The sequence below is a fragment of the Amia ocellicauda genome, chromosome 15 (genome assembly GCF_036373705.1).
Source record: "Amia ocellicauda isolate fAmiCal2 chromosome 15, fAmiCal2.hap1, whole genome shotgun sequence".
In the NCBI taxonomy this organism is placed as follows: Eukaryota; Metazoa; Chordata; class Actinopteri; order Amiiformes; family Amiidae; genus Amia; species Amia ocellicauda.
Window position 1 is genome coordinate 12,015,607 of NC_089864.1, and position 268,567 is coordinate 12,284,173.

Sequence of the window (268,567 nt, forward strand, 5' to 3'; positions counted from 1 at the left end):
ATGTTAGGTCTTTTTGTGTCACCCCTATTTTTCGAATGGTTGGATTTTGGGGGGGGGGGGGGGGGGCTAAACTGCCCAAAGTACAAGAGCTGGATCAAGGACTTTAGTAAGGGAGAGTTGGGTGGAGATTACCACCTGTCCACTTGTGGTCCTGGTTTGAGGATTCTTGTATTTTCTATTTTCTTTTTGTCATGTCTGCAATTATTTATCCTCTGTGTTTGCAGTTAATACACTTGTTTTTGTTCATGTTTAGTTTTTGTCCGAAAGACAATAAAGGTCCTTGTTTTTGGAGACTTGCCACCCTTGTTCTTGCATGTCTGACGCCGGGACCACTACACTAGCCTATATCAATAACATTACATTAATACATACATAATATAATTGGGTGAGGTGAAATAGATTCATACACAGTTATATAGATATATAACATTGAGACATTGAGAGAGAGAGAGAGAGAGAGAGAGAGAGAGAGAGAGAGAGAGAGGGAAAACCTCTACTACAGTTAATCTAACAGTGGGGGAACACAACTTAGTTAAAGTTATTCACAAATGTAATTATTGGCTGATTTTAATGTTTTAATTATGCATTTGTGTAATTATTGGTATTTTAAAAATAAATCTTTTGAAACGGTCCAAAATATGGTCTACCATTTCAATTATTACATAGCCTATATATTGTGCCCCTTCCAGAGTTTTTTCTTCAATAATCTAGGAATAGGGGTAATTATTTCCTTATGTATGTTTTAATAATCATATTGAAATGCAAGACTATGCCATGCAGAACGATCAGTAGATATGCTGATATTATTATTATGATAATGAGGATGATGGTGATGTTAATCGTTGTACTGTGTATGTATGTTTCTGTCTGAATTTGGTTCAAGAACTACAGCTCCCATAGATCACTGGAGTGACACAGCTCAGCAAAACCTATTGAGGAGAGACAGCAAGGCATTATGGGGGGCTGTATCATGAACGCTCAATATATATGCCTTTGTTTCCGGGAGCTACAGGGGCGGCCCTCACTCACCTTGATTGCAAAAAATGTTCTTCTATTAGGCCCTTCAATGCATGTAGATTCACGAGGATCGGGTGAAGTGAGCCCCAATAAACTGTACTGTATAAACTGAGTTGTATAAGTTGTATTAACTTTGCGCTATAGACCATAATGATCTGCTGATATTGCACATGTGAGTACTGTCAACACCTTTTCTGATAACAGACAATGTAATCTTTATGAACAATAAAACTATTTCCTCTACATATATAGACTTCCAGATTAATTCATAATTAAAGATGGCAGATATCTGAACACCAAGTGAAAAAGCACAGAATCATTAGAATCATCCATCCATCCATTCATTTTATCCTGGTGAGGGTCGCGGGGAAGCCGGAGCCAATCCTATCAGGCATAGGGCGCAAGGCAGGAATACACCGAGGACAGGATGCCATTCCATCGCTGGGCAACACACACACAAACACACTCAGTAGAATCAAACTATCCCAATTAGAAGTAAGTCGGATGTCCCCCGTTGGACTTAAACATCCCTTGCTAAGGTCTACGCATTCAATCTTCAAGGGAAATGTGGGGGGAAAATATAGAAATCCTATTCTGCCTTTGTCCTTGGTGTGCTGTTACTCCTAACTTGGTAATCATTAGTTCACATTCCTTTCTTGCAACGTATTATCTGCAAAGTACCTTCCAATGCAACTGGCAATGGAGAGGTTAATTATTATTATCCATGAGTATTGATTATAATATTGATGAGATGGGAAGGCTTAGTTTAGAATGCCAATGAAATCACTGCTATAGTTATTAGAAATGACCATTCAGACACTGTTTGTAAAATGTGTCCCATAGGGGGTATAAAAGCTTTGTTCTGTCTTAAAACTTTTGGGGAACAGTGTCATAATAGCCTAAAATCCTGTGAGTTCTGTGTTGCGCTGTTCCTCCCGTGCACGTAATAAATTCTGACTAGAACTCCCGACTCCAAAGCTTTTTTCCACCACAGAAAGTTTTCAAAATGCATTAAATATTCATGTTTCTTTGCAGAGTCATAACAATCTGCATTGAAACAGCAACTAAAAAATGGAGAAAGTCAATAATAAATTAAAAACTCTGAAGTATGTCATATGCAAGCAGAAAATGGATCCTACAGCTCCTTAAGCTGTATTAATAGCATTACCTTGTTGTTTATGAGGTTTTTGTCCCCTTCCTCCAGCTGTAGTTAAGGAGAAACCTTTTTTTATACCAGTGGATAGAAGTTAATGGAGCAGTTCAAATTTGTAAAGGTAGCAGTAAGCTTTTTTGGTTCATACAGGCTTTGTTTATATCAGCACCCCTTAACTGCAAATGACATGAGGAATCAAAGTCACTGCTGTAAATCCACTGCAGGTTAAAGTAGCTTAAATCATTGTCAAGAATCAAGTCCAGCTTTGACTCCATTGCCATGGATGATCCCCATACCAGTGCCATTTTGGATCTTTGTGCACAGTTTTCATACCAACAAAACAAGTTCTCATACAGCAGTCAAAAGGCCTTGTTTGAATTGTCCTAATTCTAAAATAATTATTTGAATAAAGTAGTAATCCACTGCCAGTGTTTTGGACAATTTGGTTGTTGCCAATCGTGTGAAGAGATTTGTCAAAAAAACAACAAAAAAAACAGCAAGGTACCAAAGTTCAAAGTACTTGTAAGTATAACATTTCCATTACCATTATTTTAAATTTGTTCAGAAATGGGGGCAAAAATAGACATTGAAGCCACAGTTTCCAGAGTGAAATCAGTTTGAAAACTACGTTAACAAAGCCAACCATTGTCTATAATAGTAATGTTAACTGGAAAAGCAATATGTAAAACAAATGGTATAAGAAATGTGATAAACAACTTTCCATATTAACTATTCCAAATAAGCAAATAAATACATGCCCCTGAAAATACTGTGAATACATCAGTAAGCAGTGACATTATAGGGTTGAAATATATACCATCCAAACATCCTGACAAGAGTTTTCTGTAGAAATGTTTATTGAATATTATATTAATATACATCAATATCTGATAATGTGGTTCATGTATGTCTGCAGGAAACAATGGAGACCGTTCAAGCTGTAACCACTTATAGTCCTTGTTGAGTATATTCAGATATACTCACATAACCTAGTAGTCTCCATAATAAAAGATAATTGCTTCTGTAATTAATTTGCTATGATTCAACAGTTCAGATTGTTTGCAGGGGAGTGACTTGCAGCCCTGTTTACTAATGCTGATGTCTTGGGATTAAACACTAGTTTGCATGAAGAGAATTCTATCTTTCTTGTGTTTCTTTGTTCATTTGTATTTTAATCATGAGTCTCACCGGAAACAATTCACATTTGATTTTACATGGATGTCTAAGGCAGTATTTATTTTACAATATATAAACCTGTTTTATCCATTTGATAAATACCTTTACAACCAGGTTTTGCTGCTGTGTGTCACTTATGTTCCTTGGCAATGACAGCCAAAGGTTGACACACACACAGTCTTAACTCATTGCAATGAAGTGGAAGGTTTACAGGTTTCTCGAGGCTGAATCAGTGTTTATCAAATATCATTTTTTCATTCATATAATTGAGTAATTCGAAAAGTTTAATCAACAATTAAGCACTGAATAACATTGCTAGTAGAATAACTGCTCAATTCAAAAGAACAGATTATTGATATTTTTAATTAGTTTTTTATTTTACAAAAATATTTGTTGTCTTGCTGAATTTAATTTGAATGTGTATAAAGGTGCCAGACAAACAAAACAAAACAAAAAAGATTTTCTCAACATCCAATATTTTTTGTTAGAACTTGAAATGGTAATGCACAATATGAATACAGTGAATGGAATTTAAATCGAGTTATTGTAGTTAATGAAACAAATACTTCACAGTTTGTACATCTACGTTTACTCATATTTATGTGAATTATGGTTGTCGGATATCATGATTCAGTGCACTTGCCTGAGTTGAAACTGTAGACCAAAGAGTTATTCACACATTTGAAAAAATCTTAAATACTTCACTTCTTGGAATATTGTTGGAACTCCCACACCCCACACACTTTTCTTTTAATGTGCCAAGATCAAAGCACTGAATCTTACAAGGAAAAATATATCACAAAGTATATACCATGGAAAGTCTGACAGTTTCAAATGTACTGTAAACAAAGCTGAAATCATACAAAAAATGCCAAAAGACTGAACCCTTTTTTCTCTAAATAACGAAGTATATAATATTTGCTGTTAGTCATACCAATGGCTTTCTGCTGCTCTTTTATTCTTGCTTCAGCATCTATAATCCATTCTTTACTCTTAAGAGCACGTTTGATTGTGTGAATAGCATACGTAATTTATCTGAAAAGAATTTAATGTTTGAAGCCAAGCAACCAGTCTGTCATGTGCATTTGGAATGTAGCACATCAAATATTATATCGGATTAAGAGGAGACTGGCTGTTGACATAACCACAAGGTGAAGAACCATTTGATAACCTTTAGTCATTGACCACATCAAATATGACGCCAGTATATTTATGAATGCTTCATATTTATATTAAGGTTTGATTTTCCCGCAGATAAACAAAATGGAAATAATAAATGCCGCAAGCAATAAACAATATTTTCATATCTCTCTTGAATTGTATAAATTGTGCTCTTATTGTGTTCCCCATGTATCACTCACAATAACTTCAGTTGTATAGTCTGTTATATATCATTGTGGTCTAAACAAGGCTTTTCTCCAGCCGGAGTTTAATAGCTTTTCCACTTTCAATCCAGCCTCATTTATTTTAATATTGTCATTTATTACATGTTGTTGTTTGGGTCTTGAGAATTCATCCAGTTTAAGATGAGGTTGTGAAGGGAGAGGACATGGGGATAAATGACCTAGGCTGGAACACTGGGCATTGACAAATTGACCTTCCCTGGAACTGTTAATCATAGCTAAAGATCTAGGACCGACGCATGTTATGCAGTATCAGCTGTCATCTGCAATCATGCAAGTCACTTTGGAAAAAAAAGGGCAATCATAGTGATCCCTTTTCCACTCCTGACAATTGTACAAGGCTATGTGATAAAGGCCTTTTCGGGATAAATGGTGAAGCAGGTCTGGGTAAAATAAGATGACGTTGTGCTTCAGTGAGCAGGTACCATTCCTCTTTCTCTAACCCACACTCCCATTGGCATGCAGGGTGCACTCTTGTTATCTCCAGCTCGCAGCCGACACAGGTATCAATGATCAGACAGTCGCATATTGCTGTGAAACATTCAGGCACCAGCGAGCAGGGTTAGGCAGAAAGCAAGGGCCACAGAATAGCTTTTGACATGTTTCTCAAGCAGATCTAAGAACATTATCAAGTATCACATTTGAAATTGTGTTTTATGTGGTTCATGTGTTTGTAGCTCTCCTATATTGTAACTGTGCATTCTCCAATATTATTAAAGTGCAAACCATTCTGAATCAGCTCAGATTCTGCATTGTGACTATATGGGTCAAAGCTGTGAAGGATCACCCTTGCGCTGTGAGGTCATTGTGTGTTTAGGTAATTATATGGTTAGTTCATCGTGTGATATGGTCATTGTGTGGTTAGATAATTGTGTGCTTAGGTTATTCTTTCAGCAGAAATTGTATGGTTAGGTAAAATTTTAGAATTGGAATTTTCTGCGAGGGATTTAAGGGACATTTTCTGTCTTTATTGCAAGATACATCCACAGAATTGAAATTCACTGACCTTCTCACAGCACTTCTGATTATGCTGCATCCACAGCTCCACAGCAAGGAGTAATGCAACTAATTATATTAATAGTAAATTATATATGCAGGTTAAATATGTACATGTATGACTTATAATGTAAGAATGACATATTTACTGTATAGTTTTTTTCCTATATCTGATATCATGACCTAGTGCCAGCATAGAGTTATGACACACACAAATCAATAGCATAAATGAACAATTAATTACAAATCCAATATTGAGCTATTGACAACTCAGTGTATTTTAGTTTACAATCATGTGTAATGTGAGTCTAAATTCTGCAAAGGATTTGGTGATTTTGGAGGATAAACGGAAGAAAAAATGTAGTTTTCTTTTTTAGGAGAAACACTTTCTGCAAACCACACAGATTGAGGTGGATCAATAGGCCCATATTAGAGTATCAGCTATGGTCCTCAAATATCAGTTCAGTATAAAAATGCAGAGGTAAGTTAGATAAGTTATAACAACTTAGCATGTCATATAATTCTTCAAAACAAGATTCAATTAACGTGCAAGATACTTCTGGAATACTGTCCTGGATTTATAATTCACATTACTATATTTGCAGACCTTTGCTCAGCACTCACAGGATGTGCAGCACGAGGGCTTATGTTGAGGCACAATGCCGTGGTGCAGTTTCTCTTTGGTTCCTTTGCCTCATTTTTTTTCCATGACCTCTACTGAGCACAAACTTAGTGATACCAGACAGATCCACTTTAGTTCAACAGGATTAGCCTGGGTTCAGTACCATGGTTATTAAAGTTGATTTAGTTAACTGTTTCAAATCAGACATGACAAAACGTGATCAGATGTTCCCATGTTTAGTCCTAGGTAGGAAAAACATTACATTTCCAGTAAGGGATAAAAACAAGAAAAGGCTTACAAATTATGATTCTGGATGTGCAAAATGATACCCAATGGCAGTTATATATGCATCCAAAAAAGGGAACTAGCTCATCCTTAACTGTGGATGATTGCATCCTATTAAAAGTCAGAATATGTGACAGTCTGCACAGCTGTGGAATTTGTCACTAATCTGTTGTGGAAATGATGGAGCATGCCCTTTAATTAAAGGATGAAACAGGAATAGTGTCTGTTTAAGCCATTGCAAAATTGAGCAGAAAGACCCTAGAAGTCAGGCATCACCTTTTTAATGGAATAATTTACTATTAATATTGGTCGGAAGACTTTTAGGACATTTTATGAGTGGCTATCATTTCTCTAACCTGTCAGATAATTTTACATTACAGAAAAGCCCTCCCAGGCATATATAACATTTTCTGAGGGAGAGGATGAAACTGTGTTACCAGACAACCAATTCTGATTTGTCATTTGATGGGAAAGTCATTACTGGGTGATTATGAATCAAACACTTTGTTGAAAGTCAAGTTATGAGATGAATCGCTTTGCAGAGCTATTTTGCATTTAAATCATATTACTCTGCCTACTCATAAAGCCTGTTTTAGCACAGCATAGAACGACATAAACGTTTGAAGTGCCCTTTTAATTGCTGGAGATTTGTGTGGAGCATTTACAAGTAGCCTTTTTTTATTATTATAATTTCCAAATATCTATTTCTAAATCTAGTTGCGGTTGCTATTTTAACAGGCTTTCAAAAATATTCTTTGTGAAAGTATGGCTAATGAAAGCTAAGGTGCAATCGCAATTCACAACTCCATGTTAGATGCCAGGAAATACTGTGATAAAGGTTACATCAACTTCTACTCCTTACTAGGCAATGATACTTCAGTCTTCTTCTGAATATTACCCACAGTTTAGTCCTGTGCTCAAGAGGAAGTTACAAAATAAGTACAAATCATGTTCACTTAAGTGCTCAGAATATCAAACATATTTTAATTTTGATGCAAACCAAAATTCTCACACCTTTGCCTATAAAGGTTTTCTAATAAATATTTTATATGAAGAAGAAGCAGAAGAAAACATTTGTTTCAGACATAAATTGCACGAGTCCAATAGCAGGTTTTATTCATGTAGGTTTACTCTCAGCTTGCTTCTGTTCCTGGACTGCCTGTACAGACAATATTAGTAAAATGTCAGTTATGATCAGTTGAAGCCTCCGCAGCTTTAATTCAGGTTGATATTTTTCATTACCATTCTTGGAATAGCAGCAAAGTTCTACAGCATTATATTTTTATATTATATTTAGATTTTATATATTATCAGTTCAGCAAAGTTCATACTAAGAAAAGATTTGACACTGGTTAATGAAGCTGCAACTGATTCATGTCAACTGCTATAGAGCACATAAAAGAGCTGCAATTCAAAAAGGTTTCAAAGTAATTATTTAGTCCAGATTCATACATAAACTTCAAGAAAATATAGGAGATTTATTTGATCTCTCTTTTGAGCAGATTTTAGAGAAGCAATGCAGCATCATCTGGTAAAATATTCATATCAAATACACAAGTTAAAGTTCCCACATAAGAAAAGGGAATATGAAAATGTCTACTGTTACATACCTTTTAAAACTTTTCTAGAAAAAATATATAAAATCAGAGCTTGGAAAGAATCCACAAATCCTACAGAGAAAATGCAAAACTCAAAATATTTTGATTTGAGAATACTATCCAAAGGGGGAAGCGCTTATATCTCCTGACAATAAACTATGAATTTAAGATTCTATCAGATTAAATTAAGTAAAACACAGCAGATTTCCCTGGATTATTATTTTTTCAACAAGAAGAAGCATCACAAACTGTAATGTATTAATAATGTGAGCAATTCCTTTTTGTTCCGGTGTACATTCAAACATTGCTCTAATGTAACTGATTGCATTTAACCTCCCCATGTGTAGAGTTAAAATGGAACTGTACATTAAATCACTTATATACAAAGACATATTATCTCTCTCTGTAATTCTCAAGTGCATGCTGGGAGTGTGTGAGTGGAGTTTCAGAGTGAGCGAGTGGGTGCAGCTGGGCCAAGCACCTCATCGGAGAGACGGGCTGATCTGAAAGAAATGGGGGGAATCACTGCTCACTCAGGCTCGAAAGAGGGTGCAGAGGGGGTGTTTGAATGCACAAGTAGCTGAGGAGGAAGAAGAATGGGTGGGTGACAGCAGTAGTAGGGTGCAACTGGTCTCTGGAGTAAAGACAGACAGCACCAACACATTCAGAAGATTGCAGTGATATGCTGAGGCAGGAGGAGGTGGGACAAGGGTGGAGGACAGTGTCTGGGGAGACACTGGAATGAACACAATGGCGCACAATGACAGTTTAAAGAAGCCAAAGAGAAATGCTTACAAAGAGGAAAGGACAATAGTGAAGAAACATAGCTTGCAAAGCAGATGCTTGGTGGGAATAATAAACCACAGGCACAGGACATTCCCCAGCCTACATTTAATATTACTGCACTTTAACATTTTAATTTTAAAACCTAGTTCTAGTTTTTTTCAGGCAGCAGTGGAGTGCAGATCCAACAGTTCTGTCAGTAGTACACTTGATTGTCACCCACAGGATCAAGTCAATGAGAGCCCTGGAGAATAATATTGTGATCTGCAGTAGGTTCTCCTGCATGCAGGGAGCTGATTGATGCTCCAAAAGTCAAGAAGGCTGCACTGCCAGGCCTCTTAGACTGCAAAGCCCAGGGAGCTCTGAGCTGCTTCCTGCTTCCGGCACATATCTCAGGCCCAGTGCAGCATTTCTTTGGGTTAGAGAAAAAGCAGGGTCAGAGCAGGATGATACACATTTTGCATTTTGCCTCAGGACAGGAGTTGTGGGACCTGGCAGAAATGCCCTGCAAGGCTATGCATTTCAACTCTTAGCTGTATTATAGTGAGGCAGTGAGGAGGCACACAGCACTCCTTTATTTATTGGCCCCAGGTTCCAGATGAGGAGCAGAGCATGTAAGAATCACATTACTGTTCTTAGCTGCCTGAGCAATAGGAACACTAATAGCATTGATGGGCTCCCAGTGGAGGTGCACACACCTTTCTGGGCAGAACTGAGGGACAGCTGCTGACAGTTCTGTAGGGCAGTGTGATGCAGAAGGGGGGTGCCACTGAGCTGCAGCTGTGACTTCTTCATGTTGCCGCCCAAGAAGGGAAGTCTCAGACAAATTAAAAACTGGAGGCCTATTTCATTGATTTGTGCTGACTGTAAAATCCTGTCTAAATCCATAGTCCAACATCTTCATTCAAGATATCAATCAATGTATTTAGTATAGCACCCTTCCACCCTGACAGACTGTTGTAGGAGAAGATACATTTCTGTTTTTTTATTACTTAAGGCCTCGGGCCTAATTGTGGACTCCCCTCCAGGCAATGTAACATAGACAGACTGCATGAAGATCAGGTATACTGCATCAGTATTTCATATAAAGAATTATTGGCAGCTGTTATATTTTAATACAATTTTGTTTTGCTTTTCATTGTAACATTTGGACTTATTTTAAATGTTAGCACCCCCTTCTTTTCTTGATACATAACAGCTAAAGCCTCTTCCTCTTGGGTGGGCCACGTTTTCGACATATTTTTTACATTCTGAGCTGGAAAAACACAGTTACTCCCTTAGTTACTGCGTGTGCTGCTTAATAATCAGATCAAAAAATCGGATCACTTGAGCCTGATCTGCTTTATATAGCGTATATGATTTATGACCACCAAACACCACCTCCCATCCTACCATGTCGAAATCTGCCTCTCTCTCTCTCCAGGTGCGTATTCCCCCAGGACCAGGAACTCCACACAGGAACTGCCAATATGTCTTTTCTTCTCTTCACAGGTAATTCCATCAGCGAAACCAGGAGTTAATAGTCTTTTGGGTTTTCAATTCAGGCTCTCACAGCAGTAACCAAGGCCATCGCCAAGGCGAGAAGAACACAAAACAAGCAACAAAAAGAAACCAGAAGGCAAACACTGGCCTAGAAGAAAATAAAAACCTCTGTCCTGTTGTCAATGAAAAATGGCAATAATGAAGTCTTAATCATGCTCAGTGTTTGAATCCTGAGCAAGTTATAAATAACAAAAAATGAAGTATCTTCTCTTTGATAAACCTGAAAGAATAACCTTAAATATTTGTGCAGTCCATGCTCAGCACAACCACAAGGCAGCAACCCCTCAGTTGAGGACTCCTTCCTAGATCCATTCTATTTAATCCTACTACTACTTCTTCTTGAGATCTGAAAACAAACAAACAAATGTAACTTAAATGCTTATTAAATCCTTTGTCGCTCTCTGTGACATATATGCCAGGTAGCTTCTCATCTGAAGTTCTTTCAAAATCTGAGACCTCTGCCTTTTGAATCCCACTGTATCCATTTTCGAAGGTGGTGATATTTTAATTCTAACCTCCGGATCACTGACTATGAACAGTGGTCACAGTCTTTCTAATAAAGAAAACATAATTGGCAGAATGTGTTATTTAAATCCTAACTATGCTGAAATAATTCATTTTATTTCCCATGCCAACTGTCTGCTTTCTGCAAAGTACCTGACCTTTTGGTAGGTATGATGTGATCTGCATCCTCTGCTGGGTAATAACGTTATTTTTCTGAGAAAATTTCCATTTCCTCTTCATTGAACACTGTACACAAAATACTTAATTGTTAGATATCCTAGACAACAAGGATGTATGAGCAAAGCAAATATCCATATCTAAAAGGACAAAAATGCAAATAATCATTGTCTTTAAAGGGTTAAACACAGTTCTTCTGAAACTCCTGAGAGTCCATTTGGTCACACACATCCCATTATATATCAGTCAGACTGCATTTAAATTAGCACAGTAAGTTGGGCTCTGTTGCTTTTCAATGGCATATGAATATCTGTCATGGTGGGATGTTTTGTTTTCAAATATAAGCATAATTTTAGAATTGCATTAAAACCAGAAGAAAAGCACGGACTAAAGCTTCCAAAATAGATACTTGGAAACTGAGCAAAGAAGCCGTCCCAATGCTCCAGGTAATGTGTTACATTTAAATTTCAAATCTAACTCACTGTTCTGTGAAGTACTAGTCTTGTTTATAACTGACATGCATTTAGATGCCTTATTAAAACAAAATCTGAGATCTCAGCTGTAAATTAAGTTGAATTATAATGGAACAGTGTAGTAGGATTCGTATGAGTATTATTCACATAGAGAAAATGTAATTAGCTGTTGACTACAGAAATATTTAAAAAAATATATTTCTGGCCTGACAATAAGCAATTGTCCCACTTTAAAGGACAGCCTGTCTTCAGTCTGTAAATGAATGACAGATTATCAATATAGATTTACTGACTCTCTTACTTATCACAACAGGATTAGCAAGTCTTAAATAAACCTGACCAAAGCCCCAGCTATTGGCAGTGATTAATTTACTGATTCTTATCATTGACAGGTCAACTCTGAAAACCATTTCCAGTGGTTTAAGACATGCTGTTATGAAGGTATCCTATCCTTTACAATCAAATATGGGTTTGTTTTATTTTATTTTTTTACTTCTTGAATTTTATGTGTGACACATACCAGTTTCATCTTTAGTTCCCTACATACACTACATTTCTCTTTAACAACACGATAGAAATATAGATACGTAGTACATTTTCCAAGCACATTATTGATTTTAGCTCAAATTTATGGAACCATCAAGTCTATTTAATTATTTTGTGAAAATATTGGCATTTCTGTAAAAGGAGTTTTGCTGTTGTGATAAAACACCCAAGAAATTTAATTTTTAATTAACCTGAAAACACTTTCTTGTGGATGTGCTTTACACTTGTTATTGCAAATCAGTTTAAAAAGTCTGAAAAAGAAGAAAAACTGCACCAGTAGTCAAAATGAAAAATAATTGGCATATTATGAATATAAATTAACCCTCTCAATGAAAGTGTACTACTAGTGTGGACTTGTAATACACACACACACACACACACACACACATATATATATATATATATATATATATATATATATAGTAACATTAGAGGAGACCAACAGTCTAGGCATGAATTTTAAGCTTCAATCTCCCACAACCCAGTCAAGCACTTCCCCCACTTACCACTTTCACAGAGGCCCCAGGCCCCCTGGCAAGGTGGTACTCAATGGATGTGTATATATATATATATATATATATATATATATATAATCAGTGGCGGCTGGTGACTCAAAAAATTGGGGAGGACAGGAGGAAAAACAACCCACTGCATCATGTTATTTTACACTAGTTGGCTACTAATCTCTACTTTCTTATGTTCAAGTTATGTTATGTTATTATGTTCAAATGTAGCAATAATCCAACTTGCAACCTAATGCAAACTTACTATACAACTAAGGTAAGGTAATGTACCTGAAGTTTATCCCCATCTTCCATAAGGAACAAATATCATATTATCATATATCATATTACAACACAAAGGTCCTTCAGGGCTGCCACAACAAGCTAACACTATCTAGCTACTTCTTGATAAAAAAAGGGAAACATAAAACTTGAAAAATCTAAAAGTGGTTTGCAATTTGCACTTATAATTTCTCTTTTCTAATATGGTACTGTATCTATCTCTATCTATCAGTATCTATGAATAGATACCAGTTCATCACACTCACATACAATACAGTGGTTGAGAATTGAAGATTCATTAGATATCATTGGACAAACACAATGTCAATATTGTATTCTGGTTGTTGATTGGTTAGGGAGGATGTCCTCCCTTGGAGCATCATTTTACGTGTTTTGGCCAATAACAGATTAGCATGAAAAAAAATGTAATTGATACAAGAGATCCCACCCTAAGGAGGACAGCAAGAACCCGTCCTCCTCTGCCCCCAAATCCCCAACTCCATTTCCAGAAATGCAGCCCCAAATTTGCAAGGAACCTCCACCATGCTTCACTGTTGCCTGCAGACACTCATTCATGTACCGCTCTCCAGCCCTTCTGGGAACAAACTGCCTTCTGCTACAGCCAAATATTTCACATTTTGACTCATGAGTCCAGAGCACCTGCTGCCATTTTTCTGCACCCCAGTTCCTGTGTTTACGTGCATAGTTGAGTTGCTTGGCCTTGTTGCCACGTCGGAGGTATTGCTCTTTGGCCACAAGTCTTCCATGAAGGCCACTTCTGACCACACTTCTCCGGACAGTAGATGGGTGTACCAGGTCTCACTGTTTTCTGCCAATTCTGAGCTGATGGCACTGTTGGACATCTTCCGATTGTGAAGGGAAGTAAGCATGATGTGTCTTTCATCTGCTGCAGTAAGTTTCCTTGGCCGACCACTGCGCGTACGGTCATCAACGTTGCCCGTTTTCTGTGCTTCTTCAAAAGAGCTTGGACAGCACATCTGGAAACCCCTGTCTGCCTTGAAATGTCTGCCTGGGAGAGACCTTGCTGATGCAGTGACTACCTTGTGTCTTGTTGCTGTGCTCAGTCTTGCCATGGTGTATGACTTTTGTCAGTAAACTGTCTTCAGCAGCCTCACCTTGTTAGCTGAGTTTGGCTGTTCCTCACCCAGTTGTATTCCTCCTACACAGCTGTTTCTGTGTCAGTTAATGATTGTGTTTCAACCTGCATATTGAATTGATGATCATTAGCACCTGTTTGGTATAATTGTTTAATCATACACCTGACTATATGTCTACAAAATCCCTGACTTGCAAGTGTACCAAGAAGAATTGATGCTATTTCGAATGGAAAGGTTGGTCACACCAACTATGGATTTGATGTCGATTTTTCTTCTGTTCACTCACTTTGCATTTTGTTAATTGATAAATATAATCTATTAACATGTCTATTTTTGAAAGCATTATTTTACAGCATTTTTTCACACCTGCCTAAAACTTTTGCACAGCACTGTGTATATTTATTTTATATATATATATATATATATATATATATATATATATATATATATATATATATAAAACATAATGTGCATTGTTTTTTTTAAACAGTTTAATTGGTCTAACTGTTCAGTTTGGAAATCCAAGAATGGAGTTTCACAAAAGACTCTCTCTTGTTTTTCTTTCATGAATATTAACCACAAAATATCTTTCATAACTATCGTGTGGACAGTTTGTGGCACAAACCGCTTGTGTTCAAGGATTCTGTGACGAGGTCTGAAAACAAAAAAAACTAAACAAAATAACCGTGTTTTTGTCTTCTCCTTGTCAGTCTTGCTCAGTGGATATTTGTATAGATCTAATTTGATAAGACCAGGCTACACCACACAATAATTCTACCTTTCAATTAAAAAGAACATCTTCTCAGCAGCATCCAGGCATTACAACCCCAAAAACATGTGATGTTGAATATATCATCTTGCCTGTGCAGGATGAGAAGAGTGTTGATTCCACCCAATACAACACACGACAGACTTTGTGTTTAACTCTTGTTGTGAACCACACTGTATAACAAAATATCACACATTTTGGAAAAGTTATCCAAATGCAAACAACTGCAGTTGTGCAATAAAGCTAAAAAAAGAAACATGTAAGGCAGAAGAAACAGCCATTCACTCTGTAGACCTTTTTATGCAAGGAGAGATAAACACTATCACCGCCAAAGCTGCGTTCTGAATCGCTTTAGCAATTAAAATGTTAATATCTCTGCATATGTGAATTTTTCACGCATGTCTGTTCTTATGTGTTACCAAATTATTTGAATTTACCTATACAGTGTTTAAGCTTGAAATTCATCAAAATTCATAAGTTATAAATACTTTCTTCTTTGATTGCCAGTTTATTCGGCTTATCAGGTGCTTTCATAGCAGGATTCATCATTTCAGGGCTTCTGGGAGGTGTAATGTTAATATACATATATATGCACTCATTAATGGTAGAATTGTTGCACATTATTGTAAAGTGTTAAATTAATAATATGATTATTTATAATAATAATTTATAAACACTCCAACCCAACACATTTTATATGAAAAGATACATTTTTTATTGTACATTTAAATTGTTAATTTTCCAGGTAAATGTTGGATCATTAATTAAGTGCCCAGTCATACTACTAAACTATATCAAAGAATCTTATTGGTTAAGTCAATATTTCCAAGACACCAAGTGACGCCTGCCCAAATTATGCCTAAAAGATGTAGTTGTTTTTTTGGCTTGAATTTGACCTCACCATGGGAATATTTAAAAAGCTTTGTATCTGTGAGTTCAGTGCATTCTAGCCTAGTTTCAAAATACTGCCCCTCTTCATGCATCACAAACTATTGTGCTGGCATCATCTCGTAAGTGTCCCACATAGCTGCAAGTAGTAAATCCATCTTTAAATGTGTAAAGACTGTACCTGTCTTAGACCAATCAGAGGGGTTATTTATGAATAAACCTCTCTGGGCTACAGATTCATCACTTTGCTTTGTTGTTAAGGCCTCAAAAGAGCAGTGCAATTTACCAACCAGTGAGAGCAATTTATTTAATGTCACCAGCAAGACCCTGAACAAAGAGCCAGTACAAATAACATCTCTAACCACCACTAAATAAAGATTACATGAATATAATGTCTCTTTTACACATTATGTGGAGCTGACTAGTCTGGAAATTGACTTGAATTGATAGCTTCATGTGAAGTACCCTGCCAGGGATTCTGGGCGTAATGAACCTTCCTAACGGTCTTTAAGTAGCCTTGACTTTCACAACAATATAGATGGCAAAAGACTCCTTAGGTGTGAACCAATGGCAGCAGGCAGGAGGCAAATGACTTTGTAGAAGACAGAGGGACATGTCAAGAAGCCTGACACAATTAGAGCACAATGCTGAGCTAACCCAGATAACAAATGAAAGAAAAAAAGTGGCTAATGCCATTCGAGGAATCTGCCCCTCATCAAATTTTTGTTACCTAGGAAAGGCTTAAATGATAGTCTGGCATAATGACGCTGTAAGAGACTTCTAATTGAAAAAAAATATTTGCCCTCTACAAGGTGAATGCTTGCTGTGTTGCCTGTCCTACAGCAAGGCTTTGAGTTGAACCATTTGGTAATACATGTAAATGTGTGCTTCGGATCATTAGTCTCTGCTTAATTAACTTTAGTTACACTTTATTAAGGGTATGAGTACATTTGTAAGCAACTTGATATCTTGACTGCAGTGCTTATTTATGAAATAGATGTCTACCAATCTCTAACACAAGGAGCAGGACCTAACGGATATCAAACAGGAAGGTGAATTCTGAATTATTTAGTGAATATACTAGCAGTAGATTTTCATTTTTTTCCTCAAAAATTATTTTTATGATATAGATTCGAAAATTACATGATAAACGACTGGACATGCTGAACACCGGTTAAGACAAACAGTTTTTACAGCATGTCCACTACTGAGAGCATGGCGATGGTGGCATTGTCTTTTTACGTGCTATAACTGCTTAAGGGACTCTTGAAACAGACAGGCCAAATCAAATGTAACTGTAGGTAGAAAACATTATATTTTGATCCATTTAAAAATATAAAACAACTGCAAATATGCTGTTTAGTGAGGTAAATACTGTAGAGCAGGCAGGCAGATGATGGAAACTGAAACCATGATAAATGTGGAAGCTTAAAGTGGCATGCAAAAAAACAGATTAGGAAGATGTATGATTATGGAGGCGAGACGTACAGAGGTGGAGGCCTTGTTTAAACAGATAAATCAGTGTGCAAAGAAGAAATAAATAAACACTGAGTGGGATTATTTTAGTGCTCTTTTTTATATGGCACATTTAAACTCCAAAGTAAAGATTTTCCAAAAACAAAAGGTTTAAAGAAATCTTAAAGGAAACATATGTCAATAAAATAAATCTATTAACAGTAGGATTGATGGCAGTGAACCTCTTTTCACCCACTGTTTATTCAACAGCAGCATAACTGCACTGCTGTTTAGCACCATATTGAGCAGCCTTTTCTGATGCAAACACATCATTAATCCTCACGATTTCAGCAATTGTGTACTGTTTCAATCGAACAATCCATGTGTTTTCAGTGGAGTTTAATGATTGCATCAGTCTTACATTGAGAGTTGTATATTAATTAATTATTTAAAAAATACCAAATAATTTAAAAAATAAATCTGTCATGATAACAATTAACATAGTAGGAAATGGACATGGAATTGAAATTACAACCAGGAAACTGGACAGAAATATATGTCAGAAGCATCAGAAGTGTTCAGAACTATATACATATAATGGCATACCAAAGGTGTGACATGTTGTTTTTCATTCAATATCTTGTACGATCTGAACAATGTTAAAGAATGATCGCTTTGATATTACACTACCAGCAATAAAATAAATTGGTTAAGTTAATCAAAAGTTGTTTAAGAGAAAGACAAATAGATAATACAACATTTTTATATTTAAAGGTTAAAAAAAACATTCACAGTATAGTACCAAAGGTTTCTTGTTCCAGCAGTGGTTGAATATAGATGATTTCACCTGGAAAAGGCTTCTTGCATTGAGCTCACAGACTGTAAGTGATCAATGATAATTTATTAATGTACTTTCCAGCTAAAAAACATAATTAATTTGTAATCACTGCTTGACCATATATTTTTGTGTTTATGATGCAGCCATCTGTGATCAAATTGTCCAACTTTTGTATGGATAGTCTAGATTGAGTAGTATTATATCTTTATTTTTACCACAGATACAAGGAAATAATTAATGTTCTTTGTAAGATGGAAAAATGCTTTAGATGAGACAGGCATGCATGCGATCCAAACTTAAATCAATGCTTCACCAACAAACCACGTTAACAGCGCTTTCCAGACCTTTCCTAAACCCAACCTGGTGCCCTGTGTTTAATCTCTGTTTACAGTCGGTGTTTGGAATATGCACATATGTGTATAAGCCGAATGATTGATGATGTTCACACGTCACATTTCTGCATCTGTACTTATCAATAACTTGTCATTTTAAATCATTCATAGATTGATCAATTGCTCCTGCACATTCTGTCTAGATGCCTTGACTTAGTGGTTGTGAATTAATGTAGCAGTCACTGCTGCAGTCTGGAATACAGATTGTGGGGATAGTCTTGTTTCCACCACATTGACCCTTGTACACTGTACATTGGAGAGCTGTTTAACCGTACATTGAACACATTACTCTAGGCATTGCATAAAAACATTTTGGTAAGCACACATGTAAAACAAATATACATAGGTGATCGCTTACACCTGAGTTAATTTAGGATGGCTATGGTAAGGACACTTATCCAAACAAACTATTTCTGTTTTTATTTTTAATACAATTTATACTAATTTTTAGAATATTCTTTTCACTTGGAAGTTGTGGTTTAAGGCGCTGATGTTTAGTAGTGCTCTGAACTCTGAAGTGGAGGGTTGTGGGATCAATCCCAGGTGGGGGACACTACTGTTGTACCCTTGAGCAACATACTTTACCTAGATTGCTCCAGTAAAAACTGTATAAATGGGTAATTGGATGTAGAAATAATGTGATATATTGTAACAATTGTAAAGTCACCCTGGATAAAGGTGTCTGCTAAAAAATATTATAGTATCAATAGTAATTTTAAAAATGTAGGGACTTCTAAACATTGCATGACCTTACTTGAGTAAAACTGGAATGCATAGTAAAACTGCTTAGTTAATTCTGTAAATTTCATGTCTATTTGTTACCAGACCATATAATTACCCAACATGAAACATGCCAGGGTCTGTCAAAGTTAAACTGACATTTATTCTATTGTTGAGTAATATGTCACAGTTTTGATTTATGAATTTCATGGCAGTGATTTTGAAGGGAAATTTGCCATGTGACTTGTCAAGTGTTAACCCAAACCTTGTATTGTCAAAATCTTACAAGACTAAAAAAAGAATAATACATATTGAAAATCTACTTGTTTTATAAAAATCTATGCATATATATACACACACACACACACACACACACATGCACACACACCCACACACACACTAGATGGTGGGTCTAAAATCTAAAAAGATTATTGCAAATATCCAACAAAGGTGTATGTACAATATTAAAAACAGAGAATGGTTTACAGAATCACACACCTGTACTGATCACAAAGAGGCAGGTATGTATTCTTCATTTGCCAGAAATAATCTGTGTAAGTTTAATATTTAATGGAATAAATACTATTATTGTTTGAAATATCAAAGCATGTTTGAATGTTAAGAAAAAACTAAGATCATCTTTTTTCCATCTCCGTAATTTCTTGGTAAGGTGTGTTTATAGGTCTTGATTAGATCGTTAAGTGTAAATAGTGAAGAAGACAGTATCTCCCACCGCAAATAGAAATCAGAGAAAAGGTTCTAAAATGGTACAGAAACTGCAAGGAGTGTCACATCATAGCCTAAGGCTATCACTCATTTAAACAGCTATGACTTAAAAATTGATATTTATTTTTTTATCACTTCCAGATATAGTCAGCATGAATGTGACCTTGGTATCCTATCTAGATTGTGTTATTGAAAATGCTAGATAAGATTGTATTAATTCATTTATTTATGTATGTATTTATTTACATTGGCTTAATATGAGTGTAGGTAAAAGACGTGTGACATTCATAACAAGGAAAATAAATACATATGTAAATAAAAATGTATTAGGAACATCATAGTCCTGTGGTTTTTATTGGACGCTTTGAGTATTCAGTGAAAACAGAACTGGAAATTTATTAACTTCTGGTTCTGGTTTCCGGATGAATTGTCATAGCGGATTAGATTATAATTTCAATCTGAAAGTCAGAAATTCAGATCGCTATTCAGCAGAGATACCATCACTGTTAACCTTAAATATAGGGTCGTAGATGCTCCCTAGTGGATACCAATCTTATTCTACCTGACTGTTATCCTAAAACACCTCTAAATGTATCATAGCATAATTCAATAATTACTGTTTTATGTTAATGGAAGCAAAAGCCATATGAAAGCCTGGTCCTTAATCACTTCTACCCTGAACCCATTTATATTGGTTGCTTAGTGTAAATTACCTCTAAATGCGATAAATTACACAACTAGAGGTGTGTGGGAAGTGAAATAGTAAAACTCTCATATTTAAGGTAATTTATAGTAATTAGTAAACCATATAAATTCTGGAGAATCCTGATATAAAACAGAATACACTCCATTGGTAAACCCTTGGGGGGGTTGCCAAAGTGTGGTTCTGGGTGCCGACCAAGTGCAGTCCGGGGAGAGGGTGGGGATGTTGCTAGTGTTGGCAATGTGTGGTCCAGGTGTCTACATGGGGTGACCGTCCGACATGGGAATCGACCGGCCCACCGAACTAGAAAATGGACCGGCCCTTCTGTCCAATGGCCAGTCCGCCTATGCCTGTGTTAATCTACAGTATGACATTATAATGCTCATTTGAAGGCTGTATTTACTTCATGGAAATTAATAAAATACATAATTGTGCATTGAAAATGATATGTTGTGAATCTGAAAAAGGAAGCATGGCCAAGGGGGAGTGGTTTCTGTACACTGCCGTAGGAACCTGATCGAAACATCACTCTATCAAAGCTGCCATTGGCCCCTGCGCTCGTCACTCAGAACAGGCCCCTTCCACTTCCTGTTCTATAAAACGTGACGTCAGTGCAGGTTCATCCTCTTTTGTTTGCGCGACCTTGTATAATAAAAATGACGCAAGGGAGGAGGCAGCGAGCTGATTAGGGACTCTGTCCGAGGTGTACCGCTACACAACTCCAGACAGTAACCTCAGGGGCGCTGAGCACCTGAACCGCCCAGGAGCGAGGACCATAGTCACGCTCTTACCGGGAACTGTCTAGAATCAGCAAATACAAGGCGGGGCTACAGAGGTCAACTCTTACACCTCCGCTTACAATAGCAAGGCCGGCTGCTCTACTAGTGCAGCTAGGAGCGAGGCTGAATCTACTTGCACAATATCTGGCGCGGGCACTCAGGCAACTTGTGCGCCCTCCACGCATTATCATGGCAGTGGACCCCTGACCCAATAGGAGCGCGGCCACAGACCCAATGAAAAAACAACAGAATACATAGCCGGCTAGTAAACAGAGTAGCCAAGCTGAACAACAATATACAATATATACATACCGCGGGACAGCAAGACCTTCATGCTGTCAGCGCACAGCACAGAAGCATTCAACTCAACTGAATAGTACAGAGTGGAAGAGCTCTATTGTGCTGATGAATATACACCATGGGGGGCAGGAGCCGACTCATGTGCCACACGTGGGACATCATAGCTGTGGCCGCTTACTCCACTAGCACAGCTAGAAGCAAGGCCACACCAGCTTGACTATGTCATGACAAATTAACTATATACATCACGGGGCACAGGAGCCTCCACACGTGGAACACAGGAGCAGTTGACACCTGCTGAACAGCGCAGTTAGCGCAGGGCAACTACAGCTCTTACCGTATGAATAAATGAACTATGTACACAGCGGGGCAATGGAGAAGCTCAAGCGCCCTCCACTGGAGGACAAAAGCAGCGGTCCCCTTGCTCCATGGCATACATAGCCAGAGCATGGCACAGACCTGCTGACCAAGGAGGCAGCGAGGCAGTGAGACTCAAGTGCCATCAGCTGGGAACAGCGGCAGTGAGGTCCATGCTGCACAGGTCAGACGGAGCCACAGTCCTGCTGTTTAACACATTATATATATACAGTGAGGGAAAAAAGTATTTGATCCCCTGCTGATTTTGTACGTTTGCAAACTGGCAAAGAAATGGTCAGTCTTTAATTTTAATGGTAGGTGCATTTTAGCAGTGAGAGACAGAATAACAACAAAAAAATCCAGAAAAATGCATTTCAAAAAAGTTATACATTGATTTGCATGTTAATGAGGGAAATAAGTATTTGACCCCTTCAACTTAGTACTTGGTGGCAATGCCCTTGTTGGCAATCACAGAGGTCAGACGTTTCTTGTAGTTGGCCACCAGGTTTGCACACATCTCAGGAGGGATTTTGTCCCACTCCTCTTTGCAGATCCTCTCCAAGTCATTAAGGTTTCGAGGCTGACGTTTGGCAACTCGAACCTTCAGCTCCCTCCACAGATTTTCTATGGGATTAAGGTCTGGAGACTGGCTAAGCCACTCCAGGACCTTAATATACTTCTTCTTGAGCCACTCCGTTGTTGCCTTGGCTGTGTGTTTTGGGTCATTGTCATGCTGGAATACCCATCCACGACCCATTTTCAATGCCCTTGCTGAGGGAAGGAGGTTCTCACCCAAGATTTGACGGTACATGGCCCCGTCCATCGTCCCTTTGATGCGGTGCAGTTGTCCTGTCCCCTCAGAAAAACACCCCCAAAGCATAATGTTTCCACCTCCATGTTTGACGGTGGGGATGGTGTTCTTGGGGTCATTCCTCCTCCTCCAAACACGGCGAGTTGAGTTGATGGCAAAGAGCTCGATTTTGGTCTCATCTGACCACAACACTTTCACCCAGTTCTCCTCTGAATCATTCAGATGTTGGCAAACTTCAGACGGGCCTGTACATGTGCTTTCTTGAGCAGGGGGACCTTGCGGGCGCTGCAGGATTTCAGTCTTTCATGGCATAGTGTGTTACCAATTGTTTTCTTGGTGACTATGGTCCCAGCTGCCTTGAGATCATTAACAAGATCCTCCCGTGTAGTTCTGGGCTGATTCCTCACCGTTCTCATGATCATTGAAACTCCACGAGGTGAGATCTTGCATGGAGCCCCAGACCGAGGGAGACTGACAGTTATTTTGTGTTTCTTCCATTTGCGAATAATCGTACCAACTGTTGTCACCTACTCACCAAGTTGCTTGGCGATGGTCTTGTAGCCCATTCCAGCCTTGTGTAGGTCTACAATCTTGTCCCTGACATCCTTGGACAGCTCTTTGGTCTTGGCCATGGTGGAGAGTTTGGAATCTGATTGATTGATTGCTTCTGTGGACAGGTGTCTTGTATACAGGTAACGAGCTGAGATTAGGAGCACTCCCTTTAAGAGAGTGCTCCTAATCTCAGCTCGTTACCTGTATAAAAGACACCTGGGAGCCAGAAATCTTGCTGATTGATAGGGGATCAAATACTTATTTCCCTCATTAACATGCAAATCAATTTATAACTTTTTTTGTTGTTATTCTGTCTCTCACTGCTAAAATACACCTACCATTAAAATTATAGACTGATAATTTCTTTGTCAGTGGGCAAACGTACAAAATCAGCAGGGGATCAAATAATTTTTTCCCCCACTGTATATATATATATATATATATATATATACACTCACCTAAAGGATTATTAGGAACACCATACTAATACTGTGTTTGACCCCCTTTCGCCTTCAGAACTGCCTTAATTCTACGTGGCATTGACTCAACAAGTTGCTGAAAGCATTCTTTAGAAATGTTGGCCCATATTGATAGGATAGCATCTTGCAGTTGATGGAGATTTGTGGGAAGCACATCCAGGGCACGAAGCTCCCGTTCCACCACATCCCAAAGATGCTCTATTGGGTTGAGATCTGGTGACTGTGGGGGCCAGTTTAGTACAGTGAACTCATTGTCATGTTCAAGAAACCAATTTGAAATGATTCGACCTTTGTGACATGGTGCATTATCCTGCTGGAAGTAGCCATCAGAGGATGGGTACATGGTGGTCATAAAGGGATGGACATGGTCAGAAACAATGCTCAGGTAGGCCGTGGCATTTAAACGATGACCAATTGGCACTAAGGGGCCTAAAGTGTGCCAAGAAAACATCCCCCACACCATTACACCACCACCACCAGCCTGCACAGTGGTAACAAGGCATGATGGATCCATGTTCTCATTCTGTTTACGCCAAATTCTGACTCTACCATCTGAATGTCTCCACAGAAATCGAGACTCATCAGACCAGGCAACATTTTTCCAGTCTTCAACTGTCCAATTTTGGTGAGCTTGTGCAAATTGTAGCCTCTTTTTCCTATTTGTAGTGGAGATGAGTGGTACCCGGTGGGGTCTTCTGCTGTTGTAGCCCATCCGCCTCAAGGTTGTACGTGTTGTGGCTTCACAAATGCTTTGCTGCATACCTCGGTTGTAACGAGTGGTTATTTCAGTCAAAGTTGCTCTTCTATCAGCTTGAATCAGTCGGCCCATTCTCCTCTGACCTCTAGCATCAACAAGGCATTTTCGCCCACAGGACTGCCGCATACTGGATGTTTTTCCCTTTTCACACCATTCTTTGTAAACCCTAGAAATGGTTGTGCGTGAAAATCCCAGTAACTGAGCAGATTGTGAAATACTCAGACTGGCCCGTCTGGCACCAACAACCATGCCACGCTCAAAATTGCTTAAATCACCTTTCTTTCCCATTCAGACATTCAGTTTGGAGTTCAGGAGATTGTCTTGACCAGGACCACACCCCTAAATGCATTGAAGCAACTGCCATGTGATTGGTTGGTTAGATAATTGCATTAATGAGAAATTGAACAGGTGTTCCTAATAATCCTTTAGGTGAGTGTATATATATATATATATATATATATACAGAGCGGGGTACAGGCCAGACGCATGCACCACCGCAACACAATGCATAATGAACGAACTATATACAGGGTGGCCTCGTAAGGCAACGTGCCTGTAGGCAGCATGACAGACCCTGGAAAATAAATCCAGGAGCGGCTCGCGTTGGTGTTCGACTGGAAGGCATAGTCCAGTGGAAGGGAAGACTCGGTTCACTAGCACCCTCAGGATGCACTTAACTGGGGCAGACTGGGAGAGGAAAGGTAGGAGCCAGAGCCCGTAGGCTACTGGGGCTTGACTGCAGCCAACACCGGGTTCAAATATGGAAGGGACCGGTCCCGTCACGTCCAACCTGTAGAACCAGGCAAATGTAAGCGGCAAGGCCCAAGCTGCAGCCGCACAAATCTCTGCCAAGGGGGCACCTTGAAAAAGGGCCCAAGATGTGGCAACGCCTCGAGTCCAGTGGGCCACCAGGTGTTCAGGCACTGGAGTCCTGGTGGACTCGTAGACCATGGTATTGGTGTCCACAATCCAATGCGAGAGGCACTGTGTCCGCGCTCCATAAGACACAAACAGTTGGTCTGATCGCCAAATGTCCTTAGTGCGTTCCAAATAGCACCTGATGGCCCGCACAGGGCAGAGCAGGTGAAGCCGACTCTCTTGCTCTGAAGCGAAGGGAGGAGGATGAAGAGCCATCAACTCAATAGGCCTGTTGACATGGAATGGAGACAGCACTTTCGGGAGGAACGCAATTCACCCAGGGAAATTCCACCAAGCCTGCTTCTGCCACGCCCTGGGTCCTGGCATAAGCCTTTCCTCTCCTGGCAAGGACGTGGGCTGTTGCCAGATGTTCCCAGGTGGCCCTCAGTTCCTCAAGGAGGTCAGGCAGCAGTGGGAGGGCCCGTGTGGGCCGCTGCGAGCGCTGACCCCTCTCGAATCCGCAGCGTGGCGAGGTAGGATCAGAGGGCCACTGGAGCTGGAGAGACTCCACAGCCCTCTGGATGACTGCCCAGAACTCCCTGTCCTGTCCCGTGGGAGCAGGAGGGGTGTCCATGCTCAACGGAGGAGGAGGAGTGGGAGCGACCAGGGTTGCAGTGACGGATACAGCCATGCCTCCCATGCTTGCGTCTCCTCCTGCTTCCGCTGCTGCGGGGGGTGCAGCTGCCTGCAGTGCCCGCGGTGCGCACCACTACGGTGTGTGCAGGTGACCGACGGGGAAGAGGGGTGGAGCACCAGGGGGCACACAACAACTGGAACGCCTCTGCAACAAGTGGAGGGCCTAGCGGGCCCGCTGCTGTAAGTGCGTCTCCACCCAGCAATGTTTATGTACACGGGGCACTGCGACACCAACCACATACAACCTTGCTGTTGCCGGACTGAACACTGTGTATACCAAGCACCAGGTGCCGGATACAAGCGTCGCGTAGGCGCATAGGTTTAACCACACCGTGTGTGCAGGGGTTCCTGGGGACACCGGGTGACGCGGAGACCGGGGGCTGAGGGTAGTAGACCATCAGCCGTAGCGGGATCTAAAACCAAGGCCAACACGCACGGACTGAAAGAAATTAAATGAGAGAACGTGATCTCCTACAGCCACAGCCGTGGGCTGTAGTGTGGGCGCTAGCCGGTGGAGAAGCACCTCACACGGGCGAGGAAAAAGCCCTGTGGACAAAAAAACAACAGCAAGCAGTCGGAATATATACAGCACTACATAAACACGACTATTATTTTTAAAGGGTACTATTTGTATCCAAAACTGAAACCAAAGCGCACCAGAGCCGCGGAGCACGGACAGAACAGAGTCAGATTAGCTATCAATAATAACTAAATAATACAAATAGACACAGTAATAAACTATAGTGAACAGCACAGCCGTGAAGCCAACCAACCGAATAATAATAATTGTTAAACAGCAATAAGGGTCTAATGCACAGACAAGACACAGAGAGCTCATGTTCTCGGGTCCAGGCGAAATGGCAAAAGAACCTACACAGATGTCACGATTTATAGAACAGGAAGTGGAAGGGACCTGTTCTGAGTGACGAGCGCAGGGGCCAATGGCAGCTTTGATAGAGTGACGTTTCGATCAGGTTCCTACGGCAGTGTACAGAAACCACTCCCCCTTGGGCATTGAGGGAACAAAATCTAATATAATATTTCCTTTAAAATAATGCACTGAATGGTTTTATTACAAGGTACACACTACAGTTACAAATACATATTTAAAACTAACGGGATTTGTACAATACCAACATTTATATACATGGTACTGTATTTCTTATACACTAAGTACCCTCAAATATATATATATATATATATATATATATCAATAGTTTTAATCTGTTGCAATATATATTCTACCTTTAAGTACAATGTTACAGAAATATTTTCAAACAAAACATTGAGAGAAAAAAAAAGGAAAGCTTAAAATCTCAGTCAAACACAATGCATGCCTAAACACATATCTCAGGGAGTAGTTTCGAGTTTTAAGTCATCTAGATTAGGGGTTGTGACCATGAGCCACAATTATCACCTAGCAAATAGGGGAATGGTCCTGACCAATTAATAGGGCCAAGACCATTAATGAATTTCTCCAAAGACATTGATTAAAAATAAGTGAAGTCTCTCTGAGGTCCCTTCAATTTGAGCTACGATATCATGTCACACCATTTTTCACCAGAGGTGCTGCATAGACCCACCTCTGTCTTGACCTGTCTGTCATGTGCATTGCAACACCTTTCTACAAATGCTGCCTAAGAACATTCATTTGAGTCTCCTGATGGACATATTTTGAAATCTGCCAGGATGCTGAAGGTTGAGCTCGCTGTAAAGTCTTCAGTGATGCTATCATATATTTTCCAAAGGCACTGAACTCTTTCAGCTGTATTTTACTTTATTTATTATTGTTGTTCACAATTTGTACAGCAAGAAGAAAACAAGAAAAAAGCTGAACACGAGATTAAACAGAAATCCATGGAAAATACAAAGTTAGAATTAGAATTCATGTATGTAGTCTGCACAGCACAACAAAGGGAATTTATTCATAGGACAACATGCCTTTGGAAACAGAAAGTGTATTTAATGGCAACACATGATTTCTTCTTATTTTCTTCACTGTATTAATTATATTCAATGAGAGACAACAATATTTTCATGAAATCCCTTTTGGGGAAATTATATTGAGAAAGCATATTAATTGGCAATATATTATCAAATAATTCAGCATCAGATTCTTGCCCAATTGGTTTTGTCTCTTAAAACCTGCATCAATTCGCCCGCAGCTTTACACACAGTAGGCAGAGATTTTTCAAGTAAAACATCCTCCTGAGAGACGATTTTAAAGCTGGGAGGTGGAGCAAGGGCGGAGGAAGGAGAAGTACACAAAAGGAAAGAGAACACAGGGTTGGATATTTTGTTTTATCTGTGAATTCTCCTCTGGAAATAATGTACTACTCAGATGTAAGCAATTCCTGCTAAGCATTCCTAGATATTTTGTTATTAAGTTACATTAGTTTGACTTTTCATATATTGTTTGTTTTTGGATGTTAGCATATTTACCATTAGATACAGGAAAACAGTAAGTAGTTTTTTTGCACCCTGTCTATGGGGCCTACTCATTGCAAAAGCCTGAACCCCAACCTTTTTTCATACATCACTCTCTCAAACTCCTGCTGCCTACATCTGCACTTGAAAACCTTCTACAAGAGTTTATTCGCAGCCTCTTTATGACTTCAGACAAGGTTAGGTCATAATTGGAACCTGCAACTGCAAATACAAAATGTGTCTCTTGATGGAAGCTTTCTGTTTCGCAGCTCATACTGTATCTACCCGAGGAAAAGTGGGCATTAAAGCGTGTTTAGAATGTGTGGTTAATAGTGGCAAGTGTGGCTTTAATTTGGCCAAAATTATTTAAATGTACTGGTTCCCAGAGTTGGGAACGCGCTACTATAATGATCTTACTCGTCTTAATGCAGTAATATCACGTGTTAGAGTTTTAATTTGAGTAATTATATTACAGTTACTTTCTGTAAAAAATAAATCAGAGATTTCACGGTACATTATATGTTCTTCATCTAAATGATGTTTACATCGGAAGCATTAGCAATAAATGAATCAAGACTTATTTACTCATGTGCACCATATCAAATACGCTATAAACGTACACACAGCAAGTAATGTCTATGCTGCACACCACTTGTTAGGTAAGAATAGCAGCCCATGCCTTGTGTGCTCAAGTGCTTGTATATGTACTACTGTCGTCAGATCTGTCAGTTAGGCGTTATTATGAAACCCCCTCCTTCTCTGGGCAAGCCACGCCCACACAGGATTCGAAGTGCAGGCATTGGTCATTGGAGTAGCTCTCAATCATTTTTTATGCAGTTAATCACTTTTCAAGAAATGTGTGTCAAAAAATGTTTTACGTGGACAATCGCCTGTGGAAAACACTTGTCAGTTTGTTTGTTTTTTCCAGCAAATCACGTTCATTTATAAAAGTAAGGCTGGATTAAAAAAAAAAAGAAGTTCAAGGTTCATGTAGTTTATTAAAGACAACAGTGACCATAAGCCTTTGCCAAGATTTCTGCTTTTAAATTTTTTCCTGATAAGGGCAAGGAAGAGATGTAACTAAATTCCGTGCAGGAGATTTTGTCGACTTGCGCAACGATCTCTACTGTTCTTACACTTTATGTGTTTTAATTGTAACACATTTTAGAGCAGACTACTGGTAGATTACTTTGTTTTCTATTATTGCTTAGCCTTTGTAATGAAGTCATCGATTAATCAAATGAGTAGAAGTAAGATAATATCACCCAGCCTGATTCACTCGCAGTTGTCTACGGTGCTACTGAGGTAACCCCCAGCCTGAAGATACAGTTTATTTGTTTGGCACACATAAAACGCATTATCAGACTATGGAGATTACTCACATTGTTTCACAGGGCAAAAGGAAGGAATGTAGTGGATAATATAATTTGCTACATTTTAAATGAACTAATAAATAATCATACAATTATTACTTTTTTCTCAAGAAACAAATAACGACTAATATATGCACTCAGACATTGACTCAAGTTCATTGCAGTTCAAATGATTTATGTGATTATATATCAGGGATAAATAAATATATAAATAAGAACAAAGTATATAAAAAACATATCAAAGCAATAAATAAATAAAACCTAAGTGCATGTCCCTTAAAAAAAAAAAAATTGTGGAATAGTTTTCTATTTTAATTAATATTTTTGGGTATGCAGAATATATGTATCCATATTATTTAATTAACAAAGATAATTAATCAAAACAAAAATGTGCCCAAGCTGTAACTTTTAATCAGCTATGTAAATTGAATCACTCAAGTATATGAAAATGAAATATTAATTGTATTTATATTAAAGAAAGCGATGTTGCCACTTGTGCATAAATTAATTGACATGGCAGAAACAACCTGCTGAAGCTCTTCAGCTCCTCTGTGTTAAGACTACTTCAAAACTGTATAAAACCATCTCTGGTTTCTCCACAGGATAAGGCAAGTCCTTCAGCATAACGAAATAAAATAAATAAATATAAACCACATCTTCTGACTATTTCAAAGAGAATAGCCTTTGTGCTCCTTATTTTAAAACTTAAAATATCATACCTACACTTTACTCCTAACATCTGTTATGTAGAAGCTTCATCTGAAGTTTGAACCGATATAATTTTACTAATCAGAACAATGTTATCATGTTATTTATGCAACTGTAATACCAGATGTTGTAATAGCCACAGTATCTGAGTTCTCTTATGTATCATCTTTACTTTTGATATATTTTGTAAATTAAGGAAATATACAGAAATGAAGATGAAAAATAACAAAACGAAGAGAAACAGTAATGTGTTGTTATGTGTGGATGTGGATCATTCTAAAGCAAGAACATAACATGGATTATGAACAAAATATTCTCTCCTAAAATTCATGGATTATAAGCATCTTTTACATCCCCTCAGAAGGCATATTTTACTCACAGAGATTTCTCACAGACACAGCTCTCTGTTTTCAGTTCAAACCACTTTGATTGGTTCAAATTGGACTTCATATTACCTACCCATTTTGTCATACACTGGCACATTGGCAGACGGTGTCTCCTCCGGATTTGCAGTGAGGACAGCAAGAAGAGAAACATCAAAATTAAAAATGACAATATTCTTGTCTTCTTACTTTAGCAGAATGCAAAACACTTTTGGTTTAATTGGGCTCCAAGTCTAGCTGAATCTTGAGATTTCTCAGATTTTTTTATTTTTTTTTTACCATCTGTCCATGTGGAATTTAAATTGCCAAGGTGACAAATGGGTGAAAAACATATGCTACCCTGAAACTTATTTGAAGAAAACTAATGTATATTGCTGACACATAAGTAACACATGATACTTGTAACTTACATTAAATTGTAAGTCATAATTGTAAGTTCTTAAGAGAAACATATTATATTTTACAGACTTAAAATGTGTGCGGTAGAAACGTTTAATTTTTTTTTACACCATGCTACATCTTCAGCTTTTAATTGAACTGCTTATTTTTCATAATTAATTTTAAACAGGTGCTAAATGTGATGAAAAATGCATAAGCATGGATATCTCCAGAGAAATAATTTTCATCAGGTTTCAATTAACATGTAATCATACAGATCATACAAATGAAATCAACTTTTTTTTTAAGGAAAGTGATAAGTGGTTTAAACAAGTCAAGCCAAGAAAAAATGATTAAAGAGGGGGTATAAAGGAGAAGAAAGATCTGGTCAAGACCTGAAATTCAGAATATGACCTGAAAATGACAAACGATAATGATGAAAAGGCCTATAATTTATTAATTTATCTGTTTATACTTTGGTATCAGCCCTGCACATTTTCTCCCAGTGTTTCAATTTAAGCAACTTTAATTGTACAAGGGACAAGCTCTACCATTATATTAGAAAAATAAAAAAAATAGGAGTGTATCAGCTTGTTGAGTGAATTTTTGGATTTTATGAAGTCCTGCTATGCTGATCTTTTTCTTTACGTTCACTCTTGGTGTAGGCTCCAAATTCATTCAGACATATGTATCTGTTTCTTTCTCTACCCAGAAGAATCAATCCTGACTAAAGCCTCACTAACAAGCATGATTTGGCAACATGACTATACAGCCGATGGCAGTGATCAAGAACAGTTCAGTTTGACTTGATATGTTCTCATTAAGCTACATTTAAACTTGTTAAACTTGTTTTACGCTAAGCTATTATGTTTGGAGTAATTAATGCACCATCATAACTCGGATATTCCAGTCCAGACTATTCTAAAATATAGTAGCTATGTAACTAAATATTTCCAATATAGATTTGGTCTTTTTTTACCAATACTGCATTGTTTAATTCTTTATTACTCAATACATGTTTGGCATATATTTGTTTCTGACTAACATTCCATACAGCAGAATTTATTTTATTTGACTTTATTTTCTATTCTTTTAAGACAGGCTTATGAAAAACTGAAGCCAAAGTACAAACCTAGAATTTTCTGCATTTCCAAGTTTGCAATATTGCTAAACTTTCATAGTAAGCCGATAAATTCACTGACATTCTCCTATCCCTTATGTACCAATTTAACCTAGTAAAACATTCTGACATAAAGCAGGGCATGGGTGAAAAATCGGTTTTATTTCAAAGATCAAACACCGCCACACAAGAACTCCAGAAAGAGCTCGCTTCCACCCTCTCCGCGTGCTGCGCCTGAATGGCTACTCGCACTGACAGCTGAGCTTCCCAGAATTCCCTGGCGATGCGCCTCCAGAGGTTGCGAGTTCTTGTTGCTATGTGAACCAAATGAAGCACGATGAGCAGCCTATGGGCTATTTTCATTTCCCCAGTGCCTTGGTACAGCTAGTGGAACATGTTTGGCACTAGGGCTTTAATGCAGGTAATGTCCAAATCACAATAACAAGGACATGTTGACACCTGATAAGCTGTTGCTTAGTATTCCCTTAAACAAAACGAACAGAAAAAAAATACATCAGAAATTCCAGATGGCAGTCACAATTGTGCAGCTTGAAAAGAAAGTAAATGGGTTGAACATTTCTCTGTAAACGGTGTATAAACTATGTTGTGTTTTGAAAGGGAGAAAAATGTTTCACCCCTGTGACCTGGAATATACTTTCCAGAGACAAATTACCAAAGACATTTAGAAACATATATATATATATATATATATATATATATATATATATATATATATACACACACACACACACACACACACACACACACACTTATGCACAGAAACCAGCTGTTTTGTGCTGCAATATAAACTGGGTTGTCTAAGGAAAGGCACAGAAGTTTAGTTATATACACACATACAGTATATCTATCCTGTTTATGACTATGTTTAATTAAACTTATAATAGGTTAAAACATGTCTATGGTAACAGGGACATATCTGGTGCTTTCTGTAAGTATTTTGCAAATTGTACATGAAACAGTTAATACAACTAAACACATTCCTCTCCGCTATTACAATTCAATATTCTCCTCCCGTTTATTACTGCTCTGAATGCTGAAAATGCTGCATTATAAACCTGCATGAAATGTGACTGTAATCTCATTATAGTACCTCTTTATAAGTTTTGGTTCCACTTCATATATGATGTAAAAGGAAAGCAGATAAGTTCAAAGATGAATATTGGAATTCACTGGAAAATGTAAGTCTCTGTAAATAATACTTGAATTACAAGTAATCTAAGCTCTGAACATATTAAAAGTGAAGAGAAGACACTTGCTGGAGCTATTTTACAGATTCAGACCAAAATGTTTTTGTTGCACATTTTGCATTAGTAATTTTGTATCTGCATTGTCTTTGCATATATTTAGATAAGTGTATTGATTGTATTCAACTTAAAATAAATATTTTTATTTTTTTTAAAGACAATATTCAAAGCTATACTTCTTGAAAATCACATACATAAAGGTATGAATCAATTTAAAACACAAGTCCTGTAGAAAGGGGTTAATGTTTACAGTATATCAGTTATGTTTATATTTAATTTTCACCACAGAATATACCCCTACTGTCTATCACTTCATTTTAATTGGTGAAGTAGTATGTTGTAAAATGAATGCAGTCAGAATTCCTTAGTGAAAAGCATAGGACTGATCTGATTGCGTATTCAGTAAGAATGCATATGTCTTTCCATGTGTAAGGTGTGTTGGAATCTGCCTGTATTCAGAGTGACAGAATTATTGGCTAAACTGCATGTCACACGAATATTATATTACTAAAATAAATTAATTAATAAGCTGCAGTTGAATATTAAATGCGTATATACCTTTTCTTCCTCAGTCTGTAGACAGATGGTGTGTATAGGGGTGTGTGATTTGTGCTGCTGTCCCTCAGCATCTCTCAAGTTATTTACTGTGGAGAATTCAGCCTCTGATGACTGATTATCTGCTTCATTTAGTGAGAGAAAAATTAACCTCTAGTTTCCATGCTGATGACTTAGCATGAATTAAAAAAAATCAAGATGCTGGGTTGCAGTTCTTGGTGGATCAAAAAGAGTCCCCTTCCAATCGCCTGGAACCTTGAAAACTTCAGAACCGTCTCTTTAAGACAGAACAACATAATATAAGACATTATACAATCATTAGGACCACCTGTACCATTTTTTTTTTAGTAGCTTATTGAGAATTATTTCATAGCCATAGAACCTAGTATTGGCTTCAGCTGCATGCATATGTACTGTGTTCCAGAACCTCACTTCACTTAGGGTTCTTATTTTGAGTCCTAAACACATCACATATTAATTTGCTTTGAAGTGATGGAAGAAAAACAAAATCATTTACTTTCAGCGAGGTACATTCTTTCTCTTCTCCAAAAAGCAGATATTGCATTTTCTTATCAACAGTCACATGCTGAAAAGCAGCGTGGTAGAGATGCAAATGTAACAGGCCATACCGTTTTTTTGTAAATCGGTTTAGTCTCCAAGGCAGATGTGCCTCCTAGGCAGTTTTGCTTTTGACAGTTTCCATAACACAACTGCATAACAATATGATTGTAGTTCTACTGGGGGCCAAACTTCCCCTCCTAACTTAAGACAACCTAATCCAAAACAACGTTGACTTCATCTCTGGGCCACCTAGGGGCTTTAAATAACAAGCCGTCGAGTTTAAAAAGATTCCAAATCTGTTATGGGAACTGTGTCAAAGGAAAAACTGCCTTGAAGGCAGATCTGCCTTGGAAACACGATTGATTTTCAACAAAACAAAACAGTATGTGCACAGGGTGTAGAAATACTGACCCTGTTACACACATACACATTTATTAGAACATACTTTTAGATCATGCTATGTTTTTAGTTTTTTGGGCAGTAATGCCCAGTTAACAGTGAAACCTCAGATACAGACTGACCGAAATCCCACTGATAGCATTGGTCTTTATTATATTAATGGTGAGTCTACACAGAAGGTGCCCTTTACATAAAGATTTAGATTATTTGGTTACTTAATATGTACCCCTGTGTTACCTGCTGATCTGGAAATCTGTGTTTCAGGTTGCTGGGGGGCAGAGGTCTGTCCTGAAAGTCTTTTTGCCATATTATAAAATGTTCAGGAACCACATCCCACCAGGGTTGGTAACAAGATGCTTAAGAAAAGTTGTTTTGATGTACTGCACAGCACCTACACATAATACTGGATACTGATATTATTATTTATTAAATTAAATTAAAGTTGTGTATTAATTTATCTAAATTATACTACTGTACAACCCAGGTGCAAAATACATTCTGAAATGTAATTTTAACTTGAAGATACTGTCTAGGCTGCAGACTCCTTCACGTTGAATTCTTATAATTTGTACAAGAGATCACAAAGAGATCAATACTGACAAGGAGTTAATTATTATGCAGTCTTATTTTGCAGCCATGCAATCTCTTCAAATAAAATAAAAACATGTATAAATAGAAATAATCTGTTACTAGATTGACTTAAATAGTAATGAGATATTTCAACTTAAAAGTATCTCTGCTTAATATGCAAGCTATTTAGCATTTGATTCTCTCTTGTCTATAACATGTAGTCAGGATGCTGTCAACCACCTAAGTTATAAAACATAAGGTTATATATAGTGTATATACAGCCCCAGTGATGTGATTGAATGACCTCTCAATTTAGCAAAGTCTTGTGTATATATATATATATATATATATATATATATATATATATAGATGAGTCTATACTGATCCACTGCTAGATGAAGGCCTCCCCAAGATGCATCCATTTGCTTTGATCTACGTCTTCCCACCTTTTTTTTCATCTCTTGGGATCTATTCAATAGCTTCCTTTGTCCATCTTTGATCTGTTCTTCTTGCTATGCAATTGTAACATTTTCACTCTTGCAATGCTGCCATATACTTGTGTGAATGTGAGACCACTTTGTGATTTCTTCCAGCATCTTTAAAGGCCTAATAGTTTGTTTCTTAACTTTCAGTGGTTTCATTAAATACATGGTTCTCTTACCATTTTAAATTAAAGTTTGTGCCATATTAAATTCGGTCAATAATAAGTACATCGTCCATGATTTTCAGTCACAGAATCCTGCTTTCATATGCAAATCAAAACAGCAAAAGCAGGACGGTGTTCTTAGAAATGTGCACACTATTTATGTAAAAGTCTTTTCATTCAAATGCTGTTATTTTGAGTGGAGAAAATCACAAAGTACAATCTCCTCTCCATTCTCTGGTACTTCCACATTTTGACAGACAGTGTGTATACAAAATGTGAATGCTGACATATTATTAATTATATATGTATATGTGTATATATATATATATATATAGTTTGTATGGTGATTTTGCATGATGTGTACAATAGACTGGGCTGTCATAGTACAGCTCACAATTGTTGTTATATTCCTTAGATTGCATGCCATCTTGACCCATGCTACTGTCTATAAAAACACACTGTTTATGGATCAGGGAACTGGACCAGGAAATGTATGAAGACAGAAGCAGTATTTGCTGATGTGGAGAAAAGCTAGACAGCCTTGTTGTTTTGGGGCATACAGCAAAATCAGAGCGGACTCTTCCAACTTACATTAAAATGTGCCAGATATTCAATAGGCTCTAGTTTTTTATGCTATTTTCAACTTGTCTCAGACATTTATTTCTTGTTGATTGTTTCTTAGTTAGTACTCTGTCACCTGAACACTTCCTAGCTGCACAAATGCATGTTATGATAATCTAAATATATAGAACATTATATACGTTAAGAAGGAAATCCTGTGTGTTCTGGAAGCAGAGATGTGGATTCCTGGAACAGAATGTGAATAGGGGAATTGTCTTTTTTTACCATTCAGGTCTCCTGACAGTGCGAGGTGTGACATGGGTGACTTGATGGGCAAAGTTCCATCCAAGTCCTCAAGATGTTCCACACCTATTTACATGTAGTACTTTTTTAAATAAAGGAGGACACATTGATCTGTTAAAATACATTTTCAGGGGGTACGGGATTGAGCCTGGTAATAGTATAAATTAAACCATTTAAAGTTACTTTTAATAACATGTACACAGAGGTGCTGGTATGCAGTAAAGCATAAAGACATACCATTTGCATATAATGTCAAACAGGCAGTGGAGTCTGATTTGGCCCTCCTGATGAATCTGCACTGATCGTGACAAGAAGCAGCCGGTCAGGGCACATGTCCGCTACCGATGATCGTTTAGTGTAAGCGGGTCAATGATGCAATCGCTTTTTGTTAAACGATTTTGTTAAACATGTTTATAGAGAAGCTCCACCGAAATTCCATAGTTTCTCAGGTTATTCTATAAGTAGAAACATATTCTGTGGAGTGTGATTATCATGTCCAGCTCATTATATGTACCAGAATTCAGAGATCGAGAAATATGCCGTGACGTCACTCGGGTGCTAGCTCTGGAGCTGCTTTGCTGGAAGTCAATGGGGAAAATCAGAAAATGATTAAAAAATAACATTTAATGCACGTTCGATGACCCAGTCACCCTATCTTTCCTCAAATAACAATTGTTGTTTTGGGGCAGGTTATTTCAAAATAATATTTTCAAATACGAATACCAATTAGAATCTAATTGACCCAGGTCTGCACAAAATATCGATCCCTACAATGTGATGATCATACTGTGGGATGGATGTAGCCTGTGACTGTTACGCACCTCCAGCTCTCACACAGAGTAGACAGGCTATTGCTTTCACCTCCCCAGCCATGTCTTCACACTTTCTCCGCTTTTTGTGTTTGTCCGCACAGACGAACGAAATAGCAACAGAGGCGAGCTTGTGAGTGTCCAGGCTCATGTTTGTTTCCTTTTTCTCCGAATGGATGATGCGTGTTTCTGCGAGATGTGGGGAGTGTCGAGGCTGTGTCGGAGATCCCCACGACAAAGGATTTCAGATCAGTCATGAAGTGTGTTACCCCTGTACTTAAATTGTCCTCTAGTGTGCACTCCTTCACGACGCAAAAGACATACATTCAGTGAAAGACAGACGTTAAGTGTGAGCTGCCCACCATTCTCAAAATTGGGTTGGATTGTACAGTGGGGGAAAAAAGTATTTGATCCCCTGTTGATTTTGTACGTTTGCCCTCTGACAAAGAAATGATCAGTCTATAATTTTAATGGTAGGTGTATTTTAACAGTGAGAGACAGAATAACAACAAAAAAATCCAGAAAATTGCATTTCAAAAAAGTTATAAATTGATTTGCATGTTAATGGGGGAAATAAGTATTTGAACCCTTCGACTTAGTACTTCGTGGCAAAACCCTTGTTGGCAATCACAGAGGTCAGATGTTTCTTGTAGTTGGCCACCAGGTTTGCACACATCTCAGGAGGGATTTTGTCCCACTCCTCTTTGCAGATCCTCTCCAAGTCATTAAGGTTTCGAGGCTGACGTATGGCAATTCGAACCTTCAGCTCCCTCCACAGATTTTCTATGGGATTAAGGTCTGGAGACTGGCTAGGCCACTCCAGGACCTTAATGTGCTTCTTCTTGAGCCACTCCTTTGTTGCCTTGGCTGTGTGTCTTGGGTCATTGTCATGCTGGAATACCCATCCATGACCCATTTTCAATGCCCTGGCTGAGGGAAGGAGGTTCTCACCCAAGAATTGACGGTACATGGCCCCGTCCATCGTCCCTTTGATGCGGTGCAGTTGTCCTGTCCCCTTAGCAGAAAAACAGCCCCAAAGCATAATGTTTCCACCTCCATGTTTGACGGTGGGGATGGTGTTCTTGGGGTCATTCCTCCTCCTCCAAACACGGCGAGTTGAATTGATGGCAAAGAGCTTGATTTTGGTCTAATCTGACCACAACACTTTCACCCAGTTCTCCTCTGAATCATTCAGATGTTCATTGGCAAACTTCAGACGGGCCTGTACATGTGCTTTCTTGAGCAGGGGGGCCTTGCGGGCGCTGCAGGATTTCAGTCCTTCACGGCGTAGTGTGTTACCAATTGTTTTCTTGGTGACTATGGTCCCAGCTGCCTTGAGATCATTAACAAGATCCTCCCGTGTAGTTCTGGGCTGATTCCTCACCGTTCTCATGATCATTGAAACTCCACGAGGTGAGATCTTGCATGGAGCCCCAGACTGAGGGAGACTGACAGTTATTTTGTGTTTCTTCCATTTGCGAATAATCGCACCAACTGTTGTCACCTTCTCACCAAGCTGCTTGGCGATGGTCTTGTAGCCCATTCCAGCCTTGTGTAGGTCTACAATCTTGTCCCTGACATCCTTGGACAGCTCTTTGGTCTTGGCCATTGTGGAGAGTTTGGAATCTGATAGATTAATTGCTTCTGTGGACAGGTGTCTTTTATACAGGTAACGAGCTCGTTACCTGTATAAAAGACACCTGGGAGCCAGAAATCTTGCTGATTGATAGGGGATCAAATACTTATTTCCCTCATTAACATGCAAATCAATTTATAACTTTTTTGAAATGTGTTTTTCTGGATTTGTTTGCTGTTATTCTGTCTCTCACTGTTAAAATACACCTACCATTAAAATTATAGACTGATCATTTCTTTGTCAGTGGGCAAACGCACAAAATCAGCAGGGGTTCAAATACTTTTTTCCCTCACTGTAGAAATCGTGTAGTGTGAGCCTAGCATAATTCACAGTTCAACGTTTTGGATCACTCTCAGTTTACAATGGAAAGTCAGGGTTGGAATTAAGATTTACCACTCTTTTGCTTGAAGAGACTTTGAAGAGATTCCCGTGCTACAGTCATGTCCCTTCCCTCTGGCCAGTTCAGAAACACTTGTACTGCAAGGAACCAGGAGTTAAAATTGCTGCAAAATTCCTACATTGGAAGAAATAGTAATAATCATTTATAGATAGGAAATTAGTCATCTGAGTAATAAAAAATACGTTGCTATTAACTGAACTGTGAAAAGCAGACCATTATGTGCTAGATGTAACAGAAATAATGAGACTGAAGTAATAGAGAAACAATGCAGAGTAATTGGCGAAGGGAGAAATGATTGAACATATTTTTATAGCTTTAGAAAACTATTTCAGAAATACAAAACATATCACACATTCAGTGTAGGCAGTGACTTAACTGGCAGTTCAAATTGACTAAACCAAAACTCAGTCTGGTTCACCCTTTTCCCCGCAGTTTCTAATTTGGTTTTGCTTTGCATCAATAATGCCTTTCAGTGGCTGATAGAAATTAAGTACATTTCTCCTGGCTCCGCTATTTATCATAGTATTTTTTAAAGCAAATCATTACATTTTTAAGTGATTGCATAGGAATGACATTTATCGATATGCTCAAGCAAGCATACTGCACCCTAATCCTGGGAACTGCTCAACCTTAAAACTTATTTTTATCCCTGCAATGTTTATTATTCATTACAGTTTAGTGGCATTAGTAATGAGATACTTCTCTACAAATGTCCCAAGAAATTGTATGGTGAATTTGTGTCTTTTTCAAAATATCTTTTATGGTAATATTTTTGAAATCCATTCATATTTTTACATTATTGGATATGTATTTTCACTTTTCCATACTGTGGACTGATTCTCATTCTCTCAGTTTCATTACAATTATATATTTGTTCATGTTTTGAAGGGGTTTCCCAGAGAAGATGCAAATTATAAAAAAATCTCTCTTCAAAAGCACTATATAGTATATATTTTACTTCATGATGTATTATCATTTGAAAAAGAATCTCATTTATAATTTAACTTGAACAGAAATCTATTATGTATCTCTATATCCTCACCTGTTTTCTAGTGTCTAGTGTTTCCCACACAGCAAACAAACTTGATGACATGTTAGTGGCCATAACACAGATGTAATGTGACCTTCTCTGTTCACTGTGAAGATCATGCTCTACTTATATAGTACATTTAATCCTATTACAGGTGTATGTATGTTACAGTAAAGTTACCTATGCTATCAATGTAAGCAGAAAATCTGAAATCCTGAGTTTCTGCTTGCTTTTTAGCACATGAACATGAATATTTGGCACACACTGTAGATGTCTTGTGGGTAATTTTTCATCGAAATTAAGCTTCACACTGTTTTGGTTCCAACCTTCAGCAAACAAGTTATTAATCAAATCATATGTCTTTATTTTTTCATTGTATACACACAAATGAAACCTTGACAACTGAATAGGAAATGTCACTCATCTTTTTTTACAGGAATGAAAACTTGTCATGTTTTGCAAACCTGTTGTGCATGGTGAAGGCTGACATTGTCACAGAAAATTTCAAAATTTGTGTCTTCTTAGTTCAAGTTATACTTGAAAACAAAACAAGATAAAAACATTACATATATATATATATATATATATACACACATTTATTCATTGTTTAATTTATTGTATTATTTTTTTAATTGCATTTTTTTGTTTTTTATATATTCACTGGCCGAGGTGGGTCTCAAACACTTGATATTAAGAGTCTGGAGATCTGAACTAGCCGGGCTACTGTGACTGCCTTTAATATACAGTTCTAAATGTAAAGATTCATGTTATCTTAAATTTTGTGTGTTTCTTCAGATTTAAAAGTTACTAAGCCTTTTTCCATGTTTATACATATTTCCATTTTAAAATTCAACACATGCTAACTATCTATTTTGAAAAACAAATATTTGCAGTTCAAATACATGTTTAACTAAAATCTAAATCTATGTTATGCAATATAACTATTTAGCCATTAAATAAATCTTTAGTTTAAATCTTAAATCTGGGACTAAAACAAAATATTTAGCTTTGACATAAATATTTACCATCTAAATCTAAATCTTAAATCCTAAATTAGTTTTCTGCCAAATAAATATTTAGCTAACATGCAAATGAGTCCTGCCCATTCCCCGCTCGTCTGTTGTATGACAGCGTTCAGTCAGCCCAGTAGGGGTGTGGAACCTCCATGGGAAAGTCGTTTGTCAGTTTCTGCTACATACTTAAAAGAATGAATCGGGGCACTCTTCTTCCAATGTAGCCTCTTTTATTCTGTAAATAATAATAGAGAAGTTCATAAAACTTTATACCCAAGCATACAATACTGCCAATGCAGTCACCCCGATGTTTCATCTGTAATGATTAGACCAAGGTGAGTGTACTCCAATCTTGTGTACTGTGTGGAGATAGCCATATCGCACCCTAGTGTCTGGAGGCTGGAACTACATCTGTTGGTATCATTTCACCTACCACTACAGTAATATAATACTCTTTAGAATTTTGTGAATGGGGTGTCCCTTTTCCTTTTTATCCCACTTTCCATGTGCCACAATAGGAGCGGACTCCGAAGGAAGAGTAATGGAGAGGGTGCAAAGTCTTCTGGTACAGAAAGACCGGAGAGGTCTGGAGGGAGTATAAGGAGAGATGTCAAGGCTAAATATTTATTTTTCAAACCTAAGATTTTGCATTAAAAAAAAAAATCCAAATATTTATCAACATGGGAAAAATTGCTTGAAATTTCTTAAATCTTGACAAACAAGACAATATCTTGTATATAAAGTTAAATCTTTGAAAAATACACAAAGAAAAAATTACATATGTCCCCCTATACTTTAACATGCACAATGCTTCCCACTTCTCCAACAGCCATGTGGTAAAACTGAATAGAAATAGTGTAATAGAGGTGTTACAATGGGGGGCTGGAGTGTGCAAAATACAATTAATCCAAATTTGTTTTTTGATTTCCTGTAAAATTATAAATGTCACTGGTTCTCAATGCTCAATATGTTAGGGGGCTACAGTATGGAAAAGTGGTGGTGTAGAATGTGTAGAATGTGAAAACGGTATTACCAAATGACAATTAGTGTGATGTCTTCACCCCCCACTTCCCCAGTGTGCCACCAGAGGTCATCATCTCACCTGTTTTATAGGAAGAGCAGCAACTGTTTGTTAGGGAATTTAGCCAGTAACTTAGCGCACTCGTCATGCCCTGTCTGCAATCAAAAGCATTACACTGTGTAGGTTGTGATTATTTAGCATTTGTTTAACATTACTACGAGCTAATGTTCAGTGTAACTGTGTGTATCTGGCACTGTCTTTGTCTGTATTCAGATATTAAGCGGCCAGTAATTGTGCTATTAGCAGTCCTGCGTGGGACGGAGGGCCATCCTGACCAGCCTTGTGTCATTTAACACAGCACAGGTGTGCACTGTCCTCATTAGTTACAGGTGAAGTATTTAACAGCCCCACCCTCTGCGCCAGCAGTCAGCGCCAGGAGCCTTCAGTGCCCCCTTCCGAAGGGCCCCACTTACAAAGGCCAGGGACTCTAGCTGCGGGGACTCCAGCGAGGAGAAGACGGTGTGGAGACGCTGCACAGCAACAACAGGCACCATGACGATCTCTCCGATTCCTGTCCTGCTCTCTCCTTCCTCTCTGTGTGCACCTGCACGCTATTGTTTCCCTAATCCCTCCAACCTCATCTCTCTGCCTCTCCCCCCCTCCTCCTCCCTCCCCACTACTCCACTGTCTCCACTGACTTCATCTCCGCCTTCGCCTCCCACCAGTCTCTGGATTTCCTCGCTCTCACCGAGACATGGATCTCCCCGGACAACTCTACCACCCCTGCTGCATTATCCTCTCCGGTCATCCTGTCCCACTCCCCTTGTCTTACTGGGCGGGGAGGAGGAACAGGGCTCCTGCTCTCCCCTTCTCTCCTCTTTTCTGTCCCCCCTCTCTCTCCTCTATCTCAACCCACAGCTTTGAATTCCATGCAGTGGAAATCACCTCTCCCTCTCACCTCTTCCTTCTAGTTCTCTACCGTCCACCTGGTCCACTCACCTCCTTCCTGGATGAACTCGACTTTCTTCTCTCCTCCCTCCCCTCACTGTCCTCACCTATCATCCTCCTGGGAGACTTCAACATCCACCTCTCCAACCCTTCCCACTGTGCCGGATTTCTTCCTCTCCTTCACTCCTTTAACTTCTCTCTCTCCCCGTCTCCCCCCACTCACAGGGCTGGCCACCAGCTAGACCTCATCTTCTCTAGAGGCTGCTCCCCTTCAACACTCTCCGTGACGTCCATGGACATCTCGGACCACCACTTCATTTCCTTCTCCCTTTCCCTCCCCTCCCTCCCAACTCCACCCACTCCCTCGGTCGCCTTCCACCGTAATCTCCACTCTGTCTCCTCCTCCACCCTTGCCTCCACTGCCCTCACCCTCTTACGTTCCATTGACTGTTTTTCCCATCTATCTGTCAACTGTGCTACCTCCTCTTTGTTCTCTTCCCTCACCTCCTCCCTTGACTCTCTCTGTCCTCTCACTTCTTGTCTTGCCCGTCCCTCCCCTCCTCAGCCTTGACTCTCTGCTGTTCTCCGCGCAACCCAAACTAGTCTGCGTGCCACCAAACAGAAGTGGAAAAGGACCAAACTCCCAGCTACCCTTGAACTCTACCGCTCTCTACTGTCCACATTCTCGTCCTCTCTCACCTCAGCCAAGAAGTCTTACTTCCAATCTCTCTTCGAATCCACTGTCAACAACCTCCACAAACTCTTCTCCACCTTCTCCTCCTACCTCAGTGACCAGTCCTACCAAGTGACATGGCGAGGCTCCTCATCCACCCCCCAACCTCTCCTTACAGGCGTTTCCCAAGGCTCCGTCCTGGGCCAGCTCCTCTTCTCTCTCTACACTCGCTCCCGGGGCCCCTCATCGCTTCCCATGGTTTCTCCTACCACTTCTACGCTGATGATGCCCAGATCTTCCTGTCTTTTCCCTCTTCTGACCCTGTCATCCCCTCTCACATCTCTTCCTGCTTGTCTGCTATTTCCACCTGGATGCACTCGCACCACCTCAAGCTCAACCTCTCCAAATCGGATCTCCTGTTTTTCCCCCACTCTTCCTCACCTTCTGCTGACCTCCCCATCTCAATCCCCTTGGAATCCACCACACTCTTTCCTTCTTCTTCCGCTAAAAATCTAGGAGTCACCCTCGATCCTGCGCTATCCTACACCCAGCACATCACCACGCTGACACGCACCTGTAGATTCTTCCTGAGCAGCATATGCCGGATCCGTCCCTTCCTCACCGACTACTCGACTCAGCTACTCGTCCAGTCACTGGTCCCCTCCCGCCTGGACTACTGCAACTCCCTCCTGGCCGGCCTGCCTGCAACTACTACCCGCCGCTCCAGTTCATCCAGAACTCTGCGGCTCGTCTGGTATTCTCTCTGCCACGATTCGCACACGCTACTCCACTGCTACACTCCCTCCACTGGCTCCCGATAGCGGCACGCATTCAGTTCAAGACATTGACCCTCACCTACCGCTGTCTTGACCACACTGCACCAAGCTACCTTCAGTCACTCGTCTCTCCATACATCCCCTCCAGACCACTGCGCTCCTCCAGTGCCAGAAGATTCACTCTGCCTCCTCTCCACTCTCCTTCCTCCAGAGCCCACTCCTTCTCATCCCTGGCCCCTAAATGGTGGAACATCCTGCCCACCGAAGTCAAAACGGCAGAGTCCTTGACCTCATTCCGACGCTTACTCAAGACACATCTTTTCCGACAGTACTTGTAATATTAGTCCTCTATCCCTGCTAGATAGCTCTTCACAGTTTTTATTATGCTTCTCGCATCCTTGATTTGTTTTCCCCCTTGCTCCCTTTCCTGTAGCCCTTGTCTGTGACCCTACATCTTTACAGCACTTAGCTTTCACCGTCCAGGATGTAGGATATAGCTTACTGTACTTGTGTAAATTGTAATTGTAATTTGTAAAATGTATTATTTTGAATTGCTGTTTTAGCTAAATTGAATTTGTAATGATTGATGCCTTGTACTTCACTGTATTTTTGCACTTTGTTTGCACTTATGTTGTAAGTCACCCTGGATAAGGGCGTCTACCAAGAAATAAAAATAATAATAATAATCATCGCCTGCATTCTTACCCTGACTCTCACATTCCTCCACATTCTCTCTCTCGCATTCTCTCTGAGCTGCATGTCCAAGCATTGTTTCCAGTCTGTTGATCTCAGCATTATTGACCCTTGCCTTCCTTTTGACCCTGGATTTCCTGCATTGCTACATTTGCCTGTGTACCAACCTTCCTGCTTGTTTACAAACCACGTCTCCTGGATTGCCCTCTCTAAACTGTTTGCCCAATCGCCATTGACAACTCTCCTGCCTTCTCTCCATTGTTCCTGTTGCCGGCTCTTGACCCCTTGTTTGCTTGACCACTCTATACAGCTCTGCGCCTGGTTTCACCCCTCCTGTGCCATGCCTGACATTACAGAATACTTCGCCACAAACATGGACCCAGCAGAGCTTTCAGCCCTACACGTTGCATTGTCTAACCAGGATGCCCACCTTGGTGAACATGACACTACACTAAGGCAAAATAGCGGCCACCCTTGACCAACTCCTCTGTCAGCTCCCAGCAACTGCAGCACCTGCTGTGGAGGTGAGATCTGTCAATCTTCCTGTTCCTGAAAAATATGACGGTTCACCTGACCAGTGTGAGGGCTTCATCCTCTAGTGCTCCTCACCATCTTCTGACATGGACTGCATCACCGACCTGCAATCAGAACTTGGTGCAGTGATGTGAATCTCAACCTGGAGGAAGTAATACAACTGGTTGTTCATCTAGATCATTTGCTGAAAGCCAGAAGGAAGCAGCACTCCTCCGACTTCTCACGACAGTCGTTCAGACCCCTCCATCTAGCCCATCCTGTTGATTAAATGAAACCAAGGCAGATTGGCCACACATGCCTTACTGCAGAGGAGAGACGGAGGAGAATGCAACAGTGCCTCTGCATCTATTGTGGCCAAGCTGGTCACTTTCCAGAATCCTGTCCTGCTCGTCTCAGGTCTTCCCAGGATGGTCTAAAGAGTACAGGACAGTGTCCACTTCTGACTCAGTCACAGAATCTCCTCAAGGCCAAGGTCACATGGGGTTCCAGCAGTGTCTTTGTATCTGCTTTAATCAACTCTGGGTCTGCAGGGAATTTCATACACCAGGCTATAGTAAAACAACTGGGAATCCCTCTCTTTCCCTGTGTGTCTCCACTACAAGTAAAGGCTATTAACAACCAGCCCATTGGTTCAGGCCATGTATCCTACCGGACTGTGCCCATCCTCCTTCAGATTGGGTTACTACTGAGAAGAAGAACTGTCTCTCTTGGTCATTGACTCCCCCTGCACGGACATTATTCTGGGCCTCCCCTGGCTTTTCCACAACAATCCTACCATCTCATGGAGGGATGGAGATATAATGTATTAGGGTCCTCAATGCCTTTCGAAATGCCTCTCTCTCCAATGTCAACTACTCACATTGAGAGCCCCCTTCTTTCTTCACCCCTGGAGATCCCAACACAGTATAAAGATCTGGGGAGGTCTTCAGCAAGTCCCGTGCCTCCCGTCTTCCTCTACACAGACCTGAGGCCATGCATTGAGTATAGAGGACTCAATGATCTAACAATCAAGTACCGTTATCCTCTGCCCGTAGTCCCTGCTGCCCTGGAACAAGTCCGAGGAGCCCGTTTCTTGACGAAATTGGACTTACAAAGTGCTTACAACTTAATCGGCATGCGAGAGGGGGGATGAGTGGAAGACCGCTTTTATCACCCACAGTGGTCATTATGAGTACTTCGTGATGCCCTTTGGTTTAGTGTACACCCCTTCGGTTTTCTAAGCCTACATCAATGAGGCATTGAGAGGTTTCCTTAACCGGTTTGTCATCGTGTACATTGACAACATTCTCTTTACTCCTAAACCCACTCGGAAAACATCTCCCAGGTTTGCCGAGTCTTGCAATGTCTGCTACACAACAGGCTGTATGTGAAGGCAGAGAAATGTGAAATCCACTGCCAACAGATCAGATTCTTGGGATACATCATTGATGCACACGGGTTCACATGGACCAAGAGAAGGTGAGAGCCATCGCTGCTTGGCCGCAGCCCCGGACAGTGAAGGATTTACAATGCTTTCTGGGTTTTGCCAACTTCTACCGAAGTTTCATCCGGGGTTTTATCTCTGTTGCCGCACCACTGACTTCCCTGCTCAAGAAAGTCGCCCGCACACTTTCATGGACTAACTCATCCACGACTGACTTCATCCAGCTCAAGACCCTGTTCACCACTACCCCCATCTTGAAGCATCTGGATCCCTCACTCCCCTTTTTTGTGAAGGTTGATGCCTCAGAATCAGGGGTGGGGGCAGTCCTGTCTCAATGCCACAGTCAACCACCTAAGTTGTACCCTTGCATCTTCTTCTCAAGAAAGCTCTCCCCTTTGGAACAAAATTATGACATTGGCAACTGTGAGGTTCTGGCCGTCAAGTTGGCATTTGAGGAGTGGTGGCATTGGTTGGAAGGTGCTACACATCCCTTTCTGGTCCTCACTGATTACCACAACCTAGAATATATATGCGCGGCAAAACAACTGAACACACGTCAGGCTCGCTGGGCTTTGTTCTTTAACAGATTCGAGTTCACCCTCACTTACCGGCCTGGATCTAACAACACCAAGGCAGATGCTTTCTCACAGCAATATGATTCCTTATCAGCTCCAGTTTCCACGGAACCCACTCTGGCACCCACCTGCATTGTCACTCCCATCTGATGGAATATTCTGGATCAGATGTAGCAGGCTCTTATCACTGATCCAGCCCCACCAACATTCCTAGCCACCCAGATCTTTGTCCCAACCTCTGTATGCCCTCAGCTTCTCCAGTGGCTCCATTCCACTCCAGCCTCAGGACACCCTGGAATCCACTGCACTTTGTCCTTAGTCCAGCAGAAGTTCTGGTGGCCAACTTTACGTGCTGATGTTGCACGTTTCGTCAATGCATGTTCTACCTGTGCTCAAGCTAAATTGACTCATCAACTCCCTGCAGGTCTGTTGGAACCCCTTACTGTGCCACGCAGACCCTGGTCCCACATGGCCCTTGATTTTATCACAGCGTCCGGCTCCACAGTACTTGATTGGACAAGAAGTTTGGCTGTCGACCAGGGACATCAAGCTCAAGCTCCCGTCAAAGAAGTTGAGCCCTCGCTTCATTGGTACTGCAAGGTACTGCATCAGATAAACCCTGTTTCTTACCATCTGCAATTGTCTCCACAGTATTATATTGTGCCCACGTTTCATGTGTCTCTTCTAAAACCTGTGAGTTTGGATTCGGTTCGGTCAATCGCTTCTGTTTCTGCTGGTCATCGAGCTCCTCCCCCGCCCTTGGACTTAGACAATGGCCCAGCCTATGCTGTTTGTTCCTTGCTCCGGTCCCGTTGCCTATGGGGACATCTCCAATACCTCATGGATTGGGAGGGGTACAGTCCTGAGGAGCGTTCCTGGGTGCCAGCCCTGGATATCCTGGACCCTTCCCTTGTCGAGAACTTTCATCGTACCCATCCTGGGGAGCCTGCACTGCGACCGTGAGGTCGTCCTTGCTGAAGACGTGCTGTGGCGTCGGGAGCCTCACGTGAGGGTGGGGTACTGTGATGTCTTCATCCCACACTTCCCCAGTGTGCCACCAGAGGTCATCATCCCCCGCATTCCTACCTTGACTCTCACATTCCTCCACACCATGTGCACTTGCTCCTTCCACCCTCTCCTCCCATTGGTCCAGCACTCCCAGCCTCTGTTACCTGCTTCCCTCTTCACAGCATATACACCGATCAGCCATAACATTATGACCACCTGCCTAATATTGTGTAGGTCCCCCTTTTGTCACCAAAACAGCCCTGACCCGTCGAGGCATGGACTCCACTAGACCTCTGAAGGTGTGCTGTGGTATCTGGCAAATCCTTTAAGTCCTGTAAGTTGTGAGGTGGGGCCTCCATGGATAAGACTTGTTTGTTCAGCACATCCCACAGATGCTCGATTGGATTGAGATCTGGGGAATTTGGAGGCCAAGTCAACACCTTGAACTTGTGATTCATCAGACCAGGCCACCTTCTTCCATTGCTCCATGGTCCAGTTCTGATGCTCACGTGCCCATTGTAGGCGCTTTCGGCAGTGGACAGGGGTCAGCATGGGCACCCTGACTGGTCTGCGGCTACGCAGCCCCATACGCAACAAACTGCGATGCACTATGTGTTCTGACACCTTTCTATCAGAACCAGCATTCACTTTTTCAGCAATTTGAGCTACAGTAGCGCATCTATTGGATCGGACCACATGAGCCAGCCTTCGCTCCCCACGTGCATTTCGCCCCCCATCCTCAATGAGCCTTGGCCGCCCATGTCGCCGGTTCACTGCTTTTCCTTCCTTGGACCACTTTTGATAGCTACTGACAACTGTAGACTGGGAACACCCCACAAGAGCTGCAGTTTTGGAGATGCTCTGACCCAGTCGTCTAGACATCACAATTTGGCCCTTGTCAAAGTCGCTCAGATCCTTACGCTTGCCCATTTTTCCCGCTTCTAACACATCAACTTTGAGGACAAAATGTTCACTTGCTGCCTAATATATCCCACCCACTGACAGGTGCCATGATAACGAGATTATCAGTGTTATTCACTTCACCTGTCAGTGGTCATAATGTTATGGCTGATTGGTGTATATACCCCTTTGTTCCTCAGACACTTTGCGAAGTATTGCATTCTCTCTGAGCTGCATGTCCAAGCATTGTTTCCAGTCTGTTGATCCCTGCATTATTGACCCTTGCCTTCCTTTTGACCCTGGAATTCCTGCATTGCTACATTTGCCCGTGTACCGACATTCCTGCTTGTTTACAAACCACATCTCCTGGATTGCCCTTTCTGAACTGTTTGCCCGATCACCTGACCTTTTGCCTGCCTCATTGACAACTCGCCTGCCTTCTCTCCATTGTTCCTGTCACTGACCCCTTGTTTGCCTGACCACTCTATATGGCTCTGGGTCTGGGTTCACTCCTTCTGTGCCACACCTGACATTACAATTAGGTTAGAAAGTAGTATTTCACGTTTCAGTTTTTTTGTTCCCATTTTTTTTATTTGAAATATATCTTTATTAAAAGGACATGGTTTCAGATAACAATAATCGAATAACTTGTGTATTAATTAAATTAACTGGATGTTCCTGGCAATCTGTTTAGAGGAGATGCTGATATGAAAAACATGGTGCAAATCAGGTTGGACCAAGTTACTTTATTTGAAATGAGCTGGCAGACTTGACAATGGTTGACTAGATGAAGGTGACTGGTGCTGACAGGGAGGTAAATGTGTTTTTACTTCCAGCTGATTGTAATGTAAAAGCAGTGATTTAGACAAATGGTTTTGCTCTCTAAATCATTCTCTTGACCTTCAGTCTCTTCAGTTGTTTGTCCTGAGATTAAATAATCAGGCTTCCTCTCGCGTACCTGAGCCGCATTCACACTGGAAACAGGATTAATTTCTACTCATCTAATAACTTGTTAAAAAAATAAATTGATTCAGACAAATACAGACAGACCACTATTTTTATTTTATCTTTGTAAGAAGAGGTTAAGGTTTAAAAAAAATGAACTGCCTCTGCTTAACAGCAACATAATTATATTTGAAGTCTTTCTGTTTAAATTGCATCAGGCCATCTATGAAATGATGTTACTACCTGGCAAGGTCAGGTTTTAAAATTTGGATTTCCACATTTACAAAATGATTCTATTTGGTGCATTGTTTTTAATTTTTTGATGCTGGCCTCATTATCTCTTCTTTTTCTGTTTGCTTACACCAAATGATCAACATTTTTGCTTTGTTGGACACCCGGCTATTAAAAGAAGGGTGAAACATTTTGACAGAATGTGTCAAACCAGACTAACTGTAACTATTAGTAGTAGTTGTAGTAGTAGTAGTACTACTAATACTAATACTAATACTACTGCTGCTGCTACTACTACTACTACTAATAATAATAATAATAATAATAATAATAATAATAATAATACAAATAATTGAAAACATAAACCACATTAAATATTTATCTGTAAATAAATGATTCACATAAGATAATTAATTTCCTGAAAGACTGAAATGACAATACACTTATTTTGTCAAGGTAATGTTTTCCTTGCCTCAACAGTCAGGGGTACATGATTGGAGGATAAACTGCAAAGCTGCAACATGCAACAAAGATTGGAAACTATAGTGATATATTCTAGTGGTCTATATAAACATGTATATATGTTCAATCACCTTTAATGATTTAGGGGAAATGAATCACACAGGGAAAAATATTGAACAGTAATGAAATATGCAGTAAAACTGTCTTGCATGACATGGAGAGTCAGTAGAAAGTAGTGTCTTGAAAAATAGTTTATAATGCATCAATTATTTTAAAGGAAAGAGGAGATAAATTGTTGATTTCTATTATTATTATTATTATTATTATTATTATTATTATTATTATTTTATTATTTCTTGATGCCCTTATCCAGGGCGACTTACAACATAAGTGCAATACAAAGTGCAATAATACAGATTTCTAACTTTGAATTCAATGTTGAGCAGCTGTAGTTAGATTTCAGAATTAAAGTGATTAAAGTAAAATAAAAAAATGATTTTGTAACTGCTAACAAAAGGAGGAAATACAATAATGGATTCAGTTGGTTAACTCAAATATTGCATTTTATGTATTTGAAGGGAAACAAAAAAGTCTAGAGTTTGTATAATAATATTCTTGCTAATATATATAAGAAGAACATAAGAAAGTTTACAAACAAGAGGAGGCCATTCGACCCATTGTGCTCATTTGGTGTCCGTTAATAACTGAGTGATCCAAGGATCCTATCCAGCCTATTTTTAAATGTTCCCAAATTTTCAGCTTCAACCACATCGCTGGGGAGTTTGTTCAGATTGTGACGCCTCTCTGTGTGAAGAAGTGTCTCCTGATTTCTGTTTTGAATGCCTTGTAGCCCAATTTCCATTTGTGTCCCTTTGTCCGTGTGCTAATCTGGAAAATATATATATAGACTCAAGTTTTAGACCTTTATTGTTTGTAATGTTTCCTCCCATTCTTTTCTATTTTACTTTTCTTTGCAGTACAATAGGTAAACATTTTCAGTAGGTTTCACAGACCTTGATAGTCTTGGATTACCTTACCTAACATTGGGTAATCCAGGACTATTTTAAATCTGTGAAACCAGTCCTTAAAATCAGACCTATACAATTTCTAATTCTAATTCCAAGGTTGACCTACAGTATATATGTAACCTGCTGTCAATAATTACATTCAGCTGTTCCTTGTCTCTAAAGTTTGTTGAGAAAAATCTTTCACATATTGAAAAAAATAATAAAATTAATTAAGTTATATCTGATGCTTTGAAAAAGTCATGCAATGAGACATAACTTAACCAATGTAGAAAACTTGGAAAATTTTCAATATTTGAAGGTGCTAATATCAATTAATTCAAAATATGTGAAATGCTGTGTGTGCGCACACGTGTGTGTGAGTGTATATATATATATATTTTAAGAGTCTTGCCAGTGAATCAACAGTTATTGAAAAACAAATCCCAGCTGGTTTACAGAGTTAATTAACTACAAGATCAAAGGAGAAAGTGTTAAAAGTCTTTAGAAATGTTGCTAATTGAACTGAAACTAATTAAAATGTCTGAGAATCCTTACTATATATATATATATATATATATATATATATATATATATATATATATATGACCAGAATTTGTATTATATTTTTATACAGTACTTGTAATTCCTGATTTAAAACTACTGACAGGGTAGTTGAAGTGGCAGGGGCCACACCTAAAATCCATCCACCTCCGTAAGTATATCCCCGGCCATAAATGTATTCATTGTTTAAATCGCCCAAACACTTTTAAATGAGAACATATATATGTATGTATATATTAAACTAAACTAAACTCCAAATAATTGTAATTTAAGGATGTAGAGTTTTTGTTACATCTGTATATCATACTGACTCACATTGTGGGAATAATAGCTAAGCAACTTTCAGCAGGAAACCAAAATTTAGTGAGAAAATGGCATTGAAGAGGTGTAGTGTGCTGTTAGCCAGCTTGCCTGTACAGCTCAAGGTTGGGACACTAACATGCATGCGGACAGAATGTAGTAGACTCTGGAGCACAGACCATTATTAACACGTCTCTGTGGGATCAGATGCATGAAGGACCCATAAAGCCTCAGGGAATTGCAACCATATTCAACTAATATGAGTACTTAATGTGTATAATATTATGAATATGTATATGTATATATATATATATATATATATATATATATATTGACCATCACAGGGTTGGATGTTTTGTTTGTTTTCTTTTTGTTTCAGCCATCTAGAAATTAGGTTAACATATTTGTTAACTTCTGCATATGCTTATTTACTTCAGTTATTTTGTATGTGTGTGTGTGTGTGTGTGTGTGTGTGTGCTGTTTACAAGAAACGATTGATATTACCATTTGGGATGTTCTCAATCACATCCATGCTAGACCAATTAGTCATACTTTGCTTACAAATTCCATAGTGACTGTTGTACTGTTGCAATAACATCATTTGTTCCAGCATTGCAAGACCTCGTGGCACACAGGAGTCCATTAACTGGCCCAACCGTAGTAAGGGATGGAAATTATACCTCTGGGAGAGTGCAGATCTCACTCCCCAATCAAAATCATGTTATTAGTCTTTGCTAAGTATCTATATTTATATTTCTGTCATTCACATCTGAACATGATCTATATATTTCGTACAGTATAAACTATTATTTGGATGAGTTTCTGTTTTGTTTATTTTCTGTAATATGAAATATTTCAATAATTGTTTTATTGGGCATTTGGCAATTGACTAAATAGTATAATTCAGTTTGCGACTTTTAAGAATAGATGTAAGATTTAAATTAAATGTATTCAATCTTTAGTTTCAGGTGACATATCCGAAACAAAATGCTTAGGGAAATCAGTGTCTTTTCAGATCTTTTTATTTGAATCAATAATGGCTTCATTGTCACTTGGAAAAAGTTAAATCTGAAAATAATTTAGATATTTATTTCCCTGACCAGAACAAAAGAACAGTCTAGGATTGTCGTTTGGACAAGTGCCACTCTTTTTACTCAATTGCATGCTTTAATTCATCTTACCTATTTCTAAAACTCCAAGCCTTAATGAGGATCTTGTCTGTATTCACCAGAGTGTGGTCGGCTTCCCCTAAGGATATCTGCCTCAGTTGAGTTACTAAAACACTGTACTGGCAGAAGCCCAGCATGGAGCAAAGGAGCACTGTCGTTTAAAAAGAAAATGAAATATAGTCTGAATCCGCCAAGCAGAAAAACACTACAAAACATTTAGATTAATAGTACTATTTAGATGTTTCTTCTTTCTATGGATGACAATTCAATATTTCATTTGAGCACCTCTGACACTTAAAGCTCCAGAAACTGTTGATTTTGTGTGAATTCCATTGTTTTATCTGTCTTATGTCATATTAATCCACCAAAAACTCATATTTTCACTGAATTATGTATCTGATTCCATTCCATCGACTAAAGGCCCATAACCCATTTGTATTTGTCTTATTTGTTTCCCATTATTTAAACAATAAAGTCACTGTTCATAACATCGATAAGTATGCCTGATCTACCCACTCCATGCATAAGGGATTTAATCAGCTGCTCATTATCCACAATGTTATTGATTTGATCAATTTATTGATATGTTGATTATATATTTATTTGGCAGACAATCTTACTCAGGGTAACTTACAATTGTCACAAAATACATTTCTCAAAATATGTACATAATACAGCAAATTAAAATAAATACAAAATGCAATGTACAGCAATATACAGTCTAGATAATGTGAATGTGAAGTAATAAGTACAAACAAACACAGTGCAGATACATCCATTATGCATGCAGTGTGTAGATCATGCATAATTATTAATATTACATCTAGTGTTTAGATTTATAATTAATTAATAATTAACAGAAAATAAACAGAGACTTTGTAATATTTATACTGGCAAGCAAATCAGTACAAATATGAATGTGTTATGAGCCTATATCCGATGTAGTTATGGCACTGTGTTAATGTCTCTCCGTTTTAAAGGCTACTGTCCCGTCTAAAAGTGTCCCTGTGAACAAGGAGTCATACGGTCGCAGTATCACTGAATGTAGCTGCAGGGACAAAAAATCCAGTGCTCTTTACATGTCATCTTTTCTGATTTCCACTAAGGGTTGTGTAACATCCTGAAACACCACAGAGCTCTCCTTTGGGATCTTTACAGTAGCTATGATTGGGATAACATTTTTCAAGCTTACAAAAATGATGTAATGGAACAGAAAAATCACAGATACCTTACTTATACACTCCTACTAACACATAGTCCATGTAAATCATTTTAGTAGCTGTGCTAGTTCCCCTTTAAGAGTCAGTTTAATTAATAATATGAAAATATTATAATAACAATAATAATAATAATAATAATAATAATGGAATACATGTTCCTGCAGTCCTCTCTGCTTTTCACATAGTAAAACACACATTCTTCCATTACCGAGCAGGGAAATTTGATTGTTACATAGTCTTTTATTTTTTCATTTTACTAGAGATATATGACTGTCAGTAAAAGCAATCTATCAATTTTTGGATAATGAAGTGTAGCAAAGGTCAAGGAAATGTATTGGGGAAGGCTGCCAGAAGTGATGACTCTACAATAGTGCTATTATCCTGGTGGTACTCTAATTTCATTTCATCAAGAACAACAGTCTCAGGCTTCAAAGAATAACTACCTGCCATTCCCCTGCCCCAGCTTGTGCCACAAGAGTCCTTCAACGTTGCAGTGGGAGGAGTAGCAAAAGATTGGTTTAAATACATTCTCTGAAATGTTTAATTTGAATTGATTATAAAGTATCTCTTGCTATATTTCACATTTAATCATAAACACGATTAAAAATATAATCATATTATGCAGAGAAAATGTATATATGTCTGTGTGGTAATTTTTTTTATTTGTTTTATTGTTTCAAACAGAGCAGTAGTTGGATCTGAAGTAAAACTATTGATTTGTGCATTTTATTAATAGATTTCTGAGTAAATACAATAAGAGTAATACATTTTTAAACATAGTTTGGTTTATTTCAAAATTGTTGTCCTTTTTCTTTTCAATAATATCTGTGTACAAATCCCCTTCTACTGTACATTTCCCAGGCATTTCAATTTCCTTAAATATTTGTTTCCCTTATTTGTTTGGAGTTTAAAACAAATGCATGATTTTAAACACACAAAGGTCTCAACTAACTATTGTAAAATTACTATTTAATGTGTATAAGTGTATGTAGATGCATGCAGGTTCTTAAGTAGTTATACATGTTTTTTTCTGTCTTTAGTTTTAAGTTCAAAGAGATAAACCCTGTTATTTTTTAATCTTTGATGAACTCAGCTGGATATCTGGGAATTGCTTAACAGAATAGAAACATAAGAGCTTTGACAATCCACACAGGGGGGCCTAGCATAGTTGTACACCTCACTGGTCTTACAACTATACCCTTGAGAATGGCCACTTAGAATTACTGTCCAAATTGTCGTTATGAGCACCTGTACAGTGATTATACAATCATGTATAATCTCTGTTAGTAGCTATGATTATACCATACATTCACTCTAGCACTGATTATTTCATAACAAACCTACACATAGGAAAGACCTGCCATTTAGTATACTTTGTATTCAAGCTGTATGTCTCGTTGCTTTGCAATTCCATCTCTAAACATATTCTGACCTCTTTTAAACATCTGTGGCTGGTCTACATCACACATCTTCAACCTGTGTGTCAGAAATTTTCACACTGGCAAAGACATGCAATGGCCTGAGGAGAGGTTACCCCAACTGTTGGTCTCACGAGCTGATCTGGGATCAATTACACCTGTCATTACGAACAAGCGCATCTGTTTTCCCAATAAACCAAACTTCCAGCTCCTGTGAGCAATTTCACTTCGATTGTATCTCTCCCTGTGTGTTTCACCCCTATTTCCCAACGGACCATTTAAACATAACCTGAGGTCGAGTTCTTTCAAGAATTGATTCCTGTACTTGTGAACCGAAGCTCTTTACTTTCTACAGTATTGATTAAATTAAGTAACCTTAATTCACTTTTGGTTAGTTTCCAGTCATATTAACCTAGACAGGCTGATTATCCTTTAACTATAGATGCAGACATGTTAATATATAAACAGCATCATATGTGTGCTACTCCCTGGTAATATCCCTGGATAAGGGTCCTTTTCAGTTTAAATTTCATATTATTTCCAGGTGACACTATAAATTTAAATGATAGTTTATATATGGTGAAAAAAGCAAGAAAATATTGTTCATTTAACTACACATACAGTATGTATAAACTCTATGTTTGTAACTGAACACTGATTCTGCCTAGAGACCACTATAAATGTCCCAGTTGATTACCCCCAATTTTGACTATCACTCCATTGTTAATGTTTATATAAGAGAAATAAAAAGAGATGTCATAGATCGAGTGGAAAAACCTTTGGGGGGGACTTCATCAAGTGCATCAACAAGCACTGATGATGGTGATGATGATGATGATGATATACATATAGATACAAATGGGATATCTGAAGATCACAATCAGCTGATTGGAAGAATCTCAATCTGCAAAACTGCTATTTCAATCTCAGATATTTTCTTCTGAACCTGGGATGTGCAAAATTAGGAAAACCTGGAGGGTGGGATGTTCTAGGAGAGCTTATTTCTCTTTTATAAAAGAAAGTAATCACAATACAATCAATTTGCTTGCACTAAATGCAATCTGTTTATTATAGGGTTGCTCAAAAATGTGTTTTGCTTATCTGTACTTTAAGGAAAATACATTTACTGATAAAAACTGGTAAAATCAATACCACAGATAAATTATTAACAATTCAATATGACTCTCACTGTCCAGATATGTCAACGGCAACCTAACAAACTGGAAATAAAAAAAAAATACTATTTATAGAGTTCATAAGAAAACAGAAAACGGGTTATATAATGTATTGCTCCATTTATTCCACTTAGAAAGTTTGTTCTTATTATATTGTTTTTTTTCATATAAATATCACATCCTATAAAGTTTATGGTTGGGGTAGGTCATGTATTGGAAATGTAAACTATTTCACTAGGAGTAATCTCATAGATAATAGTGTCTTTAATTCATTGTTAGTGAAATGTCATGAGTCATACATATAGCACATGCTGCAGCTCTCCAACTATATTTCATATTATATTAATAATATAAAAACACCTTAAGGAATATAATTCCATATTAAATATTTAAGGTGCGAGGATTGACAAGCCAGAAATTGTGCTCAGAATATTGACAATCCATATTGACAAGAGAGCATGTGGGAATACATCTAATTTTGCCCCAAGTTACCTTCTCATATGCAAGCATAATTGTATGTTTTGCTTTGCACAGCAGGCTATGATGTAATTTATCAAAATGAAGCATTTTTCAGTTTATATTGAGTTTAAACCTTAAGTTTGCATTTTTGAGTGGTTAAAATTGGGTAAAAATAGAAATAGTTTTGAGTTGTTACAATTGGGTAAAAGCAAGTAGGCTACTATTATAAATACACATATATAAGTATGGTTTCAGTGTAATTAATATGGAATTTATTAATAATAATGTTACTGTGCGTAATAATGTAAAATTGTAAAATGATAACATTCATATGTCTGGTGTTATTTTCTATTAATATATTGCTGTATTCACAGAAATAACCAAGTGAATATATATATACACACTGCTCAAAAAAATTAAGGGAAAACGTAATCATCACAGTATAACACCAAGTCAATTAAACTTCAGGGGTATCAATCTCTCTAGTAAGGAAGCCTAAGCGATTGTGAATCAATGTCACCTGTTTTGGTGCAAATGAAAGTGACAACAGGTGCAGTGGAGAGGCAACAGCAAGACAACCCCCAAAAAGGGAATTGTTTTGCAGGTGGTGGCCACAAACAATTGCTCTCTCCTTATCCTTCCTGACTGATTCTTCTCTAGTTTTGCGTTTTGCTAGTATCCTTGTCACTACTGGTAGCATGAGGTGATACCTGCAGCCCATTCAGGTTGCACAAGTAGTCCAGCTCCTCCAGGATGACACATCCATACGTGCCATCACAAGAAGGTTTGCTGTGTCTCCCAGTACAGTCTCAAGAGCATGGAGGAGATACCAAGAGATGGGCCGTTACACGAGGAGAGCTGGTCAGGGCTATAGAAGAGCATCAACCCAGCAGCAGGACCGGTATCTGCTCCTTTGTGCGAGGAGGAACAGGAGGAGCACTGCCAGAGCCCTACAAAATGACCTCCAGCGGGCTACTGATGTGCATGTTTCTGACCAAACTGTCAAAAACTCCATGAGGGTTGCATGAGGGCCCTCCAGTGGGACCTGTGCTCACAGCCCAGCACCATGCAGCCAACACCAGAATTGGCAGGTCCACCATTGGCGCCCCGCAGATGAGAGCAGGTTCACACTGAGCACATGTGACAGACGTGAAAGAGTCATGAATGTTATGCTGCCTGCAACATCATCCAGCATGACCGGTTTGGCGGTGGGTCAGTGATGGTCTGGGGAGGCATGTCCTTGGAGGCTCGCACAGACCTCCACGTGCTAGCCAACATTACCCTGACTGCTGTTAGGTACCGGGATGAAATCCTCAGACCAGTGGGCCCTGGGTTCCTCCTGGTGCAGGACAATACCCGGCCTCATGTGGCCAGAGTGTGTATGCAGTTCCTGGATGACGAAGGCATTGATGCCATTGACTGGCCCTCACATTCCCCAGACTTGAATCCAATTGAGAACCTTTGGGACGTTATGTATCGGTGCATCCGCCACCGCCACTGATGCCCTGATCCAGGTCTGGGAGGAGATCTCCCAGGACACCATCCACCGTCTCATCAGGAGCATGCCCAGACACGTGGGGGCCATACACACTACTGAGTCACATTGTGAGTTGCCGTGATGATATTCACGCAAGTTGGAACAGCCTGTGATTTCAATTGTTTACTTTGATTTTCGGTGTGAGTTTGAATCCAGCCCTCAGTCGGTTAGTGATTTTGGTTTCCATTGACCGTTGTTACGTCATTTTATTCTCAATGAATTACACAACGTACAGTAAAGAGTTTGATCTTTAATATATTTCGGTCATCAACATCCGAATATGTGATTTAAGTGTTCCCTTAATTTTTTTAAACAGTATATCTATATTCAATGGTGTTTTTTGCATTAGTTTCAAACTGGAAAAAAATATATATAAGAAAGAGTGAAAAGCTTTTAAGAGTTTAAAGATAAGCTCTGATTCAAATTCAGTAGGATGAACCACAGCATCTGCTTTGCCTCTGACACTCTGCAGCCTGACCATATTTTGCTACTTATACATATTGAGTATTGTGCAGAAATTGCTTGTATATGCACTTGGTGACAGCATATACAGCAGCAGTCTTTACGATAGATGTTTATTCTACATTTGGGAATCATAGATTTGATTATTCTGAACTAGACAGACACACACATACATACAATAAAGACAGACAAAAAAACAGCAGCAAAAAAGCACTGCAACAGTAAAAGAATATATAAAAAAATCCCAGGGATGGCGTAATAGGCTGTGTTTAAAGATCGTAATCAATGTTGTTGTTTTTTAGACTATAAAAAAGGTAATTGCTTTGTCCAGGCATTTAAATTAATTGTGTGCCTACCTGTCTCTTTGAACCTATTCACTGAATGTTTGCCAAACATCAAGAGTTCAAAATAATGTGTTTTAGCAGCAAGTCTTTCAGTTGATTGCCTCATCGAGAAAGACTTATAATGGGAGAGACCCACTGAGGCAATGAGAGAAGAGATGCCGAAAGATAGAAAACATGTAAGATCTTGCCATTCTCAAACTGAGTGGCAATGTAGACTGAAGTATAGATAACACTTAGGAGATTACAGTTGTAAAATGCTGAACTCTCTGTAAAATACAAAACAGACTTTTAATTTCAACTCAAGATTATTTTCTACAGAAGCCCTGTATAGCAGAGGAATAAAATAAAAAAAACATTGACAAGACATTGTTAATGATATGTGATGTTATCTTGTAGGTACGTGTTCGGCTGTATTTGTTTCAAAAACGGATGGCTTGAAAATGGATAGCAAAAATCTTCATCGATTGTATTGTGCATTTACAAGGAACAATCATGACAAAAATAACAATTGAGTATCTATGGTCAACAAGGCTAAAACTTGCCATTGATTTCACAACACAAATTAATAATGTATGTATGTATGTATCTACAACAGTACACATATTAGTGTTAAACCTGTGAAATCAGTATGGAAAACAGTATTTCACTCATGCACGCTAACTGACAAATGTGTTGATAAATTGAAAACTACAGGAAAAAGGAATGAAATGTTCTATTTCTGATTGCTATGTGTTTGTGCATGTGCATATGAGTGCATTAGCAATGAGAGATTAACATTTTTACTGCAGATTAAGCATCTGTGGCTTCTTCAAGAAAAAGGGCTATGTTGTTAAATTTACTTTAGATATTTTGTGGTCCTGCTGGGAACCTACTTGCTGACATCATCAAACAATGCCTGTGAATGACTATGACTAATTATGAGTTGAAGGAAGCTACATTCGGGGAGAAGACTGAAAATTCCCCCGTCCTGCTGCTTTGTGGCCATAATTAATCAAGTGGCAACTGTCACTGATCTGAACTCTGCAGATTCCTGAATCTGAGTCATTAGTGTGTGTACTGCTTCTCACTAAGTTCTTGAGAAATGTTGATTTGCGTCAGAATCTGTAAATTTGTCAGCAAAAAAAGACTGTGCCAAGATATCTGTTGGGTCATGTATTTTAACACTGTATCAAACCTTCCTCCTGCTGGAACATAAGTTCTTCAAAAGGTAGCTGTCAAAACAGGGTTAACATGACCTAATGAATATTAGCAAAAGGTTGAATTACACAATAAATCAAATTATTAAGACTGCTTAACGACATTTTTGCAGGTTCAAGTCTGCTAGGAGGAAAAGGTCCTTTCAAATTGATGAACCCAATTAAAAAAATGGCTAGCCACCAAAAACATTTTTTATAGAATGTTTTTATAGATACAAAATATATATTAAATATGTACAAGAAACATTAAACAATTACCATTGTGAAAATTTCATAGTGAGATATAATCAGAATCAAATTATTAAAAATAAACGGTATACTTCTATAGTTATGCACCTAGTATAAAGGTGCATCTCGAAACCCTGTTTAAGAATATTAAGCATATCAAATGCTGGTTATTTGGAGTTTCTACTGGTCAAATATGGATTCTACTTTCTCAGGGACCTCCGGGATTCCTCATTCTTTGCTGCTTTGCTTGTTTTGTGGATAAAATCTCTTAAACTCCTATATTTATTTCTACAAACTTAATTTATATATATGAATGTCCTCGTCTTTGGTGCTTGATCTATATGAGACCACTGCTTGTTTTACTCGTGGTTCAGGACCTTTGCGGAGTCCCCACATCCTATCTTTGGTACCTGTCTCTCTCAATTATTTCACTACTAAATAAACATCTAACTGATTCAACATCACCTAGTCCTTAGGGTTCCTCACTACACTATAAAGCCAATAAATACCTCAAGACGCTCAGCACAATGAAGAACTGCATGCTTTTCCTTTGTGTCTGTGTAATATGAGGTTACTGCCTTACTGTGTTACTGTGCTATAGTTCAACCCAGAATAATTGGGTTTGATGAAAACCAGTTTTAGCCAGCAGTTTTGGGATACTTATTATGAAATATCCCATATATGTTGACCTCGGGACTACTCCTGCTTGAACATGTATATGGCTGTAGAAAATGCTCGAACGGCTTAATTTTTTAAGATTGTTCTGTGGGATGGCTCCATGAATGGTCTTCTTTGCAGCTGCTCCTAATAACTTATGTTTTATTGACCCCACATGTCTGTCTCTGGCTTATTTGACTCTTCAACATCAATATCATACAACCTACATGTGTGCATTTAAGCAGTTATAATTTACAGAAGAGTAACTGTGTAATTAACTGTTAACTATCGTGTGAAGAATTGAAAACATTTAACATCCCAAAGCATATTGGGGTGGTTAATAATAAAAACAGGAGGACATAAGAAAGTTTACAAAGGAGAGGAGGCCATTCAACCCATTGTGCTCGTTTGTTGTCCATTAATAACTAAGTGATCCAAGGATCCTATCCAGTCTATTTATAAATGTTCCCATATTTTCAGCTTCAACCACATTGCTGGGGAGTTTGTTCAGATTGTGACGCCTCTCTGTGTGATGAAGTGTCTCCTGTTTTCTGTCTTGAATGCCTTGAAGCCCAATTTCCATTTGTGTCCCCGGGTCTGTGTACAATACAATACAAACAGAGGAACACTTTAAGGACTACTTTATGTAGTTAGGCTTACAAATATGACACCACACAAATTACATCTTTGAATGATATATCAACTGAAACCCAGCTATCCCACAATGACTTATGAATTCCATAGTGTAATTTTTGTTTGTTTGTTTGATTGATTTGTCCATGAGGAAGACTGTTGCCTCAATTTGACTTGGAATGATCTATCAAATAAGTCCAAATTCTGACCGATTGCAATACGTGATTGCAATTTTTTGTGTGTGACAATTCTACCGTCTGCCTGATGCAAACCCACCAGCAAATATTGTTTTTCATTTGCAATGGGGAGTTGGATTGAAATTGTGATTTGGTCTGGGTCATAGTTTGTTATTTTCTAGATTTAATGAAGCTTTGTCATGCCCTGAAAATCATGGAGATTAAATTAAAGCACATACCAAGACATCGAGACCCTGTTTGTGCCTTTAAGGGGGATTATGATGCTGAAACAGCTGAGATCCCTTGGTTTCTCTTTATAGAGAGGAAGATGCAGTTCAGTAACACAAGAAATCTGATGAAAGTTGCCCTTAAGGCATTGTCTAAGGTTTATAAATATGTCTGCAAGTCTCCTTTAGACCTCTGAACCTTAACTTTTATGTATATGCTACACAAACGCACAAAGGAAATCCTTTTAAAACTCGTGAAGATTTGCTAGGCTGTCTTTATGAACCTCAAGGGATTCCTGAAAGTAGACTTAATAATTGCTGAAGTGAGGTCTTAGAAGGCTGAAAAATTGTTTTCTGCAGTGGAAAAACATCAAAGAATTCAAGGTTAAAGGATTCCTTTTAAAGAGGTGAGAACTGTACGTAGCCTCTAATTTTAAAACCATTTATACAATCCTCCTGCTCATTTCTTAGGATGAACTACTGCACATTGACAATGTGTTAAAATTCAATCATTTAGAGCTTTATATTTTATTTAGAACCGAGAACACGCTTCACATTTGATAATATTTCACATTTTTTGCATGTTACCTGTTTCTAAAATGTTGGTACAATTCTAGTTCTTATGTCAGCCTCGTCAAGTTATTATATTTTAAATTGAATATTACATAGCTGCAGCCATATCTGTGTTTGTATTTTTTGATCTTGATTTGAAACCCGCATATAATGAGGTGCATTCTCAGGCAAATCATGTTCTTGCTGGGTATTTGCTCAATTTTTCTTCCTTTCATTTCCTCCTCGATTTTTTTATTTATTTAAATGTTTCTTCATATACATAATATGTAAAAACGCTAAACAAAAATAATAATAAATGCTCATTTTGCACTTCTGATTATGGGACTCCTAAATCTGAGATGCTGTCAAGTAGCAGTTTAGGCCATGGCAGTAGAATTGCCTCCAAAATTCAGATTTTCTGGTTAACTTTAAAGAGAGCTGAAGAGGATTTATAACTTGATATATATCTGCCACAACGATAAATTAGTTTGATCCTCTGAATTTATATATTTTTATGACTCACAAGCATCAGTGATTGTATTCAAAGTACATGATGTATTCCTTATTTAATTGATCAGTAGTTATAGGAATATTTGTGGTGAGATTATTGAACCTTAAAGATGTGTTTATTATCCATATATTTAAAAGTTATTGGGTACTCATATAATGCAGTATCTTTACGATATAAAATATCTTCCTTAAATCAGTACATAAGTCTACATTTTTATCGCCGTTACACTAACTGAATAACTGAATATTATTCAGTTTGTGTTTACTGAGCCAACAACACAAAACTGATAAGCCCCTACTTCCGGCACAATGAGCCAATGTTATAAGAGTTTTGAGTTTAAGTCATTAATCCAACATATTGTCATCAGATTGTCTATTCATACTGTTTCCAGATACATTATTCTGTGTGCGGTAATAATTATGCCCCCCCCCCCCCCCCCTCAAAAAAAAAGCAAAGCAAAATCCTTTTTAGCTCACCATGAAGAAAAAAACACAGACCCCTTCTTCTCCCCATTGGGATGTTATTAGTCCTGGAATAATTGTATTTTGTTTTGGTTGTGTTTTGTTTTTTCTCATGCTACGTAACTAATCCCAGTAAAGCAGAGCTAAAAACTGAGTTTGTAATTGTACAGTGAGAGAGTGTTAGAATAGAGAAAACATTACAATTTTCTTTCCTAAATTACACTACAGTACACAGAATACATGGAAATATTACGTATATATGACTGTTTTATTTTACGTGTATGGTACCACTTTCCTTCCACCAGTTTTGTTAGTTTGTTCTTGTTGTTATCTTTGCCAATGCCCAAAAAAACACTAAAAGATATTGTAATATTCCAGAAAACATTATGCTGCCAGCATTAATGGGATTTTAAGGTGCGGGACAAATATATTGCTAATTAATGTGATATTAACTTATCATCTAAAAACACAGTCATATTTTTGTTTATATATTAGAAACAAAAGGTTTATAAAATGGAGTAATTATTATTATTATTATTATTATTATTATTATTATTATTATTACTAAATTCTTGTGTGCACTGTATATCAATTTCTTAAAATATTTTTAGTTTCTCAGTCTCCTCCTTTAGCCCCTTATTCAAGCCACTTCTTACATGTACGTTGGCTCAACACCACAAGTGATGTTGCTATAGAAATATGAAATCTCTGAGGTAAATGTTCGCCTTCAGGCATCTTATCAACTCATTATATTTAAACGACCATCTGTAATGCATTTCTTTTGCAGTATCCTCTACACTGGTAGTTTATTCGGCTTTGTTACTTGAGAGATGTTTGAGATTACAAATTAAAGTTCAATTAAAAGCACTTCTGGCTGGAGCCCTCTGTGGGGTGTCAAATCACATTTGAAATGTGATTGCACCTGGGAAATTAGTCATTACACATATGGTACTATGCATTAAACTTAAAATGCACTGCTCACAATATTCAATTTAGTTATTGATTATTCTTCAGAATGGGAGTTTCAATCCCATCCCCTACCTTCAGCCAAAAAGACAAAACAAAAGCATCACTTTCCAGTTTCCCTCTCCTGTGGTATCATTTCTGGTTGTTTTTCAGGCTGACAATATTACATATTTAATCCAAGAAAATATGTTAAACTGTTAGCAATGTTATTAGCCTAGCCAACACTGCAAGTTTCAAGTGTCAGAAATAATTCTCAAAGCAGTCTACAACATGTATCTTATTGAATTAACTATTAGTATGATAACTCAGACCCGGCAGGGAAAAGCAAAACAGCAGGGAGTAGATTCAGATAAATATATGTATAAACAATATCTGTATGCATATATAAGACACAAGAATACAACGTGACTGCTAATTGTTTCACTACACATACCAACAAATCTGTATATGTCATAAAATGCAATTCCAGTTTGGGAAATGTAAGAAAGAACAATAAAATGAAGCAAAAACAGATTCAACGGAAAGAGACATAACGAATGATGAATGAAAGGTATTCTATCTTTCCCTTACAGCACAGGCTGTTCGGCAGAACAATACAAATAAGTTCAATATGCTTAACAAAATGAACCAATTATATAATCTTATTTCACTCTGTCAGTGTCATGACTGTCATGACTATGAAAATAGTGCTCTCGAAACAACATTGCACAGTCTCTCACATTAGACGGGTTCTTTAAAAGTGGAAGAAAGCAGTGTTGCTCCAGAATCGAGCAAAATTTCTTCTTCAACCACATCGCTGAGGAGTTTGTTCCAGATTGTGATGACTGTGTGAAGAAGTGTCTCCTGTTTTCTGTCTTGAATGCCTTGAAGCTCAATTTCCATTTGTGTCCCCGGGTGCGTGTGTCCCTGCTGATCTGGAAAAGCTCCTCTGGTTTGATGTGGTCAATGCCTTTCATGATTTTGAAAACTTGAATCAAGTCCCCACGTAGTCTCCTCTGTTCCAGGGTGAAAAGGTTTAGTTCCCTCAGTCTCTCCGAGTAGGACATTCCCTTCAGACCTGTTTCCATCTTGGAGACATTCACTTTTCCCCCATATGCCTTGTTAACAAGGGTAAGTGGGAGAGGGGGTCATAATTAAATTAGCGAGGGATAGGGTGACCAGATTTTCAAAGCTGAAGGGGGGTTGTTTGCCAGTGGTTGTGGCTGTTGGTCAGATAACTGTATTATTTGTGGACATATCTGGTATTGAACAGTATTTTAAGTCACATAATTTACCTGAAAATAATATAAGACTAGAAACCAACAAACTAAAATAAATCTTTTTTAGAACAAATGTTGCTGGAATTGAAGAAAGATAATAATACCCCTGAGGGAAACAAAACATCCTTCAGGCTTTAAAAAAGTGTTGGGCAAACATCCAAAAGATATATCAAAGAAAACAAGCTGCTAATTGATTTAAATTCCACCAAGCTTTTAAGGCAGTGCTTCACTTATTAAAAAGGTATAAGCAAGCAAAAAAAAAAAAAAAAACACTTCTCCCCTCAACTGTTTTTTAGCTGGTAGCCTTCATCCGACATCCGATGCCGTGGATGTTACCAACTAGAGTCGCAGTTCCCCACTCTGACAATAAAATGACAGTAATTAAAAAATGTTCTTCACATTTGTCTTTACATAACTTCTATTTTAATAAATCCCAAAACATGTTTTCCTACAGCTGGTAAGATTGGTAAAACACCTTGGATCCATTATTTTCTTCTTGAACAGGGACAGTGTACAAGATGTATTGTACAGAGATTTAGCTGTAAGATAGTTTAAAATGGCAGGTGTGAAAAAGAAGGGTAAGAAAGAAAACATTACCTTACAAGCAACACTTTAATATGTGTGTATAAAATTAATCTGAACTTTTACTGAACTTAAAGATGTTGTATTAGAACATTACTCTCTTAACTTGTGCTTCTGACTTTTTAGCTGCTTTTAAATATTTACCATAGACAGTACAGTATGTCTGTTTCTAAAGTTCGTAAGGGTTTTCAAAATGATGGAATACACTGGAGTTTTTTCCTGGTAGCAATCAGAAGAGAAAAATGATTTTAATATTACACAGTAGAATAAGTGTGGAGCACATTTGAAACTTACTGTTTATTTATTTATTATCAACCGAGAAACTTACAGTTTTCACAAGAAACATTTTCAAAACATTACAAAGTGCAGTAAATACAATCAGTACACCATACAATAGCATACATCCTAGTACAAGTGAGATAATAAGTGCAAACATAATAAACTTATGTTCCTGGTATGTGTATGTATGAGGAAGGGTAGGAATAGGAGAAGTTACAGTAAAAGTGCTAAAAATACATAATCATCAGGAGCAAAGTTTATACTATTAGGAGCATAGATTATACATGTCACACATCAGTATGTAGTATGTAAAAATCTATATTTCCTGATTTGCAGTTATTAATGTTTTCCTTAAGCCCTTATGTTTTTGTTATTTTTCCCTCTTCTGAAACCTTTTCTTCTTTTTTTCAAACACATAAACGTCATGTCATGAATCTGAAAATTATGTGAGGAAATGCACACCAGGGGGTGTAACAGATATTCTTAAACTATGATGCTTTGTATTGTTTTTTGTTTTTTTTGGTTTGTGTTTTGGCAGCTTATCTTTCACTGGGAGGTTAGGATTCTGCAGAACTAACTTCACTTCAATTCTCCAGATGGTGAAAAGGCCGCATGATGGATGATAACAAATATCTAATTAATATGGCAGTTAATGTATTGTATATTCAACACAACCACATTACTTGTTCCAGGAAAGATGAACATTTGTGTATTGAAACAGCCAGTTTTCGGTTTCTTTCCAGTTCCCTTTGAATAAACTTATTTTCCAATATAAAGTATAAGAGATTTGATGGTATGGTCAAGGACCGCGAAATTTGCTGACTTAAGGACCGAAAAGTAATCAGAATAGAAGTTCAACCACTGTCTAGATTGGATCATTCGACCACAAAGTCCCAATACAAACCTGCAATGAGCAGTGCAAACACAGCATTAAGTTGTCATGACAAATGACCGCAGCCCCTTTCCCCTAAAGTCAATTAAAAATCACTTGTGAACATTGTTTAATCCACTACCATTCAGGAAAAGTTCCACATCATCTCCCCGAAATAAGCTCTTGTCCTGGTGGAGTTTCCATATAAGCATTAGAGAAATTAGAAAAGAAAGAAGAAAGTCTGTATTTAATATGTCAGGTTTACCAGTGTGTGAACTTTAATTGAAATGCAAATCAGCGGCACTTCTGTGAGAGAATTTCTATTGAAGTAGTATCCTCATGAAAAAGCTACAACAAAATCTGAGCATTGACATGTTTAAGTCAAAGCACAGGAAGAGAGCTCTCACAGCATCACTGCACCACCCATTTGTTAATGGGATAAGCTTTCCAAATACATGTTTAGCTGCTATTCTGTAATTACTGGCAGAACTTGGTCTTCTGTCCTTCTGCTGATACACTTTTGATTTGTGAATTTGACATCCAACAACTGTTTAATCTAGGGTACTGCCAATCAAAACAATCAAACTCATGGCACTCTAATTTAACTGACCACTTCAATCTACTGCATTTCAAAAGGATTCTTAATATTGTGGAAAAAAATAGTTTAAAAGTAGTGTAATGAATGTAACACAGCAATAAAAATAAGTGATGTCTGCAAAAACTGTGTGTATGTTGCATCCTGTAAGGCCATATATTAAACACAACAATTCCTTATTACCCGTTTTAGCCTTTGTTTCAAGTCACTCCTGTTAATTTGACCCAACTTGGATGAATAATTTGTGTTGGGCTTGCAACTAATCTATATGATGAATGTTGGTCAAGTCAGTGTTAGTTATATATATTTTTTAATAAGGTGTCAAAGACTCCAAGTATAGCATCCATACGTATAAGTGTGACAAACAATAAAGCAAAGGGAGCATCTAACAACACACATGAGAATGTTTTATTCTGCTGAGTTGCCAAAGTGTAAAGCTCTGTTTTCATTTCCAATATCCATTAACCTCTTAATGATCTACTTTAGGGATGTTTCAAACGTGCATTTTCTTTTCTTTGCATGAAATATATCATGTTAATAATGGTTCACACGGTAAATATACATTGTTGAAACTTGTTTGTACCATTCCTGAATGTTTCTTTTAATAATTGTAACTTTGCAATACACCAAAAAGTACATTGTTTTGTCTTAAATGTAACTGTTTTAAATAAATATAAAGAGAAAGTGTCTTTCTCTTTATAGAGAGAGTCCTCTCCTAATCCTTTCCCAGATGTTCCATCAGATTGGAGCCATGACACAGGTAGGTGACATGATAGGTTCAGTTGATGGAGTATCGAACTGGCGAGATAGTGAATCAGCATTGACATTTTTAGAACCAGGGCAGTAGGTCAGAGTGAAGTGAAAGTGAGTAAAGAACAGAGCCCAGCGGGCCCGACGACAATTGAGACGTTTGGCAGCTTGTATGTATTCCAGATTCCTATGATCAGTTAGGACCAGAAAGGGGTGTTTGGAGCTCTCCAACCAGTGTCTCCACACTTCAAGCTAGGGAAGTCCAAGTATAATACCAGCTCCAGGGGAATCTATCACCAACAAGGATATTTGTTCGGTGTGCAGCAGGCCGATGGACATGGTTTTGGGGCGAGTTCTCTGGGACACTGGATCAGAACCGATGGGTTGATTGTTTACTGCCCGAAGGCACAGAGTAGGTGAACATGGTGGGGGAGGAATATTAAGACGAGTAACAGCTTCTCTGTCTGTCTATGAAGTTCCCCAGTGTAGCGTTATGATGGGTTATTTTGATAAGAGCATTTTAGCTCTGAGCTGAAGCACTGATCTAAAGAAGACCTCTCCCCCCAAAGTTATCAGATTTCCTTAAAGCGTGGGACTGGTTTACATCAAAGTGACAGTCTGGGAGGATGGCACTGAGAATAGGCCAAATAGTTTGGAATCCTGCTGTGAGATGTCTGGGGAAGGGGGCCTGTAGGTAATAAAAACTCTTTGAAATGGACGAGAGACGAAATCCCGACACAGAGCTATGAACCCAGGCCAACAGGCATTTCCAAAAGATGGCATGGATTGACATCAGTCATAAATCAAGCCCCCCTCCAATAGGACACTGGGGGCTGAAACCGAAATCCAATCTCAAAAACTCAAGAACCAATCACCTATTGATCTGACAGGCGTATAAAGAACAGCGCACAGTCGCTCTCTCTCTCTCTGAACCAGTAACTCGCTGCCACAGCTCAACCTGTAGCTCAGTTGCCCGAACCGGAACCAGAAACCAACCAAGTCTTTGCCAGCAACAGAAGAGTTAAACTGGGAGAAGGAGATTGAGCCGTACGAATAATTCTTTTACAGGACTTTATTAAATAAAGAACTTTACAGACTGCGCTGCCCACCTGTGCCCACCTGATCAGTGGAGTTTTACAGCTGGACAATTGACTAAGTCGACTGAATACGAAAGTGTCAGTCATTTAAATAGCTATTTGAGTCTTAAGAAACTTGACCCTTGGAACCAAACAGGGCCCTAATTTTAGAAATAAAATCTGTCAACGCCGAGAAATATCTTCTCATTCCTGTTTAACTGTTTAGTCTGAAATTGACACAAGTTAATAGACACCAGATTATAGGTGGCCCTGCCTATCCTTAATCATTGAATAATAATCAGTTAAGGGAAATTTTGGTAACAAGTAAAGATAGGATCTTTCTTGGCACCTAAACGTAAATGAGACTAATATATAAATATATACACTCACCTAAAGGATTATTAGGAACACCTGTTCAATTTCTCATTAATGCAATTATCTAACCAACCAATCACATGGCAGTTGCTTCAATGCATTTAGGGGTGTGGTCCTGGTCAAGACAATCTCCTGAACTCCAAACTGAATGTCTGAATGGGAAAGAAAGGTGATTTAAGCAATTTTGAGCGTGGCATGGTTGTTGGTGCCAGACGGGCCGGTCTGAGTATTTCACAATCTGCTCAGTTACTGGGATTTTCACGCACAACCATTTCTAGGGTTTACAAAGAATGGTGTGAAAAGGGAAAAACATCCAGTATGCGGCAGTCCTGTGGGCGAAAATGCCTTGTTGATGCTAGAGGTCAGAGGAGAATGGGCCGACTGATTCAAGCTGATAGAAGAGCAACGTTGACTGAAATAACCACTCGTTACAACCGAGGTATGCAGCAAAGCATTTGTGAAGCCACAACACGTACAACCTTGAGGCGGATGGGCTACAACAGCAGAAGACCCCACCGGGTACCACTCATCTCCACTACAAATAGGAAAAAGAGGCTACAATTTGCACAAGCTCACCAAAATTGGACAGTTGAAGACTGGAAAAATGTTGCCTGGTCTGATGAGTCTCGATTTCTGTTGAGACATTCAGATGGTAGAGTCAGAATTTGGCGTAAACAGAATGAGAACATGGATCCATCATGCCTTGTTACCACTGTGCAGGCTGGTGGTGGTGGTGTAATGGTGTGGGGGATGTTTTCTTGGCATACTTTAGGCCCCTAAGTGCCAATTGGGCATTGTTTAAATGCCACGGCCTACCTGAGCATTGTTTCTGACCATGTCCATCCCTTTATAACCACCATGTACCCATCCTCTGATGGCCTTCTTCCAGCAGGATAATGCACCATGTCACAAAGGTCAAATCATTTCAAATTGGTTTCTTGAACATGACAATGAGTTCACTGTACTAAACTGGCCCCCACAGTCACCAGATCTCAACCCAATAGAGCATCTTTGGGATGTGGTGGAACGGGAGCTTCGTGCCCTGGATGTGCATCCCACAAATCTCCATCAACTGCAAGATGCTATCCTATCAATATGGGCCAACATTTCTAAAGAATGCTTTCAGCACCTTGTTGAATCAATGCCACGTAGAATTAAGGCAGTTCTGAAGGCAAAAGGGGGTCAAACACAGTATTAGTATGGTGTTCCTAATAATCCTTTAGGTGAGTGTATATATATATATATATATATATATATATATATATATATATATATATAAAACGAGAAGTTACATGACATAAATACTAACCTGGGTAGTTATTTAATGTCCGACTAACAATACTAATGAGAGACTCACCTTCGTCTTACTAACTGGTATTGTAGTCAATGTGTTTATAACCTTTTTTGTTTAACGATTTGTGTGTTATCATATGCGATCCCATGGTCTTTGATTTGGTCACGGAAGTGATTTGTCTTTGATTTGTTGATCTAGAGTTGAATTTTTATTAGTTTTCCCTTTTGTATAATTAGTGTAGTGCTACATTTAGTCTTTGTTTTTGAATAAATTTGACAATTTATATCTTTGGAATTGGTGTCTGCGTCCAATTATTACAGAAATTGAGTTCTACAAGATTCCAGGATTTGTGATAAGGTGATACTATAAATTCACTGCTTTAATTGAAATTTATAAGTGTACCTTACGCTACACCAGGGACCCCGAATCTAGCAATGCAGACAAAAAGACATGTGTTAACCCAAGCTGGACCAGTGCTTGGACAAGACATTGATCTGGCATCACCAAGGGACAAAGAAGTATTCGTGGAGGTCTCAGGGAAGACAGGGAAAGAATCTGAACGATGGGGACATGTTTCACGGAAGTGACCTGGTTGTCCGCAATAGAGACACAACCGCTGTTGAAATCTCCTCTGTCTCTCCTCCAGGGATAGACGGGTGCATCCCAGTTACATGGGATCCGGTTTGTGTATGCAGCTGGGTGATTGATCGAGAGGCTGTGGACATGTAGCGTTTTCCTCTGGTTCGGAGAAAGTTATCTAAGTGGGCCACGAGCTGAATGAGTGCTTCCAAGTTGAGCGATTCATCTTTACAGGCCAGTTCAGTTTGCAGGTCACGGTGTAGACCATGACGAAAGACAGTAATCAGTGCCCGATCATCCCATCCACTGCTCTCAGCCAGATTTTGAAACTTTAGGGCGTATTCAGCGGTGGTAGATGTAGCGAAAGCAGCTGTTCCCCAGCATCTTGTCCTGCCGCCGGATGATTGAATACATCCTTGAAATGTTTCAGGAAGGTAGGTAGGGACTTGGTGACTTCTTCCTGACCTGACGAAGTGCCTCCCATTGAAGTGCTTTACTGGTAGAGCCGGAGACCAGTCATATTTTTCTGGGGCAGCTAGCTGCACAGGTTGGACTGGAGCAGCTTGTGGCTCCGGTGCAGGGGCAGCTGCTTGAGCGAGAGCACTCAGGGGTTGTGGAGCTTGTAACGGGAGACTCTTGAGCAGCCTGTCCAACTTATTCTCGACTAGCCGCAACATCCTCTCATGATCTTCCAACATATTTTCCTGGTGGGTCAAAACAGTCATCACATCCATGGGAGCTGCTGGATCCATGGTAAGGCAAAGTTTTCTGTCACGGTTACCTGGACAGGGCAAGGGGAGCCCAAGCACAGACTCGACCACGGTAGTGAAACCAGGCAAACAGTACAGAAGGTAGAGTTAGTAAACAGTCCAGTGGTCAATCGAGGGAGCAAACAGACAAAACCAGGAAATCCAGAAGAGTAGTCACAGAAACGGAATACAAAGGTCAAGGCACAGACGGAAGAAGAAGATTGAAGATGATGATGATGATGATGATATAAGGCACAGCGATAACTATCAAAGTTAACACAAAACTTTACAATAAGGAAGCTGAGGGACATATATACAGGGGCAGAGGGAAGCAGGTAACAGAGGGAACCAATGGGAGAAGAGAGTGATGGAGGTGCACATGGTGACTTGGAATGTTAATTGTGTGATTGAGGAATGTCAGAAGCTGAGTTCAGTATTTTGGGGATGATGACCTCTGGAGGCTAGCTGGGGAATAGGAGGGACAAGAAGTGAAAGGGCATGTGAGAGGAGATACTACACAGATAGACTCAAACAAATATTTGGGCAGAAACTGAAATGTACATATGTGTTTAGGCTTCATCATGTGTGGGCGTACAGAAACTGTCTTAGTTCTAAATTCCTTTTTAGATTTTTCTGCGTTTCTCTATTTTTAACTCTTTTTAGTTCTCCAACAGCTGAAACTGTCATACACTCCCAAATTCTAATACAATCTCTTCAACGTTTCACGATGCCTTGCAGACAATCTTAAAAAAAACATTTGAATGGTTTCTCAGGAAAAACATCATTACCTCATCCAACCAAAAGCCTATACTATTTGTGTAGTCATCTTAACGCTGTATATTCTCCACGGTCTGGTAAATTATATGAAAAAAAAAATCTATGATTGTTCGGGAAATCATGCATAACATTTTCAGTCAAAAATCTGCTTTTGAGTGGAAAGTGTTTATTTCCTAATGCTCCATGCTGTCACCTGTGCTGTACTGTGGAGGCAGGCAGGGCACAAGAGCTACCTTCTGGAGAGAAATGCCAGCTGTGAGGTGGAGTTAGAAAAGAGACAGGGACAAACAAAAGCAGATGATATCAGGTATGGGTCAGATGATTTTAAATATTTTTTGATCAACCCCAATTGGATGGATTGTTTATTTTTTATTATTGTAGCAACTTTAAGATAGTACAAGTTGTGAAGTAATGGAAGCTGCTGGGTTAAGCAATGGATGGCTAAAACAAAGGTTGTAAGATTTGTTGACATCTGTCTGACCAACTTTGACCATGTTTTTGATCTCTAAGTAGTTGAAAGTGGCTGCTGACAATAAATTAAACAGCGATAGGGTACAGATGTTTTACTTTGTGATTCACAGGTAGGTGAAAGTTTTGATTTGGTGTAGCTATTAGTAAACCAATGCAGAGAAGGACCACCCAAGGAAGTAGGAAGTTTGAAATTGGAATTGATGAATATAAACTTAAATTTACACTTTACACTTTTTATTCACACTTAAATGAACTGCATCAAGACAGTTAAGACAGGTTACAAAATAAATGTGTGAATGGTAGGGTACTGGAAAGGATATTAGCATCTGTATCAGCAGAAACAAACCTTTTGAATATAATTCATGTCAAGACTATAAATATATAGATTAATATTATTTTCTTAATTTATTTAATTAAACCTTTACTCCCAGTAGTCGCAGTTGGGTGAGTCAGTATATTAGCACTCCAATGTATAAGTAAATGGTTCCCACAGAAACTGTGTGGTGAACTACAATTAAAAATGAAAAAATGCCTAAAAAAAGGCAGTTGTAACACTTGTGTCTCAAGCAGGGATATACTACATTATCCCTATAATGATTTGCTTGATGCACATTAAATTCAGATGTTATGTTACCTTGACTTTGCTTTATAACAACTGTGTTTTGTTTGAGCTTATTTTAGAAAGCCCTGCATTCATATGACATTGGAAAGAACTTTCAAGTGACATAGGCCAAGAAAACATGATTCATAAAACAAATATAGCTTTATTGATGAATTGGTAATTCTGTCTATGGTTTATTCATGATAAATGCTAATGCTATATGCCAAGCACCATAGATCAAAAGCAGTTCATTTAAAATACATTAGCACCAGCATGTAAAAGTGGGGAAATAAATTGGTAATTTAAATGGGTTTTCAATAGGAGGCTCTATGTGCAAAAAATAAACTGGAACTTACTGTGGGTGGGTGTAACTGAGTAGGTGATATTCAATAATAGATTTGTAAGTCGTATTCAATTAAAGATGCTTTATTAAATAAGTAGGTGTACAGGATGAGAATACACTGCATACATGAGAGTAGCTGACCGTCTAACAATATAACTAAGGTGGACAAATACAGAAAAACAGAAATGGAAAAATATACAACCTGCGTTTGGCCAAGCAAATAAAGATACAATGTTGGGAAGATAAGAAGGAACCTAAATGAGACAAGAAGTCAACCACAGATGGGAACAGGTGACAGTAAGGAGAAATGGCACACAATGCGGTAGGCAAAAGCACCAGAAGTCTAAAAGTTGAAATACCACATTCATAACAGGAAATACAGTGTATAAAATGCAACTAATGGGGTGAGTAATTATTATTATTATTGTATAATATATAAAAGGGGGAAAAAAGCCTTCTTCCAATTCATATACAATGCAATGAAAATAAAAATAAAAAATAATTTGGAAAGACCAATCTTCTAGTGGAGTGATAATTGTATTATGTATTTAAAAAGGAAATGTCTTTAAAAACCAGATTGTGTAAAACAAAAGAAACAGTTTGAATCAATTCATTTACTTGAAAATAATACATTTCAACACAATTGGTTATTTCTTCATTAAATCAGAGCTATAATGTGGAAAGACAGGTCATTCTTTCTATCACACAGCAGAGACCTCAGTGATTGTTTTTACATACAAATTAGAATTGTTAGCTCTCTTTCCACAGATAAATGTCAAGTTCTGTGTAACTCAACAGCTGACTAATACAGAATATGTACATTAGAAACAAAATGTATCAGAACAATTGACAGTTTCTCTCCATGAACAAGCTTATTTAAAGCGTCATTTTGAGGGGTATGAGATTTTGGCTGCTCAAAATATTCTCCAAGATCCCATGTCCATCTTAATCACTCTCCTATTGTGAAACTATGGAAACCTGCCTTCCAGTTAAAAAAGAATTCATAATAAATCCCCATGAAAAGAGAATTGTTAATAAATACAAGACTTTTACTATTACCTTTGCCAAGGTTAAATCAAAACTTCAATCCACCCATCAGCTGCAAATTACGAAACCCATACTTTACAGCAGCTTCTTGTTTGCCAGAGGCTTTTCCTCTTCACGCAGTGCGAGCAAGGATCAAGTACAAGGGTTGTTATTTTGTGATGGGTGTCTGGAGTGAAGTTTTGCTTCAGTCTGGGCCTAAATTTAAGTGACCTCCTCCTTATCTTTGTCCATGATCTGACATTGGTATTTCAAGATAAGTTGGGGCAAGTTGTAGGCTGTCACTTTAACAATCACAATTAACTTGAAAAGTGGAATACATTCGTGCCCTTGTTCTCCCCCCAGCACAACCTATGTGCTCACCAAAATTAAACTGAAGAAGGGAACAACTACCTATATTATGCCAATCTTGATATGAATATTCTGAAAAAGGCCGTCATCAGTTCTCTAAACTAAATAATTCTGTCCTTCTCCTGTAACCAGAAAGCTCTGTTCAGATTCAAGTGCAAACATATGCTCATAACCGGTTGCCACCAGTTAGTTTCACAGCCTGAATAATGTATAATTACTTGTTTAAGTCATTTTAATATGCTGAGCATCTGTACTATATTGGCACGCATAATACAATAAATAAGTGTACACTGCGAAAAAAAAGCTTTACATTTGCATGAATATTACAGTGTTATTCAACATAAAATCACCACAGACCTTGCTCTCAAAGGGAGGAGTCAGAAATTATTCAAAACCACGCAAAGTGGACAGAATAATGGATTTTCTTTACTGTATTATTTACAATTTGACATTACAGTAATTCCAATGTTACTGCAATAATTACGGTAACTTATCAGAAACTCTGCAGTCATTGTACAGATGTGTTTTTACAGTGCATGTACACAGCTTGACCAGTCTTGCATGCTGTTGGTGCATTTCCATATTATCACCCACAGGTGAGAAAAAAAAAAAAACCTTTCAAGAAACAAATATGAAATTTGAAACGAAACATATAATTCAGTTCTTCGGTATCATTTAATAGCCTTAGGAAAATAACATGAATAAATGTCACAGGAAATGACTTAGTGCCAATTATTATTATTATTATTATTATTGTTGTTATTATTATTATTATTATTATTATTATTATTATTATTATTATTATTATTATTATTATTATCACTATGTTTTATGGTTACATTTTTATTTACAATTATTAGTCGATATTTATTTTTACATAATTGTATTACTTTTCACTTTGTATCTCATTGAGACCACAAAACACCATAATCCTGATCACTAATAAAAGTATGTACATATCACATATCAGAGATCTGGGCTGAAGAATCTTACACAGTTAAATTACACTATAGTAATAGCAATATTAATATTAATTTGATTTATTTTCCGTGAAGCTGATTGAAATGCAGACTTCCCTATTAAAATGTTTGATTTTGGGATACATGCAGACCTTAGGTCTACCCAATGAAAGCAATTTATTAGTGATGTAGATGATTGTTGTGTATTTAATTAAAGTAGTAATTACTATGTTAGGAGAATCTTAGTAATCAGTTCAAAATTAACCTCCCTATCCTCGGGAGCTTTTCTAATATAAGAGTCACACAGTCTTTTACAGAAACCAATTAGTCAACAAATGATGAGTGTGGAAACAAAATAAGCTGCTTGTATACTGATGAATTGCAGCAGCATATAATTTGTGCTGTAATTAAAGATTTGAAGCTCTTACTGAGACTGTGTATATAAATCAAATACAAAATTAAGATTTACAGGGCGTTGCCTGGCATGTGCTGATGTATATTTTAGCTCACACTATCTGTTCAGTTATAGTGGTTTGAATTAGGTGTGCGTGACTTATATAAGATGGAGGCAAATATTCCTTTACAACAAATAAGCTTTCTTTCCCTTTTATACATGATATGCCACTTCACATATATTCCATGCCTGTTAATTGTACCCTGTTGTGATCAGCTTCCAAAACTTTTTGTTCCACACTATCAAATCCTAATTAATGCTGTGCCTGTCAGCATTGTGCTGTTTTTTGTTTCTGATGTTTGTCTTCTGCAAGCAATAATTTCTTTATACATCGCCTCTAAATGGATTTCATGTCACATTTTAATTAAATAATGCCTGGTGTGACAAATATGAAAAACACTCTAGGATAAAGTGCTGGAAGAAACAGTCTGTCCTTTAGCGGCTGAAATTATTTTAAACTTGAACTCCCATCTCATCCTGAATTTGCATGTTCTAGTGAAAGTAAAGGCTGTCACAAGTAATACATATCAATGCACACTGGGAACACCTAAAGGCTCTTGATACAGTTACAAGCCCGGTGATGTCCTTTCAGTGAATGTAAGCAGGAGAGAGAGAGGCATTTACTGATTGCATTTAAGCTGTAGTGCTTAAAAATCAGCAGGACAGATGAACAAAGCAGTCCGAATGGTAAGCCCACCCACGATGATAGACAGCTGTTGATGGAAATGCTTGGCTTTCAGGTTTGTTCTTGTGCTCTGTTAAAATTATATTCCAATGTGGACGACTCTGGATTTCACAATTGTTTGTAACATAAATCTTGTTGTTAATATTATAAAATTATCAAATAAGATCAACAAACCCAAATGATGATAGCAAAGCCTTCTAGAGTTGTTTAGTTTAGAGAATTATGTGAGAATTATCTTATTGGTGCCCATCAATGCTTCACCCAAAACAGTATTTCTTTATTTATGTTTAACTGGAATGATATATGTAGTTTGCTATGTAAAGATGTAACACTTATGCTTCCAATGTTTAAGATTCCCTCCTCAATGTGACTAGCTTGGCTAGACATTTCATCCCATAGATTTATTCTTCTCATCACAATGTGATTAACAGCTTCTTAGAGCTGGGAGCTGAACAATTTTCTGCTACGTCTGATGCATTTTTCAACAACAATGGCATGTCTTTCTCCAAGAGCACACTTTTCAGAAGTGTGAGGAAATGTTATTACCATGTTCCTACCTGTCCTTCTGGAGCTGCCTAGCACTTTTTATTTTTCTACATCTTTGCTGCAGAAGAAAACTACCTTGGAAAAACAAATATCCATTTTAATAGTATGGCAGTCAATAATTTCCATAATGCCAGTTGTTCTTTGTCATCTCTGAGAAGGATTCTGATCCCCAGAAACTGAAGTCCTCAGATTATGCACAGTACCAGTGCAGTTTGGGCCACTGGTGCAAAACAGGTGCTGCCATGTTATGTTTTGTATTCTGCAAATATACTGCAAGCAGGCCCTGGTGAAACCAACTTAGTGCCTGACAGGATAATATACTCTCAATGTTCATCTATCATTTCTGAGTGTTTTTGAGTGTACCTCTAAATCTATACATCAGTACCAAATACACAGCAGTTGTTTATTTGTATGTGTTTGTTCTATTTCTCGTCATAAGATTAAATGAGTGGTATATCTCAGGAATTCAAAGTCTTTAATTTCTAGTAAAATTTAAATTAAAATCTCAGACTTCCCCAGGACACACATATATATATATATATATATATATATAGTCAAGTAGGTTATCGTTCAAGTCGAGAGTACTACCCAAAGGGGGTTGTAAGTGCTCCAGAGCCACAAGTGTCCCCTTGTAAGTGCTGTTTCATATTCCTGTAGATCTTACCTGCTCCTGGTCAGATGTGGGATGGTGTGCAGAGCTTTGTCACTCCTGCAACCCTTCCTTCCCAATTCTTCTGTAGAGCTTGGCCCTCGGCCCCTGCTCCCTGCTCTTGGGTCTGGGCATGCGGGCCCCTGTTGGCATCCAAGAAAATTAGGCCTATCTGACATAGTCTGTGCTTTAAGTAATGATAGGTTAATGGATTAGTTGTTTCTGTGTTCGTTTGTGCTCTGATAGCTAGTTTGCCCAAAGCCAGAAGCTGACAAAATCCCCTTTTCCTTCTCAGTTTTTCTGGAAGGAACCTGCTTGCATCATCAGCCCACCACGAGGGCCACGGCTGATGCTAGGATGAGAAAAAAGTGTAAACCTGCTGTGTACAATGCCTTCTCGGTCTGTAGGGATTGACTAATCCTTGCTTTTGCCTCTACATCATTGTTTTCATGTCTTCTCAGATCAAGGAAGTTGCCTACAGCCTTCACTTAACTTTCTGTAACAGATCTTTCTTCCTGTTGGGATGGGGCCTTATTTTTGCTCTATGAATAATAATTATGGTTTGATTGTTGTTTAACTCATTCATAATATACTATTGGATTTTTTTATTTTTTTAACAAATTGGCTCTACATTAATTAAATGTGAACTTCAACAATGTTAAACTATCTTAAATAATAATCATGACAGAGACAAACACCTCCTCTTTGGTAAGAATTTAAAATGGCAAAGATCTTTAAAAATATTACATTCTTGCTAATTTACTACATGATGCCTTCTGAAACATTATTTTCCTGATATTCTGATCTCACCACTCCTTTAAAGCTTAATCATTACTTAACAATGACTTAAACATTGATCCTCCTTAAGTTACTGCGCAACCCACCCGAATGTCCCGCCCGCTAAAATATATAGCATAAAATGTCTACAGTGAAAAACATTTCGCCCATTTGGTTCAGAGAGATGAGATGTGAATGAAATTATCAAGTCAATATCAATGAATTATAAAAATCCTATGTCATCTTATGCATATGTCAAGTGTAGATACTTCTTCAATCCAAATGTTAGATCTTTATTTTATTTCCACAAATAAGTAAATAAATAACCACTCCTGGCTGACTTATTTGAGTTAATAATACCAAGCATTGTATGTTGTTTTGTTAGTTGTTGTTTTTTGTATTTCACATAACCAAACAAATCTTTAAAACAACCACAAGCCATGCATTCTAACATGATTAATATTTTAGTTTATGTGCTTAGAAATGTGTATCATTTGTGACAGCTGTTCAGAAATAAAGAAATAAGAAATAATTCATTATTTTTATTTACAATATGGTATTGGGTCTTATATTTAAAACAAGTTAGCAATCTAAGGACTACAAAAGAGAAGAACTAGGTTACAATTTCATGTGTTGCATTGAGATGCTTAGCTGGCCGTGCATTGATAGGATAACAGTGTAAGAACAGACAAACAGTATGAATACAGATTAGATGCGATAATGTATTCACAAAGGTGTTCCTACTTCCTCTTCATTTTGACTCTTGCCAAGTCTCTGTCTGGAACAAATAGGCATTTCTATAATGAGAATATTTTCAAATGCAGAAGCTGCCATCTAGCATAAAGCTGTTGACACCAACCCCTTTAAAGAAACTTCTTGAAATTGTGAGAAATTAGAGGCACGAGGGTTTCATTGCTCAAATGCCACCACACAGTGCTGCTCATAGTTTGGCCTACAAATCACAGGTTTGAATCGAAGCTGTGATTTGACACTATCCACGCATTGTGACGGTTATTGTAATTGGTTTGTCCTTTGACCTGTTTCACTATTTCAGTCAGGACAATTAATGTGATAACGTGAGGTTTATTGACAATGGGCTACAGTTATTTGATATAGACATTTGGCTTTGGCCTCACACTCAATGGGCCCGTACCCACCGGTAATTTGGTAACATTTGCATGCCTGACCGGTGTCAAGCTCTGGGCAGGTGGCCAATATCCCCTTAACAGGAGAGCCAGGACACAGGTGGAGGTGAAGAATTGAAAGGAATGGCAGGGGACGCTGTTTTGGTCGTGTTTAAATACACTAGTCTTGCCATTCATTGAGAGTTGTTTTTCTGTGGTATTAATTCTGTATGCGATTAATTGAGTTTCCCGCCTGAACCAATGCTTTGCTTAATTTCTGATATGGCATGGTGACTTCATTCCCCATTACTTATACTAAGGTACTTAGTGGAAGATTACTTGGAGAGTTTATCTGCAGTAACATGAGTTACTGGTAAATAGTTTGAAACTTTAACATGTACAGTATATTAGAGGATGGAATGTGAGGAATATAAATAACACTTCTAAGTAATGATAAAAATTAAAATGATAAAAAAATAGCAATTATTATTTCAGAACAACTGTGGTTAAACTGTTTATCAAACATTTCAAATATGGAAAGATTCTAATGCAATCTGAATTAATGCATGCTTCATCAAACATGTTCTTCAATGCATGCTGCAAATCATAATTTGATGTTTCATAAATTACATTCGAAACAGGGGTTATTTTGCTTTTTCAAACTTAACATTAGCATTTATTTAAATGATTGTGTAGAAGCCATTTTAACCCACATTTAATGCCTTGACTTAGTGCTCATGAATATGGATGAGGTTCTAGAGAAAGCCGTTTCCCTGGACGGAAGGAGAATTTCTCTGGAGCTCCTTCTGGGTGAAAAGGATTTATTCCTTGACACCCTGTAACGGCTAGTGTGCAGTTTAAAAGCACAAATGTTATTTCAATATGTATCAATTGACTAAGGGAACATTTAAATAACTTTAAAATATTTTTTTACATGAAAGCTATGATCCAAGAATGCCAGATGAATAATTAGTAAATACATTTACAAAACATTGCCCTGTACGTTTTCAAATACTAGGATGGACAACAACAACAAAAACACATTTATTCAAATTTCCATAATGCCATAATGTTCTATTGTCTAAAGAAATAACCTTTATTTAATTGTAAATTAAATCAAAAGCTCACATACTGAGCTATAATCCTGTGGAATAACTGCACTTCTGCTGAAGATAAATTTAGTTCACATGTCAGTAAATACATATCAGTGATTTAAAAGGCAGAGATATATGAGACACCATTTGATCATCAATGGAGTGCAGTGCTTTATATCCAACTGTCAAAACTGTGATAGTGTAACAGATCAAACATATACAATTCAAGTGCTTTGGAATTATTTCCATTCCAGGTTTAAACATGACAGTAGCCCATCCTTTAGAAACACTTGGCCCTGATTTCACGGAGAGTCCTGTAACCCAGAGACTATTTGTTACAATGTGTAGTGTGTAGTGTCTGCTGCCTGTGGGTGGGTTGAGTCAGGTGGGGTTGACTCCCTGGCTGGCGGCCAGAAGGAAAAATAACTTTAAGCTAGAGACCTGAGGCTAGTGGGACTGGAGCTGTGCAAGGGAAGCTAATCTGTGAGAAAACTAACAGCAACACTTTATGAAGAGACCAGCACTATAAACGTTTAAAATGTAATATCCCTGCTCTTGAAATAGTCCTTGTTTAGACAGCCCTTTATAGACACTCTTTGTTTTCATAATTATTGTTAATACATTTATTCAAATTGCCCATCACTGTGTGTGACTTGTTACCTCTTAGTGGAATGCAGGTGTTTGTTCTCATGTGACCATTCATCTTCACAATTCTTAAAGCACCTATGAATTTCAACCATTATACACAACAAATACAAAGCAGGAGAATAAGGTCAATGATCTAATTTAAAAACTTGTATATAGTGAGACTTTAAATGGCAGTAATAAAACTAAATACACATCCAACTTTGTAATATGTAAGTGTAAGATGTATTTGTTTCCTTCCCACAAAAAAATATCTGTCATGGTCCACAGGACACAGGAAGATCTATATGTAGATATAGATCCAGGGTCCCAGTTGTGGTGCGTAGTAGAGGTTGTCAGACAGGCATGGGTTGGATACTGGCAGGACAGGGCAATCAAGGCAAAGCAAAGATGTGGTCGTGGTCACAGGCAAGGGTTGGGCTATCAGGCAAACGGGGAATCAAGGAAAGTCCAAAGTCGTTGTCGGGAGGTAAAGCAGAAGGGCAAGGATTCAAGACTATGACAAGGTACAGGGAGATTGCTCAGTGATGTAGCTGACACTGACAAAACTTCACAATGACTGACAGTGAGTGAGGGGTTTATATGTGGAGCAGAGGGAAGCAAGGAACCAAGTTGGGAGGTGCAGCGCGAATGGGAGCAGAGGATGATTGAACACGTGCACATGGTGTTCAGGAATGTTGATTGATTGAATGATAGGAGCTAAGAGAAGTGACTGGTAAGGAAGGGCGATGGCAACATCTAGTAGGGATTTGTGGAGGTGCATTTAGACAGGGATTGTGACAATATCTAGTTTGTCCCCAAATTCCCACCACTATATCCATACAGATACCAATACAGAATTAGACTGCAAACTATCTCTAGATCATAGCAAATGTCTGTGTTTGTTTTCAAATTGATTTTTACATCAGCATATATCAGTAATTTCAGCAGCTGGCCAATTCTAGAATATTTTAATATCACATTTCTTTTATAGGCTATTGTTATATGCTCATCATTTATACAAAATAAACAGCATTAAGAATTAAAATTATGTCACTTTGTCAAAGATGGGTAAATGAGAAAGTAACTTTTAATTGTTTTCTAATAGCAGTCAGTTTCACTGATACAGATGTACTGCGAGTCTTTTACCTTTGTACCCTACAGATGAAAGGGCTGCATACGTTCCAGCAGAATTTGGGTCAGTTGGAATCTGTGGTTTGATAGCTGTGATTGTCTAAATAGAGTCATATAATGAGAGAAATGGGCTTAAGAACAAAAGGAGTGATCGCAACAAGACAGGATCTTGGTGTGTTAAAGAGATTAGGGTGTCAATCCTCTGCGCCGGGCTGTGTGCCCCTGTGGATTGTGTAAACGTGTAATGAGAGCACATGAAGTTTCTGAGACTAAATTACCCCAGTCTGGAAGTTTGTACAAGGAGAATCGCCGACTCGAAGAACTTATTCTGAACTCTGAAAAGCTTTATTTCTGTCTCTTTCATCTCAGGTCAGTGTCACTCAAAGATTTATCCTGACAAAGATATCTGCAGCACAGACGGAACTGTTGCTTCTTCAATTAAGACTTGAGATTCCAATTAGGACATCTGGATAAAAATATATCTTTCTGTTCATTTTAGCCATAAACTATACTTATGTTTCAAGCATTTTGATTTTTTGTTGCAATCAATCTGTTAACTTTGCATTGGGCTTCGTGATACTATAATGAATGCCTCCATAACAACCATAAAGTAGTATAATTCATAATTGAGTGCTATGGTGAATATATATTAGTATTTACAGAAGTATTTACAAGTTGCCACAGAGAGAGACCGGAGAGTACAGGTGAGAGGTAGCCATCTTGTTGTTTGACTAGTTTCAGAATAGTCTTAGCATTGCTCATTTTGTTTTAAGTTTGCGTTAAATTGACGTTAGCATTGTCTGTAGTTTGCCTAAATTGAAGTCAATTCAGTTCAGCTGCTGAGTTGGTGAAAGTAAACAGGTTGTAGAAGGGAGTTTCTGTCTAGGACTAGCAGGAATTCTGTTGCAGGAGGAGCCAGGTGGGGCCAGTTAGGTGTGAATTGGAGGTAGATAGACAAAAGCTACTTAAAGCAGCTATTGAGAAAGAGCTGTGCTGTTTCTCGCTGACAAAAGTTAGGCAGTTGACTAGCAGCAGGAACCAAGAGAAGTATAAAGAAACAAACAAAAAAAAGTAACATTTAGAAGCATGTGGCCACTACAGTGTCAGGTTTGCAGAATGATTGCCTTCCTGGATGAACTCATCCAAGAAGGCTTCATTTGTGAACGTTGTCGGCAGGTTGAAATCCTAGAGATCAAGGTTTGTGATCTTGAGGCTTAGCTTGTCGATCTGCGCTGTATTAGGGATATAGAAGAATTGGTCAATCAGCCCATGAGAGAGATGGTGTGCATGCCAAAACCTAGGAGAGTTGAGACCTTAGAGCAGGACAGTAGAGAACTGCTGGGGTACAGTAGGTCGTAACCGCAGAAGAGGGCGTGCACAACCCCTAGAGACACCCCAAGAGCTTGAATTGCCCAACAGGTTCCAACTGCTGGACACCGAGTTGGACAGTGACAGCTCAGAGGGTGATGGGGGGGCAGTTGAGCACCAGAGCACCATGGTGCCCACTTCCCCCCAGAAGAAGGAGGTAGAGACTCAATTCTTAGAGGTGTAGATCACACAGTGTGTTCTAGTGACAAGGAGACCCACATGGTATCTTGCCTGCCTGGTGCTCAGGTTGCAGATCTCCCTAAACTAGTAGACGGGCTACTGGCCAAAGCCGGGGGGAATCCACTGGTCATGGTCCACATTGGAACCAATGACATAGGAAAAGGTAGGACAGAGGTTCTGCAAGACAAATTTAAAGAGTTAGGAACAAAACTAAAGAGCAGAACCTCCACGGTAGTTTTCTCTGAAATACTTCCGGTACCACGTGCCAGGCCAGGGAGACAGGCAGAGATTAGAAAGTTTAACACGTGGTTGAAAGCTTAGTGTAGGGAAGAGGGGTTTAGGTTTATGGAGCATTGGTCTTTCTTCTGGGATAGATGGGACCTGTACAAACCGGACGGTCTACATCTAAACAGAAGGGGGGCTAATGCATTGGGAGAGCGTATGTGCAGTGAAATTGAAATAATGTTCCACTAAGGAAAGAAAACCAAGGGAAACTGCCAGTAGGAAAGTCCTGAAATGTTTGTACCTCAATGCCAGGAGTATAAGGAACAAGATGTTAGACTTGGAAGCCACAGTGCTGGCGTGTGACTATGATGTTGTAGGAGTGACAGAAACATGGCTTACAGAAAATGATGGGGATGAATACAAGTTGGAAGGATACACACAGTTTAGGAGAGACAGGCAAAATCGAAGAGGGGGTGGGGTAGCATTATATGTGAAAAATGACATTGAGGCAGAAGAACTTGTATTAGATCACAGTAACGGAACAGAATCTTTGTGGGTGAAACTTTTGAATAAGAGATCTGGAGGATTAGCGGTAGGAGTGTGTTACAGGCCACCAAACTCAGATATTCAGAAAGATGCTGCATTGTACAGTGTAATCAGGACTGCATGTAGCAAGGATGTGGCTGTTATAATGGGGGATTTCAATTTCCCAAACTTAGACTGGGAAAGCCCTGTGGGGACTACAGAAGCAGAAATGGAAATGGTTGAGATGGTAAATGACTGCTTTCTAACTTAATTTGTCAGGGAACCAACCAGAGAGAGCGCATGTATTGACTTGATCTTTTCAAATGATCAAGATAGAGTCAGGGGGACAGTAGTTAGAGAACCAATGGCAAATTGTGATCACAATATGCTTAGCTTTGAGGCATTCTTTCAAAAAATAAGGTCCAAGTCTAAAACAATGGTCTACAATTTTAGAAAAGCAAACCTTGAAGGTATGAGACGGCACTTAGAAGAGATGAAAATGAAAATGGATGGGTATATTTTAGGAATATACTACTTAGGCTCAGGAGCAATTTGTACCAAAACTTAGCAAATTGAGGAACAAAAAACACTGGGTTTAATAGAGGTATGCAAAATAATATAAGGAGGAAGAAAATGATGTATAGCGCATACAAAAGGGATGGTGACGAAACAAAATACATAGAATATGTTGAGCTGCAAAGAGATCTTAAGAAAGGGATCAGGAAAGCAAAGAGGGAAATAAAAAGAAACATAGCTCTTGGAGCTAAAACCAATGCAAAGAGCTTTTTTCAATATTACAACAGCAAGCGGTCAATAAAGGAGGAGGTGATGAAGGGCAAAATTGGAGGTATCTTGGAAAACGAACAAGATGTGGCAAATATTCTAAATGAGTATTTCACAGAGGTTTTTACAAAAGAAAAAACAGATGACATGCCACAGGTTGACAATCAGTCCAGTCAAATCCTAAGAGAGATCAGGATAAATGAGGAGGAGGTACTAAAGGGACTAGCAGAATTAAAAACAAACCAATCACCTGGGCCAGATGGGATATTTCCAACAGTACTTAAAGAAATTAGGGAAATTATTTATAGGCTGCTAACTCGATTATTCCAAATGACACTTAGAACAGGGGATGTGCCAACTTACTGGAAGACAGCAAATGTCATACCAATCCACAAGAAAGGGGACAAAACTGAGCCAGGAAATTACAGACCAATCAGTCTCACCTGCATCACCTGTAAAATGTTGGAAAAAATGATTAGACAGAAAATAGAGGAGCATCTCAATGAAAACCATGTTCTTGGAGATAGTCAACATGGGTTTAGACGAGGCAGATCATGTCTTACTAATTTATTTAAAAAAATTGAACATGCAACTGCAGCTGTAGATCACGTGAAAGCATATGATATGATATACTTAGATTTCCAAAAAGCTTTTGATAAGGTTCCACACCAAAGACTGATCCTCAAATTGGAAGCTGTAGGCATTCAGGGTAATGTAAGTAGATGGATTATGAACTGGTTGATGTGTAGGAAACAGAGGGTGTCGATTAGAGTCGCCGCTTCTAACTGGAGTGAGGTTGTTAGTGGAGTTCCACAGGGATCAGTACTAGGGCCTTTGCTTTTTCTAATCTATATTAATGATCTGGACTCTGGGATAGTTAGCAAACTTGTCAAATTTGCAGATGATACTAAAATAGGTGGCTCAGCAGATACAATCTTGGCAGCACAGGCTATTCAGAGGGACTTAGATAATATTCTGTTGTGGGCCGACACCTGGCAAATGAAATTCAATGTGGACAAGTGCAAGGTAATACATGCAGGTAACAAAAATGTACACTATAATTACACTATGGGCGGTACAGATCTAGATGAAGTAACGCATGAGAAAGATCTAGGAGTTTATGTGGACTCCTCACTTTCTCCATCCAAGCAATGTGGGGAAGCAATAAAAAAGGCAAACAGAATGCTAGGCTATATTGTCAAAAGTGTAGAATTTAAAACAAGGGCAGTAATGTTAAGACTGTACAATGCGCTAGTTAGAGATCTGGATACTGTGTACAGTTCTGGGCTCCACACTTCAAGAAGGATATTGCTACTCTAGAGGCAGTTCAGAGGAGAGCAACCAGACTTATTCCAGGTCTGAAGGGAATGTCCTACTGAGAGACTGAGGGACCTGAACCTTTTCACCCTGGAACAGAGGAGACTACGTGGGGACTTGATCCAAGTCTTCAAAATCATGAAAGGCATCGACCACATCAAACCAGAGGAGGTTTTCCAGATCAGCAGGGATACACGCACCCGTGGACACAAATGGAAATTGGGCTTCAAGGCATTCAAAACGGAAAACAGGAGGCAATTCTTTACACAGAGAGGCGTCACAATCTGGAATAAACTACCCAGTGATGTGGTTGAAGCTGAAAGTTTGGGAACATTTAAAAATAGTCTGGATAGGATCCTTGGATCACTTAGATATTAATGAACACCAAACGAGCACGATGGGTCGAATGGCCCCCTCTCATTTGTAAACTTTCTTATGTTCTTATGTTCTTATATATTTATGGATTAAGCAGACATTAAATATCTTTATATTTTGTATAAGGGGTAACATACATCAAATGTTGTTTTTCTACATAAGCAAAGCAACAGTTATCTTAGAATTCTGAAATTAACAAACTATAATTGTACTCTCATAAAATCTCATTATACACAGCTTATGGTCTGCAGTATGTACATAAAACTGTATAGGATTCTGTGAGGTGATTGATGTTAAATAATAATACAAAAAATATCATATGTAAGAAATACTTTGCTAGAAAGGTACAGAGAATCAGCAGATCTAGCAAAAGGCAACTGGCGTCATTCATCCTTGTAATTTCTATGTGAGCCTGTGAAGATTGGAAACAGTCACAATGAATGCACACTTCACACAAAGCAATCACCGTCTTTTTATTTCTCTCCATATCCATATTCACAGATGTGTGATTGTAACGGTAACTGCTTTTTATTGCTGTACCTGCAGAACCACCATGACAAATAAAAATCACGTATGGTAGTAAATTATGATAGTTACTGATGCATACCTCAGATGTTAAGGCTCTTGACACATCGATCGAAGACGCAGTGCTACAACAAGAGCCTGTATGTCAACTGCAGGAGTGAAACCAATTATGCAGAATGTAGTTCCAATTTATTCATAATATAGTTCTCTCTAAAATAGTTCTAGACTTTTTCCCCAGCAGTGAAAAATTCATCTACCAATCTGATCCATTCTGGATGTTCATCATAACCATATATACAAGAATTGTATCTTGGTATATCTGTCTATCTATCTATCTCTCCAAATTGACCTACCAATTTGTCACTATATTAATTTAATTAAGTTACTTGTGAATTGAATGTAATGAAAATGTTGAAAAACCTAATGAAGACCTCAAAAAGATGGTAAGTGTGACTGATGAAAAAAATGATTAGATCAATTAAGTATTAAAAAAAAAAAAAAAAAAAAGAATCTTGGAATAAAACCAGAAGCACAGAAATGTACTGTAAAAGGCAACGACTGGCACAACTTGAACATCAGTTTATGAACAATTACAGTCACTTGGTATAGTCCAAAGTAGATGCCACTTCTCAATACAATCCACAGAACTAAATCTAATAAGTGCAAACAACTTGAGATTTGAGCCGCTTTACTGTGGCTGGAATCATCAGGACATTCAGGACTACGAACCATTGAGTGGGTATAAATTTACCAAGCACAATATTTGCCTTTCATATATCAACAAGAGTGCTCCATGTCTGCACATGACTTTATATTGTTTGCATACAGGGTTGAGAGAAGACCACCTGCTGGTCTCTTCACCCAAGAACAAGAGGCTGAAATAGTCAACATGGTGTTGGCAAATAATGCGATTAGACTCAGAGAAATCCAAACGCATATAAAAGAGGACAATGGGATGTTTCAGAACATACACCTTGTATCAATATCCACTATTGATCGTTTGCTGAGAAGGCACAGGATGAGCATGAAGCAAATATATCATGTACCATTTGAGAGGAACTCCGATCGTGTGAAAGAGATGCACTACTTGTACGTGCAAGTGAGTATGAATCCGTTTACAGTACTGTTGTACACTCAGCAGAGACAGGTACAGGAAGTACACTAATGCACAATGTTCTAATCACTGGTCCTACATAGTCAGAGAATACTTGAGCTTGATGCCAGTGATGACCACGTTGAGTTCATCTATGTGGATGAGGCAGGATTCAATCTGGCCAAGAGGCAGGAACATCCGTGGCAGGAACATCATTGGCCACCGAGCATGGGTGGAGGTCCCTGGCCAAGGAGGTGGAAACATAACTATGTGTGCTGCTATCAGTCAGAAGGGGGTTGTCCTTTGCCATTACTGAGCTATGGTCATCCATTATTGTGGTAAAAACTACACTGAGAACAAAGTGGAGATTCAGTCTATATGCACTACAACATTACATGTGTCACAGTAACAACAAGGCAAATGACCGGTTTTCCCTTCTGAAAGTACGGACAATGGATGCAACCATGTAACGACTTAGGTTGGGTTGCACTAGCTGTCCAGCTTCTCTCATAGTCCTCCCATGTATGAGCACACGATGAACTAGGGTGGCACAGATTTCATCTGAGATTACTTTGTCTTTGTTGTTGTTGTTGTTGTTGTTGATGTTGTCCTCGTCCTTGTCCTCTCTGTTGTCTTGCAACTGCTGCAATGTTAGGATCCATTGTTCCAAAGCACATGGACATGCCTCTAGGCCCTATTTATTGATCCTGCAATTCGGATTGGTGTGTTAATTTTAAGGCTTATTGTTTGAACCTGGAGAAAGGTGTGCTCTTTGAGTTTAGGTTGTGATGACTTGAGTTACTTATATTGAGAGCATGTGTTTGCTGAATGAATATATAGTGCAATGAATTATTTATTTGGCCACTTTTATGAAAGGTTTTGCAGAAAGAGTTTTGAATATTGAAACGTGTGGATACAGGTGAGTAGCGTTTATGGTTATGGGAAATGTGTGTGTGTTTTTGGGAATGACGTAAGGGTATGGGTATTTGTGCTACATGAACCAGTTTTTGTGTTTAAGCAATCGAGAAAAACTGTAAATGTACGTGCATACACACACAGAGACCCACATACACACAGACAGTATTGTGTGAACTGTAAAGTTTTAGTGTTCAGCTAATAAAAGCATGATGTTCTTCATTAATGTGAAATCAGTCCTCTTATTTCTGTGTTAACATCTGTGTTTAGTTGTTTCTGTTAACTCGCCAACACACCATGTGCATGGCAACTGCTTTAAGAAACACTTAAAGTAGGCTAACATCACTTTCTAACCTTTGTAATGTAACCTGCCTCAACACTTACACTTGAAATCGAGCAATTCTCTTGCACAGAGAGTACAGAGCAGAGAACAGAAACTGCTGACCAATAGCAGTGCTTCAGTCCTGTGTGCGCGTGTAGCTGCCCATAATGGTGGTGGGCTTTGAAATGATGCAGCTGGGGGATGAAGAAACTAAAAAAATATATTTTTGTTTCTGTGTTTCTCGTTATGTTTTTGTTTTTGCATTTGTGTTTTGCACTTCAGGGCAACCTTAAAAATAAGTGCTTTAACAACATTCTGTTCAAATTAACCAGTTTCCAACATGGGGACAACATGGGGGGTCTGTCTAAAAAAAATAAATGTTGTTTGACAAATACTGAAGGATGCAATTGAAATCACACAGCTGAGCATAGGCCTGACTCAAACAGACTGTAGGACTGAACAGAAATGAACAGAATCTAATTAAAATATATAATATATTTAAAATCCTAATAAAACATTAAACAGTAGCAGCAATTTATGTGGAAGTCTCTCGGCATTATTATTTCCAAGATGACTGCTGTCTTCTAGAGATAATCACATTCATCAAGCAAATAAAAACTTTATAGCATGTCTTAGCAACATCCTTAGTATTTTTCATGACAAACAAATATGTACTTGTTGGCATTAATAAAAACTGAGCGTTTAGACCCAATACCAACATCTCTATTCATCTATTCGTGTTTTTATTCTATTTGTATTTGTTGCCATCTCTTTTGCTTTTGGAGATGTGAAAGGTTTGTGTGTGTGCAAGTCACCTAAAATATTTATGCTGTAATGTTGTTGCTTACCTGTGAGAATACTACAGCAGGGTTGATACTGAAATCTGGAGCAAAGGTCAATAAAGTTTTGAAAAATGTAAAGGAAATACATATGCTGTAACAACAAGCATCAAGTTTTGATTTAACAATCCTTTGTTCATATTTCTTTGGGGAAGGTGCTTAATGGAAAAGTCTAAGGTTGGTGATTATGTTGTTCTTGGTTTTTAATGTTTATGGGGATCATAAGTTCTTAGTTTTGAAACATAAAACACTACTGAGGTGAAGACATTGAAAAATGAATAGTTTTATATGAAAGTATTTTTATTTCCTTTTTCTATTGAAATCGGGTATTGAACTGTGCTTGTTTATAAACCTTTTGGCCTACTTATAATCTCAGGGTGAATGCTTAATCTTTATTAATAGGTTATTTCCACCTGCTAAAACTTTCATATTAGAGAGTATAATGTGTCACAATTCCTTAGAAACAAATATGTTTGTATTTTGAAAATGTAATAGGAATAAGCAAACATTCAAATATTTGCTTTTGGACACTCTGGATGTTATGTGTATTTGTTTGTTTCTTTGTTTAATAATATACAAAGGGCTTATCTTTTTCAATCAAAACAAGATGTGTCATTCTTGTCTTGTTTGTCTCAGGAGAATCAAGACTTTACAATGACCCCAAAAGACGATACCCTCTTCTTTGGTGGTCTATTTTTTTATAGTTTTGAAGAGTTGATCTAGAATACAATAGAGGTTTAAGTAAAAACACTTGTTTTGTGTTTTTCCATCCCACTTCTTCACTTAAAAATGAAATGGGAATGTATTTTTAGATATATTTGTTTATTTATGTATTTATTCATTAGAGAACTTTTATTCAGGGAAAACATATCTCTGATATCAAATATGAACTATTGATTAGAAGATTACTATTTTATTACATTGATTTAATGTAAATATTGTATAGTAAGATGATTTTGTGAGTTCCTTTGTGTATTAATGTTTGTATGTATAATGGCACAGGCACTGACAGTAATAATTTCCTAACCACAGAACAAGTAATTTAAAATAGTAAAACTACTGGTGGTTTGCAGCCACATTCATAAAACACACACACACACACACACACACACATTATAGTGACCCAGCCTTGACTTAGCAAATACCAGATGGAATATGTGCTTGTTTCCATAAAGAATATACCGGATCAAATCAAAACATTAACCACCCTTCAGACAATAAGTTTATATTTTGACACTGGCTGTCAAACTTAATTGGTACAGACATCTAATAGTGTGTGCTGTAAATTATATATAGCTCTGGATGTACAGGCCCCTAGATCTTTTATCATGTCAGGATTTCAAACATGCACTGCAATAATTTCCCTTTCAATTTCAGATTAAGTTCTGGAGTAAATATTTTGTAAAGGCAAAATAGAAATGGAAGTACAATTGTGAATTAAAGAAGTATATTTGTTTTCTTGCAGTGGAAATATCTTCCTCATAAAATGTAAATAACAATCTCTGTGGGGTATGATCTGTTTGTTTGATTCAAATTTAGGATCTTGGACTTTAAGGTGAAGGTGAAGAGAACATATTTTAAGTGCGAAGCTGCATTAAATGGTAATCCTGCAGGGGCTTGCATTATATGTGACCTCAGTAGTACAACACTTTTTTTTAGTTCATTTTTTTAAGGGTTTTATTTCACTGGCAAAATCACTTTAGGAAAACCATGGGCAGCTGAGTCTGAGGAAATAATCGTATTTTAGATTCCTTCCCTTTCAATTTAGTTTTTAATCAGACATTTACAGAACTGAAAATCCACTTTGAATATTTTTTACTTAATGGGAGTTTTTCTTGAAATGTAGTGGTGAATGGAAATGAATTATCAAAGCTGGTGGTGCCAGAAATTACTTAAAGACCATTTAGATTCGAAACACCAGTGGGTTACCATAAATTGTCTATAAAGCTGGATTAAGCTGTCATCATGTTTGTGTGGGTTACCATGATTGTTAACACAAACTGTGTTGCTCTTAATCATATTGATTAACTTGATTGTGTTTAAATTCTGGCCTTCACTTGGAAAGAGACAATTAAAAAGCCATTGATGCAACATTTTTAAAAGTGTTCTTTACTATTGTGTGGGGTTTTACATAAGAGCAGTTGACAGAAAGAGTAGATGGCTCTTTTTCTGTTTCTTTTAATAGCTACCCCTGGGCTTAGAAGGTAAAAGGTCTCTTACAGAAGTCAACAGTGACATCAGAACAGATATTTTTCTATAGCTGTATTCCTTCTGGGTGGTCACACTAACAAACTTGTTAATCATGAATGGCATTCAAGGTGTTCTCATTTAAGAAATCTAGTCAAGCAGCCTTGAGACTTGAGACTTGAAATGCTCCTTGTCACTTCTGGGCAGTTATTTATGTTATTTTCTCCACGGTGGTGGGAGAGCGCGGCACAAACAGCACTGAGAGATAGCAGACTCTAATGCATTGAACACTCGAATTCTAAAAGGATCAGACTCAATTATGAGTCCATAATTCATGCATTCATCGTATGCTTATATAAACCCCTGCAATGACCTTTGGGTCTCGAGGCTCACTGTGCTTTTTGTGCATGCGAGACACACTACAATACAGCTCACCGGTCCTAAAGCTGGCTACAATATTCACGTATCAATCATTGCAGTAGTAAAATATTCACTTTGTAACACAAGAGACGATAGTGGATTAAACATACTCCATGGATAACCAGAACTCGAGAATGAACCCTATAAAGCACCTTAATTAGGAATTAATCAACACATCCCCAGTCTGCTAACAAGAATACCCCGAAGGAAAGACTCACACAGCTACGGAGAATGCTGGACAAGACATAATTCAGAGACGTCAGTGATTTATCAAGTGCTGTTTCTGGGGGATATACAAAATACGAATGTATCCTCTTACACCTCCCTGATTACTAATGAATCAAGAGCAGACAATTCCCAGCATACATTATGCAGCAGTAAGGGCTGTACAGTAAAATAAAACAATACACTACGTTGTGTATAATATCTTACAGGAAATGAGGTTACAATAAACATTGATCAAAGAATTAATGTAATATAGGGTGTGAATATGTGTTTGCAGACATGTATTGTACCCTTAGATCAGCTGCATCATCGACTTTGAATGCAGTCCAGGTGGTGGGTTTCAGATTCACACATAACCCTTCATTTGGATACAGGTGAATTGACTGCAGGTAAATTCTGTATGTTGATGCTATTTCTCTTTACTCATTTTCTTGTGCTTGTGATTTCTGCAGTGGTAAAATGCCTAGCAATGTTCTATGAGACTGTTAGCAGTCAGTAGCTTCCCTTATGAAAGTGTACCATGGTATATTTGCACAGTCATAATTGGCAGTTTCCTCATGGTTTTGTCATGCAGGCAGTGTGTTTTGCCATGGTTTTCCAAGTTTTGTATCATAGTTTATCATATATTTCAATGTTGTACCATGATTTAACATACCTCTCCTACACTTTATAATTTGTATATATATTGTTGCTTTTACTTTTCTATAAATGAAGTAAAGGCCTGGCATCCAGCCCCTGAATCAGCTCCATGCTGCAGTGTAACATCAACTTGACTGACTGTAGGTATAATGAATTATTAATTGAAGGCCTCTCTTTTTCATCTTGATGTGAACATTGGTTCCTGCTTCACAAACAACCCTGATTTTCAATTACAAGCCCAGAGCAGGTTATCAAATAACTTATATAGGTCTTTTCAACACACATCTTGCCTGTATGTCCATCGGATCTTGTTCACGCATTGTTGTTGTACTTGTTACCAACTGATGCTCCACATTCTGTCAAATCATCCTGTTGTTCCTGGGCTGTTAACGTTATTTTCATAGACCACTTGAATCATTTCCCTTCAATGAATTTCATATGGTCTACCACGTAAGTAAGTAAAAAAAAAAAGATATGCTTTGCAAGAACCTGTTTATTAAATTAAAATGCCTGTAGTTATTGTAAATGACTTTTCTTTCTCTTATTTTAATCCCAATACTCACATTTATGATGGCGCATGCTTTGATGTATCGTTCTACTAAACAGATGTTGCATTCAGAATGCATCGTCAACATCAGGATCACTCTTCAGCTTTCCATTTATTACGAGCACAGTCATGTTTCTTGTTTTATTTCAGAAAAGCTTTGATGTATTGTTGATAACGAATTCAACAACAGTTTACTTTATATGCTACATGCAGTATGAGCAATCAAAAAAATCAAATCCAATAATAGTGTGTTGTTGATTAGGTGGCCGTCTTCTAATGGAGAGCCTCTTGTACAGCTCTTCAGCACAGACACCTAACCAAGTGAACAAGTGTTGCAAATCTATTACTATGGAACACAAAAAAGAAAGAGAAAGACAGACAGTATTGAATGATACAAGAGACTACAGTTTGTCTGCAAAATGCCTTCATGAGGAGAACTTTCAACATACTAAATCTGATATCTTCATATATGTATTAGCAGAACACCACAGTAAATACAATACACAGTAAGTTCAAATTAATAAATATACTGTATCTATTTTGGTATGTCATTAAATAAAGTGTATATATTTGTTGCAGTTTGGAGGTGTAAAAGCTAGATGCTGAAAACAGCAGTATTCCTGCCAGTTTCCTTTGCTAATTGCAAGATCTAATGTTACTCTATTTCACGTGCTTAAATAATTTAACAGTGTCAGAGACAGGTCCCGAGTTATATGGGGGATAAAAAAACATTATTCTCAAGTATATAATTAAGTCATAAAATAGAACCCTTGATGTACACAAAGGAATAACTGTAACCAAATGATAGATAGCTATTGATTATGGACAATGTAGATTTTACATTGGCCTCACTTTCTGTGCTTAGTATAAACCTGTGACAATCTATCTCTTCAAAATCAAAATTGCACAAGAATTGTGGTTTCAATGAATTTTCTATTGCTATTAAATATCACCAGTATACTACCATTCTAACCTTATAATCTCCATGAAATGGAAATAAAATTGCAGCTAAGCTCTTAATTTGTTCATGGAACACATTCTCTCTGGAAAAGCACACTCTAATCTATTCATTATTTATGTTTATTCTGGAGAGCGAAGAGGAGACCATTTTTAATGTCAGTAAAAGAAAAAAAAGGTATGCTACTTCCAAAATGGAAAATATGTTTGTTTTTCTTCATTAGAATGTGAATGCAGTCTTAATAAAGGTGGGGATTTATGCTTGAGGCCATTCAGTACAAAATGTGATAAGGATATAACTATAGATATAAAAAGGTTGAACTTTAAAGCAATTGTTTGTTTTTAATGCTTTAAAGTATCTGTCAAGCAATACAGCTGATGATGAACATTCCATTTCAAAGCTCAAAGAGATGTATAATCTTGTGTTTATTTTGCTTTCACTAGATGTATGTACTCTTTTAATAAGGATTTTCTCAACTTTCCTTATGTGTGTGTGCGTGTGTGTGTGTGTGTGTGTGTTTATTTTACTATAGTCAGTAGTGGGGTAAGATTATCAGATAACAGATTAACAGATATCATCTTGTTTCTGAAGGTAAACGTCCTATTAGGTCTTGTCAATTTTGAGTTATCACAGTGTGTCTAAAGGAAAGAGACTGAAAAGAGAGGAAAAACTGCTACTAATTTTTCTTATGCTGTTTGCACATACCGCTTAAACAGCTTTGTTGACTGCAATTTCCTTCTTGAACTTCAGCATTGGGAACGCATACAAAGATGTAAATGTTTTCTGCTTTCTTCCTTATGGGCTGCACTTACAGCACAGTCGAGTTGAATCTCTTAGTCTTACACAATGATTCAGTATGGCTTGTGGTATTTGATCTGTAGTATGTTTCTGTTTTTAAGTGTGTGCTGTGAATGCATTGATTTAAAATAGTTTAGGGCCTTTCATAAATTATCCAGCCTAATTGTACGATCATGAAAACTGAAGGGCATAAGAAAGATGATTTCTATATCTGCCACGCTCTGTGCTTTAGTGTTTGGGCACCAGACAGTTGTTTGGATATAAAGAGGCCGGTTGCCTACAATTCCTCAGTCTTCACAGCAGAAGGACATCTGCTAAGAGTGTTAAAGCTTACACTTGCAGAATGTAATGAGATACATTTGCTGTATTGTGAAAATGGATGTAACATCGCTGCAAAACCTATTACTTTTCCCTGCAAGCACTCTGACAGAAGCACAATCCCAAGTTCAATGCTAACCCGATTAGGGGAGCAATTCCTTCAGATCATAAGTGAGGCAGGTCAAAAAGAAAAGTGCACTTCCCACATCTGTCATCACTGATGTAATAACTAGTGATCTGCATGGTTGTACATACAATTAATTTCAGCTATAGAAATGTTCCTCTGTGAAAGCATTATGGGTAACAGATTGACAAACTGAAAGTGATTCTGCGAGTGAACAGACTGAACAGCTACTGCGGTACACAAAATTGTCTCAAAAGAGGCTATTTGTCCCCTGTCTCATTTGCCTGAGGAAATAATATCATATCAGTAATGCAGCTCTACCATTTCAACTTTGTGTCAATTGGTGTGGTATTGTGTGTGCCATACATTATTGATAGAACAACACACATATAGGTAAGATGTTATGCCACTGAAGGAATTTTGCCATCAGTTTAAGTTTATGTGTAGTTTTAAATATGTTTTCTCCATAACTGGTGAAGTGTAGAAAGCAGACATCATGCAAGTTTAAAATACATTTATTACGAAAAAGTAAAATAAAGCCACAAATATGGAGAAAATGCTGAAATGTTTGATATTTACTTCTTAATCATACAAGTACAATGAATGCAGGAGAATTAAAACACTTAATTCCCTCTCTATAAATTAAGTCATACATATCAAAGTACTAGTAGGCACTTTCTTTCACACTGACAGTTTACCATCTTTTAGTCATGACCCAAATGAAATACAGAAACTGAAATGGGTAGAGGGAGAGAGGGGATACACAAGTAAAGAAAAGAAACAAAACAGTCATTTCAATTGAGGTATTCCCATTCTTAATACAGCAATGTAAATGTGAAGCCCATTCAGCATCAGAATACATCTGTAATGTAATTTCAATAACAAAGAAGCCTAAAAACTGTATTTTAACCTGTCACAAGCGAGGGGACAGCATGTATGCTGCTCTGACAGCACTTCAGTATAATATGCCACATTATATTGATTAACATATAGCTGCTTCATTTTGAATAGGAGTAACCCAAACATAAATACCAATAAAACATGTTGTATGAACACCAGGCAGTCATGCTGCCTCAGTTACTGTAGGTGATTCTACATCAGTCCAATATTGTCATTCACACTCTTCCTCTCTCCAATCTTCACTCTCAGTGCAGCTGAAAGCAAGGCATCATACCCTGCGTGGGTCGTCATTGAGTTTCAGCTAGAGAGAAAACAATTAAACAATTAGAGAAATAAAGGGAATTCCAATGAGATGAACTCACATACAAATGTATAACAAAATAAATGCTTAAATGTGTTGACATACACTTGTTTATGAATGTATCTTTGATGTTTTCCTCCAGGAGCACTTGAATTCACTGTGTTATTTAAGCAAAATGACAAATGTCATATCTTTCAAACATATCTGACTCATAGAAGCCAATATGATGGCGCTAATATGGGTGTTCTGATATTGTAGATGGTAAAGGTGCATTGAAGAAACATATTCCAACCACACAATATCATGTCGGACATGCACTGTAATTGAAATGCCGTAGCATTCTCTGTTGGGCTTTGAGATGTAATTTTTGTTTGACATTATAGAAGAACATGGGTGGCCCACTGTCTTTTTCATATTCTTCCTTTGATTTTTATTGGGAACCATCAGACTTTAGGAATATATATTACTTTTTTTAAAACAAAGAAAAACACATATTACACCTTATACACACGTTTTAACCTTTGTATTTCCCCCTGACATGTCACTGTATAGTAGTTGAGGTTCATATTTTCGTTATAGTGATGTAAACATATTTTCCTTCATTTTTCCATAGATGGGCCAATGAAGGTCAAGTTGTCAACAGTCATGTCAACAGTAAACAATCAAGTTTAACTAACCATGCTATTGATTTTCTTGGTAAAACCCACTAGTCAACTTAACAGGTGACATAAGACCATTGATTAAGTTGTGGGATGGAGTATTCTTCGGTGTTCGGGCTCATATATAGATTACAATTTCAACAGCAGAAAATAGATTTGCGGAAATAGTTTTATTCATTAATGAGCTACATTATTAAAGAAGCCAAAACATATATTGGGTAAAATAGAACCAATGTATAAATACCCTCCTTGTGAGGACACCTCTGGTGATCTGTGCAGATACCTAGTGTTCATTATTGATGAACTCAAGATGGGCACTGACACACGCAGGATGTTGCAATGTAAAGTTGTCTCGGAATGAGAGAATTGCTTCAGGAATAAATATTTGATGAATATAGATAATTCTATAAATGTGGTTTGCAGGCCAGATAAAGGTATTTAAGAATGACGAGGAAGAAAATACCTACAGTGGTACTAGCAAAGTATTTGTAAGGTGCTTATAAAACCAAACAATTAATCTGTCTGCAGTTCTACGGCGTCATATTTGTGTTTACTTCATGTAGGGATTGATATTTTCTTAAGTGAGAAAGCACATTCTGCACCCCACCTAGATGCTCTCTACTAACATCCCTAAACGTATCTGTTTGCCAAAATGAGTGAAAATTGCCCACAGCAAAAATATACTCTGCGAGATGGTTAAGAGAAAATGGAAAACATTAGGAGAGGCTGAGAGGGTGGAGGAAAGTCTGCTCCTGAAAAGAAGCAGTGCTATCATATCGATCCACACAGCACTTGCATACACACTGGTTAAACTGCTGATGGGCAGAAAGCTGGGAACAGCTGTTCTCATTCTGGCAACACTACTTCAACCCCATCATCCAAACAAAAAAAGAGATTGAACAGCTGAGCAGAGTCAAGGGCAAGGAAACACATGATCATTGACATCAAGGTGGATCTCTCTCACCCCTGGAGGCAATCTCTGCATTCCAGACCTAAAATTATCCGAAGCTGAGGTCAGGCAACATACCTCTAGATCCTGTGTGATGTTTGGTGGGAAGATGCAATAACTTCTCAAGGAGGAGAGAGGATGGGAGTGACAAGCACGCACCTTACCCACCTGAGCCACGCAGAGGATCACGGCATAGCCAAGGAGATCTACTGATTCACAGCAAACTGTGCTAGCAGAACCTCCTATTCCCAAGTGCGGGATCTTTTGCAAGTTCTGTCTGTTAATCCATCCCTCCCAAAAGTCTGGATATACAGTATAGTTGAACAAGGTTAAAAATCTCTGATAGGAAGAATCATCCTGTCATTCAGCCTGGAGCACTCAGATGGTCTAACCCTGACCTCCTTAGTTTGAGGGTTATTCTTGTTTGTGTGGAAAAGTAAGGTATTTATTTTTCCTTTTGTCAGAAGGGGAGATGTAGTGGTAGGGTGAACCACAGCCGTTGGGAATGATCTCACATTGTTGAGTTTGCTTCGACGTGAGTTAATGCTCCTGAGAGCAGAGAGTGCAACATGCATTGTACATTTCGTTGACTACTTCTGGAAACATATTTGAAAGTTAGATTTAAACTGTCATTGTCTCTACGCACTGGTAAGTCTAAGAGGATAAGCTACACAATATAATCAAATTATATATAAAAACACTTTTCCTTTATTATGCTTTAGTGTATTTAATTTTAATGTATTTTGTCCTTTTTTAAGAACATGTGCTATTTGGAAAGTGCTCAGTAGGTCCATAAGGCTGATTCAAATGCATCAAGTGGCAGTATTTTATTGTTAATCAAATTAAATAACCAAAAGTAAAGCATGCTCTTTTCACCAATATTAATACACCCTTTTATTGTATGTGCAGTCTGAGTTTTTCGGCAATATGTTCTTTCATTTTGAGGATTATGTGGACTCAGTATTTTATCTCCTTTACCATGCAAGTCTGATAAGCTCCACTGTTATGCAAAATAATTCAATAAAATATAAGTACAAAGCCCTTGATATCATCACCACCAGTTCATAACAGAGCTGGAATTAAGCCAAATCTTTGCAAAAAACTACTTATTTCTGAGGCCGCACATTTAAATACTTATTAAACAACTCCACACATGGTGAGTAAGCGATTTCTTTGATGTGCTCTTATGATAGTCATAGTAATAGGAAAAGCATGTTCCTTCCTGATGGAGATTGATAACATAGAGGTTTAAAGAGAACTCTTTTCATGTGCCTTTTTGAACGTGTTTTTCAAAAGTGTTTTTATGCCGTGGAACCTGCATTTTTTGTGTCTGTCGAATATAATGATTGAATTGTAATCTATTTCCAATATTGCTATACATACAATGCATGTCTATTTTGTTGAGAAAAGTAGAGATTTCATATTATTACTCATTTATGTCCAGTTTATGACCTTTTTATATACAAAGAAAATATCATGCTTAATGTAACATTTGCAGTCAGACATTGCTTGCACTCAAATTGTTATCTCAGACACACCTCCCAGTCCCCACTTCACACAGCCTCAAATGCGTGACTTATCTGGTACACAAAATGCCAATTTACAGAGATGGGGGGGTTTGAAAGCCCTTCCATGTCCAGGGGACTGGCTTCACTATACGCATTGATTACTGTGACCTACACATTAACTTACACGCTTGTTGGTGGATTGGTATTGGGTCAAAGGATGAAGCTGCTGTGAAACAAACACTGTTTTTGAGTTCTGAATCAGCATCTGTGATTGGCTGGTAAGTTTTTATTTGAATGGAAATCAACACAAACTATTTACATTTGCTCAGAAACCGAAACTAAGTACTTCTCATGAATTGGAATAGTATAACCTCATATATCACCTTCTGTTTTAATTTTGTAGTTAATTTTTAATCTTTTTATCAGTTTCTCACTCCCACAAGCTCCACAGCAGGCTCTTGGTCCACGGAGAATAATTAAAAAGCCTTTTACAAGTTTCAGAAGTATTATTTATACATTTTGCACACAAACTGGGGATATTACACTTCAAATCGAAGATAACTTAGGCATTGGGGAAACATGTGACAGGGTTATGGATTTTTCCAAGTGCAATACAACACTATCTATAACATACTGAGGGAGGGATGGCTTTTCCTTGACCTGAGATGGTTAAAAATATGACACAATCAAAAGGGGAACAATTGACTGCTGTATTTCTGCATTTCTTCATTGTAAACGGAACGCTTTTTCTTAAACCTGAATTATTTACTTGTGTTATACGTTTATCAGTACCTTGTTCCTGATAATGTACAACATAATTAATTTTGATGTGACAAGAAGTTTCTTTGAAGTTACACCTTCTCTTACAACAGTGGTCCACAAAGTTGTGCCCGCGGACATTTTCGTGCCCATAAGAGGTGTCTGCTGTGCCTGCGATGCTTATTCTAAATTTTAAATAAACTAAGTTTCTTGAGGGGGGAAAAGCACCAAAAGATTTGAATTCTCGAAAAAAATATTTTTTTAATTCCAATAATGCACTGCAAAAACGAAACAAGAAATAGTTGTCAGGCACTCTCATGCACAAATGTGCAGTGTAGTGACAGATCGAGCAGATAGAGTTTCAGAATGACGTGTGTGGAAAAGGCGCTCAAGTCCATCAAAATAACGGACTTTTGGTTGCAGTTATCAAACAAAAAATATAGCTGTTGGCGTCCGCAAGCACACATCTATGCATTTTTTTGCCACTCTGCCTTATTGGTCCCAACCGTACCTCCCGCACCACACCTCGTCAGCCTCCACGGACCATAGTTAACCCAATCCTCCCCCCAAACCCCCCAGACCGCCAGATTTGTGCCCATGGAAAACATATATCGCAGAACACTGTCTTACAATATAATATTGTGTCGCCTCCATTTAAAACAAGAGTAACATTAACAAAAAAAATACATATAAAATGTAAAACTCACTCGCAATAATGGCAACAATAAAATATTTTTTATTTCCCATTATAAGCATGTCAATATGCAAATATTGGTTTAACTAAAACTCTTTCAGAACATAGCAGTCACAATCAGCAACAGCATAACTATTTTACAGTTGATGTCTTACTGTAAAATACTGGAATTTTAAGCTTAGTAGGAGGACAGACACATACTGGCTCTTGGGCCTAGAACAATTTTAAGATATGGCCTACATGTGATTTGACAATTACAAACTTATGTCCAATGAGTTATATTTATATTCAGAAGCCACTTTCTACTACTTTCTACTAAAAATGCTCAAGGGTGCCAATTTGTAATTTGCAATTTGCAGGTAGGTCAAATATTTGTTCTATATAGTGCTTATAATAACCTGAACTGTTTGTATTTCTATAGTGCTTTTGGACATTTGTACCATTTATATTCCATCATATGGCTTCAATCAATTACAAATGAAAAGATGTATTGAGTTAAATCTGGAAATCTATGTCAGGGATATTTATCCCTAAGAGAATCATGCAGAACACTTATTCACACACAGGTTTTTGACATTATTTTATGTTAATATGCTTCCGTAACACAGAACACTGTCTTCTAAGAAGCAAGCAATGACTTCCATGAATACCTAGCGTGGAATATTAACCTAAGCAGAAGAAACAAGAGAACATCACTTAAAGCACACGCCACTGGGCCGGAAACGAATAAGAAATTATGTATAAGAGGAAAAAGCTAGTTTCCATTTAGTCCATTTTTATTGTCTTTTCTGTTCTTAAAGAACACAAGATGTTTTGCTTTCTCATACGAATAGCTCCATTTGTATTCTATTACTTTCTTTTCTCTGCGTGAAATCGGACAGCTGCCTCACTGATCAGTAGAAACCATCTGATTGTGCTCTTTTCCGCTGTATTGCGTCTGAATTATAAATCATACAGTGTATACAGCAGGCATTGCTTTCCATGATGTGTGACATATGTATAATAACCACAAATATTCGAGTCTACGGCTACACAGATCATCATTTAAAAGAATTTAGAATTTGACAGTACTTTAACCTTTCAACTTTAAATACAGCTGAAGCAAACCCATGCATACCATTACAGAATAAATTTCACTAAACCATGCTTAAGCAGAGATTATTGAATATTAACCCCTAGAAACCCAGCATGACATATATGCCACACACACTGGCCTGGTAAATTGGTAATATATTTATGTCAAGCCTGTTAAATGTTTGTGACATATACATCAAACTGGGTTCATAAGGGTTAATTAGTTTGAAAAGGTTTAATTATTGTGTGTCTGTGTGTATGTTTTGCACTTACCTTTCCAGTTTCTGATGTTTTGTACTCTGTGCGCATGCAATATTAGTACTTTGCTCCTGATAAGTGGAGTATACAAAGTATACTTTGATATATTACAGTTAGTATAATTTAAATATGCCAATGCATATTGATAAACATGCACATACATATATTAATGTACACACATGTGGATATCTAATTCAAAATCTACTTGCAGGCTCACTCTTCTCTGTCCTAATCCTTACCTAAAAGCTCCTTAATGTTTCAGCAGCTTTTGAAACCATCGATCAAACCTTTCTACTTCCCTCTCTCTTACACCTTTGAATTCCAGGCCACACTCTCCTCTCTTTCTTTCCTCCACTCAGATCATTCCTTCCAGATTACATAGTGTTTACCTTACACGCTCTCTATAGGTGTTCCCCAAATATGTGCTAGGAGCCCTTCTTTGCTAACTTTACTCCAACTAGCTGGGTTTTGTTTCCACCCTTTTGAGTCGTCCAACCTTTTCAATGATAATACTGAATTCAAATCATCCTCGCCTTCCCCATCCTATATCTCTGGCATTCCATTAGAGATATTTCTTATTGAATCCTCTCAATCCAGCCTTCTTCACCTAGTCTTGCCTTATTGCTTACTCAATTGAACACAACAATCCAGACTGAAGCCAGCAATGTCTAGACTACAACTTTCACAGGTTGAGCCAGTTGGAAATCTACCACCACCTTGTTTTGTAAGTACGGCAAAACCTTCTTCCCCTCTTTTCCACTTCTTGTACCATTTATGCTCTTTCAGATCAAACCATGTTCTCTACTGTCACCACATTAAAGAATTCTGCAGAAAACTGAATTAGGACACCATTATGTAGGACTTTTGATAACCTAGTTTGTATTATCTTTTAATTGGTTTTCTTTTTCTATTGCTCTCTTTACAAATTCAAAATGGCTTTATTGGCGTCACAAAGAATTGGGTTGTCAAAGCACTTGGCATCAACAGGATTTTTTTTTTAACAATAAGTAAACACACTTTACCTTAACATAATCCCATAAAGGTCCCATTTATATTTTTTTCTGAAATAAAATGCTTTTATTTCCTTTACATATTCGCAGCCTTTTAATGCCTAAAGTTTATGTGAAAACTGAAACATTCATATTACAAAATACTGGAAAATGCTCTATATACTGATAGCTATGGTACCATGCATCTTCAAGTGCGTACCAAGCTATAAAATCTGTGAGGAATCAAGCAATTAAGTGATTAAGTAGTCATATGTGTGTGTGTGTGTGTTATTTTTGGTTAAATGTTATATTTACAGTGACATTGAATGGCTTGTCTTAATACGAGTGCTACTCCTATCTGATCAGTTTTATGTCGATATTTATGGTAGACTTTCCATGTCATGGTTACCATGGTTTCACGTGTTCTTGTACGAACTGTACGAACTCTACTGCTGCCACCTACTGCGAATTACAGGAAACGATTTAATTGTAAAAGGAGATTTTCACAGTGCAAGTTGTTCTATTACTATTTTAAGATTATGTATTATGAGAAACATTGGCTTTCTTGAAATCCCCTGAGCAGAATGTAATTCCTTGTGAAAGGTAATTATGGATACACTATCATTTTCTGCCTCTTTTAGACTTCCCGATTAGACAAACCAGCAGCTGTTTGACCAGTTAATCAGTGTGTTTGTTCAAGATTTTCACATAACTCATGTGTCTCGCTACATTCACATTCTGAAAGCTGTCTGCAGCCTTCTGTCTGAGGGAGATGTAATCACCTTTTCAAGGGGCAGTTTCATGAGGTCAAATGAGGTAAAATTCCAAAGCTCCTATTATTTTTCATTTGGAGTGCTAAACTAAACTTTTGCAAGTGGTCTTCAGTAATATTTACACGTCTCCCATATTTTGACCGCTAGCATGTTTGATATGAATAAATAATATTTCAATCAATGCTCGAATTAACTTATTTCAAAAGCAACACTTTTAATCAAAAGACGTTTAGATATTTCAAGTTTTCAAAGGTCTTATGCTTACAATTATCTTCCCTTTGTAAAGATAACAATTGTGGATCAATGTCTGAAAAATGATAAGTATAGTGAGTCATACAGTAATCTTGCAGTGACAGATAATGCTGTGTTCAAGAGATAGAGTAACTAGCTTATTGTACAAGAAACACACATTTCCAGAAACTTAGACATATACTAATTTCAAATTGATTTACTCAGAAAGATGGTGAACGTACACTTGCATTGTCTTTTCTTAATCACCTTGCAGTTACACTTAATGAAGGATATTAATAAACAAGGTAGAAACTATATATACCTTTACAGTTCTTGAGCTGCCTGCATGTTACCACTTTGATGATATCAATACACATAGTTTAGTGCATATAAATTGAGCACAGTATGCCAATGGTTTGTTTTTTACATCAACTCATTAACCATATTGACTTACTGGGCCTTTTCTCTTGTATTTATCAACGATAGACAAATCCACACTATAAGTGTACAGATATCCAATCATTTCAAACAAATAGGAGATAGGAGTGATGCAGCCAAATTTTTCAGCTTATGTTAATGCTCTTAATATTTTGGGGGCTTGTACTATTTGTTTTTTTTAACCCTTTGTTTTACCCTGTTGGTGGTGATCTCTTATTATTCATAAACCCACAGAACTGCACAATAAAATACTTTTTTATCTATCCTTTTTTCAGCATCACTCCTGTTTTACATTACGCTAACATAATCAACCTTTTTTATAAAGTAAATCACAAATATAGATCTGCAACTCCAAAGATATAATTTAACAATTGTTTGAACAAACGACTATGTTTCATGTTACTATACGGAAACAAACTCCTGGATGCTTGGATAGGAGATGATGAATGCTTCCCTAAATAAAAATAAATGAAAAAATAGATATACTGTAAATTACACTGGGGAAGAATTACAATACAATAACCATTTATAAAATTACAATGTGTCTCCTAATGTGTGAATATTTTTATTTTATTTTTCAGGAGGACATTTGTGATGTGTTATTATAATATATTTTTCTCTAAATTCCACAAATTCATAAACTCAGATAATACCAGTCAGCTTTTCACACAGTCTGATTAGATCTTAAAACTGTTTTGTTTTCAGTCTGTACACTGTAAATAACATTTTTCAAACATTTAAATTAGCAATTAGGTCCTTTGAATAAACTGTATTGAGATTCTGCCTCACAGTATATAATATCATATCAATTTAGCAAACATTCAATACACATAGGCATATTTAGACTGGTTTAGATTGGTTAATTGAAACTGGTTGGAAAATAAAAACAACACAGCTATGATCAAAGCTGTTTTCCACCCACTAGATTCAAACTTTGTGTTACCTTATAAAAAAAAAATGAACGCATTACTTATAAAAGGATAGAGACAACAGACTTGAAAAAAGTTAAAGGCACGCGGTACTTTTTTCGTATTCTTTTAGTATCACAATTTTATTCACCTGTTAGGACAACATTAATTTACTATAATTAATACATTTTCAGATGTGATGATTGTATGCTGAGTACATTATTTTACATTGCAGTTACATTTTCTGTTTTATTTCCTCCCAACAAAATCAAAATAAAATGAATGAATCCCAAAGCATGATTTTGAATCCTATGTGTACATTAAGCTTAAAAAAATACAGCCTAGGGTTGAAGAAGAAATCTACTTATTCAACAAGTATACATTGTAAGTAGGTTTTACGTAGGGTAAAATCTGTCAGAACATTCCCTACTGTGGTAGCTTCTGTATAAACAATGTCCAATAGATAGTTTAATTAGATACAAAGTAATCAGGTAATTTACAAATCATATGCCTGTAAATAGAACTGCACGATAAAAAAAAACAAAAAACTATTTTTGACATGTGTTAATAAGGCCAGAGGCCAGAGTACAATTAAAAAATCACTCTAAAATTCAACAAGATATGTCACTACATGAAACAAACTGATTAACTGAGTACAGTAACAATAGCCGGATTAAATCAAAACTTTGACCCACCCACTAACAGCAAACTACAAACCTGTACATCACAGCAGTTACATTTATTATTAGAAGGAAGTGGCATCTTACTAAAAATGAAGCCGCAACTGAGTACAGTTCTGTAGTTTTCTATTAGCGGGTGGGTCAAAGTTTTGATTTAATCCGGCTATTGTTACTGTACTCAGTTAATCAGTTTGTTTCATGTAGTGACATATCTTGTTGAATTTTAGAGTGATTTTTTAATTGTACTCTGGCCTCTGGCCTTATTAACACACAAGTCCGAGTTTAGTTCATTAAAATGTTTCAGAGTAATTTGTATAACTTTGGTTTGTTAGTGTTGATCTGGCTTAGTTTCCCGAGACCCGAGTGTTGAGTTCAACACCAACAAAGGTGATAAAACATTTTCACTGACTTGGCCTTGACTGTAACAGATGGGCTTATATGAACACTGAGTTTTGCCCAGTTTGTCAGGCGCATTTAAACTGAAATTGCCATTGGAGCCATTCATTTTGCTGCCATTGTTCTATTTACACATATGATTTGTGAATAAGCATGGAAATAAAAATATAAAATTCTCCATGGGGGAATTAGTTAGATTATGATTTTCACTTGTGGCATCTGTTCTAAAGATTATATCCTATATAAAAACTTCACACCCATTGTAAAAGCCCCACAAAATGTTTATACTGTTCTTAAGAGCTGCAAAATATTTCAACAATGTAATTTTATTGCTACTCTATATGCTAAATTGTTGAGTATACCTGAAGGTTTATAATTTGGTTAAATTTAGACAAACATTTCGCCACAGTAAAAAAGAGAAGGTATATTTGCTAAATGTCTAAAAGCTAGATAATTTATGTTGACAGCATTCATCTGTGATTTATTTTTATTTATTTATTCATCTTTGAATTTGTTAGCCATGCATGTCTTTAAGAATGTGTCCAACACAAGAATCAATTCAGTATATTCCACTGCAAATTACTGCCAATTCAGGGGCCAGTTTTGTTATACATTTAATCTGAATATAGCTGGAAATGACTTCTAAACTTTCTGGAAGGTGTTTTTTTAAATTAAATATTTCAGATTCTTCAACATGGCAAAGCAGATTTCTTCCTACACCTTTTCTCAAGAATCATAAGTTTAAAAAGTTCAAAGTAAACAATACAAAATTAAACTTAGAGCAGCTCTCTGTCTTTTGCAAACCATACAGATGGCATTAGAAAACATTTCACAATGTCCTGTAATTAAATGGGCACTTATGTCTTTGTTCTGTTTTCCAGCAAAGCAAAGCCTGGGATTTCTAAGTAATGTACTGTATTTAATCAAACATCATGTACTGTACACTGAAAATGTTTGCAATAGGGAAAAATGGTTCTAGAAAAGCAAAAAACATCATTATTTATTATTCATAATATAGAAAATATCAGAGTCTGAAAGCATTAGAACATGTATATTCTTTTTATAATTATGGGAAATAAATCTATTGTTCCTAAAAAAAATATTAATAGGTTTGATATCCTAGAAATACAATGTCTGCATTTTGTAATATATCAATATTTGCTTTTACATGGTTCCTCCATGTTCATGTGGTGGTTTGAATTATGTATCTATTCTCAAAACCTCCAAGTAACCAAAACAGTGGGAAATGGTGAAGCTTCAGAATACATAATCCTAATATCAAATGGAATCAGATTATATATATTGTTTATGGTATGCTCAATATATTACAAAAAATAACAATAGAAAATAAATAATTTGGGAGATCTAACAAAAAAAGCAAACAACAACCAATGTAATATGTATTTGCCTTCTAGGACACACTGTCACTGTCCTGACCTAAGAATATATGTCAGCTTTAATTAAGATGACATTTTTACATATTTTGGCAGGCATAACATTTCATTAGATACCACCATTTCATGGTTTATATGTCTTATACCAAAATTATGAAATGGTATTGCAAAAGCTTATTTAATAACCCATACTGAAGCCTGTAGAGATGGAATTAAGACAAAAGGAAAATACTCTTACCAGTTAGTAGACTGGCTATTTTTTTTTAATTCAGACTAAAGTAGTAGCACGTTGTGGTGCAAAGAATATATTTCCCCTTCTTCAGCATCAGAAAATGTGCAGAGGGTGCTGTTAAAAAGGTACTGAGAGTCTTTTTCTGATTATTCAAACTAGTATGTCTTCATATTAGTTCAAAGGCTCTTCTCATTGTCCACATCTGCATTTTTTGTGGGTTTCTCATCCAGTAAGAGACTACTCCTTCATTAATTGGATACCCCATTGTTATGTACAGAAAACGTCAGCATTCAGGGAACTTCAGCTCATTAGGAGCTTGCAAAGTATTTCAAGATGGAATAATGCCATTGAGATCTTCAACTACCGTGCTACCTGTAATAGAAGAGGACGCACATTTAGACTTTCATTTAGAGACAGAATATTATCATTCAGTCAGGCAGTTGAAAGTGCAAAGCATGAGTGGTACGATTTTGTTAAGACACACACACATACCTTTACTCTGGGGAAAGCAAATCATAGAGAATATAAAACAACAACATAAAAATCCTTAGTTTTTAGTTGCCGTCTTTGCTTCAGAATAAATAACTAAATAAACAACCAAAGCATATAATTGATGAAAGCTAGCCCATGAAACAGTCAAATAGTTTTATTCCTTGCTTGCTGAGGTCAGTGAGTGCTACAAATGTATTGTGTTACAGCGCTGAGATTACTTCCGTCACAGATACTCCACAAATCACGTTTCATTTAGTTTATGTTTTCCATTGCAAAAAGTCACATCTTGATGGTACGAACAGGTTCCCAGAATCACTGACAAACGTGCTTGAAATAGTTTCCAACTTAATGTTTACTCAAGAAGTAGAAAATGGTTGGGTGAAGAACACTTAACAAAACCAAATTAAATAACTGTGAAAAGATTAAAAACATAACACAAAAACTAATGTGATTTATGGTCTAATACAATGTGCAGATTTACCATTCCTATCATGATTTGCATCTACATTCAGTTGTATAAGCATATCTAACTGAAGGGTTCAGAAGGATTATAATCCCCTTCGATTTCCATTTTTAACTTCATAGTGTTTTGCAGTTATAAGCTTACAGGCTTTGCTGAAGGTTAAGTGGCATGTCAGAATAAAGTCTTATTGATTTATAGCTGCCTGAGAAACCTAACAAGTATTTGGCAGTACCAATGGTAAAGTTTCATTGGTGACAATGTGCCAGTAAGAAGCTAAGCACTAGTAAACACTGGGTGTAAACAATCTGGAGCAACCAAAATGTATATAAATTCATAAATGCTCATGATTCCACAGCATTACATTATATATACCTGTGAATTACAAACTTGTACGCTATCACATTACCTACTACTGAAAGTAGTAGAAAGTAGCCTCCAATAAATATAATAAACCACAATACGGTTAAAGTGTTTACAAATTGAAATTTGCAAGTAGAACAAAGTTTCGCTCAAAGCTTTTATTCGACACAGGCTTAAATCTGTATATCCTTAATTAAGCATCATTTGCACAACCATAATACTGATACAAATACACGTTCCCTTTCCTTGGTCCTTTTTCCTTACTCAAACACCGATTATTATCAGTAATGAACACATACAATGTAGGTACATAACAAATACTACACATTATATTGGACGTGATTAACAATGTGATTAACCACTTTAGAAGTAGATATGTAGAAATGTTCTGTTTTAATTTATGCTAATTGTTATCATGGGGTTTTAGAGGGTTTAAACTCCAATTGGATGAAACTGTTACTGTGTATGCTTTCCCTCCATATAAATAAACAACTAAAACATTATATCAAAGGTTCCTTCAGCACCAATTATATTACCAATATAATTGTAGATTTAAGGGCTTTAAGAAACAATTATAATAGATTATTTCCTTTCTTTATACAATTGACATAATTAATGTCCCACTTCCTCTGCATTGGAAGTAAGAAAGTGTTACTCTGTCTAGTTTAGTTTAGGCTATTAAAAAACATTTGTGATACAATATATAGTTATTCTGCTTTAAAATACAACACATACCATTTGGCATCTTCTTATCAAAATCTAATTAGTTTTTTTTTTTTTTAAGAGGCAATCTTTTGCTAGCTGTTTCTTAGTTTTGATTGATTTTTACCCATACAAGAAAGCTAGGCCCAGTTATTTTTAAAATCGGGAATAAATGTGGCGTGAGTAAAGTCATGGGAATTCTTCATATTTTAATGTTAAAAAGCTGCCTAAATCTTTAACTAATTGAAAAATTGTATCCTTGTGGGATTGTAAGTGGGCATTTTAACTAAATCCCAATTAAGCAAGGATGGGCTGCGTGGAATTAAAATCTCAGGAGGATTAAATGTTAGAGGAATAAAAAAAGGGACACAAGCTGGAATAGGATTGTGCATTATTGTTCATATTGTTTCTCACATGAATTCTGTATATTCAAAACATGAGGTAACGTGCACAAAGATGAATGAATTTCTCTGCTTCAATAAGAGGATATACGTTGATCAGCCATAACATTATGACTACTGAATAACATGGATAATCTCATTATCATGGCACCTGTCAGTGGGTGGGATATATTAAGCAGCAAGTGAACAAATTTGTCCTCAAAGTTGATGTGTTAGAAGCAGGAAAAATGGGCAAGCGTAAGGATCTGTGCGACTTTGACAAGGGCCAAATTGTGATGGCTAGACGACTGGGTCATAGCATCTCCAAAGCTGCAGCTCTTGTGGGGTGTCCCCGGTCTGCAGTGGTCAGTACCTATCAAAAGTGGTGCAAGGAAGGAAAAGCGGTGAACCGGCGACAGGGTCATGGGCGGCCAAGGCTCATTGATGCACGTGGGGAGCGAAGGCTGGCCTGTGTGGTCCGATCCAACAGACGAGCTACTGTAGCTCAAATTGCTGAAAAAGTGAATGCTGGTTCTGATACAAAGGTGTCAGAACACACAGTGCATCACAGTTTGTTGCGTATGGGGCTGCGTAGCTGCAGACCAGTCAGGGTGTCCATACTGACCCCTGTCCACTGCCGAAAGCGCCTACAATGGGCACGTGAGCATCAGAACTGGACCACGGAGCAATGGAAGAAGGTGGCCTGGTCTGATGAATCATGAGTTCAGGGTGTTGACTTGGCTTCCAAATTCTCCAGATCTCAATCCAATCGAGAATCTGTGGAATGTGCTGGACAAACAAGTCCGATCCATGGAGGCCCCACCTCGCAATTTACAAGACTTAAAGGATCTGCTGCTAATGTCTTGGTGCCAGATACCACAGCACACCTTCAGAGGTCTAGTGGAGTCCATGCCTCGACGGGTCAGGGCTGTTTTGGGACCTACACAATATTAGGCAGGTGGTCATAATGTTATGACTGATAGGTGTGTGCGTGGTATGTCATACAAACAGGAAACTACATAAGGAGAGAAGAAATGTAAATATAGAAAAATGCTGACCTTATTATCACCGGGAAGTGTGTCACTGCGGTTTTACACTGGAGCATCATCATCCAGTCTCCTGTTGTCCAATTGCATGCTGAATTGTACTTCGCTTACAAGACAAAATTCCCGTCGATTCTGACCGTTAAAACCATTATTTCGCTTTGAAATTGCAAATATTTTATTAAACTACGGTAAAACTTAATGTCATAACTTTTTTGTGATTTAAGTAGATATAAGAGTGAAATTTAAGATTAGTGCAGTTACAACAATAAAATAATTAGAAGCAAAATACTAAATTGTTTGATGATAGACAGCAAAGTATCTCTTTATATATACATATTGACATATTTTCATTATTATTATTAGCCTTTTATATATCACATTGATATCAACTAAAGTCAACAGTGTTTGAATGACAGCTGTAAGATGTTTCATGCATTTAAATAAAAAATATATATTACAATTACAAAACTGAAATATCATAATTGGATAAGTCTCCACCCCCCTGAGTTAATACTTGGTCTGTTGAACTAGATTTTTCAATATTTGACCATTCTTCTTTACAAACTGTTCAAGCTCTGTCAACTTCCTTGGGGAGCGCTGATGGACAGCAATCTTCAAGATATGCCACAAATTGTCGATTGGATTTCGGGGTGGGCTCTGACTGGGACACTGAAGGACATTTACCTTTTTGTGCCTTAGCAACTTCAGTGTAGTTTTGACTGTGTGCTTCGAGTTGTTGTCATGCTGAAAGGTAAACTTCTGTCCTAGCTCCAGCTTTCTTGCAGAGGGCGGCAGGTTTTCCTCAAGGATTTTCTGTACTTTTTCATGCCCCAGTCCCTGCCGATGAAAATCATCCCTATAACATAATGCTGCCCCCATTCTTCACAGTAGGGATAGTGTTGGTCAGATGATGTGCTGTGTTGGGTTTGGACAAAACAACAATTTGCATTTAGGCCAGAAAGTTTGTTTGTTTCATCTGACCACAAATTGTTTTGCCACATGATTCACACAGAATCTCCTGAGTGTTTTGTTGCAAACTTCAAATGGGATTCAAGGTGGGCTTTATTGATTATTGTCTTTCTTTGTGCCACTCTACCATACAGGCCAAATTTGTGGAGTGCTTGGGATATTGTTTTCACGTGCAAACTTTGAGCATTCTTGGCCGCAAAAACCTATGTAGGCCTCTTGGTAGCCTCTCTACTCAGTCTTCTTCTTGCTCTGTCATCCAGTTTGGAGGGACGGCCTGATCTAGGCAGGGTCTTGGTGGTGCCATACACCTTCCACTTCTTAAAACTGTCTTGACTGTGCTCCAAGGGATATTTTTTTATACCCATCTCCTGATCTGTGCCTTTCAAAAACTTGTGTGCATTTGTGATTTTGAAGGCAACTGGTTACACCTGAGCTAATTTTGGATTGCTATTACAAGGGAGGTGGACACTTATCCAAACAAGCTACTTCAGTTTTTACTTTCAAAAAATTGTCTACGCATTTTCTAGATTTATTTTGACTTTGAAGTTGTGGGATAGGATATGTAGATAGGCCTATATCACAATCATGTAAGTTCCATTTAAGTTTTGTTTGTTTGTTGTAAAGTACTGTTCACTTCGTACTGACTCCGAAATTGTCGCTAATATCATTATATATGCATTGTAGGTGTATATTTGGTTTCCAAATTCGTATCGCACTTATTCATACTGCTGCAGTTTTCAGAAGACGATTGTTGTACTGCAGAAGATAGAACATGTCCATGGCTCGAATTCTTGAAAAGAAAAATGGAGGACACCAGGAATTATTTTACTATTTATATTTAACAGATTGGTAGTATACTTCTGTTTGTAAACACAAATATTATAACCGTAATCTGAATATGTACCAGTCGGTATGTTTTGTCTTTAATTCAAATTACCCCATTTTATGTGTCCTTTAAACTTCTAATCAAATAATTCAGGGCTCAGCTGGGACAAAAATCTGCAGTTACAGTGGTCCAGAACCACTGCCCTAAATCAGGATTTTTCATCTGAGGTCTTTGGTCTGTCCTTGTGATAACCTTTCTGTTCCCACTGGTGCACTTAATTGCTCAATTGGGATGTTAATTGAACAAAACATTTACTTAATTGGAAGTCTACGGTTGTTGTTTTAATTATGACAATTTTGGTTACGGGTTTGTGTACGTTATTGAGAACTCAGTTGGAATGAAGACCTGCAGACACAATGATACTCCAGAACAAGGGTTCAGAACCACTGCCCTATATGCATAGCATGCTTTCCACAGAGACAGCGCTTGTGACACTTGTCAGCATGTATAAAGCGTGGATATTATCCTGCATTCTCAGAAACTCAAGGTGACACATACAATTTGTGCTCTTATCTCCAGAGACTGCTGGACAGTTTTGTATTGCGAAGTGTGACTTTCACTTCAGACCATGACACTATATGTACAAATCAATCATGCTGTATAGGGGTGTTTCACAAAGTCGTACCCACAATCTGTACTCATTATTTGCTTTAGGTTTTGTTTTATGGAGTTTTAAAATTGTAAAATCACGTTTGCTCTTTAAAAGGCACTACTGGGGGAGGGAGAGACTTTCCTGTTAACCAAGTGACTCATTGCTACCCTATGCATCCATTGAAATGAATAAATTAATGTTACAAATTCACATACCTATTATTAAAAGAACACAGAGTGATCACGAATACTCATAGACACTGAGAAATCTTTCTACTTATTACTCATGCTACACACTGTTAAATCACTACCTACCGACATAACACTTGGACTTATTTGGAGACTCTTACAGTTAAAACACATTTTCCTTTAATGTGCATCATGAATACAACCATAGAATATGCTCACCCAGGGAAGCCCACCTTTCAGTTTTAATATACATTTGAAAAGGGCAAATAAAATAAAGCTACAAAATATATTTCACTCCCACATATCTTTAAATAAAGAAAATGCAATGCAAGGATTAGACTATCTTTCAAACTGAGAGAGTGACAAATTCTATGTAGGAGATTTTCTTTGCAGCAATATATATATATATATGTTCACAATAGATTATGTCAAAAGTATACAAAATCATGTCATTTGTATGAAAGGGCAGGCTCAACTGGATCCATTCTGTCACATCATAAATTTCCACATAGCATCCAAATTTCTAAAATTCTCTGGTATCCACTAGGAAACTGTGTTGGAGATACTAATGAGGCACAATGGATGTCAACAAATAATCTGCATAAGCTTGATGAATATGAGAAAAAAAAAACATTCACTGCATCTTAAAAAAAAAATAATAATAATAATAATCCACTCATTAAAATGCATGTCTTGAAGTCAACATATAAAATATGAATATATTTGTAGCTGTTAACTGAACCTTTAACCTCTTCAATGCTGGCATCATAACATATACACTCTTCTGGAGGGGAGTCTAATTTTATGATCTGATGTTACAAAGCAGATTTTAATTACTACTACAAACTAATTGGTGCCCGAGTTTCAAATCACAGATAATGTTGGAGAAATAAACAATACATTAATTAATTACAAAAAAATGAATCCACAACAAGATTGAAATGTTTGGCAGCCAACAAAGAAAGGTACATCTGTAATGAACTTCCACGTTACAAAACAAGCATTAATATCCCACATATTCTAACGGTCGTTTCCAATATGATGATGTTACCAACAATGGAGCTTCAGGAATTTTAAACAAAATGTTTTGTTTATTTTTATTTTGAAAGAAGGTTTGGTTTTATATTTCTGTGTATCTTGCTATAATTTGAAGCCCAGGCTATAAATAAATAAATGTATCAATGCCATTATCATGTTTATGCGAAGTGTTTCATGATTTGTCAAATTACTATACAGCTCGTGTTGTTAAATCATTAGGATCGCCTGAATGTCCTTTTCAGCAAGGTATATCATTTGATGTAAACTACTACCAACATCCTGGAGATAATTAAGAACAGTCCCCAGCAATTTAATCACTGATTGATTTCTTACTTACATGGGAATGAAAATAACTGTTGACTTGTAAAGAAATACCTCATAATGACAAGTATTTATCTCATTGACAGGTTATGAACAGAGATGTGAATGTAAAACTGGCCGAATTGTGCTGCTGATGTTTAAAAAGATATCCTCCAATTCAAAGAGAAATGTTAATTTAAAATGCATCTATCACACACATACCAATGTCTCTAAATGTTGTAACAAGGAACATGTACATTGAAATATGAAATGTTATATACTTTCTGGTTTTTTATTTAATCATAAAAGGTAATATAATGGATCTTACAGAAAATTAATTCTGTTTTTATGATGTGGAATCAATAAATACATACATACATAAATGTTCACATGCCACTCACAAAATGGATTGACACAGAGTGGCGCATTCTGTATGACTGAATTTCAGGAAATACTGTGACCTACCTTTGTTGTCTTTACTTTATTCCCTGTAGCACAGCTCCAGCCTTTAAGATCGGGGAGAACTTTACATTCTTCTCCATCCAGACACGGATGCATCTGACACCACCATTTCTGTTCCACAATTGAGGCTAGGGATTATGAAAATATCCAGTCAAAATTGGAATTTGAAAGTGTCTGCATAAGTTAATTGAAATTGGTCAGGTTAGCTGCTGGCATTATTACACAACACAGTAGCAAGCATTTGAAGAAAAAGGTCAGAGAAAATGTTCAAGATACTCAAAAGCTGTTCATTTGATGCGCCACAGGCTTTAGATTAATATGTCTGTGGTTAATACATTGCTGATTTAGAGGCAGAATTAATACAATGGTTTATGTAGATAGTAGAGGGTTAGGAAGGCAGACAGACAGAGTGGCATAATCAGTGAAGCTAAACAGGATTGTTAGACTGCTAGACAAGTTTTATATTGTACATAATTTAATGTAATTAACTAATCAGTTACACTTTTGTTTTTAAAGGGATGGTAAATGTCAACACTGCTCAATTAAATAATAGAACCATCTGTCCTTCATAACATACGTACAGTAAATTACCAATATTTCAAAATATGGAGACCGGGAAGGGCTGAATGCTATTGAAGATGAGCATGGCCTAAAATTGATCAAAATGTAGGGACTTTAAAATCTTTTCCCCATGATTTTCCTCGCATAGTACGTATATGGACGATTGCCCAGCCAAATGTGCTGTAGGTGCTCAGCCACTACCTCTAGTGTTTTCCTGGCTGTATCATATCAGCCTGGCCTTAGTTCCACAGCTGTGTATCTCAATCTGTTGCTTGTGGCTCCTGGCTGCTCCGCTAGTTCCAGGTTTGATACTCCTCTTCAATTCTTTGCTCTTGGCTGCAATGGTTTACTATTGTCTCGGTTTTGTTACCCCTTTGTAAATCCCCCCTGTCCTAGTCAGTTCATGATTTGGCCAGCTTTCTCTAGACTACTGAGCCAAACCTTTCATCTAATCAATAATCTTGAAGCATTACAGAGACTCAATGTTTCAGTTCTTGTTTTCTTTTATACACACTTTACTGTTTTAAAACAACACCTACCATCTACACACGATGGTGCAGCACGTGTGGTCCCTGCCACTTGCCCTGGAAAGCAGGAGCATTTTATTGTCTGAGATCTTTCTTCTATCTTGTTCTTGTTGCAGCATCTGTGTATTGCTACCACTTCACATGTTCCAGTTTTGACATGATGCACTGTGGAAAAGATGAACACATTAGCACATTATTTATATCTTGCCTCATTCCTCCTTGCTGTTTCACATTACTGACATGTAAATCAGGGCAGACTTTTAACATATTTTAGTAGTTTCAGGAACCCGTCAGAAAAAAAAAAGTTATCTTTCAAGTCGGAATCACTGCCCAAGGGGGAGGGGTTTCTGCGCACTTCCGTAGGAACCCGATCGAAAACGTCACTCTATCAAAGCTGCCATTGGCCCCTGCGCACATCACTCAGAACAGGTCCCTTCCCCCTTCCTGCAGGCACCCCACTCTGCAGCCCGGTGCCAGGCCTTACGTCCTTGCCCCCAGCAGTCCGGCATGGCATGCGTCCCCCTCCTTCCCCTGACATTCCAACGGTCTCTGGCCCACCCATACACCTCCCAGCAACTCTAAACTATAACAGTTGGCTACTCACTGTAGTTTCAGGCGAGTGAGGGACCCATTGCAGTGTGTGGCACTTCTCGTCGAAATCGCCGCTCTCCTGGAGAAGCGAGCAATTTGCAAAGTGCCCCCACTGGGGCATCACAGGTATTCTAATCCCCACACTTCCTAGTACCCCACGCTTTCAAAGCAGTGTTTGGATTATGTACACTTTTACCATGGCCTACGAGTCCACCAGGACCCCGGTGTCTGAACACCTGGTAGCTCACTCGACTCAAGGCGTTGCCACATCATGGGCCCTTTATCAAGGCGCCCCCTTGGGAGACATTTGTGCAGCTGCAGCTTGGGCTTCACCGCTTACATTTGTCCGATTCTACAGGTTGGATGTGATGGGACCGGTCTCTTCCATTGGGAATCTGGTGTTGGCTGCAATCCAGCCCCAGTAGCCCACAGGCTCTGGTTCCTGATTCCCTCTAGCAGTCTGCCCCTGTTAAGCACATCCTGATGGAGCAATTTGTCTTTCCCTTCCACTGGAATACGCCTACCAGTCGAGCACCTACACAAGCTGCTCCTGAACTTGCTGACAGCCTGTCAATGTGTTCCCAGGGTCTGTCATGCGACCTACAGGTACGTTGCCTTATGAGGCCGCCCTGTATATAGTTCATTCATTATTGCATTGTGTTGCGGTGGTGCATGCGACTGGCTTGTCCCCCCTATATATATATATATATATACACTCACTTAAAGGATTATTAGGAACACCTGTTCAATTTCTCATTAATGCAATTATCTAACCAACCAATCACATGGCAGTTGCTTCAATGCATTTAGGGGTGTGGTCCTGGTCAAGACAATCTCCTGAACTCCAAACTGAATGTCTGAATGGGAAAGAAAGATGATTTAAGCAATTTTGAGCGTGGCATGGTTGTTGGTGCCAGACAGGCCGGTCTGAGTATTTCACAATCTGCTCAGTTACTGGGATTTTCACGCACAACCATTTCTAGGGTTTACAAAGAATGGTGTGAAAAGGGAAAAACATCCAGTATGCAGCAGTCCTGTGGGCGAAAATGCCTTGTTGATGCTAGAGGTCAGAGGAGAATGGGCCGACTGATTCAAGCTGATAGAAGAGCAACTTTGACTGAAATAACCACTCGTTACAACCGAGGTATGCAGCAAAGCATTTGTGAGGCCACAACACGTACAACCTTGAGGCGGATGGGCTACAACAGCAGAAGACCCCACCGGGTACCACTCATCTCCACTACAAATAGGAAAAAGAGGCTACAATTTGCACAAGCTCACCAAAATTGGACAGTTGAAGACTGGAAAAATGTTGCCTGGTCTGATGAGTCTCGATTTCTGTTGAGACATTCAGATGGTAGAGTCAGAATTTGGCATAAACAGAATGAGAACATGGATCCATCATGCCTTGTTACCACTGTGCAGGCTGGTGGTGGTGGTGTAATGGTGTGGGGGATGTTTTCCTGGCACACTTTAGGCCCCTTAGTGCCAATTGGGCATCGTTTAAATGCCACGGCCTACCTGAGCATTGTTTCTGACCATGTCCATCCCTTTATGACCACCATGTACCCATCCTCTGATGGCTACTTCCAGCAGGATAATGCACCATGTCACAAAGGTCGAATCATTTCAAATTGGTTTCTTGAACATGACAATGAGTTCACTGTACTAAACTGGCCCCCACAGTCACCAGATCTCAACCCAATAGAGCATCTTTGGGATGTGGTGGAACGGGAGCTTCGTGCCCTGGATGTGCATCCCACAAATCTCCATCAACTGCAAGATGCTATCCTATCAATATGGGCCAACATTTCTAAAGAATGCTTTCAGCACCTTGTTGAATCAATGCCACATAGAATTAAGGCAGTTCTGAAGGCGAAAGGGGGTCAAACACAGTATTAGTATGGTGTTCCTAATAATCCTTTAGGTGAGTGTATATATATATATATATATATAACATGTATAAACAGCAGGACTGTGGCTCCATTCTAGCTTCTGTGGACTGGAGCTCACAGCTCTCACTGCGGGCTCACTGTTCTCAGCTGATGGCACTCGAGTTGTTCTCTGCTTCGCTGTGTATATAGTTTCTTGGTCAGCAGGTCTGTGGCCCGCTCTGGCTGTGTGCCATAGAGCAGGAGACCGCTGCTGCTGTCCTCAGTTGTAAGCACGTGAGCAGGCTCTCGTGTTGAGCTATGTACATAGTTCATTTGTCAGCACAGTAGAGCTAATGTTGCCCTGCGTTAGCTGGTCCAATCAGCAGGCGTCAACTGTTCCTGTGTTCCACGGGTGGAACATGAGTTGGTTCCTGCGCCCCGTGGTGTATATAGTTCGTTTGTATGACATTGTAGAGCTGGTGTGGCCTCACTCCTAACTGGGCTAATGGAGCAAGCAGCCAATGCTCCCATGTTATGCAGAGACTGCATGAATGGTTTTCCTGCACACCGCAATAATAGGTGACAACTGCTCCCGTGTCACTTGGTGGTGCATGATCTGCTTCCTGCACCCCGCAATGTGTATAGTTGTTATGACAGCACAGTGGAGCTGGGTGCTCTATACCGTTCAGTGAATGTGTTTTTCCTGTGCTGCGAGGAGGCAGCATGAATGTTCCTGCTTCCACCCTGTATACTGTTATGTTCAGCTGTGGCTACTCAGTTGACTAGCCAGCTGTGTGTTATTCAGTGGGTCTGTGGCCCCACTCTTGCAGGATCAGAGGTTCACTGCCATGTTAATGCGCGGAGGGCGCACAAGTTGCTTGATTGCCCGTGCCATATATTGTGCAAGTAGATATACGGCCTCGCTCCTAGATGCACTAGTAGAGCAGCCAGCCTTGCTGTTGTCAGCTCTGTAGCAGATTCTAGACAGTTCCCGGTAGCGCGTGACTGTGGTCCTCACTCCTGGACAGCCCAGGTTGGCCCCAAGGGGCCTCAGTGGCTCCTGTCAGTACACCTCAGGGCAGGCTCCCTTATCAGCTCGCAGCCTCCTCCCTTGTGATGGTTTTGTGGTTTTGTTATACAGTAACCCCTCCCCCTTGGGCAGTGCAGTTAGCAACCTATCGTTCTATTAATTAATGAGAGGCTTCATCAGATTAAGAATACAGTATTCACTTCATACTGTATTTGCTAGTAGCTAGTTTGCTAGTTTGCTAGTAGCGTATTCATTCAAAAAAAATGTTTTTGTGCTGTCTTCTCTGAATAATATAGTACATTCTGTCTCTAAGGTTGGTATTTTTCTACTCCCTTTTTTCTCAATTAGTATGATTTCATAGGTATAGACCTGTGTGATACTTCAAATGACAGTAACTGATGCTAACAACAGTAAAAGCTAGCACGATAGTACAAATGTACAGGCACTTCATTATTATCAGTTTGGAAACCAGGACATTTCTTTGTCTGGACAGAGGCTGTTAAAGCATGCAATATTCAGAGATGACTTCAAAACTAAATAAACAAATAAAGACAATTCTCCTGTCAGTGGTAAAGTGAGTGGATAATAGTTTTAGTTCTTATTCACACAAACTACAGAAGCAGTTTACCTACAACCAGCAGAACACAATGTGACATCCAGTCCTTTTGGACTTTTATACTGGAATCATATTTCATATATATATATATATATATATATTTTTTTTTGTACAATACATTTACTAGGATATGCTCCTAAAACATGGTATACTGTGTAATGATTGATCAGTGGGAATCTGCCATCAAACAGAAGATGTGGCTGACCTGCCACAAAAATTGACAGTAATCTAAAAAGGTTGAATTTGTTAGAGTGATGTTAGAGCAAGGTAAACTAAATCAAATCATCAGGATATTTAAATGTATAACTACTTATGCCTTGTGTATAAAAAGCATGTTTTTTTTCTCTCAAACCCGATGTCCATTTCACATATACACTCAGTTAATGGCCTTCTTCATTTTTTTTTTTTTTTACAAAATTAATTACTTGGAAAACTACAAATGCTTCCTCTGAAAAATCAACATTTGCACCTTGGTATCTCAAGCAATTACTGGTCAATTTTGAACTCCCCCTACCTTGTCCGAATTATTTTCCAGCTGATCAGTCTCATGCTTTATAATTGCATGAGACATCTTCTAGCAGATTCCTCCTTTCTTTTTTTCCTTTAGCAAGGTGCAGAGACAGCTCTTGTTCGTGTGGTAAATGACCAATTAACAAATTCTGACTCCTGGCCATAATCTGTGCTAAGATCGCTATACACCTTAACAGACTAATACTATGTGTCAAGGAAGCTGTGGGGCTTCTGCGTGATGCCAAATGTCCTGTGTACATTTAGATTAATTTGAATGGGGCCAACTTACTCATGTACTTAAATAGAAAAAAGGTTATCCCTTCATAGGACAAAATGGCGCATTTTCACAAAGCTCATATACTTCCTCTAATGCAGTTGGTGTCAGACTACAATGAAACACTAAAACATAATAATAACTTGCATTATATATATATATATATATATATATATATATATATATAATACACAAATAATTTGATCAACAAGGTTTAACTCTTACTGCAAAAGTTGAGAAAGCAATGCCATTTTCATCCTGGCTGTAGCAAAAACATGCTTTAACAGAATAATAGGTAAAGGTAACAAAGGTAACATATTTTAGCTTGGCGAAAAAAGTATTTTAGTAGTGTAGATAGGTCTGGAAAGGATGATGTACAGTTAGAGTGGCCTCTCTTGGGAACAGGCATTGGCTCTCCTAGTATACATAATCAAGGACATTTACAAAACACTCAACTTACAAGGGGGTCTGACCCTTTTATAATTGGGACCGAAGGTGTAGTCCCTTCCTTTTCTGAAAATGTCACAGAGAACTTTATTTCAGAAATCTACTCCCAACAATATGTTAATCACATGAGTATTGATTTACCTTTTTTATTTGGCAAACTCTTAAACTTAGCACTTGAAAAGCATTTTGAACTGCATTTTAAATTATCCTCCCTCTGAATATTTATTTTTACAATTCACTGTGCACAATTGTTCCTTTCTTTTAAGCACAGCATTTTAATGTATGCCTTACTTTAATGTTCAAATGTATATAAAGTAGATATTTTGAGTTCTGAAATCGGGTTGAATGCATCAATTTTTAGCAAAATGAGAAAAAGAAATATTCTTAATAATTAAAAATCATAATTCAGGCTAAACTAAACTCCCTGTCATTTAAATGTGTACTGGGTTATTATCTTTTTCTGCACGATTCTGTGTTCTTGTTTTCCCTTAATTGATTGCCTGAAGACTAGCTATTGTATTAAGAGTAGCTTCTGTAAAAATAAATCTGGAATGTAATAAAGAGGAAATGAAGTGGGGAGCATAATATTGCTACACAAGCAGAGATCTTAGGATTCTCCTATAAATTGTTTAGTTTTTGCAGTAATCATCAACCTTCTTGTACACCTTGAGGCACACCATCTTTAGAAACCTTTTCACATTGTAACTGCAATAATTTTGTTAAATTATTATAAATGCATCTACATTTTACAGATGGTCTGCGCTATTCCTTTAAGGATTTATATTGTGCCTTTTCACTGCTGAAATGTGATGATGTGGAACACCGAGTGCACAACTGTTACCTGCTGCAGAAGGTTGAGTTTAATTGGGATCAATGAATCATTTGTTTTTGAATGTGCAGATGTCAGAATATTTTTTTAATTCTTGATTCAGTTTCAGTATCATGGATCAAAGAAGTAAACAGCAGGTGCTTAGACAGAAGAGATCCGGGTTCTAGATTCTAGAGGGGTGAAGATCTCAAACAGAATGGAATGAATACTATTTTTTCAGTCAAAAAATAGAGGCTATGATGCAACAGGACAATCAGAAACCTCCATCACCCTTGACACAGACAAAGATGACTGTTTCTTATGGGATCATGGCAGTTTTTGTGCTCTACCACAGCGCATTATTTTCATTTTAATATAACAGTATGAGGGACAATGCCTGGCTGAACATTCCATGTATATTTGCATCTATATTTATAGCAATTAAAATAAATTACTTTTACAGTTTCTCCTATTATAGTTCAGCAATTAATTGTCATATAAATACTGTCATGTATGAGGATAGGTTACTGGGAACCAATTTGTTTTATGTTGTAATGTATGGGTTAGTGTTGCATTAAGCTGCAGTTTGACATTTTTCTTTGCAAATATAAAAGCTAAATAAAACAGTCATCGTAAAATCAAGAGCATAAAGCATCTCCAGCATCTGAAAAAACAGATACCCCATACCACCCTTGTTGTTGTGAGCTTTACCCATCACAGAAAATCATGTAGTAAATCCCTAAGGACAAGGTCTTCCAAATTAGATTACAAAGGGAAATCAAAATGCCTTTTACTTCATGTAACAGAGAAATGAAAGATCCAAGCCCAGGCTGAAATGTTAAGCTTTCCATAAGGGAACTGTCAGCAGACATCTTTCTCTAATGACCTGTTACATATCTAAAGCAAATCCGATGATTGTACAGAGTGAAGGTCAGCTTCTACTGAGTATGCATGAGATATGAGTGGTTATAAAGTCGTACAATCACCTCTGAGAATAATATCTCTGTAACAATACATCCAGATTACTTGATATTCACAGGATGCACGGATGGGATCATGGTTACTTGAATGGGAGTGTGGGGGGGGAATCCACCAGAGAGCACTGTATCCTTTGGAGTACTATATTAGGAGTGCAGCAGCATATTGGTTAACAGACTAACAATCCTGCCTGAAATATTTAATGATGTCATATGTCCTCCCTTTCTTTCTTAAATCTATATCGCATCCTTATAGGACTAACCTTGTTTACTATCACAGACCTTTGACTTTGTTAAACCCAAGAAAATTGAAGTAGGTCAACGGATATGTGAAGAAGTCCTAAGTTATGTCTACTGTACCTTGGACAACACATCAGCACAGATGGAGATATTATGTAGGAAATCAAAAGAAGAGTGAAAATGGGATGGAGTGCATTTGGTAAAAACAACACTCTGTTTTAAGAAAATCTACCCATTTGTCTGAAGAGAAAAGTATTTGATCAATGCATACTACCAGTGCTCACTAATACATTGCCTTGCGAAAGTATTCACCCCCATTTTTCCTATTTTGTTGACTTGCAACCTGGAATTAAAATTGATTTTTTGGGGGGTTGTATCATTTGATTTACACAATAAGCTTACCACTTAACAAAATATTTTTAATTGTGAAACAAACAAGAAATAAGACAAAAAAATTGAAAACTTGAGCGTGCATAAGTATTCACCCCCCCCCCAAAGTCAATACTTTGTAGAGCAACCTTTTGCAGCAATTACAGCTGCAAGTCTCTTGGGGTACGTCTCTATAAGCTTGCCACATCTAGCCACTGGGATTTATGACCGTTCTTCAAGGCAAAACTGCTCCAGCTCCTTCAAGTTGGATGGGTTCCGCTGGTGTACAGCAATCTTTAAGTCATACCGCAGACTCGCAATTGGATTGAGGTCTGGGCTTTGACTAGGCCATTCCAAGACATTTAAATGTTTCCCCTTAAACCACTCAAGTGTTGCTTTAGCAGTATTCTTAGGGTCATTGTCCTGCTGGAAGGTGAACCTCCATCCCAGTCTCAAATCTCTGGAAGACTGCAACAGGCTTCCCTCAAGAATTTCCCTGTATTTAGTGCAATCCATCACTTCTTCAATTCTGACCAGTTTCCCAGTCCTTGCCAATGAAAAACCTCCCCACAGCATGATGCTGCCACCACCACCATGCTTCACTGTGGGGATGGTATGCTCGGGTTTATGAGAGGTGTTGGGTTTGCGCCAGACATAGCATTTTCCTTGATGGCCAAAAAGCTCAATTTTAGTTTCATCTGACCAGAGTACCTTCTTCCATATGTTTGGGGAGTCTCCCACATGCCTTTTGGCGAACAGCAAACGTGTTTGCTTATTTTTTCTGTAGGCAATGGCTTTTTTCTGGCCACTCTTCCGTAAAGACCAGCTCTGTGGAGTGTACGGCTTAAAGTGGTCCTATGTACGGTGTCCATTTTAGGACATCCTCACGCATCAGTCCTCCTCGATTCAAGTATCAAGCATCACCCACTCAAGTCTCTGGTATCAGGATCGTTACTCACCCTTCCCTCAGTCAATCGTCATTGCTCCTCCTCACGCCTCCTCCTCCTCAGCCTCAGTGCTCCGACATCACGTCTCCTGCTCAGGTATCACGTATCACGTATCAGGTATCACGCATCAGGTGTCAGGTATCAGGCATCAGGTATCAGGTATCACGTATCACGTATCACGTATCAGGTATCGGGCGTCAGGTCTGCTCCTCATGCCTCACTGCTGTTTTTTTTGTTTTGTTTTATTACAAAATCACAGCTCACCCGCTGATCCAGTCAATCCTCATTTAAATAAGGTGCGGGTCTTAGACATGCGGCTGGGTCACTGTACTGCAGTTTTGACTATTTTGTGTATGTCCATTACATGAAATCCAAATAAAAATCCATTTAAATTACAGGTTGTAATGCAACAAAATAGGAAAAATGCCAAGGGAGGTGAATACTTTCGCAAGGCACTGTAGCTCTGAATCCTGGTCACTACCTCACATACTGAACCTCTGTAGCCTTTTCTGTGGAAAGTTTGATGAGAGAAATTCAAATGCAATCTGAAATACTTTTAAAAAATAATATTGGCTTTTGTTAGGCTAATCTAAATATAATGGTTCTCAATATTTGTGCAATAACTTATTAGCAACATAAACCAACAATACATTTTATTTCCTTATGATGAAATAAGAATATGTCCCAAAACAGATGGACTGGTGTTTAAAATGTGTGTCATGCCTTCCCTTTAGATGTGTGACTGCCCAGGCTTCCTGTTTCTCCTCTCTTTCCCCGCAGAAGAGGAATGAGCTGCCGTGAGCATTACAACTACACTGTTTTAACACATTTCAACTCTCATTTAAGAGGTATGTGTTTAGATTACACCTGTAGTCCATGGTCAAATTCTCTTATGCCTAATATTTTGACAGATATCCTGGTTTCCCTTAATGTTTGTACAACCACAACAGATTGTTTTTCTCCACTGAATTTAATTTTATTCTCAAAGTTTTCTTTTCTCATTGAAACAAATGACAAAGAAAGAAATGTATATATCTATCTATCTATATATTATATATATATATAAAGAAACTTATATATATATACTTATATATATATATAAGTTTCTTTGTTTCTTTGTGCAACAATAAAGGTACAAACATTCCCCTAGAAATCTAGTATAAACATTCCTTTCCACAACCAAATCCAATATGTCATCTAAAGAGTATGAGAAACTGCAATTTCTTTGTGTATAGCTTCATTTTCCTGTCACTGATTGGCACAAAAGGAAAATCTAAGTCATTCTTCTCACACACTTCAGCAAATTAAATGTGGCATGTCAGTCTTTGAGTGTCAGAAAAGATAGCTGAACAAAATGAGTTTTGAAGATACAAAATAATTCAGCCTTTTGCTGATATGAAACTTTGATACTAGAAAAACCTATATAGTTTAGTCAAATGGGATACAAAAATGCATTTCAATATGGTTCATTTTTATGCTGACCATAATAAACAAGCTTCCTCTTCTGCACGTCCCTGTTTTTAATTATTTTGTTCTCTAGGAAAACTAATCTTTCTTTATTTTTAACATATGCCAGGTATCAAGCTGAATTATAATATATTTAAACCAAAAGCAAGGATTCTACTGAACGCCTGCAGAAAACTGAAAACAATAATAATGAGTACACTATATGATCACAATATAATTTGAATGAACTAGAAAACTTGTATTATTGATTTGTGTACGTTATATGTAAATTGTGTTTAAGTTGTATTGTAAGATCTATAACATCTGAGAAGGTTAACAATTCAAAGAAGCATCACAGACTTCAATAGCTGTAGAAACGCCCAGTGCTAGACAATACAATATAGAGCTCCGGCTACCTACTCTTACCTTACCTTTAACCTAGGGTGTAGTCGAACCTTGAATGCAATACTTTACATAATTATAGATCAATTACTGACTATGACTGTACCACTGAACTGCATAATTATGTTTCCTTCCAGGGAAGAGCAGTGTGTCTTTGCTATATAATTATAATTTACTTTAAAATAAATAGGAAGACAGGCTCACATGCAGGGATAGGAGACACACTTATTTTACTCTACTATTTCACATATTAACTGAAGAAAACAATCGAAAGCCCGCCTGCTGAAGTATGTACTTGTCTTGTTCCTTTCCGGATTGAAGGAGGCTTATCCTATGACCTCAGAAAAGTAAATATAATATCAATAAAAAAACACAACAGACTACACTTATTTCCTTTTACATTAAAACATTCCACCTCTAAAAATCATATTCCCTTACATTGACTCCCCCTCTGAACAGTTAATTATCGTAGGTTAAATTACACCATGTGTTCTTAGTTTAGGATTATTCACCATTTTATATATATATATATATATATATATATATATATATATATATATATATATATATATATATATATATATATTAGGAATTAGCAAACATCTTATCTGTGCCCTTTTGTCCAGCCTTGAGGATACAAATATCTCTGTAGTGTTTGGTGGAAATTAGTCTAGGTTACATTGTAAGTAACACACACCTCGCTAAAATGAGTTTAGTCAGTACAGCCTGGTTTAAAGAGATAATTTGGACACAGACACCAGCCCAGAGAAATGCAAAACTGCAGAGTTTATTACACATCATAAAATATGCAACAACTAGACTAATAATACAAGAGAGGAATAGGTAATTAGTACCAATCTCCCCACTATCAGAGATCTCTATAATATTGCCTCTCTATCACTGTCTGTCCTTGACAACCAAAAAAGGCCCCAGTCTTGACTGCTTATGAATATGCATGACAGCTGGCAAATTTCTGACAGCACTTTGGTGATAAAGAGCTCTTGTCAGGCCAGGTAAAAACATAGACTAGAAATAATATTACAGATGTATTAAGGATGGGTGTCTCCAATAATATCTAGGTTAGTCCTGATAAAAAAGTACAAATCACATTAAATAGGAAATGGGGCACATTTTCAATATGTAGATAGTGAGAAAATAACCACCAGAACATGTTGGATCCCATGATGCACCACTTCGGCAGGTAAGCAAGATATCGTTGAGTTGACCTTTTTGTTAATATAGAAGATCTTTGTGGCTAATTGGCTGATAAATTTTGCTATGGTTACTCAGAATAGGTGAACCATACTAAAAAGGGAAAGGTCTACATATTATATGTTGTCTTAGTAATATATTTCTAATACTTGAAATTCATTCTACTGTCCTCACCGCCTTCTCTGCCATTATGATGAATTACTCTCACGTTATCACCGACACTTTCACTGGCACTCGGTTTATATTATTAAAAATTATCTTTTCAATATTTAATATAGTATCATAAACGTGTCAAAAGGTGTCACAAGACATTGCTAATGTTGATAGAGACTTGCCCATGTCCTTAGTCAAGCCAGTTTTTCAGACATTGACCTAGACTTGTAAAACACAGCATCTTCGTGTAGTGGGTACACAGATACAACCACCATTAATAATGTACCTGATCTGCAGCTACAGTAACAGCAACAAGTTGCTGAATCAAGCCAACTCTGCCCTGAACAGTCCCAGTAGGACACAGCCAATTGTGTGCTGCTAATTGGGAGCTCCGTCTGCAGCTGGCAAGTGGCAGGAAATTAATTATTTTGGGGATACTTAAAAGATCCCATAAATTAAAACGTGCATTATTTTGAATTGAATAACTGTAATGGGTATTTTTTTCCCATTAACTGGTAACAATAGCAACATTTGGTTGTACAACCCTGAGAGAAGATCCTCCAGTGTGCATGTTAAATTTAATTTACAATGGCATTGTAGGGGAATACAAAGGCAGAAACAACAACAGAGATCGCTGAGAGTCCAGACAGTGGGATATGAGTCTAGTAAGAGATAAATTAATAGGAACAAGCAGAAAGAAACATGGACTTCCATTTAAAATCACATTGTATTCCTACATTTACAAATTATATTACATACCTTTATGGTGGCCTGCAGCTGACACGGATTTCCCCCAAAGGGTTATCATGCAGATAATTAGTAGTAGTGTGGCGTTTGTTGCTTTCTGTGTATATCTCTTACTCATCCTGGAAGAAACAAAGGTGAAAAAACATTACTTCAGGTTTGAATAAGAAACAAGAGTATATTTCTTCACTGGATGGGGCTACCTTGAATGGGAAGGCACCATGGTAAACTATGTTCATTTCAGAATGTTAATCTACATCTTAAACATCTACTCATACAGATTTAATAAGCACAGACAGTGGAAAATGAAAAACATGCTGTATATGCTGAAATGTCACTACTCATGACGCTCAGGAAAATGTGCTGCCCCCTTGCAAGATGGCGTACACTACAGAGCAACCTGAGCTTTTTTGCCTAATTGATTTCCTGTACGTTTCAGGTATGGATGATCCTGGTCACCACACTCTCCAGGTCTGAACCTGTGTGACTTCCTCCTGTGGGGTTTCCCTAAGGTTACTGTTTACAGAAACAATCCACACAGTTCAGGAACTGAAGCAAGAGATTTGAACAGCTGTGAACGGCATCAATGAGGCAGCTCTGGCTGTAGTATGTATGGAACCGAAGATGACTGCGGGTCAGATACTTCCACTCAACTCAAGACTGCTCAGTTCAGATGCACGATAATGTATCCCAAGTATTTCAGTAAAATGCAGTAAAAATAAATGGAGCATCTTGGAAAAAAACTGTTTCTATCTATTATAGAAGTATAGAGACACAGGATCCTTAACATTAATTGAAATATTAATATGAAATCTTATTAGTTTACTGTATGTATTATTGATGTATACATACATTCCTTAGTATGGTAGAGCATACATTGTGTTCTCTTATTTCTCTACTTGTACTAGTTAATACATAAGAAATGCACTGCAGTCTTTCTCTGGTCTGGGTTTGAACTCGTCTTTGTTCACATCACACTCCAGGAGTAGACCAGAGAGGTCAGAACCCCCCCCCTCCCCCCGAAGTAACATAATATTGGAGTATCTAAGTGACTGCTCTATTTCTCAAGACCCAAAATATATTTAACAAATAATATATAACTTTTTTTCTGTTTTGTTTATCATAATAAGTACAATTAAAAAGTAAACCGCTGGTACAGCTGTAATACTTGCAAGGACATATCATAAGCTAACTGTTGCTCAATGTAACCAAAAACCTGTATAGCTGGTATATAAATACATTTTAATTTAGACACTCAGTCACTCAGTAGGCAAAATGTATCATTTCAGATCTTGAACGGTTCCTTCTTGGGATCTAGAAGTTTTATGAATTCCGGCTGTATGTGGCAGGCTATGCTGTTTAGGCCTAGACTTAACTTGCTCTGTCCCTAGGGACAAGGCTGCGGGGAATGATATGAGATCCTTATCAGTATTCTGCAGGATGTTGCTCTGAAATTGAAAATATCTGGTATTATCCCCCAGTGGGGGCCCTGTGTTACTTAACTCACTTCGCCGCAGGTGTGAGCCTGCTCTAGAATACATTTCTTCAGGTAACAATGGAAATGTACATACATATATGTATTACATTAAACCCCTTGATATGTGATGTGTTGTTTCCAGCTTAATTATTTCTAGAATGCTTGTACATTTCAATAAGTAAAAGGAGGTCATGTCTATTAGAGATTACAATGATTTTTTCTCTGATTACTTATTTGTTATCCAAATATATTCAATTAAAAACATGTCAGAATCAATCAATTATAAGTTATATCATAAATAACAAATTAATAGAAAGTACATTTTCTCTTGCTTGATATAATTATGTTCACAAAGACCAATTTGGTATAAAACAACAAAATGTACTAGTATATTTACATACTACTAAAACTTTCATGATATTTACATAAAATACATATTTGCAATTTTGTCAGCCAAGTAATTCAAAAGACATGAAAAATTGGATTATGGTTACATCACTAGTTGCAAGAGCTAATCAGAAAAATATAGATATTATACCATTTATATTTTATATTATATTACATTAAATATTAATACTTAAATTTATTCTTTCAATATTATGACTTAACATAATATGTGTATTGAGTGATATGATGAAAGTGCATTTAGTGTATTGTTCATAGATTAGTTCAAAATATGTTTCTTAAATAGGTATGTTATAAAAATGCATTTAATATTTCTGAGGCCTGCAAAAATGCCATCCCCTATGTTCAATCTTCATCTCAGGTTTACTGTATATCACAAACAACTGAAAGCAGCCAACAGTCCTTCATGAAAAACTAGTGTATTAAAGTCAGAACAGGTGATGAAACGTTGTACAATGACACCTTCATGTGGTTGATCTCAGCTTTAGATCCAAGACTATGTTAGGTGGACTATTAATTAACGCCAGTCCTCTTCACAGACTCCAGATTTTGTCTTGATTATGGCAAGTGACAGGTGTGTCTGGCCTTGAGAAAATGTGTCGAATGCTTCTTGCCTCGATGTGTTGCAGTTCACGGCACATAGGGAGGAGAATCTGTCAAGCTGTGGGCTGGAATCAGCGTAAAGGAAATGAAAGACCTCAGTGTCATCGAAAACGGCCCCCTCACTGCTGTTAGGCATCAAATTTCCCCATTCTCCATAATGAGAACTTATGCTGAAACTTGAAGCTGCCTGATAAAAATGTCCACCCACATTGAAGAATGATTATCAGCGCTTATCTTGAGATGGAATCAATCAGTCAACAGGGTGGATTGGCTAGCATAAAATGGCTATGTCTGCTAACCTGAGGCTTAATAACATTGGTCAGGACATGGTTCAGAGGTTGCTTGCAGCCAGTCTAGATTTTGTACAAGTGCTCTGAAAGAATGATCTCCAAACCAGTCTTATCAATAATGTGAAGCAATAACTTTATGGAAATATATATATATATACACACTCACCTAAAGGATTATTAGGAACACCATACTAATACTGTGTTTGACCCCCTTTCGCCTTCAGAACTGCCTTAATTCTACGTGGCATTGATTCAACAAGGTGCTGAAAGCATTCTTTAGAAATGTTGGCCCATATTGATAGGATAGCATCTTGCAGTTGATGGAGATTTGTGGGATGCACATCCAGGGCACGAAGCTCCCGTTCCACCACATCCCAAAGATGCTCTATTGGGTTGAGATCTGGTGACTGTGGGGGCCAGTTTACAGTGAACTCATTGTCATGTTCAAGAAACCAAATTGAAATGATTCGACCTTTGTGACATGGTGCATTATCCTGCTGGAAGTAGCCATCAAAGGATGGGTACATGGTGGTCATAAAGGGATGGACATGGTCAGAAACAATGCTCAGGTAGGCCGTGGCATTTAAACGATGCCCAATTGGCACTAAGGGGCCTAAAGTGTGCCAAGAAAACATCCCCCACACCATTACACCACCACCACCAGCCTGCACAGTGGTAACAAGGCATGATGGATCCATGTTCTCATCCTGTTTACGCCAAATTCTGACTCTACCATCTGAATGTCTCAACAGAAATCGAGACTCATCAGACCAGGCAACATTTTTCCAGTCTTCAACTGTCCAATTTTGGTGAGCTTGTGCAAATTGTAGCCTCTTTTTCCTATTTGTAGTGGAGATGAGTGGTACCCGGTGGGGTCTTCTGCTGTTGTAGCCCATCCGCCTCAAGGTTGTACGTGTTGTGGCTTCACAAATGCTTTGCTGCATACCTCGGTTGTAACGAGCGGTTATTTCAGTCAAAGTTGCTCTTCTATCAGCTTGAATCAGTCGGCCCATTCTCCTCTGACCTCTAGCATCAACAAGGCATTTTCGCCCACAGGACTGCCGCATACTGGATGTTTTTCCCTTTTCACACCATTCTTTGTAAACCCTAGAAATGGTTGTGCGTGAAAATCCCAGTAACTGAGCAGATTGTGAAATACTCAGACCGGCCCGTCTGGCACCAACAACCATGCCACGCTCAAAATTGCTTAAATCACCTTTCTTTCCCATTCAGACATTCAGTTTGGAGTTCAGGAGATTGTCTTGACCAGGACCACACCCCTAAATGAATTGAAGCAACTGCCATGTGATTGGTTGGTTAGATAATTGCATTAATGAGAAATTGAACAGGTGTTCCTAATAATCCTTTAGGTGAGTGTATATATATATATATATATATATACACTCACCTAATTTTACATAGCTTTATACCAAAGAGTAAAACATTTCTACCCTAAAGATATAGTTAGGAGGCAAATGCTGGCATAAAATATTTATTTATTTCATTTTATTAAAAAGAAAATATATATTTCCTTTATTCTCATACTTTCCACCAGCGGTGACACTTCAGTTTGAGTTTTTGTTCTTTATTTGGGGCATATTTGTTTTATCTCTCATCAGTCTTCAGAGGCCTGAGGGTTATGACTGTTACTGATCAGTTACTTTACACAGATAGGAATGATGAATGTATAGATCTGTGTGCATCTTTCTTGGCACCATACTCAACACATAATCCTAATTATTAAATTAGTCATACCCTGTACATATGAAGAAGGAAAAAGGGTTATAATTGTAATTCTGCACGGCCTCTGGAAGTTAATAGAAGCATTTGGAAGTCACCTTGATTGCCATTGGGTATAAACAGAATGGTGCTCACAGATGCAATCCAGTCAGAACCATTTGTCATCATGGAGAAAGTCAGAGCTTTGTCACAAAAAAGGTTATCAACCCCCAAAAGTCTGATGAAAGCTAGAAAAAATCATGAGATGATGAACATTCCACTTTCAACTGTAGCATCCATCATGACAGTCAAGGCTAGTGCAACCCTTACTACTCTATAAAGAGAAGGACACAATACGTTTTTATGCAAATATTGGATATATAATCGTATTTCATATAATAATTGAGTAACTTCAAGGTGGACGTCAGGTGCCAGAGAACCACAGAAGAAGCCCCTCCTAAGATGGTAACATTGATTAGGACCATGTTTTTTAGCCAGATGAATTCAGCTAAAAAAGCCATTCCTTCTGTGATGCATGGAGGTGTGTTGGGGTTGTTTTGCATCCTTAAGTGCTATATCCCCTGAGGGATGGATGGATTCCAAAGTATACCTTCAGTATTGTAGACAAAATACAGTGCTCGTGTGTCAAAATGGATGTTCCAGCATAATACTGATTCAAAGCACATATCTAAAATTATGACCAAATAGTTTTGGGAGGTTTTCGGTTTCTACTACTATCTCTAGACCTCATGCCATTGGGATGCACTATGAAGGTAGTTAAGTTACAATAAGGGGTTGTAAAGAATGCTCCAAATTCCCTGTACATAGAGGCCTTTTTCACACAGCAGGTTTGTCACTTTGTAAGTCTATGCAATTAGAGCTACCAAATATGCTACATGCACAAAAACAATGGTGGTGCCCCAAGAGCCTAACCATTATCTAACACAACCCTTGTAAATGATCATACAGAACACTGCAATTAAAATTATGCACAGCACAGTGTTGAGTGACACAGTATAAGCAATGCAAAGGCCAAAACGATCAACAGTAGAGATGGTAAATGTGGCTGCTCAAGGTGTGCAAGGTAAAGAGAGGGAGGGTGAAACGAGGTAGCAACCACCCAAGAGAAATAGGGGAGCAAGATCCCTGGCTGTAGTCATAGCCACAAGCTTGATCCAATGTTCAATCGCGGAAGGAGTCCCTTCAGAAGCAGGAATCTGAGCTGGAGTCCTTGGCCTCAACAAGGCCCTCCAGAGATTTTTCCACAACCCTTTCTGTTGCAAATAAAGCCCTAAAAAGCAAGGGGGTTATTTACAGCACTATACATTAGCGCTTAACAATCTACAAAGAACTGTGGAAATCTGCACAACAAGAACCGGCTTTCTTCACAAGCCCTGCAGAAATCGATGTGATTGGATGACTTGATCTTTTATTATTTTTATATCATTTTACAGTTTATATTTAAAAAAACAATTTCAATTATTTAAGTTACCATTTTATCGTGCACCATAGATTTGCATTATATTATTTAATAACGCATTGACAATGCTAAAACATAGATCTAGTGTCCTGTGTCTATGGTGTCGACAATGCTTTTCATGGCTTTATTGTGTGATGATAAATTGACATTCACCTTCGCTAACAATGGTGCAGCAGTAGTTTTCATTCTGATTAACATGTCCCTCTTGATGTCTGCATTGTCTCTCGAGCCAGAGCTCGCCTCCTGCAGCAACTTTTCAGAGCTGCAGGTGGGGCTTAGTGACGTCAGGCAGAAACACTCCAAGAGCGCATCTCTGAATTTCTGTGCAGAACTGTTTTTCCCCGAACGCGACCACTTCACTCTTGCTGCACGGCTCATATTAAACTGAGTCTGCGCTGTTTACACACCAATAGCCCTACATCACCACTCTTCTGAGACAGATGCCTATTAGTCAGATCAAATCTTCATTCGCAAAATTAAAAAGTTTTTTTTTTTTTCAAAATGCTGGTATTATACTGTTTTCAAAACTCTACCGCACTTTTTCTGTACCAGTATACTGTGCAACACTATGTTTAATAATAATGAAATACATTAAAAGTATATTTGAAATATATCATATCCATTATTATTATTTTAATGATATCATTGTTTGCTGTGCATAATAATTAAGCACTATCAGGTTAATTTCTCTCAGTTAAGGAGTCTGTCTCAGAATTACAACAGCGCCCCACTGCATATTAATAAAATAAAATAAAATAAAATAAAATGTGTATGTCATCCTGCTCTCCTGTATCTGATGTCAGGGACTGTGGGGGTGAATTGTCCTCCACATCAACACTTTCACACAAAACCAGTAACACAAAAGGCAGGATTGTCTGTGTGCTGTGCTAATTAAAGCAGGCAGAGGGAGGGTCTGCCTGAGTGACAGCATATTGCGGTCTATTGGCAGCTTTGTTAGAAAAATCGTTCATGAGTTCCCTATGGTAACGTGCAATGTCCCCTCCACCTTTGAGCAGTATTCTCAACTTGAAATAAAACTGCAGAATTTAAAACATGGAATCTAAAGGAGGGAAGCCAGAAATCAAACCTTACAGAAATTAAACCTTATCATTCTGAGTAGAACTTCTACACATACTGAGAGCAGATTAAAGTCAAAATTATACAAATTGCAGCAAGCAGAAATTGCTTTAGATGGACATGCTTTGAAAGGCGAGCAACATTAAATTGCTAAACTGAACTTGGTGTGCGTTGTTACTGATTTAACAGAGAATCATACAGAACAAATATAACTGTATCCAATAAGAAATAAATAACAATTAAAAACAGCAATGCGTGTGACAAAATGCAATCCTTTATGGTATATGTGTCCAGCTTTTTCTAATTATTTAATAAACGACAAATCCATGGCTTTAGATATTCAGAATAATGCACTTTTATCAAGGGAGCTGCGGAAATGTTTGACCTAGATAAAATGTCAGAGGTATAAATGAAATACAAAAAAGTCTTCCACTTGTTTTATTGTCTTTTATTTATTTTTATTTTTTCAAGAAAATGTGACTTTGGCAGAGACCATAAATAAATATGCAAATGCACCTTAAAATATAAATTGAAAAAGTATGCATTGCAACAAATAATGATGAACATGATATAGCCTATATTAGAGATGCTGTGCAAGAGGAGGAAGAAAAAGAAAACAAAAACAGTGTATAGACAATATATAACAACTGTATTAATTATAAAGAAGACCTTTGTTTTGCCTGGAAGGGACAACTATGGCTGAACTCTGTAGAATAATGATCTAATTATTCCAATCTTTCAGACGAACTCTTAACCTAACTGTTTTCCACTACAAGACCTACAGGGGACAAAGTTTGTATTAATCAATTTACTATTTTGAGGTTTATCAATCAAGTATCAGCTGCTTACAGCAGATCAATGTTTTTGTTTGACTCCAAACAGCCTCAAGAGCTTGCACACGGTGTTGATTCCAGAGAACAATCCCCCACCTGTCTAAGTTGAAGAGATACTTTATGTTTACCCGGTAGATCGCAATCGACGGGTTGAGGACGACTGCTATCAAATTCACACACACATATAACACTTACTACTTTTTTCAGTCAGAGAGTGAATTAATCATTTAACTTTCAATATGTATACCTTATCTGGGGGCTTAATGATCTGTTTCATGTTATGATTGTGTCACGCTGTCTTGATCTCTACATAACAGGAAAAGTAATTGTTGGTTTGATAGTAAATGTATAAAGTAGCACGAAATCTGTAAAATCCCTACTTACACTCTAAATGCCTGTATTCTAAACAAATGTACTTGAAGCATCAATATAAATAATACTACAAAAGTTGCTAGCAAATTTCTGATCATTTTTATTTTTATCAGCTATTCAGTTCTATGCCTTGGTTTTCTTCTCCAAGAACTTATTTTTGAACTGAACATGAATTCTTCTATAAAAAGCATACAGTTCAAAAATTGTACAGGTTCGAAAAACTAAAGATAGAATTCTTAAGTATGATGCCAGAATTATGTATCACGGAATCACTTTCAACCCCAGTGAAGGAAATAATCACTTTGCTTTTCAGGAATCCTTTTCATTCAGAATAAAATAACAAAAATACTAAAATAAGCAACCAAAAATTCAGGCTTATGTTCACCATGAGCCCTATTTAAATTACATTTCCACCAAGCAGAGATGTTTCGACAGCTTTGCATGTTATCTATAAATCCATTTAGTATCCACAGGCAGCAACAAGGAAGGAATGACTGAAATATTGAAATGTTTCAAAATAATAAAGTTGTCTCTAGCAGTGCATTTCAAATTTTAAAACATAGTTTGTCAAAATGAATGCAGAGTAATTAATGGAAATAGTTATGGTATATAAAGAGTGTATTGTACATGTCCACATGCTTTTTCACAAAGAGTAGTGAATGTTTAGAATATTTTTTCAAGGTCATTGATTTGTTAATTTAATTTGCACCATTCACCAGAATTCTCCATATGTTGTTGTAGGATCACTATAATTACACAATTACAGTTATGCTATGACAGTCCAAAGGTCGTTATTGATTGTTGAATTAAGGGTGTGTCATTTTGGCACCCAGGAGAAGCAACTTGCCTGTTTACAATATTCATTACCAAGGCCTACATCTTAATTCAGTGGAGAGCAACATAGAGGCTAACCAAATGAATCAGCCAGATGAGAAGGGCTATAAATTAGAAAAGAATCTCCTGGACACCAGTGGTGAAGTGGTATAATAACTAGTGGGTATAGTATAAAAGATGAAGCTTCTGAGCAGGACTGTGAGCCCGAGGACCAAGATGCATGTTGGTCCTCATGTGGGTAGGTCATTGTATGGTTAGGTAATTGTGTGCGTAGGTCACTGGGTCTGTAGATAATGTTCTTATGTACATTTTTGCTTCCTTGGTTTATTTTCATGTTTATATCCCTCTGCATTCCTTGCAGGGTACATTGCTGACAGGGTGCTGTTCTCTCATTCTCTCACAAATAGTATCTGCATTCTCCTCTAAAAGTTGTAGCTTACTGTAATTTATATGTACTAGATGAAAAAATATTGGAAAAGAGCCTAAGGTTACAGGGGGAGGTTTACTTGGAAAACAGTGTTGGTAGAAACTCAGGAAATCATAGACAGTGATATCACAAGGAGTTAAAATAACAATTTACTCAAGTTTTAAAATGCGTGGGATATGTAACAAATCTTATGTTATAAAAATGTGACGCTCAATACCCCAATACCCAATATGCAGCTGAGATGAAAAGAACAGTAAACAAAGGACTTATGTAAACGATGAAAATATGAGACACACATGCTGTTCCAAATCAGGACACTTTAAAATGAAAAACAGGGAAGACACAATTAATAAAATTGTGCATTAGCTATTTTTCCATATTTTCCTGATGCGTGTATTTAAAATTAGGTCACAATGTTCTTTTTACTTGAGTTGTCAACCTATAAACATAAAAGATGACTTGTTTCTGAAAGTTTGTGTTTAGGAGTTGTGTTATCTTTCAAGTCGGAATCACTGCCCAAGGGGGAGGGGTTTCTGCGCACTGCCATAGGAACCTGATCGAAACGTCACTCTTTCAGAGCTGTCATTGGCCCCTGCGCTCGTCACTCAGAACAGGTCCCTTCCACTTCCTGTTCTATAAAACGTGACGTCAGTGCAGGTTCGTCCTCTTTTGCCATTTCGCTGGAACCGAGAACGTGAGCTTTCTGTGTCTCTGTGTTGCATTTGACCTGAACTGCGTATTTCAGCTGGCTGGCTTCACTAATAGTGTTGTTCACCACCATTTCACTACATCTCTGTCTCTATTGTGTGTCTTATTAGTTACATTTATAGATAATTTCAATCCTGTCCATCCGCGCACCGGAGCTCCAGCTGTGCTTTTCTGGACCTCTGCCTCTCCCCAAGCCCCTCTGTCTCCTCCTCCAGACACACAACAGTTTTTTATGGTTTGATTGTCATGGTAGAGCCTGCTGTTGTCCTGCATTAGCTGAACTAATAGGTGACAACTGCTCCCGTGTTACGTGGTGGCGCATGATCTCCTTCCTGCACCCCGCAATGTGTTTAGTTGTTATGACAGCACAGTGGAGCTGGGTGCTCTGTACTGTTCAGTGAACGTGACTTCTCCTGTGCTGCGTGGAGGCAGCATGAATGTTTCTGCTGCCACATTGTATAAACTGCTACATCCAGCTATGGCTACTCAGTTGACTAGCTAGCTGTGTGTTATTCAGTGGCCTGTGGCCCCGCTCCTGCAGGATCAGGGGTTCACTGCTACGTTAATGCGCGGAGGCCGCACAAGTGCTTGATTGCCCACGCCAAATATTGTGCAAGTAGATATACGACCTTGCTCCTAGATGCACTAGTAGAGCAGCCAGCCTTGCTATTGTAAGTGGAGGGTGTAAGAGTTTACCTCTGTAGCCCCGCTTTGTATATGCTGATTACAGACAGTTCCCAGTAGAGCGTGAATGTGGTCCTCGCTCCTGGGCAGCCCAGGTTGGCCCCAATGGGCCTCTGTGGGTCCTGTCTGGAATTGTGTTGCTGAGGCCCCCTAGCGGTACACCTCGGGGCAGGCTCCCTTATCAGCTCGATTCCTTCTCCCTTGCAATGGTTTTGTTATACAGTAACATCTCCGCTTATCTGAAAAATGAAGCAATGTCCAAGGGTTGCAAGGTCGCATGGGAGTCCTAGCTCCCGCAAAAGAGGATGAACCTGCGCTGACGTCCAGTTTTATAGAACAGGAAGGGGGAATGGACCTACAGAAGTGCGCAAAAACCCCTCCCACTTGGGCAGTGCTACCTTTTTCAGATAACCGGGGTTGCATTTGCAAACCATCGTTCTTAAATATATGGACTTGCTATATGCTAAAACTAATTAACATACTTGTATACCTTTCATTAGGATCTCCCATTCTGCTTTTGATAAAATTCTCAATCTGTCAATGAAAGTTTAATTTCATTTCTGCTTTGGAGCATCATGTTTGGTTCAGTGGATATTAGTTGAATTTGTATTTAAACAAACCAAAACTATTTCATACAGTGACCAGCAATATAAACTTTAAGTGATGACAGTATCTCCCTCTACTGTCATGTCTTATTTACCAGAATATAAACACAGCCATTGTTTTCAGAATCATTCAGTGTATTCTTCCTTCTTACTTTGAAGAAGGAGTCTTAGTTTTATGGTTTAATGCAACAGTATTTTAAGCTGTAAGTGACTATGATATCTATTCATAGCATATTAGTATTAATGTATTTTTTATGTAGATTGCAAGAACAGACTGATTCAATTTAAAACAAATATGTGGAGATATAATTGCATATGACTTCTCTTCCAGCAGATGACTGCTTGTGGGCTACAGAGTGATGCCAGAAGAAACCCACCACTCTCAGTGAAAAGCAAAAACTATAGTAGTTCATTAATTAGTAGATGATGATTCTACAATCCAATAGGTACACTTCAGTAAATTAATTTCAGCAAAATATAAATACAATACATTAAAATGAACAACACCCGTGTCATATGAGAAACAACCACAAGAAAGGATACAACTCCACCCTGAGCAATAATCAAAATACACTCATTGTTTAAACGGAAGCCATTGGAACCAAACACAATCTGAGAAAAAAGGAGAAAATACATACTGCTTTAGAAACAAGAAAACATACTTTTGTAATACCTTATTATAAGTTAAGCAAAGTGTCCATAGTGGGCTCCAATTCAATAAGAAATTAAATGAGAAACTTGCCAAAAATAAGCTTGACCTGCACAAACCTTAATTGCTGATGAAAATCTGTTCAGATTCAAACTTCAGCCATTCATTATAGTTACGATTCCCCATAGTGGGTGCCAACGTTTGTTCTAAACCAACAGAAATATAGCCTAACATTCTGCTGGCCATACGGATCTGGGATGTAATGAGACCTCAGTAACTTTAAAGTGTAGTGTAGGTGTAATAAAACCACTTCTCTCAGTTCTGTGCCAGGAAACATGCGTGTGTCATTGAACTGTCGCTAATCATGGGTTAGTGCCTGGCATTCAGTTCTGTACATTTCCACTATTTCCAGTACAAAGCAGAGCTTCACCTGGTGATGTCACAGCACTGATTCCAATCAGGTCACATGATCGTGCTTATGCAGTACACAAAATGTGAACTTGTGTATAAACCTTTTATTTACAAATCTTTTAAAAAATAAGGTGTGCTTGGGTAACAACATGTCCATGATTGCAATTATTTTAAAAGATACTGTATTTGCTTTCGGCCATAGCACACAATATAACGTTATAAACGCAGAGAAAACAAAATCAAATTAAAATGTATCAGCAGATTACTAAAGCTTCAGTTTCTTCACTGAAAGCAGGGACAAAATGTAAAGGATATCAACATGTCAGGATATCACTCCCCACGTGCATCAGTGAGCCTTGGCCGTCAATGACCCTGTCGCTGGTTCACCGCTTTTCCTTCCTTGGACCACTTTTGATAGGTACTGACCACTGCAGACCGGGAACACCCCACAAGAGTTGCAGTTTTGGAAATGCTCTGACTCAATCGTCTAGCCATCACAATTTGGCCCTTGTTAAAGTGTAAGTGGCCTCTTAATTTTTTATAGAGCTGTATATATTTATATATCAAATATATCAACATCATGGGGATTGGGGATGTCCATCTTTGGTCTGTTGTTTTTACTGCTGGATGAAGACCACCCCACAGTATCTACTTGTTTTGATCAGTTCTTTCCAGGTCACAGCTTCTCAAAGCTTCTCATTTAATCTTCTGTTCTTTTATGTGTTCATCTTCTAGGACTTTTTTCATGTTTTGGGAACCAACAGAGAAAATGGAAACAACACAAAGAAGAATGGAAAGATGCTTGGCATAACAAGAAGAGACAGGAAAATAAATAAATGGATCCAAGAACAAACACAAGTGTGTGACATCATCAAAAGAGATAAAATGGCAATGGCAATTGGCTGGACACATTGGAAGAAGAACAGACAAAAAATTGACAAAGTAAGCTATTAAATGGATCCAAAGGGACGAGGAAAGACCTAGAAGAAGATTGAAGAAATGATGAGAAGATTAAATACGAAGCTTTGCTGGTGTGACCTGGAAAAGAGACATTACTGATCAAAACAAGTGGAAACATTGAGAAGGCTTTCATCCAGCAGTGATTCAGAAGAGACTGATGATGATGATGGTGTTTTAGGGCAGAGGTTCCCAAACAAGGGGTCTGCGGCAAAATACCCCCCCAAAAAAATTTAAATATATTTTTTGAAAATGCGGTCTGGCACAAATACCCCCCCCCCCCGGCCCTCTCATGTTTTTACCATCAGCACCCCCTCCACCGCCATCCTTTGGTAGGTGGGGGTCTTCAGCCAAAATCTTGGCGGAAAAGGGATCCCTGTGGCAAAAAAGTTTGGGAACCCCTGCTTTAGGGAGTATTCAACCCCTCTTGGTCTAACATTTTGATGCATTTCAATGGGATATTATTTTATTTGAATAGGTAAGATAATTTTTAGTGTGAAACAACAGTTAATGGAAAACAAAAGTCCTGTTTAGAAAATAATTCAGCCCCCTGAATCAATACTTGGTAGAACCACCTTTGGCAGCAATTGCAGTAGTAAGTATTTTGCAATATTCGCACAATCTTCTTACCAAATTGATTAATGCTCTCTAAAGTTGGATGGGGATTGTTAGTGGAAAGACATCTTCAAGTCTTGATTCTCAGATTCAAGTCCGGGCTTTGACTGGGTCACTCAGGGGACAAGGGTGTCCAAACTAAGGCCCTCTGGCTAGATATTGGATGTTTTTAATTCATAAAAGGCCAGAGACATGGTCTGTAAATTAAAGTTAAATGTGGCCTGTGTGAGAATTGTCCTCCATAAGCGGTATAGTTAGGCTGTAACCTATGCTACAGACTACAACAGACTTGCTAGTGTCACTGCACAACCCAGTCTCACTAGAGAAAATCAACAAGCTAACATTTAGGCATTGCTGTTTTCTGAAGTCTGATTGGAGGCAGGACATACAGTACATTGCAAACAAATGCTGACTCATGAGTCCAGAGCACCTGCTGCCATTGTTCTGCACCCCAGTTCCTGTGTTTTCGTGCATAGTTGAGTCGCTTGGCCTTGTTGCCACGTCGGAGGTATGGCTTTTTGGCCGCAAGTCTTCCATGAAGGCCACTTCTGACCAGACTTCTGCAGAAAGTAGATGGGTGTACCAGGGTCCCACAGTTTTCTGCCAATTCTGAGCTGATGGCACTGCTGGACATCTTCCGATTGCAAAGGGAACTAAGCATGATGTGTCTTTCATCTGCTGCAGTAAGTTTCCTTGGCCAACCACTGTGTCTACGGTCCCCAACGTAGCACGTTTCTTTGAGCTTCTTCAAAAGAGCTTGGACAGCACATCTGGAAACTCCTGTCTGCCTTGTAATGTCTGCCTGGGAGAGACCTTGCTGATGCAGTACAAGTACCTTGTGTCTTGTTGCTGTGCTCAGTCTTGTCATGGTGTATGACTTTTGACAGTAAGCTGTCTTCACCTTGTTAGCTGAGTTTCCTCACACAGTTTTATTCCTCCTTCACAGCTGTTTCTGTTTCAGTTAATGATTGTTTCAACCTACATATTGAATTGATGATCCTTAGCACCTGTTTGGTATAACTGTTTAATCATACACCTGACTATATGCCTTCAAAATCCTTGTCTTTGTGCAAGTGTACCTAGAAGAATTTATGCTGTTTTGAAGGCAAAGGGTGGTCACACCAAATATGGATTTGATTTAGATTTTTCTTCTGTTCACTCACTTTGCATTTAGTTAATTGATAAATATAATCTATTAACATGTCTATTTTTGAAAGCATTCTTACTTTACAGCATTTTACAGAACACCTGCCTAAAACTTTTGCACAGTACTGTATACAACGTGCCTGACTTGATAATTTACTTCTTGAAGGCAGGACTAAGCACAGTGACAGCCCAGAGAGATGGAATTCTGAATAAATTACCTAATCAGGCACATCATGTCCTGCTTCCTAAAGGAAAGTAACCAATCAGACCTCAGAAAGCTTGTGACAGGATAGAATTATTTTAAACAAGAAACACGGGAAAGGATACTGGAGTTTGGAAATGTTATGCAAGCAGGTGATCAGCTGCAAGATTTTCAATGCAAAACAAAACTTTTAAAACCCTATTTTGAAAATAATCTGTAACATAATCCAAAACAATTCCTCTGAGTCAGTTACATAATCAGATTAGTTTTAGATTACTTTTGGAATACTTTTTTCCTTTATTAAAAAAACAAAAGCAGTTGAGTTCAAGAAGTGAAACAAAATGTACTACACATTCTAATATGGATGACTGATTCAAATAGTTTAATTTTAGTCACAGTACAAACAAACAATTAAAATGGTAATTAAGATCTGCATCAGTATACATTTTTACACTTTGCATTTTGTATTAGTGTACGCATTTTTAAACAAGTGAAACTGCATTTTCATACCCTTTACATTTTTACAAACCAACATAAATCAGTCAAAGATATTAATTTCTGCTGATATCACTGATATCGTGAAACGCATTTTCTTGAAAACTTAAATAAATAACTTCTCTGTAAATTTTAAGTACCTTAAATGCTTATAAAGACTACAGTTTATTTTGTTCTATCTGTGAAGATACACGGATCAAGCAACTTGCTATAATAAAGTGGATTTAAATGCATTTTTCTATCGATGAGAAATGCAGTCACTGGTTTCAATTCACCCAGCACCGAAAACACACATTGAAATCAATGCAATAAGGGCATTGTTTTTAATTATCAACGTGTGAGGAATGTTATGCATCTTGTTTCTGCAATTAACACATTATTGACATCTTACCTATAAATGATATCTATTGGTTTGTAAAAGTTTAAAGGTCTGACATATGACAATCCCCTAAATGCATGTGTTAAAGAACACAGCATGGCACTGGTTAGGACTAGTTTATTCAGATTGTGTGATTTGTTTTGTTTTTTCGACTATTAACACATTGTATATTGTTATTTTGGTGTTATATTAAGTCTTTCTTTTTTGGAGGTCACAGAACCAGCTAGGATGCACAGGAACTATTTGTCATTTACATGGATTTATCTTAAATTTGGAAAGGATAACTTATCACTGCAAATACAAACTATTGATAACGTTTTTGGTTATAGTATGACTGTGCTGCCATTTTGCTTATTATAATGCTTTCATAAAAATATGTAATTATTACATCGTATTTATTATAATTTGTATTAAAATGCATATTGTCTACTCACATGTGAAGCATAATTGTATTACAGCTGCACACATTTAAAAAATTAAATCTAACCTCCAGATGTTTTTTTAGATTTTAAGTTGAGTCCTAGGAAGCAGACAGTACATTGTCCCATGGTGGGCACATCTTACACTTTAATATTTGTTCCATTTTCTTTCTTTGAAAGTTAACAATTGCCTACTTCCACTTAAGTTAAATTCCTGCTAACACGCAATGTTGCCACAATGTTGTAGAACTGTGTTAGCTGGGATGCTGACTAGCAGCTTCCATTCTGTCTGTTGTAGAATGGTGCCGAATCACTTGCACTTTGGCTAGAGACGTGTAAATAAAAACAATGTTACAAAAATACTACATGTGGGCCCCTTCAGATTCAGGCATTCCCTTACAGTTGTACACTTTCAGGTAAATGATCTATAAGTATTCTGTAATCTCTTACTCTCTTACGCAAGGCAGGTAGCTTTTCCAGCAAGTGCAACTTGCTTCGCAATCACCAGCAGCACAGCCTAGACCAGACCAGGGTCGCTCTTTGCCCCACGCAAAGAGGATGCTCAGGTTGTTTGGCTCGATGTACATTAGTGAGCAAACATTCTCTCTCATGACTCTGAACAAAAGTTGCCTGAGAACCAGCTTGTCTGACTCCCATCTGTGTGACATTCTGCAAGTGACAACGACCAACTTTTCTCCTGACTATAATGACATACTTGGCACCAAGTCACAGCTTCACTTCTCACATTAGCTGTGACACCAGTGGGTTAATTCCCCCAAGACAAGCCTAATGTTTAATGAGGCTAAGGTGGTGAGAAATCCATTGCCTGTTTTTTTTTTTTTTTTTTGGATGCCATGATGATTGTGATGCTGTGATTAGTAGGCTTTTAATTACATTACTATTTTGTCACTGATCTGGCATACCGATATGGAAACAACTTTATTTTTATGTAGGCCTACCCATACTCTTTATTTGATATGATTTCATACTCAGTTCACCCAACCTCAGATACAGTGTATAATATTGTTATTTACATTATATTCAAGTGATTGTAATTTAATATCAAGTAAGTAATCATTTGCTTTGATTTATATATGGCCCCTGAAAATGCTCAAACTTTCACATCTGACCCTTTGAGGAAAAACAAATTGGACACCCCTGCTCTAGGACATTCACTTTCTTGTTGTTAGGCCACTCCATTGTTGCTTTGACAGTGCTTGGGGTCATTGTCTGGCTGAAAGTTGAATCTCTGTCCCAGTCCTGGGTCTATTGCAGACTGAAGCAGTTCTTCCTCAATGATATGCCTGTATTTGTCTCCATTCATTTTCCCCTTTATCCTGACAAGGTTCCCAGTCCCTGTTGATGCAAAGCACCCCTATATCATGATGCTGCCATCACCATGTTTCACAATGGTCATGGTGTTACCTGGGGTTTGCGCCAGACACTGGCTTGGGTTTGAGACGATGGCCTGCCCTAAGCAGATTCTGGTGCCGTATACTGTCCACTAGTTAATGTTTGACTTGACTGTGCTCCACGGGAAATTCACTGCCTTTGAAATATGTTTACACCACTCGCCTGATCTGGGCCTTTCCACACTTTTATCCCAGAGTTGTTTTGAAAGCTCCCTGCTATTAATTTGTAATATCATTGCTTTGAATGCATTTACCAACTGTGGGACCTTATAAAGGCAGGTGTATTTTATCTGAAATCATGTGAACCATTTTTATTGCACACAGATTAATCTTCTTCAACTTATTGTGTGAACTCTGAAGGCAATTGGTTGCTAATGACCGTATTTAGGAGTACCATAACAAATGGAGTGAATACTTACTGAATTAAGACTTTTCAGGTTTTTTTGTTCTGTATTAATGTCTGTTAAGCAACTCCATTTCCGTTCACAGTGAAATTATGGAGTAGGTTGTGTAAATATGCCCGGAACTTCCTCTCAGTCCTAAAATAATGTTTGTGATGATTTAAGTGTCAAGGAAGTTAAGGCACACAGGATACACTTAAAGGCCAAGCACCCAGTATGGATTCTCCATGAAGGTTGTTAAATAAATCAAAACAAAACAAACGGGACACTAATAAGTCACTTCAACCAGTCTCCAAGATAATTGATAGTTGAACAGTTTCGTTCAGTAGTTTACTTTGGTCCTTGCTTAACTGCAACTAACTCTCTGCATACATCCAAAACACAAGTTATCTTCCTAGCCCTGGTTATATACCCTAGGCTCCTCCCTGAACAGGTGCACTAATTTAGCCCAAGTAATCTAATCAGCCACACCCAACAGTCTTCAACCCCCATTAGTTTGCAGACACACTCCCACCTAACAACATTAATAAATTAATTGGTTCACCCCCTTCCCCCACAGATTAACACCCAATGATTAAGGTTAATGACTTTGCAGTGGCATTCACAGTTTCTAATTGGTTATGTTCCTCAGTGTCTCTTTCTCCTCATGGCTGTTGTTATACGCCTGTCCAGGTAAGTTTAATTGCAATTAACAGTCCATGAAGTCTGATGACCAGACCTGAAGAATCCCATTTAAATGCATAAAGATTTCAAGTTGTCCAAGGGGGTGAATACTTCCCATAAGCACTATATATATATATATATATATATATATATATATATATATATATATATATATAGTAGATTTTCCTTCCACATTTCCCACAACATGTTTTGACTAAACTGCCTCACTGTGCATGCTTAATCATAAACTACCCTTCAGTGTTATTAGTCAACATTGCAGGAATGGATTTTCTTTCTATTTGTATTCTGCATCTCAAAATCTAATTTGCATTGGAAGACTTAGTGTTTCTATAGCAATTTTGTAAATATACTTTTAAATCATGAATGTCTCTATGGGGAAACTCCATTAAAATTTAAAAACGGGGGGGAAAAACTCAATTCAAATTAAATCACACATAATAGAACTCAAAACGAACAACTAATTACTTTTTTCCCCCATCATGATTTTTTTCATTAACATCCCAATCTTCAGTTCGTACAGATATAACAATTGTAACCAAAAAAATCAATAATATTCCATGTCTTTATTCAGAACTGCAATACTATGCCCCAGCATGAAATTTACCACAGTGTCCTTAAACTGAACAGACATTGTCTTCTTGCTGTTCAATAGCGCAGCATATTTCCAAGCAAGAGTGAAGTTTGAAACAAGGTCAAGTGCCTGATGGAAAGATCTGTTTGTTTGCCAAGTTTACAAGAGTCTGCTCAACTTTGTGCATGTACTACATTCATGACATTCTGCAGTCATTTCTGTCTCAGGATGAGAAATGCTTACCTAATGACTTCTTTCATGGCGGATATATCAATTGCTACACACTTCCTTTGTCAGGCAGTGACAGCCACCTGCCTCAGCTTGAGTTTGGGTTATTGTGAGTGGTTTCTGCTGCTTCTGGATATAATTGACAAATAAATTACCTTTTGCTCAAATGTAAAATGCCAATCTTAAGTAACTTGATGTCATAATACCACAATGAATGCTGCTGTTCATCTGTGCACACAGGAGCTCTTGTACTTAATGAACCAGTCCTACATCAAGCTTATCAGATATATTGTTTTTAATAGGAAATATTCTGTGCTTATGTATAAGCAGACACGTTTTGTGTGTGAGCCTATTATCGTGACATCACTCCCCTGAGACCTGGAGAATGTATAGGTTTGCCACCTGGCCCCCTAAATCAGACACATTTTTAAAAATTTTGCCCCCAAACTGAAAGCAGTAAATGTGAATCACGAGGATGAGCAAATTTAAAAATATTGACGGTATACGTTTTACATCACAGCAAAAAACTACTGTTTTTTGGCTGCCCTGCACTATTTAGGCATCTAAATTGGTTTGTGACTCATTTGGGTTGAAGTCCCTGTCAAATCCAAGGTCTAACCCCACACACATACATATATATGACATCAGCATAAGAAGTCTACCTTGGCTTTCATTAATTTTAATCTCCCAATAATCTGAAAACATTTTGGCTGGTAAATTATCAACATGCAGATGAAACAGGAAACATTTTGACTGAAAAGAACCCCTTAACTGTCTATAAAATCAGTTATTTTTTTTAATGAAGATTGCATGTAGACCCAAACCCCCTTTTTGTTTGGTAGAGAGCTAAAATTCCTATCATGAACTAACCATAACAATACAGTGCACATAAAGCAAAAATAAAGAAACAACCTCTTTGTTGACACTTATTATGCAATGTGCCAATGACATTCGATGTGTAATATCATCCATTTAATCTCCCACTATACACTCAAATACTTGAGCATCATGTGTAGGTATTGCAAACTTGTTTTTAGGAAGTAACTGCATCACTAACCATTAGCTTAGTATGCCTGGGGAACCCTCTGTGACTATTATAACAGTTGCCTAATATTTCAGATTGATTACTGCTTATGGCTAGCATTTTCTACAGTTCCATTTGTATCGTATCATTATGCATACTAATAGACATCTCAAATTGTGTAATTAAAAGTGTTACATGTTGCCGTAACTGTGTTGATCTGGAAATGACCTACCAGGGAACATTTCCTGCATGTGTAATGCTATATACATTAGTAGTTCCTTAATAGTTTTGAAATAAGCTATTGTTAAAGCTGAGAGGAGCTTGGTTTATTGAGTCTGGCTTGGTTATTTATAGGACTGCATGTTCTCAGAGAAAGGCTGTGTCCATCTTTCAGGGGGTGCTAACTCTTGTGTTTGTATTTTAGAACTGCAGGGTGCAAAAAAGCAGATGGCATGACTATACTTACATGTCTCAGGAACGCTAACAATTCCCGTGGTTGCCAACACAACAGTCTATGATGAGTTGAATCTTCTGAAGGATGCATTTTGCCCTGATCTAGCATAAGGAATCAAATCTCACTGCATAGACCTTACTTTTTGTAACACCTACTGAACAACAACAGGAATGACACTCACTAAATGAACACACCATGAGCTCTCTCATCCTGAAGTTTTAATAAGAGTCTAGGAGACAGGCAGCAGCACAGGAAAGCTATTTTTAGTGCCTCCTCATGAAATTCATATTTCCCAGCAAGGATAGCAAGACGACAGTAGGTGATTATGTAACTATTTTAATTAAATTTGGTGTACTTATTTTGACACTTTTATTTTCATTTAAATGCTTGCAACCATTTTGATGTAGGGCCATCTTAAATAAAAACTTTGACCCACCTGCTAATAGCAAACTAAAAACCTGTACATCATAGCTGTTACATTTCTAATTAGGAGAAAGTGGCATCTTACTAAAAATGCAGCCGCAACTGAGTAGAGTTGTGTAGTTTTCTATTAGTGGGTGGGTCAAAGTTTTGATTAAATCCCAGCCGTAGTTTGACACAACTTCGTTATATCTTTCCCAAAGTTGGCAAAGTCAAAAAATGTTTTGATCTTGGCATTCTTAATGAAATGGTTTATATTCCAGACTCTCAGGGGCATGCTTAATGCTACAGTAACCATTTTAAATCCATTGAAATGCATAGTTCAATATAGGGCTCATGGTATAATTATGTTTGCAAGTAATATGTGAAAGTGAAATGTAAAGAACTATAATGATCAAACAAAATATAACGCTTTTATGAATGAATACAGATTTCTGAGTTCATTCAAAACTAATATGGAGCTATTTCTTAGCAGACATACTACAGTGCAGACAAGCAATAGAAACAATTATTTAGAGGAAGTTAATTATAATATGAATACTCCAACGAAAGCATCTGGTGTTTAGAAAGTATTATATAGTTACATACAATATTTACAGCAATTTGTTACATATTTATTTACTAGTATTGAGAAAACTGTTAGCAGTATATATATATATATATATATATATATATACTACAGCTTTGTTCTTTACATTTAGTAGATTATCATTCGTTTAATTTCTGAACAAGAGTAAAACAGTGTTTGCCATTTTCCTGTATTTACATAATTAAAATGAAAGATGGTGCATATATTCAATAAGCACTGAACAAACAGGCCTGTTATAAAAAAGGGAAGGCTGTATAATTAAGGAAAGTCCACTGGCAATTCAATAGAAGTGTGCAGTCAACCATTCAAATGAGAGATTGCATTTTCCTAATAATAACCATATAGATTAACTATCCAGAATAAAATACACCTATTTTAGATTTATCCCTGAGGACTAAGAGCCCAAAAAACAACTGGCTAACTATACTTTCTTGCTTTAAAATACTTAGAGATTCTAGCAATAAATCTAAAGTAAACATGTCAGGTTTGCAGAATGATTGCCTTCGTGGATGAACTCATCCAAGAAGGTTTCATTTATGAACGTTGTTGGCATGTTGAAATCCTAGAGATCAAGGTCCGTGATCTTGAGGCTCAGCTTGTTGATCTGCACTGTATTAGTGATATAGATGAATTAGTCAATCAGCCTATGTGCACGCCTAAACCTAGGAGAGTTGAGACCTCAGAGCAGGACAGCGTAGAGAACTGCTGGGTTACAGTAAGTCGTAATCACAGAAAAGGACGCGCACAACCCCTAGAGACATCCCAAGAGCTAGAATTGCCCAACAGGTTCCAACTGCTGGACGCCGAGTTGGACAGTGAGAGCTCAGAGGGTGATGGGAGTGCAGTTGAGCACCAGAGCACCGTGGTGCCCACTCCCCTCCGGAACAGGGAGGTAGTTATAGTAGGAGACTCAATTCTTAGAGGTGTAGATCACACAGTGTGTTCTAGTGACAAGGAGACCTACATGGTATCTTGCCTGCCTGGTGCTCAGGTTGCAGATCTCCCTAAACTAGTAGATGGGCTACTGGCCAAAGCCGGGGGGAATCCACTGGTCATGGTCCACACTGGAACCAATGACATAGGAAAAGGTAGGACAGAGGTTCTGCAAGATGAATTTAAAGAGTTAGGAAATTTCTCTGAAATACTTCCGGTACCACGTGCATGGCCAGGGAGACAGGCTGAGATTAGAAAGTTTAACACGTGGTTGAAATCTTGGTTAGATTAGACCCAAGTAATGAAACAAAATCTTTGTGGGTTAAACTTTTGAAGAAAAGATCCAGAGGATTAGTGGTAGGAGTGTGTTACAGACCATCCAACTCAGATATTCAGCAAGATGTTGCATTGCACAGTGCAATCAGGACTGAATGTAGCAAGGATGTGGCTGTTATAATGGAGGATTTCAATTTCCCGAACATAGACTGGAAAAGCCCAGTTTGGACTACAGAAGCAGAAATAGAAATGGTTGAGATGGTAAATGACTGCTTTCTAACTCAATTTGTCAGGGAACCAACCAGGGAGAGTGCATGCATTAACTTGATATTTTCAAATGACCAAGATAGAGTCAGAGGGACACTAGTTAGAGAACCAATGGCAAACTGTGATCACAATATGGTCAGCTTTGAGGCATTCTTTCAAAAAACAAGGACCAATTCTAAAACAATGGTTTACAATTTTAGAAAAGCAAACCTTGAAGGTATGAGTCGGCACTTAGAAGAGGTAGACTGGGGCACATTGGATACAGATTCAGTAGAAAATGGATGGTTATATTTTAAGAATATACAAGAGGCTCAGGAGAAATTTGTACCAAAACTTGGTAAATTGAGGACCAAAAAACATTTACCAAAATGGTTTAATAGAAGTATGCAAAAAAAAAACAAGATTAAGAAAATGTTGTATAGCACATACAAAAGCGATAGAGACTAAACAAAATACAAAGAATATGCTGAACTGCAAAGAGATCTTAAGAAAGGGATCAGGAAAGCAAAGAGGGAAACAGAAAGAAACATAGCTCTTGGAGCTAAAACTAATGCAAAGAGCTTTTTACAATATCACAACAGCAAGAGGTCAATAAAGGAGGAAGTGAAACAGATAAAGGACAAAAATTGAAGTATCTTGGAAAACGAACAAGATGTGGCAAATGTTCTAAATGAGTATTTCACAGAGGTTTTTACAAAAGAAAAAATGGATAACATGCCACAGGTTAATAATCAGTCCAGTCAAGCCCTAAGAGAGATCAGGATAAATGAGGAGGAGGTACTAAAGGGACTAGCAGAATTAAAATCAAACAAATCACCTGGGCCAGATGGGATATTTCCAACAGTACTTAAAGAAATGAGGGAAATTATTTATAGGCCACTAACTCAAATATTCCAAATGACACTTAGAACAGTGGATGTGCCAACTGACTGGAAGACAGCAAATGTCATGCCAATCCACAAGAAAGGGGACAAAACTGAGCCAGGAAATTACAGACCAATCAGTATCACCTGCATTACTGTTGTTCCAAATGTTTGAAAAAATAGAGTATAGCATAAAAATAGAGACGCATCTTGATGAAAACCATCTACACTATGTGAGGAATAGAACTAGATGAAATAACGCGTGAGAAAGATCTAGGAGTCTATGTGGACTCCTCACTTTCTCCATCCAAACAATGTGGGGAAGCAATAAAAAAGGCAAACAGGATGTTAGGGTATACTGTCAAAAGTGTAGAATTGAGAACAAGGGCAGTAATGTTCAGACTGTACAATGCACTAGTTAGAGCTCATCTGGGTACTGTGAACAGTTCTGGGCTCCACACTTCAAGAAAGATATCGCTGCTCTAGAGGCAGTTCAGAGGAGAGCAACCAGACTCATTCCAGGTCTGAAGGGAAAGTCCTACTGAGAGACTGAGGAACCTGAACCTTTTCACTCTGGAACAGAGGAGACTACATGGGGACTTGATTCAAGTCTTCAAAATCATGAAGGGCATCGACCACATCAAACCAGAGGAGCTTTTCCAGATCAGTAGGGACACACGCACCCGGGGACACAAATGGAAATTGGGCTTCAAGGCATTCAAGACAGAAATCAGGAGACACATCTTCACACAGAGAGGCGTCACAATCTGGAACAAACTCCCCAGCTATGTGGTTGAAGCTGAAAATTTGGGAAAATTCAAAATAGACTGGATATGATCCTTGGATCACTTAGTTATTAATGGACACCAAACGAGCACGATGGGTCGAGTGGCCTCCTATCGTTTGTAAACTTTCTTATCTTCTTATGTTCTAATGTATGTCAAAAAACAGACTTTCATGACACACAAGAACGTTTATATCTGCTAGATAATCAGATATGCTAATTACCATTTGCCTTTTTATGACATTGTAGTAATATGCAAGAGGTTAAGGCCTTTATCAAACTGAGAGTAAAGCATGCATTCCAACCTAAATAACAGAAAGTATGTATAGCTTTGCAATGTTCATTAATGTTCGGAATACATAATTGAAATTCCTAATCTACACAATTATATTGTAACATGTCAGGCAATGTTAAGTACTTTATACTTAGCCTAAGCACTATGCCATATCAGGAGAGGCTGTTACATTTAAAGTGTGCAAATGCATGTGTGTGTGCTTGTGTCTGATGTGCATACGGTCTTGGACAAAATGGTTTTTAACATACCTAGAGCAAAGAAGTATGAGTGATACATACTCTTTGAACTGCTCAGCTAAAACAAATGTGTTAATACTGTCCCCCAGATTCTTGTCAAGCTTTTCACTCATGTTTACTTTAATTTTTATTCCCAATTAGAAATGAGCGAATATTCAACCTATTAAAATGCTGAAGCATATATGTTTTCTAAACTTGTTTTTGCCTGGCGGATGATTGTTTTTTATTTGTTTCCATTTTATACCAATCAAATTTAGAACTGCCACTTTGGCATCCTAAAATGCTGGAAACATATACAAGTGCAAGTCTTCTGAAGTGTGAAGATAGATTGACTGCAGAGTCGTCATTTTTTCATTCTTTTGAATGGTTGATATCTGTGAAACAGCTGCATTAAATGAGATGGAATAACAGTCAAGAATGGGATTTTTACATGGGTTGAGTGCAAGTGTGCCTGTCCTTCTCATCAAAAACAACACTGCCACTTATCAGATAACATCCCATTGCATTTCTCTGCAAAAGCATCTGGAAGAAACACTTGATAAACGATTTCCACCAACCTTGCTGTTAGAATGTATTGGAAAGTTGGAAAACAGCAATGGGATCTGCTTTTGCTTTTCTTCTAATGAACACAGGCTCACTAAGGTAATTCCTTCTGTACTAGATACAGCCAAGATTAGTTAAAAGACGAAAACTCATACAAAACAGAAACTAAACATTAACTTCTATAAAGTGAAAATTGAAATAATAAATATTAGTATGCAAAATGCAAACAGCTAGTTCTGTTATTTGAATCTTAACACAGTGCTAATTCTGAAATGTACTGGTATTGGTGCATCCTAATAATTAAAGCGGTTCACATTGTAATCATGTAAAACATGTTTTAAATATTAATAGATTATACATATTTTATATTCTGTGTCTTAAACAGCTACACCCATGGATCTGTTGAGAAAGCACAATGTCCAGTTGAACAAACACAATAGTTATGTGTCACTTTAACATTAGATACTTCAATGTAGCTAATTGTCAAAACATACAGTGATTTTACTTTGCTATACCATTGTGCATCCAAGATGTTATTTCCCAAAGGTAATTCCCAATTCCCGTATTTTTCAAGCCCTGACAAAATAAACTTTCAGCATTTGTGTTGGAGCCTGCTGTGCACAAATTAATTTTTACAAATAGTTCCTAATGTCAGGGGCATAAACAACTCTTTAAAGAGAAACACCAAATATGTGGTTAATTAGAATTAGGCCAAAACTTTGTACACAATGAAAACTGTATGAATAACTGCATGGTGTGAACTCGTGAGATGACACATTAATGTAATTAATAGAAGCAATGGGATAATATACAATTACTATGGAAGAACAGATCTCTAATTAAAATGCTTTGCAGAAATATGAACTTCATGAAAAAATGAACTAAAAACAAATTATTCAGTATACGAAAATAAAATGTTGTGACTCCCCTTGTCATCTGCTTTGACTATTTCCTAGTCTACAATAAATAACTAGCTTCAGTGCACTTCTGGAGAGTGCTAAAACTATAACCCCTTTATATTATGAAAAACAAATTATATGAAAAAGCTATTTTCATCTAACATTTATGGCATTCATATTTCTTAAAGCGCCATGTTAAACACAAAATCTCATAACGCTTTGAGGGAGTTGCATCCAGTTCTTATCTTTCTCTTGAACATTCAAAAATCAGGCATTTCATTTTATACTTGTAATAAACATTTTGAATCCAGCTTTTAGCAAGGTCACATTAATCAACATTCCTGTCATGTGAATGCACCAACAGCAACAACTGATTTGAATGTTAAAATGATGTCATTTGTCTAGACTCTTGACACATATTATTTTAAATATATACTACAAGATAAAATGAATATGTGACTAATGCATCTGGTCATTTCTTAGATTTTTGTTGTTTTTATATCATGGTATATATCATGATATATGTTCACATACACATTTAAAATACACTGTGAAGAACAAAAATCACATACTGTCAGGAATTCGGATAGGGGGCTGATACATTGAAAGGCCACCATAGACAGCAGAATGAAAGAAACTGGAAGATCAAGGATTATCTTTGAAGATGCAGAACAGGTTGTAATAACGATCCATGTGTCAAAGCTGTGAAAGACAGGTTCTGTAAACAGATTCACATGGAACCTTCCATTCATTTTTAAAACGAGTTACCTGGTGCAAACACTTCAAACCCTCTGAGGTGTTGGCAAAATTAAACAAGTGAAATGTGTCAGACCAATATGTGTTTAGTAAAATAAAGTTTTGGTAATATATCAAAATTAAACCTGGATCATAAAGACACTTGTCTTTTTTTCTCATAAACCACAAGTACAGTACAGTCAAATCTTGAATACTTGAAAAAAATGAGGATATTATTTGAATAGTGACATCCCTAACATCTTGTGAGATGTTATTTCAGAGGCAGAATGTGCTAAACTCTCTTGTTATTGTATTAATACGTATTCCCTTTTAGGATATTCCATTTACCTTCTTCAACCTATGACACACATGTGGTGCACTTTTTAAATCTGCAAGATATTTATGCCGTATACCAAATTAGGAGTACTGACATGAATCAGTTATTTCAAATTCTTTGTTCTACATAAAACCTTAATTTATGAATAGCACATATGCCATGAACAGATATATCTTCAAAAGGCAACTCATTTTATACGTTTACAAGGCATGCATTTTCATCACAGGGTATTTAAGGTTACGGGCAACTCAAAGACATTAAGATCCATCTGTCATTTTTTTTCAGGCACTATAGGTTTCTGTCTTTGGCACCATTTCAAGGTATTCGACATAGCTGGAACCTGTACCTGACACCTTTTCCAATGTGCAAAAATAAAAACACAGTAACATAAGAAAGGTAACAAAGGAGAGGAGGCAATCTGGCCCCATACCTACACCAAAAAGGAGAGAATCAATAAACTTTTAGTGCTACTTTCTCATAACAAATAAAAAACAAAGCTCCCCTAGGTTTTGTAGGTTTTGAAAAACTTGAATTCAAACGGGGTTATGCATAAATATAGATGGCACTTTCACTTTGTCCCATTAATATACTGTGACAGCTTTTTGTGTGATTATTCCTATTGTCAGCATAAATAAAGTTATACTGGCAAGTTTCTGTGTTCTTAAAACATTAACAAGGCCGAAAGGGAAGGAAATCAAACCAAAAAAAAAAAAGAAAGACGAAATTCCTGTTTTCTTAGAGGAGAGGGATTGGAAACTTGCCAATGCAGAGAAACTGAAGAAAAACACATGTAAAATGTAAATAAAATGTACCTGACCACATCAGCACTGACTGGTACATCATAAACCGAAACAAAATGGATTTTCGAAAGAGGTGGCAGAATTTAAAAGAAAACCGCAACAAAAGCACAGCGCCATAGATAAGCTTTTGGCACCAGTCATGGCTGTTGAGAGGTTCCTGTTCTTAACACAATTCCACTTGAAACACTGGCTAAGGACATACGTCTTATCCTCAAAGCATAAGGAGCAGCTGTCCTTTTCTTACCAAAGCACTTGCACTTGTGGATGTCTCAAACTGATCAAGTTGCAAAACATGCAATTTGAACATGAATGCAAATGTGTAATTACATGAAGATTGGCTCTGTAATTTCTCCCATCCTGTTTTAAATCTGTCTGTGTGTGTGCCTTCAAACCCTGAAGGGGACAGAAGAAAGATTTCAGTCTCAAAACAAAGCTACGCTGTAAAAAAAAAAACTGTAATATTTACTGTAACTGACTGGCAGCAGAGTTGTAGTCATACTGTCAATTGTATAGTAAAACTGTGTTTACTGTAATTATTCATAATTCTTAGTGCTGTATACATACAATGGCCAGTTTGAGTATTTTTTTATCATATTTCCCACTCCTTCTATCTAGTTCAGTTTAGTGCATCACGTTTTTTATCTTATCACAGTCCATTTCACTGGATCATTTAATTGGCGTGTTGTAAGTGGTGCTGACAGAATTATTTCAGTCCCAGAACTACACATTCAAGCTGAAAATTTAAAAAAAAATCATAAAACCATTCTGAACAATTCCCACAATGCACAGCAAGCTTTCAACAATAGATCTTGCTTCGAAGTTTTCAAACTCGATTTAAGCAAATATACTCTGATCATACTAAATTCCAACAGTGACGCATCTACTATATATATGTGGACAACCACTGTATTCACTGCTGCTAAATGCTTGCTTCTGTACCAGACAATGGGTGTCCTAGAAATCTGGGCAATTTACCTACAGCAAGTGCTATTTTACTGTAAAGAATAGTCACATACAGGTGATTTTACTTACTTAACCAGAAAGGTGTCGTCACTTAGCGGTGTTGAGAATTTTTACAGTCACATCACCCTGGACTACAGCATTGTTAATGTCATCACATAATGTGCATATTATTTAAATGTAGATTGTATGTGCATAGACAAACATAAATTCTGTGTACGGTACAACCCTGTATGTAAGTTCTTACCCTTTATTGATTGATAATTATTAATGCTTATCAAAGTGATAGGAGATATGTGTTGGATGGAACTGACAGAGGTCTGATTGAAGCTCCATTTCATAGTCATTGCTTTTGTATTTTTTTATAAACTATGGTAATGCTGGTTGATTTGCAAATGTTGCATTGAAGTAAAAATGTCTACGCTTTTCTTTTTTAAAGATGATTTCTAGCATATTTATACTGATGTATTTTAAAATGCTACAATATAAATCTGATTTGCCAGCACCCTCATGCATCAGTAAGTTAAAAACAAAACAGTGCAGGTGTGTAATGGCTTCTATGGAAATATTGCTGTTATTAGAAACAAATTGCATATATTGCCTAGAAGATTTATAGATGCTATTTCCAGTTAATGTGACAGTAACAAATGCACTAAGATGTTTATAAAATAGTCACATTAACTAGTAAATTAAAAAGGCTTGCACAGCTGTAAACTAGCACTAAAAGGGCACTAAAGATAAAAATATGTAACTGTTTATATATCAAGTTTAGATTATCAATGCACCATAGTACAATTTTCTTAATATGAAAAATATTTATTTTAAAATAAACAAACATAAATAAATACTGTTACATTAGAGACAATTCACTGTTCAAAAGATAAGTGGAATCCATAATATTAAACTTTTCACCTGTACTAGGCAATGATGAGTTAAAATGTTAAATTCAGATACTGATGAGGGCCTGAGCAGTTTCAATGTTGCTCCGTTAATGAACCGTTGCTCAGTTACTAACGATCAGCTGACGAGAATGGCTCATGAACTTTGTCAACGTCTGTGGGCATGAAACTGACATCGCTGATCTGTTCATGATCTTTCTGGAACTGTTCATTTGGAAATATATATATATATAAAGCACATTTTGCAGGTAATTATATACTAAATAAATAACAAAATGGGAGCATATAAATGTTAACTACTTTAAAAAATAGTCACATTACATAATTTTGACTTTTTTATGATGACAGAAATCTGCATAATCCATTATTTGAAAAGGGTAAAACATTTGTCTGACTTAAGTGTACAGCACCTCGTCATACGCGCACAGTCCGTGATTATAGCGTAGTCAGAGGAAACTAAAATGTAAATTATTAATAAATGTCATATTTTTAAACCCGCACATGAGAAGGAAAAATGTTAATTCCTGACATTTTCAAATTAACTTCAAACCAATAGCCTGTTATTTTTTCCCCCTTTTTGCTTTACTGGTAGTTAAGAACATACAACCAATGAAAACTATGAGCTAAAGGCAGAATATCAATGCAACCAATTAATTTTTCAAAATACATTAAAAGTTGAAAATTGAACTTCAGTCAGTGAATCAGCAGACATAAATCCTCTTTAATAATGCCATCTGTTTAACTAAGAGTTCGAAATATTACACATTTCTCTTTAAAAATAATCTAATGAAAAGAGTCCCACCTCCACAGATAGATAGACAGATAGACACATTATTCATAAATATAGGGTGTGTGCATCTTCCCAATAGAGAACTATTTATACTAGCACTTAATTCAAATGCAAAATCAAGAAGCACATGAATCACTTCATCGCTTCCTGATTGTTTAACCAAAATAGATTAGAAAACCAAAAACAATACCCCAGCTGTTCACTACACCCACAAATTAGAAATTACACAATTTTTTTGACTTATTTCAGGACATATGCCTTAATGTACTGTATACCATTACTAATTCAAGTAAAGTAACATTTATTTTGCAAAAGTCATTAAAGAAAAAGTCTTGTCCAAACACGTGAGGGAGAAAAGACACAAAGTACAAGAGGCATTGTGCTGAGTCATAAGTATTGATGAGCTCCAAAACCAGGGTATTAAATATAAAGTGCTTTCATGCTGTTTGCAGACAAAGGTTCCCTCAATGCTACAATAGGCACTTCAAGCAACATTTAATGATAGTCGCATTATATCATTTTTTTTGTTGTTGTTTTGTTTTATTTATTTTTTGCATTTCATTCTTGATTAGCTTTTATATGTTCTGAAATATTCATATGCACACACATCTGTTAGGTAGATAAGGATGCCAGAATAGCTTTCAGCTTTGCCTTTTCTATTTTTTCAGCATAATTGTCTTCGCAGAATATGAATTGGAAATTGTTACAAATACTAGACCAATGTAGAGAGGTCTTAAAGTATTCATATTGATAACAATAAATAAATAAATAATGAAACATCTGTTTTTTTCCCTCATGAATCTGTAAATATTTTTTTTCTGGAAAACAATAAATTTCCTTCATTAACAAGCCATAATATATATATATATTGTGGAGCAAAATTTCAGATCAGTTGCACCTGTCCTGTGCAATGTGACTGCTGTCTATCACCAGAAGCAAAGCCAAAATAGGGCATGAAAAGATTTTCTTATGTGAATTTGTTGCTATGCAACCACCTTGCAGCAATCCAAAAATTAAGACTAGTACGCAAGGTAAAAATGCACTGCTTCGATTTTAATTAAACACAAGGGATCTACTTTTTACCTGACGTTTTGTACACAAAGCTTTGTACAGTAGCAGAAACTAAATATTTGGCCAAAGTTTTTTTTAGTTTTCATGCATAAAATGATGATAGCATTCTTTGGATGATCCAAGGCAATTTAACTTTGAATTTTGAAGGTCGAAAGTGGGGGAAAGCATGCTGAGAAAACAGTACCTATTTCTGGGCATTTCTGTAATTGGAATATTGTAGTTTGTTCATTATTATTATTATTATTATTATTATTATTATTATTATTATTATCATCTCAAGAATTGGTGATTATACTACAACAAATAAATGAATACTGCTTTACTTTCCATTTGACACTGGTGATATCTTCAAAGTTGAGTATACAAAATAGGATACTTCTTTGTTCTATTAGAAGTCTGATGTTTGCATGAACTAGTATCTCAGTGGTATCCCAGAAAAGAGAAGAGTCTGCATCATATATTCAGGATATTGCTAGGCAGTATAAGAATACTTTATTTTGAAATATATATTGAATATATTGAATATATTCCAAATATGTATCATTCGGCATACAAATGTGACCCTACTTGCATATTATTAGTGTTTTTTGTTGTTGTTGTTGTTGTTGTTGTTGTTGTTTTAAGGTTCCATTGGTTTACTGTTCCATCATATGAAAGTTATGAACTTACACACAGTTGGTGTATTCCCGTGTATGCATGTCCTTGTGTGTGTGTTCAATCTTATTGGATGTACAATCCTGTGTAATAACCGTGTCAAATTGCATTGTTGTTTCATATTTGATATGGGTTTTGATCGAATTCCAGAACCAGTCTTCTTTACACGAGGATTTATGACTTGGGATGGATTAGAAGTAAATGCTTGCAAATCCATACATTGAAACAGCTGTTTTCAGGCCAAAGGGGGTTGACTCAACCTGAATATCAATAAAGACTTTGTAATCTGCATGTGACATGGGATTAGAAATTATTGGCGAAGGAAAATTACAGAGTATTATCTTGCAAGACTCAAAGATCCTGACAGTGTAATATTTCTGGAACACTAACACAATGGAAAGACAAGGATTTTTGAATGTATGCTTTTCTCAATACCTTTAAGCTCTTGTCATGAGCTAAAGGATTCACACTATTATAGTACCTTGTTCCAAAAAATAAAAAAATAAAACATTTGAGAGGTCTTTTTTTCCTCTCTCAAATATTGCTACACATTCTTACCATAGTAGAGAGATCTTTAACTCTCTGTTTAAGGTTCATGTATGTTACTATATTCCTTCCATTAAGGAAAGTAATTGGACTTCTTACAGCACTTCTCTTTGGAATCTGATTCATATTAGGACAAGCAGCCATAGTAAATCCCTTTAATCTTATATTTATTTATTTATTTATTTTTAAATTCACACTGCCTAATTGCAGCTGTATATTACATTTTAGGCCATTTCTCTTTACTATTACATTGTAAATCTCCCTGAGATGCATGTATGAATATTGTATTAGCTTTGTATTGCTTTGAATACTAAAGCAGTGTTTTTCATCTGCATATTCCAGTTGTTTTGTTTTAATTTTTCACTTGTTGCCTACACCAAGATGTGTAACATTGTATTCGCTGATATTAAATATTATATCATGGTTTATTCTTAGATTGTTATTTGCCATGTTAACACAGTACCATATTAACTATTAAAATATCCATTCATATATTTTCTAAAAGTCTTTGTAAAGCTGTTTGACAGGATCTGCACAGGGGAGGCAAATTACCATATTACAAACATGAAACATAAAGGCAGAAACAGCTTCAAAAAGCATCTATAATCTGTGAAAATGTTTTTTTTTAAGTGCATGTGTTTTTCTGTTTGCATATTATTATTTGTAAGCATTGCCACCTGTGCTTTGAACCTGCTATAGGGAATCATAACAGAGGAAGAGCACTATTCGTGAAAAAGCCACTTCCACAAACAGATGGCAGCCCGAAATGCAGCAAAGAGGAATATGTATTCAGAGTCCTTGTCAGGACAACCGAACCCTGAAGAAAATACAGTATTAGACTGTGTAGTTCTGCATAAAGAGAGGTAAGCTCAACTGCCAATTATAATTTCCTGATGAACTGCGTGAAGGTTATTTGTTGAACACCATTTGACTGTATATACGAAACTAATACAACAGCCTCTACCGGGATCTGCTATGTTACGAAGGGAATATATACAAAGAAATTGACACGAGTTACACAATTAAAAGTATATTTCTAATCTTTGGAGACTTTTTTCTCATTTCCGTGAGAAGCCCGTGTAGACATGTCTTTCAGCGCCTGAATGTAAATGCTGACTGCTCACATTGATACTATAAAAGTGTAGGAAAGACTCGCAGCAGTGCAGATAAGAAGGCCATGTGCTCTGCATTTTGTAGAACATACAGCTGTGTTACAGTGTAATGCAAAATATAAATGCAACTTGGGAATTATCATTGGCACTAGAGCTCAGTATGTATTGTAACCACTGTCAAATGTGTGTCTGTGTAAAATGATACATTTTACATTTAGTAATTGGAACTGTAATTTGAATATATACATAGAAGGATAGGATTCATCAGGTATTTTAGGACTGCGCGGTTCCCCCATCTTCCATTCTACACACCTGTTGGGCAGGACAATGCACACACTGATAACCACCCTTTGAAAACGTCAGCCCATATCGATCCACTGCTAGATGAAGGCTCCCCAAGATGTTTTCACTTGCTTCAATCTATAGTTTCTCTTTTCCACGTCACGCCTGCAAAGTTTTTCATCTTCACATCTTTCATGTGGTCGTCTTCTAGGTGTTTTTTCATCTTTTGGTATCCATTCAATAGCTTCCTTTGTCCATCTTTGATCTGTTCTTCTTGCAATGTGTCCGGCCCATTGCCATTTTAACATTCTCTCAATGATGTCCCATATTTTTACTCTTCTTTTGACTTCATCTATAATATCTCCATCTGCGCTGATTTGTTGTTCAAGGTAGACATACCTTTTCATATGTCTAATTTTCTTAGATTTAACAAAGCTGTTAAACATGACTTTGGCAAATATTGCAAATAAAATCTTAAGTTGTTCAAATAAGCTGCCTTTAATTTCATTCCTTTTTGTTCCCAGTCCAAAGTTTTAAACACTTCTTCAAGAATTGCTGTAAAGAGTTTGGAGAGATTGTGTCTCCTTGACATTCTCCTTTACAAATCTTGATCTGGAGTATGATCGTTGATGTAGAATTGTTGTAGACACAGTATATTTAAGAAGAGTTACATAGGTTCCTTCAATGTGACGATGTCTTAGAGCTCTGATGACTGAGTTTGTATATACAGCTCTACCCCAATATAACGCGGTCCTCTGGAGTCAAACAATCTTACCTCGTTATAGGTGAAACCGCCTACTTCTTCTGGAATCACATCTGGTATTTCACTTGTGTTCATTGAGACCTCATCTTCTTCTTTACTGCGGTCATCACACCTATATAGGTTTTTGTAGAATTCCTACACTCTTCTGATAATTGCATCTCTGTTTTTGATTGTTGTGCCATCACCATTTTTCATAGCAATGATTTGATGCTTTCCTATTCGGAGGCGTTGTTTTTCATTTTTTATGTTCCCATTCTTTTCAATGGTTTCTTTAATTAAACTGTGGTTAAGCTTTCTTACATCTTCAGTAATACATTTCCTTACGGTTTGGCATAGCTCAAATGTAATTAACATTTGATTTGCAGCCTTGATTGTATTTTATTTCTCTTTTTTCATCTCTCACAATTTATTTTTAGATTTTTTTATCTTCTTCTGATGTGCCAGCTCTTCCAAATTCTCTTGTAATTTCCATGGTGTCACTCGATAATTTATCACTTAACTGTTTTGCATCTAGGTCTTCTTTTTGGTCATAAAGTACACTAAATTGGTTCTTCAATTCTAATTTGTAATCCGCTTGACGGTTTCTGAGGTTCATGATATCGATTAGCTTGTTTGGTTTCTTTATTAGTTTCCTTCTTTCCACTTTGGCATTGAGATGACTTCTGCACCTAACCATTCTGTGGTCGTTTCCAGTATCAAATCTGTTTAGGACTGTGCAGTCCTCTGTTATATGTTTATGGTTCGTTAAGATGTAATCTATTTCACTCTATCCTCCATTAGGACTTCTCCAGGTCCATTTTCCTGTTGTCTTTTTCTTTAAAAGAATTTGTGATAAATTGTGAATTTGCTAAGCTAATATTAATTGATATCACGTGGATGTATGGCTAATTAGGGCGAAGCTGAGAATAGTTTTCAGCCGAGACAGGGCCTTTATTGATATCAATCAATGTATATGCATATAATGTAAGGTAAATGCTGTGATTTCAATGTTATTATTGTGTCCTGGTGTTCCTATATCTTAACAACTACACTCAGTGCATAAAGGAAGACTGGCAGAGAGACACCTGGGAGTGCTATTTCATGGGCACTTACAAAGTGGATTTATAATGGTAATAATTGGTCATATTTTCAGTAGAATGATCTCCTAGAACTGCTGTGCAGTTTGAAAGACAGAACCTGTTCATTTCCTTTTGAAACAAGGATTTATATTCCAAAAAAATATTGATCAATTTCAAGTTTATCACAATGATGCGGAGGACCGAATGAATCATCTTGTTGTTGAGGTTAATCCCAACATAGCCATCTACAGTGTTCAATGCTGTCCTGAGGAATCCTCTAGTGGTTTATACTGCTCTGCTACGATCCAGAGTAATATATTCTACCAGGGAACAGCTTGATCAAATAAACATGTTACACATCTGTCAGAGTCATTAGATTAGGTGAGGATCTTAAAATAAAAGTAAAGCAAAACATTCCATCCATCTAAGACATCAAAACAAGTGTACCTGGGATGTAAATCAATAGCAATAAAGAAATAAAAATGTAATATTATATTAAATCAAAATTATCCAATGGGAAAAAATGGCAACAGCCACAGTGGATATCAGTAAAGCGTGATTTATTTACATTTCCAGGCATATAAGGTTTATTCTTAAATGGAAAACTTTGCAAATTCAAGGTAATGTGTGAATGCAGACTGAGAATTTGTTGCATAAAACAGAGTACTAAAGAGAGAGAGAAAAAAATGTGATTAGTTGATTACCACAGGGACCTCTTTTAGGTTTACTGATCTTACTGATTTACATCAAACTCTGCACTTACATGAGCATGAGAATTATGATAGCCTTCAGATGAAACTTTTTTAAATAATTCATTCCAATATATAAAGTCATATAAATACCTTCTGCTGAAAATGATCAGAATATTCTTGAATATTAAGCAAAATGTGAAATAAAAACCCATTCTGACAGTTTACTGCACGGGTGCAAACTGTCGAAAAATATCTACTCAGCCCTCTACAGTGTCTGCACAAGACAGGGTACCTATCTTTTACCACAAAATCTGTGGAACAAAGTGTCTCTCTCAGAAATCCAATTTGTTTTCAGAAAATATCATGTCATATATACACATATCGAATGATCAAGGCTCACAGTATAGTCTAGGTATAGGCAGCAAACTTGTTTATAGTAGATACTAAAATAGGGGTTGCAGTGAGCAGAAACACAGCAGAAGCAGAAACACAGAAAGACTACAATATTAAGATATCTGTCCGATTACCTTTTAATGTTGACAAATGCTCGTACTACACACAGGAATGCGAATGATCATTATTATATGGAATAGGGTTACAAGAAAACATGTCTGTGAGCTTCACTGTAGAAACAAGACATGCCAAACAGGAAGTTATTGCCATAAAATGTGTTGTTTCTCTCACAGCTGGGCATGCCAGCGCACTATCCAAAAAGATGTATTCTTCTAATTGCTGGCAAATCACAGCAGTACAGCAAGCAGACCAAGTATTTGTTTACACCAAAAAACAGATTACATGCTGTATGCATATTGGAGATATGAAGCAGGAAAGCAGGAAATAGCATCATACAATTTTATTTTTAACAGCAACTTTTGTGTTTGAAATGGCACCTGTCAGCATAAGTACGCTTCAGAGGAAATCCATGTAATGACAGACTTTACAAAACATGCTTGAAAAACTCAATTTCAGAAACACTTGAATGATCCAAATCAGACAAAAATTAATAATAATAATAGTTAGTAGCATACGCAGAATTGTAACATTAGCAGAAGTACTAGCAGTAGTAGTGAACTGCAAGTGTGGAGTAGTTTTAAAATATCCATCAACAATGACTGAATTCCATCCACAGTCTTACTGCAGTGTTACCTTGACTCTGAGACAATTATAGAACGGTGATGAAATTCTAGTGTATATTGCCCTGGCCTTACCTTGTAGATAACCGAGTTATATAATTTTAATAGAATTCTCCTTAAACTTAATCTAAAGTCTACCGAGGGTCCCAGTCTGTTTCTCTGTTACACTGTAATACAATTTCACTTCAGATCAAACCTACTAACCCGAATATAAGAGAGTTTTTAGGACTGTGATGAAATTAAGATTTGTATCTGCTTTGGTGAAATATCACATCACCATTTTCAAGTTAAAACATTACAAATTCTGGTCAGCGATTGGTCAACTCATTTTAAATTCGTCAGGAAAAACATTCTCCTGTTGCTGTTAAAAATAAAAAATGAGTTTGATTTGATCAGCTGTACAAATTCTCTTTGTCATTCAAAGCCCTTGGATGGTCTAGCAATACAGTCTCACAGGGTTTCTTTATTTATTTAGTTGATTGTACACAAGTAATACTAAAGCTAATACCCAGTTCCTCATTTAGAATATTGTGCAGCATTTTTGTCAATTTAAATTGCTGCCCTGACAAGGTCTAAAGAAGAATGAGCAGAATCATTCATGATTTATTTTGAGCCACTTTCACCTTCTTATAAATAACAGTGCAGTAGTGTACAGATTTGTTATTTGCCATTCACAGGTAAGTCATCTACAGGGCAGATGTACTATGGTCGCCATCTATCTTATGGGGGTGTCCCAATACCGTAGGGAACGAGTGAAGGGAGCCTAATCGAGCTCTTGTGCCCTTCAATGCCCCCTTTCGACTGAGTGTACAAAACAGTGCACTTATGCGGAAGTGTCTTATTGCTTAAGTCCCAGATGTTCTGCGTTAAAGGCCGAGACAATGCAATTGGGAAAATTGGGAAAATATGGTGGGGGTGGGTGCATATAGCTAGCTAGGGAGTTGTAGATTTTGTCAAGTTATTTATCAAGGAAATGCATTGTAATATTTATGTTGTATAGAGTTGTACATATGTCATAGATAATATGAAATTAATCTATCATTATGATTTACATATATGATTAGAAAGTACAGCAAAAAAACATTTCGGCACCTATCGATTAATGAATGACTAAAGTAGTATAAAACTAGGAGATGGTATGAACGAATAATATATTTACAAATTATACTATATCTTATTTGGAAGAGAAACAGTACAAATGCTACAGCAGTCTCTATTCTTTCAAACGATTGTGCAGCTTCTTTCTAAGTCAAAGGTCAATAAGCTGAATGATGATGCTGAAGAGTGTCACATTTAATGCTTTTAGATTTCACCCTACACCCTAAGCGCAAGTATGTTTGTACCTTGACCATTTTATCTCCTTACTACCTCATGGTTTGGTTCCTTGTATCCCCTGTTTGTCTCTAACCTGCACCACACATTCATTTTTTAAAGTCTCCCACATTACTTGTTTTATTCCCATCAACAACCCCTTACTCCATAGTGCACAAGTGGAAGTACGCAATGTTCTTCCTGAAGCTTGTACATTGAATGCTTCTGCTTAGCATTTATGAAAATTAGATTGTACCACACTGAGAAAACACGGTGATTAAATTAAGTTTCTGATTCATGTCAGTACTCACCTCAACTGAATCACAGGTGTAAAGACCATTATTTACAGTTCTCTCACATTTAAACCTGACTATTTTTTTTTATCTCTCACTGATTACCCAATGTTTAGTCTGACTAGAAAAACAGATGTTTATTAAAATGTTTCTCTAGAATTTTGTAGTGAAAGTGCTGGGGTTGTGGATCTCTTTCTGGCATCTTCAATACATTTAATGTAACGCATAATTTACACATCCTCTCACTCCTTTCTCTCTAGTTCAAACCAATCAATGTCCACTTGATCGTACACGCATACATAATCAGGCAGGCATAACTGTGTGCTATTTAAGCAAACAGATGTGTTTACAATAGATTAACATTATTATCTGTTTTTCTAGGCAGTACTATCATACATTTTTAATCCTCAAAGACTTTTATTCTATAGAAGCAATTCATGTTTTTCTGTGGCCCTGACAAATCTGTCAACACGCCTTACACAAAACATTAGCAAATTTGTATAAATGAAGCCCATCAAAGGGGTTTTCCTAATGTAATAAAACAAGTTGAGGGAGATTCCTTTCGAACTCAGGGGGTGCTGTTAAGAAATGGCAGAAAACTTCAAAGCAGTTGCAATTATATTTTTTATCTGTTTCTATACATTTGTAAGGTGTTTCTTTATTATTTTTGGTATCTGGTTCAATAAACGTTATATTGAGACGTGAGGAGATTTTGTTCTAAAAAACAAACACAAGAAAAAACTTAAACAGAAAACAGATAAGAAAACATTACATGTAACATCTGGGTTGTGTTATGTTAATCAGTTCCAGAAACTGTAAAAAAAACATACAACGTGTTGGGGTTCGACAGGTGCTGTGAATCAGAGGAGAAGCATATGTCCTTAAAGAAACTCGCTGATTCCTATTCTGCCCGACCACTGGCAAGCTGTCGATCCCCCATCACACAGCACAAAAAAATAAAGAAAACTGCAGAAATGCAAGTACACCGAGACATGCTAGTTTGATTATCTTTTGCAGATTTGTTTCTAGTCAATTCTGAAGGAACTAATCCTCTGTACTATCAGCTGAATTCAAATGTGTTATGAAAATGCTTTGAAATGGTCTCCAGCTCTTTTTAATGGGTATTTAAAGTGAATTCCCTGAATGAACCATTGCTTTGTTGCTTTGACCTTAACCCTTAGGCAAAGACATTTTCAAAGGCGTATTGCCAGAGAGAATAAAGGTAAAGATGTCACATAGTGGAGCAGGAAATAAGGGCACTGTTATGTAGCTGTCTACAGCAGCATTTATACATTTTAACTTATAATTAGTTTAGGTTCTGAATATTGCTATCTGTGGGAGATTCAGAGTCATAAAAAAGTTAGATTAAGTTATTCTGTGCTGACTAAAGTGGCAGCAGCCATTATTCATTGAACTCCATAGTGTTCCCTGTTCTCCGTGAAGGGCCAGGACAATTAACTAATAGAAGAGCTATTTTTCCTGATAATATCTCATCATGAATTACCAAGGTGGTCTAGAAACCACAGAATCTATTTTTCAACGAGGAAGGTTTTGGATACATTAAACGAATGGCATTGTAAAAATGTGTGTTTTTCTTTTCAGACCATGCATTAGTTGACCTTCAAAAACGTTATGAACTTGAGAATGATCTAAAGAAATAGATTATAACCAGTTAACGACAAGCAGACATAGGAGAACATGCAATTAACTGTACAATGTGGCTGCTTGGAGCAGTACTGTGAATTAAATACAAACATATGATTAACACTACAGGGATACCTGGAAACCTTAATGCCATGCAAGAGAGAAAGAAGATAATAAATTCTTGATGTAAGATCATTCTGGGTTTCCCTAACTGTTAATCCAATTGTTAATCAACTCAGTTAAACTCTCTGCTACAAATCTCATAATAATCCAGGAGCTGATGTGCATCCTCAGAAACATATTTTTACTGTTATAGTTTCAGTTTATATGGACAATAAACATGTTCATTAAACAATTAATTTTCAATAGGATAGCAATCATATTTTCAGGTGATTTCATCATTGTGATCACAAGTGTATATTTGGTTTCTGTCTGTGCACTTATCGTACGCACTATGGACATAATGCTGGATCACCATAGTACCCATATGTCAAAACCTGACATTTACTTCACACCATTCCTGGATAAATTGCTTTGGCAGTGTGTGGTGTTAATTCCAGAATCATGTTGTTTTGCTGCCACCATTTCCATTCAATATGAAAGAACCTTAAGCTATAAGTCTCTCTCCTCCAAAACACTGCACTTCCATAATAAAACAAACAAGCAACTAGGCAACAAAAGGAGTAAAGAGCATTTTATCATTCTTTGATCTCCTGATTCAATCTTGCTTGCTACTGTTTATCAACATTTTCTCTCTTCACAATAAGAACAGTACAATACTACTTATATCATATTTTTCATTCAAATATGTTTAAAATGCATGTATTCATTATAAGAGAAAAAAACATATTTACAAAATAATTTAATATATTATCTTGGTTGTGGTTACTGCCATTTTTCAAACTTTAAAGCAAACTTTAAAATTAAAGAGATAAAATTAAAGTTCTCATCTGTAAGTCCAAACATCAAAAGGAAACTTAAGAAACAAATAATTTTCTTCTATTTACAAATGTTCCCAATAGAAATGATCTATGGTTTACCACAACATAGCTTTAATTGGTTGTTTTTAATAAGCATATTTATTTATTAAAAAGCAAACAATGTTTTTCTAAATGCTGAGCCTTGTTATATTAAGACTTTGTGTAAATGATTGCATGAAATATTAGAACATTTGGATACAATGTAAACTTTGCACAGAACATATTATATTTCAATTGCATATATACTGCAATTGTCCAGTGAAAAATCAAGCATTGGCACGTAACCCTGTTAACTTTAAAGACCTAACAAAGGAGATATAATCCCCTTACAGATAAGTCTTGTTTTGTTTGTTTGCAATCCATTACTATAGTTTAATAGTTTTCTAAATGGAAAGTGTTGTTTATATGTATATATATATATATATATATATATATATGTTTGTGCAATTGTATGTTCTTGCTACTTGGTTAATTCTCAATAAATTGTGGATAAGTATTTCTCAGTTTTCATCTACAAAACAGCCTTCAAAGTATTCCTCTTTTGTCCTGCTATATTTCCACAGATTGTTTTTTGATATAAAAGATTCATATAAAATGTATAGAAATAAGCAATTAAAACAAAAAAAAATGTATCTCACAGCAGACTGAAAAACTGAAGAATATTTGCTGTTGTATTGATCACCTGGGGTAACATAAAGTATGGCTTTACATATATTTGTATATCTGTATTACCTGTATACCTAATGTTTATGTATTTGTTGTTTTTCATACAACTGGCATTGATAGATCCAGCTTCTTACATGTTTCAAATACACAAATAATATCTACCTATCAATCTAATCTAAATATATACATATGCAGCTAGTTAAGTGTTATGAACATTTTCCAATATTGTTTAAAATTATTTGAGGAATATGCACCACTCACCGTTTAACACGGTCTACTTAGTTTTTCTAACGCTAAGTACCCAATTACGATTAGTCACGCATGTCAAATCCGGATGTGTATATGTTTAAATGCTATCCCTGCATGGAGCTTAAATAACAGTATTTAACATACACACTAACACTTAATATATATCAGGCTTATTTTCTAAAAATATATATTAGTCAAATCGTGTGTCTATTTTCACTTGGTAATATTTTCAGTGTTTGAATTATACCTCCTTCCACAAGTGCAAAGGTTTACTTTTATTATTCTGCTGAAGTCTTGGAGTAAACGTGGAAATCTGCATTTGCATGCACAGTGCAATTTTACATATGAGAAACACAGGGCAGATTCATTAGTTACTCCCCTCTCTTCCCCGTCTGCGCATGGAAACATCCTTGCTGCTGTCAAGTTGGATGATATGTGCTTTAGCCAGGAAAGAAATTATATCTTATTATTATATCTCCGTTATTGTCGCAGATGGGCAGCTTCATATATTTGCCCCCAGATTCACTGAAGGTGAGCTGTTTATTAAAACAACAGCTGGATAAAATAATAATAATAATAATAATAATAATAATAATAATAATAATAATAAATACTTGAATAGGTATACTGGGTTGTGGTTTAATTGCTATCAATCAGCATCATACTGTTATTATTTGTATTGTTGTTGCTGCTGTTGTTATCAGGCGTTTCGGAGCTGCTGATCTGGTTCTTTGAGATAACATTACAACAACTGTAAGATTGTAACAGATTCACACTGCAGACTCCAGCCTGACATCCCCAATACTAGCATTTCCTTTCTTTAGACCCCCTAAATCTAAATCTAAACTTGAAGATATGGCTCATCCACCTTAACTACTTCAAATATGTAACATAGTAAGAGCGTGCATGTGTAACATGCACAAATACTTGGGATAAAGATAATGCAACACCCAATACAAACACCGACAGAGAGGCAGTCCGGATTAGACTTCAGTGCCATAGCTTTAAACTTGTGCCGACATGCATTGTCATTTAATTGCTTTACATTTCGGACAAAATCAATAGCACGCCAGTCATCTGTTTGTTTCTATAATAATAGACACATGAAGGCGGATTAAAAGGGGGACAGGACGCTGGACACATGGCATTGATCTGGTGCTACATATAATTGAGAGTCCAGTGCAGTAAAAAGTACAATTGATTTCGGAGTCTCAAATTTAAACAGTTCAGGCCCAGGGATAAGTAAATCCTGAATATATATATATATATATATATATATTGTACAGCATGCTTCTACAACTTGCAGTCTGCCGTGTCTCCTGGTCATACATGCACCACAGTTAGCTACATTAGCCGGTGAAAGAGACGTGCTGTCTGTGCACCTGAAACACTTCCACACGTTGGAGTGGAGTTAACTGCGCTCCCTCTTTCCCCCCATCCTGGGAGAATGACACAATATAACAGCATGGCAATAAACAGCAAACCCCTATGCCCCCCCCAAACATCAATCACTTAGAGATCACATACCTGCTGCCCCGCTCCCTCAATACACCTCTCAACCTCCGTGGGGTTACAGAAAGACCATCCTTAATCCCTTTGCATGCTCCGAGCCCATGCGGGTTTCCCAGTCTTCCCAGACAGAGGCAAGCTCGGCAGAATCCAGATGTTGCAAAGCCCCCCCAAACTAAGGCAGTTTTTGCAGTTCAATCCACAGATCTGTATCCAGGCTTAGAAGCTAGAGGAGTTCCCGATGCAAAGGAAACTATCCCAGCCGCTCCGGTGCCTCGCAGTACTGATGCTGTGCGTCCTACCTGGCCAAGAGGGATCCCTGCAGGGAGGATCTAGCTCATTGTATCTGCGCTTCCCCGCTTTGTCTTTGCACTACCTTCGTCCCAGGTACATGCAAGTGGACCAGTGTGCTGTAGCTCCAGATGGATGAGGAATGAAAAACAGAAAAAAATATATATAAAAGGGGGGGGGGGGGACGCGAAAAATGCAGGCTCTCACAAAACAGTGTCAGGTGGCATGTGAAAGTGACATTTATCAATAGATATCAGGATCGATGGGGTCCAAATCCTGTGCAGTCGGTGAAGGGGGTCCTTGCACTCCGGTGTTGCACTGGAGACTAAGCCTTGCACTTCTCATGCACAAACTTATGATTGCAGCTTCCCGCCTCTGGCAGCGCAGTGTTTATGTGCACTGCTGTCCAATTAATAGATAATATTGCACAGCTATACCGCAGCTAGACCTTCTGCTGGTCTTTGTGTCAGGAGTATCATAAAGACAAACCACTAGGCTTACTGAGAGCGTGGTTTGAATTAATAATATTGTGGATCGTGTGAATAGTTGCGACAGATTTCCAGAAAAGAAAAAAAAAAGTGTGTGTATATGTGTGTGTGTGTGTACTATATAATATACATACTTATATATATATGTATGTTCTTCATCATATAGAGATGATCCAGCAGTAGTAGGATATTATAAAGTGTAAGCACATGTGAATGGAACAACTAAAATATTTGTGAACCACCACACCATAGAGGAACTTTATCCAGGCCAGATGTTGCATCCAGTTTTGGATAATTCACAGAAAAAGTCAAGGGTTGAATGAATAGGCCTGTAGCACCAGCTCAATTGGTAGCAGCCCCTTGCTCAAAACGCTTCAGCTAAAACAATTATCTGTATATAATCTCAAATCTAATAACATTACTCTTTTTTAATGTCATGGATGATAACATTATTTATTTAAAAAATTGACTACAGACTTCATAAGCACCCGGTGGACTTGTACTTTGTTTAAGCCTAGTGCCAGGTTTTACAGTAATCACATTTTAAAGACGGGATTATAAACCAATGTTGCCTTCTTATCATCCCACTTAACATTATACCAGTGTCTACATTACAAAGAGTGTGAAATGGATCCGTTGGGAACCGGAGAAGGAATAGTCAAGAGCTGTACAATGTCGCCACCATGAGCATTACTGAGGGATTGCCTGCGTGTAGGGATCATGATTTCATCTGAAACGGACAAAATATGAGAGCATGCCAGTTACATCTCACATGTTCTGCAGTCCGTTGTGGTTTATTTGTGACCCCAGATTGAGCTGGTTGTGCTATGTTGAAGGAAAAAAAAAGCTTATAACCCATACACAAGTTATGCAGGTACAGTAGTTTGCATAACACTGTCTTTGACCACCTAGCCTTGCAAGTGTTAAGTGCACAGGGAATTTCATTCTTCATTTGAAGCCAGTTAAGTTAAAAGCAGAGTAAACAGTCAGTCACACTTGTGTTTCCAACTCAGGACCAGGCATGGACTGGTGGGCCACAGAATGTTGTAATACAGGAGGAAAAGAAATAATAACCAGTAATAAAATTACTGACAGAAGGAAAAAAAGATTGATCTGCTACAAAATACTTCAGTGTCATATTTACATAGACCTTAAATGTATTGCAAACAAAGGTTACCTGCTTTCATTCAACATCAAAATATTCACTTCATACTTGGATAAGTAATTCAGCTAAACTAATTAACAGATTATTTTTGTATTTACTGTGATACTGCATGGCAGCTAGGCCCATACAAATCTACACCCGGTTTACTCAAGTCTGGAGAAAATCAGCCCTAACTATAAGCAGCTATATTACTTCAGTAGCTTACTTGCCCCTTTTTAACACCTAAACCCCAACCCTAGCAGATACAAAACTGTTCAGGCAAATACTGCTGTACACCTCATTTAAATAATTAACACAAAAGCAACCCTAACCTTAACAAACTGTTAAGTTAACAGGGGATTCTAACCCTAACCTGGGCCAAAATGTATTCCTAAAATGGCTAAATTGATTTTAGTGCATAATGTAGCTGTATTATTCAAAATAATGGCATGTGTAAGTGACGTGCAAGGCCCATCTTTGACTGATCTGAATTGCAGCAGGGGATAAACACATTCAGATACAGGTGTCACCTGCACAGCTTGCTTCAACAAATGAGGAGCACTAGCAGCACTTTGGCATCTTTGATGAATATATACAGAGGGAGGTAATGTAACCATGTTATTTTTAAACCACGTTTGAAGTACAATATATGCGTCTTCTGCAAAGTTTGTATTGTTATTGTTTTTGGCAGGTTTCATCTTTTCCCACATAGATTGTTTTATGAGATGATCCTAGTAATTATTGAGCATTAAAACATTTATTTACACTTAAAGTAGCACTATACTTAGGAGTGTATTATACACAAATGTGCATGTTAATATTAATTTTATGAAACCTATATGGGTGACTTTTTCACAACAAAACAGGCATAACTCACCCCTTAATGTCACAGAACAAGTTAAAAACCTCTTTGAAAAGGGCAGCCTACTCTCTACACTTACTTTAGACATCCCTGCTGGCTTTTAAAGCTGCAATTAACATTGTTAATCCATGTCTGTTTCTCAATTAAATCTTTGGGATCTGATGACAAATCATAATTGCCTTCCATTAAAAGCACACTCTTTAGTCTACAATCGGGTGATACAGCGCAACGCACCTGTTAGAGTAATTATCTCATCAGCGTGTGGTCCCATAAATCTTCTAGTGAATGGAAGGAGTCATTGATAGTAAATCTCCTCAGTGAAGCTGGTTTTCCATTTTCTAAAACAACCCAACCAACAAGATGTGCTTTCCAGGACAACACACTGTAAACACTAAGAGTACCTGGTCCATTGCCTTCTATCATCTGATTGCAGTGAAAGGGAGATTAAATCACTTTGCAGGTGTTTGATGGAAAAGAGAAGCTGTAGATCAAAGCAAGTGCAAGCATCTTGGGGATGATTGATGACTTACATAAACAGAATTTAGAAAGGTGAGAATCTAAAATCTGGCTGATTGAGACTTATTCCTGGTTTTGTGGTGGAGGGTCACATATGTGTATGATTTACATTACAATCCAGAGAGGTTGAGATGAGTGCAATCCTCATAATAACCACAAGAGGTCTCCATTTTATAAATATGATCAATGTAGCAGCAACTCTCACTTGCATGTTTCAAACATTCTCTCTGAACTTGTACATCACGTTTGTCTTTGGACACTTTCCACAGTATTTTAATCTGAAATTCAATGAAGTCTCTGCGATCAGATACCCATAAAGACAACACATAGGAATGCTAGTTTGCAGCTCAAATGAATATAGTGTAAACCATACCTGGGTCTCTTCGGAGTCAAAATCATGATGGCTCTGTTGAATACAGGGACATGAAGTAAAAATATCTCACTCAGAGTTGGCATTGGAAGCTATTGCATGTGATCGGATAATGATGTTCCACTACGCACAGGATTTATACACTATTGCAAAATGGCTTGGTCTGAAGAATGTCAAACAGTGGGAAACCCAATTGGATTTTTCCAACTTATTGGATATCCTAATTCACTTTCCTTTACCTCTTTTTATGGCTCTATAACAATTATCTAGATGAAGGGTGTGATATATACAGAAATGTCATTATTTGACTTTGGGAGGTTTGACTCAAAAAGGTAGGAGAGAAGCATCAAAAGTTTGACACTTAGTATTAATCTATCATACTGATTTACCTTCACATATGCTGCAGAATAAATGCAGAGCTGCAGTAGCAAGACGTGTCTTAACAGCTGCCTACAACCCAAGCAGCTTCACGAAAAATTAAAGCATTTTTTTTTTTGTAATAAAACAAAAAAACATACAGGGGAAAGCTCCCTTCAGATTGGGTGTGGAGTTAGTAAGCTGTTTAATGGATATAGGATAGTCTTAGTGGTTCTAAGTACCAATTTCCAGGTTCTCTTCAAAAGGATTCTGCAGTCATTTGGGAGTCATTAAAAAATACAAAAAGCAATTAAATGGCTCAATCACAGTGAGATGTGGGAACAGGTAAGATTGAGAGATGTTGGGAATAATTAATGTAAATAGAGCATTAATCCTCATGGAAAACAAACATGAATTAGTTTAAAGATGATCTTGTACTTCTTTATTTTTAATAACAAAGAACACCCCTTCCGTACGAGTTTTTATTTTAACGTTTGCAGATTGTCATTAATATGAAAAGGAAAGATTCATTTACAAAAGGAATGGAAATTAAAAGCAAAACTTTCAAAAGATTCAACTTTGTCAATATTGCACCTAAAAAAAAAAAAACTTTTATTCTACATCTTTAAAAAAATCCCCATATTGTATCCCTTTAGTTTTGCACAGAATGCAATTAACACCACCCATAAGGCATCTTAAAAATCCCAACACCAACATTTCGAGTTGATTGATTTATACTGACTGTGCTTAATTGCGGCTTAAATGGCACAGCAGGATAAAAGTTTCCATTTAGCAGGATGAATCACTGACATTTCCCATTACTTCTTTAGCAAGTGTCAAAACTATCAGTAGATGTCGCAGGTTCTTCAGTTTGAGGCTAAGTTTCAATACACGTTTCAGTTCTCAGTTGCAGTTGAACAATATAAAACTCTTGTGCTTTCCACAGATCCTGGTCTTCGAGATCAGGATTGTTTATTTTTATTATGTCCACCAGAAACCAGGTTCTTAAATTGTCTTCTCAAATAACTGAAAGACCTTAGCACTCTTCCTTGACATACATTTGCTCATCTAGATCTGACTCGAGATGTTCCAGCCTGTCAGTCTGTCCACTCATGATTTCGTCCGGGGTTTTCATGAACCTGAAACAGAGAGAAAGATATTTTTAGAGAAAGGTCTTTTTAGCCCACCAGCATCGCTACAATCAAAGCCAAAATGGTGTCAACTTCTACAAAACTTGGTATTTAACTCTTTCATTATTGACGACAAGAATCTGCCAAAATAGCTTTTTTTAAATAATCCATATTAGTTTGGATATAACTCAAAGGACATCCAACATATAGACAAAACCCTTTGACGTGGATTTGGCTGAAATTCAGGTAAAGTACAAAACATGACATTTCAATTTCCATGTACCTGTTAAATGATCAAAACGTATGTACTTTTGTCAGAACCAACAAAGCAAATACATTTATATGCCCGGGATATTTTACCTGAACAGAAGTCGTTGTCCCGGCTCCTTCCGGATGATGTTCAGTTTATAATAGTGCCGCAGTGCTCTTGACATCTTCTCATAGGTCATATTGGTCCTGTTCTGAATTCCAACACAGAAAAGGCAAATATCACAAATCATGTGCTATTCCAAGACTACTGCAGTAAGAACTTGCATATTTATTTCAGAGATCCCTTTTCCCCAGGGAGAAGCTAACAACAAAAAATGTATTTAGTAGAGAATATGGGGGGAAAAAAAACATCCCTATGAAATACTCCCATTAACTACATAGCCAGGTTATTTACCTTATGATTTCCCCAAAGTCGAGCAAGACCATTGGGATCCACTATTCGAAAAACTTTAGTTTCCTTATCTTCCCAACGAATGTAGTTCTCGTACCGGCTGTCAGAGAGGAGCTGATAAACATAATCCCACAGCAACCTGCAATCTGCCGAGATAAAACAAAAACAACAACATAGTTTTTTTATTGTATTGTTGCATTAATCAAGCACACTTTTTTATTAGGGAAAACAGTAATAGTAGTGAGTGATGTTTGCTGAAAACCGCATTCATTAGGTGCTACTTGTTATGGGTACACAGAGAGAGGAGAGAGAGACTAAGCTGCAGAGGAGAGAGGAGAGAGGGAGAGAGAGGGGAGAGAGACTCTAAGCTGCAGTGGCTTTATTAGGGCTGTGAGGCATGACTGTGGCTCCATCTGTGAGAGCTGCAGCACAAACATTAGCGTATTCAAGCTCCAGAGGGTGGCACCACCACTTTCTTTGTTATTCATTCTTACCAGCTATCCTGCCAATGGGCAATGCCTGTTCCTCCGGAGGTGAAACTGGCATCATGATATGGTTCCTGTAGAGGAGGTCTTCCCGGTGAGCCAGGTGGATGGACTTGCCCTCCCTGCCGTTCTCCGAGGCCCGTGAGTGCTTGAAGTCTGACGTCTGCCTGGGGTTGATGATGAGGGGGTGCATGATGGTGCTGGGCATGAGCTGGATCACGCGGGGGTTGTCTTGGTAGGGGCTGCCCGAGCGCTGTCCCTCCGAGGGGGTGGGGCAGTGGCTGTTGTTCTCCTCCGGCGACACAGACAGGTGGTAGGGCTCCTCCATGGCCGAGCCGTGGTTGTTCTCGTGCAGGTGCGGGGCGGGAGGCAGCCTGTCCTCGGGGGAGAGGTGTCGGGGGGCGTTACTGAGAGGGGACCTCCGGGAATTGGGCGACTGGTCCTGGCTGTTCAGCCGAGGGGTGCGGGGGCGATGCCGGAGCTCAATGGTGGGGGGGTGGTTGTGAACGCTCTCCGTACCTCGTGGAGTTCGCCGTACCGTTTCTAGAGAGAAAATCATTAAAGCAATAATTAGCATTGTTCAACTGTGATCGTTTCTCAATTAAATAATCAATTTCTATTAAAAGGACACTTTTTAAACTTGAAATATGTTACATGGCAATGCACATGAACATTGAAAGTATATGGTGTGTGTTTTTGTATGGCTTTTCACATTTACACAACAATGATTAGAAAGGATTATACAGCAATTATCCGATTACTTAATCTAACTGATATGAAGGACAATCTCCGTTTATGTTCAAAGACCTGTTTTCATCAGTGAAAATATGACAGACCCCGAGAAGTCGTAAGAAGTCTGTTCCTATGTATAGAATAACCGAAAACATCAGGATTACTTGCAAAAGGTGGGTTTTTATTCATTATTCTTTATTTTGACCTTATTCCATATTTAAGCTTTAGAAACCTAAACTTCAGAAGTAACTTCAGGTTCTTTCAGTATTTGCATGTCAAAGTTTTGCAAGGCTTTGTTTAACCACAAGGTGGCACACATGACCTTTTTTCCACACCATGTGAGGAGTTCAGACTGATTTCATTTCAGTTTGACATGATCCTTTCTGCATTCATACAGGTTCACTTCTGGTTGGGTGCAACTAGATCGCCCTCTTTTCTCAGAACCACAATTTCTATTTCAATACTGACCAAAATATGATTAAAAGCATTAGTAAATGCAGGAAGAAATCTGAAACAATTCTCAAGACCGTAACAGAGACCTTGAGTATCTTCCGTTTCCTTTCTACACAGATGTAATACTATATCCAAGGCATTAGCCACAATCTACTCATCATATTACCCTCCCATACCTGGATAAAGTCAGAAGTTTGCCTCATATTTTCCAAGGCCTAACTATTGTGATTTTCTGTGGCACACACTCATTTAAGTATGCTGCATTCATTCACATAATAATACACTGCTGCCCCTGGCATCTTATCTTACAAATAATAAATCAGGAAATAGTCAAGAACTTAAACTACATAGGTTTTCAGCAAGATCCTGTTGTACATAATCTCACATGCTTGGCCTACCATGATGCCATTAGATCTCCAGGCAGACACCGAAAATAAATATGCCCCTCAGGTATACACACACTCAAATATTAATATTGTTCTTTTTTACTCTGACTTTGTTTATTAGACCAGATACAACTTAAAGTATATAATAGTTTCTCTCAAATCGATGACAATTAAAGAGCCCAACTGACTATTTTTCCCCTGTTTGTGAAGACATTATTGAACTGAAAAGGTACAAGGAAGTTCAAACGCCTATACTCACATTTTTAATTACTTCCTTATTTAAACAAGTTCCCCAAGATGAATAAAATACTTCAGCACCATGTGGGTTAATTTTAGAATGTCCTTGTGGAACAGGTTGAATTGTCAGCTTTTAATATGACATGCCCTCTGCCTGGTTCACCTGCCAACTTCCTGTATAGAATGCAATTTGAACAGCTGCTTCAGGGCAGGAAGTTCAAAGTCTACAGTCAAACAAAGCCATAGCAAAATCCTTAATCACAAAATTCCTACGAAGAGCACACAATTGGTGCACACTTATATAGAATCACAATTGTGTTTTGTTCTTTCAGTGCTCTTACCAACAATTATATTCTGAAATGTGTCTTTTGTTAAAGCATCGTTTTTTCCTCATGTGCACCGAATCAAAAATAACCGCAAATGCATTTCTCTAACATTTGCCAGGAGGAAACATTTTAAAATATGAACAATAAAAAGTCACACTTTTCTTTGTCAATTCAGTCTTCCTTTTCCTAGTCTAAAGAAGTCAAACAGCTATTTTTAGTTGTGTTTCTTTACTGATGCACCAATATTTTTCAAACTAGGTGTCTCGATTGTAATCTGTTACTTATCGAGAGCAGTTCTTTTTGACTACAGGTTTGGAACCACGTGCGAGCTGCTTCTCCACTGAGCTATTTCCAAAGCTGGAACCAATGTTCATATGAAGACCAAAAGAAGATGCCAACAATGAAATCAAAGGCCATCTTGGCCTTCATAGTCCATAGTCCATCCATAGTTACAGCAACAGATTATTGGCTTTTGAAGATGATCCAATCTGATGATACACAGCTTAAGATTGGTTCGATTTTGTTTATCACTATTTGCTTTTCATTATACAAAAGTCAATGTGCGCATCCTATACACACGTTAGCATCCAGAATGGGAATTCTGGTGCAGATTCTGTATCACTTCCAGATTTTGAGCCAGACTCCATGTCACAATCATCAATGCAGCAGGGATGATGGCTAGTATTTAGAGATTCATTCACATTGTAATTGACTGTGTTGACGAGGCTTTGACAGAAACAAAATGCCTGATTTGGACTCTTAATATAAAGCATTTTTATATCCTATTTTTTTTTTCCTTCTGTGTCCTTTAAATGTCATGGAATTACACCAAGTCCTACTTCTGACTGAAACGATACCTAGTGGCAATAGGTTTATTGGACATAGCTTCATATTTCAGCACGACAACAGTCTGAAGTACACAGCCAAGTCAGCAAGAGAATTTCTAAAGAGAAGAGAAAAAGGATCAAAGGGCTGCAATGGCTCTGACTCAAATCCAATTGAAAAGTTAGGGGTGGAAGCCTGGAAGGAAGCAGAGGCTGCCAGGAAAACCTATCAATTTGAATGCACTCAAAGTTGCCGGCATCAAAGAATGGAGGAAATTCTCAGGACAGACACCACAAAATCATCCAACAGAACAAAAGAAGTTTGTATGGTGTAACAGAAGCCACAATAGCACAGAATATGCACCAACCTAGTGTATGACTGCTTTGAATGCTTTAATCTATGCTTGAGCAATATTGGAATTCAATTTTGACCTTCAATACAATTCATAATCTCTTTCATGTGTCTTAGAATCACAGAAAAACATTTAAAGTCTTAAAACTCCAGTGGCACCCCGTATCACTTGATTTATACAACAGACTTCATAAATGTTGCAGTATTCTGTTGACAAGTTTGTTATTACAAAGCTCCAACTGGTACAGAAGTTTGTTAGATCAGGTCTTGTTAAACCACACTATTATTATATACTAAATAGTGAATTGATTAAATATATTTTTTTAATCAAAAAGTTTAAAAACACAAAATTAACACAGAAGAGTGAAAATAAAAATTGTTAAGACAATTTAGGCTTAAATCACAGGTATCCAACCTTTTATTCTAAAGGACCAACCAATGGTTAATGCAGTTGGCCACAATGAAACCTATGGGAGTAATCTGAAACTCCCAGTGGTTTAAAAAAAATATATCTCCCGCTTAGATTGGCCGATATTCAGCATATTTGTCACAGTGGCTGTAAGTTTATCTTGAAACTTTGGCTGGAAATTAATTTCTATTGCACTTAACTAAGGTTGAGGAGTAAGATGCATAGAAAAATACAAACTTAAATACTAAAACAGTTTTTTCTGTCGTCACTAAAGTGATTTCTTCTACGTTTTGTTGATAAAATCAGTGCATCACCTTTAGAGCAGAGAGAGAACTGGGCTCTCATCCACATCAGAGGCCACACGCTGTATCATTTACCAAAGTGAAAACATTAAAGGTTTAGAGAAGAGAACATTATCGCAAGGCTTAAATGAATGCGAACCAGTTCACACATAATTGAATCAAGTGTATTACTCTACTGTCAGGACACCGGACCCCCTACCTTCGAGCTTGTGGTGCTGAAGAGCACTCTCTGGCTGCGTCTGAAAGGAGTTTCCTGGGAAGAAAATGGATGGGTAGAAAGAGTGGGCTTTCCTCTGCTTGAGAATGTGCTGAAGAAGCTCGTACAGAACATCCCCTGCCAACCAGAAAACACGCACAAATGAGCATCAGGCTAAATTACAGCACAGCTTTTCTCTCCTTAACGAAGACTGCTAATTATCTGCTTCGACTTTTTAAAGGTTGAATGCCTGGATATTGAGTAAGCGAACCTTGCGATCCACTCAGTGAAATGCATTAAAGTAAAGTAGCAGGTGTCCTAAAAAAAACACAGTGCCATCCATCCCCACATGTAACTCCAGAGCATTTGTTTTCACTTCAGTGGACCTACAGGGTATAATCGTATTCAGTGCCCGTAAAATAATCAGTAAATAATCCTTGCCTATATTTTGGGAAATGTTAACCCTGATTTAAGGTACATTTAACCAACTGCCAATGAAAAATATATACATTTTAACTTGCAGGTAAAAAAAATAATAATTGAATACTACTATTTGTACATTATGGTAGTATTTTGATTAAATAAGCACTTCAAGGAAAGTCACTGCCAATCAAGGAGGTGAAGAAACTTCTGTTTACTTCAATTTTAGGAAGCGGACATCCCCAGTGAAATTTCTAAATTTTTCAGACAATGAATGTCATATGACACTTGTAGTTCTTGCTTGTCCTTTACCAAACACTCAACTTTAATAAGTCTTTGGCTATGTTATTTTTTATGATACACCTTTGCTTTTCTAATGAGCTTGGCATTTGACAGGCTTCTCTCCTGAAATACCTTCTCTTAGCTCACTGAAACGAAGTATGAGAGAAATAGGATCTGTACAATATTCTGAGGATCATTTTCAAAATGTCATGTACTGAAGTTTAAATTCTCAAATCCAGTGAGGAAAAAATATATATATATATATATATATATATAAAATACATCTTAAATCACTTTCAAATCAGTTCACTCAACTTTGATTGTAAGATATCCAAAAATGAAATACTGACTGTTTATGAGAAATGCTAGGGGCAGACGGTCTCAGAACCGATCTCTAGAAGCTTTGGTTTTGCAGCTGTGGCAGCTCCAAAACATTTGATTTTAAGTGCATGCTTTTGATTCATCCACTAAAAAGCTTCTAAAGAGCACGCAATGCTCAGATACTGCTGGTACTTGTACATTTAATGGGGGTCTCTTCTGCCCAATAACCGCTTTACTCCTAAGATTATAACATACTCAGAGATAATTTCCTCTCTATCACTAGTCCTCCTCAGGGTAGGAACAATGCAATAAAGAGGAAATTGGAAGAAAACATGGGGAGATTCCCAGAAATATGAAGGGAATACTCCAGCAGACCTTTGAAGTGAATGGATTGGAAGTAGATCTGAAGCCAAGGACTGGGTTGAATCCAAACCTTGTCAGAACAGGTGGGCTAAAAAAAAAAAGCTTACCTTGCGGTTTTCGTTCAGCCGGTGCGTTTGATCTGAAACAATGCATGTTCCCTTTTCATATCTATTAGCATCGCGCATACGATTAATGCAGACAGAAAAAGGCACTCTCACCGGAATGGGGAGATCTGTAGCGGAAATCCTCTTTGGTCAGCAGGAGAAGTGCTTTTCCGTTCATTTCAAACGTGTTGTTGTTGATGGGGTGCAGGGAAAACTCCTTTTCTGCCCATTTCAGCCACTGAGACACGTCATCTCGGCTCCAGTATACTGGCTGCAGGCCTGAAGTGAAAACAGAGAAGGTGAGCATTGAGTCAAAAAAGGTCAACCAAAAAGACTACCCTGGATCAGGTTGCTTAAGGTGCAGTGTACCAGGTTCTGCTGGTTTACCCACAGAAGTCTGCACTCAAATAATGCATCTCTGCTTATTGTATAAATAGCCTGCCTATACCCAGCACTTCTGTATCAAAATGTAAGTCATTGTCAGAATTATGATTTAGGGTATTAAATTCACAAAATCAGGGGTGGATATTATATATTTTGATTGGTACATCACTCAAAATATAGTCTGCATAGCAAAACTAAGCATTTGTAAAGCAATTTCTAAAGCTTTTAAAAGATCTTATCAGTTTCTATATTGTAAAAAACTCAATAAGCTAAATTTGTACACTAGCAATGTCACAAGCTTTGAAAGACGAGGTTAGATTTAATTCAGATATCGCATGCCATTCTTTTGCCCGTTAATGACTTGTGAAATAGGCAGCTCTTCATTTCTACGATAAAGGGTTGAAAATAATTTTAGATCCTAGTCAGACAAACATGTAACTACTGCTTTACTTTAAATAAGCTCTATTCAGACTGTGGTCAGTTTTCTCCCTTCTGTGCCCCAATAAGGCATTGTGTTTTGGAGTGTTTTACCACAACAACCATTTTAAAGCAGACCGATTGTATCTCTCTGAAGGATGAGTCATTTCAATTTCACATTTCGCAATTTTCCTTCAGGGTTTTGGACAAAGTTGTCAGTATAAAGATTTAACCTTATCCATATTAGCATGGCTCCACATCAGACATATACTTTACCAAGTTCTGATATCCATTTAATTGTACAGTTGAAATGCAGGGAGAAAATGTTGAATTGCCATTTGGAAATTTCACGACCTCATGGGCAGAACTCGTTCAAAACTTCTGATTGGTTGCATCAAACACATCATACTTAGTCCTCCAATCACAAAGTTCAGCTTAGTTCAGAAACAGTTGTCTACATATGAATAAACCTGAAACTGAGTTTTATACTGCAAGAAGGTACACAATACCATATTAAAACACAAATATTATAGGATTGTTGAAATGTTAGTGATATTTAAAGCTTGTTATGAACAGAGTCCAATAAATTAATCAAACTTGCAAATAAGAGCTGCTCTATTTTACTGCGAGTTGAAAGGTACATTACAGTTATTTGGTATGGAGAGGACATTATTCACAACCAGTTTGCCAGACCACTGACATTTTTAGAGAAGTTCCTACATGAATCATTGCACTGCAAAACAGGCCAGAAAAGCAGGAGAATGAAAATTAAACAGAGCCCCTGTCAGCCAAGGAATTTCACTGAATGGTATTTATTAAAAGGACAGTTTCATATTAAGCAATGTAATGCATTTCTAGTTTTAGCAAATGATCTATAAAAATGTGGCTGCCGATACTATTATATATATGTTTAGTATATATGTGGGACCCCGGTAGAATGTTGAGCATAAAAGTTGACACCCCGCCTCATAATGATGCCCCCTTAATTATTTTTTTGTTATTTTGCTTAATGCTTTAATAAGACCAGACTATGTAATTTTAAATATAGTCTACACTCACAACATTTTGTAATGCAGATATATTTCAGAGATTAAAATATGGTTATTGTCACTCCGGAATTGTTTAGCCAGCTTAGAGGTCATAGGTAAGGTGTGCACTGTATGCGTCATCAGGAGTAGACCGAGGTTGCAGTGCGACAGGAGTGCTGATTTACATGTACTCCTGTGTTTGTGATTTCAGGTGCGTGACAGAGTGTTTATATGCAAAGGAAAATAAACCCCTTTTAAACCCAAGCATGCCTGAAAGTCGCCGTTATTGTTCAGGTGTGCAACATATACACACACACACACACACACAATCATAATCACAACCATAAACCACAATATATATACAGTGCTGTGCAAAAGTTTTAGGCAGGTGTTCTGTAAAATGCTGTAAAGTAAGAATGCTTTCAAAAATAGACATGTTAATAGATTAAATGTATCAATTAACTAAATGCAAAGTGAGTGAACAGAAGAAAAATCTAAATCAAATCCATATTTGGTGTGACCACCCTTTGCCTTCAAAACAGCATCAATTCCTCTAGGTACATTTGCACAATTCACATTTGTACATTTGCAAGTCAGGGATTTTATAGACATATAGTCAGGTGTATGATTAAACAATTATACCAAACAGGTGCTAATGATCATCAATTCAATATGTAGGTTGAAACACAATCATTAACTGAAACTGAAACAGCTGTGTAGGAGGAATACAACTGGGTGAGGAACAGCCAAACTCAGCTAACAAGGTGAGGTTGCTGAAGACAGTTTACTGACAAAAGTCATACACCATGGCAAGACTGAGCACAGCAACAAGACACAAGGTAGTCACTGCATCAGCAAGGTCTCGCCCAGGCAGACATTTCAAGGCAGACAGGGGTTTCCAGATGTGCTGTCCAAGCTCTTTTGAAGAAGCTCAAAGAAACGTGCTACGTTGGGGACCGTAGACGCAGTGGTCGGCCAAGGAAACTTACTGCAGCAGATGAAAGACACATCATGGTTACTTCCCTTCGCAATCGGAAGATGTCCAGCAGGGCCATCAGCTCAGAATTGGCAGAAAACAGTGGGACCCTGGTACACCCGTCTACTGTCCGGAGAAGAAGGCCACTTCTGACCAGACATGGAAGACTTGCAGCCAAAAAGCCATACCTCCGACGTGGCAACAAGGCCAAGTGACTCAACTATGCACGAAAACACAGGAACTGGGTGCAGAAAAATGGCAGCAGGTGCTCTGGACTCATGAGTCAACATGTGAAATATTTGTCTGTAGCAGAAGGCAGTTTGTTTACCGAAGCGCTGGAGAGCGGTACACGAATGAGTGTCTGCAGCAACAGGGAAGCATGGTGGAGGTTCCTTGCAAGTTTGGGGCTGCATTTCTGCAAATGGAGTTGGGGATTTGGTCAGAATTAATGGTCTGTTGCTGAGAAGTACAGGCAGATACTTATCCATCATGCAATACCATCAGGGAGGCATCTGATTGGCCACACATTTATTCTGCAGCATGACAACGACCCCAAACATACAGCGACAGTCATTAAGAACTATCTTCAGCATAAAGAAGAACAAGGAGTCCTGGAAGTGATGGTGTGGCCCCCACAGAGCCCTGATCTCAACATCATCGCGTCTGTCTGGGATTACATGAAGAGAGAGAAGCAACTGAGGCTGCCTAAATCCACAGAAGAACTGTGATTAGTTCTCCAAGATGTTTGGGCCAACCCAACTGCTGAGTTCCTTCAAAAACTGTGTGCGAGTGTACCTAGAAGAATTGATACTGTTTTGAAGACAAAGGGTGGTCACACCAATTATTGATTTGATGTAGATTTTGCACTGACTTTGCATTTAGTTAACAGATACATATAAATCTATTAACATGTCTTTTTGAAAGCATTCTTACTTTATAGCATTTTTTAACACCTGTCTAAAACCTTTGCACAGTAATGTGTATGTGTATATATATATATAATGAATTTCCATTGTAGAATAACATAATGGCATAAATATACTTGTGTTTAAAGCCATATGTTGTCTTTAAACATAAGATGGGTTTTAAAATGAGATCTGAATGTCTACACTGGTCTTTTTGTAATGTTACTTGAAAAGTTGATATGAAGAACAAGTCAATTAAAACCAAAAAGAAAATTGTAAAACACGATATTCCTTCAATGATTCCAAGAATACTCCTGCCTTAATCCTTCTACAAAGAGCTCTGTTAGGACAGTTAAATTGACACTTCGACAAGCTTGGAAGAAATGACACAAATCAGGTCGTGTAAGACCAGAAGACAGTGAGCTGCTGCACATTGAACATATACAGCTTTATACATGAAAACTGTGCTTTTTATTATGGTGTCAGTTTAACGGGAAAAAAAATAATTGCAGAATAGGAATGTGCAAATCATAAAAGAGGACACCTTGGTATAACACCTGCTTTTGTATATCTAAGATCTATTAATAGATTTAAATTGTATATAAGTGGAAAGTAACCACACTCTCACATCCTTCTGTTAAAAACCCTCAACAAAGAAGATGGAGAAGTGGACTGCAGGCTACAGCTTTTGGTGCCAAGATGAACTTGAGAGCATGGGGTTGCTTTACTGTTATTCACATAATGGTTTCTGCACCCACAAAGTCTGCTAGTGATGGGAGACTGATGCCTTTAAAGTTGGATCATTTGCTTTCTTAAATACTAACGTACAAATATTAACAGGGAAAGAGATGACATTCCATCAATGGACTTTCTATATTCTCACTAGATCTACTAAATCTTAATTACCTTTTAACACAAAGTTTCTGTATACTCCTTCACATTTACTTAGCGCTTTAATATCATCTTCAGTTAACAGAAAAAGTAGTACAAATGCATGGTAAGATGGACCCAAAATGTAACCCAAAGAACGGAATACAATCCCTTTGCAAACAAATAAATCAAAAGGCAATGTAAGCCAAAAGCAGCAGCATGCATTGTGTCAATTTTGAAGTTCCAATCACAATAATATGTGCATTTATGTGTGCTACAGTATATCTATATTATAACAAATGCAGTACAATAATTATTCTGAAACAGAATTTGAGCAGCTGTATATTCAGGATCCTATTTTTGCTGGAACAAACATTTCCTAATACATTATCTTCACACTTCATAGTTCTGTATAGATTTCTGCTTTTAATTTTGCAGTTTGTAACAAGTACCGAAAACTGTCAAGCACTTCTCCAGGCTCCAGGGTGCGCACAGCTACAAATTATTTCCCTTTATTGTTTTGAGAAGTCTGCATCCCCTGCATAAGCCAATTAAAATATATTTAGATGTATTAAATGAGTGCATAATTGTAAAAGTGATATGGCAGTATCGTTTTATAAAAACAAATATTCTCTCACAACTATACTGATGAAGGACTTATTTCTTGCAATTTTTAATCACATTTTTTCTAATTAAACAAATCAGGTTTGTAGCTTCCAAGGCATATTTGAAAAATATAGGAAATATAGCAGTGTTTGCATAGTGAAGAATTCTTAATATTGTTTCACCAAATGAGAAATTAAACTGTATATTAATATTTATTTTTTAAGTTCATTGTTTATGGTAAGATTACTGTGTATTTATGCCACATTTTGCATCTTATTTGGATCATGAATCCGGATATAAAACCCATGAGAAAATAATTAACTTTTTTTGTCCTATCTGTAACACATTTCAATTACGTAATTAAGAAATTTAGTTTAAGTGATAAAACAGATTTAGGAGAAACAATAGGCTGTGAATTACTTAGTATCACAGAATACTAAAAATGTCATGTCACTAGATTTATCATCACTGTCCGTTTACCATCATGACAATCTATTAGAAAACACAAATTAAAGGCCTAGTTGAGCATCAATATCATTGCTTTATGCTGGTTCTGCTTTGAATTGTACTGTACACCATCATAAAGCATAAAGTACCCTGCTTTTTTCTATGAAGAAATCCATGCATTATGTTTATAACTACTTAATAAACTGTAGGTGCCTGAACATTATGTGATTGGCATTTTACTCTGCTCTGGTCAGAGGTTACTGCCATCACTCATCAGTACAGGTTTACATTTATATCACAAGAGCAATTAATGAATAACAAAATTGATACATTTCACAAAGCAAATTGTTGACTTTCATTTGAGTTTGGATTTTATTCCAAAACAATCCAAAACAAAAAGTGCTCCTGAATTTAAGAAGTAGCCTATACATTGCCATCTAGGTTTCTCATTTACACATAAATCACTTACACATAAAACACTTGAGAATACATAGACAGAGCAAGATAATAATGGTATAATTGTCAATTTATTAATGCAGAGATGGAGAATTTAACCTGATTTAGTGATTTAAAAATGTAATTTTCTGAAAGTGTGTCTTCCATAATACTTTTTTTTGTATAGCATTAACCTAAAATTGAACTTTATGGAATTGTAGACTCATTCACTGTCATGTGATGACTTCTGACAAGATCCACAGAATGGTATTCCCCATTCAAGACTTGCACAATATCAGTTCTGTTCCAAGAATGTATTATTTCCTCTTCTGTTCCCACTTGGTTAATATTTCTCACGTTTCTAAATTCACCAATATAACAATCACACACTTATCTAAAGTGGTTTAACTTTAAGTTCTGCTTTTATGGAATGGTATCATTCAGATACACATGCTGTTAATGATAATCAAACATTTGTCATTCTTCATCCACTAAGAAAGGACCAATATATGAACATCTTTTAAACCTTCTCAAAAGAAAATGCAACTGAGGCCATGGTTTGCGGTCATTTCACTAGATATTTTTCTTCATAGTATCCCCCTTGTTAGCAAATCGCAGTTACACCTATTTTATGCATTCTGTCACACAAGTGTACTATTGGTATCACTGTCCATTGTTGTCCATCAATCCAAAATTAATCTAGAGCATATTTATGCTGGTTGCAATGTTGGTTTTACTACCCATCTTACATTAAGGTCCTATAGGTGGTGATACCAGGGCATCAATTTTAAATCCAGTTATTCTGCTTTCAAATTGAAAGATTGCTCCTATCCTTCAACTGTTCTGCCGGTGTGGTACCCCTATTACTGAAAAGAGTACTTTTTTCTTCTCCCTGTGGACTTCATAGAAATATGACCCTTTAGGTGTTCACTAGCAGATTTCAACACTTCCAAAGTTAATAAAGCTGCCACACGCTCCGATTCATACACACTGCTCGTGTCTTTTTAACTTCAAAATACACCGGTCTGCATAAGAGGTTGCTACTTACCAACACCTTAAAAAGTAATAGTGTAACTTTTTCCAAAGTTTTCATCCCAAACTCAGTTGCTATTTTTGAACTGTGTGAAAGAGTACACACAGCACGTGACACTAGCACTGCAACACACTTGGCTTGCAGGAAATTTTTCCATTACCTTTCCCTCATATGGTTTCTAAAAGGAAGTTTCCACAAATTGTCCATGACAGGAAATGTCCTGTGGGGAAAGAGCTATCATTTTGAAGCGAGTTCCTCTTCAAATGTTTCGAGAACATAAAATAAATAAACCATCTAAATAGTAAATGAAACAACCTGAAATCCTGGTGTTACTGTGGACAAATAGACCCAATTCAATATTATACTTTATACCAGAGGTTCCCAAACTGGGGTCCGCGGACCACTAGGGGTCCATGAGGGAGTGCTTAGGGGTCCGCGGCAAAATCCCCCCTCCCCCGCGGCGAAAAAGCCGTCAACCCCGCGCTCTTGTATGTTGTTGCCGTCAGCCCCAAACACCCCCAGCAATACTTTAGTAGGTGGGGGTCCTCGGCCAAAATCTGGGCGGCAAAGGGGTCCCTGGGTCAAAAAAGTTTGAGAACCCCTGCTTTATACAATACTGCCTGCCTGGGTTGCTTTCTGCATTCTATGTGAAATGTGAAAATGTAAATAAAACTGATTCTCACAGGTTTGTCTCCACATCAGAGCAATCCTAAAGACTAAATCTGTGTCTCTTTCATGGAGAGCCACGCTGTGAAGCTGGAAAGCTGGATAGTTGTTTAAACTATCGTATATTCATTGTTAAAAATTCACATAAACAGGATAGATAACTGTATAATCTGCTACACTGAAATCTATTTGTTTATTATTATTATTGAGAGAGAGAGGGAGGGAGGGAGGGAGTGGGCAGTACATTTACTTTTAAAAATGTATTCTCTAGATATCACTAAAAACATTTTCAGTTGGATAATCGAAAACATTTATACAAATGCAGGTAAAAGGGAGAAATACTGAACACACACACAAAAACACACATTTCCCTGCATGTAACTGCCATGAACTTTAACACAGGTGTGCTACAGCATGCATGCAAATGAATGTAACGGATGCTTTCAGGCAGTTAAAACTGTTAGAAAAACACAACGAGAAAATAATCCCAATGCAAACAATTAAAAACGGTACAGAATTATCTCCCATAGAAATGAGTTTCTTGCCATCTGATGATTTCCACGGCAAATGAGAGCTCTGTATCCAGTGACTTTTGGACGATGGAACTACACAGTTACTCCCCTGAAGCTTTGAACTGCAACCATCTGTGAAGGTCCTCTATAAAATCTGCAGCTGGCGAGAGGGAGGAACAGCCAAACTTCCCACAACGCACCCTTTGGCAGGAAGTTCCTCCGGAATTCTTCCTGCACCGGAAATTTCCTGTGGCCCAACAGACAGTTGTGTTCATTTTATCAGCTCTCTGCAGCAGTGTGTGGGTCTTGATGAACTGAATGGAGAAATTTGCAATGCACCAAACAAACATTTCAGCCCCAGGCAGGAAGGATTGACACTGCTGTGGTTGAACACATCAGCCTCTTGTTATTCTCAACAAACTATCTACTCATTTTAATGTTCAACACCCACATACAGTACATCATGAAAACACAGACTGAAGTCGAGATTTTAAACCACCTTGAGCCCGTTTCAGGAAGCCATGTGATAATGGCAATCACGTCAATTAAGTCTTGAAAGCGTATTTTAAACTGTTGCAATCGTTTTAATAAGCAATGTCATGGCATCTTTCTTTCATTATATTTTCTGTTGCTCAACTGTTTGGACCACAAGTTGTTAGATTAAAACCCCCAATTAAAGGCTAAGGAACTGCAGGGTGATTTGGATAATCTTCTCAAGACAATCCATAAAGAAGTCAACCAAGTAAACAGACAACATATTACATTCTGAGGAGACAAACTGTGAATGGATTCCAAAGCAGAAACAAACGTCCATATGTACCTGAATAGGAGAGTCATAACACGATAAATAAAGTCAAACTTCATGTTACAACAAATAGGTTTCATCTCTGTTCGAGTCTGCTTTAACTCTCTAGCACATTGGATGACTGAAGACTACTTAAAGGCAGCAAAGTACCAAGATATAGCCTACTAATGACTGAAATGATATGTAGCAGTGGCATTGCCCTTAGCCTTTCATTTCTAAACAACAATTCAAGCACACAGCCAAGTCAAAAGCAATCACCTGACCTGAATCCCATTGAAATATTATGGGTGGATGTGGAGGAAACTGTGGCTGCCAGAAAACCCACCAATTTACATTCAATCAAAGCTGTATGCATCAAAGAGTAGGGGAAACTTCAACATATGGACAAATGCCAACAACCCATCCAAAGCTACATAAAATGTGTATTTATGGTGTAACAGAAGTCAAACAAGGATGCATTAAACGTTTCCTTGAAGTGTGTGAATAGATTTTGTTTAACTATATGCATTATATAAATGTGTTCTATTTAAGAATGTGATTTTGAATTTCATTACTAAGTACATTTTTATTTTGCCCTGTTAATGTAAATGAATATTTGTCATTGAATGTAAATGAGCACTGCCTTGTGGATTATCAATCAGAAAAACAAGACATAATTGGCATCTTTCAACAACACATATTGGTGACTTTGAATAATGGAAAGCTACTGTTGGACACTTCTAACAGCAATAACTGTAAATGATTAAAAGTCCTATCATTTCTTACTACTTTACTCGAGAAGTTTGTTGTTCCATGCGCATTCCTTCTGCATCAGAATAACTGATTAACTTGTTTTTGTAGGTTTTGTTTTTGTATAGGAAGTTTGACAGGGAAATAATTCACATAGTAGAACTGCATTACAAACAATCTGTGAGCACGATTTACACTTTTCTTATCTTTCCTGTAAGCACATCTATGTATATGCCTTTAAAATCTTTCTTTCCAAGAGTTTGGGTGTGGTGCCTCACAGTGTCTAGAATGACCTTTGTGTGGTAATGTCGAACATCACTAGTATCAGTGTGATTACGCCTTCAGTTTTTTTTCTCGTCACTACATGCGTCGGATTCTTGTGGCTTTTGGATTGGATCCAGCAATGAGAACTTCAAAGATGAACCCTCAGTGTCTCACTGATGTCTACGATAAATGGGTTAAACATTTTGAGAAGGCATTAGGCCAGTGGCAGGCTGAGTCTTGTTGCCATACTCTGTATTTGTCCAAGTTAGTTGCTACAACTCTAAACTGGAAAACTGTGTGTGCCGTCATGGAAAAGCATATAGCTCTGTCACATTAATGTCTTATTTTGTAACGTGCAGTCATTTAGAAAAGATGTTCACTTGGAGTTCTGGACTGTTGGCTTTTGTTGTAGCAGTATATATACACACACAGACACACTCATTATATATATAAAACAGAGATGTTTTAAAGTAAATTTCAAATTAAACAAGTATATGGGCCCTTAATTATGGGGCCCTTAATTCAATAAAAGCCCTTCTGGAGTATGGATGAATCTGTAAACCTAATTGTGGCAGGTTTGAATACAGCCTCTCTGTAGATGTGGTTGAGTCCATATTGGTAACACAAAACTAACAAAACCAACCACAAGCCCCATCTTTAAAACTTGTTCTTTACCCTACCTGGTCCTGTATATAAGATAAAACATTTAGCATTTACTATTTTAAGCGACTCTTCTCTGTATGAATACGAAAAGGTTAAATGTTCTTCTTTAGTACTAGTGCAATATTTCGATTTCTGACACACATACCATTAAATACAGGATGAACTGTACATAATTATTCATATTTCTTTCCAACATTAATTCTCTTGGTAGTGTTGTGGTTATCACGGTGTATATATGTATGTTTGAAACACATTCACTCATGACCTTAGGACAATTTTATTCGAGTGAGCTTTCAGGAGAATCATTAATGGTATATTAAGTGGTATCACTGATTTCAAACTGTGGTATATTACCATTATATTACTCCTACTACTACTACTACTACTACTACTATATATTCTTACCGTTATATATTATATTACTATACCACAGTGAACCCAGATCACAGGTCCTGGACTGGTTCGGTTTGCTTTTCGGTTTATTCCACAGTCCAAGTAATTTGTTAAATGCTTGTTTGTGTATTTTTTTAATCAATTAAGAACCATTTTTGATTTTATTTTATTTAAGGAGCTCTGCATTTTATTTGTCCATTGGACTCTGGAAACAGTTTCCCTTTCAGGAAACATTTATTCAGGAAGCACTGTCTGCCCACTCAGGAAATTCCTAAAGCAAAAAACAGCTTCCAGTGGCAGGAAATTTCCCCTCAGAAAGCAGGACAACACATTCCTTTGAGAGGACCTACTGAACCAGACAGACGGGCCTACACAGGGCAGTCCACCAGGATTTTAAACCGGATAACTATTTAGCCTATTTCAAACTTGATTCTGTGGAACTGCGTCATTGCAGTGTTTCTAAAATACCCATCTATAGAATTCCAAGAATGGTACAAGACATTCTATTTTTCCATCTGTTGTAGCCAGTGAGTACAAATGTGGCAAACCTTCCATTCGAATACACCACAAACAAACATACAACACAGCTCTTATGGTAGCTGCACAAGGGTAATATAGCCCATACCATGCAATACACAACATTTAAGATAACAAAATACTACATCTGTTTGAGATGAATCTCCTTTAACATGATATTTATCTTGGGTACTGTCCAAAAATTCTGTGATTCTTTTTACAGCTTATTGTTATCGTACACCACCGCATCTCCAGGCCGACTTAGAATTACTACAAGATATGTGCTTGCCTAATCAATTACCTCTCTCAATTACTAAAGGGGTGTCAGTAAGGTGCTGTCACCAGACAGTTGTCATTGATTCTCGAGTCACTGATTCCTATCTGCGCTGTGTTGAGTGGAGAAGCTAATGCAAAGCTATAGAGAGGTACTACATAGGTCTACTACAATACATCTACTGTATTGTTAAGGGAAATTAAAATACTGTCAATAATAATAGAGCAAGAACAGCCAGTCGATACTTCTAGTTGAGAACTGTGCAGTCACATCACAAGTTTGGTAAATCAAAAGTTTCCGAGGAGAAGACAACAGAAGAAAAATCAAGATTATGATTTTGGACAGGGTAGATTTTAAAATTTATTCAGATATGCAATGCCAGAAGCCCTCTAAATGTGCAGTTGATGATCTTATGGGCAAGGTTCCTTAAAACGTTAGAGATCATTACCAATGTACCAGCTATCTTACAAGATGAAATATCCTTCAGTACTGTTTACATTCTGAAGCAGTTTTGGATGGTTTAAAATGATATACTTCACAAGCAATGGACTTAAAACTAGCTTATGCCATCAAGACAGTGTACCAAGCATCAAAGACGCTGTCCACCAGACACTATGTGGAAGTGGCTTGAATCATTCCACAGTAAATAATAATATAACTATGTACACAATGATGCACATCAGTAAAGTCCCCAATCAGACACATAAATAAACACACAGACAAATAAAACTTCTGCAAGAATTTATATATACGTTATTTACAAACGTTCAACATAAACAAAAAATAATAATAATAATAATAATGGAACTAGGGGAAATTGTTAATTGCTTGTCTACATGTAAATGTTTATTTACATAAATCTTGAACATGTTTAACTGGGTGACATTTCAAGTATATATGCAATATGAAATTCCAGCCAAATGCATCTGGTAATACATTAAGCCAAGCATTAACCCAGCTTCTCAAATCTATGATATCCCTTAATCTTTTTGTACAAGAACTTCCTTTCATTCTAATGGTTTTCCCAATGCTAAAGTCAACTTCAGTAGGAAGATCTTCTAATTCAGGTATATACGTTCTTGGTGTGGGTACACCGTCAGCTACATCTCTGAATAATACATTGACAGCCCTGAGGGTTTGTCGAGTAAATTGATACATATTCAGTGTAATTTGTTTTAGATGTCAAGAAATATCTACCTTTAGTTTAGATATATTGTTCACTGGTATAGATTTAGATTCCAAAGTACTTTGTAATAATGATGATTCAAATTTCCATTTTTAAATTACCCCTTTAACAACACAATCGTTTTTTAATTAATTTATGACCACCTTTCCCATTGAAAGGTATATAAACATGTTCACCAACAGAATACAATCGATGGATCAATCATTGCTTAATGAATGTTAAATAAATCGATGGATCAATTGATAAATCGCTGCCTTTCCTGTATCCATTTACCATTCTATCGGTACAGCGTTTAGTTGCTGCCGCAGATTTTATACCTGTCCTGGGATGTTGGTTGGAAGGTGTCAATTTTCAGAAATGCTTCATTTATTTAACCATCAGTCTTAAGAAACAAAATTGACTTCCTTCCAAAATATTTGGGTTGAGGGTGATATGATCTACTGGTAATCACTTTTATCCCCACTGTTAAACACATATCCCGGATAGCACCTTTAAATACACAGCCTTGATCAAATTGAATGACTTCAGGGGGACCATGTTGGAAGTAAATAAGACCTAGTGCATGGGCGACACTAGAGTTAAACTTGTTTGGTAGTGCACACAACCATATTAAACTGCTAAATATATCCATGACATAAAATATCTGTAACACCCCTTTTGCCCATATCCACTAAATCAATCTGCTCTCTAATTTTGATTTAGTGCGATATACTAGGACAAATATTTTGACTGTCACTAATTTCACAGCTGTTGTGGACGACCATACGAATATTTTCCCCCCCATTCAAAATGAGATGTAGATTAAATGCAAAACAATGCAACATGCTAAATATTGCAATAAGTTCTGAACTTTATTGTAAATAATAAATGGCTAAGAAATAGATAATTCATACAATCTACTTAACAAAACGAATTTACTACTAACATACAGACAGTATACAATAAATCAAATTGGAAACATAAGTGTGAGTTTGAGTTCCAGTGAAAACAAAATAAATAGCTGGCTTTGTATGTATATCGCTTAATCATGATATAAAATGGTTTGTTGCGGCCCTCTTTCCATTTCTGTCATTGGTAATGTTGCAGAAGGGTGTTCAGCTTTTAGGTGGGTTAACATACCAGTTATACACTCACCTAAAGGATTATTAGGAACACCTGTTCAATTTCTCATTAATGCAATTATCTAACCAACCAATCACATGGCAGTTGCTTCAATGCATTTAGGGGTGTGGTCCTGGTCAAGACAATCTCCTGAACTCCAAACTGAATGTCTGAATGGGAAAGAAAGGTGATTTAAGCAATTTTGAGCGTGGCATGGTTGTTGGTGCCAGACAGGCCGGTCTGAGTATTTCACAATCTGCTCAGTTACTGGGATTTTCACGCACAACCATTTCTAGGGTTTACAAAGAATGGTGTGAAAAGGGAAAAACATCCAGTATGCGGCAGTCCTGTGGGCGAAAATGCCTTGTTGATGCTAGAGGTCAGAGGAGAATGGGCCGACTGATTCAAGCTGATAGAAGAGCAACTTTGACTGAAATAACCACTCGTTACAACCGAGGTATGCAGCAAAGCATTTGTGAAGCCACAACACGTACAACCTTGAGGCGGATGGGCTACAACAGCAGAAGACCCCACCGGGTACCACTCATCTCCACTACAAATAGGAAAAAGAGGCTACAATTTGCACAAGCTCACCAAAATTGGACAGTTGAAGACTGGAAAAATGTTGCCTGGTCTGATGAGTCTCGATTTCTGTTGAGACATTCAGATGGTAGAGTCAGAATTTGGCGTAAACAGAATGAGAACATGGATCCATCATGCCTTGTTACCACTGTGCAGGCTGGTGGTGGTGGTGTAATGGTGTGGGGGATGTTTTCTTGGCACACTTTAGGCCCCTTAGTGCCAATTGGGCATCGTTTAAATGCCACGGCCTACCTGAGCATTGTTTCTGACCATGTCCATCCCTTTATGACCACCATGTACCCATCCTCTGATGGCTACTTCCAGCAGGATAATGCACCATGTCACAAAGGTCGTATCATTTCAAATTGGTTTCTTGAACATGACAATGAGTTCACTGTATTAAACTGGCCCCCACAGTCACCAGATCTCAACCCAATAGAGAATCTTTGGGATGTGGTGGAACAGGAGCTTCGTGCCCTGGATGTGCATCCCACAAATCTCCATCAACAGCAAGATGCTATCCTATCAATTTGGGCCAACATTTCTAAAGAATGCTTTCAGCACCTTGTTGAATCAATGCCACGTAGAATTAAGGCAGTTCTGAAGGCGAAAGGGGGTCAAACACAGTATTAGTATGGTGTTCCTAATAATCCTTTAGGCGAGTGTAGATTTGTGGTAGTTGAATTGCCATCATTATCCAAGTTATAGTTTAGCCAATCACAGATAAGAAATAAAAAATCCTACCCTCCAGTCAGTCTTCATTACCGCTACATAGAGAGCCAATCAACAGAACAGACTTAAGATATAAAGTTAAATAAATGTATGTTGGATTCACTTGTCGATAGTGCTCATTGTTAGCGAATAGTCTCATGCCTAGCAGGTATAGGTTTCTTTTCTAAGCGTGCATGTCTGTTGATGGATTTTGATTTTACCAAGTATCTCTTGAACGTGTTTGTTACTCTGTTGAACATAGAATAATTTTAAAGCATGCTTTATCTTTCGTGCTACAGATCCATTACTACAATGGTATTCATGAGTCACAACATTCTGAGAAGCCATTTGTGACCATAGAATAGATCAGACTGGCCTTTTATAACGCGAACATGACTCTTTCCTTTTGACCGCCAAAATCAGTCAACTGCTGCCTTCTCAGCTCGGTTACGCAGAGATATGGGAGGAAGTTACTGGCCTGGTGCAAGCAACAGTAGAGTTATGTAGCATCATCGGATGGTTTAAGATCCCTTCACATAACTGTTTTGCCAATGGCACGTGCAGTATAAAAGGACGGCAAAAAGTGAGAAGACTACAGGGATTAACATTAATTTCATATTAATATTCCCAATGAACTAGGTTGAATAAAGAAGATTAATTGTAGACTAATTGTGTAGCTCCAAAAACTGTCTACAAAGTCTACAGTAGGCTACACTATGACTGGGTTTTCATGAAATATGTTAAACAAGATTGCTCTGCACACGGCATAAAAACTTACTATGGAGAAGCAATGGGGGTATTTCAGATTTGCATTATTTTGTATGTTTTCACCATGCGATTATAACGTTTGACATGGTAAGCTCTGTTTTTAGGTTTATCTTAACAATAATGTTATTAATACAGGCACATCACACAGTAAGTATTGCAGTTACAGGCTGCAAGGTCACCTATGGTGATTAAATTACTTTATGAACTAAAGAAACACATCAAACAATGGTGATGTAATTTTTCAACAATGGAAATCATCTGTACTTTAATGTCATTTCATAAATCACCAGATGTTTTAGCTGTATTAAAATAATACATCTTAGAAGCCTTGAATGTTTGAGGGTGATTTAAAAACCCCAACAACTATCTTAATTTTGTACAGTACTCAAGGATGATTGTAACTGCTTTGTAACTTAAGCCCGATTCACACTGAGATGCCGGAAAATTGCAGGCAATGTTTGCCTGCCTTTTTCCTGTTGCACCCCATTCACACTGGGTTTGAATGACGGAAAATTGCGGGCAAGGACCCATTCACACAGAACACAAACTGCCGGCCAGAGCGCTGTGGCCCTGGGAACGAGATGCTACAGAAGCCCGTGGATTTGAGAAAGGAGACACGGACCGATATCCTGTTCTAGATCTGCGATTCACTGATTGTTCAGAACAACTTACTGCATTAAAATCAAATTAAATAACTCAAAACAAAACTACCATCAGTGTCACCAATAAAGTCTAAAGGCTCGTTTTGTAATCACTGCAGTTCGGTTCTTTTGGAGAAGAGTGTGAACAACAAATTTCAAACAAACTGAAACCACCGACAGAGTTGGACTCAGGTGAACACGAACTCCATATTTCACACAATAACGTGTAGTTTTGACTGTACAGTACCAGTTAAGATAACATGCGCATTTATGTATTTATTCATTTACTTATTGTTAACAGTAACATCAGTAAATGGAATATAATGCAAATTAAAGTTAACGCATACATCAAAGTAGGTCTAGGCAATATAACTGAGTTTTTGTGATATAGTCAATATATTATTTTGGGGTGAAATACAAAACACTTGTATCACGAGTATCGAGTGTTTGGAATGTGGGAGGAGTAACTGTCAATCAATGTTTATATGCAGCCTATGACGTTGCAGGAAAATGCTTGTCAAGTATTTTTCATGCAACCAATCACCTCGGAAGAGGAGGGAGCAAATGTGTTCCGTTGTGTTCCTATCGAATAATTTATGTTGATGTTAGTAAATGATAGGGATGGGTGATACCACTGATTTTCTTTTCGATCCGATACCAAGTAATACCAAGATCAGTATCCCAATACCAATACCGATACTTTTAAAAGTCTTCTTATGTATATAAAAAGGGGAAATCTTTGTGTTTTCTACAGTGAAAATTGGTAAATGCAGACATCAAAAATTATATTTGAAAGCTTTTGCATTAGTATTAAATAAACTACCAATGATCAGACTTCTCTTTGTTTTCTGTATAATAACAGCAATTATAAAACACATTAAATTGTTCTGGTTGGCATAAGAGTTATATTCACAAGATAATTCCTGAAAGGATTAGCAACCCGAGATCTTTACTTTCAAAACGGTAACATTTTATAAGATATAATATAGGTTTCAGAAATCCTGATCAATGCATATCAGTTTTTCCACAAAATTGATATAATGCATTGAGATATTGTTTGAAAATGTGTCCAATACAGGGTTGCCAGATTGGGGGGAAAAACCCCAATTGAAGCCATAGGGGGAAAATGGGGGGAAATATTGCATGGGGGGAAACCTGTGGGGTGCGGAAAGGATATGAAACAGGGGGCAGAAGTAAAAAATGGGGGATAATTTTCCTCATTGTTCACTTCACTTCCCCAGTACCCCCAACCCAGTCCCCTCCCCGGACCTCACTTCATCAGAGCACCCCCCCCCCAACCTCACTTCACCTTCTCAGAAAGATGGGAGACATTTTCTGATTAAGAGGATTTTTAGGTCCAGTTTGTGGGGAAATCAAGGAGAGGACCTGGTAACACTGGTCCAATCTAGCAGCCTATTGAGTGCATTTACATGCAGAACAAAAACCCAACCGGAAAAAAATCTGGTTATGGCAATAATTCAACTGAAGTGTTTACAGGCACAGCATTACCGCAATGCATAGGCTATATGAGGAGCGGAGGCAGGGGATGGAAGGAGTAGTAGTTCCTATCCTAAACAACAATGTGCTACACTTTTGACAATATACCCTAACATTGAGTTTGCCTTTTTTATTACTTCCCCACATTGTTTGGATGGAGAAAGTGAGGAGTCCACGTAGACTCCTAGATCTATTACTTCATCTACATCTATTCCTCCCATAGTGTAATTATAGTGGACATTTTTGTTACCTGCATGTAATACCTTGCACTTGTCCACATTGAATTTCATCTGCCAGGTGTCATCCCACACCTGAATATCATCTAAGTCCCTTTGCTGAGCCACCTATTTCAGTATCAACTGCAAATTTTACAAAACAAACAAGAAACAAGAAAGAGATATATATTTATGTTGTAAGTCGCCCTGGATAAGGGCGTCTGCCAAGAAATAAAAATAATAATATTGTATATCGCCCCAGACATTCTAAAAATAGAGATATAATTTTTAGGTCATCTCGCCTAGCCCTACATCAAAGCGTACAATGTATACACACACACACACACACACACACACACACACACACACAGTGTGTGAGCCAGTCATTTTTCAATAATTTTGCAACTTATTTGTACTTTTGTGTGAGAAAACCCTTCATTTAATGTATTATGTAAAGTAGCACTATATGTTTAAATGTATGGCAGCAGCAGTAAAATACTCCTAGATGGACATTTAGGAGACGTCACACTACTGTATTATTGTATATTTGTATATAAGCAAAACAATCACCATATGGCAGCGCAACACTGATTATAATATTCATAGGTATAGCAGCATATTGTTGTGTTCAGTAACTGCATATAGTTGGTTTAAATATAGGATGCATTCATGATACAGACAATTCTGAAGATTAATTGCTTTGCTGGTCAGATCTGCGCACATTCTGCACCTGAATGCACCCATGTATTATTCGGTTGCATCAGAAGTAGATTTAAGTAGAAATGTATTAAGACTACTGCATGTAGTTATTTTATTGCCATCATATATATTTTTTATTGTACGCATTATGCTGCCATTTCTTATGCACTAATCATATAAAATATAAATATTATTAATACAAAACAAACCGAGCTCACTTGATTATTGCCAATATGAACACAAGTGATCTCAGTCCTGAGAAAACAGAAGTGAACCACGAAAACGAACCCAATTAGTTTCCAAACGAACATAGCACGTTTGTACACAAGAGAAGTGTGAACAGCAAGCACACTGATGCATTGTTTCACAGCAACGAACCAAACCGATTTCGTTTGAAACAAACCCAGTGTGAGGGTATAACACATTTGCCTGTATATAGATATTATATTTTGCATGATTATTGGTATATAACATCTGACATGTGTGACAATAGTTAGCATTACATACGCCAACCTGTTGGTTCATCAATAACTCTCCATTTCTAACGACCCGGTCCGTTTCTTGTTAAGGTGACAAGTTCTTGCTCAAATGTGCCTTAACCTTGTTAAAATGCACCTATTCTGATTGGTTACGGCAGTTAGCTGATGCACTGCATCCACCACGCAAGGACGTGGCGCGTCATTTGCCGGCAATCATTTTCCTGCTCCATTCACACAGACCCGTTGCCGGCAATTAGACTAGGAACCTTGCCTGAAAATTGCCCACAACAATTTGGGGGATTTGGGGGAATTCCCCCATTAACACAGACCTTGTCAGTGTGAATGGGGTTTTACTTGAGTAAGTAACTCAAAACTTTTTGCAAATGTGATAATAAAAGCTACTGTAAAACTGAATAGCTAAATCTTTTAGGTAATGATATATGATCGGCACTTCACAGGTCTTGCACAGATCAACTTTGGGAATATCATGCAAGTGAATAAAAAATCATGAAATACACGTGTCCGTATTAGAAAAAGCAAAATGAATGTATGAACAAAAAAAAACATTAGTGGTGATTAAACATTACACACTAAAATAGTCGAGGCACAGCGATAAAACAGATGGAACGAAAACACAACGATGGATACTACCGTTACATATTATGCTTGTTAAATGATTGAATATTGTTTTATTTATTTTAAAAAGGTGTGAGTAATTCATGTCAGATATATACTGCTTCCTTTCCGGGAAATACAGAAAAGGGAAGCAAGATATCAGACAATTAGTTCTTTAAGGAACTTCCCCCAATTGGAAGTATGTAAGAGATCAACAAAACATCATACAACTTTGTTGTTTTCTTCTTACACACATTTTTTATACATCACACACACACACACACTTTAAATCAAGCCTACACAGTTAAGCCAATGTATTGAGTAATATTTTAGAAATACAAGATTAAGCAAAACAAAACTCATTGAAATAATACACAAAATATACTGATCTTAATATTAAAAACAGAAGCAAACAGAAGCTCTTTTTATCAACTTCTAGCTAGCCATCAAAGTTCCATCAGGACCTTAAATATTGATTTTCATATGATAGACCAGCCTAAATAAATTTCCTAAATCCATGTATGAGATTCTGATTTATCTGCTTTTGAGGTTTCTCTTTTCCCATTTCAGATGCAAAGCTATTAAAATGTTGGCCTGGACTGAAATCTATTAAGATTTTCAGTAAAAGGTCAAAGCACTATCTTTGAAAGATTTTCAGTCAAGAATAAACCATCCATATGTAACAATGAAAACACTTTGGCCATGTTTGTTTCTTGGTCATCAGTCAGCAGAAAAACGTGCAATTGACCACTTTAGTTCGATTTCAAACCAATACTCATCTCCCATGGTTGAATCTTTTCATTTGGATCACTGTGTCAACTGAATTCATGAAACAGAGAGGAGGACTGCCATCTTCACAGTGGTGAGAGAGATACACAGTCATATAAATAGTGTACTTCCCAGTATCATTAACAGAATGCTGCATTGCAAGTACAGCCTCCATAGGAAGTCTGTAACACAGCTTTTGAATTTATTTGCCAAGAGTATTAAAATGGCTTACAAAACTGCCCACCTAGTTTCCAGCAGCTTATTGATCAAGCTGAATCTTGAAGAATGGTAATGAGCCAGCATCCACAACTTGACTCAGCAGTTTCTCATTGTTTTCAATAAACTCAGAGCTCTTTTAAGAGGAATGCCTTCTACTGACATCTCTTGCATTTTCCTTCTGTTCCTAACCTTTTTCTAGGCAAGAGGTTTTGCTTGACTTTGGGTTCTCCTCCTATCAGTATTTTGAATAAATCAAAGAGCAACATCAGGACTACCTCTCAGTTTTTTGAATATGGAAAATAATCTATCCTAGTAAGGAAGCCAGAATATGTAAGCAATTAAGTATGTGTAACCCTCTCAATTTGACTATTGCTGGAATTACAAATTTACAATACAATGAATAAAATTAATATCAACCTAGATAGCGATATTTGGTCAGGTCTGAAAACCCTCATGGTACCATTCTCTGCTGGGCTGGACTGAAATGACCGAGTCACCGTGCTCTCAAGATTTTCTTTGTTCACAAATTTGATTTCACGTATTGTAAAATCGTAGCATCTGAGCAATCTTGGTGGTGCAGTTCTTATTTCGGGAAGATTAAAAATTATGCACAGGAGCGACAAATTGAAAGATATTTTAGGCACAGATTTATTCTCAAGTGAAGAATATTACAGAGACGTTACTTATGCAGTATTACTTTATTTTGTTTGACCATTTTACATTTGACTTTAGTTTCACTGAATGGCTCTTTCAGTCTTTCTTTTCTAAATTTTTCATGGTATTCAAGCATTTGATTTATTGCAGGTGGAAAATAATTCAGTAGAAATAAATAAATGTATTATTTATTTATTAATATAATTATTCAATTAATTATTAAATTTGAGCCAGGCATGGAACAGAGTAGTTAAAAAAAACTTTGCTGGTCCAAACCCATGATTATTACTTTATTGCAAAGTCATATTTATAAGACAACTAGAATATTATGCGTTTTTAATACTCAACAACCCAAATACTAAAATACATCAGATCTCTGTAAATCAGATTTCAGCTTTGTTATTATTCAAAATATCAAAAATCTTTCCCACCCAAAAACACAGCAGGTTGATCAGGGTCTCTAAAGCTTTGTCACTATACATTATCACAGCTCTGCCATTTTATGAATCACTCTATGCCACCAACATTAAACATGCAAAAGCCTTGTTTGCAAAGTAACATTTTTGTCCCCCTACACACAAAAAACATCCTGTGCGCTTATAATTTGGCTGAGAAATAAATGACTAACACAATGGAATAGTACCAGGAATATACAGTTCCAGGTAGGATTATAATACTAAATACAATTATTTTTCCCCTTTACTTTTAACTTTTATTAGTTGTATTGTTTGATTTTTCACTTTACAGCAAGTCTCTGCTAGCACACTTATCATAAAATTACTTGTAATAAGGCTGTAGTTCCCTAGCTAGTAATACTCTGTGAATGTAGGATTAGTATGACATCATGAGCTCAATAAAATAACCTGGGGGTTGATTACTTTCATTGTATAATCCTGTTCTATGCACTTCAAGGAATCCAAAATACCACAACAGCACAACAGCCCTTGGTTCAGCGTTTCACAACAGTAAAGAATGCATTCAATATGATCAAATTATCATATGCTAATTTGTCTTTAACGGTAAGTCTTAATGCAGTATCATAAAATAATGTAATTGAAAAGAAATGCATTCTATTTGCCTGCTAGTATACAGCAGTAATCACACTAATCTGAAAAAGCAGAAATAACTTCCAACAATACAGAGAGGAAGTGGACTAGGAAGGCATTTCATTTGACTAGCTCACAGTTTTGAACCTAAAAACAGTCTCCCCAGTGTGTAACACCCTTTAGTTTCCGATGCATAATTCGCGGAAACAAAATAGCAGATTGCAGATATAATTCTCTTTTTTATTGAATGTTTACTAAATAATAATTTCAGAACATGATAATAATCATGTAGATAAAAACAAAGTACAGTAAGGTTTGTAAGATTTGCTTTCCTTCATTATGCTGTACTATAATTGTATTTTTACGATGAAAGACCATTCAGATATCCATAATAAATCATCCTATAGTACAGGGGGGTGAATATTTAAGTCAGGTATGTAAAATCTATACCATGCTGCACTGTCAAACGTTTTTGAAAACAAGTTTACACACTGAAATGGATTCCAAGGCTGAAGATTCCCCATACAATTTTGTTTTACTAATATCACGACAAAGTATCACATCCTTCTGATTAATGGCATCTTCACACAATTGCTTAATACACAGCACTACCTTGTGCGTCATGCTTGGCCCATACACTTCAGACTTTTCGAGCTCATCATCGACTACATACGTTTTCCCAATTATTTCAGCTGTCTGACCTCTCGAAGTACCATCATACAAAGCTGCTTCACCCTGATGTGTGTGGTGAGTGAGTCACAAAGCATGATGAAATGAAGTCTTTAATGCCTACAAAGAATTTCTCACGTAGAACATGATAAGACACGATACGCTTTGGTATACATACAGCATGCAAATAATCAAAGTGGGGGGCAAGATAAAAAAAAATCCACCTGGAACAAAATCATTTTTGGATTACGAAAACCCACATACATTTAGAATCTGTTCAATTTCGAATTCAGCCATCTCAGCTCAATTTATCCTTGCGTTTCAGGGGTTAAACTGCACATGTTCCTCGTACAAAGTAGTCAAGCAGGTACTTGATAAAGAAGTTACTTCCTCCTTTCCCTCCCCCTCAGGCAGTTAACGCTGACTGTGTGGGTGTCTGTGGCTTTGTACAGTACTCACGCAGGTGTGCAGGCAGTCGTGTTGGCTCTTCCTCCATCCTGCTAGCTTGCCGAGATGTTGGAACATGAACTGGGGAGGAAATGGGGTTTGGCAGAGGGCTTGATGAAGGACTGAATGAGATATTTTCCTGCTGCGAACAGAAAAAAAGCAAAGCATACCTTAAAACCAATAGAGAGGCCATAGTTAATCGAAAGTAACAATGTTACAAGGCATGGTTTGCCCAGAGAAAATCCTTTCCTCTGAATGGGTTTATTATTTTATTTTTTTCCACTACTGTTGATCTGGAATGTCCACTCCCTAATATGTTAGTCCTACAGCAAACTCCGAAATGTTTATGAATCAACTTCTTTCTTGCCGTATACACATTAACTAAAATATAAACATAATAATTAATGAATAATGAATAAAATGTCTAAATTATTTAAATGAAAACATTTCCATATTGCTGTAATATATATGCATAGGCCTATATAGTTTTCTGTGTTTAGATTACATGCATCTTATCAATGTGACTCCCTTGACATGATTTGATGTTCATGAAAGTAAAGCAAACGAGATTAAACAAATTAAACTCATCATTAAAATAACTTTTGGCTCCAGATTTAAAGTCAAACTTGGATATCAGTTTATCAGTTTGCTTTAATAAACTATACCGTCTAAACTTGCTTCACTTGGCTCCCAAGCAAAGCTTCACAAATTAATATATAACTAAATGTGATTGTGATGTACTTTATAATTAGCAACATCAAATAATAAAGCCACTAGTTTTAAGTTCCCCCTCAGCACCATTAAACAAAGAAATTCCCCAAGTGTTTTATTTCTTTACAATGAACGCTTATGAACCATATTACTGTACAAATATGCAAAATATAGCCTAACACTACCTATCAATATATTAAGTAAAAAAGTAAAGTACCCTTAGTTAATTTATCAGGACAAATACAAAACCTCCTGGACAGATTATACTTCACTTTTATTAACACATTATCTTATTTTCAAGTTTAATTAAATCTGCAAATAGGGGATTTCCATCCATTCAGCAAATAACAGGTTTAAGCATTCTACCCTTTGGAATCGGACCACTTCCATTTGAAAAATACACCCCCCAGACTTCCTTGTCAATTTCCGGACCTGTAATGCCAACCCTACAAATCAGAGGCACGGTCACATGGCGCTAAGCAGACATATGTGAATATTCCAGTGACTTCTCATTTTATTTTCACTACATAAACTAAATGTTATATTGTACAGAGAAATAATATAAAAAGAAAGATTCTGGAATTTAGGCGGGGAAAGTATTTTATGTTATTATTGGTTTTAAAAAATGAGGGTGACCTGAATCATGAATCACTTCCAAACAGTTAGCTGGATGAAATAATTTCCTTTCAGCACATCACTTTGTTACAGGCCAGTGTAATTGAATTTCTTTACCTCATTACACGGTCAACTACAATATTTAGGACTGTACCAAGAATCTACTATCATTTAATTAGGAAGAGAATAATCAAAACCACCCTTGTGTATTTTAGAATGTATTTAATTGCATTTTTGAATAATATAAAATAATAATCTAATTTTCCATAAATCATTTTAAGAATCACGGGTCATAAAGGCTGATGTACACGACCAATTAGAAAACACCCAAACACAGAAAAGAAGTTCCTAGAGAAATGCCTGAACTCTTATCTATGTACAGACATTTTCAGATCAAAAGACAAATAGCACTGTGGGCACCAGCCTATGTCTTTCATAATAATTTAATTACAAGAAAGGATTTTATTGAATATGCATCCATTGAATTAGTAATTGAATTTGGTTATTACACAGCTGTACTAAGAAGGAGAAATCCCTAAACTAGACTCAGCAGCAGATCACTTAATACCTCATGTTCATCGTTCAAGCTTTATTTCAGCTAAAAAAATATATTTATGTCATTAAACATTTTGAAATTATTAATCTGACTTAAAGTGTTAATTATGATCAAATCATTCAAATATTAAGGCTATAGGCTACACATACAATACAACACAGAGGTGATTAGAGGGGGGTTAAAAATCATTACTCTGTATCTCTCCATGGTCCTGAACCATAACGTTTTCTTCAAACAATATATTCTCTTATCTTATTTTGAAATGCTAACTGAACACAGTAATATATATATATATATATTATATATACAGTGAGGGAAAAAAGTATTTGATCCCCCACTGATTTTGTACATTTGCCCACTGACAAAGAAATGATCAGTCTATAATTTTAATGGTAGGTGTATTTTAACAGTGAGAGACAGAATAACAAAAAACAAATCCAGAAAAACGCATTTCAAAAAAGTTATACATTGATTTGCATGTTAATGAGGAAAATAAGTATTTGATCCCCTATCAATCAGCAAGATTTCTGGCTCCCAGGTGTCTTTTATACAGGTAACGAGCTGAGATTAGGGGCACTCTCTTAAAGGGAATGCTCCTAATCTCAGCTCGTTACCTGTATAAAAGACACCTGTCCACAGAATCAATCAATCAATCAGATTCCAAACTCTCCACCATGGCCAAGACCAAAGAGCTGTCCAAGGATGTCAGGGACAAGATTGTAGACCTACACAAGGCTGGAATGGGCTACAAGACCATCGCCAAGCAAATTGGTGAGAAGGTGACAAACAGTTGGTGCGATTATTCGCAAATGTAAGAAACCCAAAATAACTGTCAGTCTCCCTCGGTCTGGGGCTCCATGCAAAATCTCACCTCGTGGAGTTTCAATGATCATGAGAACAGTGAGGAATCAGCCCAGAACTACACGGGGGGGATCTTGTTAATTATCTCAAGGCAGCTGGGACCGTAGTCACCAAGAAAACAATTGGTAACACACTACGCCGTGAAGGACTGAAATCCTGCAGCGCCCGCAAGGTCCCCCTGCTCAAGAAAGCACATGTACAGGCCCGTCTGAAGTTTGCCAGTGAACATCTGAATGATTCAGAGGAGAACTGGGTGAAAGTGTTGTGGTCAGATGAGACCAAAATCGAGCTCTTTGGCATCAACTCAACTCGCCGTGTTTGGAGGAGGAGGAATGACCCCAAGAACACCATCCCCACCGTCAAACATGGAGGTGGAAACATTATGCTTTGGGAGTGTTTTTCTGCTAAGGGGACAGGACAACTGCACCGCATCAAAGGGACGATGGACGGGGCCATGTACCGTCAAATCTTGGGTGAGAACCTCCTTCCCTCAGCCAGGGCATTGAAAATGGGTCGTGGATGGGTATTCCAGCATGACAATGACCCAAACCACACAGCCAAGGCAACAAAGGAGTGGGTCAAGAAGAAGCACATTAAGGTCCTGGAGTGGCCTAGCCAGTCTCCAGACCTTAATCCCATTGAAAATCTGTGGAGGGAGCTGAAGGTTCGAGTTGCCAAACGTCAGCCTCGAAACCTTAATGACTTGGAGAGGATCTGCAAAGAGGAGTGGGACAAAATCCCTCCTGAGATGTGTGCAAACCTGGTGGCCAACTACAAGAAACGTCTGACCTCTGTGATTGCCAACAAGGGTTTTGCCACCAAGTACTAAGTGGAAGGGGTCAAATACTTATTTCATTCATTAACATGCAAATCAATTTATAACTTTTTTGAAATGCGTTTTTCTGGATTTTTTTGTTGTTATTCTGTCTCTCACTGTTAAAATACACCTACCATTAAAATTATAGACTGATCATTTCTTTGTCAGTGGGCAAACGTACAAAATCAGCAGGGGATCAAATACTTTTTTCCCCTCACTGTGTATATATATATATATATATATATATATATATATTATATACACACACACACACACACACACACACACAGGGTTGTGAATAAATAATGACAGAAACACTACAAATCGAGTTTCCCTGCAGTACCACTTCCATACTACATTGTTAGGAGTTTATTGGAGAGCAGGTGTGCTCAACACAGGACGGGAGATTAACAAGACTATACTGCATGTATGTTTTGCCATTTTATATTGATCATCTCCAGTTAAAAATAATATAATTAAGAAGGAAAAAAAAAACATTATTATAAAAATAAAGAGGAATAGATTTGTAATTTAGAAGTAAAAAAAACTGCACGATAAGAGAAAAACAATCCCGAACTTCCCTGGTTCAAGCAATGTGGTGATGCATTTTTCTGATCTCTTATTTTTGCTTGTTAAACAATCACCCGTGGGGTTAGAGACTAGATCATCTGGCAAGAACTTCACTCAGAGAGCAAGGTGCATCTTTCAGCACAGAGGCTGCTAGGTCACATCCAGGTTATGGCACTCTTCAAGTCTAGTTAAGTGCAGAAATGCCTGGGTTGGGGTGGACTTCACAAGAGGATTCTCATTTAGCACCCGCCAGTACTACTCGTCATGAGTGAAGCATAGAGTATTGTTGGCAACTGCTGTGCCAGTCCTCGGACTGATGCCAAACCTCTGCTTTGAGTATCCAAGGATGACAATGTGAGTGTGAGTAGGTGGTATGCAAATGCAGATGCTAGAGATTGCATATGTGTAGACTCTCCCAGACAGCAGGAGAGAGCTAGTAGATTACAATTTTAAAGCTGGCAGTTTTTTTAATGGATGGTATAAAACAATGCAATCTAAATTAACAGCTGTATATGTACATATTAATGTTATTTGACTTCATGAGTTGTAAACCCTGGAGTATATTCAAAAATTCCCAAATGGTTTTAGGTAGGGCTACGTTTACATTAACTACCTTGATGATAAAAATCGCCCACTCACCTTTTTCTTAGACAGGAGTGGGAAAATGAAGTACTATGGTCTGTAATACACCTTAAGTATTTAGTCAACAACAAAGGTGTATTTTTCAAAAGCACTGCAAGGGAATCTTGGAAAAAAAAACTGACCTTTTTATATAAACTGTATTAGTAAAGTTATATTTCTAATAAAAATCATAGCATGATTACAAAGTAAAACATGCCTGTCCTAATTACAGATGATGACTTACACACAGTTTCAAAACTAACCAGCATTACTGCCACCACTGCGTCAGTCTGGTTATCAGTAATTTGTATCATTGAAATAAATACAATTGGAGACACTTACTGATGACTCCCATTCAATTCAGATATACTACTTTAAATACGTTCTCCACATACCATTAGATCACTATTTATTTGTGAATTCACAATCTGTATATTAAATGCATTCAAAGCACACGATTAGCATTTTAACAACTTTATACTACTAATGCACTGCCTTCCACTTATGGAATCTCTCCTGAAAAATGTAATGGTGTCCTACACGTGTGATGTTGTGACGCAAGAATAACCTTTTTACACAGCTGTGATACATTTCCAATGTTAGCACCCATTAGCTCAGCAGATCAATGTGCAATACGAGTGCAGCTCAACTCCCGGCTGCTAACCTGGCTTTACTGGGCTGAGCTGAACCTGAAGCCCCGCCCCCGAGGAAGTGGAGGAAGTTCCCTAATTGAAGTTCAGACGCTACGAAGTTGAAGGGTAACGTGTTCATGGATGATCAACAAGCCCCATTGATACACAACATCCAAACGGTTAGTGTGAGGACTGCAATGAAGACATACAAAAGTCAAACATTTAGACACTATAGGCTATACAGAAACGCAAATTAACCCTAACTTAGGTTGTAATAAAAACGCAAAATGCAGTACAGTCCGTATTTATTTTTAATGATCCTCCAGAAGGTGAATAAACGTTTAAAACATCCGAGAAAATAATGGAAAAGTCATATTGAATAATAATAAATAATAATAACGGAAAGCCCATCCAAATAGCATCCACTACGTGCAGATCTGTACGTTTTGTTGTGGGCAGAACATCTGTACTCCATTGACAGTAAAGAGAGCGTGAAAACAGGATTCCAGATCTGGAAGTTCTTTTTTGGAACGCTATCACAACGTTGCGGCTGTCCGCGATGTTTCCATTTCTACACCCTGTGCGTTGAGTAAAGTGTGGGCAGCAACACAGCGCGCTGCACAAACTCCCAGTCCCCACACACGGACGCATAGCGGAACCAGTGGCCACAGCAGGGCACTTACCAGCGCAGCGAGAGCCCCGCTCCTTCTGCAACAGATGAGCGCAAACGCCGTCCCTAGCAGCGATTGTTTGCGATCTCACCCGGGGTCCACCATTCAAAAGTTAAGCGGCTTTAAAAGAATCCGTAAATACCTTAATTGCAAGCGGCAGCGACGCTTCAGACATGTCTTACACAATTCAGGAAGTTCTCCTTTTTTCCACTTTCCTTTCCCCTTTTTTCCCTTGAAATATACCAGAAAATCATCCACATCCGTCTCTGAAACTGCTAGTGGGACCCAGCAGAAACATAGGCAAGTTGATTTGGGTGCTATTTTCGGACTTGCGTGGTACGATCATACGAATACTTCGACCGTGCTTTCCCCATTTTTTGGTAATGTTTCTATATTCTGCGATCTGCTGTTACTTTCTTCCTGGAGGACTGAAACTGAAAGGCAAACACCGCCGTGCTCATTGATCTGGGTGTTTAAGTGCCGAAATGACGTGAATTCCCAGCACTGAGCGCTGCCCCCTTAAAGGGGAACTCAACCCAGGAAATTGCCGATCAGGTTACAGGCATGCAGCGAGGAAATGGGGAACTGAAGCGTTTTAAACCGACACATAACGCATTCAAATCGGGCATTTGTAAATGGAAAACATCAATCATGTTCCACAGTGAAAAGGAAGTATTTTACACGACTCGCACTTCCATGTTGTGCATTGCTGTTTATTTACTCTGCAGGCCTGCTTGTCTTGGAAAGCTTTATAATCGCAGGGCTTCCGTTTTATTTCAGCTCTTCCTAGCATTCACTCTTCACAGGCCATGTTAGCAATCAATCACATGGTCAGTGTAATGCATCAATATATTCAAACCTCAGTATATATCTCCCCCCTTCCATCTTGTGAGAAAGTATACATTCATATCAAATTTTAAAACCAGTCAGAGGAGAGAATTGGATTGGATTTGGAGATGCATCAAGGAGTTTGATTTCAGGATAGGCCTTTATATATTGTTCCAAAAGGGAAGTGACTGTTTCTGTTTGTTTATCGGTTTGTTTGGTTTCCCAAATGCAGTATGTCTCATGCAGCACCACTTGTGAAATATTTACAGTATTATGTTACGTAAGAAAACAGTATTAACTGGGTCAGGTGCCATAAGAATCTGATGTTATGATTTGTTTGGTATGTTGTGATAATTATCCATATGTTCCAATAGAAATCCATTGAAAAACAACATGAAACTTTAGGTTTTTTAAGGTATAATTATGAGATGCAGTTTAAATTATATGATTAAGATAATACTCCTGTGCAAAACTCTAAATACTAGCTGAAATATAATTGAAGGAAAGATGTGTAAACTTCATCCACTCCATAGAAGTCATCACTTGGTTCAATCAACTGGACTAGTTACAGTTTTCTCTAGGTGTAGAAGCTATTGAACAATCTCTGACAATATATAACTGACAAATATTTATGGTTTGATGAACAATATTCATTAAAATAAATTAATCAGTGAGTGGCATATGAGGCTACTGCTGTATTCTAATATCAGAGCCTTGCAAATTGGTAAACCATTGCTATAAACAATGCTTAATATGGATACACTTGCAGCAAGTATTAGAAACCTGTTTTAATTATAATCAGGGCAACTGGTCATGAAATTATTTTGGCTTAAATGGTGTATATGTTGTTTTTTAATAGAGTACTGAGTCCACAGTTCACTTGCTATGCCTACAACTCTATATCAGACCTTCATAGCAACTACCAAGCCTTAGACTGCTGCTATGCATGCATCATTATGACACTGAGGTCACAGTGTGTGTTGACACTGTTCCCTTGCTGTTTTTGTTGTCCTGCAATGTCCATGTGTCCCAGCCTGAATAGTCAACATATGCAAAGAATAAGTAAAAGACCTGTGCCGGTGGTATAACAATATTTGTTTCCTTATCATCTAACCTTCCTGTTTCTCGCCTCGTGCTCACGCTGGCTATCCAGAGGGGTCTGCAACCTGGAATGAACTCTCCCCAAAAGAACAATGATTTTCTATATCTCCTCCCACACAAATATGCCAAGATAGCCAGCAGCCACATTGGGGTCTTCACTGAGGGAATAACCTGCCCTCAAAGGTGGAGAGATTTCGTATCTGCTCTCACACAAGGCTGGCAAGGTAATGTTGTGGAGCTGCTGCACTACCTGCCCGTACTAGAAATGAGGTCTACACTACTGTCCAGGGAACTGAGTCAGGCATCAGCTAACACTGGCAATAGTCCAAGTGACAGGTAATGAATCCAGGCCTCAAAAAAAAAAAAAAAAAAAAAACTGAACCCAATTGAACCATATAATGTAGATTTCATTTAGATTTAGATTGGAAAAATATTGTAGTATGTTGGACAGGTCAGTGCTTTCCAGTTCTGAGTGACACTGAATACAGGACGAGTACTGATGCACTAGGTACAGAGTGTAATACTGCCCAAGCATAGTTTAGCTTTGACCTTTGGTCTCTTTTTTCAGCAGTGTTCTCTGTCCAATATCCAGTTTTTCTGGTTGAAAATAAATCCTTGTTGTTTTGGTTCCAGAATCAACATGAAGGAAATAATATTGGTTTGGTGATCACAGGAAGAATACAGTGCATGTTTTCTTCTTCTATCGGCTGCAGACTTTTTGCAAATGAGACATTCGAAACTGTGGAATTTAAATTAAATGTAAATAGTATAGTATTCAGTATTCCTTAAATGTTTCAGTATACCGCGGTGCTTTAATTTATTTGAAATTACTTAGTTTACATATACATTTGTGCGTTTAATGACACACCGTATTTTAGGGATTATCAATCTACACCTGCACATTGTCCTGGGTCATTTCTAGGGCCCTGACACATCGATTGGTGACTCGGAAAGATCGGACAAACCTGCAGTTCAAACTGAAACATCAGGGGGTCTATCTAGCTGGTAGGATTAATCCAAAGAACTAAAGTATCTGGTTGATTGATAAGATGTACCTGAAAATCTTACATAATCCATAGTGTTCGTGGGGGGTATGTTCAGCAAGGCACTAGGTACATATCTGAGATTGGTAGTGACATGAACAGGGTGACATTCACAGTTTGGTGCCAGATGTGATTGGTCTATAGCAGCGGTTCACACACCTATCCTTTTGACCGCCCTGCCCTGCTTGTTTCTGTTCCAACCAAGCTCATTATATATATTCAGGTCTACATTAATATAAAAATACAAATATTACAATTTAAATAAGCTTTTTTCCATTCTGGTGTTTATTTATTATGGTTGATTCCTTAGTCCATACCTGACACCTGCTGGATATGTATCAGTATTGCAATTATAAAATTCAGAATATTTGATAGTTTCTAAAGTTGGCAGGCCTGCTTTTGTAGTATTCATATGTTAACCCAACAATTGTCCAAGGGATACAATATTTTCCAAGCTGGACAAAACAATGTCATAGGGGGACACAAATGTCCAAGGGGGATAAGAAAAAGTGTTTCCTGATAAAAGTCAAAGTTTACAAGCGAGGAGGGAAAGGTGTCCAAGGGGGACAAAAGTGTCCAAGAGTCACAAGAAAAACTGTGTCATAGGGAGACAAAAAAAATGTATCCAAGGGGGACAGGTCAAGAAGTGTCCATGGGGAACAAAAAAGTGTCCTAGGGGATATAGATCTCCTGAGGCGGACACAGATGCCCTAGTGTAGTGTGGTGTAGCATGGTAAAATATAGTACAGTGGGGGAAAAAAGTATTTGATCCCCTGTTGATTTTGTACATTTGCCCACTGACAAATAAATGATCAGTCTATAATTGTAATGGTAGGTGTATTTTAACAGTGAGAGACAGAATAACAACAAAAAAATCCAGAAAAATGCATTTCAAAAAAGTTATAAATTGATTTGTATGTTAAAGAGGGAAATAAGTATTTGACCCCTTCGACTTAGTACTTGGTGGCAAAACCCTTGTTGGCAATCACAGAGGTCAGACGTTTCTTGTAGTTGGCCACCAGGTTTGCACACATCTCAGGAGGGATTTTGTCCCACTCCTCTTTGCAGATCCTCTCCAAGTCATTAAGGTTTCGAGGATGACGTTTGGCAACTCGAACCTTCAGCTCCCTCCACAGATTTTCTATGGGATTAAGGTCTGGAGACTGGCTAGGCCACTCCAGGACCTTAATGTGCTCCTTCTTGAGCCACTCTTTTGTTGCCTTGGCTGTGTGTTTTGGGTCATTGTCATGCTGGAATACCATCCACGACCCATTTTCAATGCCCTGGCTGAGGGAAGGAGGTTCTCACCCAAGATTTGACGGTACATGGCCCCGTCCATCGTCCCTTTGATGCGGTGCAGTTGTCCTGTCCCCTTAGCAGAAAAACACCCCCAAAGCATAATGTTTCCACCTCCATGTGTGACGGTGGGGATGGTGTTCTTGGGGTCATTCCTCCTCCTCCAAACACGGCGAGTTGAGTTGATGCCAAAGAGCTCGATTTTGGTCTCCTCTGACCACAACACTCTCACCCAGTTCTCCTCTGAATCATTCAGATGTTCATTGGCAAACTTCAGACGGGCCTGTACATGTGCTTTCTTGAGCAGGGGGACCTTGCGGGCACTGCAGGATTTCAGTCCTTCACGGCGTAGTGTGTTACCAATTGTTTTCTTGGTGACTATGGTCCCAGCTGCCTTGAGATCATTAACAAGATCCTCCCGTGTAGTTCTGGGCTGATTCCTCACCGTTCTCATGATCATTGAAACTCCACGAGGTGAGATCTTGCATGGAGCCCCAGACTGAGGGAGACTGACAGTTATTTTGTGTTTCTTCCATTTGCGAATAATCGCACCAACTGTTGTCACCAAGCTGCTTGGTGATGGTCTTGTAGCCCATTCCAGCCTTGTGTAGGTCTACAATCTTGTCCCTGACATCCTTGTACAGCTCTTTGGTCTTGGCCATGGTGGAGAGTTTGGAATCTGATTGATTGATTGTTCTGTGGACAGGTGTCTTTTATACAGGTAACGAGCTGAGATTAGGAGCATTCCCTTTAAGAGAGTGCTCCTAATCTCAGCTCATTACCTGTATAAAAGACACCTGGGAGCCGGAAATCTTGCTGATTGATAGGGGATCAAATACTTATTTCCCTCATTAACATGCAAATCAATTTATAACTTTTTTTACCCTCACTGTAAAGTATAATATACTGCACTGTATACTAAAAAGTAATGTATACATGAACACAACCACAGAAACCATTTGTTCTACTCTTGTCCTATACAACATGCCCCCCTGTCCCTGTGTGTGCTACAAATGTCCTAGTTAGTCTTCATTTTTATGCAATTATCAAACTTGCATTAGACTAGTCAAGTTAAGACTGGAATGATGGGACAATAAGAAAAGACATCTCACATTTGTACAAGTAAAAGTATATTATATAAGTGCACAACAACAGGGGAGTGCTTGCTTCACTTCCATTTGTTTACGGCTCTTTTCAACACATGAATTCCATGATCACCTGTTTTGATAGCAGGTGTATTAGTTACGTGTATAATGACTGTAGCACCATCTGCTGGTGGCATGGCATTGCAGTGGAGGGGGGGTTGTAAAATTTGCATTTTAGGGACATAATGAACATTTGCATTTGAGAGCCCCCCCAGGCAAGACAAATGGTGGACATAACAAGGGACAGCTGGGAAGGGAGGGTGAATGTAATTATTCCGAGGCTGTTGGCAAGGGTTAGTGTAGTGACCTGTGTCCACATGTCCCCTCCTGTGTCAACCATTGTCTGTCCCACGCTGGAAGCAACAGCATGTGCCTGAACCCAGCTATCAACAACAAAATTGTGATAACATAGTGTTTTCTAGTGAAGCTTTCCAGCCAAATGTATTGCACATTACTCTAGGCCTCATCCAACACAGTGTACACCAGTGACACCTGCTTGTAAAAATAAGTTAGAGCAGCCAAATCATTATAGATCAGCGCAGAAACATTACTGACATGTAGTAGCCTTGTACTACTGCTGTAACTAATAAGGATTCTTGTGATTTTACTTTATAATATACTCATAACATATAGTAATAATTATAATTTGTCTAGGTTTGTAATTAGTAATATATTAAGACTAACTGCCACCTGAACAGCTTCTGTCCCCAGCCCATAACACTCACAAATAAGGTCCATTCCCACATCCCTCCTCTTTAACCAGTTGTACATTTGTACTTTTAATTGTACATATCTGATATTCAGTTGCGTAGCCAGGAATTCACGGTGGGGGGTCTGAGGGGTCCAAAAAAATTAAATACCTGAAATGCGTGATTCTGAGTCATTGCGGAGTCATAAAACTTAGCTCAAAATCTCCATGAAATCAGGCAGATTTTGACTCAAACATATCTTTGCTTCACAAGTACATATGACTATCATTCTCTGTCAACAACCCCCACAAACTCTAGTCCACCATCTCCTCCCTTTTCACCCCACCTCCCCCTCCTCCTCCTTCCTCTCTCTCTGCAGATGATTTTGCCTCCTTCTTCTCCTCCAAGATCACAGACATACGCAAGCTCTTCAACAGTCCCCCCTCCTCTCCCATCGCGCCCAATTCTCCCACTGATCAAACTTCCTTTTCGTCATTTTCACCTCTTTCGGACTATGAACTTTCCTCTCTCCTCCTACGTCACAAACCTACAACGTGTGCCCTGGACCCTCTCCCCACTCGCCTCCTCCAAGTGACTGCTCCCCTTCATCTCCTCCATTCTCAACTCCTCACTCCTCTCTGGTTGTTTCCCCTCTGTTTTTAAACAAGCTGCTGTCATCCCACTTCTCTGGAAACCTACCCTTGACCCCACCTCTCCTCAGAACTACTGCCCTGTCTCCCTACTCCCCTTCCTCTCTAAGACTCTCGAGCGGGCGGTCCACCGTCAGCTCTCTGCATTTCTTTCCCAACACTCACTCCTGGATCCTCTGCAATCCGGCTTCCGCACAGCTCACTCCACTGAGACGGCTCTCCTGGCAGTCACTGACTCCCTCAGCAGTGCTCAGGTGCCTCCCTCTCCTCAGTCCTCATCCTCCTTGATCTCTCCGCAACATTTGACACCGTCGATCACTGCATCCTCCTCTCCCGCCTCGCTGACCTTGGAATCTCTGGGACTGTTCTCACCTGGTTCTCCTCCTACCTCAACAACGAGACCTACCAAGTGACATGGCGAGGTTCCTCATCCACCCCCCAACCTCTCCTCACAGGCGTACCCCAAGGCTCTGTCCTGGGCCCACTCCTGTTCTCTCTCTACACTCGCTCCCTGGGCCCCCTCATCGTATCCCATGGTTTCTCTTACCATTTTTATGCAGATGAGGCCCAGATCTTCCTGTCTTTTCCTTCCTCTGTCACTCTCATCCCCTCTCACATCTTTTCCTGCTCGTCTGCTATCTCTGCCTGGATGCACTCACACCACCTCAAGCTCAACCTCTTCAAATCTGATCTCCTCTTTTCCCCACTCTTCTTCACCTTCTGCTGACCTCCCCATCTCAACCCCCTTAGAATCTACTCTCTCCCTTTTCTTCCGCTAAGAACCTAGGAGTCACCCTCGATCCTGCGCTCTCCTACACTCAGCACATCATTACACTGACACGCACCTGCAAATTCTTCCTGAGCAACATACGCCGAATCCAACCCTTCCTCACGACTACTCGGCTCAGCTGCTCGTCCAGTCACTGGTCTTCTCCCGCCTGGACTACTGCAACTCCCTCCTGGCCGGCCTGCCTGCAACTACTACCTGCTGCTCCAGCTCATCCAGAACTCTGCGGCTCGTCTGGTATTCTCTCTGCCCCGATTCACTCACGTTACTCCACTGCTTCACTCCCTCCACTTGCTCCCGATACTGGCATGCATTCAATTCAAGACACTGACCCTCATCTAACGCTGTCTCGACCACACTGCACCAAGTTAACTGCAGACTCTTGTCTCTCCATAAATCCCCTCCAGACCACTGCAGTCTTCTGGTGCCAGAAGACTAACCCTGCCTCCTCTCCACTCCCATTACTCCAGAGCCGCTCCTTCTCATCCCTGGCCCCTAAGTGGTGGAACGACCTGCCCACCGAAGTCAAAACAGCAGAGTCCTTGACCTCATTCCAGCGCTTACTCAAGACGCATCTCTTCCGACAGCACTTGTAATATTAGTCCTCTGTCCCTGCTAGATAGCACTTCAGTTTATTATGCTCCTCGCGTTCTTGATTGTTTTCCTCCTTGCTCCCTTTCCCGTAGCCCTAGTCTGTAATCCTACATCTTGACAGCACTTAGCTTTCACCGTCCAGGATGTAGGAAGTCTCTTACTGTACTTGTGTAAATTGTAATTGGAATTTGTAAAATGTATTATTTTGAATTGCTATGTTTTAGCTAAGTTGCATTTGTAATGATTGATGCCTTGTACTTCTCTGTATTTTTGCACTTATGTTGTAAGTCACCCTGGATAAGGGCGTCTACCAAGAAATAAAAATAATAATAATTACTCAAGACGCATCTTTTCAGACTGTACTTGTAATTTAGTCTATAAGATTGCACTTAAGTTTTGTCATACTTCTTGCCTTTGCATTACTAGCACTCGTATTGTTTATTTTGATTTCCCCTATGCTCCCTTTCCCTTGGCCCTTGACTGTGACTTCGCATCTTGTCTGCACTTATCAGCTTTTACAATCTAGAAAGTAAGACCTTTATATTGTTTACTGTATATCTTGTATACTCTTGGGTAAATTTGAATTTGTAAAATGTATTATGCCTTGCACTGTATTATTGCACTTTGTATTGCTCTAATATTTTGTAAGTCGCACTGGACAAGGGTGTCTGCTAAGAAATAAATAATAATAATAATAATAATAATAATAATAATAATAATAATAATAATAATAATAATAATATAAACCACACAATTCACATATCATAAAAATCACACATCACCCGGCATTATGCAGGCAAACACGGCCACCCACTATGAAGCTTGGCCCCCGCACTGGCTCCCCTTCTCGTCACTCCTCCAAAAAAAACTTCAATAATTTCAATAACGGAAATCGGTACGATTTGCAACAACCAACCAAAGACAACCCACGAAGTAACAGGGGTTTCACTTCCTTATATACAACCCGACGCTTTGTGGCTACAGTGCACAGCGTAGAAATGAAGTCCCCATATTGGTTAAAACATTGCCAAAGTGTTGTCTAATATAGTCTAATTTTTGCGTCTGGATCAGTGTTATTATGACGTAAGAAATAAGTTGTGATCTTTCTGTACTAGACCCAGCCAACCCACAACCCACAACCTGACTGCAACGTTGTTACACAGTTCTGTGTGAGCCGGAAAAGCAGTCCTGAGTGACAGCCTTTTTCCTGTGTATGAGGTACCTTAAATAAAAGAGCAGGTCCTGTTTTCAGCACAGTGTTGTCTCAGTCTGTCTGAGTATAGTTTATAGTGCGTTGACTATTCATCAAGGCTTTTACGCCAAACACGGAGTCTGCTGGATGATACACACAGAGACCCGTTGTAAAACCCTTAACAGTCGGCGACATGATCATTTAAGAGCAGAGAGACAACTCCCTTGCGTTTAGTCAGGAGTCGTTGTTATTAATAATGTTGTGAATCACGGGGAACTTTCCTCATTATAGAAAGAAAGACGTCACATATGGGAAGCTCATATGCCTATTCTGAGCTGGGAGGGTTTATAGCCAGTAGAAACAGCAGTGTTTGTCTAACAAGCCGTGAGTTTCGGTTTCCTTTCGTAGGAAATTGAATCAGTTTTGTGGTCGAGTCATCATCACGGAAAGGCTGAACTGCCACAATGGCTGCCTCAGATCTAACCAGGATACTTTGCTCCAATAATGGGGCGATGGACTGCGGGGAATTACTGGCCAACATCGCCTCAGATGTAGATACAATGAAGAGTTTGGAAAAGATGCTGGAGGACCGGGGAAAGTTTGCTGTTATTCGTGTGAAAGGGAAAAGGAGAGTCATTGCCAGGACTAAACTGAGACTGTGCCGAGCCAGAGGCTGCGAGGACTGCAGCCACTTACACCTCTGCAAGTTCTTCCTTTATGGGGAGTGTAAATTCAGCAGGGGCAGGTGAGACCCATGAACTCAACTTTTACAAGATGGAGAACAATACAGCGTTTTATTAACTGGAAGCTTTCAGTACTCTTACAGATATGTCTGGTAAATGTGTCTGTTATATCGAGAGATTCAAAGTTTTAGTATATTTCCATGCACTGACTTGCGATGGGTTCATTTAATTGGTTATCTGTCTGTCTGTCTAATCGTATATAATCTTTCCTGATCCTGACTCAGACTGGGTCATAACAATACTGGATTATATTATTTCTTTATGCTGCCGTATGTTTGAGAGGAGTGATTCTTCATATGTCGTTGAAGTCCTAGCAGAATGAGTGTGTAATAATGGTGTAATATAAGAGGGGAAACAACATGGCAGAGTGCTGAGGGTGCCTTTTTGTGTCCAGAAATAGACCTAAGCCTAGTTTTAAATGTTAATGTCTTCTTTGCGGGAGACTGTCTTACTCATTAACAGAGTTTCGTATATCTTCACTTTCCTATATTTTATGTTTTTTTTTATACACACTTTGTGCACATACTGCTGTATTCCGTGGCCTCGTGATCTTCATTATCTACTGGCACAGAAACCTAGTGTAAGATGTAAGGTTGTTTCAGATGATGCATATTTGATTGTAAGTAAAATTCACAATGTCCAATGGATGCGGTCTATGTCTAGATGTTCAATTGGGTGAAATTGTAAGTCAGTTCATGTTAACTTTTCCGATTGCAGAAGAAACTGCCGGTTCAGCCATGACATGAACTCTGTGCACAATGCAAAGGTCCTGCGAGAGAATGACCTCCAGGACCTGGACAGGAGAGAGCTCTGCCAGCTGCTGCTCCAGAATGAACAGACCCTCCTGCCTCCGGTATTTGTTTTTCACTCATGCTTTAGCCTAATCCAATTTCTAAGTTACCAATTATTTTATTGATTGCATCTCTGTAGAGTCTATAAACATACAGTATGTATACCATTCATGTGGTGATATTTGTTGAGTCTTATAATACCGGTGATCAGTCTGGTCCCCAAAAGATGCAGGGCCTTTCCTGCTTTTATTCCCTACCTCTGAGCTCTTAATTTGTTAATTAAAGGCAATGAATTGTTTAATGGGTCAAAATAAACCTAAACCTCTATCTAAGACTTGCTATCCAATATCAGAATTTGACACTATTATAAGCATTTAGAATCAAGCAAGCGGGTTTATTGTATCTTATTTATTAGAAGTGGCCTATTGAAATGAATGGTTATTTTCCTTTTTATAAACCCGAAGGTTTTTAAATTCCCAAACAGTTTCCCAGATTTCTCAAAATCTAAATACAGGAAGCCTGTTGGTTGCACCTCTTCCTTGCAGATCCACACAATGGTAAAATGGGATGTTCAAAATGAGAAGATGCTCTTCAGCCTATCGTGGCCCTTTGTTATTACTGAAAAACTATAATAATAATCCTGATAATATATTCCAGTACACATATTTGGTTGTAGTGATTTCACTGTTTAATGCTACATCTCCTTGTTCAGGTCTGTTTTTCATATAATAAAGGCAATGGACAATACGGTAATTGTGATGGCCAGGAAAGCTGCACGAGGCTTCACATCTGTGAGAAGTATATCCGAGGAACTTGTAATGCTGGGGTAAACTGTGACAAATCACATGACTTCTGCGACGGTCACCCACTGAAAACCCTGGAAGAGAGAGGGCTGCCCAGACATCTGATCAACTCCCTTTTACCAGTGTACCAGAATATCCTGGACATGAAGAATGAGAACTACAACAGGAAGGAGCCACAGAAAGGTTGAGAAAATCACGCTTTTGTCCTAAATATATGATCTTAAAAGATTTCTGTGAGTGACACACATGTCCTTAATCAGAAAGGAAATACATTGCTGAAAAAAATTGCAAACACGTTGCAAACCACAGAATATATAAACTGTTGTCTTCTGAATATAGTAATTGTAGATATTTTATTTTTTTGACAGATAAAACAGAGATCTGTATTTTTTATGTCAAGAAAAACTGCATGCATGGAGGTAAGTAACATGTGTATTCTAAACGTTTCATTTTTGTTTTCGAGTATTAATGTATAAAAGGAGTTGGATCACTTTTCCCTAGTTCTAACTCTAGAAAGTCATAGAATTCTTTATGAACTAAAACAGGAATGGAACATTATTTTATGTTCTTTTCCCATGTAAATAAAACTAAAATCAAGGGGTTTCAAAAAATGTGGATATTAGAACACTAAAAAGAACATTGTTATTTTTGTTATACATTGTGGTAAACTAACCTATTATCTGCTTGAATAGTTGTGGGAAGATGTTCTTTGTGTTATTGTTTCATTTAATTGGAGGTGTTAGAGATTTAGATATCTTTCAGTGCTCATAATAATGAACTTTTGCACTCTTACCCATTTAAAAAAATGTAAACTCACAACAAATTTCTGGATACAGGCCATGGTATGAATACAAATAATAGCAGCAGCTAAAGTAAAGTGTTCTGAGCTTAATTATCTACACAGTTCTTTCATTATCTCTGACAATAAATCTACTTTAATTATGAATATCAACCAATATGAAAAGTCGAGACAGCAGTAAACTCAAAATAACTGTAAAAAGCTGTAAGACATGTGTTTCTTTATTATTTTAGACAAATGTAACAAAGTCCATTTCAACATGCCTTATAAATGGGAAATATGGAACGGCCAAGGCTGGTCTCTTCTTCCGGACAATGAAGCAATCGAACAGGATTTCTGTAACCCAGACAATATATACAGGTAAATTAATGATCAAACTGGAAATTAATTAACAATATTGAAGTACCACTGTATACACTGGTAGATGTACCAACTGAAGCCAAGAGAATATAATGTTTATTAGTTGTTACAATTTGAAAAAATTATAATGGAATGAATGTAATTTGAACTCATGGTTTATGTTGTGTGTGTGTGTATTTTGTTAAATTAGGCTGAAGTGCAAATATTGAATATTTGATTATATTCTTATGAACAACTATGTGAGAATGGATGGGGGGAGGGTTCTTTATCTGCTCAAATGTGTGTGTGTGTGTGTGTGTGTGTGTGTGTGTGTATGTGTGTGTATATATATATATATATATAGACTACATGGCCAAAAGTATGTGGACACCCCTTCTAATTATTACTTATGGCTATTTCAGCCATACCCATTGCTAACAGGTGTATAAAATCAATCACACAGCCATGCAATCTCCACAGACAAACATTCCCAGTAGAATAAGCCGAAGTGAAGAGCTCAGTGACTTTCAATGTGTTACCATCATGGGATGCCACCTTTCCAACAAGTCAGATTTCTGCCCTGCTAGAGCTGCCCTGGTCAACTGTAAGTGCTGATATTGTGAAATGTACATATCTAGGACCAACAACAGCTCAGCTGTGAAGTGGAAGGACACACAAGGTCACAGAACGGGACAGCCGAGTGCTGAAAATCATCTGTCCTTGGTTGCAACAATCACTGCCTCTGGAAGCAACATCAGCACAAGAACTGTTAGTCGGGAGCTTCGTGAAATGGGTTTCCATGGCCAAGCAGCCACCCACAAGCCTAAGAACACCATATGCAATGCTAAGCGTTAGCTGGAGTGGTGTAAAGCTCAATGCCATTGGGCTCTAGAAACGCTTTCTCTGGAGTGATGAATCACGCTTCACCATCTGGCAGTCCAACGGACGACTTTGTATTTGGTGGATGCCAGGAGAACGCTACCTGCCTGAATAATGGTCTATGGCTGTTTAGAACATAAGAACATAAGAAAGTTTACAAACGAGAGGAGGCCATTCGAACCATCGTGCTCGTTTGGTGTCCATTAATGTCCTATCCAGTTTGTTTGTCAGGTTTTGGGATCGGCCTCTTAGTTCCACGTAGGGAAATCGTAACGCTACAGCATACAGTGACATTCTAGACAATTTTGCATTTCCAACATTGTGGTAACAGTTTAGGCATGGTTCTTTCCTGTTTCACCATGACAATTGAAAAACCTGAGGTCTTGTAAAATTTTAATACAATAAATGACATCAGCTCTGCATAAATATACAAATGTATATGAAGATGTATATATATTTATTTGAATGGAATATGTAATATGTTGTTGTATAGTTCTGTCTGTCTCTCTCCCCCTGCACAGCCACTTTTCTTTGTCTGTTTCCACGTGCAAAACGCCTCGCGTTCGCTGTATTCTTCTTCCAGGCTGGCCTGAATAGAAGACTTCTTTCCATTTGCAACACAACTCCTGCTCTGCCGTTTTCGTAAATTTAAGAGGGTTTCTTCAACAATGCCCCTTTGCTCCAAGCCAGGTACATACAGAAATGGTTTGTCGAGATCTGTGTGGAAGAACTTGACTGGCCTGCACAGAGCCCTGACCGCAATAATGCCCTTGTGGCTGAATGGAAGCAAATCCCTGCAACAATGTTCCAACATCTAGTGGAAAGCCTTCCCAGGCTGTTATAGGGGCTGACCAACTCCATAAAATTCCCATGATTTTGTAATGAGATGTTGGACGCGCAGGTGTCCACATACATTTGGCCATGTAGTGTATATGATTCGCTTCGATTCAGCAGAATGTCTGTTTTGAGGGCCCTTTAACACTAATGCTTTTCTGTTATTGTTTCAGTTCAGGATTCAACCCTGTTAATTTTGACATGATGACCAGGGGATCTGCTAAAGTGAGGCGTCTTTCCACATTTTCGTCTGTTGTTCAGCCTACCTTTATCCTCACTACAGAATGGGCCTGGTACTGGGAGGACGAGAATGGAACCTGGATTCAATATGCAGCATCAGTAAGTGGAAAGCAATACAGAATGTACATTTATTTGGTGACCTTTATTTAATACATTTCAGGAAAAGGTATGAGAAGCTGCAATACAGGTTATAAATTAGTGGAGAAGATAGTGTACTAATCCCTGCCAAAAGGCAAACATTCCAAACCTAGGTTTTATTATTGCCCAGACTTGCTAAATATTGTTTTAATTCTTTGACACTCACAGATGTGACACAGAATTTGATATTTTTTAATAATCCTTTACACTTTATCCCAGTGAATTTTCCCAGTACTGACTGGCAAGCTATATAGGAATTGCAAAGCCTGTAAAATGATTCTTCACAGCTGCTTAACGCACAATTCATTTTTAGCTTTCTAACATCCTTTTATCACCATCAGTTCTTGAAGTAATGAGCATAGAGCTCTAAGACTGTTCCTCTTCATGCACATTTGTGTATTTTAAAATGTAAAATCTGATTACTGATAGCTAATATCTAACAAACTGAATGTGCAGAATGTGACTGAAAATCTAGCAGGGTCTAATTAAGTTGACACTTTGCTCTGAACTGACAGGCTGGACTTCACTCTGCCTCATCCATCACAAGTGAAGATCTCGAGAAACTATATCTGGAAGACGACAAAGCAGTCATTGAGTTCACAGCAGGCCGACAGGCATATAAACTCAGCTTTCAAGGTAATGTAGTCAATTGTGCATTACTTACATTCCATCTTTTTCGGTTTGTACACCAGCAAAGTAACCCAAACCTCAATTCACAACCTTCTATTAACAATGTAGCCAAAACACAACCTTCTGACAGCCTTTGGCCTTAATTATAATACAGCATTTTCTCATAGAGAGCTAAAACTTGTGGGTGAATGATTCATAATCAGAAAGAACAGCAGGTTTGAAATTGATGCACTGGTTTCCCTACAATCGTGAGCTCTAATGGGATGTTATGGAAAAATCCATTGGCAAATACTTTTAAGATTGTGTTCCCTCCTCAAGGTCTGCTGTGATTTGAAGTGGTTGAGAGGATCCTGAATGGGAGACACTGAATTCGGTTTAAGGGAAGTGATCAGAAGGATAATGAATAATGGGGCTGAAGACAGTCTTAAAGTATTTGATGAATATTGACCATGCATTTGACCCCAAGTATACAACCATCTTAAATATGCCATGGAAGTTGATTGGGGTTATGTGTACTGCTAGTTTAGTTATGTGTGGAATGTTATTATGGAAAGATGAATGCATTTGCTTTTAAATGGTTAATGTGGATATTAGTTTCCCTCATAATTTTAACACATAAATATAGTATTCAGTTTGTCTTTTTATTCTTGGCTTTACAATAAAAAAGTATGCTCATTTTTTTTTATTCTTCATTAGATATGATTCAGACAAACAAACAATATGGAACCAAAAGACTAGTTCGAAGACGTCCAGTGTTTGTTTCCACAGCTGATGCTCAGACCATCAGAACAAGGTGAGGGGAATCTACTTTAAGTTAATGTGATATCAAACAAAAAAGAAAAGGAAATTATCACAATAGACTTCCTCCTTCAGTCTGCCACTTTAAAACAGTGCTCATCCAATGCAATTAATTTATTTAATATGTTTAACAAGATTGAAACTTGTGTTGGGTGCATACTCCATGTGATGAGAGTAAAGTGAAGGATCTCGACTGTTGGAAAAGGCATTAATCTTTACAAGAGAAATGTTAGTTTCATTAATATGAGTTCTCTGTCAGTGCTTGACTAAACTGTGCTTATTGCAGTAAGGCAAAGGCAAGTAGAGCAATCTGACAAACTACATGACACTATTACAAACCCAGCTTCTAATAGATAAGCATTTCTTAATGGCTTTCTCCTTTTTCCCCATTCCAGCCAAAAAGGATCCAACAGGAGGTTTAATCAAAGTTCCAATGCTGTCCCTACCAACTGGGATAAATCGGCATTGCCTGAAACTGGACATAAGGTATAGTTCATTAATATTCATACTGTAAATGTGTTGATTTGTGTTAAGGTACAACCACTTCACCAGAAGTGAACCCTTCAGGTTCCCTGGACTAGGATAACCCAGCGCTGTCAGTGCATGATGGTGTCTCCTCCGCAGGAGACGTGCTCGGGAAGAAAAAAGTCACGACACAATGCCAGATCGTTTGTCTTCAGTTTATTTCAGCCACAGCACACAGTTTTATACATGTCAGATATCACTTTATGAAATATAGAATTGTACAGAATCAATACCAAGTCATATTTTAGTGCTCGGTAAAGATTGATTTTGACCTTCATCCAGTTATAAAACTCTCCATTCAGTGATTACTAAGTAAAACTATACAGATAATATGCAAGAGAAGAACGTCTGAACTTTATATCTTCATGACCGGTTTGTTTGTTCTTGGCTGTATTCATGACGTAATAGTGTTTTCCAATGAAAGGGCACACACCTAATAAAAATAATTATAGTTCAAACTTGTCTATTTCTTATTGAATACATTATTTTAATTAAGTCCCTAATCGAATTAAACTAACATTGGTGTGCAGCTTGACACAATACACAGTTTTCCTAATACCTAAATATTTAATATCTTTGTGCTGAACTGTGATATTGCATTGCACAGTTGAAAGAAGAGACCTCACTCTGTACAACACTATTAGGTTACCTGCCCTTACCTGGTAAGTTAAATCTTACCATGGTAATTGCTTTGAATTTAAGTGCAACGAATTTCAATAGACACATGAGAAAAATGTAATATGAAATGTATGAGTAATTCCAATGAGAATTACACAACTCTGTATATCAAGAGAAGCACAGGCTTCTCTCTGAAAGTCAGTGTTTTTGGTGTGCAGCAAGGAATTTAATGTTGAGTGAGTCTGGGGTTTGAAAAGGTGGGGATACGCAAATTTAAGGAATTGACATAGGAATTATCAAGTTCAATTGCTATAAATTATTTGTATGAACCAGACTTATTTTTTCTTATTTAGTTTTTTTATCCATGTTCAATTTTGATAAAAGTAGTAATACTAATCTTGTGAATTTATCAACATTTTCTGTCAGTCTTTATATTTTACTAAATTGCTCAGAAGTGGAGAAGCAGGCATCAAAGTTTATATTATTATTATTATTATTTTAATATTATTTTTCAGAAAGTCAATCTACTGAAAGCCACAGCTGAATACAACAAGGTTCAAAGTATTTTTGAGAAGACCATGTATGGATTCACCATTAGTAAAATTGAAAGAATCCAAAACAAGATGCTGTGGGCGTTCTTTCAATGGTATGTAATTTATGCATACGGTTACCTGTCTGTACTGCAGCTGTCTTTAGTTCCAGCTTGTTCTTGGGGCGTTTTTTCCTTCAGTTTTTCCTTCAATAAATGAAATGGTGCTCAATTGGATTCAGGTCAGGTGATTGACTTGGCCATTGCAGAACATTCCACTTCTTCACCTTAAAAAAGTCTTGCAGTGTGCTTCTGGTCATTGTCCATCTGCACTGTGAAGTGCCGTCCAATGAGTTTTGAAGCATTTGGCTGAATCTGAGCAGATAATATAGCAATAAAACACAGAATTCATCCTGCTGCTTTTGTAACCAGCCACGTTATCAATAAATACAAGGGAACCAGTTCCCTGGGCAGCCATACATGCCCATGCCATAACATGCCTCACAGATGAGGTGATTTGCTTTGGATCATGAGCAGTTCCTTCCCTTCTCCATACTCTTCTCTTCCCATCATTCTGGTACAAGTTGGTCTTTGTCTCATCTGTCCATAGGATGTTGTTCCAGAACTGTACAGGGTTCTTTACATGTTTTTTGGCAAACTCTAATCTGGTCTTCCTGATTTTGGGACTTTTTTTGGGTTTACATCTTACACCCTCTTTACTTTGGTGAAGTCTTCTCTTGATTGTTGACTTTGACACAGATGCTCTACCTCCTGGAGGGTGTTCTTGATCTGGCCAAATGTTGTGAAGGGGTTATTCTTCACCAGGGAAAGAATTCTTCTGTCATCCACCACAGTTGTTTTCCGTGGTCTTCCGGGCCTTTTGGTGCTCCTGAACTTCTTTCTTTTTAAGAATGTACCAAATAGTTGATTTGGCCACACATGTTTTTGCTATCTCTCTGATTGTTTTGTTTTGATTTCATCTGGTGATGTCTATGGGTTCCAGACTTCAGGCAGTCATTGACTGCAAAGGATTTGGGACCAATTATTGAAACTCACAATTTAATTAATGTTTATGTTAGTTTGTCCAATTACTTTTGAGCCCCTAAAATTGGGGGGAACACATATATAAATGGGTGTAATTCCTACACTGTTCACACAATTTGGATGTAACTACCCTCAAATTAAAGATGAAAGTCTACACTTAAAGCACATTTTCATTGTTTCCTTTCAAATCCATTGTGGTTGGCATACAGTCCCAAAATGATGACAATTATGTCACTGTTCAAATATTTATGCACATAACTTTGATAATATGTATTTGGTTTCCAGTAAACCAGTAAATGGCAGTAATCCAGATGATGCAGTTAAATATTAATTACTTGTAATCATTTATTTGGACTTAAACTCATAAAAGAACTAGTATGTACTGAAATGATCTGGGTAATTATTTAGGTTAGAGCAAGTGATCTCTTTATAAAGACATACAAAGTAAGATTGGTCTGTTGACTAAGCACCTAAGTTCTCCCCTTTATTTAAACCAACCTTTATTGTTTCAGCCAAAAAGAACAGATGGAAAAAAATAACAGGGGGAAGGGTGTAAACGAGAAGCTCCTGTTCCATGGCACTGATGCTGAATATGTTGATGCTATTTGCAATCAAAACTTTGACTGGAGACTTTGTGGAAAGCATGCAACAGCCTATGGAAAAGGTGAATTGTTTATTTCTCATATGTATTATCCTGAAGTTATATGTATATATTATTTTGCACTTCTGGTGCAGATGAGTGGATCTACCAGATATTTGTTTATGTATAAATGGAATCAATGTTATACAACCACATAAAATGTTTTAATTACCTGATCTTTTCTGACAAATTCTATAATTCATATATATTTACCTATAACTGGGATATCATCATTAATTTAATCTTAATTTCATTACCATTTCTGATTTCAGGAAGTTACTTTGCAAGGGATGCAAAGTACTCACACGGCTACACTGGGTCTTCAACAACCAAGTTCATGTTTGTTTCCCGGGTTTTGGTTGGCCAGTACATAACGGGGAACTCCAGTTACCTCCGACCCCCCTCGAAAGATGGTGGAGATGTACATTTCTATGACAGCTGTGTAGATGACCAATGCAATCCTTCCATTTATGTGGTGTTTGAGAAACATCAAGTGTATCCTGAATATCTTATCCAATACCATGAGAATACTGCACAATATACTCCACGGCCAAGACCAGTTGTAGCATCAGTCCCACAGGCAACGCCAACCTACTCATCATACAATTACAGAGGTTCCTCAGGAACTTCAAGCACCTCAAACACTTCATGGCAAAAACCTCAACCAAAGTCAGATAATTCCTGCATTATATCTTAATTTTATATATTTTCCTGTCTGCTACCTGATACCATCACTGTCATTTTCTGCTTTTATTAATTTAATGTAGCATGAGGTCACAGATGTCACGGTCTCCCCTGCTTCTACCTTAGTTCACCACCTTAGTTCCCTCTCCCGAATACTAACTCTAGTGCTTCTCCTTTCCTTTGTCCAGTTCAACCAGTTCTTCCACATTCTTTCCTTCCAGGTGCACTTGTTCTGTCCTCCTCTCCTGTCATTGGTTAGTCATTCATTCACCTAGTTCAAACCCTCTTTGCTACACAGTATTTAAACCCCTCTGTTTCCTAGCTTCTTTGCTTCCCTCTCTCGTTTACCCCTTTCGGATCTCCCTACTAGCCTGTTCGCAAGATCGATTGACCTGGACTGTCCCTGTTTATGCTCTCTCGTTTTGCCCTTATCGGATTATCTGCTTCAACTTTAAAGCCTGCACTTTGATCCTTTCCTTTGGTCCTTGAGGACGTCACAACAGGTAAAAATGTCAGTATGTTATAATGTAGTTTTCACTAGATTCTTGAGTGCCTGTTAATATATACTTAATTTGCCTAATTTTACATCTTATATTTGAGGGTTGACTAGTCAGGGTGTCAAACTATCGGTTTGTTTCATTTAAATCACAGATGTTAGGTGGCTGTCAGTTTACCATCTATTAATCTTTGAACTGTCTAAATGATATGAATTCAAAAAAATCATAATCTGACTTTAATACATAAAAGCTTTTTCAAGTTTTCCATAGCCCCACTTCTACAGTTCCCCACTCATATAGATTGTGTTGGAGCTGCCTTAGACACTAATTTGCGTTGTTTGTCTGGCCAGTGAGTTTGTATATTTAACATAATCACTTTCTAATGTTAATCCTAAAACTATAATCTAGTCGCAGCATTTTAAGAAGTGGAATCAGGCGAGATTAATGCAAAGAGTGCATAAGATGCATCTTTTCAAGTGTTTTTTGTATTATTATTATTATGTGACATTAAGTCTTGCTTTTGTTAATGCAAGGGCAGCAGGAGAATTTTATCAGGTGGCTGGTTTTGTCTGTTGTTGGGAAAGAGAACGCTGAAATAAGATTTCTTATAAAAGAAGATTTTCTGATCAATGCTTTAGAATCTACAGCATAAAAACCTGTGAAATCACTTAATAAAAATATGAAATTGTTCAAAAGAGTTTCTGGAAATTTTGTAATGGCTACATCCATTGGTCAGGATTACATCACATGAATAGAAAGAAAATGGTTTGTAATCAATTTTTAAGGTTATTTTCAAACATAACTTCAGTTCCTCAGAACCCTCCTTTTCCTGCCCTGGGTGTACAAAGACAACATGTTTCCCTGTACATTGTTGACAATCCAAAGGGTTTTATTTAAACTTTGACCTTAATACCAAAATAAACGAGAAACACTTAACTATTTACAAGGGGTTGAGGGGACAATTTAGTAAAATTCTATTAATTTGATTATTTAACAAATATTATTTCAATGAGTTTTAGCTGAAATCAAACCTCCATGACACAAAAACTAAAGATATAAATATTGTTTACAATAGTTTAATGAGAAATTGGGCAGCCCAATTTGTATAACATGAAAAATTTAAACTGTGACACTGTGTTGGGTGATGTCACTTAATTATATAGCTATATTTCTACCTAGTATAGAGTTTGTCACTTTTGCTTTAGTCCAGGGATAAACTTAAGTCTCATACTATTAATTTATATTGAGATCAAATAAGCTTTGATTAAAATTATCACCATCTTTACCATTTTACTTTGGAATTAAATGGAGGTTTCAGTATGACAACAACTCAAAGTACACAGTCAAAGCGACAATAAAGTAGCTAAGCAAGAAAAAGACTCGACCTAAATCCAACCAGAAATGCATGGCATGACTTGAAGATTGCTGTCAGTCAATGCTCCCCAAGGATTTCGACAGATCTTGTACAAAGAAGAATGGTTAAATATTGCTAAATGTAGGTTGATGCAAAGTTGAGACACCTATCCTAACAGACTCACGCTGTAATTTCTTGCAAATGTGCTTCCACCATATTAACTCAGGGTGGAGAAGACTTATCCATGATATTTCAGTTTTGTATTTAAAAAAAAAAAAAAAAAGTTTTTTATATATATATATATATATATATATAATTAGAGATGCGCCGATCCGATAATCATAAATACACTGAAATACACTTTATTTCACCTCCCAGAACTGTCGCTATAATTTAACATGATTATTTTATTCCAGACACCGCCGTGTGGCCCCAGCGCAGGAGCCGCACATCAGAATACAATAATCATGTCAAATAACAGTGACATTTTCTTTTTTTTGCCCTCAGGAGACCTGAGTCACATAGAGGGCATAACAGTCACATTAGACCAAGGTTCCTGCAAGTTAAGGATGTGGAAAAATAATTACTTTCAATGACTTTTCATAGTGTTAATTACTGACTTAATTACTGAATTACTGACTAGCTGCATTGACAAATTCCATATAAGCACAATCAGTGTAATTCTGCAGATCTGCGCATATCTGTGTGAATCATCCGTTACGAGAATGCGACCAATGGCTTCCTCACAGAGACGAAAACACAGTTAAGTGTTTAATATGTGTAGTGCAATTAAACTACCACAGCTGGTGTGTTAACCCACCTAAGAGACAAACACCCTTGTGTGAAACTAGCAATGACAGAAAAGGGAAGAGGAGCAACAAACAAACTAATATTATTAAATTACACGCACCGCCAGCTGTTGCCGTTGATTCTGTATTGACTGAACTGGAAGCGCAGAGCGGTGTCTGTGTGCTGAGGGAGGTTTGGAAACGTGGAAAAGTAAATCGTTTAGTTAAGTAGATTGTATAAATTAATTACATACATAGTCTAATACATTTTGTATTTCGCTGTTATAACCAGAAAACATTGCCACAAGGACACTAATGTTAAGGCATTTTCGGTGCAGCTCACATTGATAAACTATTACATTAAAACAAATTAAAACAAATTGAAGATTTCAGTGAAAAATTAAATGTATGACTTAGGACTAACACTGGAGATGCTATTTACGTTAATGTTAAGTTGAGTTACATTCTACATTGAAAATTATATTTTTTTTACTGGAAATGCATATATATATATATAATATATATAGTGAGGGGAAAAAAGTATTTGATCCCCTGCTGATTTTGTACGTTTGCCCACAAAGAAATGATCAGTCTACAATTTTAATGGTAGGTGTATTTTAACAGTGAGAGACAGAATAACAACAAAAAAATCCAGAAAAACGCATTTCAAAAAAGTTATAAATTGATTTGCATGTTAATGAGGGAAATAAGTAGTTTATCCCCTATCAATCAGCAAGATTTCTGGCTCCCAGGTGTCTTTTATACAGGTAACGAGTGAATGGTGAGGAATCAGCCCAGAACTATACGGGAGGATCATGTTAATGATCTCAAGGCAGATGGAACCATAGTCACCAAGAAAACAATTGCAGTGCCCGCAAGGTCCCCCTGCTCAAGAAAGCACATGTACAGGCCTGTCTGAAGTTTGCCAATGAACATCTGAATGATTCAGAGGAGAACTGGGTGAAAGTGTTGTGGTCAGATGAGACTCAACTCGCTGTGTTTGGAGGAGGAGGAATGACCCCAAGAACACCATCTCCACCATCAAACATGGAGGTGGAAACATTATGCTTTGGGTGTGTTTTTCTGCTAAGGTGACAGGACAACTTTACCGCATCAAAGGGATGATGGACGGGACCATGTACCGTCAAATATTGGGTGAGACCCTCCTTCCCTCAGCCAGGGCATTGAAAATGGGTCGTGGATGGGTATTCCAGCATGACAATGACCCAAAACACACAGCCAAGGCAACAAAGCAGTGGATCAAGAAGAAGCACATTAAGGTCCTGGAGTGACCTAGCCAATCTCCAGACCTTAATCCCATAGAAAATCAGGCAACATCAACATCATCGAGTCTGTCTGGGATTACATGGAGAGAGAAGCAACTGAGGCTGCCTAAATCCACAGAAGAACTGTGATTAGTTCTCCAAGATGTTTGGGCCAACCTACCTGCCGAGTTCCTTCAAAAATTGCGTGCAAGTGTACCTAGAAGGCAAAGGGTGGTCACACCAAATATGGATTTGATGTAGATTGTTCTTCTGTTCACTCACTTTTTTAATTGATACAAATAATTTATCAACATGTGTATTTTTGAAAGCATTCTTACTTCACAGCATTTTTTCACCTCCTCACTGGTTTGAGCAGTCAGGCTTGCACCGTTTTCTTGATGTCGTTACACATGCACTCGCCCACTTTGTCGAGAATATGGTGAAGGAGGACTTATCTGACCATATCACTTTTTTCCACATCTCTGTAGACCAGTGCCTATGGTTCTTGTCCCACTGAGCTCTCAGATGTGCATTTGTCTTTGTAATGAGTGGTTTATGCACTGCAGCCCTACTATAATATCCCTCTCTGTGTAATTCTCAATGGACTGTTCTTGCCAACACAGTCTGATCACGTCTTGCATTGACATTCTCAGTCACCTGGGAAAGAGTTGCTCTTCTGTTTTTCTTTACATATCGCAGTAATGCACAAGCATCACGGTCATCAAATGTGTGCTTTCGACCACCATTTCCAAGCCTATTTACTGATGTCTTTCCCATAGATCTAAATGCAGATGTAACTTTAGTAACTGTTCCTCTTGAAACACTAACCAGTTGAGCATCTTTGTGACTGAAGCTCCTGCCATTTGTGCCCCAATAATGACCCCACTTTCAAAGTTATTTAGATCCTTTCCTCTTGATCCAAGGCATCTGCATTCGTTCTATTCCTCCACTCATTTATTCAGGATTTTCCTTTAATTTGACACCCGTCTATATATATATTTTAGAGATCATGGTGGGTTTCTGTGTGTGCCCACCCATCTGTGTCCATCCTAAGGGATGGGGGGGGGGGGGTTGTGAAAGTGTGTATGTATGGAGGGTGGGTGGGTCAGTTCGGGGACCGTGTCTGTGTCTGTGTCTGTGTATGTGTATGTGTATGTGTATATCTGGGGTGTTATTGTGTTCATGAGTAGAAGTTTGCGGGTTCGTGGGTAGAAGGGTCATGTGCCTTCCCTCGTCTCCGGGATGGTATAGCCGGGAGCAGCGATTGGCAGGTGGGAGTCATGTGACCAGGGGGGTATATTAGAGGGTGGTGATGTGCCGCTCGGGGTGTCGTAGGAAGGGAATGATAGATAGAGTATCTGATAGCGGTGTATAGAGAAATTGTATTGCAGGGGTGTCGCTAGACTTCAGGTTTTAAGGGGCTACAGCCCCGAATGTTTTATGAATAGCCCCTGATCTAATTTTTTTTTTTTTTTAAGGGTTTGTTTTTACCCTTACAGCTCATTGAAATAATGCTTCATTCCTACTGAAAAGTGATGAAATTAAAAGCTATTGCATCATGTATACTTGCATGCCTTTGTAATGTCATAGAATAAAGCAAAGAAGCTGTGAAAAGAGATGAATTATTGTTCATTCTACAAAGATATTCTAAAATGGCCTGGACACATTTTTTGGTATCCCTTATAAAATATAATAAATAATTGAATTATAGTGATATTCCAAACTAATCAGTTTCTTTAATTAGTATCACACATGTCATTCAGCCTATTTAAATGGAGGAAAGTAGTCACTGTGCCATTTGGTATCATTGTGTGCACCACACTGAACATGGACCAGAGAAAGCAAAGGAGAGAGTTGTCTGAGGAGATCAGATGGAAAATAATAGACAAGCATGGTAAAGGTAAAGGCTACAAGACGATCTCCAAGCAGCTTGATGTTCCTGTGAAAACAGTTGCAAATATTGTTAAGAAGTTCAAGGTCCATGGAACTGTAGCCAAACACCCTGGGCACGGCTGCAAGAGGAGAATCGACCCCAGATTGAACAGAAGGATAGTACGAATGGCAGAAAAAGAACCAAGGATAACTGCCAAAGAGATACAAACTGAACTCCAAGGTGAAGGTACGTCAGTTTCTGATCACACCATCCATCGGTTTTTGAGTGAAAGTGACCTCCATGTAAGAAGACCCAGGAGGACTCCAATGGTGAAAGAAAGACATAAAAAAGCCAGACTGGAATTTGACAAGCCACCATCCTTCTGGGAGAATGTCCTTTGGACAGATGAGTCAAAACTGGAGCTTTTTGGCAAGTCACATCATCTCTATATTCGCAGAAAAAAAAAAAAAAACTTTCAAAGAATAGAACACCATACCTACAGTCTGATTTCTATTAAATATGGAATAAACAATGGTGGATGCCAATTACATTCGGTTTCCGTCAGTTTCAAGTTATTTCAGAGGAAATTGTGCATTCTTCAGAACAAGTATCCCCCCCACCCCGCATTTACGCCCCCCCCTCTGCATTCTTAAATGGGGGGGTTGGGGGTACTTGTTCTGAATAGGAATACAAAATCTCATAGAAAATTGACAATTATGACATATTCTGGAACCAGTCTACTGATCAAAACAAGAACATCCACGTTTTGGTAGAAGCAACAAAGCAACACACACCCGTAGAGAGCTCAGAATGTCAAGATGCAAAACTCACAACCATTTTACATAATTGGATCTGAACTTCTCTGTGTTTGATAGACCATCAAATAATTAGGTTGTTCTGGATTAAACAAGCCTATTTGCAAAGAAATCCGATCAAAACTGAGTGATCTGTGACCATCTGGAAGAGGCCCCCCCGGAGCAGACTGTGCATTTACCCCCCGGGCTCTGAATGACAGCGGGCGACACGGAAACTGTAAATTGGATGGGTTTGAGAATTAAACACCCTGGAAGCCAACAGAATAAGCTTTCAAACGATGTGTGCATTGTAGGAATACAGTGTAACTTCTATTCACAGGAGCTGCGCGTAACAAATAATGCCTAAGAGGGTGTAGTAACACAGTATATAACTCTGACATATATTATTTTTCAGTTATTAGTAACCTAAACTTTTTTCTTTTAAACCTCAGGCACTTTACCGCTTACCTTTGTACCATTTCAGGTTATTCACTGGACTTGAACTGCTTACATTTCAATAAAAACTGGAAAAATGGGGGTGTTCTAAAACTTTTGACCAGTAGTGTATATATATATACTCAGCAAAAAACTGCTTTTATTTTCAGCAAACTTAACATGTTAATATTTGTATGAACATAAAAAGATTCAACAACTAAGACATAAACTAAACAAGTTTCACAGACATGTGACTAACAGAAATGGAATAATGTGTCCCTGAACAAAGGGGGGTCAAAATCAAAAGTAACAGTCAGTATCTGGTGTGGCCAGATACTGTGGGGGAATGGCCCTAGCCCTCACCCTCCGATCCAACAGGTCCCAGACGTGCTCAATGGGATTGAGATCTGGGTAAGGACCTGCCTTACAACAGGCCTACAAGCCCTCAGTCCAGCCTCTCTCAGCCTATTGCGCACAGTCTGAGCACTGATGGAGGGATTGTGCATTCCTGGTGTAACTCGGGCAGTTGTTGTTGCCATCCTGTACCCGTCCCGCAGGTGTGATACTCGGATGTACTGATCCTGTGCAGGTGTTGTTACACGTGGTCAGCCACTGCGAGGACGACCAGCTGTCCTTCCTGTCTCCTGTAGTGCTGTCTTAGGCATCTCACAGTACGGACATTGCAATTTATTGCCCTGGCCACATCTGCTGTCCTCATGCCTCCTTGCAGCATGCCTAAGGCACGTTCACGCAGATGAGCAGGGACACTGGGCATCTTTCTTTTGGTGTTTTACACAGTCAGTAGAAAGGTCTCTTTTAGTGTCCTAAGTTTTTATAACTGTGACCTTAATTGCCTACCGTCTGTAAGCTGTTAGTGTCTTACTGTTCCGCAGGTGCATGTTCATTAATTGTTTATGGTTCATTGACAAGCATGTTTTCCATTGTTTAAACCCATTACAATAAAGATCTGTTTTGACTTTCTATGGGCACTGTATATATAGAAAAGCATTAACATAAATCAAAAGCTGGTACAAGTGAACCTAGTTAACAGTTTTCCCACAGGTGTGTGTGACTAGGCAACCAGGCTATGTGACAATACTTCCATCTCCACTCCCCATAGCCCTCCTTCACCACTTTCAGTTTCGTTTCTCCTCCACTGGAAGTTTACTTTTAGTAGTGCAATCAAAGTGAACTGTGTGCAGTGGAGAAAATGGCTGCTGACTGTATCACAAGCTGTGCTACGAAGATCCTCTGCTCACATGGGGGGGCACTGGAATACAGCTACCTCAGAGGCTACATTCAACAGTTGCAAATTCCAGATTCGGTGTTCTGTAAAATCCTGAGGAGCAGTGGGAACTTTGTCATAGTTTCATGTGGAGATAACGTGCCGGGCTACGGTCTCAGCCCAGACAGTAAAGTAATTGCCAAAACATCAGTGCGGCTGTGTAAGGCCTATTCTACAGAGGGCTGTCGTGGATGTCAAGATCTCCATATGTGTGCATCTTTTTTTAATGGCAAATGCAAAGCAGCAGAAGCAAGGTGAGACAAAGAAGTGATACATCTGTCTTTGTGCATGTGTGTGTAACAATACAAACTGTGTAAGAGACTAAGTTGTCATAGGTTGTACTTATCTATTATATTGTTCTCTATATTGCTTGGTGTACAGTTTTATGGGGAAAGTTGCAAAATAGAAAACAATTGTTTAAATCATCTGAACTTGTCAGCTTGACAATGTTTCTTTTATTTTGTTTTTAAAATAAATACATGAATGAACCATAAAACAGTTTTAACTTAGCAAAAGTTAGGTTCAGCATGCTTAATTACTGTATATCTTATTAGGGGTGCCTGCCACTATTCACATGACCTGGGTTCAGCCCACAACTTGCGTGTGCTCAGTGACAATAAGCTACAAAACCTGAATAAGGCTGAGTTATTTCTTCTATTGCTCCAGAATGACTCCTCCCTTCTGCCCAAGGTAAGACATTCCTGCTAGAGAGACTCTACTGAGACTTTCCAGTACTGTCAGTTGGTAGATGAGTGCAGTTCGGGTTTGTCCACAAATAGTATTAATAGATAAAAAGATACAGACATACTGCAGATCTGGGTTACCTACTGAATAAGGACAGGGCCATTTTATAGTCAAGGTAAATTTTGAATAATAGTGAATGGGTGAACCGACAGTGTGAAAATAAAATCATAAAAGTGAATTTGTGCCATGTCAGTGCAATATATAGACCCTGACTGGGTAAAACTGCTTTTAAGTGAGTGTTGTTGGGCATAGTGGATTAACATCTATACACATTCTACATACCACTTTTTCTTGCTACAGATATGCATGCACTACAATAAGGGAACTGGGGAATTTGGAAATTGCTCCTTCAAGGAAAGCTGCAAGAAGCTCCATTTATGTCTGCACTTTCTAAATGGCTGTTGCAAGTTCGGTCCTACATGCAAGAGATCCCACTCCATTGATAGAAAAACCTTCAGAATGTTGTCGGAGAAAGGCCTAGGTGTACTCATACAGAAATTACCACTGCTATATTGCAACAACTACATCATTAACACTCAAGGAACCAGCAAACCCGAAGGTATAATTATAAATATATAAATACATTAATATGTTGTAAGTCCTGAATGGGGATATTTAGAAGATGATTGTTTTAAATGATAGATTTTAAGAGTATGCCACATTAAACATTTATTGGATGCTTTTATAGATGGTCTTCTCTCCTTTCAGTCTTTTATTATCAAAATGCACATAGGTAAAATAAAGAAACCAATCACATTATCACATAACATTATAATTCAGCGTTCTCTGTTTTATTTAAAGGAAAACAAGACCCTGAGAAACAACCAGATCTAAATAAACAGTTGGACAGCACTGAAATCTGTCTCTTTAACATCCGCAATCAGTGCACTTTTAAAGGTAAGATACATTCTCCATACAGAATCAGGGTGTTTCAGTTTACTGGCATGGGGGACCTTTTGATCTAAATCTTACTTACTTTGGAAGGTTGCCCACATCAAATGAATAGGGATGCATATAAACATAAGAACAAATTAACATGACAATAGACCTTACAGTCATCTTACCTCACGTCCTTTAAACTAGGAGATACTGTCTAATTAGTTGGTGAATTATTCCTGTGCATTTGATTTGACCAATAAATGTTGCAAACTATTGTAATTATTCAGACAAAAAGGTACCAAGTTGAAATAGATGTTATAGTTATTTGTTTGTTAGCCTTTATATGCAGTTGATTAATGTCTAAAGCAATTCTGTTTTTGTTTTTTTAATTCACTGAGTAATTTGAGATATTTCAAAAGCTGGCATTATGTGCATAATCCACTTTGTTGTCATAGCAATATTATGTGATGCGGGTCTCGTGTGTAGCATTAGGTATCCATTAACATGAATAGACCATAGACCATAGACCAATTGTTTTCATATAATGATTTAAATGTGCCTGCGTCTACTGCTTCTTACAGACGCATGCATTAATATCCACTATTCCCTGCCCTACAAATGGGAGGTCTTCAATGGCTTATTCTGGGAAGAATTACCTCATATGGAGCATATTGAGAAGGCCTTCTGTAATCCAGACAACACAACAAGGTACAAAGCCACATTAGAACCCTTCTCTGTTTTATACCCAACCGGTCTGCCTTATTATGTTTAATTTGCCTAATTTGTCTACTTTAATTGTTTGCTTCCTTATCTGTTGGGTCTCATAATCGGGACCCACCCTGTTTGCCATTTGCAATCTTATTTCCCTGCATCATACACTAATCACGCAGGGGTGGTTTTGCAGTGACGGGACTCCAGCTGTAGACTTTGTTAACATGACTCGGGGGTCAGCTAAGGTGAGGCGTCTGTCCACGGTGTCCTCTGTGACCAAACCCGCTCACTTCATCCTGACCACGGTGTGGGCCTGGTACTGGAGAGATGAGCGCAGAGTGTGGAAGGAATATGGAAAGCAAGTATGTTTAAAATATCTAACACCTGACTAACACCTTTCATTTTCAGTCTCCTTCTTGTCATATATAATTAGTGTGAATCACAATATTATTTACTATAGATTGTGTCTTTTGTACTGTATGTTTGCAAAGCTGGTTTTGTAAATGATTTTTGATGCACTTATTTATACCAGTTGGATACAAATCAGACTTCATCAGTCACATCAGAAACCATTGAGAAAGCTTTCTTAGCAGATGGAAACAGTATCCTGACTTTCACCGCTGGGAAGCATGAGTACACTCTTACTTTCAAAGGTAATTGCTTTCTTTGGCACTGGGGGTGCTGTGTTTAGATCCATTCAGCTCTACAGCAACATTGCCAATGTCATTTTCATTTATATCTGAAAGTATCTTGTTAATTTTCACTTTCTTCTGCATTTACCACCTGCATAGAGACACAAGTGGAAAAGCAGTAAAGAGAAAACAAGTTCCCACATCCCAGACATAACAGTAGATTCATGGGTAACTGTGTAATGACACTGGATAGCTGAAAAAGTATGATACCAGATCTGTCCTGTCCATCTCTACGTGTAATCTAGCTGTGTCTTTATATAGTGTTATATATTTTAAATGTGATGAATGCTGTGAGGGTGACTCCTGGATTCACAGTGTGAACACAATCATAAGCAAGTACTTCATCCTAGCTAGCACAAGTTGTAATTTTGGAGGTGAAATTACAATTGTTGTTTAAATAACACCATGATTGATTAAGACTCATGTATTGTTTTACATATTGATTGTGTAAATATCTTTATGCACAGAAGCAAAATAATCTAAAATGTTCTTGTGAAGGTGAAGAACGTGAGTAATTTCACCCAGAAGGGGGAGACAGATTGTTACTTATTGTAAGCTGTAGCAGTTTATACAGTATATTGAGTTATAATATTATAATTATATAATGCCTCCAAGCTTCTCAGGTGGTAGGTGCAATATACATTCAGATTCATATTCAATTGCTTTCAGTGTTAAGACACAGAATACATTCACCCCCACTGGGTGACAGCTGATTGTTCAATATAAAGTGATATTATAATATTATAATATTAATATATATTCTATAATATTTGCAGGCTGTTATAACAATACAAAACAAAAACACACTTTTTAAATTTCCAGGTATTGGTTTCTTGGTCATGCTTGGTATTTCTCTTTCATGATCTTATTTACCTTATTAGTCTACAGGAATTGGATTTGAATTTGTAAATGCCGTAATATTTGCATGTTTGTCCAAAAGTGGCTTGTGCAAATCACACATGATCTCATTCTAGGCCTGCTTTTTTATATATTCTCTCTAAAATCTTATTCAAATGGTTGTCTACAACCTAATTTAACAGGGACTAGTCAATTACATTACATTTAAACAAGGACATTGAGAAAACACTACTAACAAAATATCGTCTGCTTTCTAGACATGTACCAACAGAACAAAGCCTTTCAGACACAGAGAGAAGTGTGCAGAAGACCAGTGTTTGTTTCATCCAAAGATGTGCAAAGAACAGTAAAAGGGTATTTACACTAATGTCTCTGAAGTTGACGTAAATTTTGTATTTTCAGTATTTTTTTTTTTTTTTAACCTGTGTTAAGTATAGACACATCAGAATTCGATGTACAAATCTGCAAGAGATGTATTTGCATCCCCTTTTCATACTATTTATTACAAAAGTGCAGTAGTACAATCAGTACAAAATACAATAAGCACACATCCTAGTACAATGAGGTAACAAGTGCCGACATAATATAGTTAAGTCCTAAGTTATTCTTAAGGGAAGGAGGGGGCATAGGCGAAGTTGCAGGAAAACAATTATACCATTTATAAATGTCATTTTAGAAAATAGTGTTGCAATTTGATTAGACTTTTGCTGGAGACAATTTAAAAATAGACAAAGCCTATTTGCAAATTTGACATGCGAGATCTCATACTGTTGTTGCAGATCAGGTTTATGTTTTTCTCACTGGTAAATGACATCCATCGTATACTTCTCTGTTGCTGTTTGTTTTGGCCACAACCCAGACTACAGATATTAACAAAAACAAGCGTGTGCATTTCATGTTAATAATCAAAATGGTAATTACACCAATTTTTGTCACATTGCAAATTGCCAAAGAGGCTTGTTTTGCCACCTTGCTTGCTAAATGCATTCTTACATTTATGTATTTAAAATTGTACCTTTTTTCCTTGAAAGTGAATCCTCTGGGACTAAATCCTTTCCAAGTCATTGGGATCCAGCTGCTGTGCCTGAATGTGGATACGAGGTAACAAAATAAATTAGGAAGGGAAAGTTCTACATAATACAAATGAAGATTTTTTTGTTCGTTTTTTGTTTGTTGATGGGAATAAGTTTAAGTTTCCTTGTTCATTCTCACATACTGATCAAAAGTGTAATCAAAACTTTCATAGTTGATTCTCATATCCCTTAAAATAAAAATTATTATTGTAGCATCAGTGACCTTTTCTTTTGAACATTGTGTATCAGAAGTTACCTTACCTGTCTGTTTGGCTGACTGAGTATGCCAACAGATTAATAAATAAGAGCAAATATGCTGCACCAACATGGACTGGACTTTAAAACTGGAGATTAAAACCTACCACAAATGCCGTTATACCAAATATAACTCCTAGCACTCTTTACTTAATATGCTTATTTATATATTTCTGTAAGATTTTTTGTGTCATTACTTCCAGCCTTCACATCACTCCCCAGCATTCATTCTCCACTGTGCTAAAGGCTCTTTAAAGTGTGATGTTAAGTCACAAATGCATGGTACACTGCATATTCTCCATGCAATATTTATGCTGTGTAACCACACAATCTATTTTTTTGTAGACTGCAGCTTCTGAGCAGAGCACTGTAAAACACACTGCGTTCCCTGTTTAATATTTTTGCCTTCTATTGTTTAACTTAATCCACGTGACCTAAATAACAAAACAGATGTTTCTGTTATGCTTGATTTTAGCCTTTGTTTATTTGAACGGGATTGTCATTCGCTACATTGTTGTTGTTGTTTTATAAGTAGCTGCTACTTATATAGTAGTTTCTGATATTTTGTGAAGAATTCCTTTTTTATTACCCTGGTATATTGATTGAATATAAAAGCCATTCCATATGAAACCTCTGATATTATTAATATGTGTATGTATTTATTTTCTTGTAGCTGGTTCCAGTGCCACGGTCCTCACAAGAGTTCAAAACCATACAAAACAAATTTGAGAATACATTGAAGGCGGTGATTCATAAAATTGAAAGGATCCAGAACATACGTCTATGGGAAGCTTTTGAAATGTTTGTTTATGATTGTATAAATGAACAGAAATCTCTAATTCAATTACAGAATTATAATATATAATTGTACTGTCTCCATTTCCACAGTAATGGCTTAGATCATATTTTAATGACCATCCTAAGTTGTCTGTTTCATCAGAGGAGTAGATTAAACTGAAGTGCAAGTGAAATTAAAGCATTAGAATATATTAACAAATATTTAACAGACCTGCTTGTCATTTTAAACATGAAAGCGTCACCCCTACAATGAAGAAATAAGCAAAAGAGTTCATAATGTTACCAGAAAATGTTTCACCCCAACCACAATCTGACTCTATTTCTGCTACAGCAAATACAATAAAAATATGTACTATAGACTCTTTACTGGTGATTAACATTTTTAGCAAACATCTTATGAGTGAGATTTACATCCAAGGTGTTAAGGATGACTTGCTTTGCTTGGCACGACTTTGAAATGTCAATTCACCAGGAAATTGAGTTTCTAGTGAGAAAACAATTTGACGCTTCAAGAAGTAGTTTGATAATGAAGAAACATTATAATGGCTTACATAATTATTCTTCCTGGCTTCTCAAAAAGGGCTTATGACATATAATGTTTCACAAGGGTGTTGTGTCTGTAGCGTATTGTGCCATGTGATAGACTTGCTATTGGGGCAATTATTAATACTTGTGAAGAACGGCAGCAATTGTTTCCGTTGCATTATTATAGCTAATTGGAATTTAATCTCTTCTCAGTCGGTTTCCTATCTCTGTGTAGACTCAGTGCTGTTTCTTCCTTTAGGCAGAAGCAGCGAATGAAGCTGAGAAACGGAGGGATGGATGTGGAAGAGCGATTCTTGTTCCATGGTACTACCCAGAGTACCCTGCAAGCTATCTGTGAGCATAATTTCGACTGGAGAATCTGTGGAAAAAATGGCACTTTGTACGGCAAAGGTAAGTGCATTGCCACCTTTTGATGCCTCTTTAAAACACATCCGTTTAAAATACAACTGTACACCATTCTCTTTATCAGCTTAATTTTATTCACTTTGGTGCCTATGAGCAATCTCAAGGATTCAGGACACTTGTGTTTAGAAGGTTGGTTCTTTATTCAAGCGTGCAGGGAAGGCTGAATTCTTTGAAATCTCTGCCTAGTAACAGCTCACAATTAGTTTGATCTGAAAGTAATGACGAAGAGACGAGCAGGCCTTCATTCAAGAGCTTCAAGGCTGCAGTAAAACAACTCCCCCTTGCAGAACACGTGTGTGTATCACAGACTGCAGATAGTATTATCAGCATGGGAAGGTACAGAGAAGATACACAAAGGTTCTTCAGTGTAGATTGATTTTTATAGTGATGTGTTGCACCAACCAAAGCCCTCATGTCCTCTGCTTTTGTTCTCACAATTGTATCCAATTATTTTGCCTCCTCCCTCTTCTCCCTCTTCCAGGAAGCTACTTTGCAAGAGACGCCAAGTACTCACACCACTACACCGGCTCCACCCCTGTCCGGGCTATGTTTGTTAGCAGGGTCCTTGTTGGCATGTTTGTGAGAGGAGAGACTGACTATCTGCTCCCGCCATACAAGCCTGGCAGTACCACCAGCATGTATGACAGTTGTGTTAATGACCCAGGCAACCCTTCGATTTTCGTGGTGTTTGAAAAGGACCAGGTGTACCCAGAATACCTTATATACTACACAGAGGTGACCACACAGCAACAAACGGTGCCAGCTCCTGTTGCTTCAGTAAGAGCAACACAAAATTCACATCATATTACAGCACCAACATCACCAACGTCACCAACATCTTCAAATGACTCAAAGTGTACTATCCTGTAGTGCCCTTTGAATTATCTTTCTGAATTCAAAGTTAAATATGAGATGTTCTGCTATGAATTAAGGAGAAAATCTGATGTTAAGCTGAATAACTCTTATGTGGTATAAGAACATAAGAAAGTTTACAAACGAGAGGAGGCCATTCGACCCTTCGTGCTCATTTGGTCTATTGATGTCTATTAAAAACTAAGTGATACAAGGATCCTATCCAGTCTATTTTTAAATGTTCCAAATTGTCACTTCAACCACATCTCTGTGGAGTTTGTTCCAGATTGTGACAACTCTATGTGTGAAGAAGTGTCTCCTGTTTTCTGTCTTGAATTTGTGTCCCCGGGTGCGTGTGTCCCTGCTGATCTGGAAAAGCTCCTCTGGTTTGATGTGGTTATTTAATGATTTTGAATACTTAATGGATGTATGGATAAAAACACAAATGGATAAATTATACGTTTTTCTCTACTTTCCCACATTCTTAAGTACAATTGGATAATTAATAAACATAAATGAAGTGCTTCAAATATGTTTGTACTAAGAGAATCCTTCAATATTAATATATGCACTAACATAACTGCTATTAATTTACAACTTATGCAAAATACTCCTATGAAATGACTAAATATCTGCTTAGACTACATCTGCAAACTATCACTGATACTAACCTGCACATGAATTGCCATTTTAGACTATTGTAGTAATATTAATAATAACAATAGGCTGAAGATATCCATAGATAAGTGATTCAGCGAGCAAGTTGTAAATAATCTCAGTCTGATGTAACATCCCATTCCCTGTCTCTATCTGATATTGAGCAGTCTTTTGTGGAGTGATGTAAAAATAATCAGTTTTGATGACTAGTATATTGCATTAAGGCTTCCAAGAAACCAGCATTAAGTATGTTTGTAAGTTACCTATACTGGAATAATTCACAATTTTATTAATAATACTCTAAGCACATTTAGCAATAAAGAACATTTGTTGAAATTCCTGATAAAATCACAGAAGTGTATACATATTCAAGATTTTGCCAAGATACATATTTCCTTTCTAATCACTATTCATGATCTACACCACCTGCTGTTCCAGTCCCTAAGATTAGTCAATGGTTAATTTTTCTTCAAAGTGCTGCACATGATAATGTCTTCAAGTATGCAGTAAATTAAATTCAGAATTGTATTAATTTTATGCAAATACCCCATACAAAATCCAGCCAGAGTGATAGTAAAATCTATATAAATTGCATTCTGAAATTACTAATTTCCATTAGACACAATCAATCAAATGTATTTCTTCTAAGAAGTAATCGAAGTCCCACCTGGGGTTTTCCATTAGTTCAGAGCCATTGGAAATAGTGCAATAAATAAATAAATCACACACACACACACACACACACACACACACACACAAAGTAGCATAATGAATATTGTTACTTTTAGGAACAAGCAGGGTGGGAGGATGTTATTTAATCAGAACATGAACAGCTGCATGCAGAACTGTCTATACTGTTTAAGCATTGCAAAATGTCTTGTGTAAAAGCATCTTCACTACACAACAATAAGTTATACACTGTGCATTATTTTCAAGGAACTGAAGATGGTTTATTAGCCTGTTTCAGCATTTATGTAGATATTTTAATATCCAATATTTCATATTTGTGCTAATAGGATTTTAAAATAAAAAAACAATCCCTTATAAATCATTAATGATGAATGATATTGGGCACAGAAGTACAAGCAACCTTTTGTGTATGAGGCAGAATCACTGTACAAAGTTTCATCTGTGTCATGCCATAGTTGTTGAAGGGGTAAATTATTGTATTATTATTAATGTATTATTATAATAATAATAATAATTATTATTATTACTACTATTACTACTGGGGGATGGAGTTGTTATATACAGTACATACTGCTTCTGGGGTATGTATACATAAACTCACTTACATACTATTATGGACACTAACATAACTGCTATTAATTTACAGCTTATGCATAATACTCCTATGAAATGACTGATACTAACCAGTACATTACCATGCATATTATTACATATTCAATACTTATCAATCACATTCACACACTTTAAATGCCAGTTTATTATTATTTTTATTTTATGATTGCTATAATTATTATTATTCCATTCCATGAAATTGGAAGTGATTCCAGTTCTGGAGACAACTCTCAAGAATATAATTAATTCCTAAATGTGGATGAAACAGACTAGGGAATCATCTCCCCATCCTCAGGCTGGGCTGGGAGGATTCATTCTCTTGCAGCCAGTATGCTAGAAAACATTTTGTCATCACTGATTGTTTTCTGCTGTTCAGATTGAGGATATAAGTGAAAATCAAATGAAAACAACAAACATGGACAACACAAAATATGTGATCAATATTGTATTATTTTAGGAGACAAATATCCCTTTGAAGTCAGCAGTTAGCCTTTAGTAGCCAAGATTCTGTCGATGTTACAGTTGGTTCAGCATGCATTGATTCCCACTCCATTGCCTGCAGACATCATGACCATCATTTCTTTTTTTAGCAGTAAAGTTGACTTGTTACATAATTGTGCCAATCAGAAGTAACGTCTTAAGGCAGTTAAATTCACAGTTAGCATACAGCATACCAGAAAGTACCACATGAATCAATAAACATAAAATAGCAAGTCTTTTGGCAAAAAACAGACAAAGTCCTCAAAGCTGACAGGGTTGGATCCACTTGAGAATTATACCAGATCAGCATTACATGGCCACAGGGTAATTCACCTCAGGTATTTTTGAAAACTGTCTTCTAGCTAGTGTTAGTCATAATGCTTAGATGGCTCTGTGTTAATACATTTTCCCGGTCAGGCAGCTTTTGAACTAGTAAAAGTAAAAAAAAAAAAAAAAAGTAAAAGTATTATTGGATTTATTTGTAATAAATAAATTTTGAGTAGCTTTTAGAAAGAGAAAGTTCGACAACATTTTGAATTTAGGTATAAAAAACTAAAGATAAAAAGAAAACGCAATGGTAATTCATCACAATGGAATAATAATGTATTCGTTGTTGAACCAGTCTATTTATTTCTCCTGTTATTTAAGTAAGCATTTTCATATTTAGCATTTGTATTTTACAATGTTTTGGATCACTTAAGAACCAGAGATTGACTTAATAATACGCACTAAATGATCTCATGTATTATGTGCCATGTTCTTCCGCTGGCCATTGATGTATTGCTAATGTTCATTGTCTGTTTACTGAGATTACAGGAATATTGTGTTTTCAGGTATTGATGACATCAGTAAGCCTCACACAAACCATTTGGTTGATCCCACACCATTGTTGTTCAAAGAGAAGCTTCCCATTCAGTTACAGTCTCTGTAAGTAGCCAACTTCCTGCTCAATACTCCACCTGACGAGTGACATACAGTGAGGGAAAAAAGTATTTGATCCCCTGCTGATTTTGTACGTTTGCCCACTGACAAAGAAATGATCAGTCTATAATTTTAATGGTAGGTGTATTTTAACAGTGAGAGACAGAATAACAACAAAAAAATCCAGAAAAACGCATTTCAAAAAAGTTATAAATTGATTTGCATGTTAATGAGTGAAATAAGTATTTGACCCCTTCCACTTAGTACTTGGTGGCAAAACCCTTGTTGGCAATCACAGAGGTCAGACGTTTCTTGTAGTTGGCCACCAGGTTTGCACACATCTCAGGAGGGATTTTGTCCCACTCCTCTTTGCAGATCCTCTCCAAGTCATTAAGGTTTCGAGGCTGACGTTTGGCAACTCGAACCTTCAGCTCCCTCCACAGATTTTCTATGAGATTAAGGTCTGGAGACTGGCTAGGCCACTCCAGGACCTTAATGTGCTTCTTCTTGAGCCACTCCTTTGTTGCCTTGGCTGTGTGTTTTGGGTCATTGTCATGCTGGAATACCATCCACGACCCATTTTCAATGCCCTGGCTGAGGGAAGGAGGTTCTCACCCAAGATTTGACGGTACATGGCCCTGTCCATCGTCCCTTTGATGCGGTGCAGTTGTCCTGTCCCCTTAGCAGAAAAACACCCCCAAAGCATAATGTTTCCACCTCCATGTTTGACGGTGGGGATGGTGTTCTTGGGGTCATTCCTCCTCCTCCAAACACAGCGAGTTGAGTTGATGCCAAAAAGCTCGATTTTGGTCTCATCTGACCACAACACTTTCACCCAGTTCTCCTCTGAATCATTCAGATGTTCATTGGCAAACTTCAGACGGGCCTGTACATGTGCTTTCTTGAGCAGGGGGACCTTGCGGGAACTTCAGGATTTCAGTCCTTCATGGCATAGTGTGTTACCAATTGTTTTCTTGGTGACTATGGTCCCAGATCATTAACTAGATCCTCCCGTGTAGTTCTGGGCTGATTCCTCACCGTTCTCATGATCATTGAAACTCCACGAGGTGAGATCTTGCATGGAGCCCCAGACCGAGGGAGACTGACAGTTATTTTGTGTTTCTTCCATTTGCGAATAATCGCACCAACTGTTGTCACCTTCTCACCAAGCTGCTTGGCGATGGTCTTGTAGCCCATTCCAGCCTTGTGTAGGTCTACAATCTTGTCCCTGACATCCTTGGACAGCTCTTTGGTCTTGGCCATGGTGGAGAGTTTGGAATCTGATAGATTAATTGCTTCTGTGGACAGGTGTCTTTTATACAGGTAACGAGCTGAGATTAGGAGCAGTCCCTTTAAGAGAGTGCCCCTAATCTCAGCTCGTTACCTGTATAAAAGACACCTGGGAGCCAGAAATCTTGCTGATTGATAGGGGATCAAATACTTATTTCCCTCATTAACATGCAAATCAATTTATAACTTTTTTTAAATGCATTTTTCTGGATTTTTTTGTTGTTATTCTGTCTCTCACTGTTAAAATACACCTACCATTAAAATTATAGACTGATCATTTCTTTGTCAGTGGGCAAACGTACAAAATCAGCAGGGGATCAAATACTTTTTTCCCTCACTGTATTTGATTGATTAGAACCCAGCACATTTTACAGACGTGAATAACCTCCTACCAAGGATTGAGTCATACTGTAAAGTATCTGTACATTATTTTGGTGTTCTATGGGAGTTTTAAAGAAGGCAAGCGAGTAATGTGGTAAGATGCACTTCAGGTGAAAACATGCTTTTTCACTGTAATCCCTGCTTTGCTAGTATACAGGCATTATTGAACGGATACCTGTCTCCACTTTAAAATTTACTGATGGCATTGATTTAAAAAGTTGCCTTAGAAGCCCATTTGGAACTTAATATGTTTCTTTTCTAGGAAAGCTGTGCGTTGTCAGTAAATTAATGGACCAATGCCTACAGAGCTTTCCTTCTAAGGCCTGCTCAACATACTGAGGAAGAGAGGGATTTGTCAAAAGCACAGATTTATGTCCTTACTATGGCAGAAACATCACATCCTCACTCTCTGTCTCTGCTTTCCTTTTACAAAGTACCTTATATACATTAGACTTAAATTAATTATTAAGCTTTTTAATTAATTAGCATGTGAAAACAAATGGTGGAAATCACACATCTCTTCAGGTCCTAAAAGTTATGCAATTTCATTACATAAACCTTCCCAGAGCTCAACATTATGCAATCATTACTGATGAAAATATGTTTGTTGGTATTAATTATCCTTATGTAGTTTCATTCTTGCTTTAATATTGAATTGGTTGAATATAATTCAGTAATATGAGTCAATTGTAATACATGAAATTATACCAAATCATAGCTAGTTTTTCTTATAAAACTCACTCGTTATTATATTAATAGTTATGTAAATGTTTTGCACAATTTGACACCCTTCAATGTTAATCTTTATTCTTTCCAGATACTTTTTACATAACTTTTTGGCTTAACGAATGATTTATTGAATTAGTTCTCTTCTGAAATGATTAGACCTGCTATGAAGATCCTTTAGGCATTATTAGAAGCCATGCTTAATACACCGTGTATTCAGTTTGAAGATCATTGAGTTTCTTCTCAATCTTAAGTCAGAAACTAATTACAATATTTATGAAGGAAATATTCTCCATGAGCAACATACTGTTCCTCAGAAATTTCCTGCTGGTATTTGGGTAATACAAAGAACTTGACATCCAGGTAGAAATAGCAGGGTGTAGAGATTCCAGCATCTGCCATGCATACAAAATGTGGAATATATTGTCTCTAGGGCTGTTTAAAGTTTAAATTACACTGACTAATAAAGGACCTTTTAAGCTTAATTCTGCTCTAGTGTGCTTCCAATAGTAAAGAACTGTTTAGCGAGCTGTCGTAGTTTGCCAGCAGTATTCCTACACATTGATACATATGAGTGTGATCTGAAACTAGGGAT

The 268,567-nt window shown here is 37.7% G+C and overlaps 4 protein-coding genes across 8 annotated transcripts; 2 read left to right on the forward strand and 2 right to left on the reverse strand.

Moving 5' to 3' along the window:
* Positions 1-103,067: 103,067 nt before the first annotated feature.
* LOC136771512 (chemokine-like protein TAFA-2) lies at positions 103,068-184,249 on the reverse strand. The gene is made up of 5 exons (XM_066723855.1): positions 183,486-184,249; positions 137,333-137,439; positions 124,690-124,842; positions 123,593-123,717; positions 103,068-103,769 (listed from the first exon to the last, which is right to left on the reverse strand). The coding sequence occupies exons 2-5, from the start codon at positions 137,436-137,438 to the stop codon at positions 103,737-103,739; spliced, it is 417 nt and encodes a 138-aa protein (XP_066579952.1). The 5' UTR covers position 137,439; positions 183,486-184,249; the 3' UTR covers positions 103,068-103,736.
* Positions 184,250-187,910: 3,661 nt separating this feature from the next.
* On the reverse strand, positions 187,911-226,227 carry etv6 (ETS variant transcription factor 6). 5 transcript variants are annotated; one of them, XM_066723851.1, is made up of 8 exons: positions 225,895-226,227; positions 219,711-219,837; positions 195,593-195,757; positions 193,992-194,126; positions 189,781-190,314; positions 189,290-189,432; positions 188,986-189,086; positions 187,911-188,634 (listed from the first exon to the last, which is right to left on the reverse strand). In XM_066723851.1, exons 1-8 carry the CDS (start codon positions 225,925-225,927, stop codon positions 188,532-188,534), a joined length of 1,341 nt encoding a protein of 446 aa, XP_066579948.1. In that variant the 5' UTR covers positions 225,928-226,227; the 3' UTR covers positions 187,911-188,531. The 5 variants fall into 5 exon arrangements, with proteins under 5 accessions (XP_066579948.1, XP_066579947.1, XP_066579950.1 ...); XM_066723850.1 differs by having other exon boundaries at positions 219,711-219,840; positions 225,895-226,226; XM_066723853.1 differs by having other exon boundaries at positions 225,765-226,226.
* An 8,888-nt stretch (positions 226,228-235,115) lies between these two features.
* Positions 235,116-247,305, forward strand: LOC136771509 (protein mono-ADP-ribosyltransferase PARP12). The gene is made up of 12 exons (XM_066723849.1): positions 235,116-235,822; positions 236,538-236,673; positions 237,324-237,597; positions 237,783-237,833; positions 238,447-238,573; positions 240,439-240,604; positions 241,159-241,279; positions 241,970-242,066; positions 242,467-242,557; positions 243,730-243,860; positions 245,300-245,451; positions 245,700-247,305. Exons 1-12 carry the CDS (start codon positions 235,542-235,544, stop codon positions 246,122-246,124), a joined length of 2,052 nt encoding a protein of 683 aa, XP_066579946.1. The 5' UTR covers positions 235,116-235,541; the 3' UTR covers positions 246,125-247,305.
* A 6,982-nt stretch (positions 247,306-254,287) lies between these two features.
* LOC136771508 (protein mono-ADP-ribosyltransferase PARP12) lies at positions 254,288-262,430 on the forward strand. The gene is made up of 12 exons (XM_066723848.1): positions 254,288-254,656; positions 254,957-255,092; positions 255,447-255,705; positions 255,948-256,043; positions 256,607-256,733; positions 256,930-257,098; positions 257,269-257,389; positions 258,544-258,640; positions 259,318-259,387; positions 260,288-260,415; positions 261,197-261,348; positions 261,845-262,430. The coding sequence occupies exons 1-12, from the start codon at positions 254,328-254,330 to the stop codon at positions 262,231-262,233; spliced, it is 2,073 nt and encodes a 690-aa protein (XP_066579945.1). The 5' UTR covers positions 254,288-254,327; the 3' UTR covers positions 262,234-262,430.
* The last annotated feature ends 6,137 nt before the right edge of the window (positions 262,431-268,567 follow it).

What these genes read in the sequence shown, in the direction of transcription:
- LOC136771508 (XM_066723848.1), top strand. Translation starts at nt 254,328, where the DNA reads ATGGCTGCTGACTGTATCACAAGCTGTGCTACGAAGATCCTCTGCTCA. An exon ending in TGCAAAGCAGCAGAAGCAAG is followed by an intron (nt 254,657 to 254,956) that starts GTGAGACAAAGA and finishes ATATCTTATTAG; the next exon opens with GGGTGCCTGCCACTATTCAC. An exon ending in CTATGGGAAGCTTTTGAAAT is followed by an intron (nt 260,416 to 261,196) that starts GTTTGTTTATGA and finishes TTCTTCCTTTAG; the next exon opens with GCAGAAGCAGCGAATGAAGC.
- etv6 (XM_066723850.1), bottom strand. Translation starts at nt 225,927, where the DNA reads ATGTCTGAAGCGTCGCTGCCGCTTGCAATTAAG. An exon ending in CGCTGCCGCTTGCAATTAAG is followed by an intron (nt 219,841 to 225,894) that starts GTATTTACGGAT and finishes TTCTGTTCGCAG; the next exon opens with CAGGAAAATATCTCATTCAG. An exon ending in ACGACTGCCTGCACACCTGC is followed by an intron (nt 195,758 to 219,710) that starts GTGAGTACTGTA and finishes TTTTCACTTCAG; the next exon opens with GCCTGCAGCCAGTATACTGG.
- LOC136771512 (XM_066723855.1), bottom strand. Translation starts at nt 137,438, where the DNA reads ATGAGTAAGAGATATACACAGAAAGCAACAAACGCCACACTACTACTA. An exon ending in AGCTGCAGGCCACCATAAAG is followed by an intron (nt 124,843 to 137,332) that starts GTATGTAATATA and finishes TCTTTTCCACAG; the next exon opens with TGCATCATGTCAAAACTGGA. An exon ending in TGCACCATCGTGTGTAGATG is followed by an intron (nt 123,718 to 124,689) that starts GTAGGTGTTGTT and finishes CATAATCCCTAG; the next exon opens with CCTCAATTGTGGAACAGAAA.
- LOC136771509 (XM_066723849.1), top strand. Translation starts at nt 235,542, where the DNA reads ATGGCTGCCTCAGATCTAACCAGGATACTTTGCTCCAATAATGGGGCG. An exon ending in TGTAAATTCAGCAGGGGCAG is followed by an intron (nt 235,823 to 236,537) that starts GTGAGACCCATG and finishes TTCCGATTGCAG; the next exon opens with AAGAAACTGCCGGTTCAGCC. An exon ending in CTGTGGGCGTTCTTTCAATG is followed by an intron (nt 243,861 to 245,299) that starts GTATGTAATTTA and finishes TTATTGTTTCAG; the next exon opens with CCAAAAAGAACAGATGGAAA.